Genomic DNA, 288,358 nt, shown 5'->3' on the forward strand with positions numbered 1-288,358 from the left:
GGATTTGCTAGCGTCCATCGCAGAAGGCATTTCGCAGATGGTCTATTGCACCTAACAGCAGCCACTTAGGATCATTTTCAGCAGATTTTGTCTTCATTCATGCTGTGGCTGCTGTCAGATGCAACAAACCATCTGCAAAATGCCTTCTGCGATGGACGCTAGCAAATCACTTTTCTTTTTGGAGAAATTATATGGTGGGCACCATATAAAATCTCTTTTTTTTGTTAAGGGGAAAAATCGGAACCCAATCAGAGGCCAACACATGGCATGCGCGAATTCAAAGGCTCCATGGACAAAAAATTAATTTCATGAGTCTTCCAAAAGCTCGAAAAACCATAATCGCCTTCTCAAGGACTCTGCAAAGATAAACTTGGAAACTTGAAATTCCAAGTAAACCAAGCAACTTTCCCAATTGTCTGAGGACTCTGCTCTATAAAACAGGACCAAAGCTCTAAGGTACTAGTTCTTTTTTCAGCTCATATTTATTGCCCATTCTGACTCAAGCATCATAAAGTTCCCATTGAGTCCAAACTACGGCGATTTTCCGACGCTTCCCCATATTCGCAAGTTGCAAATCATTGTTTCAAGAGCCCTCTCAGTGTTGTTCTCCATCCGAGAGCCTCGGTCCAAATTTCAACGGCAAGAATTTGGCACGGTCCGTGGGAAGTGAAAGGAATAGCTAGGGTAGGGGGATGAACAAGATCTATCTGGTAATTAATAATCTCTAATAAGCCAACAACAATATTAATTATTAGAGCTCCAATTGTACTTTAAATAACAAACAGCCAATATGTATTATGATTGATAGTATAAAATAGTTTAAATATATGTAAATATTCTACATAGCATGCACCAGAATCTCTTAAATATCCCATTGTCTAAATCCAAGGATTTATTTTCTTTTACAAACAAGAGATATAAGGGTGGCTCTAGACCATAAAGAAAAGTAACTTAAACCATTGAAATCCAAATTTTAACTATAGAGAGCTCCAATTTATAATGATATCCCACCAAATAAGCTAAACCCATGTCATTTCCTTTTAAATTGTGGAAAATAATTAATTTCCTAGGAAAATAATTCTGTAAGAAATGTTTTTCCTGCAATCCAAAACCTCCTATGGAACTACTCTAGTAAAAGAATCATGTGGGACACTTTGATTGACTTGAGAGCGGATCCTTCCCCACTTACTGCAGAGGCGGGCCAACAAGGGGCTTGGGCAATAGCCCTGAACTAGACCACAATGCTAGTAGAATAGTTAGCTATAATATTTATCAGCCACAGCATGAAACCGTGAGCTCCCAAGCAGTGGGAGGAGAGTTGGATAGCCCATTCCCTACACTATAGAAAGTGAGGTTCGTTACGCTGCATGCGTATCCACGGAACATTTACTGAACTAAAGCCTTTTTCAATTCAAGCAAGCAAGCTCTCATCTCAAGTGGTAAGAGGTGTTCGATCCTAAAATAAATCAAAATATTGATTTTTGCATGTGTTGAACTAATAATGCTAGGGAAAATCATCAAGAACATTCACTTTGTCAAGTGTGGAACGAGATCTTTGGTCTTTATGTTTTAGTTTCGTCATCATCTTATTTATCCCTACTTTTTAGGCATCAAATCTTGTTCAAATTGATTGATTTTGGTGTCATTAGAAATGTTTTTTTTATTACCTATCGAACGAGTTTAATATCACGCAATTTGGGCGCGACTTGAGAACGTTATGAGCAATTTATGGATGTGGTAGATGTTTATGACGGGATTTTTGTTTTAATGTTATTTTGTCAAGTGTTTTAACTTTTTATGCATGGTACTTTAGATGTAGACTGTGATTAATTATTAAGTTAACTTTTAGGATTTTTTTATAAACAGATGTCATCAAAGCATTGAATTCCATATTCTCCCTCTCTAAAACGCTCTCAACACTCAAATTGAGATAATCTTGTGGCATAGGGGGAATCCGTACCGACCATAAAAAAAAAGGCTAAACAAGCCTTTGATCTCGTCCTTCGTGTCCCTTATGTGTTGAATGAAATCACTAAGTCCTAAAAAAGAATCAAACTCCCGTTGAATGAAAATTACCTTCGAGCTTTTGAGTTCATTGTGAACTTTTGAGTTGTCAGGATTAGCCCCTTCGGGAGTATTTTTCAGTTTCACTATGAGAAACTCTAGTTCGACGGGATCGAAGTAAATATCATCCACTTGTATTCCTAATGACGGTGATCGAATGACTCATTTTCTTCTTTATTTTATATCTATTTTGCCGCTACCGCTAGAAAACAAGGAATCTCCGAGTTTTTCAACCTGTGGGGTGTTTGCCACTGCAGCAACTAACAAATGGGAAAGAGGTGGCGTAAGCCAAGATCATGTATGACACCTTATGGGGGATATATCCACCTAATCAATGGCCCTGATTACACTTACTTGCTATATGGGAGCAAGATTAATTGTTGGGGGTGGCGCCATAATTTTGAGTCCAATAATCAATTTTGGATCCATAATAGGTTATCAAAATCCAAAGCAAACAAGGCCTAAATATTTTTTTTTTATTATATTATTAAGGGATTTGCTAGGGACCATCGCAGAAGGCAATTCGCGGAACGGCTTGCATGATTGAGCAGCCACCTTAGATGAATTCAGTAAGTAGGACAAAATTTGTTGAGAAGTGGGCATATGTGGCTGCTCTCTTATGCAACAGCTGTTCTGTGAAATGCCTTACTTGATGGTCCCTAGTAAATCCCTATTATTAATGTGTTTTGATTTGCAACAATGATTTTGGGTAGGGCGGGGGACCTTTGCCCTATATATTTGCAAAACTGGATATGATTTTGATAATTAATTATTATGTGGGATTTGCTAGGCAATTTCACGGAAAGCCATTTTTTTGCCCAACTTAAGACGAATTAAACGAATAAGACAAAATCTGGTAAAAAGTGAGCCCGTGTGGCTGTTCACTCCTGCAAAAGTGAGTCGCGGAATGGCTTTCTGCAAAATTGCCTAGCAAATCCCTTATTATGTTTAAATATGATATTTGTGTTGCAGTACAAAGATGGAGATTCCACTACAAGATAGAAACCTTTTCTTTTCTCCTTTTTGAATGTAGAAGGTTGGAAAGTTGGGTGAAACTTTTCTATGAAGATTGAATTTAGGGTTTGATGGGCCCCAATAACCTACCTACTCAATTAGTGGAGGAAACCCTATCCCCCAAGGAAAGTATATTCTCTTATTTGTGGTGCATGCAGCTAGAAATTAGAATTTTTTAAAGGGAACTGATTTATGAGGTACAATATTTAGAGTTTTTTTATATGGTTTAAGGATGGTAGTCCAGTTCCTCTACAGATCGGATGGCTAGGATCATCCTATGGAAATGATTCTTTTGGCACGGCCTATTTACATTGTGGCCTATCATCAAATGGATGGTTTGGATCTGCCTACGGCCGTACAGTACTTTTTAAAAAATAATGGACTATATAGGCTTACACCATATAAAATCTCCGAATATGTAGAGTATAAAACAAAGTGAATAGTGCAATTATCAAAATATGGTAATACGAATATCAGTTCCCTTTTCGAAATCATGAATGGGATTAGATTGCTCTTGATTGATTCCATATACTACGGCCCACCGACATTTCGAAAGTTTCTTATGATCATTCTTCAGTGGGCCCCACTGCAGCAACGAATCGGGCCGCATCTTTCTTGCTGTTAACACTCAATTCTCTAAGGCGCGCGTTCATCGGAGATAGAAAATTATTCTTAGGATTGGCTATTTTGCTTGGATAAGTTTATCTCATCTGCTGCGGACCCATTTTGTTCTGGTAATATTTTATCCAAGAACAAAGGTCGATATGAACAGAGGATAGCAAGTCTATCCAAGGATAAAATAATCCCCTATTTGCTATCCAATGATGAACAACCCTAATGGGAATAGTATGAGCAGATTTGATGTGAGTCCCACATATTTTCAGCATTGAAACATTGAACACCCCACGGAAGGAGAAAATGTATACTACATGGGAAGAAACTTAGATGAAAGGGGAAGGAAAGTATAAAGCAAAAACATAAAACAGATGCAAAAAGAGTGTATTATGTTTGCTAGAAAGGGAGAGAGAGTTTGGGATTGCCCCACGCGCTTACCCTAGAATTATTCTCTTTATTGAAAAGCAAAGACAAGAAAAAAGGTCATAAATTATACATGTAAAATAATATTTATATGGCATGCATGTGGATGCGATCCTGACTGTTCATCTATGGGCCCTACAAATTGCACATATCGAATGATCACAACGGTCTAATTAGCAAATGTTTTCATTGAATTTCAACCATTGATCATCTTCATTTTTAGCCGTTAAGATCCTTTCCAATTGATCGGACCCTGCTAGCATGAGTCCAGATAATTTTCATCAGCCCCACTTTGATCCGATGCTCCTAGACCCTTCATCTATTAGCCTCGTTTAGGGTTTGTAGAGATAAGCGATCGTCCTCCTAATTCGTCTTTCTATCATATTATACTATGAAAAAAAGCCACTAGGACCCTTCTTTAGAGGTAAGAAGAAGAAATCATAGAAAAAAGTTCCATGCTTTACAGCAAACAATACACTTCTCATATATTCTTTCTCATCTGAATGCTTGCTTGAAAAAGACACCTCAAGATGGAGGAATCTATCATGTGGGTTCAAGAGCAAAGGCCTATAAAACCCTAAACCAAATCAAAACAACACCGTTTTGATCCACAAGAGGAAGAGATTGATCGAAGCTGATAAAAGTTCATTAGCACATGATTTTGGCCTATGAAATTGCAAGTCATGGGGCATGGAAAAAATGGTGCACTATCTACTACAAGTCTTGTATCACTCTGCTTGTTAAGGTCTGCGGCGATCATGGTGTTAACGGTATTCCGCCGGGCGATCGCCGGAGACTCGCCGGACGGAGTACCGCCGACGGGGTTACTATGTATCAGCGAGTGTGCCACGTGTCCAGTTATTTGTTCTCCACCCCCGGCGCCACCTTCAATTTACAATTCGCCACCCCCGCCACCCCCGAAAAATGTCGGAAAGCATTCGCCGCCACCGCCACCGCCACCGCCACCGACCCCGGCTACTTACCCTTGGACGTTCCCACCTCCGCCAATGAATACTAATTATGTCCCTTATTTTCCTTCGCCGCCTTCTTTGGGTTCCAAGGGGGGATACTCTTACCCTTACTACTACTTCTACTCTTCGAGGGCGCCCCCTCCGCCACCATGGTTCTCATCCATGTTTGTGTTCCTTTTCTTCTCTGCTTCTCTGCTTATTTTTTAGTGATGAGTTGAATGTGTAGTTGAAGAAGAATAATTTGTAAGGAGATGTGGGAATTAGGTTGTAGGTTAAATCTTTTGTTATTCTTAATAATTTCTCTTTGTTTGTCTCCAATTTTTGTTTGAATCAATACTATATTAAACCCAATTTTTCTATTCTGTTTTTATTTTATTTTATTTTTTCACCAAATCACATTTTGATAACTATAAGATCAAGGCGAACGGACATTGCATCTGTAAGATTAAGGCCTACTAAGATTAATGTTTTAGCTTATCTTCGCGGAACCTTAAAAAAGCCTTATAGATCGAGGGCCTAAAATAATCCGATCAAGGTGGGGCCAACAGCAATGAGCGGGACTCGTACCTGCCATCCTGTTCAACGGACCCGATCATGTCCAAGTGGCACACTAGAAGCCCAAGGATGATCTCAAAAAAGGAACTCCTAACAGTGGTATGTCTTAACAATATTTTCCTTAATATAATTTTGTTTCTTTCTTTCTTCTCCTTTTCTTCTTCCATTTTCTTGAGAAAGTTTTAGGGGCCATTTGGCTATGGGGATTTTAGAATCGGGGAGTCCTTCAAAATTGTAGCTAAGAGACAAGAGAAGAAGTGGACCATATGTCTTTTTTTGACTCGTTTTTTTACTTCTCGCCCTTCTTTCCGTCAGCAAGAGAGTAGTAGATCCTCCAATATTTCTAGGTTTTTGAAATCTCAGGATGCAGGAGAGATTTTTAAAACCTGAATTTTTCACTTAAAATTCAAGAAACGCTGTCCCGGCGGGCATACAACAGCTTGATCATGCACCCTCTTTTACACTGTTTTCAAACTAAAACCCTGGATTCGAAAATCAGCGTATCCAAAACAGCCCCTTAAGGTTTCTGCAAATCCAAAAGCAATGGCAATGGTCCCAAACAAAGAAGAGAAACAAACCACAATCCTAAACGAGACCACTGCTATATACCCTATGCCATTTAACAAGCACCAGTGAACTTGGGGCTTCTTTGGATGCCCTTAAAACTTATTTAAATATAGGCCATGTTAAGTAACAAAAGCTCTATTTAAGTGGAGATTTTCTTTTTCTGTTTTCAGCCACTTCTCATCTCCTTACTCGTGCCCTCTCAATTTTGTCCCACTCCCACCACCCTCCTTGCTCTCTCCCACCCCTTGATAAACTAATATTCCATGGAAAAAACTTTCATCACACCCAAACATGGCCATTGAGAAATGGTTTATACAACTTTCACTCTCGCAGGTGTGATCGGTAACCATTTTATGGATCTTTCCGGGAACCGGGCAGAAACAGGACAATGAGAATCTTCCAAAGCGGATCTTAGTCACTTTGGAAAATCTAATTATTTCGTAGCCTAAAGCGGCAAAAAAAAAAATGGGAATTGCAAGAAATGAGTTTCATGGGTGAGAAGTGGCTGAAAAATCGGTGCATCCAAACACCCCTTGAGATTTGAATTGTTCACCAAGCAAAACATCCATCCCAAGAAAACACAAGTTTTTTTTTCCTTGAAAACGACTCACTTCAAAGTCCACAAAGTAAAGTTTCATAACATTTCATTTACAAATGGAACTTCATGTTCTGATATGTCACATTTTTTCCTTGCCTTAACCCACCAAATGACTGGGCCTAACCTCCAACCTGTCAAAGAATGTCATTGTCGTTACAACCATACAATTTGAATCACATGAGAAGTGTAAGAGTAAAATTAAAACTCGAACTAGTTGACTCTGCTCGACCATAAATAGAATTCACTCTTCGAATAGTCAGTAAAATATAAAACTATAAAATGCTGCATTTAAGCCTTAAACCCAAAAACTTCTATTTTGTTATGAAGTGTGGTCAGTTGGTCTCGTTCTTCAAACTCCGCCATTGGAATCATGCGAGCATCTCTCCTTCTCAGTAGTACGGTAGGAAACTTGCTCTGATACCAATATGTCGCAGCCTACGAGCCTAAACAAACTGAAAACTGATTCTCGTTATTTTCGTTAGACAAATTGTACTTGGAATCATTTGATAAGTCGACTTGATTCTCTATCGAGCTAAGTGGATATAACCGAGTTTCGAGTCATACTTATCAAGTTTTAAGTAGTATATACACACACACCTGTTGGTTGTCCTTCCAAGGACCATAATTTGTGAAGGGGACTAGCTTGAGTTCTTGGGCAATTTTGTTGGCGATTATACTTGTTTGGGTCAATGGAATTTTGGTGTCTTGATCTCCACTGAGATAAATTTCCATGAGACACTGCTGTCAATGTTAATTGAAAAATTATGGCAATAACAACCATGTTCATGAAGCTTAAAATGGTGATTAGATACCTATAAAGCATGATTGGGATGCCCTCTTTCAGAAGGTAGGAGATGAGAGGTATGAGATCCATATCCATATTATCTTCTTGATAGACCAGAGGCCTGCAATATTTTGACAATGTTAGCTTCATGAAAATGAAAAGATGCTAATGTTTTAAAAGAGAAATGATTTTTGAGGATATTAGTATAAATGATTGTATGAGATTCACTTGAAATGCTATGAGCCCAACAAATAGAGAGAGAGAGAGAGAGAGAGAGAGAGAGAGGCCTAAGGAATATCTCAGGAAGTGTATATCAAGTGTAGACATTGGCAGATTTTAATTATATATATTATCTGCTTTATTGTTGCGCCATTGTTGCCATGTTTGGAAGATTGGGCTGATCTCAGTGGATCTAATTGGGTAAATGGAGCATATGACCAATGTATCTTTTTCTACATCTCCCTCCTAAATTTGTACTGTTTCGAATGAAAGAATAAACGAGAGATCTCTGTCATTACCGTAGGTGTAGGCAACCTTGCCGAACCACGTAAAACACTCTCTCTTTTGATCTTCTGTGTGTTATCATAAATCAAAGTTAATGCATCCAAACACCCCCTAAGTAGTTCACCAAGCAAAGCATCCATCCAAAACACAATTTTCCTCGAAAACGACTCACTTCATAGTACATCAGAACCCACAAGGTAAAGATCATAACATTTCATTTACAAATAGAAATTATAAAGAAAGCAATCTTACCAATTCCATGGCCCTTCTTTGTAATTTTTTTTTTCCAACGTTTGAAACCAACCTGTGAAACAACCAGTTACTCCAAAAGCTTAAGCCATTAGAGTTGGCGTTATTTAATCATTTATACTTCAACACTCCCCTTCACGTGTGGCCCCTCTTTCTTGGGTATACACGTGGGTTTTAATATCAAGTTATTGGGTTTTGAGCACAACTACCGTGAGCCAACAGCTCTCACACCATGTACAAGCAACCAATTACTCCAAAAGCTTAAGCTATTAGAGTTGGTGTTTGTTAATCATTTATACTTCAACACAACCTAAGAGCAAAATTCAAAAGGAGCCTTTAAGAAAAGCTCGAAACAATGTGAGAGCTTGTGATGGGGAAGTGAATGGAACTTCATGCGCGCCGCCTCTAACCGTCGCATACGTGAGATATGTCACATTTTTGCCTTGCCTTAACTCACCAAAGGACTGGGCCCACCCTCCAACCTGTCAAAGATTAAAAACGTCATTACAACTACAATTTCAATCATCGTGTAAAAACTCGACAGGCCAAATTAAAACTCGAACTAGTTGACTCTGCTTGATCATACATATAGTTACAATCGTCCAATAATCGATAAAATATAGGGATTTTTGCTGATTAGTTCCTGCATGGTAAAATAATTGCTTATTAGTCCCTAAGAAAAGCATATTAGCTGAACAGTCCTACTTTTAGAAAATATTTACTAAATGGTCCCTAAAACTCACGAACGTCAATTTTCTCCATTTAAAATTTTAAAATGGCAAAGTTATCCCCAACCCATTTAATCAGTTTTAGCGTTTTTTTTATTTCCCTTCCAATATTTTTGGAAAAAAACTAGGAAATAAGCAACAATATTATCTCTTCCAATATTCTCGTAAAAAAACCTTCGACAAAAAATCATTTTAGGAATTAAATAAATTGAAAATCCCTCTAAAATAAATTAAATAGGGTTGGTTTTAGTTATCTTTTCTTCATAGATAAATAAATTAAGAAATTTTAGGAATATTTTTTGTTTCTAACTTTTCTAAGAAATTCCTATCTTGGTTGGATTGCAAGAAAATATCTCTGAAGGAAAATTATTTCTATGGAATTTTTTTTTCATTGAGAAATTATGTCTGATTAATTTAGAGGGATAGCATCATAAACCAAAGGTCCCTAACTGAAAAATTGAATAGGGTTAGTTTACCTTATCCTTTTTTTTTATGTGAAAGAGATAAGAAATTTTAGATTTTTTTTCCTTTCCGAACTTTTGTTTTGGGAATAAGAACTAGGGTTTGGCTTCTAATCTGAGGAGAATAAGAAGGGAAAATGTCAAAGGGAAATTTTTTTATTTTTTTATTTTTTTTTTGAAGGCAGAATTATATAAATAAACAGAACCGAGATGGTCCTGAAGAGATATACAAAGAGGAAAAAAGAAGAAATTACAATAACTCAAGGTGGGAGATAATCAAACTACTGTAAACCAGATCTAAGAACACCTCCCCTAGCTAGAGAATCTGCTTCAGCATTGGCAGTTCTCCTTACATGCTCAAACACAATAGAAGACCCCTAAACCAGGTCCTCAATCTCCTCGAATAAAGGCAAGAATCTCCAAGGAGGGATCGCCACTCCCGAAAGCCAACGAATTGCATTTAAGGAGTCCCCTTCCACTATGATTTATCAAACATCGAGCTATCCAAATGCTTGATTCCACTATGAACAGCTCTTACCTCTGCTTCATTTAAGTCCGCTACTCCGATAGGGCCCCGAGTAAGCCCAAAGAACTTCCCCCTTGTCATTTCTACATAAACCCCCAATTCCTGCATCACCAGGACTACCAAGAGACAAACCATCGACGTTAAACTTTAGTAGCCCATCTGAAGGAGGATGCCAAGATTGAATGATTTTCTCTTTACTGACCCCTTACAAATGGTCGTCCATCCTTCCCAAAGGTCAAAAGCTGAAACAAAGCGAAACAAAGGAAGGCTTCTTGCCCTATAACAACAGCTATCATCTTTACATAAATCCAATAAGGTGGCATTGCCTCTCCTTCAAAAACGCGTTCCTCTCTTTCCATAAAAACCACCAGGTAGCCACAAGGCACATCTTCCAAAGAGTCCTGCCTTTCTTTCTCCAAGAATTCCACTCCCAACTCCTAATGAAGTCTGCAATGATTTTGGAGGGAACCCAACAGACCCCAAAACAAGCGAAAATGAGGCCCCAAATATCTCTTGCTACCTTGCAATGGATGAAAAGATGATCTATTGTTTCGCCATCAGATAAGCAGAGAGGGCAGTGATCCACCAGCCACATTCCACGCTTCCTCAAAAAATCCATTGTCTGAATACGTCCACTGCAAACAGTCCACCCGAAGAAAGAAACTTTCGGCGGACAAAAGAACTTTCATATTGAGGAAGAAAGAGGCTCCTCTTCACTAAAAATCATGTGATGGTAAAAGATTTTAACTGAAAAGAAGCCAGAAGGGCACCAAGTCCATACTCGGCAATCAGCTCCCCTTTTCTTGATATAGCAATCTTCTATCAAAGACAGAAAGCCTTGAGGAGAATTTAATTCTCTATCAAAAAAGGCCCTTCTAAACTTGGGTGTCCAAACCACTTTCGCGTTCACTCTTTCGAAGCAATCCTTAACCCATGCCCCTTTCTGAGAAGACACCAAGAATAACTCTGGAAAAAGATCCTTGAGAGGAACAGCCGAGCACCAAGGATCCAACCAAAAGCAAATCCTATCCCCCACATAGACCTTGAAACGAATGCCTTTCATAAAAAGAACTTCCACCTTCAAAATATCCCTCCAAACCGATACACCTTTGAATTTATAATTGTCAGCAGAGCACCATTTTCCTTCCTTAAACCCATACTTGCTTCCAATAACTCTAACCCACAAAGAAGATTGTTCTTCACCAAACCGCCAGAGCCACTTTCCCAACAGAGCATTGTTAAAACCTTTTACCCTCCTGAGTTCCAATCCTCCATTTTTTATAGGGAGACACACCGCACTCCATTTAACCAAAGGAAGCCCTTTTGAAGAACGCGTTCCTCCCCACAAAAATCTTCTCTGGATGTGCTCAATTCTCTGAGCTACACTCAGTGGACATTTAAATAGAGAAAAAAAGTATATCGAAATATTTAATAAAACTGCCTTTATGAGAACCAGTCTACCACCTTTGGATACCAAATTGCGCTTCCAGGTGTCCAATCTCCGCTCTATTCTGTGAATAATGGGGTTCCATAACTTTTTGTTCGATCTTCCCACTCCCAGCGGAAGGCCAAGATAAGAGGCAGGTAGAAAATCTAAGGCACAATCCAAAATACCCGCAAAAGAGGATGCTTCACACTCGGGAACGTTGATCGCATACAGCCTGGATTTCGCAAAATTAGATCTTTGGCCCGATACCATCTCTTAACACCTTAAAATTGCTTTAAGATTTAAAATCTGAGAATCAACCGGAGAGCAAAACAGGAGAGTATCGCTCGCAAATTGAAGAATCGATACTTCTACTCTATTGTTGCTTACTAGAAACCCTTCAAAGAGGCCCAACTCACTTCCTTTCTTCATTAGTCTGCAAAGGGATTCAGCTACAATCACAAAAAGAAAAGGAGACAATGTGTCCCCCTGCCTCAAACCTCTAAACGATTTGAAAAATCCTTTAGCAGAGCCGTTTATCAGAACAGAGAACCAAGCGGACGCCAAACAATTTCTGATCCACCACCTCCACCGATCACCAAAGCCCATTCTACCCATCAGGTAATCTAAAGCTCCCCAGTCCACCCTATCATAGGCCTTCTCCATATCGAGCTTACATAGAACCCCTCAAAGGGAAAGTCAATATCGGAAGAGATAATATTGTTGCTTATTTCCTAGTTTTTTCACAAAAATATTGGAAAGGAAATTAAAAAACGCTAAGACGGATTAAATGGGTTGGGGGTAAATTTGCCATTTTAGAATTTTAAACAGAGAAAATTGAAGTTCATGAGTTTTAGGGACCTTTTAGCAAATATTTTCTAAAAGTAGGACTGTTAAGCTAATATGCTTTTCTTAGGGACTAATAAGGAATTATTTTGCCATGTAGGGACTAATCAGCAAAAATCCCTAAAATATAAAAAATAAAATGCTGCTAGTAGGCCTCGAAACCAAAAACTTCTATTTTGTTACGAAGCGCAGTCACTAGTCAGTTTGTCTCATGATTCAAACTCCGCCATTGGAATGGTGCGAGTGTCTCTCCTCCTTGGTGGCAAGATCAGATTACCACTAGAAAAAAATAAGAACCAGACTCTAATACCAATTTGGCGTAGTCTACGGGCATCTATCTCACAAATATCGTTCTCGGGAATTTCTCGACAAGGGAAAATCTCAAGATATTATTTTTTTTCGGGTTTATATCGGGGAAAAAGTCCCCAAACTAGTTTGGGACAAAGGCTTAGTTGAGTTGAGTTGAGTGGAGATCGGGAAAAAAAAGTGACAGAAATAAAATTATTAATATAAAACTTGAAAATTTAAGAAAAAAATATTATAAAAGTATCAGGATAGTATCGTGATATTTTCGCAATATTTTATGATAAAAATGAAAATATCGGCATATTTTTAAAATCTCAGGATTATTTCTGGATTTTGTTGTTTTATCAAAATGTCGCGATAAAAACGTGATATTTTGAAAATATCAAAGATATTTGTGACATAGATGGGCATTAATCAAAGAGAGAACAATACTCTCCAAAAACAAGTTGAAAACTCAAGCCTTCATTTTCATGTAGCAAAAACAAAATAGGAGGTCTTTGATTTCAAACAAAATTAAAATAATAGAATAATTCCAAGTCTCTCAGCTCATCCAACTCTAATAGCACATAAAAGGAATAAAAAAACTCCTACCAACAACAAACAATTATTCCCCATAAAGTAGCCGCATCCTCAGAAATTAGGAGTGATAACTCAATCATAGGTAATGAAAGACTACTATAATCTATAAGTCTTAATAACATCATAGGTAATGAAAGACTCCTATAAACTATAAGTCTGGGACTCTTATTAAAAGATAAAAACAAACCAGAACTAGATAAAACAAACCAAAGAAAACAAGGACACTTGAACTCTTGCTCATGTTATTAAGGCCTTGTTTGTTTTAGATTTTTATTGTGAGTGCAGATCCAATTATTGGACTCAAAATTAAGAGTAATTTTGTGCTCAATAATCGGTTTGACACTCACAATAGGTTTACAACATCCAAAACAAATGGGACCTACGAAATTGTTTGTCATGAGGAAGAACCGTAAAAGTTCCCTATTCACAAATAACAACTCGGTTTGAGAATATGACGCTTGTGAATTTTCTGTTCATAGAATTCCTTGAATTCAGCCACCATTTGCCGGATTGAATCAATTTTGCTAAAAAATTTCGTTAGAGATATTGTTCTTAGAATCATTTGATAACCCTACTTGATTCTCTTTTCAGTTAAGTGGATATAACTGAGTTTCGAGACGACTCATCGAGTTTTAAGTACTACATGCATACCTGTTCCTTGTCCTTCCAAGGACCATACTTTGTGAAGGGAACTAGCTTTAGTTCTTGGGAAATTTTGTTGGCGATTATCCTCGTTTGTGTCAGTGGAATTTTTGTATCTTGATCTCCACTGAATAAAATTTCCATGAGATATTGTTGTGAATGTTCAGTGAGAAATGAACAACCATGTTATGAAGCTTAAGACGGTGAGTAGATACCTGTAAAGCATGATTGGGATGCCCTCTTTCAGAAGGTAGGAGATGAGAGGAATAAGGTCCATGTCCAAATTATCTTTTTGATAGACCAGAGGCCTGCAATATTAATTTGACAAGGTTTGTTTTATGAAAAAATTGATAAAGATGCTAATATTGTAAAAGAGGAAAGATATATGAGGATATTAGTATAAAACTATAAATGATGGCATGAAACTCACTTTAAATGCTTTAAGCCCAACGAGAGAGAGAGAGAGAGAGAGAGAGAGAGAGAGAGAGAGAGAGAGATTTGCCTCAGGAATTTCTTGGGAAAATTGAATATGTAAAAATAAATAATTTAAATAATATAAAATAAAATTATCGTGATTAAAATCATGATATTTTGAAAAAATCAGTGATATTTGTGGAGAGAGAGAGAGAGACCCCGAACAAAAATCCCAATGGAACGGAAGGTGAGTTGTGCTGGCATGAAGTGCTCTTTGCACTTGAGGCAGATTAAGGTAGGCGAAAATCCTATCTCCGAGGCACGGATCACCACTGATTATTCGAGCAAGCTGTTCACAACATTCAAAATACAAACTAGAATAGATTCATAATGTTCTCATTGAATCTGAATTTAGCAACTTCTGATAAAAAAGATAGAGACTAAACACAACAAATACTCCTATCCTCACCTTTGCTTGTATTTGTCCATGTTTGCCTTTCGAAATTGGTTGTTGTGCACCACTGGCCGACAAGCATAATGGCAGAAGAAGGTCTCCAGAGTCTATATCTATGCTTATTTCATCATGAACCTTGTTAAAAACATTAGTGCAATCCTTAGACTCTTGGTCATGGTAATGCTCTCGAAGATACCTCGAATCGTTACAGACAGTCCTTTCGAGCAGTAAAGTCTCGTCGGAAATGGCTCCGTGTGACCACAAATACTCGCCGGCGTTCACGCTAATGTCCAGGTCTAGAAGTGGGTTCCCCAGCTGCCACCAGTAAAGATCTGTAACTCAGTAGGAATTTAAAGAAAAGAAGTTACTAAGCTGTTATGGAAATGTAGACCAGGGGAAAGGATTGAAAGATTACAGCAATGGCCTTTAGCTTGATTGGTCTATTGTTGGGTTGCTTATTGTATTCCACCAAAAGGGCTGCAATCTGTGGTATGTAGTGTCCTGCACACATAACATAGTTTTTCTAAAATTATCAATCTGAAAACTCTTTTCACTACTTCTAATCATCAAGAAAGAACAGTGAAATTCATGTGTATCACATTTGGTAATTAGTTTTAATTTGTAAAATTCAAGCTACGATCTTCACCGTACACATGGCACACTTGCATAGCATTCCAAGAGCTCCGATCATGGGGGCCTCCATACGGATGCTTGTGGCCCAAAAACAACGGAGAGCAAACTATGCGTTAGGCTAGGTTCTTTAAACCTGTTATATACCAGGTAGGGTCCCACCTAGTCTCATACCTATGTAGGCCTCTGAAGCAGGATAAAAGCAGGGTGGTGCTCGGATATCAAATGATGCAGGGTAAATGCAAGGGGGTGTTCCGATATCAAAATGACAGCTGGCGAGGTAGCGGAAGCATAATCGCTGCGATGGGAATTCTAAATGCCTTTGATCCACTGGTCAATCCTCCCGAAACACAATGACTGATTGGCTAAAAGTGACTTTCAAATTAAACTATAGAGAACTCGTCTACAAGAGAAGTAACTCTGTAATGCTGAATTGGTGATTAAGTTTGAATAGGGCACCAATGGTACCTAATATTCCCGTTTAGAACCAAATATGATCCAGGGAATCATATCAGATCCTTCTGGCCTTGCAACTCCAATTGATACTCTAGTGATCAAAGTTCTGCAGTTGGAAACCGTGGAAATATATAGCAGTGGTCTGCTTTTAAATTGCACAAATTTGCTTCCTTAATTTTCAGCAGCCTTAGGCTACAATGATGATGAACGATCTGCCTCACCCCCCACACCCCACCCCCTCAATGCAAGGCGATTCCAGAAACAAAAAACTACTATAGCAGTCCAAGTCTAAATTTTACACAGAAACAATAAGCTCGTATACGAGATAATCGAGAGCATTAATCTCACAGTTTGTTGCGTTTTCCAACATGTGAAAACACTGGTAGACGATCAACATCACTTGCTCATTTCAAATGACAGTTTCATGGACTATTTGCAGATCTGAGTAACTAAATTATGACCAGAAGAAACATGCCGAGGGAGCTGAGGAAGAGATTATTCAACAGTGCAAAAAAAAAAAACTCAGGAAATAGATCGATTTTTCCATGAGGAATCAATCAAACGAGAAGAATTTTCTCAGAGTTCCCAACTGCTTTTGCAATCTCAAGCAGACTTGCCTCCCGATCCTCTTTCTTTGGTGTTCTTCAATGCATGTGCATGGAATCTTGATTTGGCTGATCAAGGAGATGAACAACTGGGATGTTGAAATGAAAATCCTTGCAATCTTACAAGGAAGTGGTGATGAGGAAGAGGAAGAAGCTTGTTTTCGAAGCTCTTTTATCCTTCTTCTTTGAATGAATTTTGCAAGGGGAAGTTTCCGTCCAAAAGGAAATTTGCTAGATCCAATCAAGCCACGAGCTCCAATTCAAATTCTATTTCAAAATTCAAAAGGTTCCCTACAAATGGTGGGAAAATGGCCTTTTATAGGCTCTCCAATTACAAGAATGACTAAAGTGCCCATACTCATGGTAAAATGACATAAAAGCAAAAAAGCCAAGGACAAAATAACCAAACTACCCCTAATAACCCACAAAGTCGGAAATGCAAATGACACATCTAAAAATGACTAGTCTATCCTACCAACACAAGTAGACTAGAAACCAAAATGGTCCTACACTAACAGAGCAATGTCGAATGCCAATGGGATAAGGGATGCTCCTGCATCACTCCTCTTCTTGAAAAGTTTGTCCCCTTATGGAAAGGGACTGATTGTGTTGGGTAGAAAACCGATCCCATCTCCGATTGATTTCTTCCAACATAACATCTTGTCCTTTTGTGCTCTCCAATAGTTGATCAAAGTATCAAACACTCGGTTATAATTTAGCTGAGCCATGCCAAAAGATTACAAAAAATAGCAGTCAATACAAATTTGAAATGTATATGTCATGAAGGTGCTGCGTCATAGCCCAAAATAATCAACCACCAACAGAATTCTCTGCAAGAAGCAAAGTACAACAGCCAAAACAAGTGTCCAAACTGAATTTTCTGCCAAGAGCAGAATACAGCAGCAAACATCATTAACCACATGCTGAATTCAGTATCAAACAGACCACAAGAAGTATAACAGCCCAAATACTAACTATAGCAGGCAAAAGCAAATAGTCCGCACTAAATTTTGTGCTCAAAAACAACCCAACCCAAAAATAGCTCTTTTGAATCCCATGCCCACTACACGACCAAGGTAAAATAAATAGATTTGGTTTTTATTCTGTGATTATTTTTAATAATTTTGTTTTACTTTGATTTGGTATTTTAGGGTTTGTGTTTTGCATCTAGGTTTATGGGTCTCCAACAAGATGAATTCAGGAAAGATACCTTTTGTTGTCCTATTTTCTTTCACATTCCATCCACTGGTGTGTGAAAATCATATATCCCTATTACAGGAGCATGTGATTCTTTTTTTATTTAATAATTTTGTTTTACGTTGATTTGGTATTTTGGAGTTTGCGTTTTGCATTTAGGGTTTTGGGTTTCTAACTGACAAGCAAATTTCTCAAACATGAATTCAACAAATATACCTTTAGTTGTCAACTTGTCATCAATGGGTCGAAGCATTACTTCGTCGTTGACAAGCTCATTTTTTAGATGGTTGCTTCATTTGTTTTAGTGTTTGGGGCTTGATAGACTAGGTAGCGGTAGCACAATAGATGCAATGGATGCCTTTGATGTTTGATCCCATTGGCCCATCCTCCTGGAACACAATGACTGATTGGCTGCAGGTGACTCTGCAATTAAACTATAGAGAACTCGTCTCCAAGAGAAGTAACTCTGTAATGCTGAATTGGTGATAAAGTTTGAATAGGACTCCAATGGTATCTAATATTCCCGTTCAGAACCAAATATGATCCAAGGAATCATATCAGATCCTTCAGGCCTTGCAACTCCAATTGAGACTGTGGTGATCAAGGTTCTGCAGTAGGAAATCATGGAAATATATAGCAGTGGTCTGCTTTTTTTTTAAATTGCACAAATTTGCTTACTTAATTTTCAGTAGCTCTCTGAACGCAAGATGGTCAATCAAGCCTTGTTTGATTTTTATTTATTTTTTTTAACATAGGATCTCTCGAGAATTAGTAGATCATTAGATTATAATCTATGCAGCTTCCAGCAACCGAATCACTTGAGCTATGGTTGAGACATACTCACAAACAACAAGAAGACACCCTAACCCAAAAGCTTAACAATGATCTAGAGTTGTCGAGTCCAAGGACTTGCCATAGTATATGGTCATGAAAACAGCTCAAAGTTAGTGAAATCACATGGACTTTGTGCTTAACAATTAATGTGAACCCTAGGATTTGATACCAAATCGATGCAACCCAATGTTTCGCGGATTATTCCGGAGAACCTTTTGGAGCTTAATGGGTTAATCTTCACATAAAATAGCAAAAATCACTCCCTAAACAAGCTAAGCGCTCGATAGGCAAGTCAACCGTGTTATGATATTTACTTTAAGCTAACCAATGAGATAATTCAACAATGAGATTAGAAATCTACCCAGACATGCATTGCAAATAATAGAACACAGCAATTAATAGAGAATAAGTAAATATGACAGCAAAATATAATGTCTGATCACAATCTAAAATAAATAAAGAATAGAATGGGAAAATCTAAGGCCCAAACAACCTCTATCGACGGTAAATAATCTCAGGAACAAATAGGCTCAAGGTCGAGCACTCAAGGGGTATCAGGAGATCATGAAATCAGGGCTAAAGGGCTGAAAATATCAATGGTTAGATCTTACCCAAAAGGTAGTCAATGTCGCCCGCATATTTTGTGAGAGGTCCAAGAATGATGGCGGCGAAGCCAGGAAGACCCGAACAACTCACAAAACAGCAGTCAACACCTCTAAACCAGACCCAAGTGGGAAAATACGATGTATAAGTGATCATGTAAGCCCCCAAATACCAAGGAATTAAAGTGTATTAAGAAATAAGGAAACAAGGGAAGAGGTGAGAGGAAGGGACTCTTATGACAAACAGCCTTGGAAACCAGAGGAAGGGACTGTTATGACAAACAGCCTTGGAAACAGTCCATAGGACTGTTGGAATGGAATAGGGAGAAAAGGACAGCAAAAAGGGGGTAGAGACGAGGGAAAGTGAGGGAAGAAAGCACCATGGTAGTCAAGGCTGCAAAAACAGTCAAGAGACCGGTTTTTTGAAGAGAAACCGTGAGGTGGGAGAGAAAAGAAGAGAAAAAAGAAGATAAAAAGAGGGAAAAGGAAAGGAAGAGAATGAGAGAAGAAAGAAAGAGAAGGAGAGAAGGAGAAGAAAAAGTGAAGGAATGGAGGAGGAAAGAGGAGAAAAGAGATGGGGATTGATACCTTGTGCAAAGAATGAGAGATTTTATCCTTTTTGCATCAAAGGGGGTGGAGAAACTCCACTTGTGCTGCACGAAAATAACTTCTTAAAATTAGGGCTTTCTCATCTCTTGACCCCTTTAAATAGAGCTTAAGTGGTTTTAGTGATGGTCAACACAGAAACCGAAACCACTCATCCAGCACCTGAGGTCAGGCTTAGGAAGAGAATTTCGCATAAGTAATTATCTATAGCTGATCCAATCTATCAAGCAGATAATAGCCAAGCTGATCTATATTGTTGTGTTTTCAATCTACTTTGCAAAATTCTCAAAAGAAATGACAAATAGGGATCAAAATCTGCTGAGAATATTCAAAGAACAGAGAGTTACCTCCAGAACTAGAGAAAAACGACTGTGATTTATCAGATTCAACAATATTGTCACTCAATTCCAGCACAATTACACGAACAGGATTATGGCAGAGACCTGCTACTGCTTTAAAGTTCCTGGATCAGAATCCAAGTGGCCGAGCGAGTAGACGCCAAAGACCTGCAGCTAAAAATGAATTCCTTGCAGTTCTTGGTATCTTCTTGGTGATTCTTCAATTGAATCGTTTTGATTCATCAAGGAGATGTTGAATCCCTCTAAATCAATTAAAGTCCTTGATTTACAAGGAAATAGCTGGTAGAATAGGGAATAAAGGCAGTAGTAAAACAGCTTGCAAACTCCTCATTCCAACAAAAATGATCAGAGGTTTTCTTCCAAGCAAGGAGAAAACTCTCCCTTGCTAGACCGATTCCCTAACTCCAAAATCAAAGTTCCAAGCAAGGAGAAAACTCTCCTTTGCTAGACCGATTCCCTAACTCCAAAATCAAAGATTTTCCATTGAAAATCAACTAAAACTGCCAACTAAAGTGGTTAATGGGGCTTTACATAGCAGCCCATTAAAAAAGGGTGGCCCAGTGCACAAGGCTCCCCGCCATTGCAGGGTATGGGGAGGGATAGATGTACGAGGCCTTACCCCTACTTTGCAGAGAGGCGGTTTCCATGACTCGAACCCGTGACCACCAGGTCACAATGGAGCAACCTTACCGTTGCGCCGAGGAGAAAATAACCACACTACCCCTAGTTATGGAAATGACATAGACATGAAAATTAGCAAAGATGACAAAGCTACCATTAAGGCTAAACAAGTTAATCCTATTTTTTGGAACGGTAGCCAATTTCATTGAAGAAAGAAGACCAAGATGGTTAATAAAGAGAAATGATAGGAGAAAGAAACAGAAAATTACGGAAATAAAAGAGAAAAAGAGAGCAAAAACAGGGATCAAAGAGGAAGGGAATCAAATAACCCAAGAGATTCTTCGAAAGCACCCTCCCTAGCAAGGCGATCGGCCACCTCATTTGCAGATCTCCGAACGTGCTTAAAAACAATGGAAGAAGAGCCTATCCGATCATTTATCTCGTCAAAGAAGCTATCAAAGCTCCAAGGATGCTTGTGGGAGCCCTTGAGCGAGCGGATTACGTTTAGAGAGTCTCCTTCCACAGCCACTGAGTCTAACATCTCCGTATTCAACAACTTGAAGCCTTGGTGCACAACACGCACTTCCGCCTCCGTTGCATCGGCAATACCAATTGGCCCCGCAAAAGCCCAAATCACCTCTCCCCTCATTCCTCAACACACTACCAATGCCCGATGGTCCGGGATTCCCAAGACTTGAACTGTCAGAGTTAAGCTTCAAGAATCTTGGCACCGGGGGCTCCCACTCCCAGGAGACCTTGGGTTTCAGCTCAACACTTGAGCACACCTCCTTCCACCCATACCATAAATCATACAGCGAGACAAATTTGAAACTAGGGAACGATTTCACCCAATAGATAGATCAGAGCAATTGCTTTACATAAAGGAAATGAGGGCTTTTAGCTACCCGATCGAATATTCTGGCGTTCCTTTCTTACCAAAGAACCCACATGGTAGCCAAGAGAGCTACATTCCACAAGATTTTTACTTTTTTCTTCTAGGGGGCCGCTGGCCAACTGATGAATAGGTCGATGAGCCTTGCTGGGAACACCCAGGCGATGCTAAATCTACCTAAGAGATTACCCCATATCACGCAAGCAACCTTACAATGGATAAAGATATGGTACACAGTTTCCCCTGCCTTTAAGTACGAAGCACAGCAGTCTATGATCAAGATCTCCCGCTTTCCCAAGAAATCAACTGTCTAGATCCTCTCAAGAAGAGCCGCCCAACCAAAAGTGCATACCCTCAATGATGCTTGGATTGACCAAACTCTGGCTACATTGGAAGATCTGGGGCTAGACATAAGGTGGTGAAAGAAGGACTAAACTGAGAAGTCCCCAAATGAATTCCAGATCCAAACCCTTTTATCTTCCCCATCCTGCTTTATGTACCCCGCTTCCAATAGCTCAAAAAACTAGGCGACAAGAGTGAGCTCTCTATTAAAGAAATTACACCTAAAAACCAACCTCCATAATACTCTACTTTTGCTTTTATCCATGTAATCTTTCACAAACGCCTCCATTGAGACAGCGATGGAAAACAGTGCAGGGAAGATCTCTTTCAAAGGCCGGTGCACCACTTATCAAACTAGAATCTAATCTTCTCATCGGAATATACTCTGTACCAAATGCCTTGGGTGAAGCGATGGCGAAATCGCAATTTGTCCCTCCAAACCGTTACCCTGAGGCATCTAAATCTATCCTCAGACTCCCAGAGAGGCCCATACTTGCTCACAATGACCTTCACCCAGAGATGAGATCCCTCCCTTCCAAATCTCCATCCCTTTCCCTAGAAGGGCAATGTTCACCTCCTTTACCTTCCTGGTTCCTAATCCTCCTCCAACTCTAAGGAGTAATTAATTTGATGTCAACATTCCCAGGGGATGCTCCTTCATCAGCTCCCTCATAGGACCATAACACCGCACCACACTTTTGTATCTGCCGTCATTGGCAGCCCTCTCTATTGCTGCTTCACTCTATTCTTTTTCCAAGATATAGCTTTCTACATATCGCCCCTTCTATGGTGGCCCAATCTGTGGTAACTTCACTCTGACAGTTTTCACTCCGGCTTTTTTACCGGGTAGCCATTTCCGGATAGTCTTCTCCACATGTTGTCCCTTCCACGACTTGAACACATGACGTGTTGGCAGCTCGGATACCAAATGTTAGGTACCTAACCAATGTGCCAAAAGCCTCAAGAATGATGGACCAGATTAGGTTGAACTGTTGAATGGCCTTCGGTGGGTGGTTAAAGAAAAAAATTAGCAAAAATTGAGCAAGGGTCAACAATCAAATAAGGGCGAAAATCACTCCCATTGGGAAAGATCATAGGCACAAAATTCTCCAAATGGTTGAAAAAATCTTCAAAAAATCCCAATTTTTAATGCCCAATTGTAAACTTTAAAAAACCTTGTTTTATTAAATAATTCTCACATTTTTTGAATTGAATGCAAAATTCCCAAATTAAACTCAAAATTTTCAAATTGAACACAAGTTCTGATTAATAATTCGTCAATTTCTCATACACTATTTGTAAATTTAGTGGGTGGTTTTTTTTTTTTTGGAGGGGGGGGGGTATGGCCAACCGCCAACCTATGCAGTAACCAACCAGATGAAAATGCACAATCATCAAAAATATGTTTTTTCTTTCTTTTTGTCAAACAAAAGGTGCAACCATAAAAAAATCTCTAGAACTGGGTATACCTGCATAGCTCTCCCCAGTTAAGTATAAGTCTGAGTTTCTGTACTTGGGGAATTCTTCAAACCAGTTAACAATGAACCTCAGATTCTCAGCAGCTGAAAACTCTCATGAAATTAAGTTAGTAAAGCATGTTCAATACGGCAGCTGCTAAAAATAACAATTTATGAAAATTATTATGGAGAATTCGCTACAAATTATCAGAAACCTACCGGTTTTGGTATCGTTCCAATTGATATAGTTTTCGCTTGTATTTGAATATGAAAACCCTACTCCGATCGGTGTCTCGACGTATAACATATTTGATTCTGTCAACAGATTGAATTTGAAGACATAACTAGAATCAGAAAACATCAATTCAAACAAGACCCATGAAAAATAAAAAGCAACAAAAAACAAAAAAAAACCCAAATTAATGAGAAAACATCAATTCAAACAAGACCCATGAAAAATAAAAAGGCAACAAAAAATACCCAAATTCCATGAATACTTGTTGTGAATCAAGAGTGCATCATTTCCTACTTGAAAAGGGCCATGTTCCATGAATGCTCCAAAACCAAGAGAAGAACAACCAGGGCCTAATATGTGTGATTAAACATACATCAATTAAAAAATTAGCATGACTTGTATCATATAGAAGAAAAAACAGAGAAGAGATTAGACATAGATGTATTGAATTTATATAACCTCCATTGAGCCACAATGTTAGGGGACGAGAAAGAGGGTTGGGTACATTTGCCTCAACGAAATAGTAGAATAACGCTCGGCCGTCATGTGTATTGGTGACGATGTAGCCGGAGTACTGGTTGAAGGTAGTGTTTGAAGGTTGGCCAGGGAGAGTTGTTATTAGTTCAGCACAAGATTTGGAGAAGAAGAACAGGAAGAAGATTGCTTGGAAGAAAAAGAACACCCATGCCATTGCTCATGAGAGTGAGGGAGTGAGGTTATCTTGTTATTCTAAGCATCGGGTAATAGTTATATGACCTCTAAATCCTTTTACTTTACTAAAACCTAACGGGGTAAGCTAATTTTCTATCTTATCCCACTTTGCGTAATAGAACTCAGAAGAGAAAATATGGAAGAATATGATAGCAAAAAAGGGATAGAATGAGTTAATTCGAGAAAACTCAGGCCTCCAATGAGTTAATTCGTGGAAACTCGACCTCCAATATGCGAATTGCACTTAATTTGATTATTCATTTCTCAAAAAGCCATATGGCATCTACATTATATAGAAATTAGGGAAAGCAAAATATAGAAATAGAAATCAACATAATAGAAAAAAGGAAATAAGGAAACCCAATATAAGATAGCAATGACATAAATAAGGAAAGCATCTAAATAAGAAAATTTATTCCTAACATCCCCTTGCCCTTAATTTCAACCTTGTCCTCAAGGTTGATTATCTTGGGAACTTTCCAAATTTCTTCTCTTTTCTCCTTTTCTTTCTTCTTGCTCCCTCTTTTTTGCCTTTTTTTTGTCTTGTAATTAGTCACCACCATCAAGGGTTGAGGCCACTTCAATTGCAAACCGATTCCATTGTGCCGATCAAAGCTTCTTTGATGTATTTTTTTAGATTGATTCACTAATGGTTTCAGGTGAAAATCTTTTCTATGGCGTTGGTTGAGAGGCATGACAAATTTTTCAGGGTCGACGTTGTTGGACTCGAAAGCGCTGATAATCATTAATCCCTTTCTTTTTTGGCTTTTTTGCTTTTTCTTCGATCCGCCTTTTTTCTCTTTTTTTTCTATTTCGTCTTTTCTTTTTTATTGTGTAAGCCTTCTTGATCGTGCTCTCGTTGAAGTGTTTACTTAGAAGCTCTCATAACTTCACGCCAAGTGACGAACAAGTTTGGAGAAGAAGATCTATGATCTTTTGTAACTGCGTCTCAATGTTGTTGAGTCGTGCATGATAAACCGCATCGACTTCTTCTCTGATTTCAGCTTCCAAGGCATCCGCCATGGCATAGATGTTGAGGTCGGTGATGCTGGAAAACTCTTTCTGATGGCGAGTCAGCACCATGCACCAGGATAGTGATCTGATACCAAGTTGATAGAACACCGTTCTATCAGAAGAGAAAATAGGGAAGAAGATGATAGAAAAAAAAGGGATAGAATGAGTTAATTCGAGGAAACTCAGTCCTCCATTGAGTTAATTCGAGGAAACTCGACCTCCAATATACAAATTGCACTTAATTTGATTATTCCTTGCTCAAAAAGCCATACGGCATCTACATTATATAGAAATTAGGGAAAGCAAAATATGGAAATAGAAATCAACAGAATAGAAAAAAGGAAATAAGGAAACCCAATATAAGATAGCAATGACATAAATAAGGAAAGCATCTAAATAAGAACCTTGTCCTCAAGGTTGATTATCTTAGGAACTTTCCAAATTTCTTCTCTTTTATCCTTTTCTTTCTTCTTGCTCCCTCTTTTTTGCCTTTTTTTTGTCTTGTAATTAGTCACATCATCAAGGGTTGAGGCCACTTCAATTGCAAACCGATCCCATCATGCCGTTCATCAAAGCTTCTTTGATGTATTTTTTTAGATTGATTCACAGATGGTTTCAAGTGAGAATCTTTTCTATGGCGTTGAAAAGGTTGAGAGGCATGACAAATTTTTCGGGGTCGACGTTGTTGGACTCTAGAGCGCTGATAATCATTAACCCCTTTCGTTTTTGGCTTTTTTGCTTTTTCTTCGATCCGCGTTTTTTTTCTATTTCGTCTTTTCTTTTTTATTGTGTAAGCCTTCTCGACCGTGCTCTCGTTGAAGTGTTTACTTAGAGGCTCTCCTAACTTCACGCCAAGTGACGGACGGGTTTGGAGAAGAAGATCCATGATCTTTTGTAATTGCGTCGCAATGTTGTTGAATCGTGCCTGATAAACCGCATCGACTTCTTCTCTGATTTCAGCTTTCAAGGCATCCACCATGGCATAGATGTTGAGGTCGGTGATGCTGGAAAACTCTTTCTGATGGCGAGTCAGCACCATGCACCAGGATAGTGCTCTGATACCAAGTTGATAGAACACCATTCTATCAGAAGAGAAAATAGGGAAGAAGATGATAGAAAAAAAAAGGGATAGAATGAGTTAATTCGAGGAAACTCAGGCCTCCAATGAGTTAATTCGAGGAAACTCGACCTCCAATATGCAAATTGCACTTAATTTGATTATTCCTTGCTCAAAAATCCATACGGCATCTACATTATATAGAAATTAGGGAAAGCAAAATATGGAAATAGAAATCAACAGAATAGGAAAAATGAAATAAGGAAACCCAATATAAGATAGCAATAACATAAATAAGGAAAGCATCTAAATAAGAAAATTTATTCCTAACATTGAGCCTGTATATATATTTAGAGAGAGGCCATGGCTGGTTAAAATTTATCATAAGTGGCTGTCTGAATAAAAGGTGGAAATATGACTGGCAGCCAAGGGCTTTTTTTTTTTTCTTTTTTTAATGGATAGATGGGTGTCCAGAAATGGTGAGGGACAAGTAGTGCAGTGGGAGAAGAAGAGATGTTTGAGAGGGCACCATTAAGATGGGCATGGGAAGTGGCTAAAAATCACGAAAAAAAGTTAATCCTTTTTTTAATGGAGTTTTTTGTTTCCTGATTTTTAGCAACATCTCATCTGACTAGCTTCTTGATTTTTGTTTCACTTTACCGTCCCTGCCGCTCTCTCAAAACTTCGAGACACCGATTTATTATGAAAAAAAAAATCATGGTAGGGAAATGTGTCATTAGTGATGAAAATGAAGGGAAGTGATAAATCCGCCCCTTTTATTACCTGGGACACCCAATATATGACTGCATAGGGGCTGATGTACTTCACGTCAGAAGGATTCAATGGACTTGTCTATCTTTGTTTTCCTTTTGGGAAGTGATAAATCCGCCCCTTTTGATTACCTGAGACACCCAACACGTGACTGAGGGGCTAATGTACTTCACGTCAAAAGGATTCAATGTGGCTGATTGCCACATACACTGCTGCTAGGTGTCCCAAGTAATCAAAAGGGGCGGATATATCACTTCCCAAAAGGAAAACAAAGATAGACAGATTGGTTTCCCCTTATGTTTGGTTGCCTTCCGTGTGTGGAAAAGAAAGTGAAAAAAATATATATGAATTAAGACTTTATTATTTGCATTAATTTAGACATGTTCCGGCAACAATGACTTTTTGCATGGAAGGTTAGCTTACCAGAGTGTTGAGATAAGGGATGGGGAGAGTGTGTTGAGAGGGCGTGAAGGTGGTAGAAAAAACAAATAAAGGGATTTTTGCTGATTAGTCCCTACATGGCAAAATAATTGCTTATTAGTCCATAAGAAAAGCATATTAGCTGAACAGTCTTACTTTTAGAAAATATTTGCTAAATGGTCCCTAAAACTCACGAACGTCAATTTCTCCGTTTAAAATTTTAAAATGGCAAAGTTACCCCCAACCCATTTAATCAATTTTAGCGTTTTTTGATTTCCCTTCCAATATTTTTGGAAAAAAACTAGGAAATAAGCAACAATACTATCTCTTCCAATATTCTCGTCAAAAAACCTTCTGAAATCCCAGTTGGGCAAACAAGAAGGGGGTGAATTGGTTGTCTTATAAAAAAAATTATCCTTTTATGAAACTTTTGCAAGGTTAGTTTTCAAACGTTTAAATGAATTTCCTCCCTTAGACCTTTTGACAAACACTTGTTAGATAACTTTTGAAAAACCTATTTGATTATTTCTTTTTTAATCTTTTTTATCAAAAACACTTGGTGGATGTTTGAAGATTACAAATAAAGCTCAAATCCCACAACAAGATGAGGAATAAGATGACGGGTTTCTTTTAGGCCTTTTATCAAACACTTGGTGGAACCCTAGTTGATCTACTCTCTTTAGTTCTTTTGACAAACACTTTGTGGATGATTCATGCAAGTAAAACAAAATAAAGAACAAACACCACAACAAGATAAAGTAAAGTGAGAGAGAGATAGAACACACACACAAGATTTATAGTGGTTCGGCCTTCAAACCCAAGGCCTACGTCCACTCTTCTTGAGGTCGCACTCAAGGATATCCACTATTCGAAGGCCACACAACGCACGACTTCAAGGCTCCTTACAAAGTCAACTTGATACAACAGGATGGCTCCGCGTCCTCCACACTCGCCAACAATCTCTCCTTAACGGCCGAGATTCAAGCCCTTCTCTTCGAGTCTTTAAACTCACGAGTCTTTAAACTCACCAAGGGTCACAACCCTTCTCTTACAATGGTAGAAAGAAAGTAAATGCTCTCAAGCCTCTTAGATAGGCATGTACACAGATGATAGCACAATGATTACTCTTATCACACTCAAGGTATAAACCCTAAAGACTCTCTCTTGGAAGATTGAAAGTAATGGCACACTAGAGAGAAATAAATCATGGTAAATCTCACAATAAATCTCAAGATTAGTGTAGGTGAGAGTTAAATGCTTTGAAATGGTTGCTAAGGGTTTTCAAGAATACAAGAGTTATGAATTAGGGTTCCAAAAGTTGTTTGTATACCAAGAGAAACAAAAATCCTAATTTTTGGCTTTCAAATGCGTCGCGGACGAATGCCCGGACGTCTGCCAAATATAGCCGTTTTAAAATCAACGCGTGCCAAAGTTCATCCACGGACGTCCGCAATATCTCGGACGACCGCCATTTCCTCAGTTGTTTTTGCTAACTCTTTCAGGGTGCAGACGGACGTCCGCCAATATTACGAACGACCGCGATTCTCTCAGTTATTTTTGTCAAAAACTGTAGGTTCAGACGGACATCCGCCAATATCTCGGGCGTCCGTATTTTCCTTAGTTATCCAGTTTTGATTTTTCGAAGTGCAGACGGATGTCCGCCAAAACTCCGGATGTCCGTAATTCCTTTGGATACTTGAAATCATGTTTTTCTGAGGAAATTTACTACGGACTTGGGTATGTTATAGGGAGTGTGTTTCCTAGATATATCTAAGTTCATTTTCGATCTCCTTAAGTGCCAAATACTCAATCAACCAAGAGAGACTACACATTATAATCATTATGAGTCACATCCTCTCTTCTGGGTTTCTTGATACCTCAATCTTCTTCTTTTTGGCTTCATTTGACCTTCAAGATTTGTGCGTCACGATTCCATAGGTCGCTTGTGATGTCCAAGTTGATCCTTAAGCTTTAGCCTTCAATGATCTTCCTTTGCTTGTTCAATGCTTGAGATAGAGCTTCTCCTTAGTCGTACTTCAAGGCATGATGGTTCAAGTTTGTTCTAGCTCCTTTGACTTGTATTTGGTTCATCTTCAAGCATAAGCCATGTATGGTATGTGCTAGTATGAATTGACCTGTGAATTACCTGTCTATAGCACAACACTCAAGGCAAACGATCAGTCCATAAAAGACTAATCAATTTGTCTGATGGAAAATTATTTCTATGGAATTTTTTTTTCATTGAGGAATTATGTCTGATTAATTTAGAGGGATAACATCATAAACCAAAGGTCCCTAACTGAAAAATTGAATATGGTTGGTTTACCTTATCTTTTTTTATGTGTAAGAGATAAGAAATTTTAGATTTTTTTTCCTCTCTGAACTTTTGTTTTGGGAATAAGAACTAGGGTTTGGCTTCTAATCTTAGGAGAAGAAGAATGGAGAATGTCAAAGGGAAAGTCAATATTGGAAGAGATAATATTGTTGCTTATTTCCTAGTTTTTTCCCAAAAATATTGGAAAGGAAATCAAAAAATGCTAAAACGGATTAAATGGGTTGGGGGTAAATTTGCCATTTTATAATTTTAAATGGAGAAAATTGAAGTTCTTGAGTTTTAGGGACCTTTTAGCAAATATTTTCTAAAAATAGGACTGTTCAACTAATATGCTTTTCTCAGGGACTAATAAGCAATTATTTTGCCATGTAGGGACTAATCATCAAAAATCCCAAAAATAAAACTCTATTTTGAATAGAGTATCTCTATTATGTTTTTTAGCCATTTTTACCTTCTCCTCACTTGTGCCCTCGCAATTCTTTTAGGCAATGTTTGGCAACCATGATTTTTTTTTCATGATAAATGTAGTTTCTCAAGTGCTGATGGGTAGGGTAGTTTCTGAGTTGATTTTTTCCCTTATTTTTTAGCCACTTCTCACCTCTACTAACTCGTGCCTAGGGGTGGACATGGTTCGGTTCGGTTCGGTTCTGAGGGAAACCCAGAACCGAACCACTCTCAGTCAGTTCTCAAAAAATAGAACCAGAACCGAACCGAACCGAACCTGGAACCGAACCGAATTTAACCGGTTCGGTTCGGTTCGGTTCTGGGTTTACAACAAGTGAAAAAAATGATTGGTTTTATGTGAGCTTAAGGGGGATTTTGTGTGAGCAAAAAATCACCATTACATGATTTACAATTTTACACCCACAAGTCCACAACTGTTATATATCAAATGACTTGTACTAAACACTAACAGAGTAACAGGCTAGGGGCAACAGGCTGTTAGTACTTAGTAACAAGTAACAACAGTTTTATATGCAAAACAACAAAATGCCTCATACTAAACAGTACACTAACAGGCTGTTAGTAACAACATTTTTATATGAAAAATGCCTTGTACTAAACACTAACAGGCCTCATAAGTGTTAGTACAATAGTAACAACAGCTTTATATGCAAAAATCACAAATACATTCTCATGCTGAATAGCTTTTATGCTCTTTGGCTCCTACTTCAGTACCTGGAAAATATTCAAGAGACCAAAGAGAAATGAACTCTATCTTTTAATTTCTTTTTACTGACAAGCTCACAAATAAGATAATCAAAATAATGCTGAGGAAAAGGAAGCAATCAACAGACATTCAAGATGAATAGGATTTTAAACATCCTTTTACAAACCATCCCAAGCCATCAAAGTGTTGTATCCTAAAAGAACATAGCATCTAAAGTCTAAACATACCAAGCCATCAAAGTTGAAAGTTTAAAGTTGAAACCATAGAAGGATATAGCATCTAAACATCCCAAGCCTCCAAAGTTCAAACATCCTCCAAAGTCCCAAGCCTCCAAAAACATGCACATGATCCAAAAAGAAAAGAGGAAAAAATAAAAAGAAATGCCATCCAATCCTCCAATGTCCAATCTCACAATTCTTTGCATCATTTCCTCCTCAAATCCATAGATATTCTGAAAAATAACATAAATTTAGTGTATTAGTATCTGAATAATAAATCAAATATTGCAACTTTGCAAGATAAACTTTTTTAAGCAATAAAATTATTTAGATTTAGATGGTTATGTTGAAGTCATTTACCATAAAAAACATGAGTGAAGTGGCATTTCGACTTTCAAGGTCAATCCAAAGAAAATTCCGTACAATCAACTGAAAAGGTACAATATAAATCAAATTTCGATAAGAATGAAACATTGTGTGAGCTTCCAACAATTAATTATAACATAATAATTGAGTTAACATTAAATAAATAAATAAAATATTACCTGATTCAAATTCTTCAAGTTCATCTAGCTTTTCTTCTATTTCAATAGGAAGTGGCGAAGCCCGTAACCAATCTTGCCCACAAATCAAGCACTCCACTAACTTAGGGGTTAGAGAACTGCGAAACTGATCAAGAATACGACCTCCGGTGCTGAAAGCCGACTCCGAGGCAACAGTAGATACGGGAATAGCTAGAACATCTCTTGCTATTTGGGAAAGAATTTTGTATCTAGAACTATTCACTTGCCACCAATTCAATATTTCAAATTTTGGGTCTTGACTTTCACAACCTTCCTCCAAGTACCTATCCACCTCAGACTTTACATCCTCACTCTCCTCTTCTTTTAAGAATGCAACAAACTCCAAGTCAACAAACTCCGATTCAACAACCTCCATCTCATTTACATTCTGAACTGTACTAGTACTGGGCGGTGAGGAAATTGATTGGTAATGCATAAAGAGACGATGAAATGCTCCACTTACTCTATTAGTGAGTGCACTAACTTTATCCAAGTATAAAGTTTAGAGTAACAAAATTTAACATACTTCAATTTAAATCGAGGATCTAATACCACGGCAAGCAATAGCATCATGTTTACTTTATCAATATTCCCCCAATATTTGTCAAATTTTTCTTTCATTTTGAAGGCCATAGTGCTCAAACAAACATCTCCACTTTTTGACAAATCACACAAAAGGCGCTCAATTTTGAAAACTTCATGGAAGTAAGAGTTAGATGTAACATACAAAGACCCAGATAATCGTAGAGTAGCCTCATAGAAAGTTTTCAAAAATTGAGTCAACACTCGGGCATTATCCCAATCTTCAAAAGTAGGAGACCCATCTTTCAACTCTGTCACAAAAAGTACATCTTCATCTTCAAGCCTTTCAAAAGCTTTTCTAAACTTCAATGCAGTTTCCAACATAAGATAAGTAGAGTTCCATCTAGTTGGGACATCTAGGCAAAGAGAGCTCTTATATGTGATTCTCTCTTTCTCCACACAAGACTTAAATCTTCCCAATCTCGATGGAGAACTCCTAATATACCTTACTGCCCCACGAATTCGAGAAATAGATTCGATGACCTCATTTATCCCATCTTTGACAATCAAATTTAATATGTGTGCACAACATCTCATGTGGAAAAACTCACCATTTAAAATGAAATCATTTCTATTGGAAATTTTTTTCTTCAAGTATCCAACAGCTGTATCGTTTGAACTTGCATTATCTACTGTAATTGTGCACACCTTTTCTATACCCCATTGTATCATGCATGACTCGACAGCTTGTCCTATTGCCTCACCCTTATGACTAGAAATCACACAAAAGTTTATTATTCTCTTATGTAATTTCCAATCATGATCAATGAAATGGGCTGTAAGACACATATAGGAAAGATTTTGTAAAGAAGTCCATACATCTGTCGTTAGGGAAACTCTTTGGTTTGTTTTATGCAACAAGTCCTTCATTTGTTTTTCTCACTGGCATACAATGCCAAACAATCTCTAGCCACTGTACGACGGCCAACTAACTTAAACTTCGGTTGCATGACACTACAAAAATATCGGAAACCCTCTCGTTCCACGAACCTAAAAGGCAATTCATCAGTTATAATCATCTTAGTAAGTGCCTCTCTGCATAACTCTTGGTTGAATTTCCATGCCACAAGACTACTATCTCCTCCTTCTTGTGACACCGATTGATATGAGGAAAGGAGCTTTTGCCTCTTGTCATGAAAATTGGGATTCTTAGGACAATTTCTAATATGCTTCCATAATGTACTAGTTCCATAACTACTACTATAAGTATAAACACTTTTACAATAATTACAAATTGCCTTTTCAGATTTCCCCCCTTCCTTATTCAAGACTTTAGTAAAGTGCTCCCACACCTCAGATACAAGAGCCTTTTTTTTAGTAGGGCATACCTTTGCAGATTGAGAGCTGACTTCCTCAATAGGATTTGAACCTCCACCATCTCCCATACTTGACATCTAATAAGAAATAAAAACAAGAAAAAAAATCATATCCTTTCATTTATCACACATTTTCAATCAAATAACAAACATTGTAAAGATTATAGATGCTGAAATAATAATGTTCCAATCCACCCAATGCTAAGAACAACATGTAGTATGTACTGTGTACAATTGTACACCAATGGATGGCTGTAAGCCCTAATTTTCGTGACCAAATCATTTACAAAGTGATGGTTGTAAACCCTGATAACTACCCTCAAAGTGACCAAATCTTATTTGATTCTGTTGGCAATCTCTTATCAAATCTATAAGAGCCTCATTTGGATATACCAACGAAAATTATTTTCATATCGTTTTGAAGTTAAATACAATTATCTGCAAACAATGGCTATTAACAGTGCTTAGTAAATTGCTTTCAAGGTAATCAAAATTCATCCTAATCAATGTACGTTCCATGTGTCCGTGTTCCGCCACAGGATTGAGCATTTGGGCCCTTGTTCTTCTTCTATCTCAATTCCTTTTGGTTTTCTTAGTATTGAGCTGCATATTTGATTTGCATATGAATGCCCAGATGAAGTTTGATTAGAGCAGTCAATTGATAAAACACTAGGTATTTTGATAGTTTTCACCAGTCATAAAAAGTTATCTGATCGTTTTCAGTACACGTCAACTTTCCAAACTTATCCAACTTTTGTTGAATAATCAGATTAACAAATTTAAGGGTAAAATCATCAAGGCAAGAGAAATGACGACGAACAACAGAAATCCTTAGAGCAGACCTAAAATTCGGGAGTATTCTGCAAGGCAAACATCCAAAAACCCCTAGAAGTTCAAGAAAAGATTGAGAAAATTCATTTTTTTTCTATTTAAAATTTTAAATCACACAGAATTGTATGGGGGAGTATTTCATTTAAAATAATAACACAAGTGAATCACAGGATGAGCTGGTCTAGTGCATTAGCTTAGTATTATTGATAGTGAATTAGTGAGTTCAATTCCCACAAGGATAGGTCTTGACAAAAAAAAATATTCAAAAAAAAAAATCCTAAGGAGACTAAATAATTTCTCACAAATATATTACCTTTCAAAAAAAAATTCTCACAATATATCAAAAATGTATGCCATGAAAATTTAGCTGGATTAAATGCTAAGATTCAATTATTCTCCAAATTTTGTAACACAAGATGCATTCGCCATAGCCAAACAAATTGCTCAGATCGTGCAATCTTGACCATCCATTTGGAGACAAGAGATTGATGGCTGTGGTCATTTACCCATAGTAATTTACTAATTTTTGGGCCATGGCTAACCAAAATAGTGGGGCCCACGGACTGAATGGCCCGGATCATGGTACCATTGTGTCGCTATGCCCAAATATCCCCATCAGAGGGAATGAGGGATGTTGGTGAAAGCTCTGAAAATTGATGCCCATCAAAGGGTGTCTTCAACAGACTTTGTGCCTTAGTTTTTTCAACGTAAACAACCCACAAATCCGAAAAAAATACATAGAAGGGGAGAGATATATTTAGAGACAGAGAGAGTGAGAGAGATTACCTTTGTAAGGATGCTTTGGATCCTTTGTGGAAGAGAAAGTGGAGGCGCAGAGAGGGAAATCGAGGCCGGATTGGCCGGACAAAGTGGCGAAGAGTGAAGGCGCAGAGAGGGAAAGGGTTTGCAGCCAAAGTAGATCTAGGGTTTTTCTTCTTTCTTTTGTAAAGAATTAAGACTTAAGAGCTTAAAGAATGATATCAGCACCCCTTTTTTGATGGCCTCAATAATGTCAAACATTAACAACACAAGTAAATAATGTTATCAACACCCCCTCTTTTTTAAGCATTTCACTGATTTTATATAACATAAGTAAATACGTATTACGATAATACGATTTCACTATTTCGATTTTCGTATGGTATTTTCCGGTTCGGTTCGGTTCTCGGTTCCATGTCCCCAAACCCAGAACCGAACCGATCGCCACCGGTTCCCAGATTTGGGAACCAGAACCGAACCGGGTCCACTCAGAACCGAACCGAACCGAACCGAAGCACCCGGTTCGGTTCGGTTCTTCGGTTTTACCCGGAACCATGTCCAGCCCTACTCGTGCCCTCTCAAGTCTCTCATTCTCGCCCTACGCTTCTCTCCCCAGTTGAGAAACAAAATTTATCATGAAAAATAAAAATTCATGGTTGACAAACATGGCCACGTTCCTTTCCCCTCTCCCACTACACTACATGATAAACTAATATTCCATGGAAAAAACTTTCATGTCCGCCAAACATGTTTGAATTGCAAGAAAAACGATATGGTTATAGGTTGTTGTTTATAAGTGTATTGTTATAAAACAAAGTTTTTTCAAGATAAAACTTGAATTCCTTTCACGTGTAACCAAACAATGGAAAAACAAGAAATTCTGGAAAAGTTTTTATTTTTCCAAACCTTTCCATGAAATTCCTATAAAAGAAATTCCATTAAAAAAAAAAACACGTATAAAAGGGCTGGATATAAAAAGGATACAAAATAGAATCCCCTCTCTCCGAATTCCTTTGATTGGGTTAGGGTTAGGGTGAGGGTTTATGGAAGAAGGAGAGAGGGAAGAGGAGGAATTATTGTGGAGCTGGGGAGCTGGTTCAGAAGGGCAACTTGGGAGGGGCAGGGTTGAAGATGAACACCTCCCTCAACTTGTATTTCTGCCCTTACCCCATCTTTCAATTTCACAAATCTCTTGTGGGGGTGCTCACACCATTGCCTTAACCAGTAAGAAATCCTATCTTACTTATTTCTATCCATTCATTAGATATTACTTTCATTTTCCCTGTAATTCAATTCCATCTTTACTTAAGCATACTTGAGTTATGGGTTTCTGTGTTATATGGATGGAATGATCTAATTGTATGCTGTTTATTGTATAAATTTAGATCGTTTCTGTTGTATGCTTTCATATTTAATTCTCATCTGGGATTTGACAATGGAACTTAGCAGCTTAACTCATTTAATTATCTACTTGAGGCATTCACTAGACATTCATTAGTAAGTAATCTCATACATGGCTGTCTTGAGAACTATTGATCCTTTTGTAATCAACTAGCGTATTTGGTGTTATACTCGTTACACATATCGAACTCAGCCAACAAGTCTTGCCACCTTGCTTGCTTAGGCTTGAGCTTCTTCTGTGTTTGGAAATAGCTGGTGGGACAGCGAATGTATAGCTATTTCGTATCTTCACCCTGAGTGGGTGCGCTTTTATATGGAAATTGATATCATCACTCCTTTTTTCAATAATATAGCACTTTTTTTTAATAGCTATAATCAAGGTTTTAATTTCGGTTTTGGAATGCGCTTTGGTCCTCGCCGAAAAAAAAATTTTAGCCGAAATTTCAGCTGAAATCTGCCAAAATCAAATAAAACAATATTTTATCTTCTACAAAATTTTTAAATTTTGTTCGAAATTTGGTAACGTTTCGAGTATACCTGATTTCAATTTCGGTCTCAACTGAAACCCGAAATTTTGGATTTTGGTTGAAATTTAAAACCTTGGCTATAATGGAACTCCTCTTTGCATATTAAACTTTTGTGGTTAAGTGTTAAAGGCTGTTAAAATTCCCAAAAAGCTATCAAGTGCTAATTAAAAGGTTTTAACAAAGTGAGGAATGGCATTATAAAAAAATGGGTGCAAACATCATTGTCCTATATTTTATAAGATTTGTGATATAAATTGCTGTTCAAAATTATGGACAAAGCTTTTTCTTTTTCCTTTCCAGGTGGTGGTAGGGTACTTACATGGGGGAGAGGCACCTGTGGTCAACTTGGTCTTGGGGATCTGGAGAACAGTTTACAACCAAAGCCTGTAAAGTTCTTGGAAAGCTTTGTTATATCTCATGTTTCTGCTGGATGGAATCACTCTGGATTTGTTTCAGGTCTCTTCAGGCCCAGAAATAAAGGCTACTTCAGCCAAACACTCAGAATTTATTTTGAGATTGTCAGCTGCAGTACAATGGCTTTTATTAATGACATTTTATTCAACTGTATACTGATGTTTTACTCCCAATAATAATTCAACTCGTCATATTTGATACTTAGTTACATGGTGCATTATCCGCATGGTTCTGCAATTGGAAAAACATTTCTTGCTCATTTTAAAAAATACATGTGTAGATTCCAAGTGGTTGTTAGTTAAACATTCTAAAATCTCCTTACAGAATTAGGCCTAGGTGATGAATTTGTTTCACTTTGGTGCATTCATGATGTCCCTAGAACAGTCTCTGGATTAACTATTGGGCGGGTGCTTGTCCTTGCTAGGAATCACTATGCGATAAATAAATAAATATGTATGTATGAATGTGTGTGTTGGGAGAGAGAGAGAGAGAGAGAGAGAGAGACATACACACACACACATATACATATATGTGTGTGTGTGGATCAAGACAGCATTCTAGGATCTGGATCACTGTAGTTTTAGGCTTTTAGCTAAGAATTTAGGGTTTTAGTTGAAATTCTTGGGGTTTTAGTTGAAACTTTTGTAGGCAAATGTAGTGAGAATCTTTGTCTTCACTTTGTAGGTGGAAGCATCTTCTTGATATATATACCAGACAAAAGAATCTTGAGTTTCTTAAGTGGGAAAGATTTGGAGTGTGCTGAATCCTTGGATTAGAAACTCCGGGCATGACTTTAGGGGGACCAAAACCATTTTGCCTCTGGTTACAACTCAATTCCGGACGAAACACCCAGTAGTCATTCTTTAAAAAAAAAAAAATCCAACAAAATCACTTTATATTTAAACAAAGTTGAAAAAGATATATTTAACATACCTAAGTTCCCCTTTTAGTAGGTTTTCACAGACTAACTATTAATAATGGTTTACTCATCAATTTCATATATGCATGGATCTAGTGCGAAATCGATGCATCTATGATGTTCTTACATGTGTTACGGAATAAAATAGTTACCTTTCAAAAAAATATGATGGTCTTACATGTTACCACAAACTAAAAACATAGAAAAAGAACAGACGAAAACAAAATAAATACTATTAGAAATAGTAAATTTATTAACATTTAATACCGTTAAAATTGTAAAATTATTAACATATAATACCAACCATTCAAAAAAGAAGAAGAAGAAAAATTAACATATAATACCATTAAAAATAGTTAAAATTACTAATCTGTCAGTAATCTACCATTAATTACATGAGAGATCCATGAATATGGTGCCAAATCCATGGACCTATGATGTTATAAAAGATAGCTGAAGAATAGCTATCTACATGTAAAATTATTAACATATAATATCATTAAAAATAATTAAAATTACTAATATGTCAGTAATCAACCATTAATTACGTGATAGATCAATGAACATGGTGCCAAATCCATGGATCTATGATGTTATCAAAGATAGTTGAAGAATAGCTATCTACATGCCTATCTATCAGAAACACATGCCCATAGAAAAATCCTCAAAATGAGGTGTTTATGAAGAATCCAATTGGTTGATCCTCACTCTAATGTGTTCAATGTAAGTTAATTACATGTAAATATTTTTTCCTTGTAAACACTGTAATGATGGTTAATATCTTCACCAACTTCATACACTATTTATATATAAACTTCATAGTAGCTTGTGCTCAATTCTTATTTTCATTGATAGCAATATATTGAGTGGTTCTTGTATATTTCTAGACTATGGTATTTACTTTGGATTGTCACTTCGACATTGGTTTTTCCTTTGATTGTTTGTATCTTTCCATTTCAGCGAGTGGGCGTCTTTTTACTTGTGGAGATGGCTCATTTGGGCAACTTGGACATGGTGATTATCAGTCACATTGGTCTCCTGTTGAAGTTTCATTTTTCGTTTCTAAGCATGTTGGGCAAATAGCATGTGGGATGCGTCATTCACTTGTTTTATTAAAAGGTAAACATATAATAAATATGATATGGTATTGCAGCTGTTTTGTCTATAATTTCAACATTATTGTATTTCTATAAAAAGGACCAGCTGAAGGAGTTTGTAAGTTTTTCTTAATGAAATCAGTAAATAATCATGTATGATGAAACATAGCAATTCAATCTGTCACTGCGCTTTTTTTTGAAAGAGGTAGCCAATTTTATTGAGAAAAACAACGAAGAGTCGGAGACCGAGATTGTCTGTACATAGATGGACAAAACAATAAAAATAAGCGAGTACAAAGCAGGGATAATCAGGGAGGAGGAGAATCATAAAGCGCCAAAGACTCCATGGAGACTCCCGCTTTTGCAAGGCCATGCGCCGGAGCGGCGCACATGCTGGAATGATTTGTGGACACGGACACGAGTGTCATATGTCGACATGGGCACGAGTGTCGGACATGGCAAACTCCCAAAATTTAGAAACAGGGACACGGCTAAAATACGAAGTATATATAATCATGATTTACATATACGGATTCATGTGTTGTTTCAACATGGATACGAGTTGTTTGACATGGCAACATCTAAAAATCTAGAAATGGGATTCGATTGTTTGTGTGGTACATTAAGTGATGCAGATAGTAGGCCAATAAGTGGCATATTTGCCCGTTAGGATTTATTTCCATGTTATTTAGTTTCTAGTATTTTTATTTCCATGTTTTAGTTTTAGGGATTTTACGTTCCATGCAATTTTATTTCTGTTGCCTATAAATAGGCCTCTTGTATTAGGGATTTTTAACTTTGATGATTAATTGAATTGATTGAGATTTCTCCCCTCTACAGGTTTCTTCTCCTCTTCTCCTATTCTTCTTCTCTCCCCTTATTCTTCTATTCTCTTCTTCCCCTATTATTTGTCTATTTTTCTCTTTCTATACTACTTCTCCCTAAATTCGTCTCTTCTACATCTAATCTTCTCCTCTTCTATTTCCTTTCCCGATCCTACATCAAATTTGGTATCAGAGCAAAGGATCCAAGCTGCTGTCGAAAGATCGTACCACGAATTGCCGGAAATCTCCCCGAAAATCTGCAAAGAAAGTGTTCTTGCTGCTGAGTTGACTCACCCAGTTAACTTGGGTGTCTTCAACCTCTTGAAACCCTAACGTTCATCTCTTGGTTACAATTTTCCAAAACCTGCAAAAACCCTTTTGTTACCCGATTCAAACAGCCCAACCTCAGCCAATTAAAGAGTCACAAACTCCTCCTAACCCTCTTCTCCTATTATTCCCTCTCTTCTCCTTTTCTCCTATTCTTCTTTTACTTCTCCCTAATTTCGTCTCTTCTCGCTTCTCTTTTATCCCCTTTCTTCTATTTCTCTTCCCTATCCTACATCAAATTTCGTATCAAAGCCAGGTTTCGATCCTGGGACCTGTGGGTTATGGGCCCACCACGCTTCCGCTGCGAGTTGGTTAGCCTACATCATTAAGTAGTTGGTTAGATTTGGTAATTAACTATTTTGGAGGAAATGTGAAAAGAAGCCCTTCTTGCGTCAAGGTACGCCCTCACCCCATACGAAATCCGATAAGCTGAAGGGGAGACTGGACCTGCTCCAAATGCGGCTACCACAACTTCAGATGGCAAAGAGGGTGTCGGTGCTGCAAGCTTGGGAGAGTAGAAGGTATATCCTGGCGGTCTCCGTCATCAAGAGACCACACTTCCAAACCACCAAAAGAAAGGTTCGAGGGGGTTTGGCTAGATTCTGGGGATATCCTAGTCGGTACGGAAAAAGGGACCCCAACTTTAACCATTTCTGGGAAGGAGGTGAAGGTTCGTAGTCATCTTCTAAAATCCTACCTAGTTGGTAGGTTAAAATGGAAAAATTGGAATCTTATTGATATATGGAATTGAGCTAATATTCTATAGAAAATTCCGACCCTATCTATGCCAGGCATTTTTGAAGATGGAAGAAAAGGCATGTGGTAACTTCCTCCATTTCCTCTTTGCGTGGAGGCCGGAAATAAGACAAGAGGAAAGGGCACTCTGGATCAGCTTTATTGGGATTCCCCTACATGTATGGGCAACATCAACTGTGGAGGCTTTGGGAAGATTATTTGGAAAAGTCCTAGATGTAAGAATGGAAGGAAGCCATGGCCAATGTATGACCCATGCATCGGCACTTATTCTTACTTCGAATTGGCATGAAATCAAAACTTTTGTTCATATTCGGGTACAGGATATCTGTTTCAGAATAGGTATAGAAATTCGGGCATCCATGCCTCCGAACCGAAGAATGATACAGGAACCTATACATACTCAAAAGGAAACGCCCATCAGGGCCTTCTCTGCCCAGGTCGACCCCTTGGAATTGTGTCCGAGTCTTTTGAATCGGCCACTGATAGGTCCTAAGCAACTTTAGGCTGCTCCACTGGCTCAGTGGAGGAGGATCCCGGGCGTGGGTGTCCAGAATATTGAGAAGTCATTCGGAGGCGACAATTCTGGTCAGTGTAATGCTTTTGGGCCGCCCATAGTTCACCCGATTCGCCCCGGTAGGCCAGCCCCGAGTGGCTCACACGGAACATTTTCGAAATTCAAAATTCAAACGCGCCAGTCTAATCGGAATGGGCCCCCCAAGAACATCCCATTAGAAGCAGACAAAGCTTTGGGAGATCCAAAGCAAGTTATATCACCTCCAATAGGCATGTCTGCAGGACAACAAGGTCAATATGACAAAATCAACGCTTAGCGGAACCTCGGCTCAATTAAGGTACGGAAAATCAAACACAAAAGCAAAAAGCTGTTTGGCACCCTAATGAGTGGTATCTTTGGACAATCTGTAAAAGATATGAGCTCCCAGACCCCATTTTCAAAGTTTGGAATGTCCAGGACGTGTAAATTTTTGCAACAAGTGCTGGGACGTCAAGCCTGGCGGAGAGCCCTCAACTCTCCCCTTCTGTTATAAGTCCTTTTGGGTAAATGACAAATTTTGGAAGCAGTGGCTTTCCAGGACGGAAAGTTAGTGGAATATGCAAAATCTAGACCTCTGGGGAAGTGTGCTCTTTGGGAAGGAATGAGTACCTTTTTGATTTAAGTGACAGATGGCTCTTCGTTACTGCCTACATTAACTGGGAGGCGGAGAAACCCTCGATAATGAAACCCCTTTGCTTGTAGGTTTTAAGCAGATAAGTGATTATATCAGAATAGCATTAGTTGCTTAGCACATTTCCGCATACTTCGTGGGGTCCATTTATTGGTAGGTAAGATGGTTCTTCCTTAAAAGGTAGTCTTTGGGCCTCTTCAGGAAAAGGAAAGGAAAGCAAATTTGTAGAGTTTAAAAATGGATTCCAACAGAGCCACCCCCTCGGAAGTTCGAACCTTCAAACGAAGAAGGTTGGAGGCGGCAGACTGCGCATCTTGAATTGAGACTTTAACTGATGTCCAAGTCCTAAGGTATGATGAATCCAAGGCCTCTCTTGAAGCACCCACTCCAAGAGAGATTGTCAAATGTTCCATCAAAAGACAATGGAACTAGTTCAAAGCGGATTTTCTGCAGAACGTGGATGAGCTCTTCCCCTTAACAGGCACTCGCAACATTAAGGATATCTGTTTGACGGGTTACAAGCTTCATTTCTTCAAGAACAGTTTGGAGGATGAGAAAATTTACGTCGTTTTAGTTGGGATGCAAACCATATGCTATGTATTCGGAAGCTAGAGGAACTCATCACTATTAATTCGGACCCGATGGAAGAAGTCCATCTACCTGAATTTGCCTAAAGAAAAGGAGTTGCAAGCCGATGTTAAATTTCTTCTAGGCGAGTTAAGGAAGTGCTCTTAGGTTTGGGGGAGTCAGTATGTTAGTGCATACATAGTTAGTTGTTTGGAATTATCTTGTTTTGGGAGCTTTGAAAAGAGTATGAAGATTTGATGAACAAAAAAAATAGAAGATCTTCTGAAGGGGTTTTTGGATTTTGGCGGATTGTTTTTGAGTTTTTGTTTCAATTTTGCAGGTTGTTTCAAGATCTTCAAGGAAGATTGCACAAGAAGGTTGTCTTATTTTATGGAGGGTTATTTCTAAGATCTTCGTTGAAGATCGCAAAGATGTTTTAGTAGATTCAATAGGGGTACTTGTAGGATTGATCTTCTAGGAAGATTACAGTATTTGAAATATTAGTATTTTGTTTCGTAGATGTACAGGGGAATGTAAGGGGGAATAGCTCTGGACCTTATTCTAGGGTTCTGAAGCTATCTCCTAGGACCTTATATGAGGGTTCGTGGGGGACTCCTGGTCCCTTATCATGTAATTCTCGTATGATCATCAATATATTCTGTCAATTTCCAAAAAAAATAAAATCTAGAAATGGTGACATGTACACACATATAAACTTCGATGAGAATCCCATTGGTTTCCGTGTCCATGGTTTCAGCCATCCCCACAAGCCTTGGGATAGCATAAACATTCAGAGAAATATGTCCAAGACAGCGACAATAGGAACAGGTATTCATTGTCTTACAGGTATTCATTGTCTTACAGATGGGAGCAAGATGCCCATACTCCTTCCTTCGAAAATTTCATCTTACAGACGTCACACTGGCGTGGTCATCCCTTCGTCACCGTGGGCCAAAAAACGATATCTTGTGATGAAAACGATCCAGCATATAAAGTCGCTTTAGTACAAATACAAGTTTCAATCTCAAGCAATTCAGACAAAACAGATTAGATGTTAGGGAGGTTTCTGCTGCTAATTATGTTTTCCCAGGCTGTCTCAAACTCAAGTCGTAGATGCGTAAGAAATTGCTTAACACGGGTACGTTCATGGAGTGTTAAAAAATTCCTTAGTGGAATTTTATCAGAAATATTTTGAAATATTTTGAACACACCTTACAAGTTCATTAATCCAAAATAGTAAGTCTGAATATCCCAGGTATCGCTATTGCAGGATACTTCTATGTAGATTGCGTAGGAGATCCATGCACCAGATGATCTGTTACGTTTTTTTTCCCGGTAGCGAGTGGTTGGTTTGTTTTTTTGAGTAGAAAGAAGCAACAGACAGTAGTCAGGTCCAGTACAGAGGCAGAATATATGGCCACTACTTCCATCATTGCAGTTTACATTGATTAGACACTTGTTACGTGTGCTTCACCTGAGGTCAGACGTGCATACTCTTTTCTGTGACGATCAGAGTGCCGTCAAAATGTCATAGAACCCAGTATTCTATGGCAAGACTAAGTACATTGAAATTAACTTCCATTTCATTCGTGAAATAGGTAGAGGATTCTGAGCTAATAGCAGTGCATATCTCCAATAGAGACCAAGTAGCAGATGTTTTCCCTATAGGCCTAACTTCTGAGTGCCATATTCTCTTGATTGACAACCTGAAAATGTTCCAAGGAATGTGTTAGCTTGAGAAGTGTCAAGAAAGAGGTTAGATTGGCATACTCTTGGACAATCAGGGAAACAACTCAGGTGAGGTAGAGGTGTTCCTGTGTTAGTGCTACGGCAAGAGTTGCAGCTTATGTTTTCCACCAATTTGGAGATCCTTTGTGGTTTTGAATATGATTAGGTGGGTTTTTTTTTAATGATAAATATGAGTAGGGGGGTTTCCGTTCAAAAAAAAAAAAGAGAGTAGATGGGTTAGTAAAGGTTAATTGTTTCCATGGAAAGTGACCGAAAGAGATCCTAGACATTTGATCTACCATTGCAGTTTCAAATCGGTGTGTCCTCGGGGAGACTAGCAAGTTAGATGATTCCTTGGCAAACGGAGTGGGAATTATGAATTGTCTGTGCGAGAACATGGACCTATTTAGGTAGCAGCTGCATTTGTCTTTCTTAGTTTCTCTTTGTTAGATGTTTTTTTTTCTTTTTTCCTCCTTGTCTCCATCTTCATCATGAAATTTGGACATTTTCTTTTCTATTTTAATAATTACTATCATTTAAGAAAAAATAAAAGTGTCGATCATGTGCAACCATGATATTTAAATTGCCTAGGACTGGTTGGCCTAAAAAATGTGATTTCTTCATGTGCACCTGTTTTAGAATATTGAAAGTAAAAAACAATCACAGTTTACATATACAGCTCTTCATGCTACCACGATTAGGATTGTAATTTCATGTTTTTCATGCTATCAAAATTAGTAGTAAAAACATTTTTTTCAGGATGAATATTGTTGGTTATGAATGTGATTTTAAAGCACAAAACTGCGCTCACGATAATCATCTTGTTGATTATGAATGCAATTGGTTAGTTACTTCGGTAAAATTATTAGGTATTGCTCTGATGCAGATCCTTCGGGAGATTCAATTTATGCATTTGGTTCGGGAAAACGTGGGCAGCTGGGAATTTCTATAGATAGGGTCAAGAGATCATTCCCTCTTCCTGAAGTTATTACTGTATTTAACAATGGTGATATAGTTACCATCTATGCAAGTGGAGATCATAGTGCTGCCTTGTCTGGTAAATTCTATACTCCTCCCGCGCATAGTTTTAAATTTCATCCGAAATCTGAAATTTCGGCCAAAATTTCGAGGAATTCAATTTTTTTTTTTTAAATTAATAATTTTACGAAATTTCGGCTGAAATTACCTAAATAATTAATTAATTCTTTGTTTTTTACTGGATTTCGGCCGAAACCGAAACTGAAATTTAAATCCATGCTCCCGTGTTTGCATTATGTGACTATAAGGATGATTTGCACTTAATTTCCTCATGAGTTGATCTTATTGATATTGTTGTAATGATAATCCTGATTAGCGAATAAGCAGCTGTACACTTGGGGCAGGGGTTTCAGTGGTTTTTCAGATTATTACCACCCTCAGCTTTTACCTTCACCGGAGAAGTTCTCTCAGGTTGCTCTAGGATGGAACCATGCTTTACTATTAACAGGTGGAAATACTTTCTGCAATGTTTCAACAGTTTTTTCTATTTTTATAGCTTGTCAAATAATCTGATAAATAACTTTACAGATGATGGGGGAGTATTTATGCTTGGTGGCAACCACCATGGGATGCTTAGCAGCCCTGTGCGAGGGAGCTTGGATAGGCAAGAGCCCGATCACTGTCCTCCATGTACTAGCTCATATGGTAAAGTACTTTTTTTTACTCTGCACCATGCAAGCTATGTTGCACATGCCTAGCAGGTATGTAAGTTCTACGGCTTGCAGAAAGCTCTTAAATGATAGGGTTATGCTATGTTGCATTAGTAAGGATACGAGTGTCGGAATCCGACACGGATATCGAGTATCGGATTCGGACAGACCTCAAAAAGAACTATTTGTGGATTCGCCAAAATATTTTAATCAATTCTCAAATTTGAATTTTTTTTACATTATAATATGGTTATAGCAAAACGGTAAGGTTGCTATAACCATACCAAGGTTATCCAAGGTTGTCCATGGTTGTTAGATCAGTACCAATGCCCCTAGGATGATGGTTGGGACTCGATTAAAGGCTAGTGTGATCGAATTAGAAAAATCCGCTGAATAAATCCACGGATCAACAACGGGTCAATGAGAGCCGTTGAGATCGCAAGGGTCGATTTACACATTTAAAGGGCTCAAATCCACCAATTAATGGTTTAGATCGTCAATTGGGAGTGAGGATAAGTAGCCCGCTTCGAACGGTTCGAAAATACGATTATTTGACGGAAGATTTGACCGCTCGCGAAATCGATGGTTCTCATTTAACAAAGGATAATTAAGAAGAATAAAAACCCATTTCCCCTCTTTTTCCAGTCCCCAAATCCCCTATAGACACCCTTTCTACAGCTCAATTTTCCTCCCCCCCCCCCCCCAAACATCACATAGCCACCCCCACCTTTTCACTTTTTGGTTAAATTGTGGGATTGCCACATCACCCCACCTTTGTTCAAACCTTGTCCTTTGTACACCTCACACAAGTGGGCAAATTTGGTGGTTTCAATCTACACCTTTTGTCCTTTGTACACCTTTTTCAAAATTTTGTCTTCCATACACCTACCGTCCCCAACGCACAAAAGTATACGTTTTTCTCTTCTCAATCCCTTACTTTTCCCTCTCTTTTGTCTTTTGTACAACTCACACCCCCTCCACCAAAGTGCACAAATTTGGACTTTTCCTATTTTTTTGTTGTTGCAAGCAAAGCTTATCTTCTTGATATATGTTGTCATCTAGGCCATTGATGGACCATCTTTTGAGTGGTGGCTTGATCTAAGTCATTTATTCAAACCAAGGGCGATCAATCCAACCAACTTGGTGGAAAGGTGGCAAAGCTATCTGTTGCTAGCCAACCACAATACATCACACCTTCTTGATCCTATCTTCTCCTCTACCAACCCACTACCACCCTTAGATCATAACCAATTAGATATATTCCCTCCCTTCTTCCCATCTCCAAAGCACCCCTACTCTAGCCTATAACTAGAAACCCACCATTCAAAGCACAACTCAAAGAATCATAACCCTCCCCTTTAGCTAGGAAAATTCCTCCCGGTTTGGATTGAGGGTGTGGGCCTGAGTGAGTCTCGAGTTTTGGTTGAGGGTTGGAATCCGAGTTGGACTCGGATTCTCGGGTCCAAGTTTGGGTTGGGGTTCGAGTTGAACTCGGGTTGTGGTGAGGGTGAGCCCGAGTTTGGGTGTTGAAGAGGAGGGAGGGGGTGGTATTAAGGGTTAGTTAAATAGAAGTTGGATCCTACAGTATAGCCGAATGGATTAGGGTCCTATGGGAGAAAAAGGTGCGAATGGTGCTATGGATGGGCTGATGGTGCTATAGGTGATGAAAGGTGTGAATGGTGCTATAGGCAACAAAAGGTGTGAATGGTGCTAATGATGGGCTGATCGAGTTAATAGAATCGGATAAAGGTTGATGGTGGCTCATGGGATCAGATGAGACTTAGGATGTGGGCTATATGGGCATGAGGACATGGATGAGCTTTGGTCTAATAGAGTCATGGCATATGGATGTGGATGGGCTATGGTTAATAGGGCATGCTGTTGGGGTGGTAACATGGTGTCCATCCGAGGGTTATGGGTTTTGCTTTTGGATTGGACTAGGGAAAAGCTAGGTGAGTTAGGTGATTCGGTCAAAGTCGTGAAGGAGTAGATGGCGTGGTTGGGTCGGGTGAGTTGAGCGGGTTGGCTTCTAAGAGTTGAATAGGTCTGGTTTGATGGGTCCTTGGGCTAGGCCAAACGGGTTCGGGTCTTGAGTTTGGGAATTAGGGTGAGTGGGTTGGGGATTAAGCTAGGTGAGTGGGCCATAGGGATTTAGTTGGGTTCATCTTAGGCCGAGTGGGCCATAGGGTCTTGTGGGGTAGGGTTGGGCCAATCTTGTGGGGTAGGATCGGGCCAAGTGGGCACTATCCGCAGATTTTTATATTTTCTTTTTTATTCTACGGTTTTCATCTACTATCCACGCCCTCTTTTCTTTCTCTTTTTTCCTTTTCATTTTTCAATCCACTGTCCACGCCCTCGCCTTTTTTTATTATTTATTTTGATTTTTGGATATTCAACACCAAACCTACTGTTTTTATTAAAATCCTACAAACACTTATCTACTCTATTATTATTATTATTATTTTTTTGAAAACCATTGTGAGAAGAAAAGGAGAAAAAGAAAGAACTAAATCCATTACTTTTATTTCGAACCAATGGATCGTCAAGATTATAGCTAATCCTTGCAAAAAGAACTGAAATTTTAACAAAATAAAGATCAGTATGGGTTCAAAAAACAATATGGGACTACCATGAATGGATTATCATGAATGGAGATTAGAACCGGAAGGCAAGCAAAAAACCATTAGGATCTCAGCACCTCATCATGGAAAAGGAACAAACAACACGATCATGAGTCTGAACATTAAGATATGGAAAGAAAAGCATACTAGAAATGAAACCAGACTAGTTAGAATTATCCTTAAGCATTGATTTGTAAATAATAGAAAAGCATCATGAATAAAACTAGCATGAGTAGATTAAAAACAAAACATCCATATTACCTAGATGGAATGAAGAGCTCGGCCATGATAGGATAAGGGAGAGGAGATGGTTCGGCCTCCAAGGGCAGGCTAGAGTTAGGGTGGTTGCACCACTTGAGAGAGAGAGAGGGTGGGACAAATTTTCCTAGCTAAAGGGGAGGGTTGTGATTCTTTGAGTTGTCCTTTGAATGGTGGTTGAGGGTCCCTGTTTTGGAGGCTAGAGTGGGGGTTCTTTGGAGATGGGAAAAAGGGAGGGCTTAGATCTAATTGGTTATGATCTAAGGGTGGTAGTGGGTTGGTAGAGGAGAATATAGGATCAAGGAGGTGGTGATGTATTGTGGTTGGCTAGCAAAAGATGGCTTTGCCACCTTTCTACCAAGTTGGTTGGATGGATCACCCTTGGTTTGTATTAAATGGCTTAGATCAAGCCACCGCTCATAAGATGGTTTATCAATGGCCTAGATGACACCACATATCAAGAAGATAAGCTTTGCTTGCAACAACTAAAAAAGGGGAAAAGTCCAAATTTGTGTGGGTGGAGGGGGTGTGAGATGTACAAAAGACAAAAGAGAGGAAAAAAGTAAGGGATTGAGGAGAAGAGCAAAACGTATGTTTTGTGGCGTGGGTGGGTGTGTGTGTGTGTGTGGGGGGGGGGGGGGGGGGGAAGGATAGGTGTATAAAAGATAAAATTGTGAAAAAGATGAGGTGATGAGGACATGTGCACAAAAGACAAAAGGTGGAGATTGAAACCACCAAATTTGTCCACTTGTGTGAGGTGTACAAAGGAAAAGGTTTGAACAAAGGGGATGTGGCACTCCCACAATTTAAGCAAAAAGGTGAAAAGGTGGTGGTGGCTATGGGCTGTTTGGGGGGAGGAAAATCAATGAAAAAGGGGGCTATACAAATGGTGTCTATAGGGAATTTGGGGCGGGAAAAAGAGGGAAAAAGGGTTTTTATTCTTTTTAATTATCCTTTTTTAAATGAGAGCCATCGATTTCGCAGACGGTCCGATCTTCCGTCAAATAATCGTATTTTCCAACCGTTCGAAGCGGGCGACTTATCTTCACTCCCAATTGATGATCTAAACCATTAATTGGTGGATTTGAGCTCTTTAAATGGGTAAATAACTGATGTGTAAATCGGACCTTGCGATCTCAACGGCTCTCATCAACCTGTTAATTCGTGGATTTATTCGGCCGATTTTTCTGATTCGATCCTTTAATCGGGTCCCAACCATGATCCTAGGGGCCTTGGTACTGATCGAGGGCGAGCCTTGGCGCAACGGTAAGATTGCTCCATTGTGACCTGGTGTTCACGGGTTCGAATCATGGAAACAGCCTCTCTGCAAAGCAGGGGTAAGATTGCGTACATCTAGCCCTCCCCAGACCCCGCAATGGCGGGGGCCTCGTGCACTGGGCCGCCCCCCTAATTTGGTTATTGCAAGTACTATAATGAAAATTTTAATAGGCAACACAGATATAATGTTTTATTTTCATGTAAGAAAGTTACTATTAGGATGGGTAAAACTCAAAACATGAGGTAATTGTAAAGTTGTGGCAGTAGTATTCAGAAACGACAAATAAAAGAGATCTAGAAGTGTCTCAAAGAATCCTGAAGTACTGGAATCCGAGATGTGTCCAACACGGATTCTTCGCCCATCTAGAAGAATCCATGTAACATAGGGGTTATGCCATTAATGTTGAAACATATGATGCCTAGAGACAGATACAGATACTGACATGGACAAGGGAATGGAGATACGAATTAGCATTTTCCGAATTCCAGGAGACGGATACAGGTAGGGGTCTCCCATATATATATAAAACTTATCCAGATTTAACATAGAAGATGGAACTGTTAGTAAATTAAAAATAGCATCTATACTCATATATTCAAAATTATAATTGCAAATATATGACACTAACAAGCAAATAGCATTATAGTTAATTTGAGCAGAGTAACATATGTTTCAAACATTGTAGCTATTGTGACCAGCAGAAATATCCATGAAATGTCTCAGTAATTTATACAATATCACAAAACTTGCTAGAATTAGCTTAGAAGATGGAACTTTTAGGAAATTAAAAATAGGATCTATAAGACTCGTATATTCAAAATTATAATTGCAAATTGCATTATAGTTAATTCGAAGAGAATAACATATGTTTCAAACATTATAGCTATTATGACCAACAGAAATATCCATGAAGTATCTCAGTAATTTATACAAGTATATTAACCTCAAGTTATAAATTTTATACAGTGTTTCTAACTCTATGAATTATACATGATGTCTAGAATTGTTAAAGGCCATCTTCCACACCCCCCTTGAATTTGATGCGCTGGATCAAAAAGCTTCAATCTGCAAACTAGGAAATCATATAGAGTCCGTGACCTTTGTGAAGATGTTAGCTAGCTGATGTGAACACTGAACATATCGACATGAGATCCTCCCTCTTGAGTAACATTGACATATGTAATGGCAATCCACCTTGATGTGTTCTATCCGCTCATGAAAGATTATACACCTTGATGTGTTCTATCCTCTACATCTAGCGTCATTACAACCAATTTTCTGTTTTGTTAACTAGCTGTTGGTAGAATGTGTTGTGATACTTTGGTGATTGCAGAAGTTTGCAGGCCCAATTTTCTTAAAGTAGCTGGGTTGGACGGGATAAAGGTCGTTTCCATCGCAGCTGGGGCCGAGCATTCTGCTTTAGTAACAGGTGAGATAACATCACACCATTTTTCTGTTTTGGAGAGTGCACTTCAGACGCTGATTCATTTCCTCATTTATGTCATGCTAATGGGTGCAGAGAATGGATTGATAATGACTTGGGGCTGGGGAGAACATGGACAGTTGGGTTTGGGAAACACTTGTGATCGGACAACTCCTCAAATTGTAAGCTTAGGCAATACGTCATCGAATGCTCATACCCGACTCAAAGTTTACTGTGGAAGTGGGTTTACTTTTTCTGTAAAATCAGTCTGTAAAAGTTAATTTATCATTCTTTAGTCAAAGTTCAGCATTGTCTGTACAAAAATTTGTGTTTCTTTTTTTTTTTTTTTCCTTCATTTTTTTCGTGAAAGTTTGGGTTCAAAGAGAAGGGGAGTGTATAGGTTTGATTTTTATGAAATTGGGAAAATTATTAAAAAAATGCAAAGCTTTGCAGAAATTGTGAATCAAGGGCAGGCTTTTGAAAAGATATAAAATTGGGAAAATTATTAAAAAAATGCAAAGCTTTGCAGAAATTGTGAATCATGGGCAGACTTTTGAAAATCATGACAGAGGGGTGTCAGGTGCGTTAGATATATTTTAGGACAAGAATACCCTTCTTGCTTTTCCCTCTACCTTTAGGCACGGATCCTAATGCCATTTCATCTACTCTTTTCACTATTTATCTTCTTCTTCCCCGAGCCCTCCAAACGGTAAAACTCCATATCCATTGCCATTGCCATTAGGAAAAAAACTCTATTGGGTTCTCTTTATTTTGCTTTGGGTAATAAACTTAGGGAAATGTTATCAGCACTACTGTATTTTGATGAGGGCACTCCTCACTTAATTAAAAGTACGGTATAGCCCGCACCATAGGATGATCCAATCCGTCTATTAGATGGGCCACAGCCCAAATAGGTTGTGCCCCAAAAATCATTTCCATAGGTTGATCCTAACCCTCTAACATTCAGATCTGAGGGTTAGGATCAACCTATGGAAATGATTTTTGGGGCACAACCTATTAAGAACCACTCTTTTGATAATGAAAAAGCTACTCTTTTCATACTTGACCACTCTTTGATATTGAAACCCCTCTTTTCATAATGGAACCACTCTTTTCATCATTGAACCACTTTTTCATATTGGAACCACTTCGTTCGAGAGTCCAAATGACCCTTTGAACTTCCGATATGAGTCTAGTAGTTTGTGATGGAAGTGGTACCCAATCGGGAGTCAGACTTGGACTTCCGATTGTTTCCGTGGACTCCCGATTGGGTACCACTTCCATCACAAACTACTGGACTCCTATTGGAAGTCCGGAGGGTCATTCGAACTCCCGAACGAAGTGGTTCTAGTATGAAAAGAATGGTTTCATGATGAAAAGAGTAGTTCCAATACCAAAAGCGTGGTTTCAATATCAAAATAGTGGTTCTAGTATGAAAAGAGTGACTTTTTCATTATGAAAAGAGGTTCCAATATCAAAGAGTGGTTATAGTATGAAAAGAGTGGCTTTTTCATTATAAAAAGAGTGGTTTCAATATCAAAAGAATGGTTCCTAAATAGGTTATGCTCCAAAAATCATTTCCATAGGTTGATCCTAACCCTCCGATCTGAATGTTAGAGGGTTAGAGAGTTAGGATCAACCTATGGAAATGATTTTTGGGGTACAACCTATTTAGGCTGTGGCCCATCTGATGGACGGTTTAGATTATCTTATGGTGCGGACCATATCGTACTTTTAATAAAGTGAGGAGTGCCCTCATCAAAATACAGTAGTGTTGATAACATTTCCCTGGGTTCATTATCCAAAGCAAAATAAAGAGAACCAATGGAGTTTTTTTCCTAATGGCAAAGGCAATGGAGTTTTTTTTCTAATGGTAATGGCAATGGGTATGGAGTTTTACCATTTGGAAGGCTGGGGAAGAAGAAGATAAACAGTGAAAAGAGTAGGTGAAATGGCATTGGGATCCGTGCCTAAAGGTGGAGGGAAAAACAAGAAGGGTATTTTTGTCCTAAAACATATCTGATGCACCTGACAGCCCCTCTCTCATGATTTTCAAAAGTCTGCCCTTATTCACATTTTCAACAAAACTTTGCATTTTTTTAATAATTTTTCCTATAAAATTCATATATATTTTTACAATGAGTTAAAAATTCAAATTTTTTTATGTCCATAGCTCTTTACAATATACTAGTAAAAATGCACGTGCTATCCATTTTAATTATCCATTTAAAATTGTAAAGACCACATCATAAGTTGATCTAAACCGTCCATGTGATGGAACCCAACATCAATAGGTTGTGCCCGTGAAATCATTTCAATAGGCTGATCCTAGCCCTCCAATCTATAGAGGTTTCCATGATTGTTGTTCCTCTTAAGGTGCCCATAATTCGTCAATATTTTTACAGGTGTCCTGCATTCGTAATATCAACATTTCTGTAATTTGACTCGCACATACTGAATAAGGAAAAGTAGTTTTTTCGTCATCGTTAGGGGTGCAACTTGGGTGTCAACTTGACCCAATTCGGGTTGGGTTGGGTCAAGCTGACCCTATTTGATATGATTCCAATTGTTGACCACCTCAACTCAAGCCGGGTTGTTTTGGATTTTGAGAACCAATAGTGAGTCACCAATAATCAGTTTTTAACTCACAATCGGTTCTCAAAATCCAAACAAAACAGGGACTAACAATTAACAAAGGGAAATATTATCTGCACTACTATATTTTGATGATCACACTCCTCACTTTATTCAAGTATGGTATGGCCCGCACTATAGAATTATCCAAATCGTCCATTGTTGAAAAAACACATATACAAAACTTCTTCAGATGGAACCTAAATTTGGGTTTCGGGTCAGGTCGGGTTGCCCAACAGCCCAACCCGACCCAACCCGATTTCCAATTGGGGTTGATTTTTCCCAACCCAACCCAACCCAACCCGATTTGCAAAAAAGCTTAACCCGACCCAACCCAAATTCGGGTTGAACCCGTCAGGTTCGGGTTGAACCCGACTTGCGTGGGAACATCCAAGTAACAACGACGGTTTGAAATTATATATAGTGCAAATGTTCTCACTACCATATTTTATAATGGCACTACTCACCGTATTTTGATGATCACACTCCTCACTCTATTAAAATGTACGGTATGGCCCGCACCCTGTGTCGGTACTTTTCGTATGTGATTATTACGATTTTACCTTGAAATAGTTTCTCATAGAGATAGATGTTAGATATCAGCAAAGGGGTTAATGGTAAAAGAGTAATGCTGACATGTAAATCCCAGACAAAAAGAAAAGAAATTTCTTTTGGATGGGCGACTTCCTACATAGGTTGTGCGCCCAAAATAATTTTCATAGGTTGATTCGAACCCTCCGATCTATGGAGGGTTATAGGTTGATCTAAACCGTCCATGTGATGGAACACAACATCAATCGGTTGTGCCCGTAAAATCATTTACATAGGTTGATCCTAGCCCTCCAATCTATATAGGCTGATCCTAGCCCTCCAATCGATAGGGGTTTCCATAATTGTTGTTCCTCTTCAGGTGCCCGTAATCCATCAATATTTTGCAAGTGTCCTGCATGAGTAATATAAAGTAGTTCTTTCGTCATTGTCATATGTCTTTACCCCTTCTTGGCAGTTTTTTGCCATAATTGTCATAGACAGGTACCCTGTGTCAGTACTTTTTGTATGTAGATTACGATTATATCCTCAAATAATTTCTCATAGAGACAGATGTTAGATATTAGCAAAGGGGTTAATAGTAAAAGAGTAATGCTGACGTGTGGGTCAAAAGGTGGGACACAAGCGGAAATAACGGCAAATGACACAATTGCGACACAAATGCCCTTACATGTGGGAAACAATTGGAATTATGACAGTGGGACACAAGCGGAAATAACAGCAAAGGGTGGAAGAACTTTACCCATTATTTTGCCTTTATATATAGTAGTTAGATTAGATTAGATTTTTTATGAGAGTTTACATGATGAGTGGGCGTGCATGCACTGTCAGGGTAGCCACCCTTGATAGTTGACCCAACAGCAGCCCACTTTTTTATACTTTTGAAGAGGCTGTTGTTGGATCAAATATAAGGGTGGCTTTCTTGACAATTTGCCAATGGAGTCATCACATTTGCATGAATTTTGCAAATTAGGTCGTACCATAAATTTGTGACCAAAATACTCATGGTAGATTTTTTTGGTTATTAAAATGACCAAAATGTCCATAAAGACGAAAATTACTCTGTGAAAAGATCAAAATACCCGTGACAGGGATCTCACCAACTTAAACCCATGCACCGGGCAGGGCCCACCATTTTACCTTATGTTTTGATGGGTAGGTCCCACAATATCCACCCGAGCCTATGCACAGGGCAGGGCCACCATTTTACACCTCAAGTTTTGATGAGGTGGGGGCATCATTTTACACTGACATGGACATGATCTAGACGCATTACCAGGATCCGTGGACACATTCCGGGGCCCTATCATAGGACCCGGAATTATTACCGATTGGATCACAACCAGCAAAAGCCCCATGAGACGGTCTTAAATCTGATTTTATCATGCTATTTATGAAAATACCCTCTAATTTTTATAACTTTTAAGTATTATTTTAGGGGTATTTTATAAAAAAAATAAGTCGCGTGTATTTTTTAGTGTGATTCTTATTTTTAGTAATTTTTCATTAGCTCTCTCAAGTCTCGAGTCACCCTCACCTCTTTCTTCTCTAACAATTGACCCTATGTCCCTAGCACTGCATTGTCGCCGCTGCGCGACTCACCCTCGCAGCTGCTGATCAAGTTTGCACCCGCATTCTTCTGTTTAAGTAGGACGAACTAGGACACCATGATGGACAGTCCAAATTGAAATGGATCGTGACCGAGACGTAGAAAGTAGGATCCGAAGAAAACTCGAAATCTGATGTGACCGATAACATATTTGAATGGATCATGACTAAGACAGGTGCATCGTTGACACACTTACCAAAAAAAACTACTAAAAGGCAATTAAAAAAAAGAAAAAGAAAAGACAAGTTAGGTCTAGAATAAGACATGGTTGTTCAAAAAATAGTGTACGAACCACACTATAGGATGATCCAAACCGTGCATATGATGGGCCATATAACATAAATAGGTTGTGCCCAAAAAAAATCTACCATGAATGTTTTGGTAGCATGACCTGATTTGCAAAATGATCAGAAATTGTGACGAATGTCATTGCAAATTGTCAAACTCTTTGTGGAAAACAAAGCAAGTTATTGAGAGAATGTCATTGTTATAATAAGGACTAGACGGGAGTGGGAATTCAAGAAGAAACGACGAGAGAGAGGCTGGCAATGTTGTAGTAAGGACAGGATTCTCCAAAGGGCCAAGAAGAAGCAGCCATGAAAAAGAGAGGAGGCTCCAATCTAAGACTCAAGCTCTCCCCTGATTCAGAGATCTCCTTTGCTAAATTCCTGTCTGTGATCAAACCCTCTCTCTCTCTCTCTATCTCTATGTAAGCTTTCATTTAGTTTCTAGGGTTTGCTTTTATCTTCTTTGTGATCTGTCTTTCTACTTTACACAGGACTGATAGCGGTACTTTCAAGGACGGAGATCTTCTTGTGGGTAGGAATGGGTTGCGAATCGTTCCCCAGGACGGACAAGAGGAGGTACACTTGTCTTTCTTGTTACAATTTTTTGTTCAGAACAAAATCTTGGGTTACAGAAAAACATAAGCTCGCGTTGTTTGTAAACAGCTAAATAAACTGAAGAATTTTTTAGGTTTTGTGATTTGTGGGTTTTTTTTTTTTTTTTTAAGTTGCTCGAGATTTGGGCGTGTAGAGACTTGAGAGTGACACTAAAGTGGAAATTGGCTCAAGAAAATTCTCTTTCTTGGGTTGCCACTTATATATGTGTTGAGACGTGGGTGGAACTCACCCTTGAAAGCTAGTCATTAAGGTGAGGGTGCCTAAGTCCTTATAGGCCCATCCAAATCAATTCACTTTTCCATTGTGGGATCTTCTTTTCTTTTGCGTTGAACCCCCAACAATCTCCCCCTCCACACTGCGGCAACATGGGAACTACGAGATCTTCCTTGAGGGATTTTCTCCATCCTTGAGGGCACATAGGAGTTACCATGTCATACCATTTGTTGCAGCCAACAACCCACCGCCAATAATACTGGTCAATTTTCCACCGACGAATACATGCAAAAATCCAAGATCTTGCACAAATAAGATGGAGAAAATACATGTGCCAAATAACCACAACTACAAAATGAGCAAAAAAAATAAATCACAAGCAGCCACTAGAAGACAAGAATATACGTGGTTCACCGCAATGGGCTATATATACCGACAAGGCAACATAAATCGACTATTTAAAACCAAATAGTACAATGCTACCTCAACACCGGTAAAAGCCACAAAAAAACTCTTCTCTCCAACCATCTATGCAACCACAAAGTGGTTCATAAATCTCTACATCGAGTATAATGAAAAGCCCCTTCAATAAGTCATTAGAAAACCCTCCAACACAACGGAAGCTTACAATTAAGTGGTTTGGCTTTAAGGTTTAATGAGTGAGATTGGCATTGCGTCAAAACCTTTTTTTTAATGATAGCATGAGTGCCATTTATTTGGCCAGGAATACAGTTAATCAAAAAAGGAACAAACACATATCGGTTCAATATCATTACACTCGAGAGGTCATTGAAGACAGAAGGATTCGTTTGTTGAAAGTGGGAACCAAGGAGAATGTAGCGGATATGCTTACTAAAGTGGTTCAAGGAGAGAAGTTGGATTGGAGTTTATCTTCCCTCGGTTTCAAGAAGGAAGGCTTGGTAAGCCGGTGATTATGCACCGATGCGGAGATTATTAATACAATATTGCATAATCACCACATTTTTTGTTTTCCCTTTCTCTTTGAGTGGCTCCCACTCGGTAGTTTAAGTGGGTTTTTTTCTCTCTCTCTCCATATGTTTTGTGAGGGCAAAAAGGGGGAAAGAGTGAGGCAAAAAGGGAGAAAATGAGGGTTTTCATTATACACGGTGTAGAGATTTGGGAGCCACTTTGTGGTTGCATAGAAGGTTGGAGAGAATAGTTCTTTTTTGTCGCTTTTACTCGTGACGAGGTAAAATTGTACTATTTGGTTTTAAATAGTGGATTTGTGTTGTCTTGTCTGTGGATGCTGCAGCCCATTGTGGCGAACCACGTATATATATTGTCTTTGTTTGGTTGCTTGTCATTTGTTTCTTTTGCTCCCTTTGTGGTTGTGGTTATTTAGAATATATATTTTTTTCATCTTATTTCTGCAAGATCTTGGATTTTTCCGTGTATTCGCCGGTGGAAGATTGACCGGTATTATTAGCGGTGGGTTTTGGCCGCAACAATATGGGACATCCAAAACAAATATACCTAGAGCCGGCATCACAATTACTTAACTCACTACATCATAGAACGAGCCTTAAAGAGCATGAAGAACTACTACGGAAAGTGGAGGAACTGATAAATATGGGATTTATTAGAGAGTCGATGAGCCCATATCTTGTTCTGACATAACTCCAAAGAAAGACGATATGTGTAACATTTGTGCTAATAGCACAACGAGTAATAAGATAACTGTCAAATACCACTTTCCTATTCCATGATTGGACATGTTAGATATGTTATATGGTGCAATAATTGTTCTCTATCAATTTGAAGAGAGGTTATCAAGAAATTTGGATACGTGATGCGGACATGGAAAATCACATTCAAAACAAAAGAGGGGATTTATGAATATATGGTTATGCCGTTTGGTTTGTCTAATACACCAACCACTTTTATGTGTTTGATGAAGTACTCAAGCCATTCATTGAAAGGTTCGGGCGGTGTATTTCTACGACATATGAGTGTACAATGTTGACGAAAATGCGCACTTGCGGCATCTAGGAGAAATATTGAAAGCATTATGAGGACAGGAGTTTTATGCTAATATAAAGAAGTGTGATTTCATGTGACACCAATTGCTGTTTCTGGAATATGTTGTTAGTCAAGAAGGCGTCCGGGATGACGAGAACAAGGTTCAACATATCCGAGACTGACCTACACCTTCATGCATTGGCAATGTTCATAGTTTTCATGGTGTGACGTTCTATAGGCGGTTTATGTGAGATTTCAGCACCATTGTCGCACCAGTCACTAATTGGGTGAAAAGGCAGATTTTAGTGGAAAAAAGAGGCAGACAAATAATTAAGGAAAGAATGTGTAAGACTCTAATGTTAGCATTGCCATGCTTTGATAAGCTATTTGAAATGAAGTGATTTTTCTAGACACTTGAGTGGCTGTAGGGGCTATTCTGAGTGAAGACGGACGACCCGTATCTTTTTTCAGCGAGAAGTTGAATGATTCAAGTTAGAGTTACAGCACCTGCGAATTTTATGCCATTACTCAAGCTCTTTGATATTGGTGTCAGTACCTGTGTTTACATTGTATTCAAATCATGAATCCTTGAGGCCTATTAATGACCAATCTGGGCTTAATCAAAGACATGCACAGTGGATTTCTTATCCACATGAAGTCTCATTTGTCCTTACGTGTGAGTCGAGGGTGGAAAATAAATTGGTGGATGTACTTGGTAGAAGGACCACATTGATTGATACTATGTCCATCAAAATTTCCAGCATGGACCATCTCAGCGGATTATATGAGGAAAATGATTATTTCAAGGAGATTTGGGCTAATTGCAAGAAGGGGTAACAAGCTGATTATGTTATACAAGATTGTTTTCTTTTCAAGGGAAACCAATTGTGTATTCCTAATTGTTCGTTGAGGGTGAGGATCATTGGAGGTGCATGGTGGTGGCTTTGGAGGTCACCTTGTTTTTTTGAGAGGTGCTTAGGAGGTCACTTTGACTGAGACAGGACCCTATGAGATGATTGCTAGCAAATATCATTGGCCCAAACTTCAACAGAATGTTTTATGAGTAGTGGGTGTCAAATATACTTATATACCAAGTTACAAAGGGAGAATCTCAAAACATGGGGTTGTATACTCCATTCATAGTACCTAAAGCACCATGGAAAGACATTAATATAGATTTTTTTGCTACTTTTCTGCAAATCCAATGAGGTATGGACTCTATTTTTGTGGTTGTAGATCAGTTCTCAAAGATGTCAAACTTTATTGCTCGTAAGAGAACTCTAATACAACCAATGTGGCGAATCTATACTTAAAGGAACTCCAATGTCTACATGGCAGGCCATAAACCATTGTGTCCGATCGTAACTTAGGTTCTTTCAGACTTTTGGAGGACTTTATGGAGGCGATTTGGAACACATGGTAATGGTGCCTACCATCCACAAATAGACTCTCAAATAGAGATGTTGAACTGGAGTTTGGTGAATCTCTTAAGAAGCGTTTTTTTATGGGAAGCCAAAGCAATGGGACACCATTCTGTCACAACTTGATTTCACTTACAACTATTCAAAAAGTCACACTACTAGAAAGAGCCTGTTAAACTACCAGTTACTCCAAAAGCTTAAGCTGTTGGAGAAGGGCAGTATTTAATCTTTTATACTTACACTCCCCCTCACGCGTGGCCCACTTGGCAAACACGTGGTACATGTGGTCCCACTTTGGGCCGACCATTGCATGTGGAATTTTGCTATACGGGAGGTTTGAACTCAGGACCTTTTGCTCTGATACCATGTTAAACTACCAGTTACTCCAAAAGCTTAAGCTGTTGGAGAAGGTCACTATTTAATCTTTTATACTTTAACAGAGCCCATTTAAGATTGTGTATGAAAGGCAGCCAAGTCATCATTACGACTAGATTTCTTTGCCTAATTCAAAGAATGTGAGCGGAAGAAGTGGTTGAATGCATGAGGACAGCTGTAAAAAGATTGAAGAAATTGAAGGAATGAATTCAACAAATAAGGCCAAAGCGGATGTTTATTGTTGTCGACTAGTGTTTGAAGAAGGAAACGTGGTGATTTGAAAGTCATAAATACTTCGAACACACATCCTAAGTTGGGAGATTGTTGTATGGGACCATGGAAGGTGTTGAAGTGAATCAATGGCAATGCTTATAAAGTCGTGCTATCGAAGCACTTGAGTATTGACCACATCTTTAATTCAAAAGACTTCTTTCCTTATTGAGGCACCACATGGGAAGATGATATCGGTGGTATCTTTGAAAAATGCATGGTTGAAGATGGTGGTGGAGAGGTGGTTGAATTTTTAATGGGATGAGCTGACAGAATTTCAGCAAAAGAATGGGTTCCGATAGAAGAATTAACATTGCACCAAAGGTGTTGGAATTATATGAAGCCTTAAACTCGAGCACGAGTTCTTCCCGACATGGAGTGATTGATGTGAATGTAATATTCTATGCGTCAAAGAAATCGAAGAGAATAAAGATCAAGACAAGAAGAAACGAGGGGCTGATTTATGTGCAGTCTCAAAATCTGGCGTAACTTCAGATTACTATTGTGGACCCACGTTAGAGCATATGAGTTGAAACTTGGCATGGAGGATCATCATCAAGTCAAGTACCTGTTGTTTGAATTTGTTGTGAAACGGGTCACGTTTGTTACTGTTTTTATGGCTTGAAGTTAACTGTGCTAATTATTGAAAATAGAGGCAGATTTGTCATTTTTGTTTGAATAACTTATGGGGGCCACTTTACTAATTTTATTAATTTATTTGCACTAAAATTCACATGGGCGAGGGACATCAAATCTAATTTCGTTTATAACAGAAAGAAAGAGAGAGAAAAGGGATTTATCTTTGCTATTGTTTTCTTTTCTATCGTGACTATTAGGTTTTCCCCTATTCCTCTTCCGTTTACTTGTTCTTTTTGGATCCAGTGCTTGCTGTATTTTTTTCGTCTTCTTTGATGCCACTTTACATTAATATATAGAGGAAGTCTAAACTGAAGGGCGTCCTTGCATAAATAAGGTGAAAGGGCCCTCCCATTGGTTGAAAGTTGTCAGAGGGCATTTATGATAGAACACACAATGTAAAAGTCAAAGGCCTTAAATGCACTCGGACTGAAGCGCGCCCTTGCATAAATAAGGTGAAAGGCCGCCCCCATTGGTTGAAAGTTGTCAGAGGGCATTTAAGATTGAACACACAATGTAAAAGTCAGGCATTAAATGCACTCTGACAACTTTCAACCAATGGGGGCGTCCTTTCACCTTATTTATGCAAGGGTGCCCTTCAATTTAGACTATCAGTGAATGAATATTTACAAAAGTTGTCAAAACACTATAACAGGCCCCATCCTTCCTACTTCACTAATAATAGAAACATGCACAATGGCTGAATATATAAGCTATTTAACTTCCTATCTCTTAATACCCTTAATAAATTTCATCGTTACCTTTTGAAAAATGAGTAATGGTTATTTTGAGCAGAAGAAAATGTCTATTCCTGCGTGCAACACAAAGTATTACTTCTCGGTTGCTGTACCAAAACTCAGTTCTGATTTTCATTTTTTTTCTTCAATGGTTTTTTTTCTAATATTAATTCTGTATGCACGCTATCATAACCATATTCTGCAATGTGATTTATGCTCTAGAATTACATAGCTTGCCAATTTATATTTTAAGTTATTTCTTGTTTATGCCACTTTTGCTCAGCCACCTCTTGTAAAGCCATCAGACAATCAATTGACTTTAGCTGACGTAGACACAATTAAAGTGATTGGAAAGGGTAATGGTGGGATTGTGCAACTGGTGCGTCACAAATGGACTGGGCAGTTTTTTGCTCTTAAGGTATTATATCTTCCTTTATTGGCCCAATATTTCATTCTTTCATTATCATTTGTCATTTTAGTCTCAAACCCTATAGTGATCTTTCTTCACGTCCTTAGAAAGCAATAATGTTCATGACCGTCGCTTTGTAGTAGAGTTCTGTTGTTACATGTTAATCATGGCCTTTTTACATTGAGCATTTGAATTTTGAATGAAAATTACAAATCCCCCTTAGTGGTGTAGAGAAATCTGAACATATTGTAAGAAAGGAAGCAATGCCCATGCCCACAGGAGAAGACAACGTCCAAGGAAAGAGAACAATAGACTAATAATTTTTTTCTTCGAAAGCTAGTTTTGTAAATGCCGCTGGCTGCATTTGATGTAGAATCAACTGGGAAGGGAAACTAGTTCTTGTAGAATTAATATCTAATACCATTCCTTTTTTTTTTTGAATGATTATCTAATACATATTGCGGAACAGTGATAGATAACTTTCAATCTTCGACTATTCAAATCTAACCGTGGGATCTTGAGATCAAGTCAATCTAAAAGTTTTGGTGATTGAGATTAATTCAATTCAACCTTCAGATTTAAGATCAGATTTGTTCATATTAATCCTTTAATAATAACAGTAAAACCCTAGCATCCATGCCTCCATGGGACCTTTAAAATTCGGAATCAGCGATTACAAAAGGCTTCTTCAATTTCGAACGAGAAGTAGAAAGATGAAAGGCCATCATTTCAAAAAAAAAAAACAAGTAGAAAGATTAATGTTGAAGATATTACCTCAAAAGATAAAAAAGATAAGGAACGATAGAACCCATGCCTCTCACTATTTTTTATTTTTTTGAATGTTACCATGCCTCTCACTATTTGAACAGAAGGTGTCGCACCCACAAGCGATCGAGAACTCACTCCAAGATCAAGTAGCTAGCAAAACTCTTTATTTCATTGGTGTAACATATCATAAGGATGGCCTAAAGTCTACATATATATAGGGAATCAAAAGGAGTTTTAGAAACTTCCTAAATCCTATAGTGAGAAAACCCTCCACACAAAACCCCAAACTTCTAGAGGGTTCCCACAAAACCTACGAAATAAAACCTCCCCCTCAAAACCCTATGATATAATGCTCTCCCCCTTTTTAAAATCGTAAAATTTGATGGTCTCCATCCTTTATTTGATTCACTTAAGTGACTTGAGTGAAATTAGAAGAATGGACTTCAATACTCCCTAACTCCACGACTTAACTCTCTCCCCACTTTAACATGTCATGGGAAGAGGGCTCTCTTTTATTCGAACTCAATGGCTTTAGGAATTAAAAAGAAAAAAATCCCATTTACCCTTGACTCAAAAGACTCAATTAAAAACCTATGACTAAAATATGGGCCCCATCATTCTATGTAACTCTTTCTTGATTCTTATGGAGCGTGGCACCCATCAGCATTTATGCCAAAAATATTTCTACTAACAAACCGCCTAAATCAGGTTTTTATGTATTCTTATCATCCACAAGATCTGCATAATAACCATATTCCAACCTGGATCTATCGATCTTAGCGATGGACAATTATCAAACTACCAAATCCTATGGATGACATCTATACAAGAGAAGAAGAGAGAGGCATATTGAATTTAACATTTATCTTACCCATACAATTAAAAGATTAACGAAGGAAGAAAAGCTATGATTTGTGGACACAGACACGAGTGTCGCGTGTTGACACGGACACAGAGTGTTGGACACGGCAAACTCCCAAAATTTAGAAACGGAGACACGGCTAAAATAGAAAGTACATATAATCATGATTTGTGGATACGGATTCGTGTGCCGAGTTTTGACACGGATACGAGGTATCTGACCATGGGAACCCTTAAAAATCTAGAAATAGTGGCACGACAATACATGTACATACATATAAAGTTACTAACACTTGAGCATTACATTTAAGAGTGTCTAAAGGAGTGTCGACACGTGTGGGCACGGGTGTCGTGTCCGACACGACACGACACGTGTGTCAACAAGAAATTAAAAGTGTCGGCCAAATCATAGAAGAAAAGTAAGAAAGTGGGAAAAAGCATGGATAAAAAAAAGAAGAAGGAAAACCAAAATATAGTAACTTTAGCGTAAATCGTTAATGATGTTGTCTTTTGGTCAGAATTCACATCATTTTTTTCAAATAATCTCTAATCAACCTTCTATCATAGTTTGGGTGGAAATGAACCTCTCAAATAAGCTAAAATGTGACTTCTTTCACTATCCTTGGAAACTTAGTCAAAGGAAATCAATGATATTTGAATCCGATTTTGGAGAACTAGTTCTTACATATTCTCCTTGTACATGTAGGTTATCCAAATGAATATTCAGGACAGTGTTCGCAAACAGATTGCACAAGAACTGAAGATCAATCAGTCCTCACAGTGTCCATATGTTGTTGTGTGTTACCATTCCTTCTATGATAATGGTGCCATATCTATAGTCTTGGAGTACATGGATGGTGGCTCTCTTGCAGATTTTCTAAAGAAAGTCAAATCAATTCCAGAGACATATCTTTCTGCCATCAGTAAGCAGGTCAGTTTCATGGTTTTAAATTTTGAGCGGAATACCAAAATTTTGGATTTCGGTTGGGACCGAAAATCGGAACCACCAAAAACCGAAATTTCGGTAATTTCGGCTGAAATTTCAGGAAAATATCTTTCATGTTTTTTACCGAATTTCGGCCAAAATTTCGTTTCGAGTAGGTCCGAAACCGAAATTTTAAACCTTGATCAGTGTTGCATGCCAAAAGAAATTCTTGTCATTGCTTGCCTTGTGAATTTCTGTACTTCAAATGCAAACTATTTCCATCCTGTTGAGGAAGCATGTCTCTTCTTCTATGCAGGTGCTCAAGGGTTTGATATATCTTCATCATGATAAACACATAATCCACAGGGATTTAAAGCCATCCAATATATTAATCAATCACGGAGGAGAAGTCAAGATAACTGACTTTGGTGTGAGTGCCATATTGACAAGTACCATTGGCCAGCGCGATACCTTTGTCGGCACTTACAACTATATGTCTGTGAGTAGATCTTTTAGTAGCTGTAAGCAGCCAATAATTTTGTCTCAAGTCATAGCCAAGGATTCAAATTTCGGTTTAGACCGATACCTAATTTTTTTAAGCGGTTTTTGCAAATGAAGTCTTCTTTTTTTTTGTTTTGAAAATTGTAAATGAAGTCTTCTACTTTGCTTTATTTGCAAAAAGAGTCTTCTAGTTCCACAATTTGCAAATAGAGTCATCACTTTTGGGTGGATTTTGCAAATCAGGTCATGCCATCAATTTATGACCAAAATACCCATTGTAGATTTTTTTATTGTTAACAAGACCAAAATGTCCCTACATCTGAAAAGATAAAATCTATCTTTTAAAAAGACCAAAATACCCATGATGCTCGTGGATATGTTTTGATAGGGCAGGTCACGCCAAGTCAACTCAAACCCATGCATCAGGTCGGGCCCACCAATTTGCCTTATGTTTTTATGGAGTAGAGCCCATATAGGGTAGGGTTCACAATTTTGCAGCTTATGTTGTGATAGGGTGCGCTCATTTTTTTACACCTATGCATAGCATAGGCCAAGATTGCTATGATTGGGTAGGTCCCACGATCTCCAGCACCCGAGCCCATGTATAGAGTAGCGCCCGCCGCCCGTAATTTTTGTCTTTTCATGTATAAGAATGTTAGTATATACAGAAGGAATTTTGGTCTTTTTATAAGGTAGTATGTCTTTTTAAATACAATGACATATTGGTCTTTTTATGAGTAAAAAAATCTACCATGGGCATTTTGGTCACAAACCAATGACACGACCTGATTTGCAAAATTTACTCAAACGTTACGACTATTTGCAAATTGTCGAACCAGAAGACTCTTTTTGCAAATAAAACAAAGTAGAAGACTTCTTTTGCAAAACCCTCAAATTTTTAAAAATTTCGGCCGAAATGACCCAATTTCTGCCGAAATCCGAAATTTCAAAAAATTTCGGTCCCAACCAAAATCCGAAATTTGAAATTTCAGACGGCCGAAATTTAAAACCATGTTCATAGGAAGCTTCGATATGGTTCTATAGGCTTGATTGTGCAAGCAACTTTTTCCATACGGTATTCATATTTGGAGCATACATATAACTTTTTATGTTGAATTTGTGTTGAATAGCCAGAACGGATCAGTGGAGAAACATATGACTACAAAAGTGATATTTGGAGCTTGGGACTACTTTTGCTGGAGTGTGCGACAGGCTGCTTTCCTTATTCACCACCTGAACTAGGTGATGGATGGATTAACTTTTACGAGCTTCTGGAAGCAATTGTTGAGCAACCACAACCGTCCGCATCTTCTGAACAATTTTCTCCTGAGTTCTGCTCCTTTATTTCAGCATGGTAAACATCGCACACTATAAATTTCATTCAATAATATGTCAGGATGATAGCATGTAACTTCACGATCTTTCTTGATGAGATTTTACTAGAAAAATAATGTCCACTGGAATTTATTTCACCATATTCTTTATGCTGAAATCAAAGTAATGCCATTCTACTTTAATGGTTTCTCTTGGACTTCATCAAGTGATTTCACCGTATGCCATTTCAATATCACACTCGAAAGGTTTTAAATTTCGGACCGAAATTTCGGGTTCGGTCAACTCTGAAACCGAAATTGTAGATACCCGAAAGGTTACAATATTTCGTTCGAAATTTCGATTGAAATTTCGTTTTCCCCTAAATTTTGGAATTTCACCCAAAAATCTAGATTTTTTTAATTATTTAATACTTTCCCGAAATTTCAGCCGAAAAATTTAGCTAATTTCGGCTGAAATTTTTTATGAAATAAAATATTATTTTATTTGGTTTCATGGATTTCAAAATTTCGGCCGAAACTTTCGGTTTCGATGAGGACCTAAACACTTTCCGAAACCGAAATTTGAAACCATGTGCATAAGTAGTTTAGGAATATTCTAAACTATTTATTTATTTTTAGTGGAATTGCATCTGGCTGTGGTTAGCTTCATTTTTTCGATGGAATTCCTATATCATTTATATTTACATTATAGTGGAATCACATCTGGCCGACAAAAATCAATGAATTACTCTCAGTTGATTCTTTAGGAACTCTACTTACTTGAGTTGCATATGTCTGTGGCTAGCCCTGTTTAATTTAAGTAGACCAGTAAATGATTCATATTGGAGAAGCATGCTTCAACTAGTTAAAACTATATGTAGTTTGACAGTGTTTAAAAATGCCGATGCGGGTCAAAATATGGCCAAGAAAAATCCTGTCGACTAAGGGCGGACGCGGTTGACGCGGCGGAGTACTCGGTTGATGCGGTCATAACTCGGGAGAGTCAAAAGAGTTTTTATTGACTTTGTAGGGCAAAACGGGGAATGCGGCCAAGGGAAAAGGGAGTTGACTCAGGGGAGTCCATGATGACGCGGGGGAGTTTAAAAACTATGGTCTGACTTCTTTTCCTCCTTTTCTTGCGTCTCTGGATCAAGGGCTTGAAGAAGTGATGTATAGGAATTTTAAATGGGGAGCGAGCTTGGTATCTTTCTATCTTGATTGGTTTATGTTTCCATCTTTACGAATTCGAACTGCTGCTTTGGCATACTTGTGCTCCCTTCTCAACCAATTTGTGTCCTTGCATGAACAAAGGGTTGATAGTGATACCACGGGACTTGTCCTTGGTTGAAAATTGCTACATGAGTTCCATGATACAACAAAAGCTGGTAATTCAAGGGTGCATTATACTGATAAGCAGATAAGCAGCTAGCTCTTCGCTTCTATTTGAAGGGGAAGAACCGAAGAAGCATCGTGTTTCGTGACTACATGGCCCAATGTGATATGTGCCAGCAGAACAACCTTGAAGCTCTTTCACTTCCAGGTTTACTTGAGCCTTTGCCTATTCATGAACAGATATGGATGGATATAAGCATGGATTTCATTGATGGTCTACCCGAGTCGCAAGGGAAAAAGACTATCATGGTGGTCGTTGATCGTCTTTCCAAGTATTCTCATTTCATACCCCTCTCTCATCCTTTCACTGCAGCTACAGTGGTGTAAGCATTTGTGAAGGACATATCTCGGCTACATGTTACTCCTCGATCAATTGTATCAGACAATGATAAGGTTTTTCACTGCAATTTTTGGCTAGAATATTTTAAGCTCCAAGGTACTCATCTTCTGTCACTCCCTCTAATGCTAATGTCATCCACGTAGACTACCAGAAGGATATGCCCAGCATGAGAGTGCTGACTAAATACTGAGTGGTCAACTACACATTGCTTCATGCCATATCGCATGATTGCATGACTGAATCTCCTAAACCATGCTCTAGGATATTGTTTGAGGCCATATAATGCTTTGCGAAGCCGACATACTGAGGAAGACATCCCCCTTGAGCAACATACCATCCCCCTTGCTCCGTATACACCTCCTCAGTCAAGTTGCCATGGAGAAAGGCATTCTTGATATCTAGCTGAAATAAGGGCCACCCTTTGTTGACGACGATGGAGATTAAAACTCCGACTGAGGGGATTTTGGCAACTGGAGAGAAGTTCTTTAGGTAGTCTACCCCTAAGGTCTGTGTATACCCTTTGGCCACTAAGCACGCCCTAAGGCGCTCAACTGTTCCATTCGACAAGTATTTGATGGCAATGACCCATCGACAGCCCACAGGCCGAGCTCCAGGAGGAGGGGGAACTATATATCCCAAGTATGATTGGCCTGAAGACCGACTATCTCAATTTCCATGGCAGCACGCCAACCGGGGTGAGCAAGAGCCTCTGACAACGACTTCAACAAAGAGGCAGAAGATAAAGAAGTCACAAAGCTACGAAACAAAGGGGTGAGATGATCATAATGAGAAACAACTGCAGAAATAGGATGTGCAGTGGTACGGGAACGTGTACGTGAAGCAATAGAATAATCTACAGGAATATCAGAAGGAGAAAGAGGTACTTGAGAGGGAGCAGCCACGATCTTAGACGGGGAAGACGCTGTCTCGGGTGAAGAGGAATGGGCATCTGGCCTCGGTCGTCACTGATAGACCTGCATAGGAGTAGGTGGAGGTGCTGCCGTCACCTGCACTGGTGGAGAAGGGAGACCAACCGGATCCGGAAGAGGAAGAGGAACCGGTGAGATGGGAACAGCTTTCCCACCTGCAGTGGGAGTCGTAAAGTAGGAGACAGACTCAAAGAATGTAACATTGCTGAACAAAAAAGCCTGCAAAGCGTAGGATTGTAACACCGATAACCTTTATGGGTATGAGAGTAACCCAGAAAGAGGCAGCGCTCGGCCCGGGGGGCTAATTTATCCAGCCAGGAGCAAGGTTGTGAACAAAGTAGACATAACCAAAAACTCGTGGGGTAAGAGGAAATGGATCCCCTGAGGATGTAACACAGAGAAGGCGGGCGCGGGAGGGGGGGGGATTTATTATCTAGAACCGGAGAAGGAAGGCAGTTAGCTAAGAAACATGAGGTCAGGATGTCATCACTCCAATAGGTTTGAAGGACCCGCATTTGAAAGGGGTGCGGCCCATATCAAGTAAATATCACAATTTTCGCTCAGCTACACCATTTTGCTTGGAGGTCTAAGCACAAGAGGATTCATAGACAATTCCATGAGTAGTTAAGAACTCTTAAAAGCCAGTAGAAAAGTACTCCCTAGCATTATTAGTGCACAAACATTTGAGAGTGCACTCATATTGGTCAGTGATTTCAGCGTAAAAGGTGTGAAAGGCATGAAAGACATCAGATCAATCCTTAAGTAAAAAATGCCATGTCATACGAGAAAAGTCATCCAGAAAAACAATAAAGTATCTATATCCAAAATGCAACATGGTCCTCGAGGGGCCCCATACATCAGAATGGACTAACTCAAAAAGTGGCGGGACCCAACTAACAACTCGGGAAGGAAAGGACACATGATGGTGCTTCATAAGTTCACATGACTTGCACTGAAAAGACTGAAGGGGGCGAGATACAATGGAGGTTTGCCGAAGCCGCTGGCAAGAGGGATGGCCAAGGCAACAATGCCACTGATAGGCATCAATAGAGCTATGCAAAATGGTAGGCGGCGGGCGACAGCCAAGGCGATAAAGACTCATGACCCGAGCCAATCGTCTTCCCAGTCAAGAAATCCTGAAAGACACAATAAGAGGGAAAATAAGACAGAGCAGTTAAGATTTTTAGAAAGTTGGCCGGCAGAAAGTAAATTAAATGGAGATTTAGGGACACAAAGTACTGAAGATAAGATAAGGCCAGAATGAGGGGAAAGAGTCTCAACTTTAGAAATAGTAGTGGTCCCATCAACAAGAGTAACCGAATGAGAGACAGAATGAAGTGGGCGAAGGGAGAGCCGAGTGAATTAGAGTTACTAGTCAAGTGGTTCAAGGCCCCGGATTCAATAATCCAGGAACTGGAGCTAGTAAGGAGAGGCAAATGAACTACCTAGCTGTGTAAACCTGTTGTCGGTGGGCGGCTGCTTAAACGGAGGCGTTGAAACTCTTCATAGTTAGCCGTGGAGAGAAGGAAAGTATCATCATGTGTTGTTGGGCTGGCCGTGGAAGATGTAGAGGCATTAGGAAGGTTAGCGATTGTGATATGAGCAGAGCGGGATGCACGGAGCTTGGGATGTAAGGCATAAGCCGCATAACTAGTATCAACATGACATCCCTCCCGCTGACAGTGTGTACAACAAGGGCGACGACACCCATCGGTACCACGGCCACCACCAAAATCTCTGCCACCGCCTTGGCCTATGTAACCCCTACTACGGCCAAAAGTACTGCCACCACGACCAGAACAATAACCACTGTCGTAGGCTGCGAGTGCTGAGCCATTGACATGGACGACATGAGAGGAATCGCCCAGGAGACATTGTAGGGCACGGGAATAAACCTCCGTGAGGGAGGGAATCGAGTCGGAGCCGATGATCTGCTGCCGGGGATGAATGAAGTCCAGACCCAAGGTGTCCAGGAAGTGAACCATGCGGAGCTGGTCTCGCTGTCGCGCTAGAGTAGCCAAGTCAGATGTGGGGCATGAAGACATCAAGCTACTGGCAAAGTGAAACAAACTGATTGAAGGCACATCTACTCTGAGTAAGTGGAACAAATGCGGGTGAGATTGTCAACCCCAGAATAAAGGATAGCGGTATGGTCCCAGATTTGCTTGGATGTCAGAAGACACTTCATGGTGGCAGCGGCATGAGGGGCCATACTCTGCCACAGAAGGACGCGAATCAAGGCATCATCCTGCTCCCACCAAGCATAGGAATGATCCGTGGAAGATGGAGGATCGTGCCTAATGAAAGTATCCTTACCTCGAGCGAGGAGGTAGGTCTGAACAACCATTTTCCAATTCAGATAATTGGACCCGTCTAATTTGACTGTAGTCATCTGTGGGAGTGAAGCCTCCACAGAGGGTGAGTAACTAGAGGATGGAGCTGTAGGTGGAGTAGTCGAGCTGACATCAGGAGATGAGCAGACAAGAGGATCCATAAAGAAAGAAACAAGAGGAGACTTTCAACCACCACAACGGCAAAGAAACAAGAGAAGGAAAGAACCACTAGACGGGTCCAGAAAAGATACCGCGGCTCTGAAGTGGATCGATAGTAACGGTAGACATGGTACCGTGACCAATAAGGAGAAAAGAGGACATCAACGGAGTTCGAAGCCGCGGGAAGCGGGAAGGAATAAAGAGGACCGAAGATGATTTAGGCCATTGAAAGGAGGGGTTTGGAACCCGAGTGGGAGAGAAAAAGAACTCGAGTGGGCTTTTTAGATTAGGGTTTGAGTTGGAGGCTAGGGTTTTGGGTGGCGGTTGGAGGTGAGAACGTTGATCACAAGGGGAGTGGGGACGAGGGGTAATCGCAAGGGGTCAGGAGAGGGGTAATCGCAGGTGGGTGGGGAGGAGGGGTTAATTGCAGGTGGGTGGGGAGCAGGGGCAATCACAGGGGTAATCGCAAGGGGGTCAGGAGGAGGGTTACGGAGGGAGAGGGTGACAACGGAAGATAGTGAGACGTAAGAGGGTTACGGCGGGAGACGTGAGAGGTGTGGATGGAGGAAGATGGTGGCGCTTCCAATCTTGGTCGCTAGGGCACCAAGAACCCTAGGGCTCTGATACCATGTTGAGAAAGACTGAAGAGATGCGAATAGTGAGTTGGAGAGAACTCCCCCTCACTTACATATTTATGTAAGAAGAGAACGGGTACAAAGACTACGCTACCCTCAGGCACACATACACACTTCTAACATCCTCTCTAAAAGGAAGCCTTTTCTGATTTCTTTTATGAGATTCTTCACAGCATCGTGGGAAGAAAGGGGAAGGAGATAGGAGAAAAGGGGTGGAGAAGATAGGTACGAGGGAATTAGGAGAAATAGATTACATTGGAAAGAATTGAGAAGTCATGGCCGCGAGTCTCTCCGGTGAGTATCGGGTAGATCGTCTCTTGAGTGCTGCTCCTCTGAGTTAGCCGTAGGTGGAGGGGGGTTTTGCGGCTGGAGAGGCCCTCTTGGGGGGGTGGTGCCTGTCCTTCTATATAGTGGTGTTTCTTCCAGTTCAGCCATTATTTCTTCCCATTCAGAATCGGTTCCAGAAGTCTCTGTTGTAGACCATTCTACTTCATAAACCTCAGGTTCATCGAGCTCCTCATCCGATTCTTCCATACTCTCTTCAGATTCGATCTCGGTCTCTGAATCCTCACTGGTTTCGGTGCCGGAAACTGGTGGGTTTTCCCAAAGGAGTGGCCTGCACATTCTCTAGGTTTGGGTGTGGGAGGATAGTATTATTATAATAAGAAGGATGATCGAGGGCGGGGTGATCGATTTTGTGTCCGGTGCTGGTGTAGCGACAGGCTCTAATCGGATTCCCTTAGGAGAGGATTGTTCCGAAACTTCTTGGGTTGCTGTGAAGAATAAGTGGTCCAATAGAGTGGCTAGGATAGCCCGTATCCGGTCGGTGGGTGGTTTGGGAGATTGGAGGTGCTGTAGATGTGGGTTTAGGAATTTTAAAAAAAGGAAGTCTTGTTGGGAGTGCAACAAAATTTGGTCCAACCTGGATTATAATTTTCCTCCTTTTCGGAGTCGGGTTGTTATGGCAGATGGCTGGAAGCTGGGGAGATCTAAGGGGGCGACAGTCGAGATCCCTTTAGAACCCAGAAAGCAAACATTTGAACCCCAGATTTCTGAGGGTGTGAGCTTCTCTCTGGAAGTCGTTCCCTTACAGTCTATCAGCAATGCTGCATTGGGAATATGGGGTAGGGTTTCTCCAAGATGGTTAGGGGACTTAAAAGGTATGGAAAGGTGGTTGAGAAGTAGGAAGGGTATCAATTCTGAAGTTATTGTTTACAGACTTGCAGAACTGGAGATACTGATCTGTGTTCAGATGGGGATGGATAGAACTAAACTAATGAATGTCTGGTCTAATGCAATAAATTCACCATTTATGGAGCTTTCATTATGGGATCAGAAGTTCTGTCCCGAGGGTCATCTCATCTGGTGGAGCATAGAAGGAGTCCCGCCTCAGGCGTGGTGTGAGGAGAATTTCCAACGGATTGGTGAGAAAATCGGCAAGGTGGTGGAAATGGATCAATCTTGTCAATCTGGGCAGGGTTACTGCACTGCTCGGTTACAAATTTCTGTTGAAGGAAGTATTGGTAAGGAGCTGTCCATCCCAGTTTCACTGGATGGAGCCGTCCGCTGGGTTCGAGTTTGGAAGGAGGAGGCAACTGAGAGGTTGGATCTTACTAAGATTAGATTTCATGTCGAAGGTGAAGGTGAGGAGGAGGATTCTGTGCGGGATTTTTCAGCGGATGCATCATTGGGGGCGGAGGAGGAGGAGGAGCCTGTGATTGGAGAAGTGGTTTTCGGTTCTGAACCAGTCCCGGTGGACGAGGAGGCACATGATAGTGAACTGGGCTATCATGCGCTGCATGCGGTGCACGGTAGTGCAGAGACACTTGGCGGAATTTTTGAAAATCAAAATAGTCTATCCCCTGTAGGCTACAGGTGGCGAAGCATTTGTGGAGGGTCTACTGTTTGTTCAGACGGGGTGGGCCCTCCCTGTCATGTGAACAGCTTCTCTGATATAATTGAAGCTCTCTCTCCCAGGCATTCGAAAAAGACGGATTCGACTTCTCAGCGAGATCCGGCTCTAGATGTCTATGTCAGGAAGGACTGGGATGAAGGTTGGTTGCCACCTGTAGCAGACCATGGTCAATGGTCGGAGGCCCTTACTTGCGATGAAAGGATTGGTGGGTCCATTCGTAATGGGCCTGGAGTTTTTAGCCACGAATGGTCGGATTCCTTCTATCCTATCTGCTACTTACGTATGGAGAAAGTTCGTTCAGACGATATCAATTGCTGTAGGGATCGAAGGGAGACTGAAGGAGGGAATGATTCATGTCTTTCGCCCTCTATGGAAGACAGACCTCTGCGAGTGGAGCTTCTATCGAAAATTAGAAGATCGGAAGATGCTGCTCCTAGAATTCCTCTAGCTGAAGATGTTTCGCATATTAACTTCGATTCAGATCTCGAGGAAGATAGCATATTGGAGGTAGCAACGCGGCCCTTCGAGAGAAGATCCCAGGGGGATAGAGGAGCGTATGGGGCCGTATTTCAAAAAGTAGGTGAGAACTTTTCACAGGATGGAGCGAGCTTGTGTGCAGGTTGCCGATCCTTGAGCTTAGAGATCGAGGGATGTGTGGGTTTTTGGGATCTCCAGAATAAAGGGAAACCCGATGTGGTCATCCGATTGGATAGTCTTGGCAATTTGGAGCTGGAGAAATTCCGGAGGTTTTCCTTTACTTCCGTGGCCTATGATTCGATCTGCCGATTGCCTTGCATTAAGGGTGGGTCGAAGTTGCAGAGTGTCGACAAAGGAATTAAGAAAAAATCTAAATTCTTTCTTAGTCCGCTGAAGTTAGGGGAGGGGTCAAGACTTAATAGAGCCTCTCTGGAGCTAGCTATCGATCCTCCAAGTGATCCGGTAGGAGGCACCGATCTTGAGGCCATTGATGTTTTGTTGGTCATGTGCTGGGGGTCAGCAAGGAGCTGGGTGTGGTTTATGCCGGGTCTGCGGAAGATTATATTTCTGAAATTCAATTTGCCGAGCGGAGAGATTCCGTGATTAAGGACTCTTTGCGTAAGGGTACCGGAGAGCTTTCAAGTAGGAAAGATAGAGAATTACAGAAGTTAAGGATCGACTTAAATTTTGCGAAAGAAGCGGCCTTGACGGGAGACTCGGTGGTCAAGTCGAGAAGAACTCCTAGTGGTAGGAGGGGGAAGAGCGCAGAAATATCCAGTGGGTGATGAAAATCCTTTCATGGAATGTTAATGGCCTGAATCATCAGGAGAAGCGACTTCACGTGAAGGCGTTGGTTCGAAAGATAAAACCAGATCTAATTTGCATACAAGAAACTAAAATGGAGGTTGTAAATAGAAGTGTCGTGCTGGGCTTAGGAGTACAAGAGGGCTGGGATTTTTCTTTTGTGGGCTCTTCTAGCGCCTTGGGTGGGATTCTAGTAACATGGAATGAAAATGTCTGGCGACTCCAGGATGTATGGAGGGGCAGGTTCTCTCTGTCGGTGGTTTTAAAGAAGGAGGATAATTCATTGTGGTTGTTCTCAGGGGTTTATGGTCCGGTGCGTAGAGATGAAAAAAGTCAATTTTGGGGGGAATTGGAAAAGGTCAGGGAGTTTTGGTCCATTCCTTGGTGTATTGGGGGGGACTTCAATGAGGTGAAAGAAGTGGGTGAAAGATTGGGTTGTGAGAGGTCTACCATCAATATAAAAGCTTTTGTTGAGTTCATTGCAAAATTTGAGCTTATTGACATATCTATGTTGGGAGCCTCTTTTACGTGGTCCAGGGGTCCCCGAAAAAGTAGGCTGGATCGATTCCTTGTCAGTGCTGAGTGGCTGGCTTTGGTCCCTGAGAGTTTCTCTCGAGCATTGGTGCATTCGGTCTCGGATCATTGCCCTCTTCTTCTCGACCCTCGTCTAGAGTCTTGGGGTTATCCTCCCTTCAGGTTTGAAATGGCTTGGCTTAAATTCCCAAACATGGAGGATCTGTTGGGGAATTGGTGGTCTTCGTGTCATGTGGAGGGTCCTGCAGATGTGGTGATTGGAAAAAAACTTAGATTTGTTAAGCAAAATCTGAAAGCTTGGTCTAAGAATCAAAATCATATGAACCAAGCTAGGAAGTTTTGGTTGGAAAACGTCTCAAAGAACTGTCAGCACTGGAGGAATGTGGACTCAGTTAAGAGGTCGAATGGGAAGAGTTGGGAAAAGTCAAGGAGGAACACAAAGGGCTGCTGCTGCGGGAAGAAATTTCTTGGAGACAAAAATCTAGGGTGAAATGGCTGAAGGAAGGCGACAAAAATTCGGCTTACTTCCATGCGATGGCCAGCGCTAGAAGAAGATCGAATAGAATTGAGTCTATATCAGTCAATGGCATTATGTTGAATTCTCAGGAAGAGGTTTCCTCAGCTATTGTTGATTTTTATACCAATTTATATGCTTCAGAAGGAAGGTTACGTCCTATTCCTGAGGGAGTGGATTTCAGCAGCTTAAACCTGGCCGAAAGTGCAAGTTTGGAACAGCCGTTTGCGGAAGAGGAGGTGGCAAAAGGGTTGTTTGCGCTTCCCAAGGACAAAGCTCCAGGTCCGGATGGTTTTTGCTTAGCTTTTTTCCAATCTTGTTGGCCGGTTGTCAAAGGTGATATCCTTCGGTTCTTCAAGGAATTCTTTGAAGGAATGAGTCTTGATAAAAGTACAGGGGCTACCTTTATCACATTGATCCCCAAAGTAAAAGGGGCATTCAGGGTGTCTGAATTTCGGCCAATTAGTCTGGTTGGATGCTTGTACAAGGTGTCGGCCAAGGTGTTAGCAGATAGGCTTAAAGTAGTACTCCCATTACTAATTTCAGATAGTCAGAGTGCTTTTGTGAGTAGGAGACAAATATTGGACTGTTCTTTGATTGCGAATGAAGTCATTGAATCATATTCCAGAAGTGGCTCAGGGGGAGTATTATGCAAACTCGATATGGAGAAGGCCTATGACAGAGTGGACTGGGAGTGTTTGGACTATCTTCTCGGGAGGATGGGTTTCGGCAACCGCTGGAGAGGGTGGATGAAGCAGTGCATTTCATCGGCATGGTTTTCGATTCTGGTAAATGGATCGCCAAAAGGTTTCTTTCAGTCATCCAGAGGGTTAAGGCAAGGTGATCCACTTTCTCCCTTTCTGTTTGTAATCATAGCAGAGACCCTTAACCGGTTGATAGTAAGAGGAAGCAGTAGGGGGCTGTTGCAGGGCTTTAGCATCGGTCGAAACAAAGTTGAAGTGTCGCTTTTGCAATTTGCTGACGATACCCTTTTGTTCTGTACCTCTGATAGGGTCAAGATTTTAAATCTGAAGGCTGTGCTAAGATGTTATGAGTTGATCACAGGTCAACGATCAAATTTTCAGAAATCCAGTTTGTTTGCTATAAATACTCCCTTAGCAGAAGCTATCGATTTTGCAGATGTGATGGGATGCAGGCTGGAGTCTTTACCGTCATCGTATCTTGGGCTCCCTTTGGGAGTTGGAAATCCGAAAAAAGAGCTATGGAATCCTATTGTAGAGAGAATCGAAAGAAGGTTGGAAACATGGAAGAGAAAACTTCTGTCGAAAGGTGGAAGGTTGGTGTTAGTCAAGGCAATTTTGGCTAACATTCCGGTATATTACCTATCCCTATTTACCTGCCTGGTGAGTGTCATTTTGAAAATTGAAAGGATTCAAAGAAGATTCCTGTGGGGTGGGTCAAATTCGAAAGGCGGAATTCCTTTAGTAAAATGGGAAAAGGTTTGTGTTCCTTTAAAAAATGGAGGGCTGGGGATAAGGAGGTTGAAAACTTTCAACCGTGCTCTGTTGGGAAAATGGTTATGGCGTTTTGGTGTGGAACAATCCTCGCTATGGGTCAAAGTTATAGGGAGCAAGTATGGGTTCTTACAAGGTAAGTGGTGTTCGGATGATAAGTATGGTAAAAAAGGAGGATCAATTTGGCGTAATATTTTGAGACTTAAACAAAATTTTGAGGCGGGCATTCGGTTTAGAGTTTACATAGGAGATCGTATCAAATTTTGGTTGGACCCTTGGTGCGCCGCTGAAACTTTGGCGGAGCTTTTTCCGGGGCTGTTTTCAGTGGCCTTGGTCAAAGAAGTGACGGTTTCTGATTGCTTCCAGAGAATTCACAATCAGGTGGTTTGGACTCCTTGCTTCCGACGGAACTTTTTTGACCAAGAATTACCGGAAATCTCTCACCTGCTAACTCTTACTGAGGGGTGTTATATAAAAAGGAGTGGGGTGGACAAACGGATCTGGAGTTGGACTGCTTTTGGAATTTTTTCAGTGAAATCTTTTTATCATCATCTTCTCCCTGCGTCTGGGTCCCCTAGCTGTGCTGGTATTTGGAAGTTTCTGGGCCTCCATCGGTCTCATTTTTCAGTTGGACAGTGTGCAATGGGAGGATTCAGACCATTGATTTTCTTAGAAAACGGAGCATGTGCCTGGTGGATCATTGTTCGCTCTGTATGGAGGATGGGGAATCGATTGATCACCTTTTTATTCACTGTAAGTTTTCAAGGACGATTTGGGCCCTCATTCTGGTCAGATTTGGCATTTGTTGGGTTTTCCCCAAGTCCCTCGCAGATTTATTTTTGAGTTGGGATCTTGTGCCATGGAGGAAAAAAGGTAAGGTGCTCTGGAGGTTATGTTTGATAGCATTGTGGTGGGTTATTTGGAAGGAACGAAACTCGAGAGTATTCGAAGGGGTGGCAAAGTCAGCTTATTGGTTATATACTAAAATTATAGCGTTAGTCATTTTTTGGGTCCAAAGTATCCCTTTGTTTAAGTTTGTCTCAGCCTTCGATCTTTGGGAGGGGTGGCACATTGTGTGCTGTGAAGGTCTGCACAGAGAGAAAAGCCTAAAGTGGGAAGCCCCTCCTGATGGTCATATTAAATTGAATTTTGATGGGTCCTGTCTTGGGAATCCGGGTCCAGCTGGGGTCGGAGGCCTTTGTAGGGACTCCCGAGGGGTAGTGTCGTGGGCTTTCGCAGGACCAATTGGAATATCTGATTCATCTGAAGCGGAAGTAAGGGCAGCATATCAGGGGATTAAGCGTCTCAGTTTGGATTCTTATGATCGGACAATTGTGGAAGGAGACTCTTCAAATGTCATCGGATGGTTATCGGGGCAAGTGGTTCTTCCGTGGCGATTTTTAAACTACTTTGAGGAAATTCATGATCTTATTGAGAAATCTTCCATCGTCTGTAAGCATGTTCGTCGCGTAGCAAATGGGGAAGTGGACTCCCTCGCTCGATCTGGAGTTTTTAAGGAAGGGTTGGAGTGGTTCGATTTCCTTCCTCCGTGAGAAGTGGGCGATTTGTTGATGTATTTTTGCTGTTCTGTTTTATTATTTCTTGTATCTCTGTTTATCTCGTGTGGTCCATCTCGGCCCCTTTTAATATATATTATCTTTTCAAAAAAAAAAGATAGGTACGAGGGCATACCTTGGAGGGCAGGGAAGCACTGCCCTGGGCCATACGACATGCAACAAAGGGGGGAGCAAGAGAGAGAGAGAGAGAGAGAGAGAGAGAGGGCTCTAAGCATTATCTTTGATTCCTTTTTTTTTTAAACTTTTCTCCAAACTTAGGATAGGGTTTCGAAGAGGGGTTTTATATAAGCTTAGGGGGGGCTTGGTTGTTGGGTAGTGGGCCATGGGTTTGGGTCAGTGGGTAATGGGTTTTGGGGTCTTAGGTGATGGCCCATGTACGCCATGGGCATGAATATGTTTAGGAAATGAGTTTTAGTTCATTCAGTGTTGGGCTATGGCAAGCATGTAAGCAATGTGGATGTCCCTACATCTAGTTCCAATAAAACATAACAATGACTAAATAAAAGCACATGAATAAAATAAAACAAATAACTACAGGCTAAATTACAATAGATAGTCTGCCGCAAGGCTGAGTCCCCACACCATCTATCAAGATAGATGAAAGTAAAGGACCCCTTTTCGACATCGAATCTGATCTATTGGGAGAAAGATGGGATAATAGGTTTCCAAAGGTGGGATTGAGCAGAGTTCCATTCCCCTAGGCGCAAGAACCTGGTCAGAGTCTGGTATTTGACATACATAATTTTTCCCCATGGGTCGTCTGGATTCGATAAGAGCTTCCACCGCCACTTAGCTAAAAGGGCAATATTCTTGGATTTAAATTTTACCAGCTGAAATATCACACCTAGTAGCCCATAGATATAATTTATAAACATATTTTCCAACGTATGTAGCATTTTTTATGATAGATTTAGATTATCCCAAACTTGACATGGTCCACTAGTACTTGAATGCTCTGTTGTTGAATTTGGCGTAGGTTGAGCCCAAATATTTTTATCCTCTTTTTTTTTTTAAACAAACCTTAACAATATCTCCCTCAGAATCTTCTCTCAATGCATAATTGTTTTTTAAATTATGAACTTGCACATCACTAAATTGAGATGGGTGTTTTATATTTATTTCAGTGCAACAAAGGACCCGAATGACAGAAAGTCGGCACAGGAACTTTTGGTATGGTTATGATATCTACCTCTCGACTCTGCTGATTCCATAGCATGCTTACCCTGCATTAAGTTGGATACTTTTCAAAAAGAAAAAAAAGTTGCATAAAAAAATTAGTTCCATATGATAATATATTTGTTCATATGAATCAGAAACATCCTTTTGTCAGCATGTATGAAGACCTTGATGTTGATCTAGCGTCTTACTTCACCAGTGCCGGATCTCCATTAGCCACTTTCTAAACATCTATCTGGTATGCGCTGAAAATTTACTTGAAGGGTATATTATTTACTTCAAGGGTATGTGCTAACTATGCTTGTAAGTGTAAGAAAAATAATGTGTTTTGGCATTGGAGAGATCTCCCTACATAGGCTAAAGGTCTTGGGAATCCCTAGCATTCGTAGCAGGTAAGATTTTTAGGTATTTGTTGGTTTTTATTTCCTGAGGTATGGTGGTATGTCCCCATGTACTTTTTGTGACTCCTGTACTTCTGTGACTCCTTGGGCATTCCAAGTATGTGTAACAGGTATGTTTTGTTTTTTGGGATTTGCTAGCGTCCATTGCAGAAGGCATTTTGCAGATGCTATGCTGCATGTCAGAACAGCCACCTCATGAATGAAGACAAAATCTGCTGAAAAGTGAGCCTTGGTGGCTCCTCTCACATGCAACAGAGCATCCGTGACATGCCTTCTGCAATGGATGCTAGCAATCCCCTTTTTTTTGTGGATCTGGAAGTAAAGAGGTATGTTCCTCTCTTTGTAGTCGTGTTATATCAATAAAATTTAAAATTTATGGTGCCGCCCGGGTTCCTATATAAATTTTGGTTTAAAAAAAGGGTATGTTATTTAGTTGTTGTTTTGTGAAGTTTTATTTGGTTATCAATCTACTGTTCACATAGTATGGGTCAGTTATAACTCATGGGTGTCAGCTGACAATTAAACGTTGATTCTGTGCTGTGGTGATTCATGGCAGACTCAACAGGCAAAGAAGAGCACAGTATCCAAAAGCCAAAGGAACAGAACCTAAGTGACTTTTCTGTCTACAGATGCAATCATGCAAACACTAAGGCAAACATGGCGCCTGTGTATTAGCAATTACAGGCAAGGAAATTTCACGGAAACCCATATATAAAAAGCAGGGAAAAGTGATGGTTATCTTCTACACTTGGGTCCCTAGTAAGCAACAAGGTAACAACTCAGTAAATTAGGTGCCTGTTTGGATTGCAGAATTTTCTGGAAAGGAAAATATTTCTAAAATTTATTACTTTTTTTACACATGAAAAGAGATAAATTGAACAAATCCTATTCAATTTTTACTCAGAGGGACCTTTAACTTATAATAATATCCCTCTAAATTAACCATAATTATATTTCCCTCTGAATTGTGGGAAGAAAAAAAATCCGTCTGAGATGTTTTTCTTTCGAGCCTCAGTCTTGTTAAGGTCCCTAATACCCATCCATTTTGGGTGTAGTGACAAACATGACTCTACTTCGCTACATGTGACAACATTAGAGCGGTGTTTGGGGCAATTCTAAAAAAAAAGCTTTGTCTTTCCTCTTGTAGAGGAATGATTTATTCTAGGGAGCCCTTGCATAAAGAGCCAGAAAAGGGCCCTTGATTGGATCCGCCTACGGGTGTAAACGAGCCGAGCCGAGCTTGGCCAGGCTCGGCTCGGCTCGTTAAGCTCACAAGTGAGGCTCGGCTCGGGCTCGGGCTCGGCTCGGTCAGGCTCGCTCGGGTTATATTATGTTCACACCCCTCATCTTCCCTGGACAGCCCTACTAGTGTAATTTGACTACTTTTTTACACTATGGGGGGTGGTCCTAGTAACAAATGGGGTTTCAAAAATGAAGTGACATATTTTGTCCCCCCCCCCCTTCACTCCATGGACAACCCTTTTAATGTATATATTAATATATAATATATATATGTAAATATATTAAATTCTTAACAAGCCGAGCCGAGCCTGGCCTAACTCGGGCTCGGCTCGTTAAGGATTCGAGCCGAGCTCGAGCGAGCTTCCGAGCCCGAGCCAAAATTGACACCCTTAGATCCGCCTAATTAAGCGTAACTGATTTCACCTTTTCAACTGATTTTAAAAGGTAACTGAAAATGACATGGATCCCGTCAAGGAACCTTTTCTGGCTCCTTATGCAAGGGCGCCCTTGTCCTTGATTTTATAATAATGAGAGTTCTGATGATCTTAGCCCCTTTTTTTTTAAGAACACTGGGGCCCACATTGTTCAAAGATCCAAACCATTCATTCAGATTGCCCCAACAAGGAAAAATAGGTTGGGCCCCAAAAATCATTTCCAAAGGATGATCCTAACCCTACATATCATGGTTTAGGATCATCCTTTAGGGATGATTCTTGGGCCCAACCTATATCCGATCCAAATGAATAGTTTGGATCCTCGAATAAGGTGGGCCCTGCTGTACTTAAAAAAGTACGAACATCCTATAGAAACTCATTTATAATATTGGACTGTATAGGCAATTGCGCAACTAGTTTGGGACAGGCTTAGTTGAGTTGACTTGAGTACAGGCAATTTCGCAGCTCAATTTAGCAGGAGAGCATCGACCTCTTAGTAAATTTTCTCTTATTCACTTAATTCATCTAAGGTGGTTGTTCTCTCCCGCAAAAGTGAGCCTTTTTTGCAAAATTGCCTGTGTAATGTGCATATAAGAAATAAATTCAAGAATCGGATGGTTCAAATAGTGAATGACACAAATCAAGGCCAAAAATAAAAGGCCCAACTTCTCTTTGTTATCCGAGACACCAAAGGGTTTTATGTCCAAGGAGTACCTTGTTGGAGATTTTATATTTTTTAAGATGTACTGTGGTGTCCAATTCATGGGATGATCTAGACCGTTCATTTATTGGGCAACAATGTAAATAGGTTGAACCTTGAAAATCATCTCCATAAGATGATCCTAATCCTCCGAATTGTTGAGGGACCGCATTATAGAAATCTCTATAGATCGGAGGGTTAGGATCATACTATGGAGATGATTTACAGAGTAAAACCCATTTAAGTTGTGGCTGAACAGATGAACGATCTTGATCATCCAATGAAGTGGGCCCCACAGTACTGTTCTATACCCATTAGATATTGAGAACGATTATAGGAGAAATCACTTTTATGATCAATGCTAAAATGCAACTTTTTTTAGAGCATGTATGTAAAATCCAGGCCGTCGATCATGTAGAACTTCATCAAGTGGCCCACAAGGTCTTGGTCCCCATCTAGACCTTGCAAACGGTGGGTCGGGTCGGGTCAACCCGCGGGTGATGCGGGTGCGGGTCACAGGGGTCGGGTCAGGAGATGACCCGCATTTTTGCGGGTCAGAATTTTGGTGACCCGCGCAGCCCGCGGGTGGGCCGGGTCAACCCGCGGGTCACCCGCAAATTCAAACAGTAGTTTATTTTGGAAAATATTATCACTGGATTTTGATGAGGGGGGTATGGCCGGCACCGTGGGATGATCCAAACCGTCCATTAGATGGCCCACAGCCTAAATAGGTTGTGCCCCAAAAATCATTTCAATAGGTTGATCCTAACCCTCCGATCTATAGAGGGTTATGATCAAGTGATCAACCCTCTAACATTCAAATCGGAGGGTTGGGATCAACCTATGGTGCTAGCCACAACCTATTTATATTCTATGGTGCCAGCCATAACCTATTTAGGCATCAAACCCTTAAAAAATAGATTAGCATGACAAAATCACCATCCTTTGCATTAAAAAAAAAGCCATCTAACTAGATTAGCATAACAAAATCACCATCCTTTAAAAAGCCAAGTGACTTGCGGGTGCCCGCGGGTTGACCCGACCCGACCAGTGTTTTTGCAGGTTGGGTCACCCGCGGGTTAGTTTTGACGGGTGATAAAACTCAGACCCGTGCCCGCAAATTTGCGGGCGGGCACGGGTCGCTTTTGCTAGGTCTATCCCCATCCCACATGGACATCTCATTCTCGTGCATAAGATAAGGTAATGATATATTTGCCCCCTTTTCTTCCCCGCGCCACACCCTGTAGTGTATTTATGCCTACTCTTTTTACACCATAAGGGGTGGCCAAGGGAAGAAAAGGGAGCGAATATGTCACTTCCCAATCAAGGTTTTCCTGGACTGATGGTAGCTGTTTGGATCTTCAATGGATCTGATCACCGAAAGGAGGCAGAAGTGGGGTCCAATGTCTTTTAGAAAGGAGCCTAAAGTTGACTTTCTATTTAGCTTTTTCCTTAGATATTTTGCTCCTGTCTTTCCAAAAACGAAAACACTACTCAAAACAGGATTCCGTTCAGAAAATAGGTGTTTCTTTAATATGATCCTTTTTAAGAGATTTTATATGGTGTGTGCTCACCAACTTCAGTATTTTTCATAAATCATCTCCACAGGGATGATCCCAACTCTCAGATCTGTAATGGGACAATACATTAGAGAAACCTCTACATATCAGAGGGTTAGTGTCTTCCTATGGAGATGATTTATGGGGTACAGCCTATTTACATTGCGCCCCATCAAATGACTGGATCATCCTAAGAAGTGGCCTAACTATATTTTATGAAAAAAAAAAAAAAAAAACTGGACTTCACACGCCGCGCACCCTATAAAATCTCCCCTTTTTTTAATGATGAATGCCCACTTATAATAGTCTTAGAACTTTTGAACCTTTTCTTTTATCTTCATTCATACTTGAAGATACAAAGAACCCAAATCCGGAATCTCTTCTCTGTGATGAATAACAACTTAATTACAATGACATTTGTTTGAAAATTTAACCCCTTAAACAAGGGTATTTTTGTTGTTTAAGCTGCTTTACAAGTTCATCTCCAAGAGCGATTTCCAAGTGGTAAATATTGGAGGGCATATTAGCCAACCCCAACTAGCTTGGGAGAAAGGCTTAGTTGAGTTGAGTAAGCTGTTTTAGGAATTCTATTTTAGAAGTGTTTTCATTTATCTGTTTGTCATAGGCAGGGAGTTATTTTGCCTCTGCAAAAGCTACATTTACCAAAAGGAGAAGGATACGGGGTGGCAGACAAGGGGACCAGCTTCTGTTTCTTCTTTTCCTTGTTTGTTTTAGGCAAGATGTTTTTTTGGTGCAAAATTGATTATTGGACTCAAAATTATTTTGGCAATTGATACCGGCACAAATATGTTTTGATAATGAGACAAAGTCTCCTTGTCTTATATGCTTTAAACAGCTGTCAAAGGGAACCGAGAGCTTTTTGGGAATTGTAAACAGCTGCTTAAAGCATATAAGTCAGGTCGATTTTGTGCTGATATCAATAGCCTTAATTTTTTTTCTACAAAATATCGAAATAAATTCATAATATTATAATTTTTTGAAAATATCAAATTACTTACGAAATTCACTATTATTTGTTGTCCTATTTTTGTTCTTAAATATTATTTTATCTTTTTTTTTATTTTTTATTTTTTTATTTTTCCAGATTTACCCTTATATAAACCCAAAAAAAAAAAAAAAATTAAATATCCTAACACCATTCCCAAGAAATTTTTGAGACATATTTGTGACTGATAGTTCCTACAACAAGACTCAAAAAACATCCAGTCCCAACTGTGTTTTTACTACATCCAAATTCTCAAGAAAGGACCCATTCAGGAGCCCATGTATAGGACTTCCAGCCCAGCCCGAATTTGAACATGGATGCTCCAATCTATGGGGCCCATACAAATCCACATGGGTCCCACGACTCCTTCCAATTGGATCAAGGTCCGCGGACTCTAATTCTTTCTCACTTCAAAAATTTCAGTCGTTTTTTATAGGTAAAAGATGAAGTTCGAACCTTGACGAGAACTCGGCCAAGATAAAAAGGAGTCGACTTGGGCGAGTCAAAAGGAGTTGTTGATGAGGCCAACTTTTCATTAACTTGGGCGAGCCAAAGGAGTTATTGATTGACTTGGTAGAGCGAAATTCAGAATATGGACCAGAATTTGGCCAAGGTAAAATAGGGAGACTAGGGTGAATCATGATTGAGGCAGGGAGTTTTAAAACAGTGATTCAGGCAATACAAGCAGTACAAAGGAACTAATGGAAGCAAACTGATGCAGACATAATTCAGAGGCAGTAATGGTGTAACTGAATCTCCCCACATAGCTTATCCGATTACAAAGCAATCACAACTTTGATTTAGTGTGTCCATGAGAGGATACTAACAAGATAAATATTGAAGAATCTGAGAAATGTTGTTGGGTCTTTACAAACAGTTGAAAAGTTGAGTTTATGCATCTGATGAAGAGAAACATAGTAAAAATTTGGAAATTCTGATGAAGAGAAACACATTTCTGTGGGTCCCCAAGTGGGCATCGTAATCTTCATGTTTTATTTGCCATTCCCACTTTGTGTACTACAAACTTGGCTGAGAAAGAACCTTCAGCCTTGATTTTATCTCTCACATAGATGCTAGAAGTCAAAAGGCATGGTGATACAACCTAATCTACACACTGGTTGCAGCATCAAAGCCATTTGGCCCGATCCGTCAAAAAAGTTCAACATTCATGTGGGATCCGATTGAAATTTTACAACCTAACCAAATACAGTCATTATCAATCACTGGTAACTTCTTATTACAACCTAATCACAACCTCCGCCTGTCTGTTGGAAAAGGAAGAACCTCTTGCAAAAAGGTACCAAGTTTTGCAAAACCAAAAGCCATCAAGGAAGGTCATATTTATGCAGATTCTCACAAACCATGGAGAGAAGTCAACCCAAAATAAACCTGTTGCTTCATTATTAACTGGAAGAGGTAAAATAGGAATGGTAGAGAAGGATAATAGATAAAGCTCGAAAAAAAAAAAAAAAAACATACCGAGATAGCTAAAAGAGAAGCATTTTCAGTTGAATGAAATTAAATCATCATAAGCTCTATATCACAATCTTTCTAATGCCTTTATAAGGTACAGTCAGACAAAAGAGGCTAGAATGACAAATACCTCACAGAGCCTTGAACTCGGAGGCAAAATGGACTACAATAAGCAAAGTCTTCAGTGTTGGGTAAAATATTGAATCCTCCCCAAATCCCTACACCAACTAAGGTTTACAATACCAGCACTTTGCACAGGGTACGACAAAGAACTTACACCATTATAGAGGTGACAACATCAAATGATATAGATGTTCCGTGTAGTGCTGATCCTATAATAATATAGTATCATTTTGCATACAGACATTTAAGCCCAAACGAAGAACAGATGAGCTAAGCTATGTATTGATGGGGGTAAAATATGAATAAATGAAGTTTTATATCCCATGGTTTTCTATTGGTACCAAATGATGGGCAAAGTTACCGTTAGGTTTTGCTCTTGAATTTCCTTTGTGCTTTCAAGTCCACCACGATAATAGTTATGTTGTCCTTGCTCCCCTTCTGGAGTGCAAGCTTGGAAAGGCATTCTGCTGCCGCTTGAGCCGCAGGATCAACTCCTTCACCCCTTTCTGTGGAAGATGAAATACCATTCTTTTTGTGCCAGAGAAGGATCCGCCTTCGAGCCACATCACAGACCTCTTCATTTGTCATGACATCCCATAACCCGTCGCTGGCTAGAATCAGGCATTCGTCTTCTTTCATTCGAGGAACAAACATAACTTCTGGTTCAGGAACAATCCATGGTTTCAAATACCTATCACCTGTAGTAACCCAAGAAGGGGCAGTAAACCTATGTCCAAATTCTGACAGTTCTCCAATGGACTTATACTGACATTGAAAGGAATGCAGAGACTTTACCTAAATTTGCGGACCCTTAAGATTCAGGGTCTCACAAACTCAAGTGTGATGATGTGCCAGTGGAATTTAAAATGAGACCAAAGAAACCCATGGATCCGGGCTGGAGCACAAGTCATTCGCCAGGCACCTAATATGCCATAGTATATGCTATTTAATCATGTAATGTGTCCATACTAATATGATGATAAGACCATAAAAAATTTTAACTTATTTTGTGTGAGCATCAGTTGGAAATCAAGCCCATGCATATAAAAACACATTCCAGTAAACTGAAATTTTCGTGCAGAGTAATATACATTAACAGAAATCACTTGAACATGGTACACACAATCAAGCCCTGAAGGAGTTTGCATGGGGAACTAATAATAAACACACCTACACATAATATCCAATCAATTTCATGATGACAAGCTCTTGTTATGGCACCACACAAGATTGACGAAATTTCATTTTCCCATAAATATGATAATGACAACAAGGATAACAAGAAAGTAATCAGCAATGAGACAAATGAGTAATGATACTATGATGATATCTCCCCAGCAGTAAGATTTGAAATTTATGTAAAAATGCACTTGATGAATGGAAATCGCCATTTAATGTCGAATAGGCATACAGCTTGGTGAAGTCAAGATGTAATATATAACAATAAAATGTGAGTATCAATGAGAGCATGGAAAAGAATCTACGTACCAATTGACCTTGACATTGCGAGAACACCAAACACCCGGTATCCATTCCATTGAATAACCTTGCCTCCAGCTGCTTCAATCCTTGCATATTCATCTTCTCTGTTTGGCTGAAACAAATAAATGGCTATTGGTTTCTTGTAGAGGAATAGCTTCGGTCACGAATTAGACAAAGAAGCAAAACCACAAACACATGCCTTACTTTATGATCAACTGACAGTGCCACAGGTGATTTTCCACGACAAAGAACCGCTCTCGAGTCTCCACAATTTGCAACGATGATGTGGGAGGAACAAAGAGCGGAAACTACGGCCGTAGATCCCACGGTTTCTGGGGCAACAGGCTCCGTGCTTCCCTCAGAGTCATTCACTTTACTTCCAAAACTTCCTCTACTGACTTTTCCACATACCTCCGCATCAACTTTCAAAAAGCAACTTGTGAAAGCTTTCTCCCACTGTCCCTGCCAATCTCCATTGTAGCCCGCGGTGCGTTCTTCTAGATTTTCTATCTCTTCGATCAATGCTGAATGCATACGATCCCGACAGTAGTCAGCAACCTGGAAGATGGAAAACAATCCCATGAAAAATCTACACAAGTAACAGTGTGTGTGAGAGAGTGACAGTATATTATCTCTAGAAATTTAGTAAATGAAGGGGAAGCAAAGGATACCTGAGCGCCACCATGCCCATCATAGACTCCAAAGAAATGGGCAGTCAAGTGACTCAAAATTTGGTTCTTTCTATCCACCACATGGTTACTGGTTAGCAATTGGACTGGAATTTTTGAAAACCGAGGTACAGATGCAAAAGCATCTTCCATCTCTGGTCTCCTCCCACAAATAGAAATGCAGCCCCATAGGGGTTTACATTCCAATTCAAAAACACTTTGGCCGCCAATTTCACTAGCCCTCTTGTCTAAAGGTAACTGAAGAACAAATGACTCTCTTTTCAAATCATTATCACCCTCTGCAATTGTTGCCTCTATTCCTTGACTTGTCGGCATATCGAGGAGATCATTGCCAGTGTCCTTTGAGACATTAACACTCGGCTCCCCCAAACCGAACCTTGAAATAATCTGAACATTGTTCAAGCTCTTATTGATGTCCACAGAAGTCAGTGCACTAAACTCATACGCACCCTCCAAGGTTAAGAATTCTTCTGCACTAATGCTACTAGTATCACTACCCACGGAAAGAGTATCCGGTACTAGTTCATTTCCTGCAGATAAGGACTCGTCTTCCTCTGGCATAACCGTATCACTACCGACCCAATTGCTTCCGGGTATCATCTTGAACAAATCAACTCCCTCTCCGGGGTTTTCTTCAGATGGCACCGGATCACTACAACCTTCACCTCCATCAACCATGGACTTGGCCAATTTGGATGCAGGATCAGACAACAAGGTCACCGCAGTGTCCGTTATCAACTTGAGGCGTGTAATTTCTATATGGGTTGATATAGTCGAATTATCACAGATCGAATTACCTATCCTAAATGGGACTGTAACAGCTGGAAACATCTCCTCCATAAATTCCCCTCCCAAAGTAGTAATAACCTTCCCACACCTCCAATATCACATACCCCCTCATTTCTCAACCATTCTTAGAGTTTAGGGTTTGACCCACCCCTTCCATGCTCAACAAAGAAAAACGCCAAGTAGTGTAATTTTGGGTTGTGGGTCACAGAACAAAATACTGATTGAAGTAGAAGAAGGAAAAGGGAAAAGGAAACCCTAAAAAGCAGCAAAAAAGAAGCCTGAAAACAAGAAATGGTGAGCAGATCTAGTGCAGAAACAATGGATCAAAATTCCCTTTTGTTAGAATTCCAGCCAGGGTTGTGATAATTGATAAAGAGAGAGATCTCTGGAACTTATCACTTTCCTCTATTCTGTCTAGACTCTTCTCTATTATATATCTACCCATCTATCTATCTACCATAACAGAAGAAAAAAAAAGTGAGGAAGAAAAAGAACCCACAAAAATCTTTCCTCTATGTATCAAAATCAAACCCTTATCCTTAAACACAAGAAAGAAAAACAAGAGAAAAAAAGGTCATAAGAAGAACCTAGGAAAAGCTATGCCCAAAATCACAAGAAACCCAACTTCTCTACCACCCAAAAAGATTGTGTCCTTTTACATCTGGGTTCCCTGGATCTGAGGCAAACCATCACAGCCTCTAGAAATTTTATAACCCAATATCTCTCTTCTTCCATTCTCTTTTCTATTCTACAAAAATAAAACCAATTCCAACTAGTGCAACAATAATTATCATATACATACATACAACAACAAAAGCAAACTTAACAAAAACTAACTTCCTTTCCTTTCCTCTTTCTTCTCTCTTACAAATCAAAAATCAATCTATTGTGAAGAATCAGATTAATTACTTACCAATGGAAAGAGAGTAAACATGTGGGTTGTTTCCACTCTCTATCTTTTGTCTGGATTTCTTCTTAGTTTCAAAGGAGGAGTTGAAAGCAGAGTAGTGGAGAGAGAGAAAGAGGGGACAGGTGTCCAAAGGAAAGATAGTAGTAAAAGCATTTTTCCACCTATCTCTCCTCGTGTGTTTTTTACCTGATTAGTTTTTTCTTTTCTTCCCATGTTAGCTTGAGGTCATGTTTTCTTTACAAGAGGGGAAAGTGATTTATTAGGCTCATTTTCTTCCCTGGGCCAACCCCATCTAGTGTACTTATGTCTATACTTTCAGAGTACAAGGGGGTGGGTTAAGGAAGAATAAGGGGTGAATATATCAATTGCTTTATAGAGCTGGATCTCGTTTTCTTTAAATAGTGGCTTGAAATGATGATACGTGTGCAAGAAGACAAAAAATAATAGGGGATTGTGGGGCCGAATTTGACTTCTAGTAAAATGACCAAAATACCCCTGAGAGGTAGTAATACGCCATTGGAGGAGGGTCGGACCCCGAAAGATAGTCCCTAGGTGACTGAAAATTGATCCAAAATATAACATATTTTTGACTGAAAACCGATCCAAAATATAACATATTTTTTTTAACTGAGAGGAAGTCTAAACTGAAGGGAGCCCTTGGAAGAAAGAGGTGAAAGGGCTCTCCCATTGGCTGCACATTGATGATGGTGATGTGCAGCCAATGGGAGAGCCCTTTCACCTCTTTCTTGAAGGGCTCCCTTCAGTCTAGAATTCCTCTTTTACTGAATATTGATGCAAAATATAACATATATTTTGGATTGGTTTTATACCATATTGGCCGAGCGGAGAGACTAGTTGACATTGGTCTCACATGGTCGGTCCTGACGGCATTCGTGCTGATTATGACATCTGTTTAGAGTTAAATCCTTATGGGTATTTTAGTCATTTAATAATTTCTTTATTTTTAAAATAGATATCCATTTTAAGTAAGTCTTTTTGGCACTTAGCTACATTTGGATTGTTGGGATGAAGAATCATAATCAGCATCCTACTCTGATTCCTATTCCAAATCTTCGGTAATCGTTCCAAATTTTTTTTTCATTTCGATCGGAGAAGAATCAGAGTATCATCTCTTTGGGCGGGAAATGGATTCCAGCATTTTTCTACGTTTAATTGCACCCTGGTGTCAATTCCACTGGAATCAGGTGGAATGAAATTTTGATTATTGAATAGTGATTTTAAATGAAACGCATATCTAAGTTGCTCGTCCATACTGATAGAAATACTACTGAATTTATTAAAAACTAAAGAATAACTCCATCTATTTAGGTTGTGTTCTTTAACTCTCATGGATAGCACTTTTGTATTGTTTTCATTGTATAGAATGAAAAATATCTATATCTATATATATATAAAAAAAAGGAGAATGGCATTCTCCAATCCTGCCCGTTCTACGCATTTTCAAATAACATAAAACAAATTTTATGTCCATTTTTACGTCCGGAAGACACAGCCTAAATAATTACCTCCCAACTCCTAAAATTACTGAATTTGAAGAGCAAAATGGAGTCACTCCAATTGATTCTTTCTCGGCATGTTCCGCCTGAGTGCTATCGCGGCTTGTGCTAAGGTTGGCATTGACCAGACCCAACTTGACCTTAGTTTCCTCTATCTTGGGCCCAACATGACATGCCACCTTTTTTGGGAGGTAAGCTGGATTGAACCTCTACCCTCAAGGTTAGAGAACAAAGCCTTAACCAAACTGATCCAGAGGCTCAACCGTCGTGCCATTTTGCTAGTACACATGAAAAGGAAACAATATGGGCAAAACTCCCAAAACAAAACGAACCCCCCTCCCATTCTCTCATTTTCTCTTGCCAAGTTCAATTAGGGCCCGTTTGGACGAGAAGATTTTGATTTGGATTTCTCACATTTGCAGCCCTTTTGTGTTATGATTTGGATCCTGAACAAATCCTTTGATATCCAAATCAGCGGCTGGCAGTGAAAAAAATCAGATTTCCAAATATGCTGTGGAAATAAGTAATTGGAAATCCACAGATTTGGCAGTTTCCTTCACCCTCTTTGCTACTCAACCTCTCCCTTGCAATAGGAAGTACCCCCTTCTCTCTATGTCTCCCTCATCATGAGATGGCAGATTTATTCATTTTGTATTCATTACTCAATTCCAAACCCAAATGCAAAATATGAGGTATGCAAACGAGTCCTTAGCGAATTTCATAGAAAGGCATTTCAGGCTGACTTTTGCACAAGAGAACAGCCACTTAGGATGAATTAAATGAAAAAGCAAAATATGCTGAAAAGTGAACCTGTGCGGCAGTTCTTGCATGCAAAATTCAGCCGTCCCGTGAAATTCCTTAGGGGCCGTTTGGGTACGCGGATTTTAGAATCTCGGATTTCTCAGCTTAGCAATCCCAAATTGCACGAGAGAACAGCCACCTAAGATGAATTAAACGTATTAGACAAAATCTGGTGAAAAGTGAGCCTGTGTGCCTGTTATCTCATGCAAAAGTCAGTTGAGAAATGCCCTTTTGCAAAATTTCTTAGCAAAACTCTTTTATTTTTTATGAAATTCCAAAATTTCATCTACGACATCTCTCTCTCTCCTCAATCAAAATTTGGATGCAAGGTTTGTAAAAGTTACTGGTTTGGAGAATGCTAATATTTAGGTTCCATAAAGATTGACCTTTTCATATGTTTAGCATGGATTCAGTTGGTTGCCCAAACTCTCAGCAGCCATAGGGATTTTGAAGGAAAAGTAAATCTGATTCCTCATTTTGTTATCAATATCACGTTGAACTCATGAGACTCCTTAACATGTTTCTAACATAGTTATTGCATGTCCGCTAAGGCGGCATTCATGTCTCTTCACCATAACTTTAAAACCCAATTCTAAAAAAAATGAAGAATTTTGGTTGAAAAATCTTGAGAATGTTACTTCTCTCTCTTCACTCTCTATATTGATAATGACACCCCTACTTATTTCCCTACTCTTCGAGTCTATGCCACACAACCAAACACTACTACTTACCACTGTTCTCCAAGGTAATTCTAGAGAAGTCTAATGTGTCGGCTTCTAATTCCACTACCCTCCAAGCCTATGCAGTGCATCCAAATACAACTTACCTGTAAATGCCTTTTTGTTGACTTCTTTTGGCATTTTAGGGTAGAATTTTCTACTACTAACATGGGATTTAAGTCACGGGAGCTAAAAAAGTGAGCCTGTGTGGCTGTTCCCTCCTCCAAAAGCCCCAGCCCCTAGCAAATCACTTCTAACATAAGTATGGTCGCATCATTTGTGTCAAGTTTGATATTTTGAAAGGGAAATGATATCAGCACAGCCATGTTTTAATAATTGCACAAACCCATCTTCTAATTTGCTTGTGAGAGCATTTGGGAACTTCAATACTACTGAGTCAGTGAAAGTATCAAAACATGGGTCTGTGCTTATCAGCTTCTATCATTTCCCGTTTGAAAATGTTGAATGAAATGAGGAATTCTTCACCAAATTGCCTGATTATTGTGCTTTTTACTCAAATCTAAAATTCGCTTGTTTGATGGAAACTGGCTCCCTTCTCCGTCCCGTTTCTTGCTTTCCAATGACCCCTCTCCGTCTTATCTCCCCATTTTCAACCTCCATTAAAGCTTCTTCTTCATCCTCTCTACAGGTAAAATCCTGCCGTAAAAACTCTCTCTCTGGTAACAGTTCTACTTTCTGAATTGATGGTTGCATTTTTTTGGAAAGGGAAAGGGAAAGGAAAAGGGAAATGGGAGTGGGGTGTACAAAGGGCCGAAGCCGAAACGGGATTTGGTGGGGGAATGGGTTTCCAACAACGACAATACCGTTCGCCAATTACCCATCATCGTTGGGGGCTTATCATTGTTCACAACTCTTCTCAACCGTACCCTCTCTGGTGTTGCCCCTTTTTCTGATGCCAGCAGGTCTTGTTCTATTTTTGTTGTTGTTGTTGCAAATTCTATACAAAAAATGTGAAACAATGTAACGTGAACCCAAAAAAAGGGGCACACATGAGGGGGAGTGTTTTTTGAAGTATGAATGATTAAATAACAAACATTCATATTTCAACACTCCCTCTCATGGTTGATGCTAGCTAGGTTGAAATTATGATGCATGGAAAGTTCACCACCTAATATGCATTTTTCTCTCAATATGGTGTGTTGGGCTACTACTATTGCTGTAATAACATACAATTATATTATTCTCTAGTTTGTTTCTCCTCACTAACAAAATTTGTGACTGTATATTGTGTCACTTTGAAGTTTTTGTCTTGTCTCATGACTAATTTTTTCTAGTTATTCAAATAAAACAATAATTCATTGACTTGATTTTATTGGCATTCAAATTTTTTATTTTTTATTTTTAATATGTTTTGCATACTTTAAAGCAGATTTGATTTTATGTAGCAGTTCTCAATCAAGAACAGACATATTGACACTTGGTTTGGCGGTGACCAATCTTCTCGCGGGGCTGGTATGGCTGTCGATTCGACCAAAATATATATCTGCGGTGAGGACACGATATTCAGCCATTGGGACATGATATATTTAGAGAAGCAAATCCTTTTTATTTGCTGATTGAGTGCATTTATTTTGTTTCTTTGCTCTCATTCTTGATTTTGAGTTCAGGTAACCCCTCAAGGTGTGGAGTGTAGGAGGATATCTTCTGACATTCCAGATTGTGTTGTTCCTGAGTTGATATGGTACTTACTCTTTTGAACCCTTTACAACAATATGTAAAGGACTGCATTTTCTACCTATTTTGTACTACACCTACACCTTTGTCTCTCTTTCAGAACAGTGGATGAATAACATGTCCAGACTTATGCTTATCAAGGGTAGAAAATCTAAGTTGTTGAAATTAAACAAATGTTTAACTTCTATGCAAAATTGCCTATTCATGTTGAAGCTCAATTGAAGGTTTCATTCTTGGTACTGATCTTCTGTCTAATTTCTGATATCGATACCTTGGAGTTGGAAATGTTTAACAATTTTTAGGATTTTCTTCAGTGCAGTCTAGACATGAAAAAAAACTTCCTGGTCCATTTTCTCCTTTTTGTATATTTATTTAATCCATGTCCCCATAATCTATTTCTTCAAGTTTTCGAATAATTGATATGGTAGACCCTCAACCTACATATGTCTATCGATTCCTTTGATTATTGCAAAATTTAATAATCTTCATCCGTGGAAGCTGAAAAGAAAATAAGTGGAGAAAGGAAGATGGAGGAACGATAAAAGGGAAAAAACAAGAAGAGAATTTGTTAATTAATGTTGCAACTTCCTAGGTAAAAACGCTTTCCAATTCATTTTCTCTATCTTCAGATTGCTCTTCTTGGGAAGAGATGGCTCTTGTAAACATTGAGATATTTCCTAAACCATCGAAAAGCCTTAAGAGTTATTCATGTGTGCTGGGAAAGGCCCAAACTAGGTGAGCTGAAATTAAATACTAACGGGGTGGTCCAAGGATAATCCTGACTTATCTAGGAGTCGTGGGATCGTTGGAAATCATGCTAGTAGGATTATCTTTGTGTCCTCTCATTATGGAGTGAGAAACAATATCCAGGTGGAAGCTAAAAGCATTCTAGATGGCCTTATATATTGTAAAGCCTTTGGAGTTTGGATTCTTGAACGTTTGAGTGGAATCAGACACCAAAGTCTTAATTGACATGACTGTTTCTAACAAGGATCCTTCTTGGTCCTCCTAGGTTCAGGTAGCATAAGAAAGAAAATAACATATATAAATTAGTAGATAAATAAATTAATATTATCGTATTATGTATTCATGTAATATATAATGCAAGTCCGTTAATGGTATATGCATTTATATGTCATATATGACAGAATTTGTTGAGCAATAATTCATAGTATATGCATGTATCTTTGTGTTTTCTCACTTTTAAGTGCATACTTGGGCCTCTTCCGGCGGTTTCTGAGGGTCAATATGTCTTTTCCAAGTTAAAAGAGCCGTTAGACAAATCTGTCCCAGATTTTGAATTATCTTCTACTACGGGAATGGTGAAACCGGCATATATACTTAAAAGTTTAGCCCCATCATTGAAAGGAAAATCGGTCAGTCCTGGGAAAGGACCGTGTCAGAAGTCATTAAAAACCAAATATAAGCCCAAGGGTTCTCCCAAGGGCTCCTCATACTTTCACCCATGTTTTGATGATTAACAAACACAAATTGATTAGATTTAAAGGACTAATAAGTTGCCTTGAGTGTTGTGTTGAAACAGGAAAAGATTAGGCACATTACATGACACAACACAATGTATGACTTGGAGATCCATGTGGACACTACATGAAGCAACTCAATCTTAATGGGAGCAAGCTCAAAATGTCATTTGATGGAAGATCCTGCAAGATGGAGTGAAGATTCGAAGATCTCAACCAAGTCAAGCATCGAACGGAGCACATTGAAAGATCATGTTCAAGAGAAGACTTAAGAGATGAAAAATCCGATTATAGGTTGTATCTCTAACACTCTTGATGTTTTCTCTATCAAGGCACACTCTCTTGGACCCCCCAAATTTATATTTTTAATGTCTAAGAGAGAACCCGGTAAAACGATTGCAAAAGAAACCCTGAAAAATTACTTGAAAAACACAAGTTTTGCAATCGGCAGTCGACCGACCCTAGCACCCCGGTTGACCGGCCATTTTTAAAGAGGTGAAGTCGAAACTGGTCAGAAACCATTCGGCGGGCTACCTACCCTATCACGAGCGACCGACCCGGTCTACCAAGATAGTTTGAAATTCGTTTTTAAAAATCTGACCAGCGCATGGCCTGCGGGCGACCGCCACACCCTCGGTCGATTGCGACCACGCGAAAATAGATCGGTTGGGGCTTCGTGTATTGTTTTCAAAATCACACAGTTTTTACCCTTTTGCCCGCCAACGGTTATATTCTTTCAAAGGCTATAAAAAGGAGATCCTAGCTCCATTTTAACTTGATGAAATCATTCTAAAATAGCCTAACACCCATTAACCTATTGTTTTATCATTTTGGGTTTTCAAACTTCTCACCTAACACTTGTGCCTTGATTTTGATTACATTCAAAGTGTTGGATTTAGGTTTTTCTTGTTCATCTTTGAGAGGGAGTTTGTAATAAGTTTGATTGTATCATTTGCCTATCTAGAGGCTTGAGAGTGCTTAAACTTCTTCCGTTATTCATTGTACTCGTGAAGAGGAGCTTTTCCCTTTGAGGCGGTTTGCAAAGAGGGTTCACTACCTTGGAGGCGGTTTGCGAAGATGAGTGATTTCCTTGGAGGCGGTTTGCGAAGATGAGTGATTTCCTTGGAGGCGGTTTTGCGGAAAGGGATTGTTCCTTGGAGGCGGTTTGTATAAAGGGGGTTTGTCACTTGAATGAGTCAAGTTGTAAAGCCTGGAGATTCGGCGTGAGGAATCTCAAATAGTGAAAGAAAATTCCCAAGGAAAGACTAAGTATTTGGGTAGTGGAGTAGGTCCCGTTGTGAACGAACCACTTTACATGTTCGCGTCGTCTTCTATCTTCTTCCTCCTTCTTGTGGTGATTGGTGAAATCTAAACCATATTTTCATTATCATAGTTATTTGAACAAGGGTTAGATCTACAAATGTTAAATTGTTAAAATAGGTTTTAACATTGCACTTTATTGAAGCAAAATTTTAATTACCCAATTCACCCCACCCTCTCTTGTGTTGCCTATTGGGATTTCACCAAATCTAGTATTTTCGCTTGAAAAGCCTCTAGGAAAGATATTTCAGACTGTCGCAATCTACAACCACTGTCAGTTGAAAAGGCGGTAAAGATTAAAAACCGCTTTTTAAGAAGCAAAAAAGAATAAAGGAAGTTCGAAAGCCCTGAATGATATCAATAGTCACATCAGAAGGTTTCTTGTTAATCCCTCCAAAAAAGGCTTTTCATTCCAGAAAGAAAAAGCTGGTTAGAAGGGGCGGGGTGTGCGCCCCGAGAATTATTTATTAGCTACAAAAGGAGGTCTTTCTCTATTTAAAAGAAACCTTTTGGGTTTTCGGAGAAAAGAAGAACCAAAGAAATCTAACTTAGCATCTAAGTTTAGTCTCCTTAAAGATTTTGATAAACCTTTCATTGCGAATCTACCATGTCGTTTGACTCTGGTTCTTCATCTAGGAAGAGGAAGGTAGTTACGTTCGAGGTGGATGATTTACAGTTCCTTTGGGATCTGGAATATGATGAAGCATCAAGCAATGGCGGCCGAAGAATGTCCTACGCCTAAGGAAGTTACCTTGGGAATTTGGAAGAGACAATGGAAACAATTCAAGCGGGATGCCCTGGCTAACAAGGACTGCCTCTTAGAAGTCTCGGGTAAGTCTGATCCAAAGGAGACCTTTGCCAGAATCTATAAACTTCATTTCTTTAAGGAAGCTCTGGAAGAGGAGCGAAGAGCCCATCGTCAGCGTTGGGAGGAGGTTAAGGCAGCAGAGATTGAGCGTTTGGAAAATTTGATGGGCATCTCAGTAGATGTATCTCAGGAATCCAGGGACTCCCTAGATCGGGAAGTTAGCATGGAGGTTTGAAATTGGATGGGTATGGATGAAGGAAAGACGGGAGGCGGACTCAAGGTTGATGGATTTTCTAGAATCACAAGAAAGTAAAGTCTTTCCCTCAGAGGAAATGGAAGAGCTGTTGGCTATAGGGGATGTCTTCGGAATAGGTTTTGACGATGATCTGGAAGCCACTAAAAATTTGTTTTGCTCTATGGCTATTAGGGACCTGAAAGAGCGAAGAGTGGTTGGAAAGGATGATGGTGATAAGGGGGCCGAGGGTAGCAACCCTGAATGAAAAGCGTTCCGGCCCCGAAAGAAAGAAAAAAAAAGGGAGAGGTAGGAAAGATAAAAAAAAGAAGAAAAAGGGAGGAGAGGGAAGAGAAGGGAAGAAGTAAAAGGACAAAAGAGAGAGGACAAAGGAGTAGGAAGAGGAAAAAGAAAAATAAGAAAACAGAAAAAGAATAGATAGGGAATTGAAGGAGAAAGGAAAATAGAAGTTAGTAAGAAAATTGAAGGCCTGGACTATCCCTCAGTCTAATGCCTCTTGGTGGTAGTTTAGTTTTGTTTCTAATTTGGGTGTTTTATTGGAGCTTTAGAATTAGGGGCTGTAGGTCCTCGAAGGATGACTCCCTTTCACAATCTCCCAGGATACCTATTGTTTAAATAGCATTGTGAATTGCTTGTTGTTATCTAGAAATTACTTTTTCCATAGCCATAGCTTGAGAGATTCGTTCTTTCGCTTAGGTTTCCTGTCTGGATATTTTAGCATTGCGATACCTTCCAGGAGTTTTCTTTAGTTCTAGAGTTTTAGAGTTTCAGGAGGCAGTTTTTGTTAGTTTCCAAAGAATCAGTCAGCTTGAAGTTTCAAGAGATTGCTATTTAGGAGAGCCACAGTTATTCTCAGTTTCAACAAGGCACATGTGATAGCTCCAAATGATTGCTAGGAAAATTGTAAAGAAGGCAATCTACAGAATAGAGGAAAGGAATGCTTAGATTCTACTGTAAATTTTGGTTTTTGGTTACCATTGAATTGATCTCGGGTATGCCTGTGCCAATTCACCTTAATATTTTGTATCGCAGGCTGGGACTCCTGGTCCCAATTGCTATTTGAATATTAATAAAATGTGTCACTTTTCAAAAAAAATAATTCATAGTATTTTATACCATGTGATATAGAAAATCTTATGTGCTAAATATTCACCATGCATATCAAGTCATTTGGATTGTCAAATATGCTGTATATCAGAGAAACTTTTATTTTATTGGGAAATGACATTTCAGCCCCCTTTTCATCCTTTTTCACCGCCTATCACATTTTTATTTTAACTATTTGCATGTTTCATACCCTAGTCATTCACTAGGTTTCCTCTCAACCCTTTCAGTGAAAATATGTAACTGGTGATATTAGGTTCTTATCTCACCTTAGGTTTTCTGCATCTTCTTTCTGATCCTCAAGTTGCAATCTGTAAAGAGGATGTTTCTTTACAGCCATTCCATCTATAAATCTGTTTCCATTAGTGTTATGTCACTTGTTCATCGAATGCAGGTTCATCCTTTTATTCTCTCCATAATCTTACAAGCACGGTTTAGTCTATTACATTATCAATGTTTTATTGTGCAAAGTTGACATGACAACCTTTATTTTGTCTGTATGGTAAAAACCTATGTTGCTTACCGTTGTATTCCTAAAAGAGGATTTGTGTTATTTGTAAATAGTTGTTTATTTAACGAAATGATTAATTACCTTCAAGTGACATCTTATCTTTATCAGTTTTCTGTTTTGATAGCCATCTTAGTTTGCTTATGGTATGATATGGATTTCTAGATCGAATAAACTTATTTTTTTCTGAAATTATATGGTCTTTCTGCAGTTGCTACTGTCTTAGGCCCTGTTCGTTTGGGATTATGACAACTGATGGTGAGCCTCCAAACCGATTATTGGACTCAAATCACATTAGTTTTGAGTCCAATTATTGGTTTGGAGGCTCCCATCGGTTTGTCATAATCCTAAACGGGCAGGGCCTTAAATTCTTTCATTGAGTTTGGTCATAACAAGTTCTGTGGTGACTACCAGGGCATGGGAATCTCTGTCAGTTATTACATGTTGCAGGTCATTTGTAATTGTATACGGAAACAATTGCCTTCTTCAAATTGGGATTGCTTCCGAATCTCTTACAAACTGTGGTGATGCTGTGGTTGTGGATCCCACTAGGTTGATTCAAGGGTCACTTTATCAGGGTGTTATAAAATCTGGAACACGTAAGTATTGCAGGCACTTTTATCATATATACTGCCATGTATTATTTTTATTTTGCTTGACATTGGGGGATTTCTTTGTTCTTTATCTTAACATAATCAGATGACTAGCTATTTACAGAAAGCTACTTGGCCAATCTTTCTCTTTATCCAGGGAGGTCTGAGCTGCCCTTTTTACCTTCAAATACGCAGGTAATAGTTCATATTTTCTCCTTGATCTCTGCTCATTGATGTGCTGTTTCCCAGTTGTTATCAACTGTCAGATTTCTTATTTGCATGGGAGTAAATGATGAAACATTTTTGTTCCATGCTTTATGGTTATTGACATTTGTTTAGATTAGGTGCTTGAATTACTTGTCTCAGCTAATTTTTGACACCACATGATGGTTTCTAGACCTAAGTATGTACTTTTCTTTCCCAAAAGGAACTAGAAAGGCTGATTCCTGACCTAGAAGACATCCAGAATTCTAATCTAGTGCCTAACAACCAAAGATATTCTCAAGAATCTATTTACATACACTATGCTATTGTGTATGCAATTATGATGCATCCAATATGTGAATGAATTGTATGGAAGTGCATGCATTTTTTATAGCAATAGTCGGTCATCTAATGACCCATTCATTTTCATTCACATGCATACATTTCAATTATACCATAATTCTATTATACTTTTAAATGAATAATGCAACACACACTCACACATATGGTTACAATATCAATATACCAAGACATGGGTTGTGGAATTCAATATTGAGACTTACATTTAGGTTCATTCATACATGTTACGCATTAAATCCTGATTGACTCTAATTTTGTAAATTTTCAATAAATTTTTTTTTAGATCATGTGCATGCATAAGAAATCAGTCCATGATGAAAACAGTCTCTAAAGCATGGCATGATTGTTCAAAAAGGAACACCATACAGATCCATAAGTTGAAATTTCTTTTTCGTTTCTTTATGGGTAATGCACCAGTTAAAAGTATATTTGTAAACACATAACTTTCCAAAATTGGAGGAAACTTTTCAAAATTTTGTTCCATGATCTCCATGTATGAAAAACTTGAAAAATAATGTGTATATGTAAAGAATTGTGCATCTACTTTACAGGAATTATAGCTTTCAGTTTTAGATCTGATTAAACATGTAATAAACCATAGCCATGGAATTGATGGATCTAGGACAGAGAAACTGAGGTTTATATGAAACCCCAATCAAGAGTGAATGGGTCTGATGTAGGACTGGTTGGGGGAAGTTGATTCAAAGTCTGATGATTCTAATCACAGCAGTAGGGAGAAGGGTAGAGGTCTAAGATTCGGAGTCTGGTTGGAGGGGTTTGGTGTAAGGAAGTAAAGGAACATCTTTCTAGAGGTTTTGGGATCGGTTAGGTGCACTGAGGGAACTGTTGGGATGGATGGTTGAGATGGGATGCTGAGCTGTCAAAGGGAGGGACTTGTGTGATGGCTGATTGGACTGAGAACATATTTAAGGTAGCTTATTGGACTGTGGAGGGAGTTTAGTGTAGACTGTGGGGGTGAGGTTAGGGTTGCTGGCTTAGGTTCAGATTGGGTTCTTGGGTTTAAGGGACAGTTGAAGTGGTTGATGGGATGAGGGATTGATTTTATCGATTTTGGTTGAAGAGTAGGGACTGTGGGTCTGAGTTATGAGACTGTAGGTATGAGTTGACTATTGTTCTTTGATCTGTGGACAGATCAAGAAGGGAGTAAGACAGGGATATGTTACGTGCCTAGATGGGCAGGGGCGGAGCCAGGAATTTACACTTTCGCCGGGGGGGGGGAACCCATGGAAAGTTATCAGATCTGATAGATTAGGCAGGTAGCGTAGATTAGGCAACTATGATTGATTTGGATACCAGTAAGTATTGGGTCAATCTTTATTTAGTTATTTCTATTCTTATCACTAGTATTAGGTCAGTCTTTATTTAGTTATTTCTATTCTTATCACTAGATATTTCAAGAGGCTGATCTTCCTTCTAAGAAGATCAATCATGTTACGAACTGATTTGGGTTCATAAAATGATATAGAGCCATAGAGGGATCAAGGTGGGGCTGACGGCTGTGCAAAAAATAGGGAAACAGGTTGTTGAATTCTCAATTTTGAGATTCAAAAGAATTCTTCAAGGCCCTCTGCAATCATCTCAAAAAATTAAAACTCATGAGAATTACTCATAACACCTTTCACATCCCTCAATTCATTCTTAAAGTGGGCAGAGATGTGCCCTATGATATATGACATTACACGAACAACCTTCTGCTGTCATTCAAACCTTCTCTTTCATCGCTACCTTCTCAGGGAAGATCCTGCGGACTGTAGGTATAGGTTAATCTCAGAGATTCAAAGAGTGGAGCAAGTAAAAAATAAGAGAGAAAGAAGAAAAATGAGGAAAATGGGGTTCGAGTTTTACATCCTCTCAATCCCTAATTATTAATCATTACGTAACACATTTAATTACATGGAAAGTCTAAAATGCCCCTACTAACAACAATTCTTTGTACTCATTTGTTTTCTATTCTCAGTAGGAGCTCAGAGCTCTTATAGTTTTCTTCAAGAAGCATAGCTTATACATATTTGCCTTCCATAGGCAGTTATTTTGCAGCCACTTGGAGAAAAAGGTATTGCAATCATTGGTGGTGACACAGTCAGGGGCTTTACTACTGTTGATCAGGTGTGTTTGTTTTCTACAAAAATAATGATATCATAGCTAGACTTTTTTGTCTAATTCTTGATTTTCATTCTCTTTTGCACTTTTCTGACAGCAAGAAAATATGAATACATATTGTAGAATTGTATTTAAAATTGCACTATAAATTTATTTGTTAAACTACTATTTTATGGTACCCAAACATATCCTTCTTGATTTTTTTTTGGAACGGTAACAAATCCTTCTTGATCTCATCACAAAAGAATTTAACATCTACTATATCTTCTTTTTATCATCTAATATTTTTCCATTTGCGTCGATTCATTATCTTGTTTCTAGCTCAGTTTGGTTAATTTACATGCTTTTAATTCGTTTGCATATTTCCTGACAAATGTTACTTGAACATGTATTCTAGCTTTTGAATTACACTTGAAATTTTTTTTAGTGATTGCAAGATATCATTAGTAGAGGGGAAGAAACAGCAACTACCCACATATGACAGATGATTGATGGGCGCCAAAACAACAACACAACACAAGGCGAAAGGCTCACAAAAGATACCTCAGAAAGGATAAAATTTTCTTAACTGTAATCGACTCTCTATAGCTCCACTACAAGTGTGTTCATCTGATTTTGACCTGGCCAAACGAAAGGTATGATGGAACGAAGTTAGATGGCCAATGATACTATATAGAACTTCTTCAATGGCGTTGACATATTACCAATGACAAGACTTCGACTTGATCCACCTAATGACATTGAGTGAATTGCCCTCCACACTCATAGGCTCTGCGAAAGACACAGTTAGGAAATTCACTCAAAACCTTCGTCTCTGAGGAGTCTATTACACCTCCAGGGCTAGAGAATGCCAATCTGACTATGCCACCATAAGAGCACCTATTGACACTAAATCATAATAAGATACATAAGATGATCTACAAGAAGTATTTTGTCAAAACAAGCCATCCTTTATTTACACTTTTCTGATGAGCTGTTAAAGGGTTTTATAATTCACAAAAAAACTATCATCAATAAATCATAAAAAAAAGTGCTTATGAAAGAGATGATGACTTGTAAATCCAAGAACTGGAAACAGCTTCTGCATGGTGTTAGCGGGTGCTTGTAACTTGTATTTATTTGTCACCATCGTGGATATGGTTCTAGGGGGCAGCATGAAACTCTCCTGGCCACAAACATTTACATCCACAAACATCTATATATAATTCAATTTCCTTCAATTTTATTAATCTATATTTTATGCATTTCTTGGATTTCCTATTTGTATATTCACATCAAATGCTTGGTTTTTTCATCTAGCAGGCATGGATTACATTAATTGCTGAAAAGTTGGATGCTTCATTTTCGAAGATTCGAAGCATGAGTACATCAAATGGAGAAGCTAATTTCTGATTATATGCATACTGAACACATCTAGGCTGATTTCTTGAGGTAATAACTTTTTTCCATTATTGTTCTCTGTGTTTAGAGTTTTGGACATCATATTTTAAAAAAAAAAAATTTCAAAATTTTATATTTTTTTATGTCTGAGATAGCAATCTTAGACTTGTGAAGCATCCTTTCTCTTCTACCTCACATTTTTTTATTTAGGATGGAGAATGGTGGCCACAAATGCACATTTCCTCCCTGCCACAATATCACATTTCTGCAAGAAGTCTTGCATTGAGATTGCCCATTTTTTTTCTGGAAAGTACGGTGGGATTGAACCTGCAATCTGAATGTCAATGTATAAACCTTGATCAATTAAGCTACAGGCTTTAACCTGAGATTGCCCATTTTGTATATCAAGTATCTAATAGAGTTTAAATGTTTAATCTTGTCAATACTTTTTCAGCTTGGTCACCCATTTTACTTTGCTGCTAATAAATAGTTGCAGCATATGTAATCTTGGGGACACAATTATAAGAAAATAAATATGGTGATATTTTTTATATAATGCTCTTAATAACGATGTAGGAACACTTCATGATTCAAATGGAGAGGAATGGTTCAGGAAGGCACAACCCCATTGTAATACAAATACAATGTTGGGTTCCCATTACATACAGGCAGAGGTTCACATTCAATAGAAAGATACATGTTTTTTCAAATTAAAAAAAAAAATTCCAATCAGGCCCTTTTTATTTTATATTCTGAACAAAAAAAATTAGGAGGTTGTTTAACCTCTGTCGCCAAGGAGGAGCTTAAGTTCTTAAGTTCTGTCTTGGGACATTTAAAGCATGGTTGACAACTCTGGAAAAAAAAATTCAAGAAATTCCTATTTATAAGACAGCTATGAGGCTAGCTATGTTGTACGGCTCAGAATGGTGGGCCACCAAGAAGCAGCATGTGCATAAAATGGGTGTAGCGGAGATGCGAATGCTTAGATGGATGTGTGGCCACACAATGTTAGATAGAATTAAAAATGAAGACATTCGTAAAAAGGTGGGGGTGACACCAATTGAGGAGAAGATGAGAGAGCACCGCTTAAGATAGTTTGGACATATCCAACGTAAGCCTTTGGATGCTCCGGTGAGAAGAGGTGACTCATGCCAAATTGATGGAGTAAAAAGAGGTAGCGGCATACCGAAAACAACTTGGGTAGAAACAGTGAGGAAAGACTTGATAGCTAGGAACATAGCAGAGAACATGACCCTGGATAGGATAGAATGGAAGAAAATGATCAATGTAGAAGAACCCAACTAGAATCAGGATTAGAGTAGGGTAGATTCCTTTCACCTTCTTCATGAAATGTTTCTAAAGGGTTCATTTAGCCGACCCCAATTAGTTTGGGACAAAGGCTTTGTTAAGTTGAGTTGAGTGTTGTGCAACTTGAGAGGAGCAGAGAGGGCATGAGAGAGAGAGAGAGAGAGAGGAAGAAATTTTCTTTCTTCTTTCCCCATAGAATCTCTGAAGATCCAGTTGCAAAAAATCCGCTATGAATAGTTCTCCCATGATATATTCTCCTGTCCTTTCACCCGGTAAATTTGGCCTCTTGATGACACGACTCATAAAATTGCACATGTTTTGTGAGGCAATCAACCGCAACCATAATGGTGTTCTTATGTTGTGATAAAGGTCTATGAAGTCCATGGCAATATCTTCCCACGTACACAAGAATTAGTAAGGATCGTAGAAGACCTACTGGGGCCTTGATTTCATACGTATTTTTCTGACATACATCACATTCAAAGACAAAGTATTCGGTGTTACTTAACAAATTTTAAGAAATGTGCTTGTAATTACACAAGTAACTTGAATGTCTGGGTGATGGTGGGGCATGAAACTCTTGTAACAGAATGTTTGAGCTTAGAATTGGAGGGTAACTGAATCATTTTTTAATACCCGGAATTTATGAAGGAACCAAGGCCGGCACCTTAAATTTTATTAATATGAAAAAATAGTACACGAGGGGGACATGTCTCCTAACCTCCAAACCCAAAGATATACAATGAAGTAAAAGATTGCTTCCATATCTAGCAATTTCCATGCATCACATAGAACCACGCCAATTGTATCATATCTATTATTTCTATTTCATAAGTTGATCAGGCCACAAAGTGAACCGATAACGCCTTGATCTGCCCTCTTGCATTATTATAGATCCTAAGTCGTGACTTGAAGTGTCATGTTCGTCAACAGAAGTCTCTGTTTGGTTGCACAAAATCCGGGCTTTAGTAGGGGTTTTACTTGGGTTTTGGGTGTCATGTCATCAAAATTAGACCTCTTTCCGGTTGCCATTAGAGGAATGAAATCTTTGAAGACTACCAGGGATGTCTGCCTGCAAACTCCTAACAAAATCCAACAAAAAAAAAAACCCACCAAAAAGGTAGTTTTTTTGCTTGGATTTCCTTGGGATTGATGCTCTCACAACCATGTTTTAATAGTTGCACAAACCCAGTTCGTCTTTTCCTTTTTAATTGCCATGTGAGAGCTTTTTTGGGAACTGCAATAACCTTTGACAACTCTTTAGATACTAACAGACAAGTGAAATTCTCAAAACATGGTTGTGCTCATTTAATCCGACCGAGTAGATAAGCTTAGCTACAAGACCGAGTAGCAACACTTTTCCAATATGAGGATTCGCCCTAGAAACAATGCTATATACCCTTAATCGAGTCCTAACTAAATCAGTACTCCATATGAGATATGGATGGGCAGAAAACTCACATTGAATCATATAAGAATATGGGGTTGTCTTGCCCACATAAAAAAGGCCATGGCGTCACTGATTTGGCTGTGTTTGCACCCTTTGCGTTGTTTGGCTTTGGGAGCACACCTTGCTAGGCTCGGTAGCTTACCCCTGCTCTTGTGGGTACTGGGTTGTACGTTCCAATTCAATATGACCGTTTTGGGGGTATTTCGGTCATTTTTCAGGTCAAAAAACTACTAGCCGTTGGACCCCGGCGACGTGGGTGGTTCACCGCCCATGATGTTGCGAGAAGTCCACTGAACCTTATCATTTAGAGGAAGGAGAAGTCGTAATAAAGTTTCCGTAGGTGAACATGCGGAATGATCATTGTAGAGTACCGAACCTGCAAAGCAGCGCGGGGTTGGGTTAGGGTTCTAGTATTGTACTACCTCAACCCTAACCCAACCCAACTCGAGTTTGGGTCCTAGGAGGGTCAATTCTATCCAGGTCCACCTATAAATCTGCCAACCCATATAGCCCGATTTTTCAAATTGGGTCGGATTTATATATATATATATATATATATATATATATATATATATATATATATATATATATATATATATATATAGAGAGAGAGAGAGAGAGAGAGAGAGAGAGAGAGAGAGAGAGAGAGAGAGAGAGCCTTGCCACTATTCTACAAGGTTTGACAATCAAACACTCAAACACTGCTTACCACTATTATGCAAGGTAACTATGAGGAGATTCCAAGGTTTCTCTCCTCCTTGTTGACTACATCCACCTCTACTCTACGAGGTAACTACCTGTAACCAAACAGAGCCTAGAGTGAAGTACTCCTGGGCCAGAACAGTAGTAGTTGGCATAGCCTGCTTAAGTGCCTCGAATGCCTTTTAGTCGCTTCATTTATCAAAACAAAAGACTATAGAACTATAGAAGAATAGTAATGGTTAGATTAACTGCTTACATGAGTAGGGGGAGGCAAGCATGGACCTACCCGGGCAAGAAGAAGAAATACAAAGTGATACATATACAACCTGATCCCAGAGTTGGTCTAGGATTTGAAGTTAGTCTCAATTTTGACTATTGTTGGGTTGGTATGAGAGAGAGAGAGAGAGAGAGAGAGAGAGAGAGAGAGAGAGAGAGAGAGAGAGAGAGAGAGAGAGAGAGAGAGAGAGAGAGGTGGTAACTGTACATGCACACACACAAGAAAGCACTCGTTAATTATGAAATCTAAGGAGGTAGGTGACAGAGAGAAAGTGAGCACACATAGCTTCCAGCATGAACTCCACAGAGAGAGAGAGAGAGAGAGAGAGAGAGAGAGAGAGAGAGAGAGAGAGGTGGTAACTGTGCATGCACACACACAAGAAAGCACTCGTTAATTATGAAATCTAAGGAGGTAGGTGACAGAGAGAAAGTGAGCACACATAGCTTCCAGCATGAACTCCATGTAAGAAAAACCATGTGTGCCCACTCTCTTCTGTCACCAAACAACGAGCACCTTTGTTCTTATGTGCACACAACCACTCACCCTGTCTACCTTACATGTTAACTATCGAGAGAGGCCTAGAAGGAGGGTGATCTTGAGTGGTATAAATAGGAGGAAGAATTGCATATATGTATTTTATTAAATGGGACTTGATTTCTGTTGGTCCTATTATTTAAAAATAAATTTCTGCAGCATAACACCAAATCTCATTTATTCACCTCACCCATTCCTCTTACCAATGCTTCTTGTAATTCTAAACTCCTACTCCAATACCCATATCTCCCTTATCCCTTTCCTCATCCAATCACTTTCTTGCCATGCTCTCTCTCTCTCTCTCTCTCTCTCTCTCTCTCTCTCTCTCTCTCACACACACACACACACACACACACCTCGGGTCGGGTCGGGTCGGGCTTGGGCTGACCAGAGGTTGTACTACCTCAACCCTTACCCAACCCAACTCGAGTTTGGGTCCGAGGAGGGTCACTTCTAACCCAGCCCACCTCTAAATCTCCCAACCCATATAGCCCAATTTTCAAATTAGATCGGGTTGGAACTGGGCCAGGGCAAAAATAGAATAAAACCTATTGCCCTAAGATTTTCAAAATCAGGATAAAATTAGGGGGAAGGGGTCAGGTCAGTTCCCCAAGGCCACAAGGCCCACAACCCTAAACCAACCCGAAAATAAATCGGGTTTGGAAAGCCAACCCGAGCCAGAAATTGGGCCAACCCTTCTGATTCGGATTGAGCCCAACCCAAGTTGCACCAATCTCTCTCTCTAGTTGACAAGGAATATTATATTGAAGGAATTGCCTCCGCTTACTCATGTATTTACTCTAACCATTACTATTCTTCTATAGTTCTATTGTCTTTTGTTTTGATATTCCTAGGGACCATTGCGGATAGCATTTTGCGGGCTGGCTGTTGCATTAGAGAAGCCACCTCAGATGAATTAATAGAATAAGACAAAATCTGAGCCTTGTGGATGCTCTCTCATGCATCAGGTGCTCCGCAAAATGCCTTCCGCGATGATCCCTAGCAAATCCCTATGTTGAAAACAGTAGGGCTGTATTTCATGCACCCATCCAACCAGAGGTCGACAAAGGGTGGTAACTTTTTTTAAACCAAGATATTCAACTCAATCAAAAGAAGCATCAATATCTCATCTTTGTATTAAACTAACCAAGATCCACAAGACAAGCCCAAAATTTCAAAGTCCTTCTAAGCACAAAAGAACTAAAAAGAAAGAACCAAAACAAATTCCATTTTTTGTTCTGACGTCTTAATGTTTCTTTTTCTTATTTTACAGAAAGTTATGCATACGTTTCTAGTTTTGAGTGGCCTATAACAGAAATGCTTTGCGTACACATTTTCTCGATTCCCATAATCTTTCAAATATGGGTAAAATTTCTAATGTTCACTAGAATACGAGTGTTGAATTACCAATTCCAATGATCTATTATTATGCGCATGCAGGGTCACGTGCATACATACAGTCATATTGCCTTGTTTTGGGACTAGCAAGCCTATTACTGTACTCAAAATTGCATTCAATTTGAGTCCAATAATCGGTTTCGCACTTACAGTCGATTGTCATAATCTTAAACGAACATGGCCTGAGGCCTTGTCTGTTTAAGATTATGCGAACCGATTATTGGACTCAAAATTACGTTTACTTTTGAGTCCAATAATTGGTTTGGGGCCTACCATCAGTTGTCATAATCTAAAACCAACAGGGCATAAGAAATATAGGGTGCTTTTAGGTTTTTCTAAAAAGCTATGTGAAAACTGAAAGTACTCTTCTTCTTTTTTTTTTGATAGGTGAAAAGTACTCTTCTTCATCTATGACAAAGAGGAGGCGAAAGAGAGAGGCCGAAAAGAAGACAGTTCTTGTTCTTTTGGGGGTGAGAAAAAGAGAGTTTCTTGAGTATCTCTCTTGTGGTGAGAACTTGAGAGTGGATCCTTTCTCTTTGCTCTGCGTCTTGTCTTGGCTGACAAGAGAGGGGAAGGATTGTCAATATACTATTCTTGAGATAACTGATGGGGCATTTGTCCATATGGACTCATCCATACCCAGTATGCGTCCTTATCGACTCATCCATAAAAGATGTAGTCAGCTCATTAAGTGGTCCCCATTGTTGATAGTTCAAACCCCAAAAATATTCTAGAAATATGAACATAATCGGCCGATTTAATTGCTATAAAAATATACGGCTCAATTAGGACGTCGAAGAACTAAATGGTAGTTGGAACGCTGTATTTGTTTTACATCTTGTTTTACAGTGCAATGAATTAACGGATAAGAAAAAACTACAAGTGAAAAAGCTTACCATGCAAAAGTTTCACTCAGAAGATTGTTTTACAACAGTTTTACTACGATTGGAACATACTCATAGTTACTCGACTCGACTCGTAAGAGATTTTGACAAGAACAAATTAAAAGTTAGTTGAAAAAAATATAATTACATATAAAAAATATAACCCAATAACACATAGATAAAGCACTAAGCTAAAATAGGGAAATGATAAATGCGCCCCATTTTCATTACTAGGGACAGCCGGTTGCAGTACATCTATTACTGCAAAGGGGCTGATGTACTTCACATGGGAAGGATTGAATGGACATGATTGTCACGTACACTGCAGTTGGCTGTCCCAAGTAATGAAGAGGGGCGCATTTATCATTTCCCTAAAAATATAATTAACTATATGCTTGTAACTTGCATGCACTAAGCAACCTCCTTCCAACCATACCATAAATCATGGGCTGAGTCTTGAGGGATGAATTTGGAGCTATGAAATGGGCTTTTGCGGATCCCATTGGAGTCGCAGACGCTAATGAATCCAAAGTTCATGCTATCTACAAAAGAGTAAAGTATCTTGAGAATGAAGATTTAAATAAGGTAGTGAACAGACTCGCTCAATGTCATAAGGGAGCATAGAGCTCTCATTCATTCCATTGGAGATTTGCCTCTTTCTTCGATGGAATCCAAGGCAGGGCAGGGATGCATCGATTTCTTTCCACCATGTTAGGTGATCAACTAATGGTGTGGAGGACCATTTACCTAGAGAATGTGTTTTTAGGGAGAGAGTTGAGTAATTTGACTTTGTTCCTCTTTGACCCTTCCAGTGGGGCTTGCTCTTATCTTTCTTTTGTCTTTTTCTTTCTCTTTATTTGTATAGACCCCCTCGGTGGTTTTTTTTCCGCATTTAATGTAATTGCCTACCATTAAAAAATAATAATAATAAAGTTCTAAGTTCCAACTTCCAAGTTTTCAACCATCAAAACAAGAAAGCTCATGCCCAACGACTCGACTTGACTCGTAAGAGTCTTATTTTTTCGACTCGACTCGCGGCGACTCGTAAGAGTCACTAATAAGAGTCTTCAACAGAGGCGAGTTGTCCATGCGACTTGACTCGAAAGCCCAACGACTCGACTCGACTCTAGAGTTGACTGGTATGACTCGTAAGAGTTTGACAACTAAATGTGTGTGTATTGAATGGTGAGAGACATGAGATGTTGTATCCTATAAATTGATCCTGTATGCTTTTTTGTTGAAGAAGGATATGATATAGCTTAGAGATTACGATAGGAGAAGAGAGATCCTTTGTCAGTTATTTATTGCTTGATGCTATTATAATGATGAAAAGGTGATGTGGGCATGGGAGAGAGTCCACATGGCCCATGAGATCTTATTACCACGAAGAATTGGAAGGAGTTGTGATCACTCATTATTTCAAAACATGGATGCGGGTCAAAATGCAGTCAAAGCAAATCCTAGTTGACTCGGTACGACACAGTGGAGTACTTGGTTGACCCAATGAAGTACTTTGTTGACAAGATCATAACTCAAGTGTGTCAAAGGAGTTTTGATTGACTCTATAGGGCAAAACATAAACCCAGATAAGAACGCGGCCAAGGTAAAAGGGAGTCGACTCGGGGGAGTTTTGAACTTTGTGTTCACTAGTCAGTTTTGAAACTAGGGAGGGAGGCAATTTCATCTCTCTCTCTCTCTCTCTCTCTCTCTCTCTCTCTCTGTGTGTGTGTGTGTGTGTGTGTGTGTGTGTGTTTTTTTTTAGCGTTTTCTCCCCTCGCTCTCATTGGTCTCTCCCTCTCTCCCTCTCTCCTTTCATGATCTCTCTCTCCCCCCTATCTCATTTTCTTTCATTTTTCTGATCTCTCCCTGATCTCTCTCTTTCTGTTTTTTCTGATCCACCTCTTTCTATCTCTCCGGTCTCTCTTTCTCTTAAATCTATCTCTCCCTCTCTTCGTTGATGGGCAAGGGAGGTGTTGGTGGTCGGATAATGCCCGGAGTTGGGTAGATCTCGCAGGGGATGCAGCAATGGTGGCTGGAGGTGCAGAATGGCCGGATCTGGGTCCAAGTGAGCCGGATTTAATGGGGAAATGATTAGAACTAGGTAGGGTGGATGGAGAGAGTGAGCTGATGAATCGTTGAAAGTGGTGGACGTGGCAGGAGTATGAAAAAGGATGGCCGGATTCGGGGGGGAAAGTAGGAGGTTGGATGTGGAGGTGATGGTGGTGGTGGTGGGGAAAAAGTATGATGGAGGATGTGGACGGCGGTATTGAGACGGTCGGTTATTCCAATCCCTCATTTCCCTCGTAAAACGCGGAAGGCAGGTGGGATGTCAGAAATGGGGCGGCGGATGACCAGCAATGGGCTTTGGGAAGCCGTGGGTCGCCGGATCTGGAGGGCCATGTAGAGTGGCGGAGATGATGGGTAGCCGGAGATAGCATTGGGGTTGCCGTCTGGAGATTGGGGGTAAAGATGGGTTTGATTGAGGTGTAAGGTTGGGGCTAGAAGGGTTGGGGTGTTAGGTTAGGATAGGTATTTTGGGTTGTAGGTAGTTAGCTGCAAAGGTGGAAAGTGGTGGCTAGAAAGGTGGTGGTTGAGGAAGGAGGTAAGACTAGGGTCAGGTGGAAGGTAGGGTTAGGATTTTAGGGTTTGGTGGAAGTGAAGAGGAAGAATGTTAGGGTGAACAATGGTGGTCTCTATGTTAGAGTATATGCCCTGAAAAGCCAGTAGAATGCCATTTATTAATTAATAAAGGTTTATTTCATGACATGAATGGGTATTTACATTTATGAATGTGTGTGATGTGCTTATTTTATTGACACATGTTTGTCCTTAGGTAGCGTAGTAGAAACGTCATGTTCAATGAATTTACAGATCCAAGGGAGCAAGGAGATATGGCATCTCGGTTCTATGCAAGCCTTAATAGTTCCTAGTTGGGAAAGAGACTTGACATCTCTTTCTGTATACAACTAGCGCCAATCTTGCCTACATGCACGTGTCACGAGGTGACTTATCTCGGTCATCTGGGTAGTGGACTCTAAGCAAGAAGAGTAGGTGTGACGATTGGATCGCGCAACCGAACCGGATCAAATAAAGAACAACTTGTGAACAAGAAAATATAAAGTTGTTCTTCCAGACAGGACCCTTCGCAAGTCCTTAGATCTGAGGGATCTTATTGGTATGTCGGCCCGTTCTAGGGTCTTAGTCTATCTTATAGTGATTCTATTTTAGAGTCACATTCGGATAGAGCTATATCCTAGAGTAAACCCTCGAGACTAATAGTGATACTCAACAAGGGATTCTTCGCCCTAAATTCAGGGATTGACATATACAATTTTGTCAGAGCGGTAGGCCTATTAAATAGCCTAGCCAGGCAGATTTGATAAAATGTTTATCGGAAAGTTTTTTGAAACATTGAATTGTTTTCAAAGAATTTTACAAATACATTTGGAGGCCGAACACCGCTTGACTAAAATGGTATACCAAGAGTGGGCCAAGGGAGTAAATGGTGTCCACCTCTTGTATGACTCATATCAGTAGATGTAGTTACGAAGAAAGGACTTGCACATACATGCTGTGATTAAGGCTAAGATGATCTGACAGCCATCTTCAGGGTTACGTCTCGATGGAGGCCACTGACCTAATGCGAGTGTAGTTTAACTACAGAGCGAGATCGCAGTGGGGCCCACCATAGGGTTATACAGGATCGACAGTTGGATCCCTGCGACGATCCCACTTATAACTCGAATGACCCGGTAACATCCAAACGGATCAGGGTTCTGCATTTTATGTAATTGCACAGACGGATATGATCCGTTAGAGTAATATGGATATTAATTAAGTATATATATATATATATATATTGATATATGTATATATAGATGTCTTTGTTAATTAAGTAACAAGAGACAGTAAGAAAATTTTTCGAAGACAAATTGGAGCCGAAATAACTCTCATTGGATGTGAGTTGTTAATTAGTTATTTAATTATTATACATTATCATGTATTATTAATTTGATTAATAATAAGCATCAAAATGTGTAATCCAAATGAGGATAGTTATTCCCAAACCGGTTTTGCAAAAGTTGCAGAATTTGAATGGAATTGGGAATTGGGATAGGACTACACATTTGGATAAGGTTTGTGGGGCCCACAACACTCCTAAATCAATTGAAGAACTGGAAAAAAGAGTCCCAATTGCTCAAGGACTTTCAGTTGCACTCAAACTCCTTGTTGGATAAGAATTGCTAAATTGTAGGATCTACAAAACAAGTAATTTGTTTCCAACACCAACTCTTATGAGATAAGACCACAAGGGCTGGAGAGAAGCATACATACACGTTCTCCCATGTATCTTGAGTGTCCCCACACAGCCTTGGAGGTTTGGGAGTCCCATTCACTCGAGGACTCTCAATTCAAGTTGATTTTTCAATTTGATAGAAATTGGGAGAGAGAAACAAGGATTTATGAAACCAAAACTCTATTTTCTATATATGAGAGAGGGATGAACAAAATTTAGCATAAGAAATACGCAAAAATTCGTTCTCCCTTACTTCCCCCTTTGGAAAAATCGTTTTCCATCTCTCTCTCTCTTCTAATTGAAGTAGTTTCAAAGAGAAAGGCTTCCAATCAATTTCTCTATTCTCTACAACAGAGGTACTAATTAGATCAGACCTTAAAGAGTTGAATAAGAGTTATTCACATTCGTAATAGTCTGAGCAAAGAAAAAGAATCCATCGGTTCAACTTTTTTTTTTTTTAAGAGTAAGCTGGGGTTAGGAAAGACCCCCACCAGATATATTAATAAACCAGACTATCAATGATAGAATGGGGAGAGTACATGGGGCTCAAAGAACAAACTAAGAGGAAAATTTCCAAACAAGAAACTACAAAAAGACTACAAACGTTGATACACTGTTCCATTTTTATCAGAATGGATGATGATCTTCAGCTCATCAGGGATGTGATCTAATGGGATCTGAGTGCCTTTACAAGGACACTCCCTTTTCGATAGGAAATCGGCAGCTGCATTTGCTTCTCTCCATATATGGGTGATTTTCCAGTTTATATCTTGCAATTGATTCCAAGCTCTCTTGACAATGTTGATTTGCCTCCATGGAGTCAGACTTTTTTTGTTTAACGCATTAACTGCGAGGACAGAGTCTGCTTCAAGCTATAGATTTGTCATTCCCAATCTTTTTGCTGCACAGACACCTTCACAAATAGCAAGCCATAGATGTCTTCATTTTCAGTGTTAACGGAGAAGGCGATAATAGCCACTCATTCGATTCAACTTGCAGGGTTCACGGTGTTTAGAACGATCGCAACCGTTCGAGGAGTAGATCAAGCATCGTGGTTCCTTGATTTCTTCTTCAAAGAGGTATTTATTTATGCTTGATTAATATAATTAACTAATCTAGACTCTAGGATCTTGGGCGATTGCAAGATCGAAAAGAAAAAATCAAAGTTCTATGCGATTTTTATTCCGTTACGCTTAACATCTTGCCAGAAGGGGATAACCTTCCTTCACTCTAGGGTTAGGTTGAAGGAAGGGTAGGGTTAGGGATTTAGGTTTTGGTGGAGGAGAAGAGGAAGAAGTTAGGGCGAACAATGGTAGTCTCTAGGGTTAGACTAGGGTTTTCGGCTTGGTGGTTTAATGGGGATCCCTCGGGACGAGCGGTGGCGTAAGGTAGAGGCCGCTGAAGATCGGAGTTGACGGGTTAGCTATCTTGCACGTTTAGGAGCACACAATAGCTTCAGATATTTGAGCGGGATTTTTGAAAATCGAATACGCCAGCTTGAAAGTGGTAGAGAAGTCTGTGTGATGTGGTAGGTCACAACTATGACTCGTTGGGGCTCACAAATATGGCACTTTTTGTTGGATTTGATTCAATTGAGACCATTGGGCAATGTAAAGGAAAGGAAGGGGAAATGGTGTAGGGTTGGCAACGGGGCGGGGCGGGGTGGGGCCGGATGTTGCACTCCCCGTCCCCGCTTCGGGGATGGCGGGGAATCCCCATCCCCTCCCCGCGGGGAATACCTAATCCCCATTCCCGCCTCACACAAAATTTCTCACTTCAAAAAAGCTTTTTAACACAAAAAAAGAAAAGAAAACGACAAGCCGTGTTTGTGCACTTATAAAAATTTGATAGTGCCAGTATCACTAGCATAAAAAAATATTTACTGTTAACTTAAAAAACACTAAAAAAAAAACTAAAATAAGAGGATATTAATAATGGCTTGCATATTAAAACGGGGCGGGGCGGGTCCATCTCCATCCCCAACCCCGCTTCGGGGAATTTTTTAAGTTCCCGTCCCCGCTCCAAGTCGGGGAATCCCCGCTCCGTTCGGGGCGGGGCGGATCCCCATTTTAATGGGTGAAATTGCCAGCCCTAGAAGGGTGAAGGCACTCTCGGCTGCGGTAGTAGATGAAGAATTCGAAAGGGAACTGAAATAGTTATTCAGCATGGTGGCAGCTCATGGAAGTGTAGACCTCACTATAGCGGTTGACCCAGAAGATCACTTATGTTGGTTTTTTACTAGCCTAGGAGTATGCTCCTGGCCACCCTTAATTGATTCTATGTAATGCAAGTAGGAACGCCTGGTCCCCAATGTAATCTTCATAGTATCAACGAAATTGTCAATTTTTAAAAATAGTCATTTTTGAAACAGTATGCTCACTAGTCCACCACGATGTATCTGGTCCCAGTGGCTTCCTAAGCACTCGCAAGAGGAAAAATCCCCACATGAAGTAGCCTTCCTGAGTCTCTTTAAATCACTCACAAAGGACTGATGAGAATGTCCTGATTCCATTCTTGAGACTGTCAGCAAATTATGCATCATCGGGAAGATAGGGGCAACTTGCAGCTAGGGGTGCTACTTGGGTCGGGTCAGGTTGAATTTTTTCTTAAAAATGAATACCAATCAACCCGAACCCGACCCAATTTTAAGGTAAAAGTTCAACTCGGTTTCTAAAAAATCGACAACTTAGTTCGGGTCGGGTTGAGTTTTTTCTTAAAAATGAATAGGAATCAACCCGAACCCATCCTGATTTTAAGGCAAAAGTTCAACCCGATTTCTAAAAATCGACCCGAGTTGCACCCCTTTGCAACCTGAATGTTATTTCGGGGAGGGTTGCAACTCCTAAAGAGTATTAAAGCAAGGAGGAGAGAGGAGGGGTAGACTTTTCTTCAGGCCCTGTTCGTTTCGGATTATTACAAAAGTGATTGTGATTATGGCCATAATCAAGTACTAGAATAATCTGTTACAGCAAAAAAAAAAAAAAAACGTTCACCTTACATCAATCCCAAAGTAATTATTATACATTTTCTAATCAGGGTAAATGACTAAAATACCCTTTGATGAAAATATTATGATATTAAATAATAAATTCATTTAAAAACCTTAATCAAATTAGTGCATATTTGGCTTGCTCTAAGCAGTGCCAAAACCGTTGCGATCTCTTCCAACTGCCTCATTCGCTAATCAGTGATGATGCCTCTGCCATTACAGGCCCAAAATTCGTGCATTCATCTGGAAATTCAAAGTAGTTAAAAAAAACAAAGGGAAACAAAAACTGGACACGAAAACATATAAAATTAGAGAGTGATGGAGAGATACAATAGAAGTTGTACTAGGAAACAGTGGAATTAAACTTAAACCATGTTACAGAGAGAAGACAATACATTTACCAAAGATGGTGCCAAATGCGAAATTCAACAACTCAGAAAAGTTCTAACCAGTAAAGCCCACATGAATCTAGTACAGATTACATTAGACAAAATTCAGCTCTACATAATACAAGGTGATCGAACAAGAGAAAAAAAGCAAGTTGAAAGTGGCAATTCTACCAAATTTGGAGTAACAGATTGCAATAGAAACTCAAATCAAAATCCATTGGCACTGGTAAAACTGCTCTTACTATCTCAAATTAAATTACCTTGCTCTTGATTGAGGTATTACCTTCAATCAACAGCACAAATACATATGATGAAACATAGTTACCAATTTACAGAGCTCCTTAGATTTTATTTACTTCCCTACTCCACTTCTATAAGTTTGTTAATCCACACGTGGAGATTAATAAAAAGTCGGGCTTGACTGAGCATATTAAACCAACAAATGAAAATATCACAAGGCAAACAGATAAAATCTATGAACAAATAAAAAACTCAATTAAATCTTTTGCACAAGTGATTAATGGTACAAACCAATCATATCATGCATTTTATATGTAAGAACGGGCTTGCAATTAATTGCTCAGCAATATGGCTTAACATACTACCAGTCTCTAAACACAACCTTCTCTGTGCATTCATGACTGCATACAAAACCACCAAGCACTCGCAGAGAAATACATTTTTTACAAAGTTACATTTATCATGCCTTGATAAAAGTTATGCTAATATATGGCTAAATAGGTTCTTATGTACATAACAGAAATACCACTCAAAAAAAATGTGCATAACAGAAATAACACACAAAAATCTTCCCTCTTTTCTGTTCGTCTCGGCTTTTGACCTATGGGAGGGATGGAAGGAGGTGTGCTCAAGTGTAGAAAGACGACCATTAATTGTACAAGAACGGGAGGCGCCAACAACCGGGTTGCTAAAGCTGAACTTTGATGGCTCTAGCATGGGTAATCCTGGTACAGCAGGTATAGGAGGTGTTCTAAGAAATTCTAGTGGTGAGGTTCTTTGGGCCTTGTCTATTCCTATAGGGGTTGCAGATCCAAGCGAGGCGGGGGTTAGAGCCTTCCATCTGGGAATCAAGTGTTTGAATAAGGAGTGGTTGGATAAGGTGATTGTGGAGGGAGATTCCAAGAATGTCATTCGGTGGATTTGTGGATCAGGAGTTGCACCTTGGAGATTCGCTCAATTCTTTGACGAGATTCAAGTCTGGGTGGAAGGGTCGTCTATCATTTTTAAACATATTAGAAGATCCGCTAACAGCCGCACTGATAGACTTGCTAGATAAGAGGCAGGGAGGCTGGGGTTGGAGATGTTTGATTTCCTCCCCCCTTTATACTTGTTTTGTTTTGTTTTATGTTAGCTTATTCTCACTCTACTTGTAATATCTCTTTGTACTTTCCAGTTGACCATCTCGGTCTTCCTTTTTCTCTTCGAATGAAATTACAACCATTCAAACAAAAAAAAGACCAGCTTCTAATTCATGTAACATTTGGGTGATAATCATGTTACCCATGGTCCACACAGACAACAATAAGAAGTGGGGTGGCATTCGCACAGTGGAGCAATCTGAGATAAGCCCATTCACTACCTCTTCCAGAAGCAATAAAATTGACAAGAATTTCTTCTTTTATACTGCTTCAGAGCACAACAACTTCAAATATCACACTGCCCCGCCTTTGGACAGGTCTAATGCTATACTCCTGACGCACAACTTGGTCACCCCGTGGGAATTGTCTGGAACCCTTAATGATCTTTGACAGTGGGCTAAGAGATCTTGGAATATCCCTTCTCTTTCCTGTCCATGCTCATTATCAAAGGATGAAGTTTTATTTATGCTTGAGTCGGAGGAGGAAGCTGTCATGATCCTGGCTAAAGGAAATGAGGTGTGAGGTAGCCAATTGACTTCTCTCTCTACTTGGAGTAGAGAGTATGTTCAAGGTGTGGAGGCGCTTTGGGTTAATTTTTACGGCATTCCAGTTCATGTATGGGCCACATCAACAGTTGAAGCATTAGGCAATTTATTTGGTCGAGTCTTGGAAGTGAAAATGGAAGGGGGACACAACCAATGTATGACATTCGCATCTGCTAAATCCTCGCTCCATAGTGGAAGTTACCCCCTTCCCTTATTCAGATTCAAATATTAGGTCAGTGTTACACCGTCGGAGTTTAAGTATAGAGCAATCAAAATTTGTTTTCAGAATCTGGAAAGATTCCATCCTTCCCAGAGTTTGGCCCCTCGAAGATCTGTACTCAGAATCAGGAAAAGTTCCCAGCGGCGCCAATGACGACGCTACCACACTCCTCGGAAAACCAGGATAGAGAGACCGTTGACCCTGTGGGGCCCACGAATTCAAATTTCATCCCTTGGCAAAGGCGTCAAATCACCTGCAGGGTACTGCTCCTCCTTCCTTTCTGTCCCTTTCTCTGAATGGCAACAGGGCCTTGGGACTTTTAAATAACCATCCTAGTCAAGATTGCCCTCTACCCATGTTATCAGATCCTACTAAGAGAGGGTCCAAAATGAAGGGGAATCCTCATAAACAACCCTCTAGGCATGTCAGCTCCACGTGTAAAATGACACGGAAGGGTAGATTTGTGAAGCTGAGGAAGGATCTGGGAGCCATTAGGCCTGGGACTTCTGGATTATCCATTCCTGGAGCATTTCGGAAATTTCGAAAGCAGAAACATGTGCGCCTAGGGAATCAAGGATCCAGAGTGGATATATCTGATTCCCATGGGGGGGTCTTCTTGTGGAAGATTATCCATGGACAAAGCAGACACTCCCTTGAAGCTCATATCAGAAGGGTTTGAAGTTTTAAAAGTAAACAGTGGGAGCTATGGTGAAGCCCCCCTGCTACCCAAGGTATGTGCCGCTTGTGGATGAGGGGGTATCCCAAGCCTTAGGCTTGGGAATAGTGTGAAGTCGCTTGAAGAACGGGATAGCGACTGGGAAGGTAATATTTTTTATCCTGACATCGGTAATGCAGTGATGTTATCAATTGGAGGAATGATTATCCTTATTTAATAAAAGGAGTGACCGAGACATCTGCTTTGGAACAAACACCCAAGGAATTCTAAAAGATTTGATTAAAGTATTCAGTTTTGGGGCCTTAATATATTATGGGAAGTCAAAAAGATTTACTTGTGTTGGGATGGATGGAAATGGCAACTACGACGCCATTATACTCATTTATGACAGAAGGAGATCTTTGTACGCCATATTAAATGCGAGTCTGGACACCATGCCTATAGTCAGTAGTGATTCCGAGGCGGCGTATCATCAAAATAGCCAACTTCCTCGCCCCTTCGCTTTCCCTATAAATTATAAGAGTGAAGGAAAATCAATCACACTTGTACACCATATGGAGAACCTAAATGCTTCGTCGTTCCTCCTCGAGCCCCCTGGTATTGGGCAGGATGAGAAAACGATCTGTGGATTTACCGGAGATGGAGGATTCTTTAAAAAGGATAAAAGCTATGGTGTACAATGAGGAATTAGCTTCCAAACTATCGCCCCCACCCAGAGAGGTCATTAGGGATTTTTTGAAGCGACAATGGAGGCTATTCAAAGAAGCGGCTAACAGAGGGCCGGAAGTATTTTTTAGTGTGACAGGGTCGCGCAACGTTAAAGAAATTCATTCACCCATGCACAAGCATCCTTTCTTTATCAAGGCGCTAGTGGATGAAAAGTCATCGGGAGTTATCCGGTGGGAGGCAACTAAAGAGTCGGGGATCCAAAGATTAGAGGCTATGATCAATAGGAAGAGGGCATCTGGAGATAAAGAACCATCGGATGAGGAACTCTCGGCCATTAGTCTTGATGAGGAGGTCTTTGCCTCTGAGATTGTTGGGCTCCTGTCGAACTTACATAAATGTTCATCTTAAGGGGAGCCTCCCATTAAGAGGTACTACAGTTTTTTACAATCCCTGGGTACTCATGGATAGTGGTTTAGAGGTAATTTGTTTTGGGTCTTGAAGGACGGTTCTTGACGAATGAAATCTGGTAAGGATTTTTGGGATTTTTTGGCGTCTCTTATGACCGAGAAAAGATCCCGGGTCTCAGACGTTGTAAATATGCAGGACTGCTGGTCCCTATCTTCTGTAACCTTTGTTTTCAATATTATATATATATATATATATATATATATATATATATATATATAGAGGAAAGTGTTTCTACTCGGCCGAGTAGATAAGCTTATCTACTCCTCCCTTTAAAAAGTACAGTGGGCCCACACATTGTGGATGATCCAAAGCATTCATTTGATAGGTCTTAACATAGATAGGGTGTGCCCAAAAAATCAGCACCAAAGGGTCATCCTAGCCCTTCGTTTTGTTGGGCCTTGTAGAAACAGAATGGACGCATATAAACGTACTGTGTAAGATGCGTCCATTCTGTTTCTACAAGGCCCAACAAAACGAAGGGCTAGGATGACCCTTTGGTGCTGATTTTTTGGGCACACCCTATCTATGTTAAGACCTATCAAATGAATGCTTTGGATCATCCACAATGTGTGGGCCCACTGTACTTTTTAAAGGGAGGAGTAGATAAGCTTTTCTACTCGGCCGAGTAGAAACACTTTTCTCATATATATATATATATATATATATATATATATATATATATATAGAGAGAGAGAGAGAGAACAGTTTCTACACACAAGTGTAGATAAGTTATCTACACACTAGCTTAAAATACAGTGGAGGCCCACATTGTTTGGGTGATCCAAACCATTCATTTGATTGGCCCTCACATAGATAGTGTCCACAAAAAATCAGCTCCATAGGATCATCCTAACCCATAGAACCGTGGAGGTAAAAAATGGACAGATTTGTGAAGGTTTATACATCCATTTTACCTCCACAAATCTTAGCGTTGGGATGATCCTTTGGAGCTGATTTTTTGTGGACACCCTATCTATGTGAGGGCCAATCAAATGAATGGTTTGGATCACCCAAACAATATGCCCTCCACTGTATTTTAAGCTAGTGTGTAGATAACTTATCTACACTTGTGTGTAGAAACCGTTTTCTCATATATATATATATGAGAGAACATTTCCTACACACTTGTGTAGCTAAGTTACCTACACACTACCTTAAAATACAGTGGGGGCCCACATTGTTTGGGTGATCCAAACAATTCATTTGAATGGTCCTCACATAGATAGGGTGTCCACAAAAAATCAGATCCATAGGATCATCCCAACCCTACGATTTGTGGAGGTAAAATGGACGTGTATAAACCTTCACAAATTAGTCCATTTTTTGCCTCCATAGTTTGAATGGTTAGGATGATCCTATGGATCTGATTTTTTGTGGACACCCTATCTATGTGAGGATCATTCAAATGAATGGTTTGGATCACCCAAACAATGTGGGCCCCCACTGTATTTTAAGGTAGTGTGTAGGTAACTTACCTACACAAGTGTGTAGGAAATGTTCTCTCTCTCTCTCTCTCTCTCTCTCTCTCTCTCTCTCTATATATATATATATATATATATATATATAGAAAACGGTTCCTACACATATGTGTAGATAAGTTATCTACACACTAGCTTAAAATACAGTGGGGGCCACATTATTTGGGTGATCCAAACCATTCATTTTTAAGGCCCTCACATAGATAGGGTGTCCACAAAAAATCAGATCCATAGGATCATCCTAACCATTCGAACTGTGGAGGCAAAAAAGGACTAATTTGTGAAGGTTTAAAGACATCCATTTTACCTCCACAAATCGTAGGGATGGGATGATCCTATGGATCTGATTTTTTGTAGACACCCTATCTATGTGAGGGCCTTTAAAATGGATGGCTTGGATCACCCAAACAATGTGGGCCCCCACTGTATTTTAAGCTAGTGTGTAGAGAACTCTCTACACATATGTGTAGGAACCGTTTTCTCATATATATATTTGACGCTTTTAAAAAAAAAACAGAGAGTTGAGCAATTTACAAGTATGGAGGTCATACGTGCACAAATTATTGCATCTTTACTGACACAAGCATTGCTAAACTCGAAGAAACAAACTGCCCCAAAGGGCAGATATTTATGGACCAGTGTAGGATTAAACATATAACACAATACCTTTTTCTTTTTCTTTTTGAAATGGTAAAAGAATGAATTAATAAAGAGAACCAAGAAGGTCCTCAAAGGAACAAACGGGAAAGAAAAGATACAAAATAAACAAAGAAATCAAGGGGGAAGGAAATCAAACCATTCCAACCTCCCCCGAACCACACCATCCCTAGCTAGAGAGTCTGCTTCAGAATTAGCAGATCTCCTTACATGATTAAATACAATAGAGGATCCTTGAGTTAAATCCTCAATTTCCTCAAAAAAAGAGGAAAATCTCCAAGAGGGAAACGCCGAACCCGAAAGCCACCGCACCACATTTTTAGAATCATCCTCTACAATTGTCTTACTATAAAGAGCCTTGTCAATTTTTATAATTCCTTGGTACACCGCTTTAACCTCCGCCTCAGTTGCATCACCAACTCCAATAGTGCCAGAGAAAAACCATAAAACCGACCCAAAAGAGTCTCTACATAGACCTCCAATGCCCGCCAACCCGGGATTGCCCAAACTAGACCCGTCAAAATTGAACTTGAGACGATCCCCGAAGGAGGCACCCCATGTTCAATGATTCGAGATCTAGCTTCACTTTCATTACACACTATTTGCCATCCCTCCCATAAATCAAAGGCTGAAACAAATTGAAACAATGAGAGGCTTTTCACCCAAGCAATAGAAAGAGCAATTACTTTGATATAGAGCCAATATGGAGATTTGGCCACCCCATTAAAGACTAGAGTTTCTCTCATTCCAAATAACCCACCATGTGGCAAGAAGACAAATATTCCATAACACTTTCCCTTTTTTCTTCCAAGGGACACTCTCCCAGTAAGCCATTAAATCAGGGATAGACCGAGGAAAAACCCAACATATTCCAAACCGCACAAGAATGCGGCTCCACACCTCTCTAGCCACCTTACAGTGGACAAAAATATGTTAATAGATTCAACATCTTCCAAACATAAGGGGCAATGGTCCACGAGCGACATGCCCCGTTTCCAAAGAAAGTATGATTTGTGGACACAGACACGAGTGTCGCGTGTCGACATCGACACGGGGTGTCGGACAAGGCAAACTCACAAAATTAAGAAACAGGGACGTAGCTAAGATAGGAAGTACATATAATCATGATTGTTGGACATATATTCATGTGCCGAGTTTCGACATGGATACGAGGTATCTGACATGTAAACCCCTAAATCTAGATATAGTGGCATACTCATACACATACATACATATAAAGTTACTGATACTTCTAGCAGTACACTTAAAGTGTCTAAAGGAGTGTTGACACATGTGGACATGGGTGTCGTGTCGTGTCCACGACATGTGTCAACAGTAAATTCAAAGTGTCGGCTAAATCATATCGATTAGAGTGAAGACATGACACAAAAAGCAAACATAACAAGTAGGATGAACTCTGAATTTGTGTCCTAAGCATGGAGAATTGATCAAGGGCCTGTACGGCGGGTGACACAAATAAATTAGCTAGAGAGGGAGTATCTAGGGAGGTTTTAGAACTATTTGATTTTCTCCCTCCCTAATTTTCAATTCCGGTATTCTTCCTTTTTCCGAAGCTCTGTTTTATCATTGCATTCCAGGGACCGACTTGGTCTCTATTTCAATTAATAAAAGCCTCCTACCATTCCAAAAAAAAAGAAAATGATCAAGGGCCTGAGTCTTCTTGTTGTGTGAAGCTCTCATGCTTCATATCAGACCTCAAGTAGTTAGTCCACCCAAGCCTACAGCTTTTTCCCACATTTTTGGATAATCGGTAACTTTATTAATTCCCAAAATAAGTCCAAGTCATCCCCGCCTCCCCATTAGCTCATCGAAGCATATGGCAGAAAATGGGGGAGATTGCCCTACAACAATCCTGAATCTCTATGATGCTTGATAATTTCCACGGGCCTCGAGCTGAGCCATTCGCCCATGCTATTACTTTTGATGAATCGCCCACTACAGCTTTCCCACATCTCTTCAGCCCTACAGAAAAACCCTCACATATTCAACAGATTTTTATAGTATAAATCGATTTTGGTCTTCTTCAGGTTCTCTTACAAACGGGGACAGTAGCAACAGCCACCTTTGTGTTGCATGCTGCTTTGGAATCATTTTTAATAGTTTGAATTCCATCGGGTTTAATTCAGGCCTGAGAAGTCATGACTTCTTGTGTTAAAATAGCTATGAGCTGAATTTCCAAAGTGGGTCAGACCTTCTACATTTCCTATTAAATTTCCACTAACGGTTCATGCCTGAACTAGTTGATTTCAGCCATTGAAATCTATGTCCAATGAGGGATTCAAACAGCTTATGATCTGAATATTCAATCTTCACTAAAAGTTAAGGGGTGATATACTTATGTCCATCTGACAGTTAACATACTTGTTGGAAGGGTAGCCGCTCTAATTGATTTAAGAGTGTCATTCCCCTTTATCAGCTGAAGGATCTCACAATAATTTCAAGTCGCTAGGCTACTTCAAATTGGCATCAGACCTTACCCCACAAATATACTGCATCATAAGCCTAGCCACATAGTTCCACCTCCCTTCCCCATGCAAGCTAACATATTCAATGGGCAGTTTATATTCTTCACCATTCCAACCCCTTACTCCATTCCTCTACATTGCCCAAACCCAAGGGTCCAGCCATTACTATCCCAAAACAGAAACTAGTTTTAATCTCACAAGCTGTCTCCCAATTTCTGTGACAGAAGTGTAAACTGTGCACCCGCATGCGCACATACATACTCAAACCTCAATGTATCAAATCCAAGTCCCTATCAAATCGCTCCCCATGTCCCATTTTGTTGTAAAACATGGTCTGTTTCCATAATGCCATGATGATGTCACCAAATTCCAGGTACCCTTTTTTATTTTCTTTCTATATTTTCAAAATTCTATATTGTAAGTTCATTTTTCTCTTAAAAATGTAACAAAAATAAAAATGCATAAAATTCTGAAGAAACAGGGTAAGAAACCTTCTTGTCCACCTACATAGCCTTAGAAACAAACTTCTTGGTAATTTCAGTTAATTGTTTTTTCTTGAATGGTTGAGAATTTCATTGATAGAGACCGAGATGGTCAGAAAAAGAACAAAGAGGAGAAAACAACAAAGCTATATACAAGGAGCGCAAGAGAAAAGCAAAAGACAATAATCAAGGCGGGAGGAAGCCGAATTGCTCTGAAGCCTCCAAATGTACCCCCCGCTTCTAACCAAGGAAGTAGGAATCTTCCCCAGCATCGAGGAATCTTTTTTATCCAAGAACGCGATTCAGAATCGGGAATCTCGAGCTTCTCCAAAATGGGAATCGTGCTTCCCCAACAATGGGAACAGCACTTCCCCAAAATGGGAACGCGCTTCCCCGTCGCTGCCCATCGTTTTAATTTTATGGGAATCACAAAAATGGTACACTCTTCCCCGGCGCTTCCCCCAACCCTTCACACTTCCTGCTTCCTACCATCCCGGGAGCCTTCGCTTCCCGCTCTGGCAACCTTGCTTCTAACAAGCTTATCCGCCACACCATTGGCCGACCTTCTAATATGGCGATAGCAGATGCGAGAACTACCCGCAATATCTTTTATCTCACTAAAAAGATCCGCAAACTGCCACGGAAAAATGTGAGAGCCGGACATATTGAGTGAATCACACCTTCCACCGCCACTAGATTACAGTCGTCCCCCGCTAGAAATTTCACTCCTTGGTGTACCGCACGAACCCCCACCTCATTGGAAAAGGCGACACCAATAGGGCCTGCAAAAGCCCACCTCACCACCCCCTCTGAATTCCTAAGTATTCCCCCAATATCGGCTGGGCCCGGGTTGCCCAAACTAGATCCATCAAAGTTAAACTTGAAAAATCCCCTTTCTGGAGACTCCCAAACTTGGATAATAGAATGCCTCAACTCGGAGCTAAGACACACCTCCCTCCACCTAGCGGAACAAAGTTAAAACTAGGGAGGGATTTAGCCCAAAATACCGTGAGCGCCAACCCTAAGTGGAAAAGTAAGAAGCGCTTTTAGCAAGACCCATAAAAATTCTTGCATTTCTCTCTTTCCACAAGACCCAGATGATAGGGGGGAACAAATGAGCCATAATACTTTACCTTTTTTCCAGCAAGGGGAGGAATGCCAACTCTCCAACGCCTCTAGAATATTCTTGGGGAAAACCCCGGAAATAAGAGATCTCACAGATATGCTACACCAAACCTCCCTTGCCACCTTACAACGTAAAAAAAAATATGGTTAACCATTTCCCCATCTTCAATGCAGAGAGTACAGTAGTCTACGATCAGCATCTTCCTTTTTCTTAAGCATCTTTTTTTTTCCCCATAAAAAAAAAAGCATCTTCCTTTTTCTTAAGAAATCCACCGTCTGAATACGCACTCTTGAATAGCAACCCAACCAAAAACCCCAACCCTGGGAGGCACTGGGACCGACCAAATCCTAGTGCTTCTTGGTAATTTCAGTTCATAAAGTACCACCTCTAAGTATCTCAAAAGCTAAGTTTACTCATTGAAAATATTGAAGAACCCTTTGACGTTAGAATTCAACAATGGTATCACACACAATGGATGAAGTTGAAAATACCAGTTTGCCCCACCCACACTTGTCATTTGTCACTTCTACGTGTTATTACATTAACAAGTACTTCGGGTCATTCCAAATTGCAACTCCCTAAAAACAGTCTCAATCCCCAAGCAACACCACATGTAGGGGCAATTTGGATCGAGGAAAAAATATGGAAAAAAATTCCAGAGTCTAATCGGTTTGATTTTTTTATTTTATTTTTTGACAACATTTTCCATGAAATCCAAACATTGGAAAACTTATTTTACTGGGATTCAAAACAGTCCAATGTTCTAATGCGCCATCAAGGGAATTCCCTTAAGCAGTAGAATTATGTCATCAACACAATCATTTAGGCTCTGTTCATTTAGGGAGGATTTAATCCTCAACTCATAGACTTTAGCTCTATAAGAGATGAGGATCCTATTGCCCGGTTCTTTAAGCTGACAACTACTACTCTGTGGTAGTTGTGGATCCATGATGGGCTTAGCTTTTCTTCTGGCCATACCGGGCTGAAACAGCCACGTCTTGCTGAAGAATTGGATCAATTATATTTGCTAGCTAGAGCCCCATGATGATTGTAACTCCTTTAAGTATCATTTTCTTTCTCAGCATGCTCAAAACAAGTGACAACCAGACACACAAGCGACATTGGAAGAATTAAATCAAGCTAAACAAGTGAGTCTTCTAAACAAATAAATAGAGATAGCAGAGTGTATAAATCACATAGTAATCCCGTATTTCTTTTGAAAATCACTCAAATGAGATTGTGAAATATTCTTTGCTGCAGGTAATTGTAGGATAAACCATCAAGAAATAAACAACTAGAGACTTCATTTTAGGATATTCCTGCTAAATATTTCACATAGTCATTACAAACATGAAAAGATAAAGATTTAAAATGCATCCGTCTCAAAAATAAAGATTTAAAATGCACAATTTGCAACATTATTTTCAAAAAATGGAGCGATAATCCATTGCAGAGGCCAAATTGGCAAGATGGGTACATGCAAATTGATAATTAGGAAACCCATATAGATAACATAAAAAGCTGCCATGAAGTTTCACTATCCTGCATATAAAGTTCTGGTTGACAATGTCAGGAATCTCCAATGAGGAAGATTTTCAAGTAACTGCCTAACAACCATGAAAAGAATCGGCCTCAAGAAAAGAATGGCTACAGTAGAAATGATAAAAGATTACTGTCAATTGTCTTGATCTGAAATAAAATAAAATAAACAAAAAACATACCCACATTCTTGTCAACTGGCAGCACTAGTGCTGATAATCCGTGCGCCGACCCTGTCAAGTCTCTGAATTGTAGCAGATGCCCTCAAATTCCCCTCTTTCAGAAATGCCTCCACCATACAGTCCCCAATTTCTTTCCCCTTATCAGCATTGTCAGTCACAGCAACAGCCGTTGGACCAGCCCCACTGATCGTACACCCGAATGCCCCAGCTTCCAATGCAACCCTCTTAACCCCGGCCATCCCCGGAATCAAAGGAAGCCTACTCGGCTCAACAATCCCATCCGACGACAATGCCGAACCCAATAGTTTCAAATCCCCTTCAAGCACCGCAGCAACGAGAGCCGCTGCCTGGCTAGAATTTGACACATGATCCTCCCTCTTGATCTCCTTCGGCAACACCTCACGCATCTTCTTTGTTGGTGCTTCAAATTCAGGGCTCACAAGGACGAAGAACAGCTCCTTACCAATCGGAAACTTCAAAGGAATTATATCCAAAGGATGATAACTTCGTATCAAAACAAACCCTCCCATGATTGCTGGCGCAATGTTGTCAGCGTGGTAGCCACTGACCTTTGCCTCAGATTCGAGCCCGGCTAGCACAAGATCAGAGACCGATAATTTCCCCCCAAAGATCTCGTTGACTGCAACTGCCGCAGCCGCAGCACTCGCTGCACTTGATCCCAAGCCACTGCCAAGTGGTAGGCCCTTCTCAAGCGACATTGACAAGCCCACAGAGCGAATTCCAAGCATCCTCATTACAGCAATAGCAGCAATTCCAGCACAATTCCATAGAGGATTGCAGCTGAGTTTCTTGCCAGAGCTTCCGACGCCTGTAATGGAGGAGATGGTAATTGATCCAGGATCGACTGTTGGATCGATGCGAAGTGAAACATAGTCACCAACACCATCAACGGCACAGCCAAGGAAATCAAAGCCTGGGCCAAGATTAGCAACTGTTGCTGGAGCAAATGATTTAAGGGAGGTGAAGACGGGCTCTGGTTCAGATACTAGAGTCTTGATCGGGTGGCGAGAGGTGCAGCATCGGATGGTCGGGGAGAAGGGATTTGGACGGTGGGGATTAAGATTTGGGAGGTTCGATGGAGGATATTGCTTGAAGCAGATTGCCATTTCTGCAAAACCATAGAATCAAGAGAAATAAGAGTTAGCATTTCACAACAACGTAAAAAGAATAAAATGGTGTGGGGGGGGGGGGGGGGGAAGAGAATTTCTATTGGCATTGCCTTCTTTTGGAGACTTACACCCCTCTCTTTGTTCTAAGCAATTCGTTATACAACTTGTTCCATGCAGTTTTTAATTTTCTCTTGGATGTAAAATTTATTTTCAAGTGAAACAAAGCAAAAGCTTGTTATTGCTCCAAAAAAAAAAAAAATCCATACATCTCATGGGAATATGGTGACTTACATTAGCAAAATGTAAGATACCAAAAAGATGACAAGCAAAAAATACAGCTTTAATATATCCCTGGGTAATGAAAAATTTGAGCAACAACAATTAGGTAACTCATCATTTCCTTTATTTTTATCATCTTAAATAGCTTTCAAACTCCAAACTGGTTTCTAAAAGAGAATGTCTGTGTTCAGTATAAACTAGCAACAGTGATTCACAATAAAATTCAGAAAACTGTCTTATAAAACATGAAAGATACTGTAAAATAATTTCTAAATCAATAAAGAATAAAACAAAAGCCTAAACCCAATTATCTTTTTTTTTTGGGTGGTGCCCAATCTAGGATTTTTAAGGATCAAAAGGAAAAAAAGACTGATCATCATCTCCCAAAAGAAAAAAAATCTAAACCAGCTACACCAAAAGAAATCCAAAACCCACCAGCCAAAAAATTTAAACATAAACCCACAACAATCCTAAAAGGCACAAAGGTACTAAATCCATGTCTCCCCAAAAGCCATTCAAAAAAAAATAAAAAATACTACTAACCCTAAAAAAAGACCTTTGCTGAAGATTGAAATCTTTCTTCTTCTTCTCTTCCTTGTTCTCGGCGAGTGGGTTAGGGTTTTAATAAAGAGAAAAGTTTGCGGTTTTTGGAGGAACACTAAACTGAAGAGAAAAATGTTAAAAGGGGGTGGATTTTATCCGGCAGAGGGGGGTATCATTTCCCGGAAAAAAATTAACAATATAAGAAAGCAACAGTCAGATTAATTCTAGGATCATTCTTAGTATTGAATTGAAACATATTAATTGGTTGGGTCCCATAAGGGACACGTATAATCAAGATCGTCGATCCAGTGGACCATTATATGCTTCATGTCCCTAAGATAAAGGCCCACAAAAACCAACACTTCAATAGTCTTGGGAGTATAGATCAAGGTGATAGAATCATCTGATAAGTTTGTTCGCTGGATCAATGGACATGATGATCATTTCCTCACGGCCCACGTAGGGCCCGAGGTTGTAGCGCTTTTCATTGTTCAAGATCTATGTTTTATCTACATGCAATCAATGGTCAGCTTCATCCAATCAATGCAAGTTTAAATCTTTGCACTTTAACCTATCCAAGATGGGACATGACAAATTTTGGGATATGATGATCCAACCGTCCATTTTATGGGCCGCATTGTAAATGGGTTGTTCCTCAGAAATCATTTCCATAGGTTGATCCTAGCCATCCGATCTATAGAGGAACCACTTATTATGGAAACATCTATAAATCGCACGGGTTGGGATCATCCTATGAAGATGAATTTGGGGCACAACCTATTTACGTTTTGCCGCATCAAACGGATGGTTTGGATCATCCTCTGGTGTAAGCCGTACAATACTTTTTGTCTTTTTGAAAAATATTGGACTATACGTGCTTACATCATATAAAAACTCCCTATTACATTTCGGATGGAAATCTCCTTGCTTGATTCACCCAATCGTTAGGTGTGCAACGCAGGTCGGGTTCAACCCGAAAAAAGGTCAGGTCAGGTTGGGTGTCTTTCGAGTCGGGTTCAGGTTGGGTGTCTTTCGAGTCGGGTTCAGGTTGGGTGTTCTTAACCCGGGTTGAGTTATGGTTGGGTTCATGTTTACGGCTCGGGCAACCTAACCCTAGTGAAACCTGACATTTTTTATCATTTTTTGTGGAAAATGTTATAAGCAAGGCCATATTTTGATATTTGCACAGACCAAGCTGTCTTTCCTTCTTTAATTGGCTCATGATCACTTTTTCAGGAAATGTAATAACCTTTCAACGGCCCTTTAAATACTAAAAGACATGATGGTTTGTGAAAGGGCGCTGATATCCCCCCCCCCCCCCCGAATGGATAAAATCCCCCCCCCCCCCCCTTTAACGGTTTCTGTGAGAGTGGTTCGCTGCTTTAGGATAAATTCACCCCTTTAACGTTTTTCTTTTCCCTTTAAAACCTAACGAATAATGTTATTGCCGCTGGGGGAGGAGGGAATATCATTATCATTTCCCTTGTGAAAATAACAAAATATGGGTGTGATGATATCATTTCCCTTTTTTTAGTTTTTAGTAAGCTTAAAAACTCGGGTTGGAACTTGGGTCGGGTTCGGGTTGGAAAAAAAGGTTCCTTGGGTTAGATCAGGTTGAACCTCATCAAGTTGTAACTCGGGTTGTATCGGGTCGAGTCAGGTTCGGATTGACTAAATGGTTCCTCAGGTTGGGTTTGAGTTGGCCTCAACCCGACCTAACCCAACCCGAGCTGCACCCCTAAGCACCATATTCAACAAAGTTCCTAAAGAAAAGCTAAAAATGGAAAGAGTGGCATGAGACTCTGTGACACTTTGTGATGGAAGTTTTTTCTTCATTTTATTTGTTGATTGGTTTCCTGCAACATAACAAGATATTAGACTATTAAAAAAAATGAATGCAAATGCACGGGTCATCCTACTAGTTCTATTGTAATTTCTTAGGGTTATGTTTTTTTTTCCTATTTCTCCCTAGGTTAACCCGAACCCAACCGGAGTCAACCCGACCCGATTCGGAAGAAATAAGTTAGACGGGTTGGGTTAAGGTTGACAATCCTCGACTCAACACTTGGGTTGCGTAGGGTTAGGGTTAGGATCGAGAAAATGCTATCTCAGGTTGGGCTCGGGTTGGCCTCAACCCAACCTGAGTTGCACCCTTAAAGAGAGCCCTTGCAAAAACCAGCATTAAGGGCGCCCTTCAGTTGGCATTCATTAAAAATTATAGAAACCATTACAAATGCACGTTGGTCGGTGAAAAACTAAAAATCTAACATGGGTACTATTAGACCCCTCAAACTCATGGCATAGGCATTGGCTTTTGGTGGCCCCTTGATGATTTTTACATTCTTCCTGCTGCCCTTTCGACAGGCAAATAAAATCTAGCATTGGCGATTTTGGTCACAACTTGATGGCAACACCGCAAGACTGGATTTGCAAAATTCATTCATCAGATGTGATGACTCCATTTGAAAATTTTCAACTAGAATGCTGCTTCTGCAAAATAAGGCGGAGTAGGAGACTACTTTTACAAAATCCCCCAAAAATTTATTTTAAATTAAAAATTTATAAAAAAAATAGCATAAATAAAAAAAGATAAATGATAGATGCAAGGGCCGGAGAAGGGACCTCGAATAGATCCACGTCATTTTTAAAGTCTGTTGAGAAGCTGAATTCGGTTTAGCCCTTCTTTTAGCCCTTGCATAAAGAGGGCCCTTCCATCTATCATTCCTCACAAAAAAACATGAGACGGTAAGAAAATTGTTTTTAATTCGAGAATTTTTTATTTTCTTTTATTTTTTAATTTTTTGTTTCTAACTTAGTAGAGATAAGACTACAAGAGAGTTCATACTCTCCCACTATCCCTCACCATTGGATAAGCTAATATTCCAGGGGAAAAAATCATGGCAGCCAAAGGTAGACTTAGATTTTTTATATAATGTCTTCATGTAGACCTATGGCGGTGATAGAGTCTCCCCCAATTGTGAAGCCACAACCGGTACAACACTGGCACGAGTACGAACCTATTTACAACAAATGAACGATTTGGATCTTTGAACAAAGTGGCCCCGTGAATTTTATAAAAAAATGTGTTGTATGATATATGCTCGTAGGAGCAGACCCCAATGCATATTGCGCCGTAGGTGCGCATATATTTTGAAAAAATACAATGAAGCCCACCTTGTTTGAAGATCGAAACCATTTAGTTGATGGGCCCTAATGTTACCAGACTGTGCACCAAAAATAAGTTCCACTGAATGATCCTAACTAGGGCTGCAACTCGGGTCGGGTTGGGTTTTTTTCCGGAAAACCCACGATTCCCTTACCCATGATAAATCTCACGTCGGGTCGGGTTGGGTTTTTTTACGTTAATGCAATTTTTTAAGAAAAACTCTTGTTTGGCAAGGCAACTCAACTGATAGAAGTTGAAAAACTCTTATTTGGCAATGCAACTCAACTGATAGAAGTTGAAAAACTCAAGCATGACAAACTCTTTAGTGTATTAACTAATAACTAGTCTAAAGAGAATAAATTGATGCATTACCAAATGAAAATGATTATACTCATATGAGATAAACAACAAACTATTTAGTACATTAACTATTTAGTTGAAACTTGAAACCCTAGAGCTAAAGGGGGGAAACAAACAGAAGATGGAAAGAGTCCTTGTGATTGCGTGAGTGTGTGAGTTTTACTTTTAAGTTTTCACTTTTAAAGTAACAAAGTTTTAGAAAAAAAATACACACTTTAACTTAAGTAACTCGGGTCGGGTCGGGTCGGGCCCCTTCAAACCCGGCTCGACCCGAGATTCATGCGGCCTTTTGGATTGTAGATCTGGCTCAACCCGAAACCCGAGAAACATGAACCCAACCCAAGCTATTTTCGGGTCGGGTAAAACCCGACCCAAGTTGCAGCCCTAATCCTAACCCTCTAATCTATAGATAAATTACATCATATAGAAATATCTAGAGATCGAAGAGTTAGGATCATATAATGGAGATGATTTTCATGGTACGACGCATTTAGGTTGGGACCTACCAACTGAATGGTTTAGAACTTTGAACAAGGTGGTCCCTACTCTATTTTTTTTTTTAAAACGCATGCCCTCCTTATCAACTCAACAAAGCCTTTGTCCCAAACTAGTTGGAGTCGGCTAAATGAATCCTTTAGAAAAAATTCATGAAGAAGGTAAAAGGGATCTACCCGGCTCTATTCTTGGTTCTAGTTGGGTCCTTCTACGTGGATAATTTTCTTCCATTCTATCCTATCCAAGGACATGTTCTCTGTTATGTTCTTAGCTATCAAGTCTTTCCTCACTGTTTCTACCCAAATTGTTTTCAGTCTACACCTACCTCATTTTACTCCATCAATTTGGGGTCGCCTCTTCTCACCGGACCATCCAAAGGCCTACGTTTGATGTGTCCAAACCATCTTAAGCGGTGCTCTCTCATCTTCTCCTCAATTGGTGCCACCCCCACCTTTTTACAAATGCCCTCCTTATATACACCATATATTTCACGCATATTTATTAAAATCTTTCGAATGCCCTCCTTATATACACCATATATATATCGCACATATTTATTAAAAACTTCATGGCTGCCCTTATTCTAATATCCAAATAGGCCTTTCCCCCAAAAAAACATCTCTGTATGATGATCCTAACCCACCGATTTGTAGAGTCTAATCGGAGGGTTTGCATCATTCTATGGGTATGATGATCCTAACCCACCGATTTGTAGAGTCTAATCGAGGGTTTGGATCATTCTATGGGAATGATTTTATGGGTAAGGGTTATTTATGTTGGGGCCCAACAAAAGAATGGTTTGGATCTTCGAATCAGGTGGGCCCATGTGATTTTTTTTTTCTAAAAATACACTTTTATGACCCACTTTCTTCGAAGATCTAGACCATTCATTGTTGGGCCCACCAAAGGTTTGTAATCTAAGAGAAGAGTACTAGCTGTGAGAATGAGTACTGGTGGGGCCTACCTTTTTATTTATTTATTTTTTGTTGGTAAGCTGGGATCTAACCTGCGACCTCAAAGATGAGAAACAAAGCCTCAACCATTGAGCTACAGGCCCAACTCCAGGTGGTGCCTACCTTGCTCAAAGGCCCCACCAAAGGTTCATGTCAGAGAGAGAGAGAGAGAGAGAGAGAGAGAGAGAGAGAGAGAGAGAGTTGGTTTTACCGGTTATGGCTTCACAACCGCTGTCTTTACTCTCCCTATAAAAGATTAAAGAGAAGCTTTGCCTCTCTCTTCATGAATCATGAGGATTAAACCAACAGCTAATGAGAAATCCATAGCACAAGTCGTTTCAAGTACGGGTTTGATATAAAAGAAAACATCTGGTGTCCAAGCATATATTTCCAATGAAAATTTCAGGCAGTAGAAGTGGGCACTCATTTGTCCATCCTAACTGTTCTTCTCCTGGGTCCTACAATAGATATACCACAAACCAAACGTCCCTAGAGACTTTTTGCAACAAAACACATCCGTAGGGAATATGGGGTTTTGGTTCAGGGGATGATTCTGGTTGTAGGGTTTTGGGGGGAAAGGTGAGATTTATGCTGCAGGTGGAAGAAAGGTAATGGACACATGAGTTTTTGAAAATTAAACACTGAAAGATATTTTGATTAATTTATCTATAATCATGCACCTTATTGGGCTTCGGCATTGCTTGAAATTAAAATGGGATGGAATGACAGAGATGAAGATATCCCAATGATAAAACTTGTAGAATAAACCTGAAAGAAAATCGATCCATGACATTACATTCCAAATTCATTAATTCAGTGGAAAGACCCTTTGTGTGTAAAGTGTACAAATGTTCTTAGGTTCATCCTAAATGGCATTTTAAGGGTTCTGCATCCATTGGTATCATCAAGAGCAAAAGTATAATGAGAGAGAAAAACAAACAATATGGAAAACTGATATAGCCTGTGCTGCTGATGCAGAACAAAATAGAAAATTTCATTTTACTGCAATCTGCCTGCAGAATGAAGAATTAAAGCACAATCATTTTAGTAGTCTTATTTCCTAATAAGAAGCTATGGTAGATCTCATGCAGGATGAGTTCTACCTTAGTGAAATTACCTACTATACTTTGAGAACAGACTTGTGAACCATGGTCTCCTTGTGTATTTGATGGCAGCTCTTCTCGACCACATCGAGCAATTTCTCTAAGTTCGATGCCCACGAGTTGAGGATGTCATTGCTGTCCTTGGCTACCTGAAAGCACACTATTCCCATTGGCCTGTCGATCTTTGCTACCAGAGATTTAGAGACCACCATATCTGAGAGGTGCTTCTCTGCTTCCTGAAATTAACACAGATGCTCAAAACACATCAATTTTTGTGGAAGTATTTCGTAAGATGAAAGATGGATTGAATTTAAATCATATGCTTTTGTTTCAGAAACCACTGCCATCCACTTTGAATAAAAAAGCACACATGCTGATTTCTGGATTGGATCAACAATCCCAAGGAAACCTCTAACCAAAGAACACAAGGTTTTCACAAAATCACAAGCTCAATTAAAAAAACTATCAAGCTAGCTATTTTCTAATATAACAAACAGACAAGATCTTCACAAAATCACAAGCTAGATTAAACAGGAGTCCATGTAACTATTTTTTTTTTAATATTGGCGAAGATATATTAATAGAAGACTGAGGGGGTCCCCCAAAAACATACACGAGGAAAATAAAACTCCCTAGGGACAAAACCTGACCCGGGAAATACAAAAAGGATTAAGGAGGAAGAAAGTCGAAAAGATCTAAATCCTGCTTCGATACGCCCTCCTTTGCCAACTTATCAGCTACAGCATTGGCACTTCTCCTCACATGCTGAAAAGAGACCTGCATGCCTTGTAATACGTCTTTCATCTCGTCAAATAAGTGAAGAAATCGCCACGGAGGGCCCCTTGGGCCCCTCAGCCATCTTATGACGTTCAAAGAGTCGCCCTCCACAATACACCTTACTGAGTGGCCCCTGGCCTCACTCAGGATCAGGATGCCTCGATGCACTGCTTTTACCTCCGCTTCATTCGAGTCTGCTATGCCAATTGGACCCGAAAAAGCCTTGAGTACCGCACCATGACAATCTCTCAAGACTCCTCCGATTCCTGCCAACCCAGGATTGCCTAAACTTGAACCATCAAAGTTTAATTTGAGGTTACCTGCAGGAGGAGAGCACCATATCTGTTGCGGGACCGTCACATTTTCGTGACTGTTGCAAACAACTCTCCATCCTTCCCACAGATCAAACGCCGAAATGAATCGAAATAAAGGGAGGGCTCGCGCCCAAGATATAGAGAGGGCAATGACCTTAATAAATAAGAAGTGGGCAGATTTAGCCTTTCCCTCAAACAGGCGAGAGTTCCGTTCGACCCAGATGACCCATAGAAAAGCCAACAGAGAGAGCCACCACAGGCGCTTGCCTTTTTTACCCCAAGGTGAACAATACCAGCCTTCAAATAAGTCTTGCAGAGAGGATGGAAAGACCCAATGTAGTCCAAATCTGTCCAAAATTTTCCCCCATACTTCCCGAGCTACTCGACAGTGAATGAAAATGTGGTCTACCGATTCCCCAGACGCAATACACAGAGCGCAATGGTCAATTATTAACATATGTCGCTTCCGCAGAAAATCCACCGTTTGGATCCGATTTTTTAACGCAGACCAGGCAAATAGACATACTCGTGGAGGAGCCTTGATGTGCCACACCTTTGCTTCCAGAGCATTAACCTCAGACGGCACCAAACTGTGATAGAAAGAGTTGACCGAGAACCCTCCTGACGAGGTAAATCTCCACAATCTTCTGTCATCCCCTGATGAACTAATATAATTCTGCTCCAGCAACTGAAATAAGCTTATCACCGATGGCATCTCGCGCTCAAAGAAGTTCCGACGAAAGAGGGGGTTCCAAGTAACTTTACTCACAGAGCGCTCATAGCACACTTTCACTAAAGCTGACTTATCCGCCGCGACTAAGAAAAGGTCCGGGAATAAATCTTTTAATGGGGAGCTCGAGCACCATTTTGAGAGCCAAAAAGAAATTCTATCACCGGAATACACTCGAAATCTAATTCCGAGATCAAATTGAGGGATAATGCATCTGATATCACGCCATAATGTCACTCCAGGTTTGTTGAATCTGTTGAGAGAAACCCACTCCCCTGAATCAGCCCCATATTTCCCTGAGATGACGTTGACCCACAATCTGTTTTTTTCTTCGCCAAACCGCCACAACCATTTTCCCATCAGTGCTTGATTTACCTGTTTTATCCTTCTAATTCCGAGGCCTCCGCCTTTGGTTGACTTACACACCTCTTCCCAGCTCACTAAGGCCAGAACCCGCTTCTTATCGGATCCCCCCCACAAAAATCTGCGCTGAATTTGTTCTATACGCTTGATCACAGACACAGGGCATTTACATAAGGATAACTGATAGAGGGGAATGTTGGCCAAAACGGCCTTGATCAATGTTAATCTCCCTCCTTTAGATACCAATTTCATTTTCCAAGTATCAAGACGACGTTCGATACGTTCCACAATAGGATCCCATGCCTCTTTAGGAGGTCTCCCTATACCTAAAGGCAAGCCCAGATAAGATGCCGGCAGACTATCCAACGAGCACCCCATAATACTGGCGAGTCGAGAGGCCCCTTCCTCGCTTAGATGCACCGCATAAAGTCTGGATTTAGAGAAATTCGATCGGAGCCCAGTCACTAATTCAAAGCACCTAAGAATTGCCTTAAGATTAAGAATCTTTAAGGGCAAGGGAGAGCTAAAAAGGAGAGTATCATCCGCAAACTGCAAATGCGAAACTTCGACCCCATTGACACCACATTTAACCCCGGAAATCAGCCCCTCCACTTGCCCTTTCTTTAATAACACGCTAAGGGCTTCCGCAACAATAACGAAGAGAAAGGGAGATAAAGGATCCCCTTGACGCAAGCCTCGGGACGATTTGAAGAATCCTTTAGCAGAGCCATTAATGAGGACGGAAAAATATGCTGAAGATAAACAACTTCGGATCCACCCTCTCCACTTCTCACCGAAGCCCATTCTTTGTAGAAGATAGTCTAAACACTGCCAATCGACCCTGTCATATGCTTTTTCCATATCCAACTTACAAATTACTCCTTGCTCACCCGATCGTGCCATCCAATCCACCATTTCGTTGGCCACTAGTGCACAATCTAATATTTGTCTCTGGGCTACAAAAGCACATTGATTCTCTGAAATGAGAGATGGAAGAACCCTCTTTAACCGCTCCGACAGAACTTTCGACAAGAGCTTATACAGACATCCAACCAAGCTAATAGGACGAAACTCCGACACTCTCACTGCTCCTTTGGTTTTTGGGATTAGAGCAATAAACGTTGCACCTGTGCCGCGATCCAGCACCATGCCTGCGTGGAAAGCTCGAAAAAAAGCCATTATGTCGCCCTTCACATACTCCCAGCAGGACTGAAAGAAAGCGAGACAGAATCCATCTGGCCCCGGAGCTTTATCACGGCATATCGAGAAAACCCCCTTCTCCACCTCCTCCTCTGAGAACGGGCTTTCCATCCCCATAGAACTAACATCATCGAGAGAATTGAAAACCGCCTCGTCGAGCCTCGGCCGCACTATATCATCTGCAGAATATAATTGCTTGTAGAAATCTAGGATTTCCAATGTAATCTTCTCTTTGCTATAAGATAGGGATCCATCCACTTCTAATACCTCGATTCTATGGTCCTTAAAAATAAACAGGAAGGGAAGAACATAATCTTCAACGAGTAGAAAGGAAAACCTGTTGCACGAATGGTCCAAAACATTAAAAGACTTAAAAATTTCTCAAGTAGTTAATGCTTTGGGGGAGTGATGTAATTTATCACATAAATAAACAACAGGGGTAGCTGTAGGGAATAGGTATTAACTAGATAACTCACTGAATTCCTGCAAACAAAATCACTGCAACTCACCTTTCAGTAGATCATAAACCAGAAATACAAAGAACTGCACCCAAAGATTTTAGATCTAGGTTGATTGCAATCATAGTCAATTTCAATAGAAAACATTGCTGAAATTTGCAGCACTGCTCTCAAAAATGGAATTTTGTTTCAAGAAAAAAATCCCACGAACAAGTTTTTGTAGCAAATTCACAGCAAAACCTGAAGATAATTCTTCCGGAATTCTTCCGAAAACAACTACTCAAACATCTTTATTCCAATAAAAAACTACTCCAAAAAAGAATTCAAAAGTACATTATATAACCTTCTCTTGGTTCGTTAAAAAAAAAACAAAATCATTAAAAAAAAGACTAAACAAATTGTTACTGTTCACATTAGTGTTCACATGAATAGTAATTGATGGACCCCCACCAAAAATAATAACTTAATAATAATGTTCCTATAAATAAAACTGATGAAGGACCATCCTTAACTAGAATTAAGTTATCAACTGGGATGGTGAAGCCAATCATGCCTGTTAGGGTGTTGCCTTTTATTTTATTCATAGGGATTAGAATGGGTCTTTAATAAGTTTCAGTCAATAAGAGCAAATTAATAATTTTGAGTTTGTCACTTAAATCACTTAAAGTGGCTTACGTTATACAAAAGGGCCCACCTTACTATTCTCAACACTAATCATGTAACTATTCACAGGGCCTTAATTTAGCGCAAGTTGTAAGAGGTTTTATTTATTTTGGAAGTAGTAGGAATAACGTTCTAATACCCAGAACCACATGGTCAATGAGCTTGATTTTGCCTATATATGTAAGGCCTTTTGGCCCCACTAACCATTTGGTCAGGGGCTTGAAGAAATTGCAGCCCTTGAAATTCCTTGACAGCTTAGGTGTGATTCTTAGGAAACCTGGAGTGATTCGAGACACTCTTCTTCCCAAATATGTTCTTTGGTTTACTTATTTTAATTGAGTTCTTGATTTCCTGACCCTTAACCTGTGTGTTCTGCTGGAGAAGCAATCCCCTACACCCCTGCTACTCAGCCAACCAATGCCTTATTATTCCACACATCTTTCCAGCCTATTTCCCATCCTATATACAACCAAAAGCCCAGTTCTACATCCTTCTCTTGAAACTATTGTTGATCTGTTCACAAATCCAAGATATATTTTTAATTTGTCTTTTCTCATTCCTGAACACCTACCATAGTCCTTGAGCTCCCTACCAACAATCATAAACCAAAAAATCCCTATTCTTTCAAACACCCAATAGTCCCTTAACATTCAAGAAAACACATACATCAGTCCCCTTACTTGATCTGCTAGTCCTAAACCAGGCCTGCAGACACTATATTTGTACCATCATATATAGAAAAAACCCCGATCAAATTGCCAAGGTCTCCCTAGCAAAATGGGACATACATCCATGGGTAACTCATTAGAGTTGAGACACTATTCTTGTATTTGTTTCCTATAGAAAAGAAAACCAAGTATAGTTGAGACTCTTACCTCATTAGAGTTATTCAACCATGCAAATTTGTATGGTTGAGAATGTATTTCTATCTTTAAATTGAGCTTCTTCACCGCCTATTGAGAAATCACGTTCTCACCTCTTCCTGAATCCTCATAAGCTTGGCTCTATGTCCTTTAATAGAATACATGGTAGAGAAAATGTTATGTTTCAACCAATATCATTCCTTGTTCTCAGGAGTATGGAAAAGGCTCCTACTAATCAAGCAAGGGTCACGAGAGTCTTCATAAAGCAGTAAAGCACATTACCATCCTCCTATGGCACACCTCTAATGTCTTTATCATGTCCTTCCTCCTAGACTTGTTCTCCCGCATCTTCTCCTATTTCATCTTGTGTCAGGACTTGTTGTCGAGCCTGAGGATATTCAGATGAGATGTGTCCCATCTTTCTACATCGAAAACACCTCACAATGGCTCTATTAGGAACTGTTTTGGACGAAGTCGCTTGTGGAGCCATGGAAGTACTTGTGCATGGTTTCAAGGGCTGAAAAATATCTTGATTTGGACCATGTTGGTGCACATTTGAAGCTGCTAAGAAATTCGGCCAACTGCTGCTTGTAAACAAAAGAGGTATAAATGGTACCCCCTTTTGAATTTCTTCAATAGCTTGGGCCTTTACTTGGGCGTCGAAAACAGTCACAAAAGTATGGATGCGTAAAGCATCATGAAAGGAATTGCCTCAAACCGCACAACAACATTGCAACTAATTGCTTTTTGGTGTCTCCCCAAAAATTTGTTACAAACAACTTATAGAACTCTTATGTATACTAAGCAACCATTTGCATACCTTGTGTGTGCTTATGGAGCCGTTCGTATAGGGTTTTGAAGAGCTTGCCAATAATATTGAAGTTGTGGTGCCTAAGGGCAGCATGAGTGAGATGTTGATAATCTTGAGTATTGGCAGCCAAGGTTTTAAATTTCGGTTTCAGTTTTTGGTCGCCACGGAAACGTATAGAAACAAATGCAAATGATAGAATTTTAAGATGAAACTTCACGAAATGATAGAATAAGGATAGATGCAAACTTGGAAATCATACATAATGGTTGAATGACATCTAACACCCCATGACACGCGTCATTGTGCATGTTAGATAGTTCAGTACATATTACATGTGATTCATATATATATATATATATATAATACAGGGATTTGATAGTGTCCATCGTGAAAGCCATTTCGCGGATAGTCTGTTGCATCTGATAGCAGCCACCTCGTGAATGAAGACAAAATCTGCCCAAAAGTGAGCCTCTCTGGCTGCTGTCAGATGCAACAGACCATTCGTGAAATGCCTTTTGCGATGGATGCTAGCAAATTCGTATTACATAAATTACATTTAGCATGCGATTCATATAAGGCTACTGATATTTGTACTACCATGTTTGATAATGAGACAAACACACCTTGTCTTTTCCTTTTTAGTTCGCTGTTGAGAGCTTTGGGGGAATTGTAATAGCGTTTGACAGCTAGTTAAATAGTAAAATACAAGAGTTTGTGTCTTTATTAAAACATGGTATGGCCAATGGAACTTATTTTTAGTCAAACATATTCACCTAATCAAATACATATATACAAAAATTAAGGGCAGTGATATCCTCCCCCCCCCCCCTTCTGGCGGATAAAATCATCCGTTAAGTTTAAAAACCAAAGAAAAACGTTAAAGGGGGTGAATTTATCCATTTGGGGGGATATCAATTCCCAAAATTAACACACACACGCATGCCCGCCCGCCCGCACACGCGCACGTGCACACACACACACACAATGGCTGTTGATGATAAACTAAAAGGCATGAGAGTAGCAAAAAAATACAACGGGGCCCACATGATTGGGCAATATAAACCATTCATTTGTCGGTCCCCAACGTAGATAGGCTATAACCCAAAAACTCTTCTCCATGGGATGATCCAAAGTCCAAACCCTTTGATTTGCAGAGGTTTCTACATCATACATTCCATTTGAAACCTCCACAAATCGGAGGTTTAAGCTATCGGAAGTAACCGTGAACACAAATCAGTTCTGTAACTGAATTTACGGGCTGTTATACAAGATTTGTAAATTTAGAAAAAACTAAAGCAATATCAATTGTCAGTTTATGAAAGATCAGTTAGATTCACAAATCCATCGACACGAAGTCACAATATCAGTACTTAGTACCTACTAACGAATCTTCAAATCTAGAGACCATTTCATGCATGTAGATTGTAGACCATTTCATGCATGTAGATAATATTAATAACAAATCTATTGAGAAATGGGTAACTAAGGATTAAGGAATCTGTTGAGGCAGAAAATAAGTACTAGAAGAAAAGAAAATGGTTAACTAATGTTTGACATGCTATGAGATAACCAAACTATTCCAAACTCATATTACAAGAGAATTATCAATACACAGAAAAATCTCCCGTCCGAGTCTCTATAGAATATACTATGGAACTGCATTCCTAGTTGGAATACAAATGATTGGCATCTATCGTACAAGTTGTTAGACAAATCCTAAGTGGAACATTTATACGGTAGCATGAATAAAAGTGAAAAATGAGGAATTGAGGGTAGAACATAATGCATGATGCACACGACAGAAGTACTAAAAGCGTATTAGTTGCTTTTAAAGTCGTCCAACAAAGCAAAGGTATTAAACCTGCAAACTGAGGCACAACAACTCTGCAACTCTCTTCAAAGTAATCCGTGAATAATATTTCGAGACGACCAAGATGTTCTGAAAACATATACGTAGCGTCAGAAAACCTACAAGGGGAAAAAATCAGAACAAATAGACTCATTTGCAAGGGATAATTACATGTTCAATAATTCTTTCTCTAAAATCTTCAGCCGCTTTATCAACTAAGGAGCCTCCAAGCATATTCTTCTCATTCTCGAACTCCTCCTTATATGTTTCCCAAAGAGTCGTCCACTGGATTACCTCCATCGTGACTAGCTGTTTCAATAACAAACTGGTTGTGCAACCATCCAACAGGAGAATCAACATAGGCAGACATCAAAAGATATAAGATGGATGACATTTGCACAGTTTCAGGAAAAAAAGAAGCTAGAATGACTTCTGAGAAAGGCAACTAGACCACAAAAGACCTACCGAAAATTTGGAATTTCTGTGAGATTTTTATCTTCCAAAGTAGAGTTCAGAAGACTTGACTGCATCGGATCGTGAGGCGATAACACCAAATACCAGCAAATTTTCCTCAAGACCTACATGATAAAAATCTAATCAGAAGAACTTCAAAAGGCTTTGATAAAGCAGAAAAAGGTAATTGTGATTACCGGAATCCACTGAGATGGATCGTCTTTCACTGATGAAATCTCATAGATAGACTTGTAGCTGCGGCAAATTTCTAGGTAATCATTGTTATGCGAATGATATCTACATCATAAAAACACATCCAGGTTAAGCGCTTCCCCATTCCTTATGATAACATGATTTTTTGAATTTCAATTAAAAAGCTAACATGATTCTATATACATTTAGGCAACTGTTTGGATATTATGATATATCTAGGAAAAGAGATAAAATCCATTAAAAAAAAAAGAAAAAACAGAACAAATTCCAACTAAGCCATTAAAAAAAATAATAATAAAATTCTTACTACTGGCTCAGAAAAGATTAAATGGAAGAATAAAAAATTTGAGATATAGTCCATCGAACTCCATAAATAACCTTGTGAGTTGCTATCCAGAAGTAAGCCTATCAACACTTTAGGAAGGTACAGTCTCTATCGAAATTACATAACAGCCATCAAGAACAGAGAATTTATTCCATCATTACAATCTTTTTTTAAATGAAGATTAATAGCACAGGGGACTGATATCCACACAACCATGTTTTGATAATGGGATGAATCACCTTGTATCACACTTATTTAAGCAGCTGTCAAAAGCTATTACAATCCCCAAAAAGCTCTCAGCAGCCAATTAGAGAAGGATAACAAGATTATTTGTCCCATTATCAAAACATTGTTGTGCAGATATCAGTCCCCATAGTATAAATAAAAAATACTCATGAATCTCCCAGTTGAGCCCCAAAGCTGAAAAACCATAAACTAGGTCCAGAAGATCAATATGAAAGAAAATTAACCACACAATATAAGATAACATCTTGAGTCTTGACACACTGCAGAATAAGAAACAAAAACCACTTGATGCAACATTGCGGAAGATGCAATTTATGGACACATACATTTGAGCATTTTATGAACTTATAAAACAGAAGACACAAAAGAACCTCCAAGCTGACCCAAAGCTGAGAAGCCAGAAACTAGGTCCAGAACGTCAACATGAAGGAAAATTGCCCATAAAGTAAGTGTCATCTTGGCACACTGTTGAAATGAGCAACAAAAGACCACTTGATATAGAACAATAAATGACATTGAATTTAAGAAAAACTTTTCGGGGGGAAGGGGGGATCTCTATGTTCCCAAAGAATGAGAATTTGTGATCTATCTCAATCACTAAGATGGGTCAAGAAATGGCCAAACAGATCTAAAATCCAGTAGGTGATGGTCGCAGTGAGTCAATCAAGAAATGACCATTTGATTGAGAGTTCATCGCAATTTCCTTTGGAATGATCCATTTCAAAAAAAAAAAAAAATCCTTTGGAATGATTACACATAATTCGAAAAGTCCATCTGATTATTTTTTAGGGTGATGATATTTTCACCCCCTGCAGTACGCATTCGCCCCCCTTATAACGTGAACAGTGGCCAACTTTAATACTTTTTGACGTCAAATCTCGTTAAAAGGGGGGAGAATGCGTGCTGCAGGGTGGGTGAAAATATCATCGCCCTTTTTTTTATTTTGAATAGAAGTCCATCTGATTAATTAGAAGCAAGTATGGATTGGTCCACAAATGGACTTCTTTGAATAAAAATCCATCTGTTTATTCCCTTTTACCAATTTCAAATTCAAAAATAGGTATAAACATTGTCCCCCACATTCCTTCGATTGACGAAAGGAAGTTGATGGAATGTCCCTCACAGACCAAATGTTGATAGCGCCAATGCATAAACATTGATTTTTGCCCTGATCTTTTGGGTGTTTCTACTTATAGACCGAAACAATATCATATTAGCACCAGCGTCGTTCTCTCTCAAATCTTTGAATTTCAAATTCATGATCATGACTCGATCTTGCCGTTCCGTATTTCAGATTTTGGTGGTATACCCAGAACACGTTTCACCGTGGGATTCAGCATGTCATTTCAGAACCTGTGAGATATGCTTGGAAGCTGGGAAGAACAGCGGCAATCATCATTTTACTTAAATTATACATTTCAAACTTTCTATTCCCCACGGTTGCCTTTCTTTCCAAAACCTACTTAGCTAAGTTTACATTAGGCTAAGTTTACATTAAGTTTACATTAGGCTCTTCTCGAACCATCGTCTTCTCTATCTCGACAATGGTGTCTCCTCCTACACCCAGATCTTCAAAATCCAAATCCCCAAGGCTGAATCTTCCGGCTGATGTTCTTGAGCATGATCCTACTGAGAGCTTGTAGAGACTCAAAGATTTTCGGCGCATCAATCCGGTCTTATGCTCTGCACAAATACTCATGGCTATCCCTATTACACTCTTTCCTCTTAGGGCCGCATCCCCCTAAAAGTTCTCTCGAAGCTTTCAATAAAATGTGGAAGACTACTGATCCTGTCCTGAGTAGCAGCGCCAACAACCTTGATAATCCTAATAGTCATAGACGATAACGTCGTCTAGGTTTTTGCAAAGAACATCCGAGTAAATGAAGTGTTTCAAGGGAAAGGTTATAGAAGACGGCAAGATCGTGAGCCTCCACATAACGGTAACCCATTATCTACTAGTTTCATCCCTCAAGTGCGTCTCGAACTAGAAGCTCCAGGGGCAAGGGCGTTGTACGAGGCGAAAGATTTTCAAATTTCGTATCTAAGCACCCACTGAGTACTAAAGGCGGGAGACTAACCTGGTCATAATATCCATAGTCGTCAACCCGTGACTCGTAAGAGTTTTTGACAAGAACAAAAATTTAGTTGAAAAAATATAATTATATATCAAAAGATGAAGCATGTAAAAAAATATAACCCAATAGCACATAGATAAAGCACTAAGCTAAAAACAGAAATAACTATATGCGCTTGTAACTAATATGCACAAAAATAATTAAGTTCTGGTTGGAACTTAAATCATGGGTGAAAACCCTTCCTTCTTGTAGATTTGTATCCGCCCATGATTTATGGGATGGTTGGAAGCAGATTTGTGGTGGTTCAGGCCAAGAACCCAAGATTGTTCGAGACTGGGAGCCTCCCAGACATAATTTTTTGAAGACCTTTGACGGGTCTAGCATGGGGTACCATGGTCTTGTCAGAATTGGGGGAGTCTTGAGGGATGAATTTGAAGCTATGAAATGGGCTTTTGTGGATCCCATTGGAGTCGCAGACACTAATGAAGCTGAGGTGCATGCTATCTACCAAGGAATAAGATATCTTGAAAATGAAGATTTGAATAAGGTAGTGGTAGAAGAGACTCGCTCAATGTGATAAAGAGGCATAGTGGCTCTCACTCCTCTTAGAGATTTGCCTCTTTCTTCGATGAGATCCAAGGTAGGGCGAGAGATGCATTGATTTCTTTCCATCATATTAGGCGGTCAGCTAATGGTGTGGCAGACAGTTTAGCTAGAGATGGTGTCTCTAGGGAGATAAGTTGAACTATTTGACTTCGTCTCTCCTTCACCCTTGCAGTGGGGCCTGTTCTTGTCTTTCTTTTATAGACTCCATCGGTCTTTTTTCACATTTAAAGAAATTGCCTAAAAATAATAATAATAATAATAATTAAGTTCTAAGTTCCAACTTCCAAGTTTTCAACCATCAAAACAAGAAAGCCAGGGCCGAGTAACTCGACTTGACTCGTAAGAATCTTATTTTTTCAACTCGACTCGTAGCGACTTGTAAGAGTCAATAGATGACTCGTAAGAGTCTTCAACGGAGGCGAGTTACCCATGCGACTCGACTCGAAAGCCCAACGACTCAACTCGAGAGTTGACACGTAAGAGTTTGGCAACTTTGATAACATCACTTGGGCCAATCGAGTCGGACTTGCTTGCAGGAAATGCAGCTGAGGCAGCAGAGTAATCCAGAAATGCCAGATTTTTCGCTAGTTTGGGGTGTAGGATGCCGACCGATGATAGAAGCTGGCCATCGAACCGAGGAACCTTCATGCCAGGTGGCATCTCAGAAGACATGTGGAGGAAGGGACATCCTATCCGCCACGAAGATCATGTGCATTGTAACATTTTTTGCGTTGTGGAGTATGTGCCTGGAGCAGCAAACAAGGGCTTGTCACTGGTGGTCCCAAATCAAGCCAATGTGAGCCTGGAGTGCGGTCGGGGAGTCACGAAGCTCTCTATGGATTGGATTGTGAGCCTCATAACGGGACTACTTGGGGTTGGACTGGAGCTTCGTCTGAAAGATTATGTTATCAAATTAACTCTAGGGTTAACCAGAGTATCGGGACTAAATAGATTTTTCATCCGGGATATACAGAACAATGGTCTCTCCCAGTCAAAAAGGCGTTGAAGAAATGATATGCTTATAGGCAGGTACACAGTAATTGTGGAACTTAAGTCTACCCTCCTCCCTGATGTGTGCCGGCTCAGCCTCATGTCATCTCGGATCATTGCCCCTTGTTATTAGACCCCATGCTTGAGTCGTGGGGTCATATTCCATTCAGGTTTGACTTTGAGTGGCTGGAACTCCCAGAGATGGGGAGAATGGGAGGCTAGTGGAGGGAAGTTGTAACTTCGAGCCCAGTTGATGTGACGATTGGGTAAAACCTTTGCTACATTAAAATGAAGATAAATGAGTGGAACCAAGAGGCAAGGAAAATGGGTTAAAGAAAAGCATGGTTCCTAGAGAGAATTCGAAACATCACTAGTGCGAATGAGGGGTTGTGCCAGTCTAGCAGAGGTGGAGGAGATGGGATCCTTCAAGCAAGAGTATAACCACATGATGTTACAGGAAGAGACCTCGTGGAGGCAAAAATCAGGAGTCAGATGGCTCAAGGAGGGAGACAAAAACACACCATATTTTCATGGTATTGCTAGTGCTAAAAGGCGTGGAAACCGAATTACCTTCCTCCAGGTGGACAGAACACTCAGGGAGGAGAAAAAAAGTGATAGTGAAAGAGATAGTAGACTTCTACAGGCCTTAATGCATCTGACTATCTGAGGGTGGTCCCCGCCAGAAACTAGATGGGGTGCAGTTCAACAAATTGGAGGAAAGAGAGATTGTGTCCCTAGAGAAGCCCTTCAGTGAAGATGAGAATAGAGTGGGGCTTTTTTCTCTCGGAGAACCGAAGTTCGGGCCTGGACGGCTTCCACCTAGCCTTTTTCCAAAGTTGTTGGGATTATGTCATAGGATCTCGTCAAATTCTTCTCATAGTTTTATTATGGTCTAGAACTTGATAGATGAACCGGGGCCACCTTTATTGCGCTTATCCCAAAAGTTAAAGGGGGTGGTGAACATAAAGGACTTCAAACCAATTAGCTTAGTGGGATCCCTATATAAGGTTTTGGCAAAAGTATTAGCAGAGGGACTGAAAAAGGTATTGCCTAACTTAATCTCTAACAACCAATGAGCATTTGTAGAAAAGAGGCAAATTCTTGATTGTGTGTGTTTGTGGCAAACGAGGTAGTAAACTACTACTTAAAGAAGGGGAAAAGGGGATTCGTATGTAAGTTGGACACAGAAAAAGTGTATGATTGAGTGAGAGGATTGTCTGGACTTTCTTCTGAGAAAGATGGGCTTTGGTCGGTGATGGCGATTATGGATTAGGAACTGTATTTCCTCAGCATGGTTCTCTGTCCTAGTAAATGGCTCCCCTAAAGGATTCTCCAAGTCCTCCAGAGGACTAAGGCAGGATGGCCTTCTCTCTCCGTTCCTATTCGTTATAATGGCAGAGACACTATGTAGGATGATTGACAAGGGGAGATCCCAGGGTCTACCAGAAGGATTTATGATAGGGGAACAAATATTGGAGGTCTCTCATCTTTAATTTGCAAATGATACTATGTTTTTCAGTGCCCCAGAAGTGGACAGGTTCAAGATCAACGCAATCCTCCAATGCCATGAGAAGGTGACAGGTCAAAGATCAAACTTTTACAAATTAAGAATCATCGGCATTCATATCTCGGACGAAATTTCGGGTTCGTAGGGACATTGGGATGTAGGAAGAGGGCATGGGATCTGATAGTAGAGGGGGTAGAGAAGAGACTAAACACATGGAAATGGAATCTGGTGTCTTTGAGTGGAAGAATTACTCTAATAAAAGTAGTGTGAGCAAATATACCAATCTACCAGCTATCGAGCTTTAGATGTCCTACGAGTGTCGTAAAAAGAATTGAGCAAATCCAAAGGAGATTCCTATCGGGGGATCAAAAGGCAAAGACGAAATGCATCTAGTGAGCTGGGAGGATGTTTGCAAACCAATTAAAGTTGGGGGGGGGGGGGGGGGGAGGGGGGAAAGCAGCCTAAGAAGTGTAAATATTTCTCTACTTGGGAAATGACTTTGTAGATGTGGAAAGAAAAGTCACAAATATGGGCCCAAGTTATTGAATGCAAGTATGGTATGAGGCAGGACATTGGAATTTTGGAATTCATATGATAATCTTAGACGCAGACAGTCTAGAGGGAGATCTTAAGGCAAAACCAGAAATTTATAGAAGGGATCAGATTCAGAGTTTATTCAAGCAATAGACAATTGGGACATTTCAAAAAATAAAATAAAAAATAGACAATTGGGGTCAAGATGTCCCCCTCAAGGAGAATTTCTTGGATTTGTTTGCGGTGGTAGTTAATAAGGAAGTATTTGTTAAAGATTGTTTTGAGTGGACGGAATATGGGATATCATGGAAAATTGACTTCATAAGGAACTTCTTTGATAAAGAACTAGATAGGGAGGCTGGATTAATATAAGTGTTGGGGCCTGCTATACCAAGAAGACTTGGTGAAGACAAAAGGGTTTAGATCTGGAATTTGTATGAGGTATGTAGAGTTAAATCATTTTATTAGTACCTGAATCAGCCTGCAACCCCACTTCTTACTAGATTGTGAAGCATTCCAGCTCTGCCCAGAGTATGTGCATTCGGATGGACAGCCTGCCAAGACAACATACTTATTGTAGACTACCTGCGCAGTACACAATTGCCAACCATTGTGTACTCCGCGTGGTGGGAAGGGAGATAGTAGACCATATGTTCCTCCATTTCGGGCTAGCCAGAGAAGTATGGAGTCGAATCTTTAGAGTAGATTCGGCATCTCATGGGTTTTCCCCGGGAGACTTGTTGATCCATTAGAGGGATGGTCCTTCGTTCCTTGGCGCAGAAGACGAAGGATTTTATGGAATGTTTCACTACCAGCCACGCCATGGATTTTATGGAAGGAAAGGAATGCTAGGATATTCAGAGGAATGGCTAAAATCCCTCACTTTCTTTTCTTAAAAGTGATTGCTTTAAGTCTCTAACTATATCCTGGGTAAAGATCCTCCCAAGCTTCAAACCATATCCTGGGTAAAGATCCTCCCAAGCTTCAGGTTTGTCTCTGCCTACGACTTGTGGCAAAGGTGGAGAGAAGTGTGCAATAGTGGCGACCAGGTGTCAGCCCCAACCCATGCTTGAGCCCCACCTGGCCCAAGTACCTTTAAGCTAAACTTTGACAATTCCAGCATGGGGAACCCCCAGTCCTGCAGGAGTTAGTGGCCTCCTCAGAGATGAGTACGGGGCAACAATGTGGGCCTTTTTCGTGTCCCATTGGAAAGACAGATTCAAATGAAGCAGAGGTTAGAACAGCTCTCCCAGGGATGAGGATGATCGAAAGGACCCTCCTTGATAGAATGGTAGTGGAGGGTGATTCCCTCAACGTCATCAGATGGTTAGAGGGAAGTCACATTTACCCATGGAGATTCGCTCCCTGGATAGATGAGATTCAGGAGCGGGTGGCAGACTCTTCTATCTCCTTCCAACATGTTAGAAGATCGACTAATGTAGAAGCTGATATGTTAGCCAGGAAAGGTGTTCTCTCCCAGGGACATATTGTATTAAATCTCGCTTGAGGCATTTAGTCTTTGCTACGACCATCTCGGTCGCAAGGTCTTCTCTCCTCTTCATTTAATAAATTGCTTTATCATTCAAAAAAAAAAATGGAAGGATACATTTTCTGGAACCTTGCAAGAAAAGAGATGAAAGCTCCTAACACGTGTCACAACAATTAGATCAAGCTATGGAGGAAGTAGTATAAAAAGGGTTGAACATTTAAAATGGTGGATCTTTGGTTTTTTATTCTCTTTAAAAGAGAAGTTGGTAGAGGATAGGGGCATAGCATTTCTCGGGGAGAACAAAGACATAGTTCCAGGATTAGAGAGATCAAGAAATCCTTGAGACAAGCGGGCTGCAACTATCATTATTCATACAAGAAATGATTTTTTTTATATTTCAAACTAAGAAAACAAATGATTTTCGTTAGGATTCCTCAAACTAGATTACATATCACACCCATCAAACCAAGATTTCAATATGGGTGTGTCCTTGTAGGCCATCAACAAATTCAAGAAGAGAATGATTGGTCTTCAACCTGCAGGGTTCCAACCAATCCTGCAACGGAAGAAAGCTGCCTCGAAACTCCCTTTAACACCCAAGAAACCATTGATCAAGAACTCAAAGAACTTAGTGAACTTATCCATATATCATAAAGAAAAAGGATTGGAACTTGAAAGCTATTCGTCCGTACTCTACTAGTCTGTTTCTTTTTTTAGTCAAGGCATGGTTTGCAAACATGGGCAAGTTTGAGTCAGCATGCTTGACTCAAAAAATGATGAATAGGGTCACTACAAGGATAAAAATCTTAGCAATGGGCTTGTATATGCATTGTTTCTAAGATGTATCATCTCTACTAGTGATGGACTGATTGATAGATTCTAAGAGTTGATATTGAAACCCCTTCTTCTTGAACCCAACTTTGATAGATTCGAAATCAGATCCAAACCGTCAGGAAATCTTCGCATAAGACCTCCACACGCTATATCCCTTCATTTCTTATAGTTCTTTTCCCCCTTCTTCAAAGATCAACTTGAGCAATTTGATACACCATCTTGAGTTCTTCGCATGAGATCCGGAGAAACTAAAGTCTTCTTCCCTTCTTCCCTTCCTTCTTCCAAAACCAAAATCAACAAACCTCCAAGACAGGGCACAGAAACCCTAGCAAAGAACCACAGCAATCTGTACTTCCCCTTGAGTGGGCTCAAACCCGTGTAGAAACAAACTTTCAATATCTCCCTTTTTTGTTTATATGGGTCACCACCTAATCCTATTCAGTGGGAGAATAATCATGGCATTGAACCTTTGCACCCCAATAACAAAATCAGAACATCAAAAATAAGTAAAACAATTGAGGCATTCCATAACTTGTAGCCTTGAATATCTGAGGTCCTCTTAAAATTAGTCCCAAGGTCTGAAAGCGGTATTTATGTGTCCAATGCTATCTCCATACCATATTAAGCTATGATTTGTGTACACGGACATGAGTGTCGCTTGTCGACACGGACACGGAGTGTCGAAAACACAGCAAACTCCCAAGATTTAGAAATTGGGACATGCCTAAAATAGAAAGTACATATAATCATGATTTGGGGTCACGGATTCGTGTGCCGAGCTTCGACAAGGATATGAGGTACCTAGCATGGCTACCAATCATTCAAAAAAAAAAAAACACATGGCAACCCCTAAAAATCTAAAAATAGTGTCACACTCAAACACATACATATAAAGTTATTGTCACTTCTAGCAATACACTTAAAAGTGTCTAAAGGAGTGTGGACACGGGTGTCGTGTCGACACGACACGTGTCAGCAATAAAATTCAAAGTGTCGGCCAAAACATAGATATTAAGTGGTTTTCCTCAAAGACAAGCTAAAGTCTCCAAGGGAACTGTTAACAAGGTCCCCAGAAGATTACACATGTACTAATGGTGACTCGGAATTAACTTGAGTCAACTCTAATGCCTAACAATTAGATGTAAAACGACGCATGGACCAATGTCGCATAATTAATAAAATGCACACTCACTGCAGTAGCAAAGTAATTCAGTTGGAGACGAGCATCAATGCAATGATTGCAAAGCACTGAGATGGGCTAAAGTTACAAGTGGATTTTCAATGCAAACAGCGCAGCAACATGTACTCATACTTGAGTAAAGAATGAAAAGTAAAAAGAAATGGAACAAGAAGATTAATCAGATATCATTATCACCATACCGAATCATTAATTCATAATAGATCCGTTTCAACTCTAACAGTGAAGGTATATCTGCAGGAGCCTCTTCTACAACATTATCACCTTCCTTCGGCTTTTTCTTCTCTTTTGAAGTATCTGCATCGAATGCGCGAGGACTAATTTTCCTTGAGAGGATCTGTGCACGCACATAATCTTGACGATCCAAGCACAAACGAACCTGAAAGTTTTAAATTTCAATAGATCAGTTGGGACATATACTAGCATTAGCACATGTTAGAAATGATTATCATCTACAAAGGAAATGTCATACTTGTTCAAGGATAAATGCTATCTTTTCTGTTTTCGCCATTGCTCCAAATGTTTCAACCTGTAATAAAATAACATCAATAGAGAACAGTCCAAAAAAAGGACCTCCTTAGCTCATGCAGTAGTTGCTCTGTAAAGACAATTGTAATTTGTAAATAAAAAACCAGCCAAGCCAACATTATCCAGTCATCCAATTTATACTTTGTTTCTTATAAATTATGAAGAGATATTACGATTCTAGATCAAACTTACTGCAATTTCTTGCATCAAATCAGCAGCCTCAGCAATAAGGCCCTGTTCTTCCTTGATCTTTGCAAGTTTCTTGATCAGACGTGCCCTCTCTATTTCAACATATATCTGAGAGACAATGTAGATAAATGAAATAAGCAATCTAAAATTGAAAAAGAGTCTATGCTCCAAAAAGGAAAAGCTAGAGCATAGCCATCTTGCAGAATTTCAAAATGGCTCACCTTCCCAGCAGAGACACTGTTCAGTGTCTTGATTAGCTCTATGCGTGTTTCAATATCCGGTGTCTCATCAATGTATTGCATGGCTTGCTGGACCATTGCAGTTACTGCCTGCATGTCAACAAATTAGACTGTCAACAACATAAGGAAAGACATGCCACCTAAAAGACCATACCTGATAAAAACTTCCAATACAAATACATCAACGAATAAAAAAAATTAAATTTCCAAACATAACTATGTATCCCTTTCAAATAATTCCATCAGATTAAAAAGACCATGTGGAGAAGCCTTACAGGAGTTGGGAAGCACAGCTACTTAAGCACGTTAAAAAACAGCATAAACAGCCAACACTGATATGTTACAATGGCTCAAAAAGGAAAGTGCACTACTTAAAAAAAAAAAAAGGGCGGCCCACTGCACGAGGCTCTCGCCATTACGGGGTCTGGGGAGGGCTAGATGTACGCAGCCTTACCCCTGCTTTGCAGAGAGGCTGTTTCCGTGACTCGGACCCGTTACCACCAGGTCACAATGGAGCAACCACTTCACTCACCAGAAATAGCCACTGGACCACGTGAACCAAAATAAATAGCCATTTGTTTGGCCCAATCAAGATCAGAGTCGCTCGCTATCAAATGCACTTCTTCAAGAAGAATCAGCTTCAATTTTATTAGAAGAGGTAGTCTAAACTGAAGGGCCCCTTGCATAAATAAGGTGAGAGGGCGCGCCCATTGGTTGAAAGTTGTCAAAGTGCATTTAATGCCATTGACTTTTACGTTTTCTGTTTTATCATAAATTCCCTCTGACAACTTTCAACCAATGGGGGCGCCCTTTCACCTTATTTATGCAACGGCACCTTCAGTTTAGAGTTTAGACTCCCTCTTATTAGAAATCGACTCGGGCAATAATTTATACATGCAACCAATGGAATGCTTTGCAGAATCCCTCTTTTGGAGGCTTTATCTCACCCTCCCATAGCTATTTCCAAGTTCCTTGCCAACTATGACCCCATACTCTTTTCATCTGTCTTGGGTATTACCAAGCCTAGCTTAGCATTAGCAAATCACAATAAAGCAGACCACCCAACTATGGTAGCAGCCTAGCAGCATAAGGGAACATAAATCTTACCCAAGGTTATGTCTTCCATGTGCCTGGACCTACATTCTTTCAAGCTTTTCAATTCTTTGTGATGTCCAAGCTCTTTACTGTTGAATAATTTACTGAATTTTTTAAGTCTTAGCTGAGACAATCTCTTCCAATGTCCTTTCAAACCCTCCAAGTGTGTTATTTCCAATATAGGGCTCCCCTTCCATGTTTAATCATCAAATATTTATAATAAAGAAAACTCAAATCCTATTAACTCATCAAACACTAGAACTAGAAAACTCCCTACCAAAAGAAAACATACTACTAGAATCCTAGAGGGATTAGAATCATTTACTAGTGTCCTACATCAATCAATAACGAGATTATTAATTAAAGAACCAACACGGTTTACAGTATTCAGAGATCATTGACACAATCAACTACAGATGCCCACCAAAGTTATTCCAGATAGACAAATACAATAGAAAGAGAACCCGGGACAAAAAATGTTGAGCACTTTTGCACCTTGAGTGTTTTTTCTCTCATGATAAGCCTCATTCTGTAATGGATAGGAGTTACAACACATTCATTTCATGGGCTGAATTATATTTAAAATCAAAACACATTCAAGTATGTACACAGATAAAGCTCCACATGAGAATGCAAACATCCATAGACAACAATCCTAATCTCTCTTAGAAATAATCCAAGTACCTGCTTAAGCTGGCCCCTTCTCTTGGACAAAAGAATGATTTGATCATTTAGTGTCTTCCATGCACGAGCCTCATAGCAAAGCTGCACTACAGCAGTAACGGCCTTCTTGATTCCGGCAACATCACCAGCAAGCCTCATTTGCTTTTCCTGATTCAAAAGAGATTCAATGGCGGCATCGAGATTCCCTTCCTGCAAAACCCCAATAACATCAAATTAATTCTCCTCTCCCTCGTACGATAATAGCATTCCAATACCCAAAGTTTCATTTTCTTTTCAAAAACGGTTAAAGCTGAGTTATCAATGTAAATAACAAAATAAATAAGTAAAGAGATATATAGATTCGTTCCTGCAAACATAGCATAGCTAGTCTACTACTAAAAATCACATACTAATGTATCTACAAGAAGGAAAAAGAGTGAAACCCAAGATGCTCAAAAAAACCCCTAGAAACTCAGAATAGCTAGTCCAGTAGTAAAAATCAGACACAAAAAGAAAAAAACCAAGAAACTCGGAATAGCTAGTCTACTACTAAAATCACAAACTAATGTATCTACAAGGAAAAGGAAGGAAAACATATATGCTCAAAAAAAAAAAAAAAAAAAAAAAACAAACTAAAAACCCAGAATAGCTAGTCTACTACTAAAAATCACAGACTAATGTAGCTAAAATCACAGAATAATGTATCTACAAGAAGGAAAGAGAGTGAAACCATATATGCTCAAAAAAAAATCTAGAAACTCAGAATAGCCAGTCTACTACTAAAATCATAAACTAATGTATCTACAAGAAGGAAAAGGAATGAAAACCTATATGCTAAAAAAAAAACCCCTAAAAACCCAAAATAGCTAGTCTACTACTAAAAATCACAGATTAATGTAGCTAAAATCACAGAATAATGTATCTACAAGAAGGAAAGAGAGTGAAACTAGAGATGCTCAAAAAAAAAATCTAGAAACTCAGAATAGCTAGTCTACTACAAAAAATCACAGAATAATGTATCTACAAGAAGGGGGGGGGAATTGAAACCCTAGATGCACAAAAAAAAATCCTAGAAACTCAGAATAGGTAGTCTACTACCAAAAATCACAGAATAATGTATCTACAATAAGGAAAAACATTGAAACCCTAGATGCACAAAAAATTCCCTATAAACTCAGAATAGCCAGTATGCTACTAAAAATCACAGAATAATGTATCTACAAAAAAGGAAAAAGAACGAAACCCTAGATGCTAAACAAAACCTAGAAACTCAAAATCTAAATTAGAAAAGAGAAATTTGTGCTATTATTCAAGGTAATTACTATCAATGCATGAACTAATTTCAATTCAAATAACATCATATTCAACTTGAAGATTGAAACAACAAACAGGAAATTCAAGATCTGAGGGAAAAAGGAAAAAAAAAACTCACCATTTTTTCAGACGATTCGTAGCGAAAAAGAAAGGAAGAAAAACCCTAGACAAGGAGCGTAGAAACGAAGAAAGAACAAAAAGACATCTAGAACAGGAAGAAATATTTAAGGGGTTTTTTTCAAAAAGAGTCTCCAACTATAGCGGTTTTGCAAATAGAGTCCTCTAGTTTATCAATTTGCAAATCAGGTCATCGCTCATGGCTTTTCATTGTAAATCAGGTTCTGTGATGATCCTAACGGAGGTTGAATATTGAAGCCACAATATGAGTGGAGCCCACATTGTTGGGGTGATCCAAACCGTTCATTCATTGAGCCATAGCTCCAAGAAATCTTCTTGGTAGGATGATCCTAACGGAAGTTGAATATTGAAGGATCGTAGGGTTAGGATCATCTTATGGAAATGATTTTCTGGCAATAAATGAACGGTTTGGATCACAAAAGCAATGTGGGCCCCATGGTATTTTTTGGTGCACGTGCACACACGGTCGTCTGCCATATAAATTCTCTGTTAAAAGATAAAAATACCCTTTGTTCCAATTTTTGGTAGTGTCAATTATAAGGATTGTTAAGGTGCTATATACATGTATAATGCATTTAAGGTTGTTTCGACCGTTCATTTAGTGGGCCCTTGTGTAGATAGGGTGTGCCCAAAAAAACTTCTCCATATGATGATTCTAGCCCTATGATCTGTGGAGGTTTTTATATTGTGCCTTCAATTTTAAACGTCCAGAAATCGGATCGTTAGGATCATCCCATGGAAAAGATTCCTTGGGCACACCTAGGGCCCAATGAATGGTTTGGATCACACAAATAATGTGGGCCCACTTCCATTTTGGGCTGCATGATTTCTTCTTTTAAAAAACAAAGGGCATTTTTGTCTTTTTAAATACGAAACAAGGCTCCTTTTGCATTCCATTAAGAAAGGTCTTCATATGACCTGATATGCAACAAATTACCATAATGCAATACCTGATTTGCAAATTAGCAAAATAGAGGACTCTATTTGCAAAAACGCTATAGTTGGTGACTCTTTTTGCAAATACCTCAATATTTAAATAGCAAACAGGGGTATTTCGGTCATTTCGTCTGGTCTTATGATGCGCAAGTTAGTTTGTTATATGATGTTTTCGCTAAAAAGCGCGCTAGTATGGTTGCCCCTGAACAAGGTTTTAAATTTCGGTTTTGGGCGAAATTTCGGTCCTTACCAAAACCCAGTAAAAGCTCTCAAAATGTCGCTTTTTAAGCCGAAATTTCGGTAATTTTGGTTGAAACTTGGTAAATGATTAAAATAATATTATTTTATCCATTATTTCGCCGAAATTTCTTATATTTCGGGAATTTTGGTTTCGGTGCAATTTCGTTTTAGTCCCGACCGAAATCCAAAATTTCAGTCCGTAATTTTAGATTTCAGTTGAAATTTAAAACCATGCCCCTGAATATGGATCCAAGCAAAGTTTATGTTTCAAGGACTTTTTGATGGACACTCGTTGCCTAAGCTTGTCTCAAATTTTACCAATAAATCCCTTATTACTGATATTGGCACTATCATGATTTTACAGGGGGAAATGATACCACCACAACCATGTTTTAATAATTTCAACAGCTTATCTTGTTTTTTATTATTTAAGGGGAAATGATAAATGCGCCCCTTTTCATCACTTGGGACACCTAGCTGCCAGCTGCATTGTACGTGGCAATCAAGTCACTTCATTCCTTCATATATAAAGTACATCAGCACCTTTTCAGTCATGGATACACTATAGCTGGGTGTCCCTAGTAATGAAAAGGGGCGCATTTATCATTTTCCTTAAAGAGCTGGTCAAAGGCTATTACACTTCACAAAAAACCTCTCACAAGCCCATTAAAAAGGAAGAGATAAGCTGACTTTGTGCATTTAGTAAAATATGGTTGTGCTGATATCATTTCCCATTTATAATTGCACAAATTTCTCTTGTCTTTTCGATCTGTTTTAATTAGCTTATGAGAGCTTTTTGGGAACTGTGGTAACTTTTGACCGTTGTTTAAATAATATAGGACAGGATAAGTTAATGCAAATATTAAAACATGTTAGTGCCAATAACAGTAGCCTTGTATAATTCATTATAATTGGTCATAAATCATAATTAGCTACAGCATTTTAAACTTTGTGAAGTATTTCTAATGTTTCTTTCTCCACATGGATAGAAATCCTTGGCTAAGTTATTCCTTAGTTTAGTTACCATGCTAAAATAATTTTTTTTCTTGAGTAAACCCAGATTTTCTACCCATTGGAGCAATTTGTTAGAGTACAAAAGATTAAATAATGCCATCTCCGACGTCTTAAGCCTTTGGAGCAATTGGTAGTTTCGCATGGTATCAGAGCACCTTGGACCTTGCTCTGGTTTCAAAACTCCTTGGTATTAAAAATCAACATGTAATAGCCTACCCAAAAGAGGGGGAGTGTTAAAGTATAAAAGATTAAATAACGCCATCTATGACGGCTTAAGCTTTGGAGTAAGTGGTCGTTTTACACGGTTCTCGGCCGAATGGAGGATGGCAAGCCTAAGGATAAAATCAACCTCGGCTTCCTATCCCCATGACAAACATTTAAATCTTTAAGATGTATTTCTACTGGGTCGATCTCTTCTTCCCATGGCTAGAAATGCTTGGATAAGTTGTTCCTGGTTTTGGCTACCCTTGGATAATTTTTTATTGAATGAACCTGTGGGATTTGCTACTCTTTGGGGTTGTTCTCGACATGAATGGAGGGTAGCAAGCCTATGTAAGGATAAAAAACTTGGCTCCATATCATCATGCTGAACAACTACAATAAGTCATGAGATGCTAGTTATTTATAAAGTAGATATTAAACTTTTTTTTTTTCACAAGCAAGGTCGGATTCTTACCTTTAAACACTAAAACATATTCTAAGTAGTCATAAGAACAATGATTTTGTCAGAATATTAACTTTTTGAAAAGAGGACTGCTAGCAATATGCATATGGAGACGCCATGGCTAGGCCCCACATGCCACATCCAGTGGCCCTGACTAATAGACGGTTAGCTAGGAGTGGCCTCTCCGACCCCTACGCTCTCCCTAGTCTTCCTTGAATTTCCTTTCAAAAAATATTACATCGAATCCCTAAGGCTCTGTTTGTTTTGGATTTTGAGAATTGATATATTAGTTTCATGATGGAAAATAAGGTAAGTGTACTTGTTAATTTGTCACATTTTAAAAGAGAAATTGCAAACAAGTGAATATTGAAGATCAAACAAAAAGCAAATAGAACTATTGAAATATTCAAGTATATACAGACTCGTTGCGAAGGGTTTCACTCAAATTGAGAGAAATTGAGAGTGATGATTATGCGGGGACCTTCTCACCTGTTGTGAAGTTCATCTCTATATGCTTGATTTTGTCCATAGTCGCATACTTGAACTTGTATCAGATGAATGTGAAGATCCATTTCCTTAATGGATACCTAGAAAAGGAGATTTATATGAAGCGATGCAGTGGGAATGAGGTAGAGAATAAGTTTGTTCAAGCTTATAAAATAGATCTATGGCCTCATGCAATCTTCGAGCCAACAAGACATGTACGTAATTCCATGATGTGGTCGCACCATTTGAATTTAGATTGAGTTCAGAGGACTTACATTAAGAAGTCTAATCGTTCATTCTTATTCTTGTCTTTGTCTTTCGACAACATTCTATTGACATGGAATAGCATGGAGTTGATAGATCTATCCAAGAAACAACTCAAATCCAATTTTGAGATGAAGAATATGGTAATCTAGCTATATTTTGGACTTTAACATTGTTCATAACTGATCTCAGAAGTTAATTTTAGGCTTTCCTAAGAGACTTTCATTGATAAAATTATAGATTGTTTCAATATGTCCAGTTACAAATCCCTAGATGCTCCATTATAGAAGGACTTATAAATGGAGTGTAAAAATGTATCAAAATCTAATAAGAAAAACAGATAAGATGAGTCAGGTCACTTGTGCACATGTCATTATCAGTGTAAACTAGGCATGCTCTCTAGTCAGTTAGGATACTCGGGTCTCACCCTTGAGACCTGAGTTCAACTTCCGACAACGGAATACCATTTTTTATAAAACTCAGGCTTAAAAAAATATTAGAAAACTCTTACAGTATGTTCTAACTATGGGATTTGCTAGGGACCATCACAGAAGGCATTTCACGGAACGGCTGTTGCATGAGAGTGCTGCCACCTCAGATGAATCAAATGAATATGAAAACATCTGAGTCTATGTGGCAGCTCGTCCCGCGAAATGGATGGTCCCTAGCAATTCCCTTTAAATAGAAGTTTCATTCTAGATACAATCATGAAATCCTAATTCTTCCTCATCTTCCTATAAGCACACTCACCCACCCGTTCTCTGGACCGTCCATCTCCTTTTCTATGATTGCCAACTGACAAAAAGTTACAAACACGAAAGTTCGCCTTCGATCGCTCGAGGACGGTGTTATTCAATGAGAGAAAGGAGTAGAGATTGAGCGAGAGAGAGAGAAATACAAGCATCTCTATGTTATGTAGGCCTTCGCGTGGTTTGGTTTTTTGCGAGCAAGTTAGTTTCTTACTTCTTTTTCATCCTCTCATGTTGAGGGTTTGCACATCCTCGACCTCGAATTAATGCAAAGATTCTAAAATGACCTTGATTTATATCTCGATTGGATCATAAATAAGATAAAGTTGATTTTCTTCAAACGAGAGAATGAAAGGCGTAAAGGAAGGGAAGTGGATGTACATAGGAAAAAAAAACATTGGAAGCAAAAGGGATGGAAATTTAGAGAAAGGGGTGTTATATTTTTCTTATTTCTTAATTTTCTACTTCAAAAAGCTGATTGGAGTTGCACCTTGAAAGAGATAAGAAAGTCGACCTGGTGATGCGTTGGATATGGTGTGTTCACATTAGCAGCCAAAAATGGGAATGGTTATGGTACAGTTATAGAAGGGAATGGAGAAAGGAGAAGGTGACATTGGACCATCATTAGATAAATTCAAAGTAATTAATCTATGTAGTTAAATATATTTATTTTGAAAAATGAGTGTGAAAATTAATGATTTACTCGAAAAGTTAACAAATGCATACCGGAGTGAATGGAGGCTTTGAGGGATTATAACTATTCACACTGATTTATATATCATGTGGGCCTACGATAGGAGATTAGTTTTGGAATGTTTTCGTGCTAGTTTGGTGGAGATTTAACAATGTGTTCTTAGTGTGAGGAAGGTGATTTCAGTCCTAAATGCTTCATATGTTAGGTTTTAGTACGAGAGGTCAAGGTTGGATAATTAGGAGTGAATTATGGTTAGTTTGGTGTCATCAGTTTAATTTCTTTTAGTAGAAAATAATTTGTTGTTTAACATATTTATTAATGGATGGAAAATTATAATTATTGATGATGAAATAAAGGATTAATTAATAACCCCTAAGGGGTAGAATTTTTTTTTTTTTTTGGGGGGGGGGGGTTTATGAACTTATGCCTAATCTTAATTTAAATGTGATTATAACTATTTTCATAATCAAACTCCAAGTGACGTTAGAAAACTAAGTTCTTTTTTGCCCCTGGAGTTCGCTTCAGAGTCTATAGGGGGGATCGAATTCGGTTTTGGCAGGACCCTTGGTGTTCGTCCCATTCTCTTCAAGTTTTGTTTCCTGACTTATATATTGTATCTTCTCAGAAAGAAGCTTGGGTATCGGAATGTTTCGAACGGGTCCAAGGGCAAGTGGAGTGGATTCCCAAGTTCCGTCGAGCCTTTTTTGTTCGGGAGTTAAGCGATTACAGCGCCCTCATCTCCTTATTGGACTCTTGCTTCATCAAGTCTTCGGGCTTAGATCGTCGTATTTGGATTTGGAATCCGTCGGGGATTTTCTCTGTTAAATCTTTTTATCTCCATCTGATCCCCACTCTAGTGGAGCATGCGTCCTCCGCGGTTTGGCGCCTCGCATGCCCTCCAAGAGTTGCTTTCTTTGGGTGGTCGGTTAGCTGGGGACGAATTCAGACGATAGATTTCTTACGGAAGAGAGGAATGTGGCTGGTGGATCACTGCCCACTATGTCTATCCGCCGGGGAATCCATCGACCACTTATTTATACATTGCCAGGTTGCTTCATATATTTGGGGTCATCTCTTTTCTAGATTTGGAGTCAGTTGGGTTGCTTCCAATTCTATGGCCGAATTTATTACGAGTTGGGACTGGGCTCCGTGGAAGAGGAAAGGTCGAATTTTGTGGAAGATGTGTCTCTTAGCCTCCTGGTGGTTCTTGTGGAAAGAGCGGAATGCGCGGGTCTTTGAAGGGAAGGTCAGGTCCCCATATTGGATTTATATACAGGTGGTAGCAGCGGTCATCTCCTGGGCCCGTTCCCTTCCTCTTTTTCGGTTTGTTTCTGCGTATGCCCTTTGGGAAGGGTGGTCAACCATATGCATGGAATCGGTTACCAAAGTGAAATCTCGACCCTCCTGGTCCCCCCCGCCACCGGGGTCTCTGAAGCTCAATTTTGACGGTTCCTCTATCGGTAACCCAGGAGCGGCTGGAGTGGGGGGGTTATGTCGGAACCATAAAGGGGAAGTCATTTGGGCCTATTCGGGGCCTCTTGGATTTGCCGACTCGTCTGAGGCGGAGGTTCGAGCCGTTCACAGTGGGATTCTTTCCATGCCTCGCTTGGAGTGTGACAGTCTGATAGTCGAAGGCGATTCCGTAAATGTTATTCGCTGGCTTTCGGGAGACGCTTCTCCCCCTTGGAGATTTGTGCATTTCTTTGAGGAGATAGAGGATAGAGGAAAGGGCTACTCCATGGTCTTTCAGCATGTCCGGAGATCGGCCAATGTGGCAGCCGACTCTCTGGCTAAGAGTGGTGTTTCCCGGGCCGAATTGGAGTGTTTTGACTATCTCCCCCCTTGAGTCATTGTCTTGCTATTTTATTTGCTCATTGTTCTGACAGGATCATCTCGGTTCTGCTTATTCATATATATAAATATATATTCTGTTGCTTTCTTCAAAAAAAAAGTGACGTTAGAAAACTGTTAAATGTTATAACGGATTTGCTAGGGTCCGTCGCAAAAGGCATTTCGCGCTGGTCTGTCGCATGTCAGATAGCGACTTCGAAAATGGAGACAAAAGCTACCAGTCACCTCGAGAATGGAGACAAAAGCCGTTCTTGAGGTAGCTGGTCTGACATGCAACATACCAACCACAAAATGCCTTTTTGCGATGGACGCTAGCAATTCCCATGTTATAAATATACATGTTGAGTTTCATTCTACACCCACAATCATGAAACCCTGATCATTCATCCTTATCTTCTCTTAAGCTTCCTTCATCCACCCTTTGTCTCGACCATCTATCGTTATGCCTTTGAGATCCAACCAAGGTTTTAAATTTCGACCGAAATCCTAAATTTCGGGTTTCGGTCAAGACCGAAACCGAAACTAGGTTAAGTCGGAATGTTACAAAATTTCAACTGAAATTTCGTTTTTCAACGAAAAAAAATCTGGAATTTAGTTATTATTTAATATTATCCTGAAATTTCAACCGAAATTACCAAAATTTTGGAGATTTCGTCGAAATTTCGGGACAGGATAAGATATTACTTTATTTAATCTCGATAGATTTTGTCAGAAATTTCAAAATTTCGGTTTCGGTGAGGATCGAAATCCATTCCAAAACCGAAATTTAAAACCTTGGATCCAACTAGTGTAAATTTATAAAAACCCAAGAGGTTCATTTACACACCTTCGGAGTGCTGATAGCTTAATTAGCTATTAGAGTTGGGGTTATTTATGTAAACGTGTCACCACCGAGTACCGACTCTTCAAGAGTCCTTTTTTGTTTTGTTTTTGGTTTACTTTTAGATAACTATAGTTAGAGTTCTTTATGTCCTAGGACTCTAGGTGATTAGTATTGATGAGGAGTTTTATTTTATATAGAGTATGTTGTGGTTATTTGAACCGAACATGCAACTTCATGTATATAAACGATTGGACGTGAATAAAGTTGTTATCTTCCACAGTATAGAAAGTGTATTCACGTTATTCTTTATTCATAGGGGTTTGTTTGCTTTATTTTATATAGTTCTGTTCATACTCCATCTTCACTCCCTTGTTAAATCCAATAGTTTATTCTTCCAAATATACCAAAGAAAGTTTACAAGTGGTATCAAAGCAAGGTGTTCGATCGGAATACTGGTTTATTCTTGGATTTGCTTCGAGGGAATATCGAAGTGGGAATACCGGTTTGTTCTTTGGTTGCTTCGAGGTGATATTGAGGTTGGGAGAAGAGATGGCGGAAAGTGTTGGTATGTTGGCAGGGATTGAAAAGCTCAACAATACCAATTATGGAAGTCGTGCTTGGAGTCGTATCTTCAAGGACAAGATCTATGGGAGACAGTGAATGGCAACGGCACCGAGGTACCAGAAGAGGGAACGGATATGTTATGGAAGTGGAAGATCCGTGCAGGAAAAGCATTGTATGTATTGAAGGCGTCAATACAAAAGGAGTTGATTGAGCATAATAGAGATGCGAAAACTCCGAAAGAAGCGTGGGAGGCACTCTCATCTTTCTTTCACGAGCGAACGATGCACGGTTGCAGTTCTTGGAGAACGAGATTGGCTCATTAACAGAAGGTAATTTATCTGTTTCTGATTCTTTTATGAAAACTAAAAACTTGTGTAATGAGATATCTCAATTAGACGAGGAGTCTAATATTAGTGAAAGCCGTATGTGGCGAATGATTATCAGCAGCTTGAGGCCCGAGTTTAGCGGATTTATCACCTCTATACGTGGTTGGCTAACTCAACCGTTTCTCCTGGAGTTGGAGAATCTCCTGATTAATCAAGAGATGTTGGCAAGGCAGATGACCAAATTGTCTGTGAAAGAAAGTGAGGAAGCACTTGCGATGAATAGCAAGTGAAAGTGGCAGAAAAATAAGAAGCCAAAGGATGGCTATAGGAAAGGTGATCAGGCTAATAACAATGAAAAATCACAAGAAAAACATGATTTTTATTGTTATGGATGTCGCAAGCCTCGTTATATTAGAAGAAATTGTCGGGCTAGGGTTGAGACCGATGATGGGAATTTAATCATCGAATCCAAAGACAAGGAGGATGATGACAATGGTGAATGGGATATGCAAGCTTCTTTTGCTTGTTATGTGGCGGTGGAAGAGACTGCTATGGAATTTGACTTTGAGGGGGAGATTTCGTTTGCATTGAATGTTGCAGAATCTCCTGTTGTGAAGAGTCATGTCTGTGAAACAAATTTGGTTGGTGATCAAGAGACACTTACGGAAGAGTGTATGTAATGTTTCAGAGGATTGTGAGGTGGAGGAGCCACTTACGGTAGATTGTAATGTCTCAGAAAATCGTAAGGTGGAGGAGACGACTTCTTTGAAGAGGCAAAAGACATCAAGAGTGGCAAATCACTATGGGCGAGGAGATCACTACCATGAGGAAGAATGAAATGTGGGATCTTGTCCCACCTCCACCAAACGTAAAGCCTATTTCTTGTAGATGGGTATTTAAGGTGAAACAAAAGGCGGATGGTTCGATTGATAGATACAAGGCGAGGCTAGTGGCACAAGGGTTTTCCCAACAATATGGGATTTACTTTGATGAGACGTTTAGTCCAGTAGTGAAGATCACTACGATTCGTGTGTTGATTGCATTGGCGGCAAGTAAAGGATGACAGTTGTGGCAGATGGACGTGAAAAATGCATTCCTTTATGGGGAACTTGATAAGGAGATCTACATGGTCCAACCACAAGGATTTGAATGTCGGAAAAATCCTAGCTATGTGTGTAAGCTAAGGAAGGCGTTGTATGGCTTAAAGTAAGCACCACGTGCTTGGTATGGGAAAATTGCAGAGTTCTTGGTATTCAGTGAGTATACCGTAGCACCAGCGGATTCCAGCTTGTTTGTGAAGAAGCTAGGAGGACATGTGGCTATTGTTCTTGTTTATGTTGATGATCTAGTCATCACGGGAGATGCCATAGAAGAAGTAAAGGCCATCCGTAAATATCTTACCGTAAGATTTGAGATGAAGGAGCTTAGGGAGTTCAACCACTTCCTTGGTTTGGAGGTAATCTATAGATCTAAGGGTCTATCTTTGTGTCAGAAGAAATACACATCGGACATCTTAGAGAAGTTTGGTATGACCAACTGCAAGTCGATCTCATCTCTGATTTCGGTGAATGAACGACTACGGAAAGAAGATGGGGAGATTTGGAAGGATACTACAACGTATAGACGGTTAGTTGGGAGTCTTATATATTTATCACTTACACGGCCTGACATAACTCATGCAGTCAACGTTGTAAGCCGATTCATGGAGAAACCAAGAAAGCCACATCTGGATGCAGTTCGTCGAATATTGTGATATCTTGCAGACACGATTGATTATGGTATCTTTTATGAAAAAGTGATTCCATTTGAGATTTATGGTTGTTGTGATGCTAGTTATGTAGATGACGATTCTACACGCAGATCAACAACTGGATACATATTCAGTGGCGGATCTGGAGCAATATCTTGGTGTAGCAAGCGACAATTAACGGTTGCGTTGTCAACAACTGAAGCGGAATATCGAGCAGCAACGATGGCAGCTCAAAAATGTACGTGGTTACTTCAGCTGTTGCGGGATGTTGGGCAAGATACTGATTATGCGGTTGGATTGTATTGTGATAATGAAAGTGCAATTCAACTTGCGGAGAATCCGGTGTTCCACGCAAGAACCAAACACATCGAAGTTCATCATCATTATATTTGAGAAAAGGTTTTGTGTGGCAAAATTTCACTAACACCGATTGAAACCAATAAGTAGGTCGTGGATATTTTCACAAAGGGGCTATCGATCGACAAATTCAGAAAGTTTCGTGAAGAGCTCGGTTTGATGAGCATGAGTCAATGCTCGGAAGGAACTTAGCGTGACTTGTGGAGAGTTAACGTTGAAGGAGAGTTCTAGAGTCATCACTGACTTGTGCAAGGTGTCGGAGGGGTCGTGCCGACTGGGTTTGAATCGTGTTTAGTTTGGTGAGTCAGTGTTGAGGGGGAGAATTGGGAACGTGTCACCACCGACTACCGACTCTTCAAGAGTCCTTTTTTTTTGTTTTTGGTTTACTTTTAGATAACTATAGTTAGAGTTCTTTATGTCCTAGGACTCTAGGTGATTAGTATTGATGAGGAGTTTTATTTTATATAGAGTATGCTGTGGTTATTTGAACCGAACATGCAACTTCATGTATATAAACGATTGGACGTAAATAAAGTTGTTATCTTCCACGGTATAGAAAGTGTATTCACGTTATTCTTTATTCACTGAGGTTTGTTTGCTTTATTTTATATAGTTCTCTTCATACTCCATCTTCACTCCCTTGTTAAATCCAATAGTTTATTCTTCCAAATATACCAAAGAAAGTTTACAATTTAATCATTTATACTTCAACACTCCCCCTCACGTGCTGCCCTTCTTTTGGGTTGGCCTTACACATGGATTTTTAATATCAAAGAGTTGTTGGATTTTGGACCAGGGCCTGCCTTGAGGCAATAGCTTTAATACCATGTGAAACAACCAATTACTCAAAAAGCCTAAGCTGTTAGAGTTTGGCATTATTTAATCATTTATACTTCAACGCGATCATCTTCCGCTCTATCAGATCATTTGTATTAGATAATCTGTGTCTCTATGTATCCAATTAATATCCATGGTATGGGTGTTGTTTAGTAATAAAAAGAGAAAAATACAGATACACCCCCTCTAATGTCTGACACATTCAACTCTAACTCTGACTTTCAAAACGTGACAAGTACACCCTTAAGGTTTTTTTAACGTGATGGAGTAGACGGCGAGGCGGAAATGACCAAAATGACCTCATCTTCCCTAACTGCAAATTAGGGTTTTCATACTGAAAAACTAAAAATTAGGATTTGATTCAAACCCTTGTTTATTTATCAACATAACCCCTCGATTTAGGAGTTTTTTTCTTGAAATGTGGGTTTGATGTAGCCATGGGATGGGGTTTCATTGTATGTGGTGGAGGTGACGGAGGTGGCCGGAGGTGGCGTTGGCGGCAGTGGTCGGAGGTGGCGGTGGGAAATGGCGTAACCCTAATCCCTTTGCAAATGGCTTAAAACCAGTGACAAGGGTATTTTTGTCCTTAAAATCTTAACACAGGTTAGTTTCAGTCTTTTCATTAGGTTAAACTGGCGGACCGTTGACGGAGGGGGTCTAACTTATACAAATTGAAACCTCAGGGGGTGTACTTGTCACGTTTTGAAAGTCAAGGTTAGAGTTGAATGTGTCAGAAACTAGAGGGGGTGTGAATGTAATTTTCCCTTATAAAAATTCATCAGTTCAAAAAAGAAAATGATCTCAAATCAACTAAGCCTTTGTCCCAAACTAGTTGGGGTCTGCCAATGAATCCTTAGAAAATTTTCATGAAGAAGGTGAAAGGATCTACCTAGCTTTGACTAAGTCTAATCCTGACACTAGCTGGGTTCGTCTACATGGACCATTTTCTTCCATTCTTCAAAAAAAGAAAAATGATCATGGTGAAAAATCTGCTTCCGCAATTGAATAGGGTAGATTATTTATGAGTTGGATATCCATGTACCTAGACATGACAGGGACATGTTTCATGCACATGCCATGTTAAAGTTATAACAAGCCACTAAAAATATTGCACTGTAGATGTTTTCAAATGAACTTTCAACTGTGGCTTTCACGTAGCACTTTTTAGATTAAATTTAGCGAGCTTTTATGTGGTGTATGTGCGTTGCTGTGCATAATTACAACACCACCGTTGACATTTTTGTCCAACAACAACCGATTAGGGGTGTCAATGGACCCGGACGGTCCATAGGACCATCTGAATCCGGACTTAAACGGGCAGGATCTAGACACATTATCAGGATCCATGGACACATTTAGGATCCTACATCCTTACCATAGGATTCGAAGTTTTTTGATCCAAAAACTAATAAAAGCAAGTCCTAAATCCGGCCGAAATTATTAAACTATTTTAAGAAAATACCCTTCCAATTGTTTTATAACTTTAAGTATTATTTCATGGTGATTTTAGTGAAAATAGGCTATAAACATTTTTTTCCAAACTATTCCTTTTGCAGTATTTTTTCATTCTCTCCCTCTAGTCACAAGTTACCCTCATCTCTTCCTTCTATAACCATTGTGACTAAGTCCCTAACCCAATGCGCCACCACAGCTGCCACTAGCACTTGCCCTCGCCGTAGCCTTCTTCAAAGAAATTTAATTGTACATTGTAAGTAGGACTAATTAGGGCATTCTGATGGACGGTCTGATTTGAAATGGATCGTGACCGAGACATGGTAAATGTTGAAGCATAAATGATTAAATAACACCAACTCTAACCGCTTAAGCTTTTGGAAAAATTGGTTGTTTCACATAGTATCATAGCTAAGGTTCTGGGTTCAAAAAACAACAACTCCTTGATATAAAAAATCCATGTATGATCACCCGAAAGAGGGGCCACATGTGCCACGTGTATGGCCAACCCAAAAAAAAAGAGGGGTCACCTTAAGGCGTACTATTGCAGCATAAATGATCAAATAACATCAACTCTAAAAGTTTAAGCTTTTGGAGTAATTGGTTGTTTCACAGTAAGTATTATCCGAAGAATCCTACTGATGAAGGGATTTGAATGGATTGTGACCGAGACATAGGTGAATCCGATACGAAGAAGATCTTTTGATACCCTTAAAGACAATTGACTTCAAATGCTCGAGGGCAGTGTTCTTCAATGAGAGGAATCAAATAGAGAGATTGACAGAGAGGAATACATGCCTTTGAGGGGTTTTATAGGCCTCTGGTTTTGGCGAGCAAGTTAGTACCTCACTTCTTTTTCCTTCCCCTCTTGTTGAGGGTTCGGACATCATTGACCTTGAATCCATATGAGGATTCTAAAATTGATATGATTTATATATCAACTGGCCAACTGGGGCCATAAAATTAGATAAAGAAGATTTTCTGGATAGGAGAGAGTGAAAGGAAATGTACTCGGAGAGAGAAGTGTTTATGTAAGAAAAATAAAAAAAATTACTTGGAAGTACAAAGGATAGATTTGAAGGTGATTTCTTTGATGTTTTGGAAAGAAGAGGTCACGAGAAGGGGTGGGAGAAAGGAGTTGGCATTGTCCCATCATTAAATTCAAAGTAATTAATCAAAATGAGATTGATATTTTAAATTAAGGTAAATTTGTACTATCAAGACTAGCATCAAGCTGAAATGATGGAAGTTGGTTTTAAGAATGTTTTAGATTTTTGTTTTTAAATGTTAGATTTCCCTTTGCTTGTATTGCCCTTAGACGTTGTTTTAGTGCCATTTTTTAAAGCTTGTATCGTTGTCTATCGGGCATGGTCTTAAATTACTTGGAAGCTATTTACTTGTTTTAACAACCCGTCTTATTAGCATTTTAAACCTTTAGAAACTAGGGGTGCAACTTGGGTCAGGTCGGATCGGTTTGCGAGGCCAAACGCCACTACAAGAAAAGGGAGATTCACCGACGATCATGCATATACCATTGAATGTCAGTGTAAGTTACACCGACACTTTTCGTGAACGTCACTGATGCTACCGTGCCTAAAGGTATTTACCGACGTTTATTGCAAAACGTCGGTTACTAACCATTGGTGAATAGCCTATTTAGCAACGTCACCGACGCTCACAAAACGTCGCTGAAAATGTTTGGCCGCAATTTGACTGTTAAAATCAGCGACGGTCTTGACCGTCGGTAAATATAGATAAATATATATATATATATATATATATATATATATATATATATATATATATATATATTTTAAATCCCTTTATTTTGAATTTGTCCATCAAATGGAGATACAACCTGTAACATGTACATAGGGATCTTGTTATACAACCTCACACTACAATGGCATTGAAACAAACCATCTTTACAAATTATTATTATATAAACAAACTAAAGTTACAAGCAAAAATTGATCTTCTCTTCTTGCCACACGTGACTTCATGGTTCCGTATAAAAACTCTGAAAATGAATGTCCTTTTTGGCAGATTTAGCCTTATTGTTTGAAGCCCCACATTCTTTGAAAATGGGTATGGGAACAACTAAGAATACCTTTTCATTAGAAAATAAAAGTCTGAGATACAACTATGTGCAATGAGATATGTCAAAAAAGGATACAGAAAAAACTCTCTATTCTACCAAGCAAAGAATTCTACATCATGGTTTTTAAAGTCTAAATTTTACAACAGGAAAATAATATACCCCTGCAGTTTAGCTGCATAACTTGAAAAGTAAGAGTCATAACAAGACATATGGGCGCACGACAGTATAAGTACCTTATCTTTCCAATGTAAAAAAGACGCTAATTGGCAATCTGAACTTCGGATTTGGGCTTGAATAATATCATTACACAGGGTTTATTCTAAACAGCTTGACTTTCAAACTTCTCTTTCTTATCCAACACTAATCATCCTTATCCTTACGATGAGGTGTTGGCATATGTATGAAGATGTATAACATGTAAACCATATCATCCATATCTTTTAGTTGCCTTGTAAAATGATACAAATCTATTATTCAATATCCTCACATAAAAAAAAAACAGGCTCAAGTTCTAAGAACTTGAGTATAAAGAGGAACTAGAGACCACTAAATAGATAACTAGTTATAGGATTGAGCTGATTACTTGGGAAGTGAATACGTGTTACCAAATTCTTTGAAATATGAAGAAAAACCCTAACTTTCTTAATTAATAATACACACACATATAAGTAAAACTAGAACTGCTTTTCATAGTTTGCCACTATTGAAGCTGACAAATTAGAAAACTTGGAACGCACCAACCTGTTCTTGAAGAACAGCTCCAACAAGGGGTATGTTGTGGACTTGTTCACATTATTGGCAATATGTTCACATTATTGGCAATTGAAGCATAAAAGAAATTTGATGGTGGTAATGAAAATAAATTTGTCGTGGTCATCCTTCATAATCAATTTATACTTGCAGAAAAGAAGAGAAGATAACCTTAGTCAAGTGTAACTCGAGGCAATCCTATGTACCCAAACCTTAATACAATATTTATTTTCACTTAATTTTTGCCATTGTAAACCATTTCTAGAACGATGCAATGGTGCAACAAAATATAATCTGCTCTGAAAATTGATCCTAGTATCTGTTAACAACTGTATTACAAGTATAGATATATATTCAGATATTCTATATACAGAGTTGGCACATATTCTATATACAGAATTGGCTTCTGGTAGGTTTCTGGACAGATTTTATTGTGCAGATGGAATTACATTTCTTGTTGGATGGTTGGGACCATGACCCGCAGACTCTCAGTGGCATTCGCTGCACCTCAAAACATAAGCATAAGAATGGACATTACTACATAAGACCGCTCTTTATAGAAGATAAAAGGCTTCAAATACAAATGTAACCCATCTGGGAGTAAATTTCCACCTCAAACATAAGCATAAGAAAGGACACAAGACCAAATAGACGTAACCAAGAAGTCAAAAACAAATACAACTGAACGAGACATAACACTAAACTAGCATCATTGGATTTGCATCTTCACCTTTAGAAGTTTTTCTCAAAGTGAAATCCTAACCACTCTTTAAACAATGCCCCGAGTCAACTCCCTTTTTTTTTTTGGCTGAGTACTCGTAGTTTTAGCCAACCCCAACTAGTTTGGGACAAAGGCTCTGTTGAGTTGAGTTGAGTACTCATAGTTTTGGCCTACCAAGTCAATCAAAATTCCTTTTGACTCACCCGAGTTAATGAAAAATTGACCACGACAATGATTGACTCACCCGAATTGACTTCCTTGTTTGAGTTTTGAATCGCTGATCATAACCCCGTGGTATAGATGGTATAGATGAAGAAAATTAGTGCTTAAAAGATCTATCTTTGATTCAAATAAAAAAAGATCTTTCTTTCTCTAGAACCATCGGGGTTCATTGCACTTCAGGATTGGCTCTGCGCCCTAAACAAGTTTTAGGTAGAGTCGTAGTTGGGGAAGATGTTTCTCCTTTATTTAAACTTTCATAAGTAACTTGACAGCCTCAGGAGGGAGTGCACCCTGAAATCTATGACACCCAGATGTGGATGCAAGTACAGGCATGGACAATTGAACAACGATACAATTCACATTTTTCGAAATGTTGGACACTTGTAAGAATGCAGGTATCCCATACCATGAGATAAAACACACATGTATAAATAAAATATCATAACTTACAAGAAGGAATTAATAATAAACTTACAATAGCATCTATAAAACTCACATGCTGAAAATCATAATTGGAATTTGGACGTATGTGACACTAACTAGCAAAACGAAAATAGCTAATTAAAAAATGGTGACCTATGTTTGAAATTTGATAGTTATTTTAACCATATTATTTATTGAGTGTGAGTTGAATCATACGCATCAACCCGTTCATTAGATTTTCTGTCTTGTTTCTCATTGTTATTTGAAAAGATTGGTTTTCTCTATGTCCATTTAGTTTAAGGTTCTCAATGAGGTATAAGGCCTTCAATGGGTGTGAATATATAAATGTCTCCTACTGTCAGAAAATTGTCATAAGATATTTTATATCAGTAACAATAATTTTCACTGTCTCCCACTTTTAGAAAATTATCATAAGATATTTTAAATCAGTAACAATAATTTTCATTGATCAAATTTCATATTCAGAAAAAAACAATTAAAAGAGACCTAGAAGTGTCTCTGTGAATCCTAAAGTATTGGAATCCAAGATGTGTCCGACATGGATTCTTCGCCCATTCAGAAAAATCCATGTAACATATATGGTGTTTGATTGAATAGCAATAAAATCAAACACCATGCCATTGTTATCCAGACTGCTACGATCAACAAGAAGAAATTGTGAAGGTCGAAACGTATTCTCACTTTCAATAAAAGGCTATGGAAATGCAATCATCTTCCATCCATGGCACTTTGGATTGGATCCACCTATGTCTTGATAATGATCTGTTTGGATCCCTTAGTGGTCGGATCCTTTTTGAAGTGTTTTTGGGATCTACTTTCAGTCTGTCACATCCCCTATCTGTCCATTCTCTTATTTTCAAAATCATTGACAAGTCTATCATCGTACTCTCAAATGGGATAAGTGGATATCAAACACATTATTTAAACAAGCATAAGATCCTACTATTCAAAGAACTATGATAGGGAGGCTCATTCCCCTAGTCACAAAAGAGAGTCTCCTCTACATGTAAATTAATATCGCCACCCCCCATTACATATTGAGCTAAGCAAGCAGAGTTGGGAGATGTCAAAACAAAGAGTGTTTCTCTTTTAGTTGGAAGATAAAAATGCTTACACCTATGCTTGCAATAAACCACATTTTCCTCCTAAAGAATCTATTGTGTACTTTAGATGTCTGCTTAGCATACTTGCTATCTTTTCCTGTTCTAATTGATCTTGAAACTTATCTCTTTGGAGAAAGCTCTAATTGGTCGCTAATTATCCATTTTCTTAATTTTCAGCATATGAAGCCTTAGTGATAGGAAAATACAGGGTACATACATGCTGCTATTTTAAGGGCAGACTCTCCATTCCCCAACTCTAGAATCTCATCTATGAATACGCATACGACTGTGTTATGGACATGCTTTGAATATCCATATGACTGCTACATTTTCTATTTTAAATAACAGAGAGCTCCTTCAAGGCTCTTTTAATTTGTGGGAGTTCCCCCTTCTCCATCACACATTCCCATTCTTCATCACTATAAAGAATTTGTAGGCTATGCAAATCACAAACAAACAGGGTGTCTAGCAACCATGCTAGATAATAACATGCTAAAATCTTGAAATTGTGGTAGAAATAGCATGCTAAAATATGCTAAAATAACATAATACCAAGAACATGCTAAAGACAATACCACAAACAGAAGTTTTAGGATGCAAGCATAAAAGCCTTAAAATTACATTCAAACATCATACATCAAAACAATACTCAAATTCAGAAAATACATTGACCTAATAGATTATCCCTTGCTTAAAGATGAGCATGAAATATGATTATAGCAATATTCTCAAAAGTTAAAAAAACTTGACTCTTAGAATAAAGAGGGGAAAATCTAAAACAATTAATACTTAAATGGTCTTAGTTGTCACTACATTGCATATCAATTTCAGATCATGGAACATAGTTCCTAAAATCCATATAAATCCCATGATTTATTAAGATACTAAATACCTAAATGAGGGAGCCCCTGAAATTTGAAGCATTGCTTTTCTTTTCATAACACATATCATTCTCTACAACATGAAACTAAAAGGGAACAAGACAAAATAGCACATCAAACCCCATCGATAAATCCCAAAAAAAAAAAAAAAAACACATTAACATAGCAGAGATGAGAAATCACTCCAAATCCCTAAAAAAATTGCAGAGATCAGCAAAAAAACCCTAAATCGATATTAGCTTCACTGTTAATAGCCTTTTTAGATGGAAAAAATACAAGGTTTTAGCTTCTTCTTCTAGCAGGGTTCAATATACCTCAAAATAAAATCCCCAAATCTTCAATGACAGCACCAAATACCATGAATAGGACTTAAATGGTCTTTTCCCTCCTTACACGAACAGTGACCTAAATCAGGAGATTTTGCATTTAAAATCCTTGCAAACAACAAAGTCTGGTATGGGCAAAACGAGGGAAAAATAAACCTCTATATATTTGTGAAGAAAATAGCAGAAACTAAAATTAAAGCCTACCTTTTTTCCTTCTCCTTCTTCCTCTTCTTCTTCTTCTTCTTCCTCCGTTCTAAACAAAAACGGAGGTTATAGGGTTCCTTTATGCTCTAAAGCAACAAAATACAAAGTTATAGGGGTAGAAACTAAGCAACACCCAAGTATTTAGAGAAGAAATTGGATTTTTAGAGCTCTTTTCGATCGGCTTTTTAGGGCAGAGACGATTTTTTTGGTCGAGGGTTTTTTCTGTTCGTGGGTTGTCAAAGTGATTTTCGACTAATTAAGAAGCCCACTCACCGACGTTCTAAAAATAGCGCCATTGATTATTATAATCACCTACGCTCGTGAATGTCGGTAAAACCTAACCTTATTAACCCATTAGTTAGCGACGTTTTAACTGTAATACGTCAGTATATAAACACATTTAGTGACGTTCTACAAACGTCGGTGCATAATTGAGGCAAAATTTTTGGGCGGGAGAAGTTAGTGGGGCGGGAATAACAATTCACCAACATTCTTTATATAGACGTCGGTGTTTATTGACTATTAGGGACACTCTTTTGAAACGCAGGTAAGAGAACGTCGCTAATAGCAACTTTTCTTGTAGTGCGCTCAACTCAAGGTGGCATTCCCTCAGTCCTAACCTGACCCTGCCAGAGCCTCGGGTTAAGGGGGTCCACCCTAACACAATGCATGTCTAAATCTCTCAACACTAACCTAACCTGTCTAACTTGGTTTTTCAAAATCTATGTTGGATTCAGGTTGGCCCGAGGCAAAAATAGAAAATAAAATAAAAATAAAAATATTATCTTACAATTTTGAAGATCCTAATATAATTAGGAGACGGGTCAGGTGGCCTCAACCCTAACCTTACCCGTGATTAAATTTGGTTGACCTTTTCAAATCCTGACCCAAACCTATTCAAGGACATGCCAGTCGAATCCAAGCCAAATTTGGGTTGAACTCATTGGGTTCTGGTCGAGCCCGACCCAAGTTGCACACTACTATAAAGGGTTCCATCACTGACAAGTAATGAACTGGTCCACTCTTTTGGGACTCAACCCAACATTATCGACTTTTCATATGTATATAATGATCAGTCATTCTCATGTAATAAAGGGAATGATATTGTGAGCAGCCTTAATACCAAGAAATCTAAACTGAGCCCACCCACATGATTAACCAAATCCTAACTGTCCATGTAGATAGCAAGTTGATCGAATGGTTGAAAGAGTTTCAGCAATTTACACATCTAACCCTCCAATAAAAGACAAACAATGCTGACATCATCATGGTGGGACCCACTTGAAGCACAGCATATTAGTATGTCACAGTATCTTGAGAAATGTCGTTTGTGAGAAGGGGTTTGACTTCAAAAAAGGATCTTACACTTGAAACTGAATCAGAATTTCTACGCAATCGAAAGTTTTATATTATTTTTCATGGGAAATTGTACATTCTTCCCATCCTCTTCACTGGCCCACCCCCCTTCTAGTGTAAAAAGAGTGGTTACGGGGGTAGCCCACTGAAGAAAAGGGTGAATATATTAGTTTTTCTTACTTGTTTGACTAAGGAACCAGCTCTACCTCGTTTGCTTCGCTTACTCTGACCCCTTCCCTTCTCCAACAAGCAACCCTTCTTTCCACACCTTTGTACTTCCAAACCCTAACGTTGGGTTTTTTCCAACCTACAAAAAAGGCCCATGTAGTTTTAAGAGATTTTTCTACGCAGGAAGTTCATGCAGAATGTTTTGCAGCCAAGTTTTGTTCTCAGATGAATTAAACGAAGAAGACAAAATCTGAGCCTGTGTGGCTGCTCTCACATGCAACAGCCCATACGTAAAATGCCTTCTGGGATGGTTCCTAGCAAATCCAAATCCAAATAATGTTATTTGCAAAATTGGGCAAATTAATTTTGGTGACATTTGTCCATCCATACAAACATTATTTTGATCAACACCACTAATTTAGTGGGCCCTTATTGCAGATGTCATACACTGAACAACTTAGTGGGCCCACCATGAAGTTGCCATATACCAAGATAACATAGGTGGGCCCATTATTTGTCGTTCGTTATTTTATGAGAGAGAGAGAGTAAAAGGGTCCATTTGTAACGTATCTTACAAATAAAACAAGAGAGAGAGAGAGAGAGTAACGTATATATCCCAGAAAAAATTCAAAAAATGGAACGTTAGTGAAGGCTGCTTTCGATAAACGATGAGGGGTATTTATGTAATTGTCAGCATTACTACCATCTGAAACGAAGAAAGATGCGTCACCTCCCGTGGTGAGGGCGTCAGAATTCGGCTGGAATTTGGCGTTGTTTGTCAGACTTTGACGCCATTGGATGTCATAACTTTGACGCTCGTTACATTCTGCTAGCGTGCGCAGTGTCAGTAACGCCACTATTATAGGGACACGTGCCGTGAGGTGATGAATCGTCACGCCTGACACGTGTCCTTACTGCAGAGATTGCCTGAAAAAAGGAAAAGGGGGTTTCCTGGATAAAGAAAGGTGCCTAATAACATCAACGTCGTCCCTTCATGATGCTTACATAATCACCACAAGGTCCACAATTACCAATATATCCATTCCACTTTCCCGTAATTACAGTTGACTCTCAAAAGAATTTTCCAAAATTGGAAAAAAAAAAAGAGCCAAAAATATTCCTACACCTGGAGTTATTAAACCAATTGCATACGAAGTTTTCGAGGGTTGAGAATAAGAAACTTTGGAAATGTGGTTTTTGTTTGGGTTCTTAGTGTGCTTTATTTTGATTTGCTTGCCTTCTTTGTTCCCCCCTTTGCCTTGTTTGCTTGCTTCATGCATGTCTTGTCCCTTCTATTTTAATATATCTGGTCGGGGTCCTGCCTAACCCAGGAAACTATGAAAATGCCTTCTTCACAAATATTAAACAAAATGGTTGCCCCTTTTCTTCCATGGGCCACCCCGATTAGGATAAACCCCCTTTTCTTCCATGGGCCACCCTGATTAGGATAAATGTGGTTGTCTTAAATACACTAGAAGGAGTGGCCTGGGAAAGAAAAGGGGGGCGAATATATCACTTCCCTGAAACTAATTTGGATTTACTATCCTTATGTTAATTGTAGCATTCCACTATTTAATTGGCTTCTAAAGTGGGTTATAACCATCTTATTATAAAACAAAAAGGAGTGCACATATCATCTCCCAACAGAATTTTATCTTTAAGATATTCAGCCCCCATTTTAATAAGAGAAATTAAAAAATGAGTATTATTGTTTGATTATTTTCAAAGACAGAATTTGCTAGCAGAAGGCATTTCATGGATGGTCTATTTTATCTTACAGCAGCCACCTCATGAATGAAGGCAAAATCTGCTGAAAAGTGAGCAACGTGGACCATCCGCGAAATGCCTGCTACGTTTGGTTGCAGGAATTTTTTTGATTCTTGGGACTTTTGTGGATTTTCGGCAAGAAACCCACGTTTGGTTGGTGGGCCCAAAATAATCCCAGGAACCAAAACAACCAAGCACGAAACCCCAGGAAGGAAAAAAAAATACTCCCAGGAACCAAAAATAAGCTTGCAGAAGAATTTTTTTTTTCTTCCCAACAGTTCAAGCAACGAAACAAAGCATTTTTTTTTCCCACCATAGTCCGGTCAACCAAACATGGGATTTTTATTTTACCGGGATACTTTCAAGGAGTTTTTTTTTCTCCCACCAATCTCCCAGGAAGTTTTTTGTTCCACAAAAATCTCAAGAACCAAAAAAATTCCAGCAACCAAACGCTAGCAAAGTCCACTACTGAGTTTATTTTATCTTTTTGGTTTTTGAGAATTTGATATGGAAAAAAGGTTCATGGAACCTCAGAAGGGTATAGTTGGATGAATTTATAAGACCCCTTTAATTCAATAAATAACTCTGACTTGCAAACTAAGATAACCAATACATGCTAGGGGTATTTCCGTCCAAAACGAGATCATTTTCTTTGCCGTCAGATCTTCAGAACGGAGGATCGCCTGGGAACTATTCCAAATCGATTACTCAAAACAAAATTTTTACTCAATCACTGAATATCCAATTATGGCAAGTGACGTCATGGAAGTGTCACGTGCCAGTCCCTGCCATACCTCCAGTCGCACGCTTTCGTAAGCGGTCTGTACGGAATCATTGTTTGGGAGTGGGCCCCACATTAAGGGCCAATGTCTAGGCCCCACGTGGATCACGCCGGTGTCAGTTAATTCCGGTAAATGGCCGGCATGTAAGACAATACATCTTTCTGCAGAAAGATAATATGCAGGTTACGCTTGTCTCTTCTTTTAATAAACGCGCGATTAGTGAAATAAATATTATTTCTCGGGTTGTTCATAGTTTTGGCAGAGGCAGGTCGTTTTCATGAGCAAAATTAATGAGAGTGCAGAGATTTACCTACACCGGCAAGTAATTATTTATCAAAGTGCAGTGCAGCAGGGCCACTACTACGATTCATAATTCCTGTTCTTATATCATGATAGGATGTGCATATGTTTCTTTAGCAAATACTTTTGTACTAAACAATCATTTTCAAGAGGTTATTGACCTGTTCGTATCAGATTGTGACAACCCTATGGTGAATGCCCCAACCAATGGTGAAGCCAGGATTTATACATAAGGGGACCAGGCTTCAAATTTAAAGGGGGCTGGGCCCAATTGAGTTGGGGTAGGACTATTCCCTATGGATTTGCGCAATCACCCGTAAACCACACGCATCATAAGCGGGGGATTTGAACTCGGGTCAGTGTGAGCAAACTCACGACGCTAACCGACGCTAACCAACGTGTCAACCCCATACGGGTTCTATCTGGATAGTTATCAATAGAAGATCGACATTCGTCTGATGTGTCTCCTCTTGAATATCTTTGATATTGACGATAGAGATATAGATTGACATTATGCTACATGTTTTTCAATCAAAACTTTGATGTTCTATCAGGTACCCATGGATTTTCGGATCACATTAGACCATCTTTTGTCAGCTCAATATATGGGGGGAGGATAGCTTGAGCTTTGGAGAGAAATCTTTGAATATCCATTGGTAGTAGGGTGTTGCGGATCCTCCAAATGCGAGTACAGTCATTCAAGTTGGAATGAACTTCATTTAGCACATGAGAATAGATAATAACCGAATTTGAAACTGGCTTTTCCCATGCCTGATCCCTAATGAGGAAGGATTACAAAGACACATGAGGAGGTCACTTATTAATTGTTCTTCATTTTTTATTTGAAATTAATTTCTATGTGTCAGTTGAAATTCAAAGCATATTTGAACCTAACAAAGGCCCTTTTGGGTTCAATGGATAATTCTTTTATGGGATTTGCTAGCAAGTTTTGCGGAAAGCAATTTCGCGTGTGGCTTTTGCATGTGATGAGAGCCATGTCAGATGAATTAAATGAGTAAGACAAGATCTGCCCAAGAAGTCAACATGTGCGGCTGTCATCACATGCAAAAGCCACACGCGCAAGTAGTTTTATCATTTCTAATGTCGGAACGGACTAGAACATCTATCTACAAAGAGTATTTTGGAATTTTATCTCCTCTCTTTTCTTTTTTTCTTTTTTATGCTATGCGCGCATTTCACATCTTTAAAATTGATCTCGTGTTATAAAACACAAAGAAGTTATGCATTACAAATACTCTTATTCTCATTTCTTTCGTGTATCTACACATGGGAGACTAATTTCGGGCAAGGTGCTATGCATTGAGTGGTCCGTGCTGTTGGGACCCACGTGTATCTACACATGCGAAATTGCCCTTTCACATTTCACATGCATAAGCTAGCCGTTAAGGAGAGGCTGCCCAAGTCCTTATAAGCTCTTCAACATCCAGTCACTTTTCCGATGTGGGATCTTTTGTTTTTCACGTGTAACCCCCAACATGTGCATGGCAAGAACATAAATATATGCGCTTGAGACACTTTATATTGGAAACACTCTCAAATTAAAATGGCACCCCACATTGACAAACCTAGTAAATTAATTAGGTTTCTTAGACGTTTTCTAACTATTGGATTAGTCTAACTAAGTGATATATCTCTTCTTAAGAGTTCAATATTAATAGAAAGAGTTTAGTGCGTGAGGGAAACAACTAATCCCTATTTGGTATATTATGTGGATGCTTAATGGAAGCAACAAACATTAAGAGAAACTAAAGGCACTTACAATTCTTCTCTGGGTAGTCCATGCTCAACGAAGGCAAGGTCATAGATTCCGTTGATCTAAGCATAAGGACTTGGGAAGATTGGAAGACCTCTTAAGTAGTTGCTACATGGTGTCCGTTGGGAGCATCTTCAACGGTCGGATCGCGTGCATCGTCTTTCAAATCCGTTTGTTCATTGTGGCCAGAGGAACCATTCGATTTCCACATTAAAGTTCGAATAAAGTTAACATGAGTCATGCTCTACGAAGGCTAGGTCATAGATTCCATTGATCTAAGCATAAGGACTTGGGAAGATTGGAAGACCTCTTCAGTAGTTGCTACATGGTGTTCGTTGGGAGCGTCTTCAACGGTCAGATCGTGTGCATCATCTTTCAAATCCCCTTGTTCATTGTGGTCAGAGGAACCATTCGATTTCCACATTAAAGTTCAAATAAAGTTAACATGAGTCTCATATCTCTTCCTTTCTATTTTTGAATTGACAATGGTTTGATGCACCAATGCGCTACCTCTAAAAACTGCAACTGTAAATCCAACAATCAGTTTTAGACTTAAAATTGATTCTCAATATCCAAAACGAATGCATCCCATTTGCATTGAAGATGAGTAGCATCATAAAGATGGACCTGTCAACAATGATGAATCAACAAGAACCACATCTGCTGATTTTCGAGCGAAATGTGATTCAAATGATATGAACTGGTGGACTGACATTAGAATCACACATCATGTTTCTGGAATTGAAGTCTTTTAAGTTAATTCAGAGGAAATAATATGATTATAGTCAATTCAGAAGGATACCATCATAAATTGTAGGTCCTTTAAGTAAAATTTGAATAGGGTTAGTTCAAGTTAGCTTTTTCCATATGTTAATAAAGTAGGAAAATTTTGAAATATTTTTCCATTCCAAACTTTTCCACAAAATTCCTACACCTAAATCAAATGTTGAATAAGATATGAAGTTTGTAGTAAGTTGCACTCGCGAAGAAATTTTTGAAATATTTTTCCTTTCCAAACTTTTCCACAAAATTCCTACACCCAAATTCCTACACCGACTAGGTCACTTTCTTTGAGGTAAACTTGAGCCACTGCACACAAAAAAAAAAAACAAAAAACAAAAACGGAAAAAAAAAAAAAATCATTGGTAGAGCAGATATTGCCACAATCACCCCAAAGATACAACAGCCCGACGCACCTGACCTCTTCGTACTCGAAGAGATTTGCATTGCACAAATTGAACGCCTCTAATTGTCGAGTTATAGAATGAATAAATGTAATAAACAATAAAAGATGCAATGCACGTATACAAATAATTTAGTATGAGGTGTGAAATGGTGGGCCACACCCTAAGCATGGGCTTGGGTTTAAATCATGGGACCCACCCCATCAAAACATGAGGTAAAATGGCAGGCCCTACCTGATACGTTGGTTTGGGTGGAGTTAGTGGGACCCACCTTATCCAAAAAATGTAAAATGGTTGGCCCCACACTATGCATGGATTTGGGTGGGTCTACTCGTGGGTGTAAAATGGTAGGGCCCCACCATATGCATGGGTTTGGGTCTAGATGATGGGCCCTACCATATCAAAACATTGGTGTAAAATGATGGGTTTCACCTTATCAAAAAATGTGTTGCAAATGAAGTGTAAAAAAAAAAAAAAACAGTATAATTTTTTCAGAGAAATAATTTTCTAATAAAAATTTTCTATAGAAACAAACTATGTACGCGTGTGTATACAATATTTTTTCTAAAAATTCCATAAATACTACACCAAACACCTGCAGAAAAATGCCCAGAAAGAAATTTTAAAATCACAATTGCTTAGTAGTTTGTTTTATTAGATGTCCTCACATTAAAATGTTTGAAGTTTTTAATAAGAAACTAGGCAGAAACATCATACTTATCATAGAAATGGATATTTTGTTAAAAAGTAGTAGTTACATTTGCACTGTATAGTATTATAAAATGAGAAAACATGGGGGTGGCCCAGGGAAGAAAAGGAGGCAAAGGTATCATTTCCCGAATTCTTATTAGAATGATACGACACTAATGCTTAATAGGATTGTCATCTCAACGGAAAACTTGAAATAGTCAAGCAAGTCAAACATAGTTCCATCAATATTTATGGATTTTATACGGTGGAAGTCCCACTATTTTTCCAAAAAGGACAGTGGGCCCACTTCATAGGAAGATCCAAACCATCATTTGTTTGGCAACAATGTAAATAGGCTATTCCCCATAGACCATCTCCATGGGATGCTCCCAACCCTCCGATCTGTAGAGGCAGGGGCGGAGCTACATGTAGCATAAGGGGAGGCAGTTGCCCCTGTTGAGTTGGGCCAAATCCTTAATAGGCCCAACTCAATTGGGCACAACCCCCTTTAAAATTTGAAGGCCTATAAGCCTGTATAAACTTGCCCCCCTTATGCATAAATCCTGGCTCTGGGACAACACATTGTAGAAACCTCTGTACATCGGAGGGTTAGGATCATCCTATAGAGATGATCTACGGTTGCAATCTATTTACATTGTGGCCAAACAAATGAACGGTTTGGATCATCATATCAAGTGGGGCCCACTGTACTTTTTGAAATAAACACCTTTAGTTGATGCACATGCTCTTCATTATTTAATTAAGTGAACATACATTGAACTTAAGACTTGATTTGCAGTTAATATAATTCTTGGGTCTTGATTAACAACACATGTGAAACTCTGACTTACATTTTGGAAAAAAAAAAGAAGAGAGAGAGAAGAAAATCTGACATTGGTCAAATTATTTTTTCGTATTTCTCGATGAATTTTGGAATACGAGCCTATTTGTTTTATAAAAAGATGAGGGCAAGCTGCATATGCTTCAGTAAAATGAAAACCCAGGTGCCTCCTTTACCTCTCTTAGATTCTCTGTCTGTCTCCTAATTTACCAAAACTAACTCCAACAACAAAAGAAAGAAGCAACATAAAAAGTGAAAGAAGAGCTTTCCCATCCTGAACTAAATTGAAAACCCTTGAAAGCTCCCTATTCTTCATCAGGTAGAATGTAGTATCCAATTTTAACAGTCGAATGAAGCATATTGAAGGGAAATGCTTTTGTAAAGGAGTAGTTAACCCTTTTTTGCAAGTGGAGGTATGGAAGTTCTATTAGAATAATATAAACCCGTATTTTTTCAAAAATGTACTGTATGGCCCACTCCATAGGATGATCCAAACCGCCCATTTGTTGGGCCGAAACGTAAATAGTTTTTGCTCCAAAAATCATTTCCATAGGATGATCCTAACCCTGCGTATATGGAGGGATTTGGGGCACAACCTGTTTACGTTGTGGCCCAATAAATGGAGAGTTTGGATCATCCTATTAGACCTGGCAAACGGGTAACCCAGGCGGGTACGGGTACAACCGGTGCGGGTACGGGTACCGGTGCATACGGGTAAGAAATACCGGCGCGGGTACGGGTAGCCTTTCATGAACTTGGAACCCAGTCGGGTACGGGTATACCCATGGGTAACCCGGCAAATTTAAAGAAGAAATTATATATAAATTTATGAAAAGAAATTATATGATGAATGGGTGTATGAACACATAAGGGTGATATGATGGATATACAAGCCTTGATATTTAATCCAACAGCAGCTTCTTAACAAGTCAGTTGTTGGATCAAATATCAAGGATGGGATGATGAGTACATGTTTATACCCCTCCATTCATCATACAAATTTTCATTTACTTTAACAAATGTTTGTTTTGGTACAACCAAAGATACCAGTCACATGCTCTGATTGCTTTGACTTGTTTTGTTGGCCCACCCACATAGTTTATTTTTTATTGTTTAGTGTTTAGGCCATAAGAATAAAAAGTTGAAAACCGAATGGCGGGTAACCCGCGGGCACCAACGCCCGACCCAGACCCATCTGCAGGTCACGGGTACGGATTGGATGCGGGTGTTTTTTTCGCGGGTATTGAAATTGGTACCCGTGCCCCTGCGGGCTGGGTGTACCGTGGGTACGGGTCCCATTTTGCTGGGTCTACATCCTATGGCGTGGCCATACTGTACTTATTTGAAAAACATACGGGTTTATACTGCACACCTCATAGAATTTACCCAATCCTAGATCAAGAACATTAAAAAGTAATAGAATCTAAGGACATAATGTTTCCTATCAGATAAAACCGAGAGAGAGAGAGAGGGGGGGCCCACAATATCATAACACCTATCATAACAAGAAAAAAAGTAATGCTGGCAAGTGGGGGCCCACAATATGTACGGAGCCAACCAGAGGACAGCTTTCACGCGTCTCATTAATCATTTAATAATCTAGGCAAAGTTCTCAGTTCTCACTCCCCCCCCCCCCCCTACATTTTTACTTTGTACGGACCCTATTTTCACCATATTTGTAAATCAATTCCCCGTACAAATATTGAGAATTAAATTAAAATTACCTACCAACATCCAGTCATATCAAAAACTTTTCACGCGATAGGTAAGAAACAGAAGAGATAAAACGGTTAAATCAGGACGGTAAAAAATTAAAAAAAAGGCCACGTGGCGGCACAGAAAACTGGGAGCACGGTTAGACGGAGACATGTTACTCTTTTGAATTGCCCTTTTCTAGTACGTTATGTTCCCCCTCTCCGTTTTCCATGCAAATTTTCTGCGTTCTTCTTCCTTTGTTTTTTTTTTTTTTTTTTTTTCCTTTTTACTGTTTTACCATGTGAGTGAAAAAAAGTGCAAAATCACACATCGAGTTTGATAATTTACACATAATATAGACTCTTCACATTCGAGTGAATTTTGCAAATCAGGCCACTCCATTAATTTGTGACTAAAATGGCCAAAGTAGATTGTTTGAGTCAAAATATAGAGATATATCCACTCCCTTTTCTCACTTGGGACAGCCCTCTCTAGTGTAACACTCTAACTGAGTAATCACAAGTTCACATACACAAGAACAGGCTGTCTCAAGTAGAAAAGTGGGGAAACATATCACTTCCCCGGTGAAAACACCAAGATGTCCTTTGTATGTGAACAAACTAAAGTTAGGGAAGTGATAAATCTGCCCCTTTTGATTACTTGGGACACCTAGCAGTATCACTTCCCTAAAATTAGGGCAGTGATAAATCGACTCCCAAATATGTTAAATCGACTCCCCATGTGTCTTTCTCTCTAACCAAGAGGAGAGAGAAAGACACATGGGGAGTCAATTTATCACTCCCCTAAAATTATCGGGAAATGATACCCCCCCCCTCCCCAGCCCAACATTTTCCTTTTCCTTTTCCTTTAAAACTTAACGGATAACGCTGTGGTGAGGGTGGCAGGGGAGGTATCATTTCCCAAATTATCTTGTAACAAGAGTTAATTACCGGTGATGATTATCCTGTAAAAAGAATAAATTACCCACGATGCTCAGCCGTATATTTTAATCGGGTGGGTCCCCCTAACTCAACTCAAACCCATGCATAAGGTGGGGCCCACCATTTTACCTCATGTTTTGATGGGTAGGACCCATGATCTCCACCCAAGCTCGTGCATGAGGTGGGGCCTACAATTTTACACCTGATGTTTTGATGAGGTGGGGCACATTATTTTACACCCATGAAGCACGGCAAAGTATAGGTAGAGATGATATTCCCACATCCAATCAGAAAAATTATTGATAGTCTTGGAAATTCTGGAGTTTTTCAAGGTAATTTTCATATTTTAACATATAATTACATTTTGGAAATTTTCTTCAAAAATTTACTTTATTTCTGATATTATCGTGGATGGTGGTTGAATTCGGTTGCATAAAAAACATATAAGAATGCTCTCTTCTTCTCTATTTTTTCTATTTTTTTCCGTTGATGACCATTACTACAACTGGAAGACGAGGAAGAGAAAGTAGAATAGGAGAAAGAAGAAGAAGGAAGAAGAAGAATCGAGGAAAAAATGGAAGGCACTAAAAAAATGAAAAACAAAAGGAAGAAGAAGGAAAAAAGAAGAATCGACGCCCAAAAAATGGAAGGCACTGAAAAATGGAAAAGAAAAAAGAAAAAAAGAATTGACACCGGAAAAATAGAAAAGAAGAGGAAGAAGGAAAAAAGAAGAATCAATATTGGAAAAAATAGAAGACACTAAAAATTGATAACAAAAGAAGAAGAAGAAGAAGCGAAAGTTGGGGCCATCTCACTAAAACTACGCTTGAGAACAGGAACAGTAAGCGCACGCGCGCGCGCGCACACACGGAGAGAGAGAGAGAGAGAGAGAGAGAGAGAGAGAGAGAGAGAGTTTCTACACCCTAGTGTAGATAAGTTATCTACACACTAGCTTAAAATACAGTGGGGGCCACATTGTTTGGGTGATCCAAAGCATTCATTTGATTGGCCCTCACATTGATAGGGTGTGCCCAAAAAATCAACTCCATAGGATCATCGTAACCATTTTTGCGTGGAGGTAAAATGGACGTGTATAAACCTTAAAAAATCTGTCAATTTTTTGCCTCCAGGATTCGAATGATCATATGGAGCTGATTTTTTTGGGCACACCCAATCTATTTGAGGATTGGGGTTATCTCACTCAAAATGGACAGATTTGGAGGGTTGAGGTCATCTCACCCAATGCGAAAGCTGGGGTCATCTCACTGAAAAGCGTGGATGTGATTGAGATTTTAAAACCCATGCCGGCCCACCTCTGCAGGGCACACATGTATGGTGAATGAGGGCTGCCTTGTGCATGGTTGAGACTAATCGGGTCAATAGTGATTGGATAGACCTAAAACTCTAGAAAGGGACTTTCTTGGCTTTTATCAATTGAATGCCTGACCGTTGTTATTTTTAATTTTTCATGTCACGATCAAATGGTTAGGATCATCCCCCGTCAATAGGGATAGTAAGACCGTGTTTGTTTTATCCTCGGATAGAATTTACTATCCTCTGTTCACATGGAGAACAACCCAAATGGAGGACTATTTTGTTAATTTTTTTTGTAAGAACGGACTCAGTTATATTTCTCTGAACTTTGGGAGTTTAATTAAATTGTCTTAATGGATATTAACTTAATAATAGAAGTTTTAAATTAAAAATTATTTAGTAAAAAGTTTAATTAAATAGGTAATTAGAAAAATTGAGAATAAGAGAGGAGTGTCATTATTAAAAAGAGAGTGCAGATATCATTTCCCATATCATATTTGTTTATCTTAGGTATAAGAAAAGTAGGACATTTGGGTCATAATCAAAATCTTTGATAGTAAACAGATAAACCCACTCATCATTCACCCATAGATATATACTTTGGACAAATGATTGTTCAAATGACTTTTGGCCTGATTTGAGGCAAATAAAACAAAGGAATTTGTCTTTCCTCTTACGAGGAAGGAATGTCGGCTTTAAATTTTTTTATTTTATTTCTCATCTACATTACTACCTTGCTTTCTAATAATGACACTCCTCTCTACATTAACAGTTTTCTAAGTAGCTATAAGCTTATTTACTCGGTCGAGCTAAAAATAGTGGGTCCCACATTTTTTTGGGGTAATCCAAACCATTCATTTGAAAGGCTCTTACCTAGGTCTCGACAAAAAATCAGATCCATAGGATCATCCTAATTCATCCAAATATGGAGGGAAAAACGGGTAGATTTGTGTGTCCCGAATGAATGGTTTGGATTACCCAAACAATGTGGGCCCCCACTGTTTTTAGCTTAACCGAGTAGAAAAGCTTATCTACTCGACCGAGTACGGTTACTTTTCGTCTCAAAAAACCATCAGCCACAAATCAAACTGTGTTTAACAAATTGAGTGCCATTATAAAAATAAGGGGGTAGGGTAGAGATATCCATGGACCCTCAAAGTTGGTAGTCCACCCCCCCCCCCCCCAACAAATGTTGATGGGGGCCACAATGGATAGACCCCGATCTAAGTCACACCATCAAAACAATCCTAGCCATCAAATCAGTGTCCAGGAAAGAGACAATCCTAGCCATCAAATCACTGTCCTGAAAACAGAGAGCTAAAAACAAAAGCCCATGAATTGACATTCTAGATCACAACACAGTTGAATCTAGATTGGTCTAACTCTGAAAATTTTACCTTAAAATAGCACTTCAAAAGAAAGTCATAAAAACAAATAAGCTTACTTTCCTCTGTTCTTCTTTTAACTTTCTTAAGAGTTCATGTCTCCCAGTTGTATCTGAAATCTGTCCATTACATTTCTTTATTTTACATAGAAAGAAAACAAAATATCTCTGAAAAATAATCAAGAACACTATCCTTTTTCATGAGGACAAATAATAACTACATTTCTTTTATCATTGGCAATGAGTACACATCCAAAACCTCTTCAGATTTTTGAAACAACAAAGAAGTACACATGATTATTGATAGATAGATATATAACCATCTAAAACTGAAACAAATTCCTACAACTTGTTCAAAAGAATAATTTCAAGAATTTAATGAAATATGGTAACACCCGCGTGGCAGTTTCGTGTTGAGAGTTCCTCCTGTAGATACATGAATTTGGTTTTAGTTAATTGGGTCTAGGTGAAAATCTATAAATTGATAGAAAGAACAATAGATTAGTTACCCACCAAAAATAATAAGGAAATGATATCAGCACAACTATGCTTTAATAATTGCACAAACGCAGCTTGTCATTTCCTTTTTAATTCGTTTGACCACTTGACAACTCTTTAAATAATAAAAGACAAGATGGGTCAGTGCAATTATCAAAACATGTTCTGCTGATATCATTTCCCAAAAAATAAGAGTGATACTATATAAACATATTAGATTGAGCACTATGAGTACCTAATTTTCATTACCTGATCGTATGCCCGCAATTTCTAGTTCTGAGGCTCCCAGAATATGAAATCTGCCCAGTGGGTAATCGATTTAGGTGACCCGATTGGCAAATCACAGCAAAGTCGTTGATAATTTCATGTATAGAGTGTGGGTTGTGTTGATTAGAGTCAAATTTACAGTATTTCTCACGTTAACATCTGGTAGATGCACAAAGAAAAATAAACCATGATCAAGATATATGAGACAAGATTTACACGGAGTAGGGAAGAAAGAATAGGGAAATAAAGAGACCCACCCTTGGATTAGTGGTGTATGACAAGCCAATCTCTCAAGGCAGAGATTTTTACCAAAATGATCTCCACCTGCGAGCCAGAAGACAAATCACACAATAGAATGAGAAGAACAATAAATCAAGAATAAGTAAAAAAGAATGTAAATAGCTGCAAAAATTTTGTACAATATGCCATATTTATTTTAAGATGAGTTCAACAGACGAAAATACAAATGCGTTTCCGCACGAGAGATGATCAATAACCTGCAGTTTTCAACTTGAGACAACCATCCAGTAAAACTGTGTTATAAATATAGGGAAATGATATCAGCACAACCATGTTTTAATAATTGCACTATCTCATTTTTTCTTATAATATATAAAGAGCTGCCAAAGGTCATTACAGTTCCCAAAAAGCTCTGACAAGCTGATTAAAAAAGAAAAGACAGGCTGACTTTGAGGAACTATTAAAACATGGCTGTGCTGATATCATTTCCCTAAATATATTTGATGATTACCAGTTCAAATGAGCAGATAGATTTGCTACGGAATCCAAAAACATCTTAAAATTTTACAATGGGAATTGATAGTACAAATATATTACAATATAAATAACACATGTATAAATACTTATCAGGGCTTACCGTATGAGAAAATACAGCACTTAATGGCCCCGGTGCTCGGAAGATGTTCTGAAAGCATCGATTGTTTTGTTCCGGCCATGGATAACTCAATGCCTTCCTGTAGACCACATACGAATAACTTTAATAAAAAACAAAGAATGCGGCTGCTGAACCATGAGCCTCCGCATTTCTTACATGGAAATAGAGAAACACCTTACAGCTGGAAAAGAGTTTGCACCTGAATTTGCATAGTAAGTGGATTCAACGCTTTAAAAGAAACTAAGTTCAGTGTATCCATGTGTGTATCCATGTGTGTATTCATGTGAGTGTGGCAAGAGCTCTTCAACCTCAATTCTCGAGCTCGAAGAACTCATGCTTTTCTTTATTCGACTAGGGTTGATTGATTCAACCTCTGCAGTAAAAATGCTATAAACTGGTCTATGATCCGAGAACCTAGACTCCCCACGAACGTATGATAACTGATTTAAGCCTCTTCCATACCACAAAATTCGGTCACACCTTCACAAATGAAATGATTATCAGATTCTCGCATTGGGAAAGAAAAAAACAGAGAAAATGAAAAGGATTGTCTTGCTCTCTTTTTTTTTTGGTTTTATTATAAGGAATTTGTGGATATAATATTAGAAGTTTCTTTACCATGCGGGAGTCCGTCGCTTCTCTTTTGGATGCATATCATCTCCAGCATACCGATCTGAATTATTTGAATATTTGTACGTGGGTGGGAAATATATCCTTCCTTCATTCCATCCCTCGAAAACGCGACCGCACCTTTGCTCTATCCGAAGCTGCCAAAAGGTAGTCAAAGGTTCAGATGAGCAAATTTTTGCAACGGATAAAGTTAAGGTTTGCAACAGATAAAGGACATAACCACAGGAAATTTGGCCTTCTTTAGACAATTAGAATACCCAGCAGTAACAAAAGCTCTCCAAACTCTTTCTTTTACTCAGGAGAGACAACAATCACTTTATTAAAACACTTTATTAAAATGACAAACTGAATTTCATGAGGGACATAGGCTTTGATTTTCTCTCTGTTTTTTTTAAAGGTGGTAAGGGGCAGAGATTGCCCCACACACAAAGCATCTCTGTTTACACCTTCACAAGCCAAAGAATCAGCCATCTCATTCCTACCTCTCAAAATGTGCAAAAATCAGATAAAAGCTCAGCTCATATACAATGATCTTGAATCTCGTCAGCATTTGCATGGTAAAAGATCCACATTGAGTACATATCACAGAGAGGAGTTACCTATAAAGTATAGATAAAAAAATGGTGGGTGATGGGTACTGTACCTGATCATTTTCAAGCAATGCCCTCCAGTTATGCATTTCGACAAGCGCCTTTGCAGAGCGATATGAAAGAGCAATGCGGTAATTCAAATCCCCAAGCCATATGATTCGGCTAGAATAAGAGGAACATCGGTTAAATTATCAGAGTCGGAATGATTATATAATTTTCTTGATACAAAATCAAATATCATTTATTTCTAGTGTCAAACTCTGTGTACGAGAGGCTAAACAAACAATAGTATGAAGAATGAAAACGCAAAAATATTGATTGTTGAATGTGAACGATTTCTTTTAAGAGAACAATCGAATTGGCATATCAATAAGCTCAAACTTACTCATGCTCAAAAATTGTTTCGGGTGACTTCTCATCTCCTAGCCCATGAACACGTGGGAATCTCGTCTTCCTCAGGATCTCCATCACATCTGAGTTCCTTCTTAACTCATCACCCTCCTTCTGCCCTGAGGTCAAATGACTACATATGAAGCAAAAGCTTGTTTGGTGCAAAGACATGCTGATTGAAATCGAGCCCTGAAGAACACAAAGATTGGCCATGATTAGTTCATCATGCACTCAACATAGATTCAAGAAACAGCTTATAGACCAAAGATAAAAATTCAAATGTGGGTATCACAAGTCTGATAGAAATTTTTTTTAAAAAAAAGATCAGGGATTGCAAATTACATAAACACTGATAAATTTTACCAATTTGTAATAATACAATTACTAAAGGTGTACGGAAAATCTGATTAAAGAGAATAGAAAAGCCGAAAAATTGCAACTGAAACAAACAAAACTGTTATAATATTGGGGTAAGAAATCATTCAAATACACAATGTACCTTGTTTCCAAGATATCCCATTAGTCCCCTCCCCACGCATGAGACTTTCATGTTCTTGACATCATCTCTTATATGGCTTCTCACCCACACTGTGAGAAATATCCCAACCATCTGCTTACTTGCAACCAAGCAATACCTTGAGTGCCCCAAAGATCTATCCCTGTCCTCCATTGATGCTGCTACAGCATATGACATAGGAGAGAAGAAAACAGTACTAGGTGAATCCCCGGGCCCATTTTCATCATCAGAAGATCCCCCCCATCTAAAATTAGGATCAAAATCACTCGGTCTGTTACTGTATATAGCCCGATCACAAACACTGAATCGGCGGTCAAGCCTGGGTTGTGGCATCGATATATCATTATCCATTCTCAAACTACGACTCAAGGACTGAAAAGATCGTCGGTGGAAGAAAGATGAATTCTTTCGCCTTGACGAGCCCTCAAAATCTGCATCTAATTCTACGATGGGGTCGGGAATGGGCGATGGCGTATGGTAACCCCCACTACCACTAGTGCCGGGGAGATTGTTGAGTGTTTTTCTGATGAGAGCCAGCCATTTTCTTGCCGGACCGTTGTCTTCTGCGCCTAGAACATTGCCTGCATTAAGAGGAACGATTTCCTGAAACCTGAAAAGGAAGGGATCGACGAGAGCTCCATTAACTTTGGAGAGATGCTGAGCTAAAGCAAATTATAAGTACACACCAGGAAGTGAATTAAAAAGGAAATGGACTAAGTGATTAACAGAAAATACCCTAAAACATAAATATCTGCAGGCGGCGAGGCATGGAGCCAATCCTCAAGATTCAAGTAACTTGGTGGGGATTTCCCACCCACATTCCATGTTGCAACAAAGATCCTAATCGCGCATCAAGAAAAACAAAATTAGATCAACTTTCCAAGGCTCCATAGAAACAGTTCAATAGAGTAAGAAATTGAGCAAAGAGCACGGAAAATACCTGTAATCTTGAATATCTGTAACTTGAGCTGCATCGAGATCGATCTTTCCGCGCCTCGCTCGATCTTGGTTCTTCTTGAACAATCTTTCTGTGCTTCCAGTTGGGGAAAAACAAAAAAAAAAGGATGAGAAAAAACAAAGGGTGAAAAGAAAAATATAAAAGTCTTGGAAAACAGTTACTTAGTGTGGTCCAAAGTTAGAGTGATCTTCTTAAATACAGAACCTGTTTTGCTTTTCTTGATTGTGCATTCTTCCCTCTCTGAGAAGCTAGTCCTCCATTCACCATCACCACCTGAAAAAAAAAACCGTAAAGTTAAAAAAAGCTGTGGTTGATTACTCTTAAATACAACAAGCCCATGACTTCTAAAAGTGAAAGAACTAAAATAAAGAAAAAACAAAATTGCATAATTCATCAAACCCAGAAATTGTTGGAGAAAAAAGCCATAGGGTACTGTAAAATCCATAAGAAACAAAACTTTAAAGAGAAGAATGTGGACAGGATACCGAATCTGGAGAAAATTCCAAAATGCAACTAATCCAGACCTTGTTTGTGGAGAAAACCCATATTTATGTTCCTAGTAAAAAGCCAAGATTCCCAGCCAAAAACCCTAGTTTTATTGAAAAACAAGCAAAATCTAGAAACAGAGAACAGAACCCAAATTCCATAAAAGATCTGGAAGATAAACCATAACCAGAAAAAGAAGAAAAAAAAAATCCAAGATGCATCTAATCCAGACCTTGCTTGTGGAGAAAACCCAAATTTATGTTCCTAGTAAAAAACCAAGATTCCCAGCCAAAAATCCCTAGTTTTATAGAAAAAACCACCAACATCTAGAAACAGAGAACACAGCCCAAATCCCAAAATTCCAAAATGCATCTAATCCAGACCTTGTTGGTGGAGAAAACCCGTCTTTATAATTCTACTAAAAAGCCAAGATTCCCAGCCTAAGACCTTAGTTTTATATAAAAAACAACCAACATTTAAAACCAGAGAACACAACCCAAATCTCATTAAAAAAACAGACCCACAAAAAGAAGAAGAAGAAGAGGAAGAAACCCACCTCCCTCAATGACATCATCTGCATGAAAGTCCTCAGCTTTGCTCTTGATATTGAACCATTTTCTGACTAGGGTCTTTGACCAAGAAAGCTTCCCTCAGAAAAAAGAAAATAAGTCAGAGATCTCACAAGGACAAATGCAGATAGAAATTAGAAGAGAGAACAAAGCATTTCTCAAAACCTTGCTTTTCTTTGAGCTCCCATCTCTCATTGTTTCAGTATTTCTTCATACAGTCACACCACTTAAAAATGTAATCTTTTTCTCTTTTGGTGTTTTCTGGTTTATGGGTACTGTCTAAAATTAAAAACTTGTTGAAAGGATGGAAAATAATTTATGGGTTTTTCTATAATCAGTCTATGCTTTGTGGGTTTTGAGTAGAAATAACAGAGAACTTAAGGAAAGAATCCTAGCCCCTCTGTTTCTCTAGCTTGTGGGTTAGAGAAGAATCAAAAGATTCAAGACCTTTAAAAAAATGGGTTGCTTTTTTTTCTTCAAGATTTTGTGTACAAACAAAGGACTGAAGAAACAAAGCTCGGGAATTCGAAGAGAAGAGGAAACAGAACTGTAATTTACAGATGAGAAAATAGGGGATTTGAGAGAGAGAGAGAGAGAGAGAGGCCCTCCCAAAACCTCGTTTTGAGTACAGCAAAGTATAGAATTTGAAGAGAATAAAGTTTGGGGGGAGCTCTCTCTCAAGGCTTTTTACTCCAAATTCAAGGCCAGCCAAAATGGGGGCAATGGCATTTCGGTCAGAAAGAAACTGCCCGGGCAGCTGCCACTACACCTCTGCTTTGCAGAGCCCCTGCCCGCAGTCAGCAAAGTTGTGTAACATATATCCTAGTTGTACCCTTTCCTTGTTCTCCATTTGGTCTAAAGAGAAAAAGATAAAGGGAATGAAAGAGGAGTAGAAGAGATGTTGGTTGATCTCTTTTGGTTTTTATTTCAAAAAAAATTGTGGGTACTTTGGGTACTTATATTTGCATTTTTCCAATGTCTATTGGGTTTTTAATGTTTTAGGGTATGTGGGTTCTCCATGGAAAAGGGAATGTCTAAGGGGAGGGGTGGGTTTCCAATGTAAGGATTTGGGGGTTTTAAATTTTAGGACTTCTAGGGTTCTTGGGCCCAACTTTAGTGTATCTTGGGCTCTTCATGGTGTTGCTTTTTGTGGAACACTGTGTTGTTTTGTTTCCCTCTAGATTAGATAGATATGAGCATTGATTTATAGAATTTTGGAGCAATATAGGGTTGGTTTGACTCAATCTAGGGTTTTGCCCCTGGGGCCACCTAGGGCAACTGGCCCCATTTAGGGTTTTGTTGGACTCTCTTGTGACTTAGTTCTTCTAAACAGACTTTGAAGCATATGGATAGATAAAGGGAATAAAAGAGGAGAAATATATACTGGTTATCTCTTTTTTTTGTCAAAAAAAAAGAAAATGTGGGTACTTTGGGTACCTATATATTGTTGCATTTTTTCAATGCCCATTGGGGTTTTAATGTTTTAGGGTATGTGGATCTTCCATGGAAAAGGGAATGTCTCAAGGGGAATTCTTTGGAAGGGGTGGTTTCCCAATGTAAGGATTTGGGGGTTTGAAAGTTAAGAAATTCTAGGGTTCTTGGGCCCAACTTTAGTGTATCTTGCAACCCTCATGTGTTGCTTTTTGTGGAACACTCTGTTGTTTTGTTTCTCTCTAGATTAGGGAATTTTGGAGCAAATTAGGGTTTGTTTGACTCAATCTAAGGTTTTGTCTGGGGGCAACTAGGGCAATTGGCTCCATTTAGGGTTTTGTTGGACTCTCTTGTGACTTAGTTCTCCTAAACAGACTTGGAAGCATATGGGTTCTTGTGTTTGGTGGTCTCCCTCCTTGGGAAAGCCTTAGAGTGCAATGGTCTAATATTTTTCTACGGTTCTGTTGGACTCTCTTGTGAATTAGTTCATCTAAACACACTTCGAAGCGTATGGGTTCATGTGCCTGGTGGTCTCCCTCCTTGGGAAAGCCTTAGATTGCAATGGTCTAATATTTTTCTAGGGTTTTGTTGGACTATCTTGACATGCTACATATAAACAGACTTTGAAGCATATGGGTTCTTGTGTTTTGTGGTCTCCCTCCTTGGGAAACCCTTAGATTGCAATAGTCTAGTATTTTTCTAGACCACAAGTGGTTCTCGACCTAGCTTGATTCGCCCCGCAGCCAACGCCCACTCCTAGGGGACTGTATGCACCTTCCCTAGTCAGTTACTAGACTTCACAAAGTGAGTTATTGGTTTAAGTTCTCCATGATCAAAGGCTCGTTTGGCTCACCTTGGCACCCCATGCCCCATGTGGGAGACTGTGTCTGGCTCCTCTAACAGAGTCTTAATTCACAATTATCTAGGGTTTGGCAATCAAGTACTGTATTAGTTTATATGTTTAAGGATTAAATGTATTATATTGGGTTGACAGCGAAACAATCCAAGGCAGCAGTCCCCATGACTCCCAGTCACCATCTCAAGGATTTGAAATCCATAACAAAGTCCTAACCCCACCACTACTCTAGTGAAGGATCCACTTAGCATGAAAATCGTTTGGGTCTCACTCAGAGTGATCAAGATCTTAATCCGAGGCATCTCGGACGTCCAAGTGTCCATCAAAAGCTTCATTTGTTCGAATGACTTGGCAATCCGTTATCAAACTGAACAAGGAAATGCACAAGTGGCTTTCACATCAAGTTCTTGAGATGTCAAAGGAGAGGAATGTTCATGGAGGAATTGGAGGTTACTCTTTTTGTATGAATTTCTGCAACTAAAATCTTTCCTTGTTAGCTTCTTATGTGGGTCTAGGAATCCTTAAGGCAATATAAAAAGTGATGAAAGAAGACCAAGTTTGAATAACGTAAAGGGAGTTATCAGACAAAGAGAAAAGTAGGGCCTATTGCTAAATGCGTGTATATATCTAAAGTGAGGGAGAGGCCCTACCCATGAAATCCTTTTCTTGAGAGGGTCTTTGATCCTCCATTTTCCAGAATGGGATCTATGGAGACATCATCTATTTGGATTCAATAAAGTTATGATGCATTTATGATTCCAATCTCTGAGTATGTATATTTGACTTGTATCTTATCTCTTGGTATATGACACGTGTTCCGTGTTACGGCCGTAAGATCATTTGAGAGAAAGATTTAGGCCATTCAAAATTACCTGAGGACCATTTATAATTTTTCGGCCCTTTTGGTAAATGATATATTCACTCCCTTTTCTTCCCCGGGCCACCCCTATCGTGTATTTATGACTAGGAGTGTCAATGATGGACCCAGACAGTCCGGTCCGATGGACCGTCCGAATCTGGCAGATCTTTATCTCAAGATCCAAAATTATTCCCAATCGGATCTAGACAATTAACAAAAACTCGCTGGACAGTCCTAAATCTGATTGTAATATACCATTTTATGAAAATACCGATAATCTCATTCATCTCTCAATTTTCCTATCCAAACTTTACCCCCAAAAAAAAAAGTATAACCTTCTAGGACACTCCAATGGACAGTCCAAATTAAATTTGAAATGGATTGTGACCGAGACATGAGAAGTAGGATCCAAAGAACACTCTGAAACCGATCGATAACGGATTTGAAAGGATCGTGACTAAGACATAGGTGGATCTGGTCCGACCTGGATTGGTTGACATCCCTATTTATGACTACTCTTTTTACAGTACAAGGGGGTGGCCTGGGAAAGAAAAGGGGGAGGATATATTATTTGGCTTCCTTTTATCTAAGGAGAATGGGAAGAAGTATGATGTTCCCCGTATTTTTCCTAGAAAATAAAAGAAACAAAAAGTGAGGACCATTTGTTCAATGATCTGAACCATTTATCTTGTGGGCCCATTGACGATATGGGATGCCCATAAAATGGACCCTTTTCCGATGTTCCTATTCTTCATATGGCTTCTCTGCACAGCATCAATTTAAATATCAAATGGTAATGGTCGACATTCAATACAAGGTCTTAAATTTCGGCCGAAGTCCGAAATTTCGGATTTCGGTCAAGACCGAAACTAAAATGCACCGAAACCGAAATTGACGAAATGTACAAAATTTCGGTCGAAATTTCTTTAAAAAATATTAATTTTTTAATCTTTTACCAAATTTCGACCGACATTTCGAGCCCCACTACCAAATTTCAGGATTTTGCCTGAAATTGTTGTTTCGGTGGGGTCCGAAATTTAAAACCTTGATTCAATACGGAAATCTCCATTCATTAAAGGGTTTGGATTGACCAAAGCGACAGAATATTTTGGGCATTTCCTATCCATAATGGCATCTACCAGATGAATAGTTTGGATCATTGAACAAGTGGCTCAACATTCTTTAAATTTTAAAAGGTAAATGATATATTGGTCCCCCTATTTTTACTTGGGACCAGTTCTAGTGTAAAAGTGTAGTCATAAATACACTAGAAAGGGCTGTCTCAAGTAAAAAAGGGGGCGAATATATCACTTACCATTTTAAAAATGTGTAAGTTGATACCCTAGATAGATAGATAGAGACCTATAGTAGAGTTGAATTGTCATATATAATATGGGAACTATATTATAGGAAGTGATATATTCGCCCACTAATCTCTCCCTGGGCCAGCCTGTCTAGTGTATTTATGCCTACCCTTTTACACTACAAGGGGGTGGACCAAGTAAGAAAACGGAGGCGAATATATCATTTGCCCTATGTATTACTATATAGCCACATCATAACTAACTCTGTCTTATTTATTTAATTCATATGAGGTCGCACTTCTCTCATGAAAAACAGAGGGGCTGCAAAATTACTATTGTAAAATTGCCTTAGACTTGCCATATTGCCATACTTTATTCATTTCTGCCATCTATTTTATTTAAAAACTCATTGGATCATGCAACTTACTCAAAGTAGGTTGTACACACAATCAAAAGAGATGGATAGAATGATAAAACAAGTGGGTGGCAACTATCATTCATAATTAATATTGGATGTGTTGAGTCATTGTTGTACTGTCACTCATCATGGACATCATTTAGCAGCAACACCCAATTAAACACTAGAAATAGGTGGAGGATGCATTGAAGATTATCCCTGGAGAAAACATAATTAATATCTTTTTGAATTATCATTACTCAATCTTAACTCAAATAGTATTTTCAATCAAGTGAGCCATCCTAATTAATCACAAGAAATAGGTAGCTCAGAAGCTATAGTTTATCTGGTTGAACAATTTCTGGGGTTTACTAGGTGTTTTGACCTGATATGGGTGTGCATTATCTACTAGTGACGTTTAGTTGCATGTTTAAATTCAAACTACTAAGAGACTACTTGTCTTGTCTTCCTTATCTGCCCATGTGGCATAGTAGGAGACTACTCAGAAAAAAAAAGGAAAGCTAACGAACAAATGAACGTGGATTTAACATTTTCTCTCTTTCTTTCTTTCTCTCCTCTCCTCTCTACATTGGTAATGACACCCCTAATGTTCCCTTATTTTGATAATGACACTCCTTACTAGAAAACTACTTCAGCTGACAACCAAATACTACTTACCACTACTCTACGAGGAGACTACTTCACTGCTATTGCACTTGTTGACTACTTACGTTCTAATTCATCACTGCTCTACGAGTCGCTTAGAGAGTTGAGTTAACTTGATACTTTAAAAATCCAGGTTCCACCTCACTGAACTATTGTTTGCAACAATATCAAATACCTAAGATGATATATACCAATGTTTGGATACTTGACAGAAGCATGTTGGAAATTCAGGCTTAAAACTTCAACTCATAATGCAAGAGCAAATTCAGGCTTGTAACTTCAAATGATAATGCAAGATCACAATCAACACATTCTCAATTATCGGATTTGTTTACTGATGGTTTCGATGCTTGTACCATCAGTTTCAGTTTGCTTTAACTCCATAATGCAAGAGCACATCTATTACATTTTGTTTCAATTAAGTTATTGAACTTTATGGCTGCAGCTTTGACTGCCGGTAAATACCTTCCTCTAAAAAAAATTATTTACAATTTTAGCAGTGGTCATGCATGATCATTTATAGAGGCAGACGAAAGAAGGGGAGGTCAAAGAACGGGGCAGTGATAGACAACAAGCAGAAAACATCACTTATTAATAGTCTTATAGGGCTAATGGAAGGCCCCCCCTAAAGGCCCTATTAAAGTTGAAGGACCATTCAATTCATCGAGGGACATAGATGTAAGGCCTATTTGTTAGGGAAAACCACTATCGACGGGACATCCTATTATTTTGCATAGTCCCTGAGGCTATGGAAGTCAACTTTCTTAAGTGCCTTTTTAATGAAATCTTTGCCACATTTGAAAGAGGGGAATATATATTTGCCCCTTTTTCTTCCTTGGGTCACCCCTAGTTGTAGCTTAATAGGGTAGTCATAAACTACTCATAACTCATAAATACAATAGAAGGGAGCGAATAAGTCACTTCCTTGAGAAGGACTCATATGCCATTAATTCTTGAAAGAGTAAATACTTCAATCGCCCATGAGTGGGGTTGTCCTGGGCTTTACTTCAAATTGATGGGACCTCTGATAATACGCCCCATTTAATGTTTGGTAAGGGAGCTTTCCCCTTCATGATTTGACTTCACTAGTTGACGCTGCTCACCATGGGGATATAAATCCTAGGATAAGCTATTCTTGGGATTAGCCTTCTTGCTTGGATAAGTTTATCCTAAAATTATCATGTTTATCAGCTAATTTTTCTCTAATTATGTTCAGGTAATATTTATCCATGATCAAAAGTCAAAGTGAACCGATAATACTAACATGTCTATCCAAGGATAAAATAAACCCGAGCTTGCTATCTCAATGGTGAACAATCCCATTAGATTGATAATAGTAAGACTGCAATCCTGGCTAGGTATTTGTTAGGGCTGCAACTCGGGTCGGGCGGGTCGGGTTTTGAAGAACCCAACCCTACCCGAGAAATATCTCGGATCGGGTTGGGTCGGGTTCTTTTTCGGAAAACCCACGATTCCCAAACCCGGCCCTATCCATGATAAATCTCGGGTCGGGTCGGGTCGGGTTTTTTACATTGACGCAATTTTTTAAGAAAAACTCTTGTTTGGTAAGGCAACTCAACTCACAGAAGTAGAAAAACTCAAGCATGGCAAACTCTTTAGTGCATTAACTAATAACTAGTCCAAAGAGAATAAATTGATGCATTACCAAATGCAATTGATTATACTCATATGAGATAAACAACAAACTATTTAGTGCATTAACTATTTAGTTGAAACTTGAAACCTTAGAGCTAAAGGGGGGAAACGAACAGAAGATGGAAAGAGTCCCTGTGATTGCGTGCGTGCGTGAGTTTTACTTTTAAATTTTCACTTTTTAAGTAACAAAGTTTTAGAAAAAAAAATACATACTAGAACTTAAGTAACTTGGGTCGGGTCGGGCCCCTTCAAACCCGGCTCGGCCCGAGATTCATGCGGGCTTTTGGATCGTAGACCCGGCTCAACCCGAAACCCGAGAAACATGAACCCAACCCAAGCTATTTTCGAGTCGGGTCGATGCGGGTCGGGTAAAACCCGACCCAAGTTGCAACCCTAGTATTTGTACCATTTATTAATTAAACAAATGCTACACATACGTATATGGTTGCAATTTGGGTTGAATATATCACTAAAAAGGTCGTGTGTGTATATATATATATATATATATATATATATATTATCTACTACAATATAGGAACTGGGAAAAGGGATTTTTTTTTAATCTCTCGATTTATCTCCTGCACTCTCTCTCATATGCTTTTACCCTTTTGCCCCTACATCATTCATATCTATATGGTTTTTAATGACCTTATCCTTTCTATCTATGTAAAGCCGTGTGACGTGTAATATTGATGGTTTTTCCACCTTTGTTTTTTTGCTATCAGTCGTAAATATCTCTGACCCTCTCTACGTGTCTCTCTTCTCCGAAAATATCTCTGACCCTCGCTACGTGTCTCTCTTCTCCAACTAGTATACTATATAGTAGAAGAGAAAAGAAGAGAATTTTTTGATTTTTTTGAAAATTCTATGAGAATTACACATCACTTTTTTTGACTTTTTTTTAACAAATGCACCCATTCAACCCACATATTTTCAATCCTACCCCCTCTTTTATGCTTTTTAACAAAGGCACCCATTAAAGCCACATAATTTCAATCTTACCCCTCCTTTATGCTTTTTTGATAAAAAATCTATAGGGTGATCTTAACCATCCGATTGAAGAGGAATTATGGAAACCTCTATAGATTGGAGCGCTAGGATCAGCCTATGGAAATGATTTGTGGGGCACAACCTATTTATGTTGTGTTCCATCACATGGACGGTTTAGATCAACCTATGATGTGGTCTATACAATTCTTTGTCGGCCCGTGCATCGCACGGGGTTTTTTGCTAGTGTGTATATATATATATATATATATATATATATATATATATATATATATAGAGAGAGAGAGAGAGAGAGAGAGAGAGAGAAAACGGTTCCTACACATATGTGTAGAGAGTTCTCTACACACTAGCTTAAAATACAGTGGGGGCCCACATTGTTTGGGTGATCCAAGCCATCCATTTTAAAGGCCCTCACATAGATAGGGTGTCTACAAAAACTCAGATCCATAGGATCATCCCAACCCTACGATTTGTGGAGGTAAAATGGATGTCTTTAAATCTTCACGAATTAGTTCATTTTTTGCCTCCAAAGTTCGAATGGTTAGGATGATCCTATGGATCTGATTTTTTGTGGACACCCTATCTATGAGAGGGCCTTAAAAATGAATGGTTTGGATCACCCAAATAATGTGGCCCCCACTGTATTTTAAGCTAGTGTGTAAATAACTTATCTACACATGTGTTTAGGAACCGTTTCCTCTCTCTCTCTCTCTCTCTCTCTCTCTCTCTCTGTATATATATATATATATATATATATATATATATATATATAGAGAGAGAGAGAGAGAGAGAGAGAAGGGTTGCTGCGCTCGAGCACAGAAACAATGGGGTGGGGCCATTGGGGGGGGTGATCCTAATCATTCATTTGGAAGGCCCAATCATAGATGGGTGGCCTACCAAAAATTAGCTCCATTGGATCACCAATGGGTATCCATTTGTGGGGCAAAAAATGGACAGATACTGTTTGTCCACAAATCTGTCCATTTTTTTGCCACACAAATGGACATCCTAAGGTGATCCAATGGAGCTGATTTTTTGTAGACACCCTACCCATGAAAGGATCTATCAAATGAATGCTTTGGATCCCACCAAAATGTGGCCCCACCCTGTTTCTATGCTTGAGCGCAGCGCTCGAGCACAGCAACTCTATCCTCATATATATATATATATATATATGAGAAAACATTTCCTACACACTTGTGTAGGTAAGTTACCTACACATAGGGCTGCAACTCGAGCCGAGTTTTACCCGACCCGCATCGACCCGACCCGAAAATAACCTGGGTCGGGTTCAGGTTTCATGGGTTTCGGGTCGAGCCGGGTTGAGCATTCAAAAGCCCGCATGAATCTCGGGTCGAGCCGGGTTTGAAGGGGCCCGACCCGACCCGACCCGAGTTACATAAGTTATAGTATGTACATTTTTTTCTATTGTTAGTTACAAGTTAAAAGTGAAAACCCACGCACCCACTGTTATTGTATGTGAGTGTAATTTCTGCTTCTATGAGTTGAGTTGATTCAAGCGTTTGATTCAGCATTGTTTGATTGTAATTACAACATTGTTTGATTACGGCATTGTTTGATTCAAGTGTAATGTGAGTGTAATTACATCATTGTTTGATTCAAGTGTAATGTGAGTGTAATTTCTACTTCTATGAGTTGAGTTGCCTTGCCAAACAAGAATTTTCCTTAAAAAATTGCGTCAACGTGAAAAAACCCGACCCGACCCGACCCGACCCGAGATTTATCATGGGTAGGGCCGGGTTTGGGAATCGTGGGTTTTCCGAAAAAAAACCCAACCCGACCCGACCCGAGATATTTCTCGGGTAGGGTTGGGTTCTCCAAAACCCGACCCGCCCGACCCGAGTTGCAGCCCTACCTACACACTAGCTTAAAATACAGTGGGGGCCCACATTGTTTGGGTGATCCAAACCATTCATTTGAATGGTCCTCACAGAGATAGGGTGTCCACAAAAAATCAGATCCATAGGATCATCCCAACCCTACGATTTGTGGAGGTAAAATGGACGTGTATAAACCTTCACAAATTAGTCCATTTTTTGCCTCCATAGTTTGAATGGTTGGGATGATCCTATGGATCTGATTTTTTGTGGACACCCTATCTATGTGAGGACCATTCAAATGAATGGTTTGGATCACCCAAACAATGTGGGCCCCCACTGTATTTTAAGCTAGTGTGTAGGTAACTTACCTACACAAGTGTGTAGGAAATGTTCTCTCTCTCTCTCTCTCTCTCTCTCTCTCTCTGTATATATATATATATATATATATATATATATATATATATATATATATATATATATATATATATATATATATATATATATATATATATGGTGACCATTTGCTTGGGCCACCCCATTGCAGTGTAAAAAGAGTGATCATAAATACACTGTAGGGGTGGCCCAAGCAAGGAAAGGGAGTCTAAATGTGATAATAAGGAAACATATTTGATCTAAGAACAACATATACCACTAGTGGCCTACACTGCTCCACATATTTTTGGATTCAACTACAAGTTCTCGGAGTCCTTCGATGTGGTTTACTGCTAAAAAGTACTGTAACTGGTTCGCAGAGCATCCTAGTAGAAAAACATGTGCAGATAATGCTTCAGAAGGGATTACCTTTGATGACCATGCAGTAAATAAAAATCAACATGAGCAGCATAAGTTACAATGGAAAATGGCTATAGCCTATTGATTTACTGTCCATGTAACACAGAGTTAACACTGTATTACATATAAATCATATTTTTTGGGACTTAACACATAAAGATCACCGCTGCGATCAGTTAATCCCTGCTAAACTTCGCATAAACAGTTCTAAAATTTGAAGAGCTTTTTGTGAACCTTTAACACTAAGCGACATAAGTTACAATGGAAAATGGCTATAGCCTATTGATTTACTGTCCATGTAACACAGAGTTAACACTGTATTACATATAAATCATAATTTTTGAGACTTAACACATAAAGATCACCGCTGCGATCAGTTAATCCCTGCTAAACTTCGCATAAACAGTTCTAAAATTTGAAGAGCTTTTTGTGAACCTTTAACACTAAGCGACATAAGTTACAATGGAAAATGGCTATAGCCTATTGATTTATTGTCCATGTAACACAGAGTTAACACTGTATTACATATAAATCATATTTTTTGGGACATAACACATAAAGATCACCGCTGCGATCAGTTAATCCCTGCTAAACTTTGCATAAACAGTTCTAAAATTTGAAAAGCTTGTTGAATGAGTGCAAAGATTAATACAGCCCCGAGTGTATGCGAATGAACTGGTAAATCAATGTTGGAAACACAACTAGGTAAGCTAGCGTAGGGAACTGGTAAATTAAAAGAACAACTATTGAAAGAAAGCTTCATTGTGCCATTGCTAAAACACTAATAAAGCATCATAGAATAGCAACCCAATTTACAATGAAGTGTCCATACAACAAACATAAACATAAAAAAAAATTAAAGGTTAAGTTCATCTAATCATAACAGCTTTAGGGTCATGGCAATCCAAGGTAACGGTCTGAAACTTTTGAAGAGATACAGTAGAAGAGGTACCAACAAATCAAGAAAAAAAGGGCAACAACTCCAACTGCTTTATTCCACCCCTTCTCATTCTCTATGACTTTAGAGCGTCGCACCAAGAGCTTCAATTCAACTACCGCTTCCTTTGTCTCTTGAACCAACACGTTCAATCTCGATACCTCATCTCCCAAGGTTCTCAGATGGTTATTGGATTCCCTCTGCCACCCAACCAAGCTAGATAACGCATCTCCCAAATCAGCTACCGCAAGGGCTGTCTCTTGCGTCGACATGTTCAATCTGCCTATCTCTTCTCCCAACCTTCTCAGATGGTTATTGGATTGCCATTCGCCCATAAAATCTGGGTTGTTTAACACATCGTCCACCCATAGAAAATAATCGCACCTCCAAGTAATACCATCCTGGCATTATACAGATGTCAGTTCAACCTCTAAAATTGCCTACAAATAGAATATCACTTAAACCATCTTTACTTACGTTGAAATGACATGAGTAGAATACCCGTTCTTGATTACCATGCATATCAGTCTCGGCTATTTTCAGAGTAGCTTTCTTCTTACATTTACATTGAAGCACGGGGACTCTGAACAGGGTTGACCTTCCATCACTATTGGAAGATGAAGCCATCAATTTCTTTAACCTCCTTGCAAAAAATAAAGAAAATATTAGAAAATGAACCCTCATATAATAATTGTTCTGTACACATTTTCTTTAAAAAATGAACCCTCAATTTCAAACAAATACAACCACTAACAATTGTTTTGTACACATTTTCTTTAAAAAAAACTGGCAAAATCATGAAATGGCTAGCAGGTGAGGAAGAAACTTACAGAGGAAGGGGTTTTTCATTTGGATGGCTGAGATTAGATGGATCAATTTCCATTTAATCTCAGTCATCAATTAACCCAAAAAATGTGCAGATGACCACAAAAAATATCCAACCAGCCATTTTTACCAACTTTAAATGAGTTTTTTTTTCAACAATTTTTGCACAAAATAGCCCCACAATTCGAGCCTAAAAATTGCCATAATTACAAAAAAATCCACCCATTTATAAACCCTAAGAAATGTGCAGAGGAAGGTGAGGAAGAAACTTACAGAGGAAGGGGTTTTTCATGTGCTCATTGATTCAATGTGAGGAGAAAATCCATCAGAAAACATTGAGAGAAAAAATCTGCTAAAAAATGAGCCCATCCACATATTAGATGGGTGAGATTAGATGGATCAATTTCCATTTAATCTCAGCCATCAATAAACCCTAAAAATATGCAGATGACCACAAAAAATATCCAACCAGCCATTTTTACCACCATTAAATGAGTTTTTCTCAGGAAGTTTTGCACAAAATAGCCCCAGAAATCGAGCCTAGAAATTGCCATAATCAGAAAAAAAAAATCCGCCCTTTTATAAACCCTAAAAAATCTCAGCCATAACCACACAAAAAAATCCCCAAAAATATCCAAGATTAAAAAGATAGAAACTCACAAGATTCGGTTGGAGATGTCTCTGAAACCCTTTGATTGGGAGATGTCTCTGAAACCCTCTGATTTGTGCTACCCAAAGTAGGAAAAACCCAGAACTAGGTCTCACTGTGAGAGCAAGAGAGGGAGAGAGAGACGGCGAGAGAGAGTGGAGAGTACGGGTCTCTGTTGGGGAGAATCACACGAGAGAGAGAGAGAGAGAGAGAGAGAGAGAGAGAGAGAGAGAGATTCAGCGAGGTTGGGTTTTTTCAAAACCCTTCTAAGCCGTTGGGGGAGAATCGCACGAGAGAGAGTGGAGAGGAGAGGCACGAGAGAGTGGAGAGGAGAGGTGAGGTCTCTGTGGAGAGGAGAGGCACGAATTTCTGTTTTCTCTGTGGAGTGGAGAGAATCGTTAGGTTTTGTATTTCAAGGGCTTAGATTAAACCTCTTTAGATCTGACGGTTTTTAGAATGGCAGACTAGAAAAACTTCTCTACAGGGCCGACTAGAAAAACTAACCTCATATATATATATATATATATATATATATATATATATATATATATATATATATATATATATAGAGAGAAAACGGTTCCTACACATATGTGTAGAGAGTTCTCTACACACTAGCTTAAAATACAGTGGGGGCCCACATTGTTTGGGTGATCCAAGCCATCCATTTTAAAGGCCCTCACATAGATAGGGTGTCTACAAAAACTCAGATCCATAGGATCATCCCAACCCTACGATTTGTGGAGGTAAAATGGATGTCTTTAAATCTTCACAAATTAGTTCATTTTTTGCCTCCAAAGTTCGAATGGTTAGGATGATCCTATGGATCTGATTTTTTGTGGACACCCTATCTATGAGAGGGCCTTAAAAATGAATGGTTTGGATCACCCAAATAATGTGGCCCCCACTGTATTTTAAGCTAGTGTGTAAATAACTTATCTACACATGTGTTTAGGAACCGTTTCCTCTCTCTCTCTCTCTCTCTCTCTCTCTCTCTCTCTCTATATATATATATATATATATATATATATATATATATATATATATATATAGAGAGAGAGAGAGAGAGAGAGAGAGAGAGAGAGAAGGGTTGCTGCGCTCGAGCACAGCTAGGCTTAGTTGCGCTCGAGCACAGAAACAGTGGGGTGGGGCCATTGGGGGGGGGGGTGATCCTAATCATTCATTTGGAAGGCCCAATCATAGATGGGTGGCCTACAAAAAATTAGCTCCATTGGATCACCAATGGGTGTCCATTTGTGGGGCAAAAAATGGACAGATACTGTTTGTCCACAAATCTGTCCATTTTTTTGCCACACAAATGGACATCCTAAGGTGATCCAATGGAGCTGATTTTTTGTAGACACCCTACCCATGAAAGGATCTATCAAATGAATGCTTTGGATCCCACCAAAATGTGGCCCCACCCTGTTTCTATGCTTGAGCGCAGCGCTCGAGCACAGCAACTCTATCCTCATATATATATATATATATATATATATAAGAAAACATTTCCTACACACTTGTGTAGGTAAGTTACCTACACATAGGGCTGCAACTCGAGCCGAGTTTTACCCGACCCGCATCGACCCGACCCGAAAATAACCTGGGTCGGGTTCAGGTTTCATGGGTTTCGGGTCGAGCCGGGTTGAGCATTCAAAAGCCCGCATGAATCTCGGGTCGAGCCGGGTTTGAAGGGGCCCGACCCGACCCGACCCGAGTTACATAAGTTATAGTATGTACATTTTTTTCTATTGTTAGTTACAAGTTAAAAGTGAAAACCCACGCACCCACTGTTATTGTATGTGAGTGTAATTTCTGCTTCTATGAGTTGAGTTGATTCAAGCGTTTGATTCAGCATTGTTTGATTGTAATTACAACATTGTTTGATTACGGCATTGTTTGATTCAAGTGTAATGTGAGTGTAATTACATCATTGTTTGATTCAAGTGTAATGTGAGTGTAATTTCTACTTCTATGAGTTGAGTTGCCTTGCCAAACAAGAATTTTCCTTAAAAAATTGCGTCAACGTGAAAAAACTCGACCCGACCCGACCCGACCCGAGATTTATCATGGGTAGGGCCGGGTTTGGGAATCGTGGGTTTTCCGAAAAAAAACCCAACCTGACCCGACCCGAGATATTTCTCGGGTAGGGTTGGGTTCTCCAAAACCCGACCCGCCCGACCCGAGTTGCAGCCCTACCTACACACTAGCTTAAAATACAGTGGGGGCCCACATTGTTTGGGTGATCCAAACCATTCATTTGAATGGTCCTCACAGAGATAGGGTGTCCACAAAAAATCAGATCCATAGGATCATCCCAACCCTACGATTTGTGGAGGTAAAATGGACGTGTATAAACCTTCACAAATTAGTCCATTTTTTGCCTCCATAGTTTGAATGGTTGGGATGATCCTATGGATCTGATTTTTTGTGGACACCCTATCTATGTGAGGACCATTCAAATGAATGGTTTGGATCACCCAAACAATGTGGGCCCCCACTGTATTTTAAGCTAGTGTGTAGGTAACTTACCTACACAAGTGTGTAGGAAATGTTTTCTCTCTCTCTCTCTCTCTCTCTCTCTCTCTCTCTCTCTATATATATATATATATATATATATATATATATATATATATATATATATATATATATATGGTGACCATTTGCTTGGGCCACCCCATTGCAGTGTAAAAAGAGTGATCATAAATACACTGTAGGGGTGGCCCAAGCAAGGAAAGGGAGTGAAAATATCACTTCTCCATAATTTCTGATAAGTTCATACGTAAGTCCTTCAATCCTATTATCTAAGTAAGTCTAACCAAATGGTCACTATACATATGACCTTTTTAGTAAAGAAAATTATAAGAAGGCACTTTTACCCGAAGATTTGAATATATAAAAAAATCTTATAGGTATTAGATTTTAATTTAAAAAACTTGTACCTAGATGGTCTCCTTTACATCTCTATCACTTATCATTTTTATTTTATTACATTGCAATTTTAAGGTAAATAATTTAGCACTATTAGATTTTAATTACATATTTTTTATTTTGTGCTTTCTTAATTTCTGTTATTTTTATTTTTGATAGTTTCATATTAAATGTTGAGAAAAATGCACATATTAAGAATATGAGGAAAGTGTTTCTAGTCGGCCGACTAGAGATCATTCTCTAGTCCACCAACCAAAAACACATGGGTCCCACATATTTTGTGGTGATCTAAAGCATTCATTTGATAGGCCTCATCATAGATAGGATGTCCACAAAAATTCAGCTTCATAGGGTCTTCTTAACCCTTCGATTTGTGGAGTTAAAAAATGGACAGATTTGTGGCGGTTTATAGCCGTCCATTTTAAGCTCCACAAATCATAGGGTTGGGATGATCCTATGGAGCTAATTTCTTGTGGAGACCGTCTCTATGTCAGGGCCCATCAAATGAATGCTTTGCATCACCCAAATAAGGTGGGACTCATGTGTTTTTGGTCGGCGGACTAGAGAATGATCTCTAGTCGGCCGACTAGAAACACTTTCCTCATTAAGAAAATCCATACATTTATAGGAAAGCAAACTCGACTTTTTATCGACTCACCCGTGACACGTTCGAGTTAACTTGACTTGACCCACTTTCAAGTCATTGAGTTTTTGAACTATGAAAATGACGAAAATGCGTGTGAACACTATATAATTTCTCGCATTTCTATAATGCCACTGCTCCTACCGTATTAAATTGAAGGGAAATGATATATTTACCGGCTTTTGTTCCCTTGTAGTGTAAAAAATGTAGTGTGGCTGGAGGAAGAATTGCATGAATTTTTTTGGAAAAGTATGGAAAAGAAAATGTTTTCCGAAATTTCATGCTTTTCTATTGTTTGATCACACAATAAATATGTAATTTGAGCCACCGCATACCAAGCAGGGACCTTTAATTTATAATGAATTCCCTAAATTCATCATTTCTCTCTAAAATACTCAACTCAACTCAACTAAGCCTTTGTCCCAAACAAGTTGGGGTCGGCTAATGAATCATTTAGAAAATTTTCACGAAGAAGGTGAAAGAATCTACCCGGCTCAAATTGACTAAGTCTAATCCTGACACTAGTTGGGTTCATCTACATGGATCATTTTCTTCCATTCTATCATATCCAAGGTCATGTTCTCTGTTATGTTCTTAGCCCTCAAGTCTTTCATCACTGCTTCTGCTCAAGTTGTTTTCGGTCTACCCCTACATCTTTTTAAAATGCGGAAATAAAAAATATTTCCTCAAACTCCGATTCTTTCAACGTAAAATGGACGTAAAGCAAATTTTATGCTCATTTTTTAGTGTGAAATTTGTTTTTACGCCCATTTTAAGTTGAAAGAAATGAATCTTCAAGAAATGTTCTTCCTGCAAACCAAACCTGGCCTAAATTGAAAGCTCACAATTCCAAAATGGGTTTTTTATTTTCATGGCAAAATGCCCTCCTTCCTAATTTCTCCCACAATCTTTGTGGGAAATTTTGAGTAAGAGAGTAAGGAGGTCACTTGGGTTTGAAAGACTCCTCGAGAGTGGGAAGATCTCTCCAATCAAACCCAAAAGGGAAATGATATATTCGCCCCTTTTTTTACTTGGGGCAGCCCCCTGTTGCGTAAAAGAGTAGTCATGAATACATTAGAGGGGGCTCTCCCAAGTAAAAAAGGGGCAAACATATCACTTCCCAACCGAAAATCATCACATATAGAGTAGTCAAAGCGAGATCTCTGAATTGCACTTTGGGCAAAGTATTCTGTGTTTTCTTTTGCTTTTCAGCTTTGAAACCTTCTTATCAGAAGCCATCTCACTAGCTAACTAACTTTACTATCTTTTCTTTTCTACTATTTTTCCTGTTACAAATTATCTTATTTCAATGTGACATTTTTACCACTGTCATTTTCTCAGGTCCTCTTCATTGACAAAGAAAGAAACATATTTCAAAAGCACCTTTAAATATGCCTCTGCTTTTGATCTTGCCACCCCTTTACTACATGCACATCAAAGAATATACGTCATATAACTCTCTAACCTTCCTCTAAAGCGTATATACATTGAAAGGAATGTGTTATGCATGTGGAGAGGGGGTGTCTCTTATTTTTATGTGCCTGTTTTTTACCCGAGTGTCATTTTCCCAGGCTCTTCTTCCTTGAGAAAGTGAGAATACATCCTGAGCACCTTTGCTTTTGCCTTTGGTTTTGATCTTGCCACCCATGTATTACATTCACATCAAAGAATATACATGATCGAACAGTCTCCCTCTTCTAAAGTGTATACATTGAAAGGCCTGGGGGCCCGCCTTTCCGATTCCTATTACTGTTACCTTCCACACGGAATAGAAAAAATATTCTAATAAAAAATTTAATTCAAAAAATGACTACAAATTTTCATTCCAACTAGGGGAGAATCAGAATACGAACTACTGGGGCGAGAGAGAGGGATTCCAACAGTTTTTCCCCATTCAGTTTCACCACGGTGTCATTTCCGCCCCTTCATTCCGTTCATTTTTTCGACCCAAACACTAACACTGGAATCAAAATAGGATACCAATTCAAGCTCTGATTCCGGCAATCCAAATGCACATACCTTTGTCTTTGGGCTCCCTTAGATTTTCTACCTGCTTAAGTTGATATTCTTGACCAACTTTGGAATGTAGCCAATACAGTACCCACAATCTTGGCAGAGACCTTGAATGGCTTGGATCACATTGTGTTGCGTCTGATGGCCTCATCAAAAGGGAACTCTCTCTCTCTCTCTCTCTCTCTCTCTCTCTCTCTCTCTCTCTCTCTACATTTTATGCTATCTGGTATTATATTTTTTAACACAAACCAGCATATTTTTCATTCATTTTCTTTCACTAAATCACTACCCAACTATTCGATTCCAACACATATTGCAGAGTGTTCTTTTATTCATAAAACCTTGGAGATTTGAAATCAGAGGAAAGAATTTATCTTCTAGAGTAAGTGTGCTATATCAGTAAGATGATTAGTGGAGAAGATCAACTATATTTTGATATATTGGACATTAGAGGAAGTATTAATTTTGAGATGTCAAGGTTCAATCTGTACCATGCAATTGGAAGAAGCTTTAGTAGAGAGACGGTTGGGGGAGATTCAATCAAACTCAAAGTTGGTTGGAGTTTTAAGGGCAATAGTGATCTGCGCACTTTTTTGGCCCTCTTAGGAGTAAAATGTTTAAATGAAATGAAAGCTCAAGCTCTCTCATAGAATGTCCAATGCTTTTTATTTCAAGATTAGATTTAGCTGTGGATTGCTTGTGGATTGCTTTCTGAAGGGCATTGTCCCACACAATTAATTGTGTCAAAGATGACTGCTAGTCTTTGGTGTTTAATAGTGCCAAGATTGGGATAGATTGAGTGATATTCATGCATCATTTGATTAGATCTTACATGAAGCCAAGGGAACTGTGTAGGTTCTAGCCAAGCAACAGGGAAAGTTTGATAAAAGACGTACCATGAACGTCTGTTCAAAATTATTCCAGTGAGAGTTTATCTTTGTCAAATCAGTGTTTCAAAATGCTGATGCGGGCCAAAACAGGCCAAAGAAAATCTTAGTTGATTCGGAGCGCCACAATCTGGGTAATCGGTTGACACAGCTGAGTACCCTCTTGGTGCGGTCAAAACTCGGGAGAATCAAAGGAATTCTGATTGACTCTGTAGGGCGGGCTAATCTTTATATCACCCTATTGGTTGGTTGATCTTTGTTGGTTGGTTGGTGGTTCTTCTCCTGGCGATGTGTTGTTCAGCTGATATCTACTCGTGGTGCTTTGCCGCCTCTTCCTTATCGCCATTTCTAACATGGTATCAGAGCACGTCGCTTGGAAGAAACAACAACAAGGCTGAAAGCAACACTAATGACCGGGCATACAGCCCCAACAACGACAAGATTGAGAGCAACGACAGCGACCAGGCATATAGCCCCAGCAACGACAAGGCCAAAAGCAATGCTAGCGACCGGGCATATAGCCCCAACAACGACAAGGCCGAAAGCAATGCTAACGACCAGGCATATAGCCACAACAAAATGGTTTGCAACACAAACCACTACAACCACAACAAAGGTGTGAAACTACGCCTAGCAACTACTCACTATGTAGAAGCACCAACAACATGAATTGCAATGCAAACTACTACTACAACAACAACAATAAAGGCGTAAGATTACGCCGAGCAACTACACTCACTACGTAGAAGCATCAATAACGACTCGAAAAGCAAGTCCACCAACAACCAACAACAAACCAACCAAACCAACCAATGAAGCAACCGAGAACCAACAACCAACTACAACCAACAAACACCAACCAAACACCAACCAAACACTAACCAATCACCAACAACAAGCCAATCAACTCAACCAACGATGATCACAAACCGACCATAACCAACCAACCAACAAACCGACAACTAAACAACAACCACTATGATCTCAACCACGATCAATCCATCCGACAAACGGACCACAAACACAACCAACCAACATTCAACACACACCAACAACCAACCGAACAACTAACCACAACCAACCACCCAACAACCAACCGAACAACCCTTGTCCACCAACAACCAAACAACCAACTAAAAGACAACAACAAGACAACACCAAGACAACAATAAGACAACAGCAAGACAACACCAAAACCATAAGACAATAGCAAGACAACACTAAGACAAGATAGCACCAACAACTACATACTAACACAACTACATGATAACTTGCAATGAGAAAAAAAAGGACATTCAAGGCACGACACCTTTCTTAGACATCTTGTCAAACACTTGGTGTGCGCCTTTGACATCAACACAAAAGACATAGAAGACTATGGAAAGAACAAGACAACAAAAAACAATGATACAACACACTCCATCCATGGAACTACATGAGGGCTTCAACACTCCTCCTCAAGTTGAGGCCGAAGGCCTTCAACTTGCAACGAAAAGACGACCTTCAACCCACATTATCCCTGTTGGAGATTTTAACAAACACTTGGTGTGCACCTTTGATATCAACCCAAACACCATAAGAAACAACGAATATAAAGGGATAGAACAAGAATTGGGATGGAGTAGAAGGGGGGATGAGACTCAAAACACGAAAGAATGAGAGATAGAAAAGATTTAAAACATAAAGAAAGGGTTAGTAGAAAACTAGAAAGAAACCGACAATGGATTAAGATGTAGAAAAGAAAAGATTTATGGATTTAGAACAAAAGAAAGAACAAGAAAGTGATTTATGGATGGAGAAAAGGGAACAAAAGAATGTACAAGAGGGGACTTTTGTGTTTTTTTTTTCATTTGGAAAAATGGTGGATTTACAAATGGTAAAGGGGTTTGGGTTTAGGGGTTCACAAGATGGAGGTTAGGGTTTGAGGGTTATGGAGTTAGGATTTAGAGAGGAGAAACCCAAAAAATGAGGAGGGAGTCTCGTCTTGTCTCGTCGTGTCTTCATATGGTGGGGGCGTCTCGTCGCGTCTTCAGGATACTATGTTGATGAGAATGAGATGGAGAGATAGAGTGGAAATGACTCTTCTTTCCTCTTTCTTTCCCTTTGGATCTTTGCTCTGATACCAATGAGCAATGGAGGCGCCTCGACAGGAAACAACAACGATCCTCGAACAAAATAAGCATGCCAAAGGCGGGCATATGAGCAAGGGCGAAGCACCACGAGTAGATATCAGCTGAACAACACATCGCCATGAGAACAACACTAATCACTCGGACTTGTTGGGATAGGAAGTTAATTAAATGCATAGATTATTTGATATGTTTATCCTATTGGTGAAAGCTAGCATTATTTTGATTCATCCTTGCTAGGGGAAATACTTATATTCAAGCCTTTCACCAAATGGATGCGAAATTTGCCTTCGTGAGAAAATAAACGAAAGAAGTTTTTATGTAATAACCAACTAGATTGCAAACAACACATGGCAGAAGCCATGTCTATAAATCGAAGACAGCAGGCAAGCACCTAGGCCCTGGATAGAAGGCCTTGAAGAACAAGGGATGCATAAATGCATATCAGACAATACTGTATTTGCCAGGAAAACTAAATGTGGTCTTGTTTCTTATTGATAATGCTGAAAGCAAAGATAGAAGACAAAAATAAAGCATGATTTAATACTAAAGATCTTGGTTCTCTTTAATATTCCTGGGAATAGAAGTGGAAAGAACACCACAAAGCATTTTCTGTTACATAAAATGCCAGAAATAAAATCCTTTTATTCTCTTATGTTATATAGCATATGTGTTGTGTTTATCACTTTATCTTTGAATAATTGTATTTTGAAGATTATTAGTAGTTCACTTATTAGTCATACTCTGGTAATTTTGTGTAATACACCCTATTTAATAAAATTGAGGTTGTGAATCTGATGCAAGAGCATCCCCTGCGATTCACTACATCAGCCGATATGTTTCCTTAGCATAGGTTTGTTCCATTTGTTCATTTACACATGTAGTGGTAATTTTGTGGTCTTTCATGTCTTTTACTCATTTGTCACTAAGCAAGGGTGTAGAGGACCTTTTAGGTCTTTGTAGCCTTCTTAGGGGTAGTTTGGTTTGTTGACCGTATTAGTAGTGGTTTTTTGGTCTTTTGGTTAAGTGAGCGGCAATTTAGCCCATTTACATTGTAAGGGCCTATAAAAGCCCATTTTTCCCACCAATTTGTGATTAGCTCACTTATATTTTGGAGACTTTGGGAATTTTGGCTTTGGTAGCTAGATTGGATCTAGCAAAATTATCATTTTGGAGGACCCCCCCCCCCCACCCCCACCCCTACACACACACACATAAATTTCACTAAAGAGGAGAAGGCTTCTTGAGCTTGAAGATCAAATTCTCATCTCTTCCTCATCAATTCCTTGTGTTGCAAGGATTTTCAGCTCAATACTTCAGCTAGGCCTTGGTTTGCGTAAATAGGTTGTGTTCCAGAAGTTGCTGAAATAAGATCCATCTACTGTTCGTGCAAGGTGCTGATGAATCCTCTGGCTTCCAAAACATGAAGGAGATTCAAACTATGTAAGCCTATCTTAAAGTGATGCTCATGATGCTAATTGATGGAACTTCGTGGTCAATCTTCTCCTCAGGTACAGATCCGTGAGCATGCTACATATCGTCAAATTCGATGAAAATTTGGATGAGGTTTTCGATCGGAAACACTAAGAATTGAAAGTTGCATGACAACAAAGCTCATTCTTGTGAGCTTGTTTCCATGTACTCGACATTAATTGGTTTTCCCTTCTCATTCGTTTCTGATTCCAACACCTAGATGTAGCCTGAAATTACAGATCAAGAAGCTTTATAACCTGCTGTTGGCAAATATATAATTTCTGCTGTTATTGTTATTCATTTACAAATTACACCATAAGAAGCTTTTTGCCATGGGAAACTCTCTCCAATTGCCGCTAGTTGATTACCCTCTCACAATCAACATCTCCACTATTATAATGAAAGCCTTGCCAATTGATGTCCAATGTGGTTGATAGTTATTGGACTGCCATTAAAGATGACATATGGAATTATTCCTAGTTGATTGGCTACTGTGTTCTTAACTCCAAATACAGAAGCTCGTGTATCTTTGATGGTGTGTCATAAGCATGTAGAGCCAATTCCTTTGTTTTGGTTCTGGACTTCATGAACATTATCTTTGCCTTTTACTAATAAGAATATTCTAAGGCATTCTCTTCATTTCATTTGGATTTAGGATTTGTAATAGCATAATATCGTTCCTACAAGTGGAGTACCTCTTTGGATGGTGCTTACTGGAATGTTTTCTTCTATCCAAGTGTAAAGCTTTCCTAGGAAGTTCAACTCCAAGTGGCATTTGTGCCTCAACAGACACCACATGTTAACATTTGTATCATAGCTTCTAGGAGATTGTTACTTGCTATTTGTGTATGTGGTGTCATAGGAGAAACATACAAATGCCTCTGTAACCGTGACCACTACAACACTATTAGTGCATAGTTTGCTAGGCACAGAGAGTAGCACTCTTGGGATTGAGAGAGATTAAGCCATCCCTATTGCAGCCACCTACTATCCACTTGGATTTATTGTACATACATCATGCTAGAGCCTCACCCTTACAACACTATAACGACACTTCCCCGATTCACCTGCATCAGAATCTCTCGAAGTTCACATCAACACTATTAGTGCATAGTTTGCTAGGCAGTGAGAGTAGCACTCTTGGGATTGAGAGAGATTAAGCCATCCCTATTGCAGCCACCTACTATCCACTTGGATTTATTGTACATACATCATGCTAGAGCCTCACCCTTACAACACTATAACAACGGTTCCCCGATTCACTTGCATCAGAATCTCTCCAAGTTCACATCCCACAAACACATTCTTCATTCTCTTCTTCTTTTATATCTTTTTCGATTGCAACATGCCAAAGCATAGTTAATCCCTAGGCATCAATCCCTTTTTGTGCTGACTTTTTTTGGGAACCTTATTGCATTCTCGCCGATCAAGATAAAAGGCAGATCTTAAGGTTAGAGAGACCTTGGTTGAGGATTAATATGTTTTTTGCCAATTACCACCATCTTAAGGGAATTTTTGCTGTGTTTTCTGCATATCATGGTGGATTCAAATCTGCCTTTTTTCTTTTGCATACTGTTTGGGATGAATCTTGTGTGTGGTGTCCCTTTCAACTGTGAAGTGGCTTGTATTAGCTATGACAACAGATGGTTTGTGGAGTCCTTTTTCTTGCATTTGGGTTTTTTTTTCACATGTATGTCTGTTAAACCTATTGAAATGCTCAAAGGTTAAAAAACAATTACTTCCAAGCAGAAGAATAGATAAGATTCTCAACTCATGTTATTCTGCATGTGTTACTATGTCTATTTTATTTTTTTTTGAAAAATGACAAATTATATTTATACCATGAAAGTTATATTGGGGACCAGAGGTCCCGTCTTGCATTTACATAGTATTATGGCAAGGAGCATGCTCCTGACCAGTCAAAAGAAAAGTAAAGAGTAATTATAAATACATCAAAATAGAGTATAGTTCATCCACCCTGTCAATTCATACTGCTTCATACAAATCTCCAGACCCCATGGCAACCCTCCCAAAAGCTATATTCATACCTCCTCCCCAATTGAACGAAAAGAAATCTTTCCAAATTGTCAGAGGACAAATACTTGCACAGAGGGGTGTCTCCCTAAAGACTGGAGTTTCTCAAGCTAAGGTGAGCCAAATTCAATAATAACGACTCCACTACTTCGGAGTAGCGCCTAGGATAACCATACCTAAGAAAATGAACCTATAGTGAAGATATTCATCATTTCATACACTCACTTGCGACTTCTAAAAAACTCATCAAGACGAACTTGAGCAAAGCAGAAGGCCTTCTGAATAGGGGGACCAAAAACTCTAACTAGACCTTCCATGCTAACATTCCTCCTGCGGCCTCTTCCGGGGATTATAAATGGGCTTTTATAGACGACCATATAATCAACACAAAGATCCTCACTTGCGATTATAAATGGGCTTTTTTCTTTTGCATACTGTTTGGGATGAATCTTGTGTGTGGTGTCCCTTTCAACTGTGAAGTGGCTTGTATTAGCTATGACAACAGATGGTTTGTGGAGTCCTTTTTCTTGCATGTTGGGTTTTTTTTTCACATGTATGTCTGTTAAACCTATTGAAATGCTCAAAGGTTAAAAAACAATTACTTCCAAGCAGAAGAATAGATAAGATTCTCAACTCATGTTATTCTGCATGTGTTACTATGTCTATTTTATTTTTTTTTGAAAAATGACAAATTATATTTATACCATGAAAGTTACATTGGGGACCAGAGGTCCCGTCTTGCATTTACATAGTATTATGGCAAGGAGCATGCTCCTGACCAGTCAAAAGAAAAGTAAAGAGTAATTATAAATACATCAAAATAGAGTATAGTTCATCCACCCTGTCAATTCATACTGCTTCATACAAATCTCCAGACCCCATGGCAACCCTCCCAAAAGCTATATTCATACCTCCTCCCCAATTGAACGAAAAGAAATCTTTCCAAATTGTCAGAGGACAAATACTTGCACAGAGGGGTGTCTCCCTAAAGACTGGAGTTTCTCAAGCTAAGGTGAGCCAAATTCAATAATAACGACTCCACTACTTCGGAGTAGCGCCTAGGATAACCATACCGAAGAAAATGAACCTATAGTGAAGATATTCATCATTTCATACACTCACTTGCGACTTCTAAAAAACTCATCAAGACGAACTTGAGCAAAGCAGAAGGCCTTCTGAATAGGGGGACCAAAAACTCTAACTAGACCTTCCATGCTAACATTCCTCCTGCGGCCTCTTCCGGGGATTATAAATGGGCTTTTATAGACGACCATATAATCAACACAAAGATCCTCTAACCCCCCCCCCCCCCCCCCTTTTTTTTTTAATTCGAAACTCATAAGAAATTTATGAAAGATTTAGTTGGGAGAAGAACTTATTGTCTAATCCCCCTCCCCAGTCTTCTTCTCAGATTCTCTTGCTCTCACATCTTTTTCTTCCTTGTCTCTTACTGCCATTGTTAAAAACATGTTTTTGGTGGCCCCCAGATTTCACCATACTCAATTCCAAAAACATCCCCCATCGTTAGTAAATCATTGAATTCTTCCGTGAAAGATTCACGACTTTTTATTTCTTCGGAGCTATCATCGACCCGCTTGTCCTTACCTTTAGAGTCCCCACTAGGTCGCAGTAGTTCCTCGGCCTGCTGATTAACTTCCTATCCCAACAAGTCCGAATGATTAGTGTTGTTCTCATGGCGATGTGTTGTTCAGCTGATATCTACTCGTGGTGCTTCGCCCTTGCTCATATGCCCGCCTTTGGCATGCTTATTTTGTTCGAGGATCGTTGTTGTTTCCTGTCGAGGCGCCTCCATTGCTCATTGGTATCAGAGCAAAGATCCAAAGGGAAAGAAAGAGGAAAGAAGAGTCATTTCCACTCTATCTCTCCATCTCATTCTCATCAACATAGTATCCTGAAGACGCGACGAGACGCCCCCACCATATGAAGACACGACGAGACAAGACGAGACTCCCTCCTCATTTTTTGGGTTTCTCCTCTCTAAATCCTAACTCCATAACCCTCAAACCCTAACCTCCATCTTGTGAACCCCTAAACCCAAACCCCTTTACCATTTGTAAATCCACCATTTTTCCAAATGAAAAAAAAACACAAAAGTCCCCTCTTGTACATTCTTTTGTTCCCTTTTCTCCATCCATAAATCACTTTCTTGTTCTTTCTTTTGTTCTAAATCCATAAATCTTTTCTTTTCTACATCTTAATCCATTGTCGGTTTCTTTCTAGTTTTCTACTAACCCTTTCTTTATGTTTTAAATCTTTTCTATCTCTCATTCTTTCGTGTTTTGAGTCTCATCCCCCCTTCTACTCCATCCCAATTCTTGTTCTATCCCTTTATATTCGTTGTTTCTTATGGTGTTTGGGTTGATATCAAAGGTGCACACCAAGTGTTTGTTAAAATCTCCAACAGGGATAATGTGGGTTGAAGGTCGTCTTTTCGTTGCAAGTTGAAGGCCTTCGGCCTCAACTTGAGGAGGAGTGTTGAAGCCCTCATGTAGTTCCATGGATGGAGTGTGTTGTATCCTTGTTTTTTGTTGTCTTGTTCTTTCCATAGTCTTCTATGTCTTTTGTGTTGATGTCAAAGGCGCACACCAAGTGTTTGACAAGATGTCTAAGAAAGGTGTCGTGCCTTGAATGTCCTTTTTTTTCTCATTGCAAGTTATCATGTAGTTGTGTTAGTATGTAGTTGTTGGTGCTATCTTGTCTTAGTGTTGTCTTGCTATTGTCTTATGGTTTTGGTGTTGTCTTGCTGTTGTCTTATTGTTGTCTTGGTGTTGTCTTGTTGTTGTCTTTTAGTTGGTTGTTTGGTTGTTGGTGGACAAGGGTTGTTCGGTTGGTTGTTGGGTGGTTGGTTGTGGTTAGTTGTTCGGTTGGTTGTTGGTGTGTGTTGAATGTTGGTTGGTTGTATTTGTGGTCCGTTTGTCGGATGGATTGATCGTGGTTGAGATCATAGTGGTTGTTGTTTAGTTGTGGGTTTGTTGGTTGGTTGGTTATGGTCGGTTTGTGATCATCGTTGGTTGAGTTGGTTGGCTTGTTGTTGGTGATTGGTTAGTGTTTGGTTGGTGTTTGGTTGGTGTTTGTTGGTTGTAGTTGGTTGTTGGTTCTCGGTTGCTTCATTGGTTGGTTTGGTTGGTTTGTTGTTGGTTGTTGGTGGACTTGCTTTTCGAGTCGTTATTGATGCTTCTACGTAGTGAGTGTAGTTGCTCGGCGTAATCTTACGCCTTTATTGTTGTTGTTGTAGTAGTAGTTTGCATTGCAATTCATGTTGTTGGTGCTTCTACATAGTGAGTAGTTGCTAGGCGTAGTTTCACGCCTTTGTTGTGGTTGTAGTGGTTTGTGTTGCAAACCATTTTGTTGTGGCTATATGCCTGGTCGTTAGCATTGCTTTCGGCCTTGTCGTTGTTGGGGCTATATGCCCGGTCGCTAGCATTGCTTTTGGCCTTGTCGTTGCTGGGGCTATATGCCTGGTCGCTGTCGTTGCTCTCAATCTTGTCGTTGTTGGGGCTGTATGCCCGGTCATTAGTGTTGCTTTCAGCCTTGTTGTTGTTTCTTCCAAGCGACGTGCTCTGATACCATGTTAGAAATGGCGATAAGGAAGAGGCGGCAAAGCACCACGAGTAGATATCAGCTGAACAACACATCGCCATGAGAAGAACCACCAACCAACCAACAAAGATCAACCAACCAATAGGGCGATATAAAGATTAGCCCACCACAACAACCCACCAACGACGGCCACACATCACATCGCCTGGAAGAAACAACAATGCCGAAAGCAACACTAACAACCGGGCATACAGCCCCAACAACGACAAGGCTGAGAGCAACGCTAGCGACCGGACATATAGCCCCAACAACGACAAGGCTGAAAGCAATGCTAGCTACTGGGCATATAGCCCCAACAACGACAATGCCGAAAGTAATGCTAACGACCAGGCATATAGCCCCAACAAAGTGGTTTGCAACACAAACTACTACAACCACAACAAAGGTGTGAAACTACGCCTAGCAACTACACTCACTATGTAGAAGCACCAACAACGCGGATTGCAATGCAAACCGCTACTACAACAACGACAACAATAAAGGCGTAAAATTACGCCGAGCAACTACACTCACTATGTATAAGCATCAACAACGACTCGCAAAACGAGTCCATCAACAACAAACCAACCAACTCAACCAATGAACCAACCGAGAACCAACAACCAACTAAAAGACTACCAACAAAGACAACACCGAGACAATACCAAAACCACAAGACAATAGCAAGACAACACTGAGACAAGATAGCACCGACAACTACATACTAACACAACTACATGATGATACTCCCCTCAAGTTGAAGGCCGAATGCCTTCAACTTTCAACGAGAAAAAAAGGACTTCCAAGGCACGACACATCTCTTAGACATCTTGTCAAACACTTGGTGTGCGCCTTTGACATCACTACAAAAGACATAGAAGACTATGGAAAGAACAAGACAACAATAAAACAAGGATACAACACACTCCATCCATGGAACTACATGAAGGCTTCAACAATTAGGAACCTCAATCGGGCAGTCTTGACCATTCTCCAGATTTCTAATTACGGCCCTTTTTTCCTCCTCCCAAAGGCGCTGACGAGTTCTTCTTTCCTTTTCTAAAACTTTACTGAATATTGGGAGGTCGAGGAGGGGCATATGCAGTTCCCTATCACTTGTCGTCTCAGAAGAGTTGAAACGTGTTACTATGTCTATGAAACATTAACATTCTTAAACAAGTATCTATCATGTATATTCTTTGATGGACTGGAATTCCACAAAACAAGTCAAAAATGAGCGTCTGTTCAAAATTATTCCAGTGAGAGTTTATCTTTGTCAAATCAGTGTTTCAAAATGCTGATGCGGGCCAAAACAGGCCAAAGAAAATCTTAGTTGATTCGGAGCGCCACAATCTGGGTAATCGGTTGACACAGCTGAGTACCCTCTTGGTGCGGTCAAAACTCGGGAGAATCAAAGGAATTTTGATTGACTCTGTAGGGCAAAACGTGAACTCGGATAAAAATACAGGGAAGGTAAAAGGGAATAGAACTGGATGAGTCGAAAATGACATCGGAGAGTTTTGAAACCAAGCGCCCTCCCAAACAAGAAGTATATGAGGGTAAATTGTAAATTTTTGCCTCAATCAACTCATTTAGTTCAGTCTCATATTGTTTAGGAATCACTGTTTTCTTGAATCTTCTATCTAATATCAAGAGGAGAGGCAGTCCAGTTCCTAACCATCAAAGTAGAAATTTTGCGACTTTTACAAAACAAAATTAGCACTTTGACTTCCATCTCTTTCTTCAAAGCACTAATGGACAAGTATCCCAACATATAAGGAGCAGGTCACTAGAATCAAACAATAGGTAGTAAGTAACGCATATTTACACTTTAAATTTGGCCAATCGGTTGAACAGCTATGACAATTTTAGTGGACTGGAATTCCCATCCAAATAGCACTACCTGAAGAGTTGAAACGTGTTACTATGATGAATATCTTCACTATAGGTTCATTTTCTTAGGTATGGTTATCCTAGGCGCTACTCCGAAGTAGTGGAGTCGTTATTATTGAATTTGGCTCACCTTAGCTTGAGAAACTCCAGTCTTTAGGGAGACACCCCTCTGTGCAAGTATTTGTCCTCTGACAATTTGGAAAGATTTCTTTTCGTTCAATTGGGGAGGAGGTATGAATATAGCTTTTGGGAGGGTTGCCATGGGGTCTGGAGATTTGTATGAAGCAGTATGAATTGACAGGGTGGATGAACTATACTCTATTTTGATGTATTTATAATTACTCTTTACTTTTCTTTTGACTGGTCAGGAGCATGCTCCTTGCCATAATACTATGTAAATGCAAGACGGGACCTCTGGTCCCCAATGTAACTTTCATGGTATAAATATAATTTGTCATTTTTCAAAAAAAAATAAAATAGACATAGTAACACATGCAGAATAACATGAGTTGAGAATCTTATCTATTCTTCTGCTTGGAAGTAATTGTTTTTTAACCTTTGAGCATTTCAATAGGTTTAACAGACATACATGTGAAAAAAAAACCCAACATGCAAGAAAAAGGACTCCACAAACCATCTGTTGTCATAGCTAATACAAGCCACTTCACAGTTGAAAGGGACACCACACACAAGATTCATCCCAAACAGTATGCAAAAGAAAAAAGGCAGATTTGAATCCACCATGATATGCAGAAAACACAGCAAAAATTCCCTTAAGATGGTGGTTATTGGCAAAAAACATATTAATCCTCAACCAAGGTCTCTCTAACCTTAAGATCTGCCTTTTATCTTGATCGGCGAGAATGCAATAAGGTTCCCAAAAAAAGTCAGCACAAAAAGGGATTGATGCCTAGGGATTAACTATGCTTTGGCATGTTGCAATCGAAAAAGATATAAAAGAAGAAGAGAATGAAGAATGTGTTTGTGGGATGTGAACTTGGAGAGATTCTGATGCAAGTGAATCGGGGAACCGTTGTTATAGTGTTGTAAGGGTGAGGCTCTAGCATGATGTATGTACAATAAATCCAAGTGGATAGTAGGTGGCTGCAATAGGGATGGCTTAATCTCTCTCAATCCCAAGAGTGCTACTCTCACTGCCTAGCAAACTATGCACTAATAGTGTTGATGTGAACTTCGAGAGATTCTGATGCAGGTGAATCGGGGAAGTGTCGTTATAGTGTTGTAAGGGTGAGGCTCTAGCATGATGTATGTACAATAAATCCAAGTGGATAGTAGGTGGCTGCAATAGGGATGGCTTAATCTCTCTCAATCCCAAGAGTGCTACTCTCTGTGCCTAGCAAACTATGCACTAATAGTGTTGTAGTGGTCACGGTTACAGAGGCATTTGTATGTTTCTCCTATGACACCACATACACAAATAGCAAGTAACAATCTCCTAGAAGCTATGATACAAATGTTAACATGTGGTGTCTGTTGAGGCACAAATGCCACTTGGAGTTGAACTTCCTAGGAAAGCTTTACACTTGGATAGAAGAAAACATTCCAGTAAGCACCATCCAAAGAGGTACTCCACTTGTAGGAACGATATTATGCTATTACAAATCCTAAATCCAAATGAAATGAAGAGAATGCCTTAGAATATTCTTATTAGTAAAAGGCAAAGATAATGTTCATGAAGTCCAGAACCAAAACAAAGGAATTGGCTCTACATGCTTATGACACACCATCAAAGATACACGAGCTTCTGTATTTGGAGTTAAGAACACAGTAGCCAATCAACTAGGAATAATTCCATATGTCATCTTTAATGGCAGTCCAATAACTATCAACCACATTGTACATCAATTGGCAAGGCTTTCATTATAATAGTGGAGATGTTGATTGTGAGAGGGTAATCAACTAGCGGCAATTGGAGAGAGTTTCCCATGGCAAAAAGCTTCTTATGGTGTAATTTGTAAATGAATAACAATAACAGCAGAAATTATATATTTGCCAACAGCAGGTTATAAAGCTTCTTGATCTGTAATTTCAGGCTACATCTAGGTGTTGGAATCAGAAAAAAAAGAGTGAGAAGGGAAAACCAATTAATGTCGAGTACATGGAAACAAGCTCACAAGAATGAGCTTTGTTGTCATGCAACTTTCAATTCTTAGTGTTTCCGATCGAAAACCTCATCCAAATTTTCATCGAATTTGACGATATGTAGCATGCTCACGGATCTGTACCTGAGGAGAAGATTGACCACGAAGTTCCATCAATTAGCATCATGAGCATCACTTTAAGATAGGCTTACATAGTTTGAATCTCCTTCATGTTTTGGAAGCCAGAGGATTCATCAGCACCTTGCACGAACAGTAGATGGATCTTATTTCAGCAACTTCTGGAACACAACCTATTTACGCAAACCAAGGCCTAGCTGAAGTATTGAGCTGAAAATCCTTGCAACACAAGGAATTGATGAGGAAGAGAGGAGAATTTGATCTTCAAGCTCAAGAAGCCTTCTCCTCTTTAGTGAAATTTATGTGTGTGTGTGGGGGGGTGGGGGTCCTCCAAAATGATAATTTTGCTAGATCCAATCTAGCTACCAAAGCCAAAATTCCCAAAGTCTCCAAAATATAAGTGAGCTAATCACAAATTGGTGGGAAAAATGGGCTTTTATAGGCCCTTACAATGTAAATGGGCTAAATTGCCGCTCACTTAACCAAAAGACCAAAAAACCACTACTAATACGGTCAACAAACCAAACTACCCCTAAGAAGGCTACAAAGACCTACAAGGTCCTCTACACCCTTGCTTAGTGACAAATGAGTAAAAGACATGAAAGACCACAAAATTACCACTACATGTGTAAATGAACAAATGGAACAAACCTATGCTAAGGAAACATATCGGCTGATGTAGTGAATCGCAGGGGATGCTCTTGCATCAGATTCACAACCTCAATTTTATTAAATAGGGTGTATTACACAAAATTACCAGAGTATGACTAATAAGTGAACTACTAATAATCTTCAAAATACAATTATTCAAAGATAAAGTGATAAACACAACACATATGCTATATAACATAAGAGAATAAAAGGATTTTATTTCTGGCATTTTATGTAACAGAAAATGCTTTGTGGTGTTCTTTCCACTTCTATTCCCAGGAATATTAAAGAGAACCAAGATCTTTAGTATTAAATCATGCTTTATTTTTGTCTTCTATCTTTGCTTTCAGCATTATCAATAAGAAACAAGACCACATTTAGTTTTCCTGGCAAATACAGTATTGTCTGATATGCATTTATGCATCCCTTGTTCTTCAAGGCCTTCTATCCAGGGCCTAGGTGCTTGCCTGCTGTCTTCGATTTATAGACATGGCTTCTGCCATGTGTTGTTTGCAATCTAGTTGGTTATTACATAAAAACTTCTTTCGTTTATTTTCTCACGAAGGCAAATTTCGCATCCATTTGGTGAAAGGCTTGAATATAAGTATTTCCCCTAGCAAGGATGAATCAAAATAATGCTAGCTTTCACCAATAGGATAAACATATCAAATAATCTATGCTTTTAATTAAATCCCCTTTACCACTAATCGAGTTTTGTAACGCTCAATTGTTCTATGGAGCTATTATCTGTGGACACAGATTCACATGTCGAGTGAGACACGTCTATAAATATAGAGCGGCACAGTGCACGAGGCTTCCCACCATTGCGGGGTCTGGGAAGGCTAGATGTACGTCTATAAATATACATGCATATAAATTTACCAATTAGCAATCATAAATCCACAACAAGATAAATGTAGTATTCAATAAAGAAACTAAGAACAAACTAAGTTCAGATTTTTTTTACAGAAATCAGAAACATTCAAGGAAATCATTGATATCTAATAGAAACACAATCAGATATGAGTACAAAATCATCAGAGGACCACAAAACTTTGTTACCAATAAGCGAATAAAAAAAACGAAGAATTGCTTACATAAGGATCAATCGAGTTCATTCTCGACCTTGATCCCCATGGTGTTAGCAGTCCCAATGATGGACTTGCAGATTGATTCCAAGGACATGTACTGACAATAAGGGTCGGATTGCTTTACCTTGGCGATCTCGTAGATGTGTTTGAGGGTGATGGTGGAGGCGACAATGTGGCCGGGTCGGCTGCTGCCGGAGTCGATGCCAGCAGCCTTTTTGAGGTACCAAGTGACGGAGGGGGACCTGACAGTGAATTCGAAGGTGTTGTCTTTGAATGCAGTAATTAAGACAGCCATGGGAGTGTCGGGCTTGTACTTCTGGGTGCGGGCGTTGAAGTCCTTGCAGAAGGCCATTAGATTGAGCCGATACTGACCGAGGGCGGGTCCGACGGGGGGCGCAGGCCGTGCTCCGCCGGCCGGGACAGTGAGCCGGATTGTGGCGGCTACGGGACGCCGGGTAAGGATCTCTTTCAGTGTTGCCATGACAGAAGTGGACTAAGAAATCTACAAGTCTAAAACAAACATGAGATAATCAGATAACAATGCATTCATCAATGTTAAGCTATAATTGCAGACATCTCTTCAACACCCCGTGAAAGCACAACTTCTCTAGTTCTCTTCAGTTTTCAATTTGCAGTGGAAAAGAGACACCAATATGCAACAATGAACATAATATTACAAGACTTTGAGGTACAAAAATATTAATTATAGAATAGTTAATAATAAAAGGGTGAGTTCGTATGGTATTTAATTAATAGGATTAAAAGTAAATATTTTACACTTGATACGGCATAAAAATATTTTGGCATGCCCACAATAAGTTGGCAATTCTAGCAGTACGTTTACATTTGTAGAAAGGCTTGTTGACACGTGTAGACATGCGAGTCAGTGTTGACACGAGTCAACACTCTTGTCAGCAATAAATTCAAAATGTCGGGTAAATAATAGCGTTAGAGTAAATCATAGCATTGGACTTGTATTTAACCTGGTAGACCCGTTTGCAATCAGCCCTAACAAGAAGAAATTTTATTAATTTAACAAAGCGGCAAGTATTTATGCTTCCCTAACAAGTATGGCATACCATTGGTTTTGGAGCTGCATTACAGATAGAGAATCAAATTAGTTAAAACAAGATTATTAACTATGACCATAGTTGGCATGACCAAATCTGTGATGCCAAAAAGAGAATGCAGTAATAAGAAAAGCACGAACCTAAGGGACCATAGCAAGGTATTCGCATTAGATTCTTGTTGCATCTCTTGGCATAAATCCAATAGAGTAAAACCAAGGTAAAAAATATTCTGACATAAATTGAGACTGACACAAGCTTTTTCTTTAATGCATGGGGCAAAACATCAGGAAGAAAAATTGACCAAAGCAAAAAGAAATCGATGCAGATCTTGGACACGAAATTGTGAGGTATATGCCATCAACCGTGATTACATACAATTGATCTATGAGATTAAAGAATGGGAGATGATTTTTTCGCCCCCCTGTAGGATTATGCGCCCCCTTTTAGCATGATTTGACGTCAGAAAGCGTTAATGTCAGCCCACAATTCACGTTAGAGAGGGGGGGGGGGGCGCGAAAAAATCATCTCCCATACCTGATTCGTAACCGATGGTTGATAGCACATATATCAACAATCCAAGAAGTTTCATAAAGAATGACAAAAGATGTCACTCATTTGTTAGAGAAATATGTTGATAGTATATACTTTATAATAAACCCAAATCTGGCAATTGGAACTAAAGAGTGGTAAGGACACAAGCATGATGGATGGTAGGATTTAGACATCAAGGCACATGATTCAAAGGTATATATATCAAGTTGTGGGAGAAATCCTAAGATTTGGAAGTCAAAGAACATGATTCAAAGGTATATATCAAGTTGTGGGAGGAATCCCACAGCTTTGAGGTATTGGTCCTTAACCAGATGGAGGCCTGAAAACAGGAAAGTTGGGTTTATGGTTGCTTTTATCTCTATCCGGAGTCCCGGACAACCTCCACTACATCTGCAAGATGATGATTCGTTGGAGTAAAAAACATTATGCTAACTAAGGGTCTTTGGAGATTCTGAGATCTGGATGAAAAGAAGATAGCTTCTTGAAAAAGAGTATCTGGCTCAGAAAAAAGGTTTGAAAGATGATTTATAGCATCTTAGACAAACTTCATAGAAGTTCATACCCTTTTATGTCAAAATAATTGTTGCACCATAATCAGCACATCACTAAGGCTGGCATCTGCAATGTTTCACTCTAGTGCTCCCAAGCACCTCTGTAGAGACACTTTTCTCACCGCTACTCATGTTATTAACATGGTGCCATCACCCATAGATGTCAGCGTTTCAAAATATGAATTGAAAATTTTCAAATTACTCATTCATCAGATCATGGGGTTGTTTGTGTTATGTACAAGTCCTTGACACGAGCCAAAAGTTCTCTCCAAAGGCCATGCATCTTCATTTGTTATAGCGATGAGCAGGTTAGATATCAGTGTAATTAATTATCTGCAAACAAGGTTTTAATCTCACGCCATATTACGTTTGATGAGCTTAATTGTTATGATTATCCTCTAATTAGTCGTGAGATTAAGGGGCAATCAGCCATGCTGTACGGCTCAGAATGTTGGGCCACCAAGAAGCTGCATGTGCATAAGATGAGTGTAGCGGAGATGCGAAGGCTTAGATGGATGTGCGGCCGCACAAGGCTAGATAGAATTAAAAATGAAGACATTCGTAAAAAGGTGGGGGTGGTTCCAATTGAGGAGAAGATGAGAGAGCACCGCTTAAGATGGTTTGGACATATCCAACGTAGGCCTTTGGATGCTCCGGTGAGAAGAGGCGACTCGTGCCAAATTGATGGAGTAAAAAGAGGTAGGCGCAGACCGAAAACAACTTGGGTAGAAATATTGAGGAAAGACTTGATAGCTAGGAACATAACAGAGAACTTGACCTTGGATAGGATAGAATGGAAGAAAATGATCCACGTACAAGAACCCAACTAGAACCAGGATTAGAGCCGGGTAGATTCCTTTTACCTTCTTCATGAATTTTTTCTAAAGGATTCATTTAGCCGACCCCAACTAATTTGGGACAAAGGCTTTGTTGAGTTGAGTTGAGTTGAGTATTAAGGGGCAATCAGAAACCATTTCTATGCCTCCTTTTGCTTCACTTGCGGTGTCTAATAGCACAAGTCTTATGTATTCTTATCAAAATTATTATACATGTCATCACAAACATTATCACGCTTTGAATGTGCAATTTAGCAGCTCATCATCAGTCAAGCCTTCTTCCTTTGAAGAAATTGTGACAGATGAGAAGTGGATCGGTGCTATGCAAGAAGAAGTAATTGTTTTACATAAATGCCACTTGGCAAGAGGTGGTTCATCCCATAGATAAGAATGTTGAGGGATGCACATGGATGTATACGATAGAGCATTTTACATAAATGCCACTTGGCAAGTAGTGGCTCATTCCATAGATAAGAATGTTGTGGGATGCAAATGGATGTATACGATAGAGCAGAAATTTGATGGAACACTGGATAGATTCAAATCTAGACTCGTGTGGCTTGCACTCTTGTAGTCAAAGCAACTGAAGTAGGATCAGTCATAGCTCTAGCTAACATTTTCAAGCAGATGCTAGAATCAGATGGATGTGGAAAATGCATTCTTGCATGGACAAAAAACTACAAGAGAAGTGGCTTGGACAAAAAGAAACGAAGTGACTTCACCTCAAGGAGAAACTCTACATGGAGCATCCAGAAGGTTTTGAAGAAAATAACAAAGATACATATGTGGACAGACATAAGAAAACAACTTATGCTCTAAAGCAGGCCTAGAACATAGTTTGAAAGGCTGGAGCAAGATTTTCAGATACGTGGATACAAGAGAAGTGTATGTGACACTTTATCGTTTTCTAGACACAATAGATCAGGTATGGTTCTCATATTAGTTTATGTTGATGCTATCATTATTGATAAGCTAAAAAGTTGGCTTAAAGAAAACTCTAACATGAAGGATCATGGAGATTTCACTACTTTCTTGGTATTGAAGTGGAAAGAACAAAGAATGGAAAGAATCAGACATAGAAAAAGTATGATGTGGATCTTAGGGTTTCATATGTCGGATTGCAAGACTATTACGACACATGCAATTTACAATAAGATGTGTGGCATTCAAGATGGACAGAAGGTGATAGAACCCTAGATAAATATGAGTATGATTGGTGCACTCCAGTACTTGACATTTGAATGGCCTAACATCACTTATGCGATGAATCAAGTGTGCCATTTTATGCATGATCCAAGGCAGAACATATGCAAGAGGCTAATTATGCATGATCCAAAGAAAGAACATGTGCAAGATGCTAAAAGAAAAATTGATTGATGGTCAACTATATGGCCCCGGTCAAGAGAATCAAGTCAAATTGGTTGAATTGTCGAATGGTGATTGAGCGGGAGATCCTAATACTAGGAGATAAGTCACAACGTATTGTGTTCTTTTGAATGATTTTTTGGTTTCAGAGCTGTAAAAGGCAATGCATGGTTTCAAGATACAGTGGGAAGCTAAATATAAAACCATGGCTTCTACCAGTACTTGGATGATTTGGTTAAGGCAACTACTTCAGGAGATACATATGCTTTCAAGGAGATGCTTAAAGCTATATTGTGATAATCAAAGTGCAATTAAATTATCACAAGACCCGATGTTTCACCCCAAAACAGAACACCGAGATTTATTTCAACTTCGTCAGAGGAAAAGTAAAGAGTGGTGAGATAGCACCACGGAGTAAAGAGTGCTGAGATAGCTCCACTCTGTGTTGCAAGTAAAGACTGGGTAGTCGACATTTTGAGACATTCTCCTAAGTTGCTCGATTAAACTCCGTTCATGTACTTGTCTCAATTGCAGTGAATTAGTAGAGGCCCTCATATCAGCTTGACTTTAAAAATACATTTTTATATGGGGATCTTAGTGGGATATTTATGGAGCGACCAGTGAAGTGAATTTTTAGATATCTTAGAGGGACTGTGGATCTTGGATTGTTCTATAGATTTGGTCAGGATAAGAGAGTAAAAAATCAAAATATGTGGCTACTCAAATGCAGATTAGGCTAGAGACTCAGACACAAGCAGGTCAGTTTCTGGATATTGCATAGTGATGAATGATTGCCTGGTCTCATGGAGCAAGGTTTTTAATTTTGGATTTGCTCACCATCAAAATTGAAATATTTCGGCTTCGGTGGAAATTTTGGCCGAAATCATGTAAAATTAAGTTAAAATTTCGGTATTTTTAAAATTTTGGTGGAAATTTCGGCACTTTTGGTGGAAGTCTTTAAAATTTCAGTGGATATTTTGTAAATAAGTGTGGAAATCTTATAAATAAGTGTGATTCCGAAATTTCAGAACTTCAGCAGAATCCTGTTAAAAAAACTATTCATTGCATATTTCGTTTCGGTCTTGGCCCAAACCGAAATATTTCAGCCTAAATTCCAGATTTTGGCTGAAATTTAAAACCAGTCATGGAGTAGTAAGAAATAGAAGACAATGCCCATATCAAATGCAGAAGCTGAGTATAGAGAAATTCTCATAACTACTACAGAACTGACATGGCCAAGACACCTTCTTCAGGATCTCTATGTCAGGTCAGACACTCATGTGTTATTCTGTGGCAACCAAGGTGCTACCAAGTTATCACAAAATCCGGTCTTTCATGACAGGACCAACCAAGGTGCTGCAGATGTCTTCACCATAGTACTTACAATCGACCATCATGTCTTGTAGATCATGTTAGCTTGAGGGGGAGTGTTAGAAGTGGTTGTATTAAGTGTCGGGGGTATTTTGGTCATTTGAGCAGCCCCATATAAATAAGACTTACAACTTGTATTTCAACTATGATGTATGAATGGTTTAGACTCCATTACTTTTCTTTCCTCTCCTGTCTTCTCTATCTTTCAAAGTTCATTACTTTAATGCTATTCTTTACAATGTACTCTTTTGATGCTACATTTAAATATCATGTGTAGGTATAAATACAGATACCAAGATATAGATAAGCACACAAATGTGATTAATCAATTACAAAAAGGCTAGATTTGCATACAGGCATGGGTACCTTATTCAACACATTACATATTAAAAAAGTAAAAAACTCTGAAGGGTGTTAAAAGTATTGTTGCTATAGCCATAAAAAGACATAACATATGGGTAAAGAGCCAACACATTGTATCCAATAATAATATTGGTATCATATCTGTATGATCAGTTAAAGTCTTAGACATAATAGAAGTATCCAGCTGTCATAGTATTACATGGTCAACATGTCAGATGATATGGCTTTCATTCAGAGTGGTAACCTCACTGCCATTTTAAGGAAAATCACTCCTCAATGTCAGGAAAGTTGGCAAATCAGATATTTGGAAACGGTCTCACACATTTAGTTATTCAGGTCCATTTGAGTGCCCAATTTATTCTATGAATGTAAAATGTTGTTGATTTCTACATACTGAATTATCTCCTTTCTATTTTTCATTTCATCTTTGTTGTTTTTTTTTTGAAGAATTATTGAACTCATCCTCATTCTATGTTTTATTTGCACATGTTAATGAAACAGGTTCACCTAGATTACCTTGAAGCTGGTGCAAATATCATAATCACGGCATCCTATCAGGTACATGTCACACTTTTCTTTTGCAATCTTTTCAGTTTTCCCATTGTAATGGTGACTGGTCATGTTGTGGGAAGCAGGCTACTATTCAAGGTTTTGAGTCTAAAGGCTTGTCTAGGGAAGAAAGTGAATCTTTACTGAAGAGAAGTGTTGAACTTGCATGTGAGGCACGTGATATTTTTTGGGAGAGATGTACAGAGTGTGCCATTGGAAATGAAGCTGTTCCGAAACGGCGTCCAATATTAGTTGCAGCCTCGATAGGAAGTTACGGAGCATATTTAGCAGATGGTTCCGAGTACAGGTAACTTGGCTGGATTTTTTTCACCATTTTAGCTTCTCATGTGTCCTCCTTTTTACTCAACTTATTTTCCTTTATGACTTATTTAATTATTATAGTGGTGACTATGGCGAGGCAGTTACACTGGAAACTTTGAAAGATTTTCATAGGAGAAGAGTTCAGATTATGGCAGAATCAGGTGCTGATCTAATTGCTTTTGAGACAATTCCAAATAAACTAGAATCACAGGTATGTGCTAGTTGGCATGCTATCATTTAATTTCTTTTGTATGGTTTCACTTTTTGGTTATCCATATAGTTGGATTGAGTCTTAACCCAATGCCATATATTTTTCTCTCCAACTGTAACTCAATGCGTACAAGTGCCATATTTTGACTGCAAACTTTTTTCAGATGGGTTTTTACATGAAGTATCTTATAAAGTATAACAACTTCACTAAAAGCCCACTTATCAATAGAATTTCATGCCGAACCTTGCTTTATTTCAACCACTTCATATAATTCCTCATGCCCAAACGAGTAAAATATATTTTAAATAACAAAATTACCCTTCCGACCTCTCCCTCTGGACAATTTGTAGCATGAGAAAAAAGCCTTGGGAATCACGAGACGAAGAAGCAGCTGCAAAAGGCCAATTGCCATGTTTCTCTCTTTTACGAATTCCCTTCCCATTTCGTATTTTTTTGGATGCTAATTACATTATGTTAAAGCTTAAAAGATTAAATAATGCCATCTCCATCAGCTTAAGCTTTTGGAATAACTTGTTGTTTCACATGATATCAGAGCAAAAGGTCCTAAGTTCAAACTTCCCTGATGTCAAAAATCCACATGCAATGGTCAACCCAAAAGTGGGGCCACATGTGCCACGTGTAAGCCAACCCTAGAAAGAGGGGCCACACATGAGGGGGAGTGTTAAAGTATAAAAGATTAAATAATGCCATCTCCATCAGCTTAAGCTTTTGGAGTAACTGTTTGTTTCACACATTAAAAAAGGGCAAAGCGGAGCATACAAGGAGACTGAGGGGATCTTAGAACAAAAGAAAAGCAAAACAAGAGCCAAGCAAAAACTACAAGAAAACTACATAAACCAGAGATCCTTAGGGTGGAAGAAAATAAAAAACTTAGCGAATCACTAAACATGCATAATTTCAATGTCATGACCCTCAATCAAATTGTGAATCTCCTCACCCAATTTTCTGATTTCCATGGGTAGCTGAAGTTTTCTATCACCCATCTAACAACATTAAGGGAATCCTCCTCCTCAATGATGAGGTGATCAAGTAAGATCTGGTCCACATGGCAGATCCCCAAAAATAAGTGCTTCCAATTCCGCCTCTTTGGAGTCTTTCTCACCAATGGGCCCCAAGAAGGCCCACCTAATCTATGCCCATGAAATTTCTCCATGCTCGTTATGAAAGTCTCCTTTAAACTCCTTTTTAATCCCCCCCCTTTGAAACTCATTTAAAACCTTCATCAAATTAACTTTAACACACTACCAAGTGTTCTAGAAGAACGCCGTCGTAAAACTATTTGGGCAAGGAGCCTCGCCATGATCCATAGAAAAATCACCTTCCTTAATTCCTCTTCATCAAAAACGCTTTCTAATCAAGTCCGAGCCTAGAATCCCACCGTAAAACTATTTGGGTCAGGAGCCTCGCCATGATCCATAGAAAAATCACCTTCCTTAATTCCTCTTCATCAAAACCTCTCTGTAATCAAGTCCGAGCCTAGAACCCCGTCATATAACTATTTGGGCCAGGAGCCTCATCATGATCCATAGAAAAATCACCTTCCTTAATTCCTTTTCATCAAAACCTCTCTCTAATCAAGTCCGAGCCTAGAACCTCGTCGTAAAACTATTTGGGCCAGGAGCCTTGTCATGATCCATAGAAAAATCACCTTCCTTAATTCCTCTTCATCAAAACCACTCTCTAATCAAGCCCGAGCCTCCCAAGAAATCCGATAGAAAGAAACACCAAGCTTTGGATGCTAGCCCCCTTCACAGCAATATAGCTTTCTATAATAATTAATAATGGCACCCTCAATAATCTCCTTATCTTTCCCCCTAAAAACCATCCAACAAGATACCATTGATTGAATTCCTGCGACTCTAGGGGAAGCCATTTTGTGGGAAAAAGTGATATTTCTATCCCATTGAGCCACAACGTTTGGGATCGTTGTCTCCTTCCTATTCTCTTCAGAAGCAAAAGATTTTCTAGCTCTAGAATTAATTCTACGCTTTTGTTAATGAAATATTCATCAATCTGTCCCCTTTCGGCTACCATATCCATGGCCATGAGATTAGCTCCAGCCTCCTTTCTTTGCTTAACTGATTCGAAAGAGCAATGAGCCGATCACACCACTCTTAAGAAATCCATGAGAAAAATATTCATCAATCTGTCCCCTTTCGGCTACCATATCCATGGCCATGAGAAAAATCACCTTCCTTAATTCCTCTTCATCAAAACCACTCTCTAATCAAGCCCGAGCCTCCCAAGAAATCCGATAGAAAGAAACACCAAGATTTGTTGCTCAGAGGGAGATTGGTAAAGTATGCAAGCTGAAGAAAGCTATTTACGGACTTAACAGAGTCTGTATACATGGATTGATAAGTTTAGTCAGGTAGTTATGGATTTTGGCTTCCGCAGAAATCATGTTGACCACTCAATTTTACTCATAAGCAAATGTCAGGCATAGTGTTATTAATTGTTTATGTTGATGATACTATTATCCCTGAGTGATGTAAGTGGAATAGATGCAACCAATAAGTATCTGAAGCAACATTTTCATGCTAAAGAGTTAGGACAGTTGAGATTATTCTTGAGTATTGAAGCCTTTAGGGGGTCACTTGAGTCTACACATACTTTGTCACGAGCATGTGCACTAGCATCAGACATTAACCTGAAATGTCCAAAGTAGCAACCTTGATGAATCAAATGCATAGTACATCTATGTAGATATCTTACAACGTTTTTTTTTTTCATTTTCTTCATCTTCGTAGGACATATCTTATAATGGCAATTATTCTATTGTATATAACACACACACACACACACACACACACACACACATGAAAGAATGATATAATAAATTATAGGACAGTGATAAATCGACCCCCAAATATCTTTAATCGACCCCCTATGTGTCTTTCTCTCTCCTCTGGGTTAGAGAAAGAAAGAGGAGAGAGATAGACACGTAGGGGGTCGATTTAAGATATATGGGGGTCGATTTATCACTCCCCTAAATTATATTGAGAAATATAATTAGGAAACATGTATGAAAGCTACAACACAAAAAGAAACAGATAGGGTTTTGCTTGATTCCTATGTCGGCATGTAAGTCCAACTTTTATATCCTATGCGGCACTTCTTTTGGAAACCAGCGTATCCTTGTCAAAATGGACCAACTTTTGGAGATGGAACACTACATGATTTCAATGAGGAATTGAATATAGTTCTTTACATTCGTTTATTTTTGGTAAGTGAATTGGGATTGAGCCCAAGTTTATTACATTTCTTAGTTACATAAGAATTACAATTACTCTAATATTTCATTGGGAATATAAGAAATGACCCAAATGGAAGTTTCAAAGTGAGAAGCAATAGCGTATAAGGAGAGCCTGCAGTAAAGTTCTAAACTATGGTGCATCGAACATCTCATGAAATTTGATAGTGCATATTCGTCTTCTGTCGAGGGCAATAATTTTCATCCATATTTATACATCCACAGAAAAAATCTCACATTCCAATACTCATATTCCATCACATACATAACTCAAAGAAGAAATAGGGCAGATTTGAACTTTTATATACATTTCTTAATACAAAGATCTTGATTCCTGAGACCAATATGGAAATAATACCATGCCGTGAAACACTGGCATAACAGAGGGAAAAAATTAAACAACAACGGATAAACAAAACTATGTAATCTGGAGTTTGACAGATAGTCGAGGGTGGTGACGGGATTGTTTCATAGTTTTTGCTTGTTCCATCAATTGTTGTATTAATTCTTTCGTTGTTCCCATGTTCTTCCTTTCAAGTTCCTCCATTAGCATATCATAAGTGTGGTGCTTTGGAAGAAATCCCTTCAATACCATTTCCTTGAAGAAAAAACATGATTGCACCAATTTCCCATTCCTACATAGCCCTTGTATCAGAAGAGTATAGGTCCCAAGGTCAAGACTAATGTCCTTTCTAAACATATCATTCAATAAATAACAAAGAACTTTCATCATTTTCCTTTTACAGCACATTTTCAGTAAGGGCGAGTAGGTTTTAAGATCAGGCCTGCAGGAGCTCTCTTTCATTTTTTGAAGTAACTTTAGAGCATGCACTTCTTGTGAATGCTCGCAAGCTGCAGAAATCATAGTATTATATGTTGTAACATTTGGAAAAATTCCACGATTAGACATCTCATCATATATATCCTGGGCATCCCACAACCGACCCGCTTTACCTAGAATATAAATCAAAGAGTTATAAAATGATGCATCGGGAGCACAATCATTCTTTTTCATTCTCTCAAAAATCTGCAAAGCTTCTTGAATTTCCTTTGCCTTTCCCAAAGAATGCATTATGATAGTATAAGTCACAACATTTGGAGGGCAGCCCTTGGCCTTCATCTCATCAAGAATAGCATCCACCTTCCGAAAATCTTTGTCTGCACAGTATGCTTCAACCAAACTAGTGTAGGAAATTACACAAGGATGAAACCCATAATCTTTCATTTCTTCCATATTCCATTGAGCCTCATCTAGATGCCTAAATTTGCACCATCCATGTATCAATATATTAAAAGAATGAGCATTAGGAGCAATACTACTCCTCAGCTCTACAAACACTTCTCTTGCATGCTCAACACTACGTTCCTTGCACAAGGTATCCAATAGCACATTCATAGCTGAAGTGTCCTTTATTACACCAAAACGCTCCACACCATGAAATGTCTCTATAGCATCTTCCCACCTTCCAGCACCAGCAAGCCTTCTCATGATCTTACTCATTGTCACCAATGAAACCAAACCCCCGGATTTAAACATTTCCTCAACAAAAACCCACATGATATTAAATTGTTTTGACTTTCCTAGAATGTCAACCATTGCGTCGTACAAATCAGCCGAATGTATATAACCCTTTTGCATTCCGGCCCATCTAAAGAAACCGATTGCGGGAATCCAATCATTGCTAAACCTCTTCAATATTTTCTCAACCAAAGTCTTAGAAACATCAAATTTGCAACAGTCCAGAGCTCGAACGACTGCCTCGGGGGTAGTAAACCTACTGTTTAGTAACATACTAATTTCATCAATACAACTATCGACACTTTTACTACGCACGTATCTAACATCAATCTCATGATCATGAACTCTAAAATTACCAACCCCAGATGGAAAATTGCTCCCACTTGTTGGGAGCACAAAATCATCTTCCAAATCTGCTGTATAAAATTTCTCACTCCGAGGGAGTTTAATCCAATTGGGGAGTTCAGGTGATTCAATCGTGTTACAGAAACCATTGAACAAACTGTACAACACTCCAACATGCCTAATGATACCATTACACTCACCGATGGTTTTTTGCAACCCACAGTGCCAAAAACCCTTAAAAATTCTGGGTTTTGCAAGCATTATGAATCAAGAAAGCAGTTCCCAACTACTGCTAATTTAAATTTTTTTAGGGTTTTAGTAATCAATAATCATGAAATGGGCAGATGGGTTATTAGGTCTTCTTCGGATGACAAAATCTCTATTCATTCGACCACCAAAGAGATAGAAATTTCGGAACGCATTATCAGCCCCAAATAAAATACAAGGTTCTATTTCCCAAAATCACAAACAAATTCGAATTGGGTAGAGACCCAGAACCAGTGTAAACATGAAAATCACAAGAAGTATAGAAATTTCGAGGTTTCAAACGATTTTCTCAGCAAGAACTTCATGAAAGAAATAAACACAAAAATTAGGGTTTTTGAAGTTTCAGCCACCAAAAAACGTAGAGAGAGAGAGAGAGAGAGAGAGAGAGAGAGAGACTTACTGAGACGTAGGTTTTTGAAGTTTCAGCAGGCCACCAAAAAACGTAGAGAGAGAGACAGAGAGAGAGAGAGAGAGAGAGAGAGAGTTACTGAGACGTAGGTTTTTGAAGTTTCAGGCCGAGAGAGAGAGAGAGAGAGAGAGAGAGAGAGAGAGAGAGAGAGAGAGAGTTACTGAGACGTAGGTTTTTCAAGTTTCAGGCCGAGAGAGAGAGTTACTGAGACGTAGGTTTTTGAAGTTTCAGGCCACAAAAAACGTAGAGAGAGGGGGAGAGAGAGAGAGAGTTACGGAGACGTCGAAAGCTTCTTCCTTTAAGAAATTAGGGTTTTTAGATTTGGGATTTCTTTCGATCATCGTAGGGTTAGTAGAAAAGGGTTATTGCTGCTCAAATCAACGGATCTGTTGAAGCCACGTGGCATGTGTAGTCTTAGAAAGTGCCTGTTAGGAAAGAGGCGCAGTGATATATTCCCTCCCTTTTCTTCCCCGAGCCATCTCCCTCTAGTTAGGAGTGTAAATGGATATTCGGAAATTCGATTACCGTCCGCATCCGAACCCGTTTAAAGTGAATATTATCCGAATCTGTTTCAAGCGGATATTATCCGAATCCGTTTATGAGATATCCGGCTCTTAGCGGATGCGAATCTGGTAAATGGTATATCCGATCCGTTTAACATCCGAATCCGAGAAGTAAATCCTTTTGGTAGGAAATGAAGTAATCTCTCATTTTAAGGGAATTCTTGGAGTTTGACATGGCTTCTTTATGAAGCAACAAATGTGGGTTGTAGAGTAATTTCGAGGGTACTGCTGATGGATTAAGAGTAATTTCGTAAGATTTGGGAAACCTGCTGAATTTAGATCTCTCAAGATTTTCTCTTAGTCTTGCACTTCGGGGTTATTTTAGACATTTCCAAACATATCATATTTAGTCCCTAAGTTGTGTCTAAGAAATCTTGAGTCCGTTCATAAATTTTCGAAAATCTGTTATTTTTAGAATTTCTCAAGGTTTTCCCTAGTCTCGCCAAATTCTAGCACCTCGGGGTAATTTGGTCTTTTCCTGTGTAATTCTTTTGATCCCCGAAATATGTCTGAGAGATTATGAATGATTTCCTGAATTTTGAAAAACCTGCTAAATTTAGAATTTCTCAGGAGTTTCGCTTAATTTGGAAATTCTAAGTGTTGAGGGCATTTTGGGTATTTTCAGGGGATACCAAATGATCCTGTTTAATATTGCTCACCGAAAGGACCCAATTTTAAAAGTTTCTATTTTTTAAGTTTGACCACAAAGACTTTCCATTTTTAATTTTTCCCTTTAGGGGTGAACCAATCTGAGGGTATTTTGGTCGCATTTGAATGTCTAACAGTCAAATAGGGGCATTTTGGTCCGAAAAGTTGTTTTACAAAAAAGATGGTCCGATCATGTGTGAGGGATGCACCATAAATGTCAAATGGGTTGGGTCCATATATAGAATGTTGAATTTAGAAAGATTTTATTGATTTTTTACGGAAAAACCCGAAACCCGTGTGAAATGGCCCATTGGGCTAAAGCCCGCAAAGATGGAGCTCATGTGGGTTCACCCATATGGGTCAACCACCATGGTGGGCAGCCCATATGGTTGACCCACATGAGTTGAGCACCCAACCTTGATGATGTCACAATGGTGACATCATATTTGTGAAAAGAAAAATAAAAAGAATAAAAAATGAAAAGAAGGAAAGAAAGAAAAGAGGAATGATTGCTTAAAAAAGTTTTCTTCCAAAGAAGCAATGTGGAATGAGAATAGCATGTCTTGATTGACAAGAAATTAAGATTGGAATCAAATCCAATTTGGAAATAAGAAAGAAAGAAAGTAAGAGGGGAAAATTGGAAACAAGCCAAAAAGGGAGCTCTCACATTGGAAATTACTATTTCTCTCTTAACCCTAGTTTTTTTTTGTATAAAAATCAAAGCAAAATATCCTAGAAAAGATTGGAAAAAATCCAAATTCGTCATTTTTCTCTCTCCTCCCAAGAAATTTTTTTTCTCTTTCTTTAAGTGCGATCTCTCTCTCAAGAGTTCTTGACAAAAAAGGAATTTTTGAATTCCTTCTTCTTCTCCAAGGCATCACTGTAGACACCCCATTTTGACCGTGCCCTAATCCCTTCAGTTTGAGCAAAACCTCATCAAATGATTGAGTTAGGGTCCTAAATTTCACCCTAAGCTAGTTTAGAGTCCCAGCTAGCTCCCTGCAAAATTTCGTCGAATTTCGAGCGCGTTTGCCCAGCGAACGAGATGGGAGAATGTCCTTAGTGTAAACAAAAAGGGGGGTGGTTTATCCTGAATGAGACGTACTCGAGCCAAATAAGACAAGGATGGCGGGCGCGCCATATCATTTTTCCGTGCGCTTATCAATTTAGAGTGCAGATATCAATTTTTCGATTTGCCTATAAGTAAGAAATTTCGTTCATTTTTTAAGGGGAAGGCATCTGATTTTTTCCCCAAATCAGCGAAAATTAGAGAGTTTTCCCCAAATCCTGAACCCTAATTTCTTTTTTTTTTTTCGATTGATCTCCGGCTTAGATCCGGTTAAGTTCTGATCGTAGGATTTCCGTTGTTCTTCTTCTTATTTTTCTTTAAATCTGTTGATTTCTCTGTATTATCACTTTAGAAACCCTAGTTTGTGCCTTAGTTTTTTTTTTTTTTTTTTGTTTTTTGTTCTTGATTCCTTCGGTTTTCTTCTCCGACGAATTCATTTTCTCCGATCTGTAAAAAAAAAAATTAGAACATCAGAGAGAGAGAGAGAGAGAGAGAGTAGATCTGAGTATTGAAATCCCTAACCTTCGTATTTTTCTTACCCTCTTCTCCGGTAGATCTGGCAAGGTTCTACTAAAAATCTTCTTCTCCAGACAGATCTGCTAGCTCTAGTGAGCTCCGGCAAGCTCTGTTTAATTTCTTCCTCAGTAGAAGCAAGGATCTGAATATTCCTAGAAAGATTTGTGAATTCAAAAGAGAAACTAGATCTGGATTGAGTATGAAGGCGAATTTATAAGAAGCATTCAAAAAAGAAAAAAAATTCTTGCGAGCTTCGATTATAGTCTCTATCAGGTAATCTTCTATTTGTAATTCGCAGAAGAAATAGATATTTAAATGAAAATTTTGTTTTAGTACATTGATTCGTTCAGGCATAAGTTTGAGTGAAGATCTTTTCAATATGATCTACCGTGATTATCTATCTTATTTGAAAAATATTGATTTTTATTTATGATCTGTTGAATCACATTATGTTACTTTTAGTTCTATTTTTTTTTTTCCAACAGAACTGATGTCTTAGAATTTTTATTTAACAAATTTACGGAATTATTATGTTTTAAAGCATGAATGTTATTTGTTTTTATGAGTGTACGACTTGTGTTGGTCATTTGATGATTGATAGTTCTTGATCTTGTATAAATTTTATGAAAATTTTGGATTTGTAGTAGTTCTTCTTGATTCGTAATAATTCTTCTTAATATAAAGTTTTATTTTTGATGAGGTTTTCACACTTGATCTATCTGAAGTTTAGAGTATAGATTTTATTATCTCATGATGTTTGATGTTCAGAATTAAGAAGGCAATGTTCAATCAGCCTTTGGCTTTGGTTTTAAATGACAAAGAATAAATATTTTAGGATTAGATTTTTAATGAATAAAATCTTAGTTCAAGTTATGTTCAGCTCAGGTCATTACATAATTCAGTTTAGTTTTGAGCCTTATATGATCATTATATGTCCCCTTGTTGATTAAAATTTTTTTAGGTGTAGCTACATTCTGACAATTTTCTTTATTAAATTTAAAATTTTTAATAGCTCATCACAAGACACATTTCATAACTTATTTATGAAGTTGTATTATGTTTGTGTTAAAAATGATTTTTTATTCAAGCTGAGCTTTTACGGTTAATTATATTAGAATTAACAGTCGTGTATAAGAATGTGTATGATTTTGGTTTTAAAAAAAAAATGTGGTTTTCCAGTTGATACATTTGTGTACCTAAGAAAATTTTTAAATGAAGTGTTGAGGCTATTGTCTGTACTGTTTTTCTTAGGATTATAGGCTTGTGAGTTTAATGGAACATACATGAGGTATAAAATTTAATTTTTTTTGATATCATTGCTATGAAATGGCTGTAGGAGATTAATGAGCCCATTACCTCTTTTAGATAATAATGCAACACAAACTTGTCGGGCTTATGAACCTGTTAGAGAATTGTAATAACCTTTTGGTAGTCATTAAAGCATGGGAACACTGATGACAGCAGTTTTGCTCGCTGATTTTGGTATCATCTTGTTTTAGTAATTGCATAAACCCCTTTTCCCTTTTTTATTTTTGCATTATTGAGAATTGTTTAGGAATGTCAGTGCTGCCATGGTATAGGTAACATGAGAGTTTTATTTGTTTTATTACATATTATAATGTTGACTAGGGAAAATAGTTCTATAAATTCTAAAAAAATGTAGGTGATGCTCGTTGAAATAATAAGGTCTGTTATATTACTTATAATTGCTATTATTTGTTACACATGTTTGATTCATTATTCTCTTTATGGTTCGACCAAGAATATTTAAGAATTTGAGTTCTATTTGTTCTAATCTTTAAAATGTTTATATTGGAAATATCAAGACGTAGAAGTATTAATATTGTTAGAAAAAGGGAAATATGATTGTGATGTAAAATAGTAGTTGATGATGTGGTTATGAAGAATTTTGTGACTTATTGCTATTATTTTATTTTGTTTTTGCTTTGATTTCCAAGATAAAATTATTTTTTAGGATATTTTCACGATTACTTGTAGAAATACTTTCAATTGGGAGTTCACTTCTGTATCTTTTCCTGTCCTGTTAGAATACTTGCTAGCAGCCCTGAGACATTCTTTGTCTCATTAATATTCTTTACAGATTATCTCCTCATATATATATATATATGTAGACTAACCAAGTCTCTAGTTATCTCCTTTATTGCACGGCGATGAAGGCGATAGCTCAAGCTCACCCTTAGAGGAATTTATTGGATTATGATAATACCCTTTCCCCTCTTCTTTCCTCTTATCTAATTTTGAGTTAGATTCTGAAGATAAATGGATTGTTCAGGTGAGATTATATCAAAGTTCATTATACTCATTCTTTTCTTTTTTTTTATTTATTTAAATAAATTGTTAATATGAAGAAGGAGATCAGATGACTACTCTATTCGATATTATCGACATGAGTACTGTCTGATCTCAAGGCGGGATTAGGAATATTATCATGTGTATATGATATCAGATGATTACTTTGGCATCATCTGATTTCATTGGAGTCCCCATATTGGGGTGATGTGTATGGTTGGGAATAGAAGTGTTTGATATTGTTTACTTTTACTTTATTAGGCTATCCAGCGGCTGGTCTGGACTAATTAATGTTGTTTACCATTTTATGATTGTTATATTCTTGAAAATTCTTCTTTGCTTAGCACTTGATTTATTCTTAGAATAAAATTTGCGATTATCTGATAACCCTTTCTTCTCTTTTTGATAGACTAACTCAGTCTTATAGATTTCGTTAAAATTCTTTGATATTAGAATTCCCTTTCGTTGAAAGGGCGATGAAGGCGATAGCCCAAGCCCATTATTAGGGGACTTGCTCAGTCCAAGTTGCATACCTCTCCTTTGTATATAGGAGACTTGCCTAGTCTCATTCTCTTACTAACCCTCCTCTTTGTGCGTCGTTTGGTTTTGGGAGAACACCCTACTCGGCTTGGCTTCATACCCCTATCCTATATGGGTATCTGGTTGCACATTTGTTGCACCCTAGGGCTAGGTAGCTGTCCGGCCCGGCTGGGTGTTTTACCTTTGCCAAATATGCACAAGGTCTCTTTTTCCTTGTTAGTATTTTCTCTATCCTACCTCTGTGTCTAAGAGACTTACCTAGTCTCATTTTCTTGCTAAACCTCCTCTTTGTGTATCATTTGGTTTTGGGAGAACACCCTACTCGGCTTGGCTTCATACCCCTATCCTATATGGGTATCTGGTTGCACATTTGTTGCACCCTAGGGCTAGGTAGCTGTCCGGCCCGGCTGGATGTTTTACCTTTGCTAAATATGCACAAGGTCTTCCCTTATTACTTGTGAGTTTTATCTCAGCTTGATAGTCTCACTAGCACCCTTCTTTATCTCTTTTTCTTTTAGGAGACAGGCTTTGTCTCATTAGCACCTCCTTCTTAAGAATCCTATTTTCAGAGTCAGTCCTTAGCCTAGGAGTCTGTCCTTAGCTAGAGAGTCTGTTTTTCTTTCAGGAGTCAGTCCTATCATCATAGGGGTTAGGATTTTATCCAACCTCTCATCAAATCTTGTGTTTTTTCTATCCGCTCTCGTAAGGTATAGGATGCTGTCCAACCCTTGCAGAGTTGTTATTCTGTTCATTTTCCCTCCGCAAAGCATAGGATGCTGTCCAACCTTTGCGGGATATCAGGAGTCTGTCTTCCCCTTATGATGATATGATTTGTCTCCCTTGAGTCAAAAACACTTAAAAACAACAAAAACATCTGAAAAACCAAAAATCTCAAAAATCTTGAGTCATTAGGAGTAGTTAGGAAATCTGTTTCGAACTACGTTGGCTTGATCCTCTTCCACGAGGTACGTAGTGCAGCTTGAGATTCTTATCTCAGGTCCAGCCAAACCTTTGTAAATAAATCATTTACCCATTTTAAGAAAAAATACCAAAAATCTTCAAAACCTTGTTTTCAACAAGATCTTCCTCTAGAGTTAGGAGTTTGTCCTAGATAAAGAGTTTTAGAGTTTTGAGTTTGTCTTTGATGTGTTGTGTGGTTTGTTTGTGTTTGTGTTAGAGTTAGGAGTTTGCCCTAGAGTTATAGGAGCGCCTCCGTCCAGTCAGCTGGCGATTCATATCGCCGACTGATGATTAAGTCTTGGATACGCTAGTGATCCCATTGTTTCCCTTAGGGCGTACAGCTTAGCTACACATAGATTATAGGAACCACCTGCATTAATTTAGGGCTAACCTGCATTTAGTTAAGACATATAGGGTGTCCTAAAATCTACAATCCATTGGAAATTAAATAATCACACAAGAAGCTTTAAGAACTAGTCCGGTCTTTTAGATCGAGTCTAGGATAGAGGTCTAGATGTCTTAGGCATCATAGCTTAGAATAGGTGCGAAGAACTACGTTGCCTTGATTCTCGTGGAGGCGGGGATACGTAGGCTTCTTTGGATGAACATCAGATCATCTAAAGACTCGGGCCTAGGTATAGATTAGAGTCTTAGGGTCGTATGGTATCGAGTCATTTTCTATGTTTTGCAGTGTTTTCTTACTTTATTTCGCAGACCTTATACCTTTTTGGTGTGTCATGCATGTGTTTGTTCATCAGAACTTAGACACCCATTAGGCATGTCACTTATAACCTAGCTATGCTTAGGTGACACATGTTTCTTTTATTTTATCTTGTGTGCCTTTGATTTCATCTCCGAGACATGCATGATTAGATAGACGTCTTCTCGGAGATATTCATTTCCATTTCATATGATTTTCGCCCAAAGCTCTTCAAAATTATTAAGTAAATGACATAAGAGACCAGGTGTTTACACTTGGGCGGATGAGGTGCTCTTTAGATCTTCCAAATTCGTAACCAGGCACGAACCCTTCTTTTATAATCTCTGGTTATCCGTTGCAACAGAGCATAGTATGGGATCCAGGGCCCATTTGCCTTTTTCCTTGGATGGCGACTCTTCTTTGTTTAAGGTACACCTCGAATCTGGGCTAGTCTCCGAATCGAGAGGTATCTCACCTTTGTATCGCCACTCATGCTGTGAGGGGCATTATTCTTTCGAGAGTTCCTTGGTAGAGCTCTCCATTCACGTGGATGATTCTGAGACTTAGTGTGGGGCCCGTTCCCCGCCTCTCTCACGGATCGGGGTCCACAGGCTGGCGACTCTGCTGGGGAATTCTTGGAACATTGCCTAACTCTGTTAAAATGCCATTTGTTATTAATTTTGAAGAATTGTGAGCTAAAATCATTATAAATGGGAATTTAAATTGCTTAGAATCCAGGGGCACCAGATAGGTGTTTAAAATAAGAGATTCACACACTGCACAGCATACATCATTTTGTTCTTTATTTTCCTTTATTGATTTTCTTATTATTGGCTCCACGGAATAGATATAATGCGCGCCTCATGGGATATCACTATCCAGATGGTGCTGTTGTATCTATTACCAAGCTATGCGCCAGTGCTGCAGTCGTAAACACTCGGTGTACTTGTGTTTACAGCAGCCGGTGAGCAATGAAGCATACTGTATATAACACTCGGTGTACTTGTGTTATATACTTAAAGTATGGATCATATGCATAGTACCTGATAGAGTCCGGAGCTCTATTTTCATTTTACATATATTATGTACATGGATATATTTATTGATTTAGTAAAACCCAATTAGGATCTGCATGTGCTTATATATATATTGCATTCATATAAAGACGAACATGTGTTGCTTACACATGTTGGAGCTTAGATTTAGGAGCCATGTCCTATCCATAGATTATTGCAGTTCACCTTATGTGGCTACAGACGCAGTCCTAATACACTCACATGTCTGTCTTGAGTCAAGCTTCTTGACTCTATGGGATCATCTTTTAGGGCTGGTGCCCCTGGTTAGGATATATATGTATATATCTATATTTTGATTATCAGATTAGAGCCTACTCATTAGTGAGGCTTCCTTATCTAATCAAATTAGTCATATCAGTCCGTTCTTCGGATCTAGACCCGACCAGTGGCTTTTACTTGCCCTCTCATGGTCGTGGCCTATCTTTTGCTCTAGTCATGGAAATTTTGTCCATATATCTTTTGATTATAAGATTAGGACCTACTTTCTAGTAGAGATTCCTGGCTTGAATCAATCAGTCGTGTATATTCATCTCTCAGATCTAAACCTAGCTAGTGGCTTCTACCTGTCACACTCATAGCTATGGTTTATTCCTTGACCTAATGATGATAAGTATTACCTGTTTTCATCCTTCAAATGCAAACCTCATTTATCCATTCTTTTGTTGTATTACTCAAATTATTGTTCGTCCTGTCTTAGATATGGTTGATAGCTTGTCTGCTGTCCCTATGACCATAGTCTATCATTATTGATCTTCTTGATCGTACATTTTTGTCGTCCACCTTTCAGATTTAGATCCGGTCTATGATCTACTTTTGTCATTTTATGACCGTGGTCTCTTCCCTGAGTTTCTGATCATCTTTGATCATCAATGGAACATTTGATGTCGCCAATTATATCCTTCTTGTGATTATTGGTTAAGTCCATCTTTATTCTTTGTTTATTCCAAGTTATTCTCCATTCCCTAATTATCCCATCCTATTCTTTGTGTTTAGGTTAAATCATGGCGAATAATTTGTTGAAAGGCTGGATAAGCGAGACTATTAGGACTCTTCCGCTAGAATCTTCGAACAGGAGTATGGCTGATCGGTTCATCTGTGCCTTCAATCATTTGAGTGTATCCGATATAAATTGGAAGTTTCTCCAAGCAGCCGCTAGATTCTGGGATCCTAATCTTCATATTTTTCGATTTGGATCCTTCGAGCTTTGTCCTATATTCGAAGATTGGTGTGCTTTATTAGAGCTCCCAACAGATGGACTTTGGATACAATCTTCGAACATAGATTCCTCTCATTCCATTTTTTGCAAGCTATTCAAAAATCAAACTGTTGATGCACTTTCATGCTTAACGGATACTTGTGTGCAAGTTCAAAACCTCATCACCCTTTTTTCTGAAAACGTCGATCCCACTAACTCTCGTTTTCAGAATTGTCGACGCAATGCTTTGATTTTTAGTGTCTTTGCGCGATATGTCATTCGGAAAAACCCTCGTGTTGCTCCGTTAACTTTGTTAACTGTGGTAGACCAAATTAACAAAGGGAGGAATCCTATCCCTACCATGTTAGCAGAGACCTTCTTGGGACTAGATCTTATTGCTTCCCAAGAGATCAAGGACAATTTCAATGGATGTGTCAAGTTATTGTATGTCTGGCTTGGTGAAAAACTTCAAATTCTTCAGCGACAAAACCAAAATCCATATACCCTGAAGAATTTCCATACATGGAAACCAATAGCCCATCAACCTCAGTCCATCGATGAATGGCACAATTGGTTGCAACATGTAGAGGAGAGTCAGTTTCGCTGGGTAAGTCATTCATGTTTCCATGTTTTTACATGCACTTACCCGCATTCATTTGTTTACCTCATGGGTACCGAGAAATCTTCCTTTTATGCACCCATGCGAATTCTCCACCAAATTATGGGAATTCCGTGTCCTCCTGGAATCATAGTTCCTCCTCTTTGTGAAGATCTCACTCCTGACCTTATCCGATCCATTGTGGCTGCTTGGGGAAACAAAAATATAGAAAGGAGGTTAGGCTTATCTCGCAAATTCCGACGTGGAGAAATATCGGAAGAACCCGCAAGTCGGAGGGCTCGGATTGAGGAGCCTTGAAGATCCGTATCATGTTTTGTTATTCTGATTTCTGCATTTCCCATTTTTGTCAGTCTGTTTATCCAGTTGTGATTAGAGATTAATATTTTTCATCCTTTGTAATCACAATTCGAATTTTATTAATGAAAGTGTGTTTTTGTCTCTTTTGTCATTATTTGATCAAAATAGTTTATCTCGATTATCAAAATTTTAATCTAGTGTTTATATTTCCATATCAGGATTCTTGATTGAGCAGCCATTGCTCCTAAGAAAATCCTCGTTTCAAAATCAACCTGGTCCCGTCAGTCCGCTGATTCCAGGCTGAGTCGTTTTTCTTCCTCACCAATTTCTTTTACCTCCCCTGCATTACCTTTCTCCAATCTCCAGGAAATCCCTTCGCCTGTCCAATTTCCTATTGCACAGATGGCTGAATCTACAAACGCTATAGCTGAGATGAGTGAGATGATGAAGGCTATGCTTCAACAGATGAATAACATGAATGAAGAGATAGCCCGTCTGAAAAATGACAGAGAGTCTACTTCCAGAGAGCATGTAGCTCAGCACCCATCAGTTATACCTCCTCCCCCTCCTGCAATGGCCGGGCCTGCTGTCTTAAACGTCGAAGACGATCTTGATAATGAGCAGTATGAAGAAGAAAATCGTCATCCTAATCTGAATAGAGCCAATGAGGACAGAGCGATGGCGGACAGAATGGATAGGCTGGCCCAAGAGATGGAAAACATAAAATTTCAAGGCCCGAAAAAGTTGAACATGGCCGATTTTATGTTGTATCCGGGAGTCACATTGCCTCCTAGATTCAAAGTTCCGGACATGGATAAATACGATGGGACCGGGTGTCCTCGAAGCCATCTAATGTCAGTTCTTCCGCTTTTACAACAGCATGGTCTATCTCCGGAGCAAGTTGCTCTATTATTTCCTAGATCCCTTGTTGGAACAGCTAAGAAGTGGTTCCTGAGTTTGAAAACAGAGGAGATCCGAACTCTAGAGAGTATTGCAAACAGGTTCGTCGAACAATTCTCTATGGAAGAGGGGATCGATGTAACTAAGAGAGATTTGAAGGCTTTGAAACAGGGCCATAATGAAACTTTTACTTCCTTCATCCGTAGATGGAGAAGGAAAGCTGCCCAGATGACTCATCGGTTGTCAGATGAGGATCAGATCAAGATTGTGGTGAAAAATCTATCACCACAATATTACCACCATATGGCTATCCAATATTTCCTTGATTTTAACCATCTTATTAAGACTGGGACTCAGATAGAAGATGCATTGGCTAAAGGCCTGAGATCTAGAGTACCATCTGATGGCAGAGAAGGGAAGCGACCTGTGATGGCGCCGAAAGAGGTCCATAATGTCAATTATGTCAGGCCGCCCCCACCCAGAGTAGTTACTGAAGTAAGAAGGCCGACAATGGAGCAGAAGCCTCTTCGTCATTTCGATCCCCTTCCGTATTCTTTGTCCGTAGCTTTGAAGAAGCTATTGAAGGACAAGAAGATCAAGTTGCCTGACATTAAACCTCCTCCCAACCCGTTGCCAAGAACCTGGAGAGAAGATCAATTCTGTGATTACCACCGTAACACTGGCCATATCACTGACAGGTGTTTAGCTTTGAAACACCAAATTCAGAACATGATCGATAGGAAGGAACTGTCAATCCAGTTACCAAATGTAACTAGAAACCCCCTTCCTACGCATGCAATGCCGCCTCCATCCTCGGTCAATGTCATTTGCGCCGAGGAGTCTATCATTGATCCGGCTTCCTTCATATGTGCTGTGGAATCCGAAGAACCCTATGTCTGGAAATTTGAAGAAGAAGATCAGTGGGCAGAATCCGAAAGGCCGTATGTTTTATCCTGGAACGACCCTGATGTGGCTGGGCCATCAAACCAGTCATATATTTTCCAGTGTGAAGATGAGGAGAAAGATTCTGAATCTCTATATGTCTTAAGGGTGGGTGATGATGAGGGAGAAGAAATAAAAACCCCTTACACCCTTAGGATAGAAGATGAAGATTTGTTGCTCCTGAGCGATCAATGTGATGAACTCCGCCACGTCACACGAGGTGGACGAGTATTTAAGCCAGCTGAACTCAGAGTTGATAATCCAGCTGAGGTTGCAAGAGGGGTTGACAATCAGAAACAGAAACAGAGGCTTGAGGAAGAAGAAGACAATTTGTTGAATCAGCTCAAGAAGACACAAGCTAATGTGTCCATTTGGGGTTTATTGATGGCATCGCCGAAGCACAGACAGGTTGTACTTCGTGAGCTGAACTCGTCCCAAGTATCTGTTGAAATTACTCCAGATGAGTTAGTCGGCCTGGTAGCCATGACCAAAGCTTCAAAAGCTTTGTCTTTCTCAGACGAAGATTTGCCGTCAGAAGGGAAGGACCATACTCGTCCTCTCAAAATTACCCTGCTTTGCAACCAGAAGAAAGTCTCCGAAGTACTGGTAGACAATGGGTCAGCTTTGAACGTGTGTCCTCTGAGCACTGCCACTACTCTGGGGTTTGGGCCTGAAGACTTCATTCCGTCTGAGCAGGGTATACTAGCATATGATGGTACCCGAAGGGATGTGATTGGAACGTTGGCTACTGAGATTGTCATCGGAGGAGAAACCTTTGACATTGAATTCCAAGTATTAGATATCAAGACTTCCTTTTGTCTCTTGCTTGGTCGACCTTGGTTGCATAAGGTTGGAGTTATCCCTTCCACACTTCATCAAAAACTGAAATTCATTCGAAACAATCGGGTGATCACAGTCAAGGGAGATCCCGAGCCAGAAGTCGGACAAATATCTCAAGAGCTTGTTACTGAAAACACAAGAGATATCAGTCTGACAGGATTTTCAGTGGAGGTTTCGGCTATCACCATGAAAGAGGCTATGAGTGAAGAAATTATGTTTCTCTCTAGCACCAATACTCGGGTAGTCAAAATGATGCGCCGATTTGGATATCTCCCAGGGGCAGGTTTAGGGAAGAATATGCAGGGTCCGACTGAGCGGCCTGAGTTGAAAGCGGTTGACGGATTATTTGGGTTGGGATACAAGCCAACTCGCAAGGAGATGCAAGAAATGAGAGCTTACATGTTCAAATGGGCTGAGTGTCGCCGCAAGGGTTTGGAATTTCCAATGGGACCCTTCAGTATGATCATGAATGGCAGATTCCGGAAAGAAGGAGCTGATTGCCCTTATTACGGTTTTTCAGAGCCGTGGTATGATGAGAGCGGGCTAAAGCTGCCTGGTCTTGAGATCTTCTTCGCAGATGAGCTGCCAGCAGAATTTTACAGTGAGCAGATTGTAGAGGCAGTAGTGACAGAGGAACCAGACTCAGACTGGGTTGAAAACTTCGAACCGGAACTCTTGAATTCTTTGTTTCAGACCGAGGCACCAGTCATTGCTATGATTGGAAGAGATGCACCTTTTCTGAACCCAGAAGACTATATCACCCCAGCCGAGGGACCTCTGGATAACTGGACCTCACAGGTTATACCCCAAGTAATCCCTCAGTACATTCCAGTCCCTTCAAAAGAGTCAGTTATTTCAAAGTATGTGTCAGTTTCTGAGTCCATCCCAGAGTCTGTCATTTCTAACTTTTCTTTTGATGCAGGTACTGTAGAAGTCGGGTCTACCTCTGGAATGGGTGACGAGTCTGTCCTTGGTGGTGTCGAGTCTGAGTCTGAGGGCGTATTCATTGATTCTTTGGCTGTACATGTTTCTCGTCACGTCGATACTGATGTCGGCTTATTTTTTCATTCTGTTTCAAAATCTGTAACGCCTGATGTGGGCAAGTCATCTGATGTAATCATTCATTCTGATGAAATAAAAGATTCTTTTGCTTACATTCCTGTACTTGTCTCTTCTACTGATCCTGCTTCTAAACCTGATCAAGTAACTAATAATGATAATCAAGACTCCCCCTCTAATGAGGTAGTCGACGAAACTCCCCTTGAAATCAAGCATATGATTCAACAAGAGGAGAGTCGCCGCGCTAAACCACTTGAAGAGGAAATTGAAACCGTAAATATAGGTGATGAAACCTTAATTCGGGAAATACGAATTGGCAAAATTTTATCTCCTGAGGAGCGTGAAGAATTAATCACCTTGCTAAAAGAGTTTAAGGAGGTTTTTGCTTGGTCTTACGACGACATGCCAGGATTGAGTGAGGACATTGTCCAACACAAATTACCTCTAATCCCTGGCATCAAGCCTAAGAAGCAAAAACTCTGGAAGCTTAAAACAGAATGGGAGTTGAAAGTTCATGACGAGGTTAAGAAACTACTCGAAGTGAAATTCATTGAAGTAGTCGAGTACCCTGAATGGCTTGCAAATATTGTACCTGTGCCCAAGAAAGATGGAAAAGTCAGGATGTGTGTCGATTTCAGAGATCTGAACAAGGCAAGTCCAAAAGATGATTTTCCGCTTCCGAATATTGATCTCCTGGTTGACAATACTGCTGGACATGCACTCTTATCCTTTATGGATGGATTCTCAGGGTATAACCAGATCAAAATGGCGCCTGAGGACATGATGAAGACGGCATTTATTACTCAGTGGGGGACATATTGCTACAGAGTGATGCCATTTGGTCTCAAGAATGCTGGTGCCACCTATCAGAGGGCCGCGACTACTCTTCTTCATGACATGATTCATAAGGAGGTCGAGGTCTATGTAGATGACATGATTGTCAAAGGCAGGACTCGGCCAGAGCATACAGTCGCTTTGAGAAAGTTCTTTGAGCGAATCCGAAAGTTTCAGCTTCGCTTGAACCCTAATAAATGTGTATTTGGAGTCACGTCAGGGAAGTTGCTTGGATTCATGGTCAGTGAAAGAGGAATCGAAGTGGACCCTCAGAAGATCAAGGCTATCCAAGAAATGCAACCACCAAAAACAGAAAAGCAGATTCGTGGATTTCTTGGTAAAGTGCAATACTTGAGGAGATTCATATCTCATTTAACTATGACATGTGAACCAATCTTCAAGTTATTAAAAAAGAATTCCTCCAAGAAATGGAATGAAGAATGTCAGGAAGCGTTTGAAAAGGTCAAGCAGTGTTTGTCTTTGCCTCCTGTCTTATCCCCAGTCATTCCTGGTCAACCGTTGTTGATGTATTTGTCCATCACGGATACAGCAATGGGTTGTATGCTTGCTCAGCAGGAGGCAGGGTCTAAGAAAGAAAAGCCCATCCACTACATCAGTAAGAAAATGTTGGAATATGAAATCAAATACACTGTCTTGGAAAAGACGTGTTTAGCATTGGTCTGGGCGACTCAAAGGCTTAGACATTATCTTCTGTCGAACAAGATATTTTTGCTCTCACGGATGGATCCGTTGAAGTATTTGTTCGAAAAACCCGCTCTTACTGGAAGAACAGCCAGATGGTTGCTATTGCTGTCTGAGTTTGACATCACTTATGTCACTCAGAAATCAATTAAGGGGCGGGTCATCGCTGAGCAGCTAGCTGATGCTCCTATTGAAGAGAATGCTTTTCTGAAGGCTGATTTTCCTGATGAAGAGATTATGGACATTGAAGAAGAGATTCCGAGTTCCAAATGGCTTATGTACTTTGACGGAGCTGTCAATAATCACGGTCAAGGAATAGGGGCAGTTTTGGTATCTCCAAAGAAGGAGTACATTCCATTATCCATCAAGTTGCAATTTGAGTGCACCAATAACATGGCAGAATATGAAGCATGCATCGCAGGACTTGAGGCAGCTTTGGCTTTGCGAATTCAAGACATCGACGTATTCGGAGATTCAATCCTGATCATTTGTCAAATAAATGGGGATTGGAAGACAAAGGAGGCGAGGTTGATCTCATATCATACTTATCTCGAATCTCTGGTCAAAAAGTTCAGGAATGTCACCTTCACTCATCTGTCAAGGACGAGGAATCACTTTGCTGATGCTTTAGCCACCCTGGCATCAATGTTGGACATTTCTGCTACAATGGAGGTTCAACCTTTAGCTGTAAGGTTGCAATGGGCTCCAGCACATGTGAATGCCATTGAAATATCTGCCAGGTGTCCAGATGGAAAGCCATGGTATACAGATATCAGAAATTTCATTTCAGGCAAGGGGCATCCGCCTGAAGCTTCCAGCAAAGAGAGGAAAACTCTTCAGAAGTTCGCTGCCAACTTCATCATTTGTGGTGAAGAGTTGTACAGAAGGTCATTTGACGGTATTCAGCTTCTGTGTGTTGATGAAGATCAGGCTGCAGAGCTCATAGAACAAACACATGAAGGTGTTTGTGGTCCTCACATGAATGGAAAAATGCTGTCAAGGAAAATCCTTAGACTTGGTTTCTATTGGCCCTCAATGGAAACAGATTGTTTCGCATTCGTGAAGAAATGTCATAAATGCCAAGTATATGCGAATCTTATTCATGTGCCTCCGTCAGAGCTGCATTCTATGACCTCGCCATGGCCATTCTCAGTATGGGGAATTGATATCATTGGCAAAGTCTATCCCAAATCGTCAAGTAGGCACGAGTACATCTTGGTGGCCATTGATTATTTCACGAAATGGATAGAAGCTGCTTCATATGCTTCCATAACTTCCAATACAGTTGCGAAGTTTATCCGTGCGAACATCATTTGCAGATATGGAGTACCTCATGAACTGATTTCTGATAATGGATCTCACTTCAAGAAAGAGGTAGTGCACCTGTGCGAAGAATTTAAAATCAAGCATCACAAGTCATCTCCTTACAGACCGCAGACAAACGGGGCGGTAGAAGCAGCGAATAAGAATATCAAGGTCATAATCAGTAAGATGACCGAGACTTATAAGGACTGGTCGAACAAGCTTCCTTTTGCTTTGTGGGCTTACAGGACATCGATCAGATCCTCTACAGGTGTAACTCCATATTCTCTAGTGTATGGAATGGAAGCAGTCCTCCCTGTTGAAGTGAGAATCCCGTCCCTAAGAGTTATGATGGAAGCGAATCTGTCAGAGTCTGAGTGGGCAAGAGCTAGACATCAGGAATTACAGATGATTGATGAAAAGAGGTTGAGAGCCTTGTATCACATCCAAGGGTATCAGAGAAGAATCGAAAGAGCCTTCAACAAGAAAGTCAAGGTCCGAGACCTGAAACCAGGAGATCTCGTCTTGAAGTCTTACAGGGCACCGGTGTTTGATCCCAGAGGGAAGTTCAGACCAAATTGGTCTGGTCCTTATATTGTTGATGAAGTCCTGCCTGGAAAAGCCGTAAGACTCCTTAATGAAAATGGAGAAAAATTAACAGAACCTACAAACCTGGACCAACTAAAGAAGTATTATGCTTAAATACACCAGGAGGTCGTCTTTGATCGATCAGAGCTTAAAAGCCAACAACCTCAAAGTCAAAAATCATTTGCAAACACTTTGAGCCTAAAAATAAAAACATTCTTTCTTTGATAAACTTAAACCAGGGGCATCTTTTATGACTTGTGTCATAAAAGATATTGAACCTGAACTACGTCATGACCTGATCCCTCTTTACAGGGTACGTAGGTAGCCTGATCAATTCGGGTTCGGTCAAATCCTTCAAGACTTTCAAATCTTCCAAAAAGAAAGAAACAAAACAAACAATTTTTGAAACCCAAATGGGCGAACTACGCGGACCTGATTCTCATTTCTTTGGGGATACGTAGGCAGTCTGGAGGGCCAGATTCGGTCAAATACATGAAAACTTACCAAATGTTAACCTGTTTGAACCCAAGCCTACCTAAAAGTCCTTCTGGTGTACTTAGGCCCAGGTTTGTAGAGAAACAGAAAGAAAATAAAAAAAAATAATGGAGTCTTAGACCCGCTAGACTGAAAACCCGCAAGGGCGGTCTAGGCAAAAGTTAGGGTCATTTGCCCGCTAAGCTGAAAACCTGAAAGGGCGGCTTAGGCAAAAATTAAGGCATGCGGTCCGCCAAATCGAAAACCTGAAAAGGCGATTTGGTCATGGCAGTGACTTCATAAAGGACAGAACCTCTAAAAGCCAGCAAGACTTTCATTTCTTTGGCGGTACTACTCTAAAGTCTGAGTAAGCACCGACAGAAATTCTTCTGACACTCTCAAGGCTAAGGGGTTAAGACTAAGCAATCCAAGGGAATAATAACCATGATGGAAATACCGGAAAAGGGAATGAAACACCTTTAAATACGGTTTTCAAAAGATTTTAAGAGTGGTAGACTGTACCATTTTAAAAATACTTATCAGACTAAGAAGCAGATTCAGTCTCTCTTAGAGTTTAAGTCATTGTGCCCAACGAAGTTCTCATTTGCTAGTTGTCCAGGTCTTTTTCTATGTCGAGTCAAGGTCAAATTCCAGAGTTCTGTGTGGTTAATATTCCTCCCAAGGCTGGGGTGATAAAAAAAAATGATGATGAATTTGTATCCCCTCAAGGGTGATGCGCAGCAGAGTGAAGTTCAGAAGATGATTGATTCTCAAGTCCATATGGCAGGCTTTCAAGCCCATATGAAATGGCAGAGATCGTCAGAATTGAAAGGCAATTGTCGGGCAGATACAGCCTGTTGTAAACCTGAAAGCTTTGTAACCTTAGATATTCAATGAAATGAAAATTTTTAACCATTTCCTATGTTTTTGCTCTCTTACGAATCTGTTATGGAAGTATTTCATACTAGGGGCATCTTTTATGACTTACGTCATAAAAGATATCAAGCGTGATGATAATTAGGATAGCTATTCTCAGCAAATGAAAACCAGAGAAGCTTGAGTACAATCTTTGAGCCGGTCTCTTCAATCAAATTGTTTTCTTTTAAAGTCAAGTTTTCAGAAAATTTTATCCCTAGCGGAGTCTAGAATTTGCTCCTGCAATCGTCAAATCCTCAGCAAAATGTTTTTCACTCATTCTAAAAGGGTCAATACCTGAAATTTTCTTCAAGTTTCTTGAGTTTTATCTTCGGCGAAGATCATGCATTTTCAATCATTCTTGGCAAAGAATGACTTATTCACCTTGTGAAATTGATCAAAGTTGGTCATCTCTTCAATCGCTCCAATGAATTTTCCTTTCATTTAAAAAATATATGTCCGCCAATGGCTCCGTGATTTGGAGTTTAGTCTTTTCTTTCACCATTTGAAAGATTTTAAAAGCTGTTTTCGCCAATGGCTCCGCGATTTGGAGTTTGGTCATTTCTTTCACCATTTGAAAGATTTTAAAAGTTGTTTTCACCAATAGCTCCGCGATTTGGAGTTTGGTCTTTTCTTTCACCATTTGAAAGATTTTAAAAGCTGTTTTCGCCAATGGCTCCGCGATTTGGAGTTTGGTCTTTTCTTTCACCATTTGAAAGATTTTAAAAGCTGTTTTTGCCAATGGCTCCGCGATTTGGAGTTTGGTCTTTTCTTTCACCATTTGAAAGATTTTAAAAGTTGTTTTCGCCAATAGCTCCGCGATTTGGAGTTCGGTCATTTCTTTCACCATTTGAAAGATTTTAAAAGATGTTTTCGCCAATGACTCCGCGATTTGGAGTTTGGTCAATTCTCTCACCATTTGAAAGATTTTATTTCAAGGCATTCAAAGTCCATTTTCACATGGCATTCCAAGTCCGTTTTCATACGGCATTCAAGTATTCCAAGCCCGTTTTCACACGGCATCCAAAGTCATTCAAGTCCATTTTCACATGGCATTCAAAGCCCGTTTTCACACGGCATCCAAAGTCATTCAAGTCCATTTTCACATGGCATTCAAGTCCATTTTCACATGGCATTCAAAGTCCGTTTTCACACGGCATCCAGATTCATTTTCTCTTCAAATTTCAAGATCATTTACAATCAAATCTGTCATTTAATGTTTTGCAAGAGAGGCTATCTCGTCAATATGTACTGAGTTAAGAGTTGGAGAGAGGCTATCTCACCAGCATTTCCAGAGTCAGAGTCCGGCGAAAGGCTATTTCACCGTATTATCTTTGTAAATATCATTTTCAAAAATAAAAATCAAAATTTGATTTGCTTTCTTTTTTCGGGTCGGCCAAAATAGTTTGTCTGTTCAGCTTTGACATTCGCGTGACAAGCACGCTCTGCCAAAGAGGGGCATCTGTAGACACCCCATTTTGACCGTGCCCTAATCCCTTCAGTTTGAGCAAAACCTCATCAAATGATTGAGTTAGGGTCCTAAATTTCACCCTAAGCTAGTTTAGAGTCCCAGCTAGCTCCCTGCAAAATTTCGTCGAATTTCGAGCGCGTTTGCCCAGCGAACGAGATGGGAGAATGTCCTTAGTGTAAACAAAAAGGGGGGTGGTTTATCCTGAATGAGACGTACTCGAGCCAAATAAGACAAGGATGGCGGGCGCGCCATATCATTTTTCCGTGCGCTTATCAATTTAGAGTGCAGATATCAATTTTTCGATTTGCCTATAAGTAAGAAATTTCGTTCATTTTTTAAGGGGAAGGCATCTGATTTTTTCCCCAAATCAGCGAAAATTAGAGAGTTTTCCCCAAATCCTGAACCCTAATTTCTTTTTTTTTTTTCGATTGATCTCCGGCTTAGATCCGGTTAAGTTCTGATCGTAGGATTTCCGTTGTTCTTCTTCTTATTTTTCTTTAAATCTGTTGATTTCTCTGTATTATCACTTTAGAAACCCTAGTTTGTGCCTTAGTTTTTTTTTTTTTTTTTTGTTTTTTGTTCTTGATTCCTTCGGTTTTCTTCTCCGACGAATTCATTTTCTCCGATCTGTAAAAAAAAAAATTAGAACATCAGAGAGAGAGAGAGAGTAGATCTGAGTATTGAAATCCCTAACCTTCGTATTTTTCTTACCCTCTTCTCCGGTAGATCTGGCAAGGTTCTACTAAAAATCTTCTTCTCCAGACAGATCTGCTAGCTCTAGTGAGCTCCGGCAAGCTCTGTTTAATTTCTTCCTCAGTAGAAGCAAGGATCTGAATATTCCTAGAAAGATTTGTGAATTCAAAAGAGAAACTAGATCTGGATTGAGTATGAAGGCGAATTTATAAGAAGCATTCAAAAAAGAAAAAAAATTCTTGCGAGCTTCGATTATAGTCTCTATCAGGTAATCTTCTATTTGTAATTCGCAGAAGAAATAGATATTTAAATGAAAATTTTGTTTTAGTACATTGATTCGTTCAGGCATAAGTTTGAGTGAAGATCTTTTCAATATGATCTACCGTGATTATCTATCTTATTTGAAAAATATTGATTTTTATTTATGATCTGTTGAATCACATTATGTTACTTTTAGTTCTATTTTTTTTTTTCCAACAGAACTGATGTCTTAGAATTTTTATTTAACAAATTTACGGAATTATTATGTTTTAAAGCATGAATGTTATTTGTTTTTATGAGTGTACGACTTGTGTTGGTCATTTGATGATTGATAGTTCTTGATCTTGTATAAATTTTATGAAAATTTTGGATTTGTAGTAGTTCTTCTTGATTCGTAATAATTCTTCTTAATATAAAGTTTTATTTTTGATGAGGTTTTCACACTTGATCTATCTGAAGTTTAGAGTATAGATTTTATTATCTCATGATGTTTGATGTTCAGAATTAAGAAGGCAATGTTCAATCAGCCTTTGGCTTTGGTTTTAAATGACAAAGAATAAATATTTTAGGATTAGATTTTTAATGAATAAAATCTTAGTTCAAGTTATGTTCAGCTCAGGTCATTACATAATTCAGTTTAGTTTTGAGCCTTATATGATCATTATATGTCCCCTTGTTGATTAAAATTTTTTTAGGTGTAGCTACATTCTGACAATTTTCTTTATTAAATTTAAAATTTTTAATAGCTCATCACAAGACACATTTCATAACTTATTTATGAAGTTGTATTATGTTTGTGTTAAAAATGATTTTTTATTCAAGCTGAGCTTTTACGGTTAATTATATTAGAATTAACAGTCGTGTATAAGAATGTGTATGATTTTGGTTTTAAAAAAAAAATGTGGTTTTCCAGTTGATACATTTGTGTACCTAAGAAAATTTTTAAATGAAGTGTTGAGGCTATTGTCTGTACTGTTTTTCTTAGGATTATAGGCTTGTGAGTTTAATGGAACATACATGAGGTATAAAATTTAATTTTTTTTGATATCATTGCTATGAAATGGCTGTAGGAGATTAATGAGCCCATTACCTCTTTTAGATAATAATGCAACACAAACTTGTCGGGCTTATGAACCTGTTAGAGAATTGTAATAACCTTTTGGTAGTCATTAAAGCATGGGAACACTGATGACAGCAGTTTTGCTCGCTGATTTTGGTATCATCTTGTTTTAGTAATTGCATAAACCCCTTTTCCCTTTTTTATTTTTGCATTATTGAGAATTGTTTAGGAATGTCAGTGCTGCCATGGTATAGGTAACATGAGAGTTTTATTTGTTTTATTACATATTATAATGTTGACTAGGGAAAATAGTTCTATAAATTCTAAAAAAATGTAGGTGATGCTCGTTGAAATAATAAGGTCTGTTATATTACTTATAATTGCTATTATTTGTTACACATGTTTGATTCATTATTCTCTTTATGGTTCGACCAAGAATATTTAAGAATTTGAGTTCTATTTGTTCTAATCTTTAAAATGTTTATATTGGAAATATCAAGACGTAGAAGTATTAATATTGTTAGAAAAAGGGAAATATGATTGTGATGTAAAATAGTAGTTGATGATGTGGTTATGAAGAATTTTGTGACTTATTGCTATTATTTTATTTTGTTTTTGCTTTGATTTCCAAGATAAAATTATTTTTTAGGATATTTTCACGATTACTTGTAGAAATACTTTCAATTGGGAGTTCACTTCTGTATCTTTTCCTGTCCTGTTAGAATACTTGCTAGCAGCCCTGAGACATTCTTTGTCTCATTAATATTCTTTACAGATTATCTCCTCATATATATATATATATGTAGACTAACCAAGTCTCTAGTTATCTCCTTTATTGCACGGCGATGAAGGCGATAGCTCAAGCTCACCCTTAGAGGAATTTATTGGATTATGATAATACCCTTTCCCCTCTTCTTTCCTCTTATCTAATTTTGAGTTAGATTCTGAAGATAAATGGATTGTTCAGGTGAGATTATATCAAAGTTCATTATACTCATTCTTTTCTTTTTTTTTATTTATTTAAATAAATTGTTAATATGAAGAAGGAGATCAGATGACTACTCTATTCGATATTATCGACATGAGTACTGTCTGATCTCAAGGCGGGATTAGGAATATTATCATGTGTATATGATATCAGATGATTACTTTGGCATCATCTGATTTCATTGGAGTCCCCATATTGGGGTGATGTGTATGGTTGGGAATAGAAGTGTTTGATATTATTTACTTTTACTTTATTAGGCTATCCAGCGGCTGGTCTGGACTAATTAATGTTGTTTACCATTTTATGATTGTTATATTCTTGAAAATTCTTCTTTGCTTAGCACTTGATTTATTCTTAGAATAAAATTTGCGATTATCTGATAACCCTTTCTTCTCTTTTTGATAGACTAACTCAGTCTTATAGATTTCGTTAAAATTCTTTGATATTAGAATTCCCTTTCGTTGAAAGGGCGATGAAGGCGATAGCCCAAGCCCATTATTAGGGGACTTGCTCAGTCCAAGTTGCATACCTCTCCTTTGTATATAGGAGACTTGCCTAGTCTCATTCTCTTACTAACCCTCCTCTTTGTGCGTCGTTTGGTTTTGGGAGAACACCCTACTCGGCTTGGCTTCATACCCCTATCCTATATGGGTATCTGGTTGCACATTTGTTGCACCCTAGGGCTAGGTAGCTGTCCGGCCCGGCTGGGTGTTTTACCTTTGCCAAATATGCACAAGGTCTCTTTTTCCTTGTTAGTATTTTCTCTATCCTACCTCTGTGTCTAAGAGACTTACCTAGTCTCATTTTCTTGCTAAACCTCCTCTTTGTGTATCATTTGGTTTTGGGAGAACACCCTACTCGGCTTGGCTTCATACCCCTATCCTATATGGGTATCTGGTTGCACATTTGTTGCACCCTAGGGCTAGGTAGCTGTCCGGCCCGGCTGGATGTTTTACCTTTGCTAAATATGCACAAGGTCTTCCCTTATTACTTGTGAGTTTTATCTCAGCTTGATAGTCTCACTAGCACCCTTCTTTATCTCTTTTTCTTTTAGGAGACAGGCTTTGTCTCATTAGCACCTCCTTCTTAAGAATCCTATTTTCAGAGTCAGTCCTTAGCCTAGGAGTCTGTCCTTAGCTAGAGAGTCTGTTTTTCTTTCAGGAGTCAGTCCTATCATCATAGGGGTTAGGATTTTATCCAACCTCTCATCAAATCTTGTGTTTTTTCTATCCGCTCTCGTAAGGTATAGGATGCTGTCCAACCCTTGCAGAGTTGTTATTCTGTTCATTTTCCCTCCGCAAAGCATAGGATGCTGTCCAACCTTTGCGGGATATCAGGAGTCTGTCTTCCCCTTATGATGATAGGATTTGTCTCCCTTGAGTCAAAAACACTTAAAAACAACAAAAACATCTGAAAAACCAAAAATCTCAAAAATCTTGAGTCATTAGGAGTAGTTAGGAAATCTGTTTCGAACTACGTTGGCTTGATCCTCTTCCACGAGGTACGTAGTGCAGCTTGAGATTCTTATCTCAGGTCCAGCCAAACCTTTGTAAATAAATCATTTACCCATTTTAAGAAAAAATACCAAAAATCTTCAAAACCTTGTTTTCAACAAGATCTTCCTCTAGAGTTAGGAGTTTGTCCTAGATAAAGAGTTTTAGAGTTTTGAGTTTGTCTTTGATGTGTTGTGTGGTTTGTTTGTGTTTGTGTTAGAGTTAGGAGTTTGTCCTAGAGTTATAGGAGCGCCTCCGTCCAGTCAGCTGGCGATTCATATCGCCGACTGATGATTAAGTCTTGGATACGCTAGTGATCCCATTGTTTCCCTTAGGGCGTACAGCTTAGCTACACATAGATTATAGGAACCACCTGCATTAATTTAGGGCTAACCTGCATTTAGTTAAGACATATAGGGTGTCCTAAAATCTACAATCCATTGGAAATTAAATAATCACACAAGAAGCTTTAAGAACTAGTCCGGTCTTTTAGATCGAGTCTAGGATAGAGGTCTAGATGTCTTAGGCATCATAGCTTAGAATAGGTGCGAAGAACTACGTTGCCTTGATTCTCGTGGAGGCGGGGATACGTAGGCTTCTTTGGATGAACATCAGATCATCTAAAGACTCGGGCCTAGGTATAGATTAGAGTCTTAGGGTCGTATGGTATCGAGTCATTTTCTATGTTTTGCAGTGTTTTCTTACTTTATTTCGCAGACCTTATACCTTTTTGGTGTGTCATGCATGTGTTTGTTCATCAGAACTTAGACACCCATTAGGCATGTCACTTATAACCTAGCTATGCTTAGGTGACACATGTTTCTTTTATTTTATCTTGTGTGCCTTTGATTTCATCTCCGAGACATGCATGATTAGATAGACGTCTTCTCGGAGATATTCATTTCCATTTCATATGATTTTCGCCCAAAGCTCTTCAAAATTATTAAGTAAATGACATAAGAGACCAGGTGTTTACACTTGGGCGGATGAGGTGCTCTTTAGATCTTCCAAATTCGTAACCAGGCACGAACCCTTCTTTTATAATCTCTGGTTATCCGTTGCAACAGAGCATAGTATGGGATCCAGGGCCCATTTGCCTTTTTCCTTGGATGGCGACTCTTCTTTGTTTAAGGTACACCTCGAATCTGGGCTAGTCTCCGAATCGAGAGGTATCTCACCTTTGTATCGCCACTCATGCTGTGAGGGGCATTATTCTTTCGAGAGTTCCTTGGTAGAGCTCTCCATTCACGTGGATGATTCTGAGACTTAGTGTGGGGCCCGTTCCCCGCCTCTCTCACGGATCGGGGTCCACAATCACACAATCAAGAATTATTGGAGTGTTCTTTCTACCTTTTTTTAGCGTATAAAAGGGTTGGACAAAGTGTATATCTTGGATCACCAACCATAGAGACAAGGATCGCGATCAACGGTAAGGATTCATCATCTTCGTGAAGTAGAAAAAGCATGCTAAGGTTTTAATTTTGATGGATCAAATCAACGAGTTTTTCTTTGAAATTCCAGTATGTTATAATATAGATTATGAGTTTTCAAAATCCAAAATTTGATCCAAAAATTAATTTTTCTCCATTTAAAAATGGTTTTCTTTTGTTTTTATTCAATATGGATTTAAATTAGATTATCAAAGAAAGTGTTTGAAAACATGGTTCTTTTTAAAATATGATATTTTCTGGGTTTTATATAAAATACAAAACTACTGGAAACTTAATTTCCAACCGCGGTTCAGCCGTTTTATTTTTCATTCTATTTTTCAAAGAATAACCCCGAAAAGGGTTATTTCTTGATGAATGGAGCCAAAAGTATATCAAATTATGTCCAAATTTTATGAAAGTTTGTTTCCAGTAGTTTTACAAGGATTTTAGATCACTCAAAATATTTCATATTTTTTGGAGTTTATTTAATCGGATTATTAATTATTTTAAATTTTGGCTATTTTTAATAAATACCAAATCATTTTAAAAATTGATGAAACTTTTCAGAATTAAAGCCTAATAATAAATGGAAGTTTCCATTGAAAAATAGTTTAAAACAAATATGGTTTTTACTGTTTTCTAATCGCTTCCCCGTTTTACGTGCCATAATTCTTTTTCTTATTAAATTAATATATTTTCAAAAAATTTCTTTACAAACCAGTAACTTTGGTTACTGGAATGTTAGAGAAATATTTTCAATTAATTTTGCAAAGATTTGATAAAGTTTTACAATTTATTTTAATAAACGGGTTTTAACGTCTAGGAAACAAATTGATCTCTTATATTTAAAAACCAATTTTATGGAGGATATTTAAGTTTTAAGTTTTAAAATTTTGGTAATAAATTCCATAATCTATTATATATCTACTGGAATTTTTCATTTGATTTTAGGATACCATTAGGTTTGCTTTTTAAGTAATTCTTTGGTTTCATTTGATTTTTGTGTGAATTTAAATGGGCATCAAATCATCATAAAAATCCATGAAAGTCATACAGTAGTCTAATCTCATGATTATCTTTATACTGTAAGAGTTTAAGTTGATTTGAAATTGATATGCTATAGGTTACTGTGTTAATCTATAATCTGATTTGAATTTTGAAAAATTGGACATTGATATCAAATCTAAATGATAATTCATGAAATTTTTCCAGTAAGCCACAATCATCCATATCTTGTTACTGGAAAAGTTTCAACTGATTTGGAGTTCGATTGCTTAGGGTTACTGTGTATTCCTAGCAATCTGGTCTTAATGATATTAAATCACAATTTAATAGCAAATCAATACAAAAGTCAGTAAAAATCTCCAAAAACCTTAAGTTTTCATCATAAATGCAATCCCTAACTTTTTTGAAACAGAAATCTTAGGGTTCATAGATTGCCTTTGTAAATTGGCTATTCTGTGAAAATTTAACTGCCGAGATCGCAACTGTAATCGTATACTAATTGCGATTAATCCTGCATAATTGGAGTGCGTAAATTATAGTATGATATTGGCTCCGAGGTCCACTGTCCACGGAAATCCTGAGAAATATGCCAGGCAATAAGATACAATAATTTACGGGCTAAATTATATAAGTATTGAGAGCACGATTCCCTTCTATGGTTGCGATCCGAGGCCGAAACTTGCGAACCATAGAGCCTTTGGTATTCCTTAGATGTTTAGGAATAAAAAATCCTCAAAAATTGAAAATCATTAATTTCAACAAATTGAGTCAACTCACTCCATGTCTTTCGGAACCGTTGGATTGCGGTTTCTATCGTAGGAACCATTAGAGCCCCATTTAGGAACACTTGTGTCATGTTGTATCCTAAGTTTTAGGGAGTCCTAGAGTTAGGAGTCCAGCCTCATCACGGGCGTTTGCTATGGATAGCAACCGTGCCATAGATCTAGTTACACTAGTCACCTCACTTTTTCCTTAGGACAAACCTAGTTGCCTAGGATGTAGGTTAACCTGCATTAGTCTAAGGGACGTCTTACACTTAGATATGACCATATAGCATCTTAGATGAAGTCCTAGGATAATAAAATCTTCAACTTGAATTAAATAATTTCTCTTAAAACTGTTGAAACAGTCAATCCAGTCTAGATCAGTGTCCTAGATGAGTTAGGCATAAGTAGCTTAGTTCAGGTGCACCGAACTACGTCGACTCTGATCCCAGTGAGGCTTGGGTACGTAGGCAGCTTGGATGCTTGATGGCATACCAATCACGAGTCGGCTCCACACATAAGTGGGGTTTTGTACATTAATTCTTAAATTAAAAGCAATTAAATCGCTTAGGACTTTTCATGAAATTAGAATTTTAGGAGAACTTTCACTTAGATTGAATTCAAACAAATTAAGAAAATTAAGATACACATTTAGGAATTACACTGAAATTAGATCTTAGGATGCATGTCACGTAGTTCGCACATTAATATAGAGTTAAATGAGCCATTTAAAAGAAATTCAAAAGAGTTAACTTTTGGAATTGAAGACCGATTATCGGGCAGGAATGGTGCATGTGGTGGTAACTCCCCATACCTTCCATTCTCGTAACCAGGTAACGAGTCTAGATTTCTGATCAATTATGGGTCCTAGATCCCTCATCTAGGTGGCGACTCTGTCACTCTCTTTTGTGTGGAATTCGGATTGCCTTAGTGATCCCAAGTTCACGGAAAAGATGAATTAAATCACACCTTGCTAGGCTCGGCGGCTTACCCCTGCCCTTATGGGTACTGGGTTGCACGTTTGTTTGCACCCTATGGCTTGGTTGCTGCCTGCTTGGTTGGGTAATTAAAATCAATAATAAAAAGTACACGCCATTCGCGTGGGTACGAGAGACCAAGAGAGAGAGAGTGGCGGCTCGCGCCCCACTCCTCTCGCGGGATCGGGTCCCACACGTACAAATCAGCCGAATGTATATAACCCTTTTTGCATTTCCGGCCCATCTAAAGAAACCGATTGCGGGAATCCAATCATTGCTAAACCTCTTCAATATTTTCTCAACCAAAGTCTTAGAAACATCAAATTTGCAACAGTCCAGAGCTCGAACGACTGCCTCGGGGGTAGTAAACCTACTGTTTAGTAACATACTAATTTCATCAATACAACTATCGACACTTTTACTACGCACGTATCTAACGTCAATCTCATGATCATGAACTCTAAAATTACCAACCCAAGATGGCAAATTGCTCCCACTTGTTGGGAGCACAAAATCATTTTCCAAATCTGCTGTATAAAATTTCTCACTCCGAGGGAGTTTAATCCAATTGGGGAGTTCAGGTGATTCAATCGTGTTACAGAAACCATTGAACAAACTGTACAACACTCCAACATGCCTAATGATACCATTACACTCACCGATGGTTTTTCGCAACCCACAGTGCCAAAAATCCTTAAAAATTATGGGTTTTGCAAGCATTATGAATCAAGAAAGCAGTTCCCAACTACTGCTAATTTTAATTTTTTTACGGTTTTAGTAATCAATAATCATGAAATGGGCAGATGGGTTATTGGGTCTTCTTCTGATGACAAAATCTCTATTCATTCGACCACCAAAGAGATAGAAATTTCGGAACGCATTATCAGCCCCAAATAAAATTTTAGGTTCTATTTCCCAAAATCACAAACAAATTCGAATTGGGTAGAGACCCAGAACCAGTGTAAACATGAAAATCACAAGAAGTACAGAAATTTCGAGGTTTCAAACGATTTTCTCTGCAAGAACTTCATGAAAGAAATAAACACCAAAATTAGGGTTTTTGAAGTTTCAGGCCACCAAAAAAAGTAGAGAGAGAGAGAGAGAGAGAGAGAGACTTACTGAGACGTCGAAAGCTTCCTCCTTTCAGAAATTAGGGTTTTTAGATTTGGGATTTCATTCGATCATCGTAGGGTTAGTAGAAAAGGGTTATTGCTGCTCAAATCAACGGATCTGTTGAAGCCACGCGGCATGTGTAGTCTTAGAAAGTGCCTGTTAGGAAAGAGGCGCAGTGATATATTCCCCCCCTTTTCTTCCCCGAGCCATCTCCCTCTAGTGTATTTAATTTATGACTACTTTACACTATAAGGGGCTGGCCCAGAGAAGAAAAGGGGGCCAATATACTATTGCCCTTTTCTTTCTCAAAGATTTGCAATACATAACTCTTGTTAAACTTTGTTTGGCAAATAGGAGGCAAAGCATGAAAGCTAAAACTTGAAGAAAGAAGCCTTTACACTTTCCTCTGCTGAGGTGAGCCTTTATTTACTCTTTCTTGTACTTTAAGTTCATTCTTTTTCCCATTTATTCCTAGTTTTAGTGACTTTAGATTCTTCAAAACCCTAGTGAGAAGCTATCTCTGTTATGTTGTTCTTGCATAAGATCGCTTCAAATGCTTGGTACTCTCTCTGATTTTCATGCAAAACAACTTCTGGGTATATGCTTACTTTGAGTTTGTATGTCTATATAGGTGATTTTTTCAAAGGGAAGTAAAAACTTGTAACTATCTTAGAGAGGAAGACACATTTACTAAAATGACTTTGGTGTTTGAAATTTGGTTATTGCAAACTTTTGCTGGAATTGGGTGATAAGTTAAAACATATTTTTGTCGTCTTCCAGAAAACCCAACAACCCATTTATCCATTTCATGCGGATGATAAGAAAGATGCTTAAAACAGAAAAATGGTTTTTTCCTGACTAGTTTTGGTCAGATAAAAAACCCATGGAGATGAACTTTTCACCATGATCTTTCATTTCTTCCATAGTCCATTGAGCCTCATCTAGATGCCTAAATTTGCACCATCCATAGGAAATTACACAAGGATGAAACCCATAATCTTTCATTTCTTCCATAGTCCATTGAGCCTCATCTAGATGCCTAAATTTGCACCATCCATGTATCAATATATTAAAAGAATGAGCATTAGGAGCAAAACTACTCCTCAGCTCTACAAACACTTCTCTTGCATGCTCAACACTACGTTCCTTGCACAAGGTATCCAATAGCACATTCATAGCTGAAGTGTCCTTTATTACACCAAAACGCTTCACACCATGAAATTTCTCTATAGCATCTTCCCACCTTCCAGCACCAGCAAGCCTTCTCATGATCTTACTCATTGTCACCAATGAAACCAAACCCCCGGATTTAAACATTTCCTCAACAAAAACTCACATGATATTAAATTGTTTTGACTTTCCTAGAATGTCAACCATTGCGTCGTACAAATCAGCCGAATGTATATAACCCTTTTGCATTCCGGCCCATCTAAAGAAATCGATTGCGGGAATCCAATCATTGCTAAACCTCTTCAATATTTTCTCAACCAAAGTCTTAGAAACATCAAATTTGCAACAGTCCAGAGCTCGAACGACTGCCTCGGGGGTAGTAAACCTACTGTTTAGTAACATACTAATTTCATCAATACAACTATCGACACTTTTACTACGCACGTATCTAACATCAATCTCATGATCATGAACTCTAAAATTACCAACCCAAGATGGCAAATTGCTCCCACTTGTTGGGAGCACAAAATCATCTTCCAAATCTACTGTATAAAATTTCTCACTCCGAGGGAGTTTAATCCAATTGGGGAGTTCAGGTGATTCAATCGTGTTACAGAAACCATTGAACAAACTGTACAACACTCCAACATGCCTAATGATACCATTACACTCACCGATGGTTTTTCGCAACCCACAGTGCCAAAAACCCTTAAAAATTATGGGTTTTGCAAGCATTATGAATCAAGAAAGCAGTTCCCAACTACTGCTAATTTAATTTTTTTTACGGTTTTAGTAATCAATAATCATGAAATGGGCAGATGGGTTATTGGGTCTTCTTCTGATGACAAAATCTCTATTCATTCGACCACCAAAGAGATAGAAATTTCGGAACGCATTATCAGCCCCAAATAAAATACAAGGTTCTATTTCCCAAAATCACAAACAAATTCGAATTGGGTAGAGACCCAGAACCAGTGTAAACATGAAAATCACAAGAAGTACAGAAATTTCGAGGTTTAAAACGATTTTCTCTGCAAGAACTTCATGAAAGAAATAAACACCAAAATTAGGGTTTTTGAAGGAGAGCTCCACAATAGAACTCTCGAAACGGATGCCACCCTCATAACATAGCACGATTTGCGATAAATGAGATACCTCTTGATCCAAGGATAAATCCCTAAACCAAGAGGTACCTAAAATAAACTCAGAGTCGCCATCCATGGATAGGCCATGGAACCCCAAAATCAAATCCTCTGTGCAATGAATAACCAGAAATATATATGAGCTCGTGCCTGATTACGAATGGAGAAGGTCCGAAGAGCACCCCCAATTCGTCCGAGTGCAAGCACTTGGTCTCTTATGCCATTTATTATTAACTCCAAAGAGTTTTGGACAAAATCATGTGAAATGGGAACAAATATCCCCGAGTGGACGTCTACCTAATCATGCATGACTCGGGGATGAAATAATAAGCACACACAAAATAAAATAAAAGATGTGTCACCTAAGCACAGCTAGGTTATGAGTGACATGCCTAACTGGTGTCTAAGTTCTGGTGGACAAACACATGCATGCTACAGCTAAAGGTATAAGGTCTGAACAAGAAAGTAAGAAAATACAACAAAACATAAAATATGATAACACAACAAATCCTAAACTCTAAACGATTTAGCCCGAGTCCTTGGATGGTCTGATGTTCATCCAAAGAAGCCTACGTATCCCTGCTTCCACGAGAATCAGAGCAACGTAGTTCTTCGCACCTATTCTAGGCTATGATGCCTAAGACACATAGACCTCTATCCTAGACTCGATCTAAAAGACCGGACTAGTTATTAAAGCTTCTTGTGCGATTATTTAAATTTCAATATATTGTGGATTTTAGGACACCATATATGCCTTAACTAAATGCAGGTTAGCCCTAAGCTAATGCAGGTGGTTCTACAACCTATGTGTAACTAGGCTGTATTTTCTAAGGAAAATAAAGGATTGACTAACGCATCCTATTCTAGTCATCAATCGGCGATGTGGATCGCCAACTGACCGGACGGAGGCGTTCCTATAACTCTAAGACAAACCCCTAACTCTAAAACAAGCACAAACAAGCACACAACAAACAAACATCAGATCAAAGAGAAACTCATAACTCCAAGACTCTCTATCTAGGACAAAGTCCTAACTCTAGAGGAAGATCTTTTTAAAAATAAGGTTTTAAAAGATTTTTATTTTTTAAAGAATTCAAATGCTTTATTTATAAAGTTTGGCTGGACTTGGGATATGGATCCCAAGCTGCACTACGTACCTTGTGGAAGAGGATCAAGCTAACGTAGTTCGAAAACCGAACTCTCCTAACTACCACTAAAAGCGAACACTTCAAATGATTTAAGGCTTTTAATGTTTTCAAATGCTTTTGAATTTTAAGATATTTCAATGTTTTTGGGTTTTTAAATGTTTTCACCTTTTCGGTCAAAGACCTAAGGGAATACACAAAGCAACACCCTGGGCCAAACCCTAGGGCTAACAGGGAAAACCCCTAAACCAGGTAAACTAATGTCAAAGACAAGGAAACGATCTAAGATCCCAAAAGGCAAAGCTCTAATAAGACTATGCTAGTCTCTAAAGAAGAAGAGCAACGACAACACTAAGGAGAAACTCCTAACTATTAATAACACTAAGGAGATGAACAAACAAGTCAAAGAGTATCTAGTAATGCTACCAAAAGGACGAATGAGTCAAAGACTCTCTAATAATACCACTAAAAAGATGAATGAGTCAAAGACCCTCTAATAAGAACACCAAAATGACGAGTGAGTCAAAGACTCTCTAATAACACTACCAAAATGAGGGCAAATAGAGTCAAAGACTCTAGAAGAAGGGGTTACTCTAACATGAGGCTGGGTAAGCCTCCTAAAGGGGAAACTCTCTAAATGAGACAAGGCTTGTCTCCAAATAGGAGCTCTATAAATGAGGCAAAGCATGCCTCCCAGACACAAATGTGGGCTCCAAGTATCTCTATCATCGCCCTTGCAATGATAAAGAAAGGGATTAGGCAACTAACGGACTAAGTTGGTCTCTAACTAATAGAGGATACAAGCTGGGGTACAACTTAGAAATGGACTCTATAAATGAGGCAAGGCATGCCTCCTATGGGTACATTATCTATCAAAATCAAGATAACCTCCCTAAGGGATCTGCTCTAAACGACAAGGCTTATCTCGAAAGGAGAATCGCCTTGATGAGACAGAGTGTGTCTCCTAATGGTTAACTCTATACTAAATCCAAGGTATACTCCCAAAGAGATAGCCTCTAAACAACGAGGCTCGATTCCAAAAGAGGATTGCCTCATGAGACAAGGTATGTCTCCTAATGGGGGCTCTAGATGACTCTTTCATTGCCCTAGCAATGATAGAGAACTAGTATCTAAGAGTGTCTAAAAGACTAAGAAAGTCTCCTAAAACAGAAAGGAAAATGCTAATGGGACTCAGCAAGTCCCCTAAATGAAGGGCTTGGGTTAACACCTTCATCGATTTTAAAGGGTTTCTAATCGAACCAGATTATTGGGGGTTCGGTCAAAATGGGATGTCTACAGGACTTTGTCTTCTTGTGGCACACTAGTGCTCCCTTTTTCTTTCCCTCCAACTCTTCTAAAGTAATGTGGAAACATTTAGTTATATATATATATATATATATATATATATATATATATATTGTTCCACTTCTCTTTGTCTTGTGAATGAGAAGAGGAGATAGGAGGTCCTACGCGCACTAGCCTCACCGCTAGGGTGATGGACTTTTGGCCATAACCACACGCACGGGCACCCGGCCAGGCCGGCTGCGCGCGTGGCCCGAAGCTTTTCTCATTTCCTTTATTTATTTATTTTCTTTTTCCTTCCTTAAAACATTAATCTTTATTATTTTACGGTTTAAGCGTATCTTTATTTTACCATTTGAGAGATGGTTTTCGCGTGATTTAGTGGGCCGTTTTGGAAACGTCTATTATGCTTAAAGAGGTGTGACATTTCTCTTAATCGGTGCCTTTCTGATTTCTATAAAAGAGGGTTTTGAGTTAACAAAAAGAGCATCATTTGGGAAAAAAGACTCTTTGCTGTCTTCTGCTTCGTCTATCTGTTTTTGTGA

General features: G+C 39.1%; 12 protein-coding genes and 2 long non-coding RNA genes across 25 annotated transcripts in view; 6 read left to right on the plus strand and 8 right to left on the minus strand.

The window, feature by feature from the left end:
* Positions 1–8,326: 8,326 nt before the first annotated feature.
* LOC143885182 (serine carboxypeptidase-like 46) lies at positions 8,327–24,381 on the minus strand. The gene is made up of 10 exons (XM_077389223.1): positions 24,022–24,381; positions 23,808–23,912; positions 23,547–23,642; positions 23,340–23,432; positions 15,142–15,227; positions 14,742–15,041; positions 14,491–14,621; positions 14,074–14,166; positions 13,868–13,985; positions 8,327–8,826 (listed from the first exon to the last, which is right to left on the minus strand). The coding sequence occupies exons 1-10, from the start codon at positions 24,251–24,253 to the stop codon at positions 8,668–8,670; spliced, it is 1,413 nt and encodes a 470-aa protein (XP_077245338.1). The 5' UTR covers positions 24,254–24,381; the 3' UTR covers positions 8,327–8,667.
* Positions 24,382–36,302: 11,921 nt separating this feature from the next.
* Positions 36,303–52,654, plus strand: LOC143885183 (Regulator of chromosome condensation (RCC1) family protein). The gene is made up of 8 exons (XM_077389224.1): positions 36,303–36,534; positions 37,539–37,694; positions 39,532–39,690; positions 45,941–46,111; positions 46,409–46,540; positions 46,621–46,737; positions 52,234–52,329; positions 52,420–52,654. The coding sequence occupies exons 1-8, from the start codon at positions 36,354–36,356 to the stop codon at positions 52,602–52,604; spliced, it is 1,197 nt and encodes a 398-aa protein (XP_077245339.1). The 5' UTR covers positions 36,303–36,353; the 3' UTR covers positions 52,605–52,654.
* Positions 52,655–57,438: 4,784 nt separating this feature from the next.
* Positions 57,439–84,013, plus strand: LOC143885184 (mitogen-activated protein kinase kinase SIPKK-like). 2 transcript variants are annotated; one of them, XM_077389226.1, is made up of 9 exons: positions 57,439–57,785; positions 57,894–57,978; positions 63,933–64,067; positions 66,394–66,618; positions 66,929–67,111; positions 68,244–68,467; positions 82,635–82,680; positions 82,824–82,924; positions 83,644–84,013. In XM_077389226.1, exons 1-8 carry the CDS (start codon positions 57,712–57,714, stop codon positions 82,911–82,913), a joined length of 1,062 nt encoding a protein of 353 aa, XP_077245341.1. In that variant the 5' UTR covers positions 57,439–57,711; the 3' UTR covers positions 82,914–82,924; positions 83,644–84,013. The 2 variants fall into 2 exon arrangements, with proteins under 2 accessions (XP_077245341.1, XP_077245340.1); XM_077389225.1 differs by lacking the exon at positions 83,644–84,013 and having other exon boundaries at positions 57,441–57,785; positions 82,824–83,470.
* A 5,528-nt stretch (positions 84,014–89,541) lies between these two features.
* On the minus strand, positions 89,542–93,671 carry LOC143885186 (protein phosphatase 2C 50-like). 2 transcript variants are annotated; one of them, XM_077389227.1, is made up of 4 exons: positions 91,778–93,657; positions 91,311–91,664; positions 91,113–91,218; positions 89,542–90,322 (listed from the first exon to the last, which is right to left on the minus strand). In XM_077389227.1, the coding sequence occupies exons 1-4, from the start codon at positions 92,633–92,635 to the stop codon at positions 89,988–89,990; spliced, it is 1,653 nt and encodes a 550-aa protein (XP_077245342.1). In that variant the 5' UTR covers positions 92,636–93,657; the 3' UTR covers positions 89,542–89,987. The 2 variants fall into 2 exon arrangements, with proteins under 2 accessions (XP_077245342.1, XP_077245343.1); XM_077389228.1 differs by having other exon boundaries at positions 90,173–90,322; positions 91,306–91,664; positions 91,778–93,671.
* A 3,122-nt stretch (positions 93,672–96,793) lies between these two features.
* CCB4 (cofactor assembly of complex C) lies at positions 96,794–108,914 on the plus strand. Of its 8 annotated transcripts, none has more exons than XR_013253164.1 (9): positions 96,794–97,180; positions 97,258–97,454; positions 97,938–98,040; positions 98,160–98,233; positions 104,115–104,299; positions 104,451–104,488; positions 106,901–106,984; positions 107,406–107,613; positions 108,281–108,410. XR_013253164.1 is itself a non-coding variant. In XM_077389234.1 (9 exons), the coding sequence occupies exons 1-8, from the start codon at positions 97,070–97,072 to the stop codon at positions 108,368–108,370; spliced, it is 885 nt and encodes a 294-aa protein (XP_077245349.1). In that variant the 5' UTR covers positions 96,796–97,069; the 3' UTR covers positions 108,371–108,409; positions 108,569–108,914. The 8 variants fall into 8 exon arrangements, 6 of the variants coding, with proteins under 6 accessions (XP_077245349.1, XP_077245350.1, XP_077245344.1 ...); XM_077389234.1 differs by lacking the exon at positions 107,406–107,613 and adding an exon at positions 108,569–108,914 and having other exon boundaries at positions 96,796–97,180; positions 108,278–108,409; XM_077389235.1 differs by lacking the exon at positions 107,406–107,613 and adding an exon at positions 108,569–108,914 and having other exon boundaries at positions 96,804–97,180; positions 108,281–108,409.
* A 13,204-nt stretch (positions 108,915–122,118) lies between these two features.
* HSK (homoserine kinase) lies at positions 122,119–136,629 on the minus strand. Of its 2 annotated transcripts, none has more exons than XM_077389237.1 (3): positions 136,446–136,629; positions 134,498–135,622; positions 122,119–122,440 (listed from the first exon to the last, which is right to left on the minus strand). In XM_077389237.1, the coding sequence occupies exon 2, from the start codon at positions 135,618–135,620 to the stop codon at positions 134,505–134,507; it is 1,116 nt and encodes a 371-aa protein (XP_077245352.1). In that variant the 5' UTR covers positions 135,621–135,622; positions 136,446–136,629; the 3' UTR covers positions 122,119–122,440; positions 134,498–134,504. The 2 variants fall into 2 exon arrangements, with proteins under 2 accessions (XP_077245352.1, XP_077245351.1); XM_077389236.1 differs by having other exon boundaries at positions 134,494–135,622; positions 136,446–136,628.
* Positions 136,630–142,188: 5,559 nt separating this feature from the next.
* Positions 142,189–165,323, minus strand: LOC143885189 (26S proteasome non-ATPase regulatory subunit 12 homolog A-like). Of its 2 annotated transcripts, XM_077389239.1 has the most exons (12): positions 165,167–165,323; positions 163,756–163,944; positions 161,959–162,066; positions 161,741–161,845; positions 161,493–161,549; positions 161,203–161,399; positions 151,201–151,300; positions 151,016–151,128; positions 150,722–150,875; positions 150,563–150,640; positions 142,537–142,758; positions 142,189–142,432 (listed from the first exon to the last, which is right to left on the minus strand). In XM_077389239.1, exons 1-11 carry the CDS (start codon positions 165,167–165,169, stop codon positions 142,540–142,542), a joined length of 1,323 nt encoding a protein of 440 aa, XP_077245354.1. In that variant the 5' UTR covers positions 165,170–165,323; the 3' UTR covers positions 142,189–142,432; positions 142,537–142,539. The 2 variants fall into 2 exon arrangements, with proteins under 2 accessions (XP_077245354.1, XP_077245353.1); XM_077389238.1 differs by having other exon boundaries at positions 142,189–142,758.
* A 33,859-nt stretch (positions 165,324–199,182) lies between these two features.
* Positions 199,183–205,838, minus strand: LOC143883564 (type IV inositol polyphosphate 5-phosphatase 7-like). The gene is made up of 14 exons (XM_077386902.1): positions 205,107–205,838; positions 204,929–205,016; positions 204,091–204,159; positions 203,869–203,956; positions 203,664–203,768; positions 202,911–203,538; positions 202,407–202,600; positions 202,075–202,183; positions 201,420–201,568; positions 201,001–201,281; positions 200,784–200,880; positions 200,164–200,230; positions 199,889–200,065; positions 199,183–199,567 (listed from the first exon to the last, which is right to left on the minus strand). Exons 1-10 carry the CDS (start codon positions 205,134–205,136, stop codon positions 201,032–201,034), a joined length of 1,710 nt encoding a protein of 569 aa, XP_077243017.1. The 5' UTR covers positions 205,137–205,838; the 3' UTR covers positions 199,183–199,567; positions 199,889–200,065; positions 200,164–200,230; positions 200,784–200,880; positions 201,001–201,031.
* A 10,710-nt stretch (positions 205,839–216,548) lies between these two features.
* On the minus strand, positions 216,549–218,528 carry LOC143883565 (uncharacterized). The gene is made up of 3 exons (XR_013252427.1): positions 218,174–218,528; positions 217,166–217,331; positions 216,549–217,089 (listed from the first exon to the last, which is right to left on the minus strand). It is a non-coding gene; the product is annotated as an uncharacterized LOC143883565 (long non-coding RNA).
* Positions 218,529–239,553: 21,025 nt separating this feature from the next.
* On the minus strand, positions 239,554–253,085 carry MRPL11 (mitochondrial ribosomal protein L11). Its single transcript, XM_077389242.1, has 2 exons — positions 252,742–253,085; positions 239,554–240,257 (listed from the first exon to the last, which is right to left on the minus strand). The coding sequence occupies exon 2, from the start codon at positions 240,226–240,228 to the stop codon at positions 239,761–239,763; it is 468 nt and encodes a 155-aa protein (XP_077245357.1). The 5' UTR covers positions 240,229–240,257; positions 252,742–253,085; the 3' UTR covers positions 239,554–239,760.
* Positions 246,301–246,981, plus strand: LOC143885191 (homocysteine S-methyltransferase 2-like). Its single transcript, XM_077389240.1, has 3 exons — positions 246,301–246,413; positions 246,491–246,711; positions 246,807–246,981. Exons 1-3 carry the CDS (start codon positions 246,327–246,329, stop codon positions 246,964–246,966), a joined length of 468 nt encoding a protein of 155 aa, XP_077245355.1. The 5' UTR covers positions 246,301–246,326; the 3' UTR covers positions 246,967–246,981.
* Positions 250,477–252,718, minus strand: LOC143885192 (Pentatricopeptide repeat (PPR) superfamily protein). The gene has a single exon (XM_077389241.1). The coding sequence runs from the start codon at positions 252,333–252,335 to the stop codon at positions 250,629–250,631; it is 1,707 nt and encodes a 568-aa protein (XP_077245356.1). The 5' UTR covers positions 252,336–252,718; the 3' UTR covers positions 250,477–250,628.
* A 9,304-nt stretch (positions 253,086–262,389) lies between the features above and the next one.
* LOC143882878 (uncharacterized) lies at positions 262,390–266,856 on the plus strand. The gene is made up of 4 exons (XM_077386268.1): positions 262,390–262,934; positions 263,462–265,877; positions 266,229–266,576; positions 266,848–266,856. The coding sequence occupies exons 2-4, from the start codon at positions 263,646–263,648 to the stop codon at positions 266,854–266,856; spliced, it is 2,589 nt and encodes an 862-aa protein (XP_077242383.1). The 5' UTR covers positions 262,390–262,934; positions 263,462–263,645.
* A 16,545-nt stretch (positions 266,857–283,401) lies between these two features.
* LOC143883566 (uncharacterized) overlaps positions 283,402–288,358 on the plus strand; it is a 12,886-nt gene continuing 7,929 nt past the window's right edge. Inside the window, exon 1 of the long non-coding RNA XR_013252428.1 lies at positions 283,402–283,468. This is a non-coding gene — a long non-coding RNA (uncharacterized LOC143883566). The remainder of the gene's footprint in view (positions 283,469–288,358) is intronic.

The sequence above is a fragment of the Tasmannia lanceolata genome, unplaced genomic scaffold, assembly GCF_043159265.1.
Source record: "Tasmannia lanceolata isolate RefF3 unplaced genomic scaffold, GAP_Taslan_0.1 ptg000008l, whole genome shotgun sequence".
NCBI classification, from domain to species: Eukaryota; Viridiplantae; Streptophyta; class Magnoliopsida; order Canellales; family Winteraceae; genus Tasmannia; species Tasmannia lanceolata.

What these genes read in the sequence shown, in the direction of transcription:
- LOC143885192 (XM_077389241.1), bottom strand. Translation starts at nt 252,335, where the DNA reads ATGCTTGCAAAACCCAGAATTTTTAAGGGTTTTTGGCACTGTGGGTTG.
- LOC143885186 (XM_077389227.1), bottom strand. Translation starts at nt 92,635, where the DNA reads ATGGAGGAGATGTTTCCAGCTGTTACAGTCCCATTTAGGATAGGTAAT. An exon ending in CACTGTCAGTTGATCATAAA is followed by an intron (nt 91,219 to 91,310) that starts GTAAGGCATGTG and finishes TATTTGTTTCAG; the next exon opens with CCAAACAGAGAAGATGAATA. An exon ending in CGCAATGTCAAGGTCAATTG is followed by an intron (nt 90,323 to 91,112) that starts GTACGTAGATTC and finishes GGGTTACTACAG; the next exon opens with GTGATAGGTATTTGAAACCA.
- CCB4 (XM_077389229.1), top strand. Translation starts at nt 97,070, where the DNA reads ATGGAAACTGGCTCCCTTCTCCGTCCCGTTTCTTGCTTTCCAATGACC. An exon ending in CCTTTTTCTGATGCCAGCAG is followed by an intron (nt 97,455 to 97,937) that starts GTCTTGTTCTAT and finishes GATTTTATGTAG; the next exon opens with CAGTTCTCAATCAAGAACAG. An exon ending in TTTTACCTTCAAATACGCAG is followed by an intron (nt 104,489 to 106,900) that starts GTAATAGTTCAT and finishes TGCCTTCCATAG; the next exon opens with GCAGTTATTTTGCAGCCACT.
- LOC143883564 (XM_077386902.1), bottom strand. Translation starts at nt 205,136, where the DNA reads ATGAGAGATGGGAGCTCAAAGAAAAGCAAG. An exon ending in AGATGATGTCATTGAGGGAG is followed by an intron (nt 204,160 to 204,928) that starts GTGGGTTTCTTC and finishes TTTTTTTTTCAG; the next exon opens with GTGGTGATGGTGAATGGAGG. An exon ending in ACAGATATTCAAGATTACAG is followed by an intron (nt 203,769 to 203,868) that starts GTATTTTCCGTG and finishes ATGCGCGATTAG; the next exon opens with GATCTTTGTTGCAACATGGA.
- LOC143885182 (XM_077389223.1), bottom strand. Translation starts at nt 24,253, where the DNA reads ATGGCATGGGTGTTCTTTTTCTTCCAAGCAATCTTCTTCCTGTTCTTC. An exon ending in AACATTGTGGCTCAATGGAG is followed by an intron (nt 23,913 to 24,021) that starts GTTATATAAATT and finishes CACACATATTAG; the next exon opens with GCCCTGGTTGTTCTTCTCTT. An exon ending in ATCCCAATCATGCTTTACAG is followed by an intron (nt 13,986 to 14,073) that starts GTATCTACTCAC and finishes AATTTTATTCAG; the next exon opens with TGGAGATCAAGATACAAAAA.
- LOC143885191 (XM_077389240.1), top strand. Translation starts at nt 246,327, where the DNA reads ATGTTTTATTTGCACATGTTAATGAAACAGGTTCACCTAGATTACCTT. An exon ending in TAATCACGGCATCCTATCAG is followed by an intron (nt 246,414 to 246,490) that starts GTACATGTCACA and finishes TGTGGGAAGCAG; the next exon opens with GCTACTATTCAAGGTTTTGA. An exon ending in GCAGATGGTTCCGAGTACAG is followed by an intron (nt 246,712 to 246,806) that starts GTAACTTGGCTG and finishes TAATTATTATAG; the next exon opens with TGGTGACTATGGCGAGGCAG.
- HSK (XM_077389237.1), bottom strand. Translation starts at nt 135,620, where the DNA reads ATGGCAATCTGCTTCAAGCAATATCCTCCATCGAACCTCCCAAATCTT.
- LOC143885184 (XM_077389226.1), top strand. Translation starts at nt 57,712, where the DNA reads ATGAAAAAGAGAGGAGGCTCCAATCTAAGACTCAAGCTCTCCCCTGAT. An exon ending in ATCTCCTTTGCTAAATTCCT is followed by an intron (nt 57,786 to 57,893) that starts GTCTGTGATCAA and finishes TACTTTACACAG; the next exon opens with GACTGATAGCGGTACTTTCA. An exon ending in AGTCGGCACAGGAACTTTTG is followed by an intron (nt 82,681 to 82,823) that starts GTATGGTTATGA and finishes CATATGAATCAG; the next exon opens with AAACATCCTTTTGTCAGCAT.
- LOC143882878 (XM_077386268.1), top strand. Translation starts at nt 263,646, where the DNA reads ATGGCTGAATCTACAAACGCTATAGCTGAGATGAGTGAGATGATGAAG. An exon ending in CCTTTGACATTGAATTCCAA is followed by an intron (nt 265,878 to 266,228) that starts GTATTAGATATC and finishes AAGAATATGCAG; the next exon opens with GGTCCGACTGAGCGGCCTGA.
- LOC143885183 (XM_077389224.1), top strand. Translation starts at nt 36,354, where the DNA reads ATGGAAGAAGGAGAGAGGGAAGAGGAGGAATTATTGTGGAGCTGGGGA. An exon ending in TCCATGTACTAGCTCATATG is followed by an intron (nt 46,738 to 52,233) that starts GTAAAGTACTTT and finishes TGGTGATTGCAG; the next exon opens with AAGTTTGCAGGCCCAATTTT. An exon ending in GCATTCTGCTTTAGTAACAG is followed by an intron (nt 52,330 to 52,419) that starts GTGAGATAACAT and finishes TAATGGGTGCAG; the next exon opens with AGAATGGATTGATAATGACT.
- LOC143885189 (XM_077389239.1), bottom strand. An exon ending in GAAGGGGCCAGCTTAAGCAG is followed by an intron (nt 162,067 to 163,755) that starts GTACTTGGATTA and finishes GTTGACATGCAG; the next exon opens with GCAGTAACTGCAATGGTCCA. An exon ending in TATTATGAATTAATGATTCG is followed by an intron (nt 151,301 to 161,202) that starts GTATGGTGATAA and finishes TTTATGATGTAG; the next exon opens with ATATCATTCGCATAACAATG.
- MRPL11 (XM_077389242.1), bottom strand. Translation starts at nt 240,228, where the DNA reads ATGGCAACACTGAAAGAGATCCTTACCCGGCGTCCCGTAGCCGCCACA.